This window comes from Nuphar pumila, chromosome 15 (genome assembly GCF_984573655.1).
Source record: "Nuphar pumila chromosome 15, dmNupPumi1.hap1.1, whole genome shotgun sequence".
Lineage (NCBI taxonomy): Eukaryota > Viridiplantae > Streptophyta > Magnoliopsida > Nymphaeales > Nymphaeaceae > Nuphar > Nuphar pumila.
In genome coordinates, this window is record NC_143263.1 from 12875939 (window position 1) to 13158224 (window position 282286).

The 282286-nt window shown below is 38.5% G+C and overlaps 8 protein-coding genes, 2 long non-coding RNA genes and 1 pseudogene across 14 annotated transcripts; 6 read left to right on the forward strand and 5 right to left on the reverse strand.

Moving 5' to 3' along the window:
* Positions 1-4730: 4730 nt before the first annotated feature.
* Positions 4731-39542, reverse strand: LOC149814539 (uncharacterized). The gene is made up of 2 exons (XR_016427923.1): positions 39407-39542; positions 4731-4995 (listed from the first exon to the last, which is right to left on the reverse strand). It is a non-coding gene; the product is annotated as an uncharacterized LOC149814539 (long non-coding RNA).
* A 2382-nt stretch (positions 39543-41924) lies between these two features.
* Positions 41925-57072, reverse strand: LOC149814540 (Cox19-like CHCH family protein). The gene is made up of 2 exons (XM_089990380.1): positions 56880-57072; positions 41925-42247 (listed from the first exon to the last, which is right to left on the reverse strand). Exons 1-2 carry the CDS (start codon positions 57070-57072, stop codon positions 41925-41927), a joined length of 516 nt encoding a protein of 171 aa, XP_089846506.1.
* A 3641-nt stretch (positions 57073-60713) lies between these two features.
* LOC149814541 (uncharacterized) lies at positions 60714-105764 on the reverse strand. Its single transcript, XM_089989105.1, has 2 exons — positions 103112-105764; positions 60714-61179 (listed from the first exon to the last, which is right to left on the reverse strand). Exons 1-2 carry the CDS (start codon positions 105571-105573, stop codon positions 60990-60992), a joined length of 2652 nt encoding a protein of 883 aa, XP_089845231.1. The 5' UTR covers positions 105574-105764; the 3' UTR covers positions 60714-60989.
* Positions 105765-137656: 31892 nt separating this feature from the next.
* Positions 137657-146822, forward strand: LOC149814542 (uncharacterized). 4 transcript variants are annotated; one of them, XM_089988530.1, is made up of 7 exons: positions 137665-138091; positions 138183-139449; positions 139543-140787; positions 141980-142040; positions 142146-142369; positions 145221-145362; positions 146572-146822. In XM_089988530.1, the coding sequence occupies exons 1-6, from the start codon at positions 137977-137979 to the stop codon at positions 145273-145275; spliced, it is 2967 nt and encodes a 988-aa protein (XP_089844656.1). In that variant the 5' UTR covers positions 137665-137976; the 3' UTR covers positions 145276-145362; positions 146572-146822. The 4 variants fall into 4 exon arrangements, with proteins under 4 accessions (XP_089844653.1, XP_089844656.1, XP_089844655.1 ...); XM_089988529.1 differs by adding an exon at positions 146098-146175 and having other exon boundaries at positions 138183-140787; positions 146399-146651; XM_089988527.1 differs by having other exon boundaries at positions 137657-138091; positions 138183-140787.
* Positions 146823-161678: 14856 nt separating this feature from the next.
* On the forward strand, positions 161679-178658 carry LOC149814543 (protein trichome birefringence-like 25). The gene is made up of 3 exons (XM_089988759.1): positions 161679-162023; positions 162846-163123; positions 177533-178658. The coding sequence occupies exons 1-3, from the start codon at positions 161765-161767 to the stop codon at positions 178304-178306; spliced, it is 1311 nt and encodes a 436-aa protein (XP_089844885.1). The 5' UTR covers positions 161679-161764; the 3' UTR covers positions 178307-178658.
* An 8409-nt stretch (positions 178659-187067) lies between these two features.
* 3XHMG-BOX2 (HMG (high mobility group) box protein) lies at positions 187068-189678 on the forward strand. Its single transcript, XM_089989427.1, has 10 exons — positions 187068-187559; positions 187655-187765; positions 187873-188007; positions 188097-188230; positions 188325-188430; positions 188509-188574; positions 188707-188772; positions 188852-188956; positions 189233-189415; positions 189511-189678. Exons 1-10 carry the CDS (start codon positions 187137-187139, stop codon positions 189667-189669), a joined length of 1488 nt encoding a protein of 495 aa, XP_089845553.1. The 5' UTR covers positions 187068-187136; the 3' UTR covers positions 189670-189678.
* A 2412-nt stretch (positions 189679-192090) lies between these two features.
* Positions 192091-199624, reverse strand: LOC149814545 (uncharacterized). Its single transcript, XR_016428011.1, has 2 exons — positions 199450-199624; positions 192091-192445 (listed from the first exon to the last, which is right to left on the reverse strand). It is a non-coding gene; the product is annotated as an uncharacterized LOC149814545 (long non-coding RNA).
* Positions 199625-209289: 9665 nt separating this feature from the next.
* Positions 209290-219251, reverse strand: LOC149814546 (putative GABA transporter 2). The gene is made up of 7 exons (XM_089988531.1): positions 219118-219251; positions 218135-218365; positions 215454-215551; positions 213428-213614; positions 211886-212016; positions 211109-211345; positions 209290-209789 (listed from the first exon to the last, which is right to left on the reverse strand). Exons 1-7 carry the CDS (start codon positions 219197-219199, stop codon positions 209400-209402), a joined length of 1356 nt encoding a protein of 451 aa, XP_089844657.1. The 5' UTR covers positions 219200-219251; the 3' UTR covers positions 209290-209399.
* An 11021-nt stretch (positions 219252-230272) lies between these two features.
* LOC149814547 (uncharacterized) lies at positions 230273-242123 on the forward strand. 2 transcript variants are annotated; one of them, XM_089989717.1, is made up of 2 exons: positions 230273-230677; positions 241598-242123. In XM_089989717.1, the coding sequence occupies exon 1, from the start codon at positions 230320-230322 to the stop codon at positions 230662-230664; it is 345 nt and encodes a 114-aa protein (XP_089845843.1). In that variant the 5' UTR covers positions 230273-230319; the 3' UTR covers positions 230665-230677; positions 241598-242123. The 2 variants fall into 2 exon arrangements, with proteins under 2 accessions (XP_089845843.1, XP_089845842.1); XM_089989716.1 differs by lacking the exon at positions 241598-242123 and adding an exon at positions 240160-240991.
* A 6271-nt stretch (positions 242124-248394) lies between these two features.
* Positions 248395-249148, forward strand: LOC149814548 (uncharacterized). The gene has a single exon (XM_089989131.1). It carries the CDS (start codon positions 248428-248430, stop codon positions 248917-248919), a length of 492 nt encoding a protein of 163 aa, XP_089845257.1. The 5' UTR covers positions 248395-248427; the 3' UTR covers positions 248920-249148.
* A 19181-nt stretch (positions 249149-268329) lies between these two features.
* Positions 268330-269772, forward strand: LOC149814549 (UDP-glycosyltransferase 72B1 pseudogene; annotated as a pseudogene).
* The last annotated feature ends 12514 nt before the right edge of the window (positions 269773-282286 follow it).

Sequence of the window (282286 nt, forward strand, 5' to 3'; positions counted from 1 at the left end):
CTCATAATGCTCGTACTAAAGTCCGCAATATGCGTGAATAGAATACGAAGTGGTGAATGCACAAATGCAAAAACCTATTAGAGTTAGAGTAGGCCCCTAAATGACTTATGGCCAAGTAGGAGATGTAAGGATGTGACAATAAGAAAGAAAATGATCCTTGATTAAGGAAATGATTAAATCCTCATTGATGAAGGGATCCAAGACCGTTGAGAGGGGGCCATCTCAACGAACTGGAATCCTATCTGTGTGCATGAGATGTTGGCCCACCTCTCATGCACAATACATGAAAACTGTCAAACACATAATATTAAATATAAAAATTAAATCTAATACATTTAATTTAAGTAATAATTATCATGCACGATAATCAGTTAATGAGAGAATCAAGGGGGTGTTTCACCAAGAAAGGGAAACGATTCCAGCGGTCGATAAATGGGTCTCTCGATCTCTAGAGGAGAACAATGATATGCAAATCGAGATCTAGAGAGGAAATACAAGGCGAGAGATTTCATTACCTGCAGAGGTTGTGACTAGTCCCATCCTCAGAGATTAAGAGCGTCACAATGTGCTCCTCCTTGATCCATCCTCATTCGATCATCGTTTGAGAGGGTCCCATCAGGTATAACTATAACTGCATTGATTGCTTGGGAGAATGACATTGAGAAAGTTCTTTGGAAATGAGAAAGGAGGTGAGGCACCCTCTCAGTTGTATTTGCACTCAAAACAGGAATTGTTAACTACCACCTCTTACAGGTGATTACTGTCAATTCCACGTATAGATCACCTTCCACACACACACACACACACACACACACACACATATATATATATATATATATATATATATATATATATATATATATATATATATCACAAGGGAAGCGCCTGTTCAAGTGGTGTGACTGGAGAGAGAATGATGACCTGCCGTATGGCCAACCCTCAAGCTGTTAGAACTCCTTAGCCATCCCCCTTGCCCAACAAAGAGCCTGCTTTTTTGGCTTTGTGGCAAGAGACATGCACTGGATATCAAGTTGTCAACATCCTTCACCCTCATTGCATTAAGCCACCAACACAACTAGCCATGTGTGTGGAGCCCTTGTGGGCTCTTTAATGGTCGTTCTAATGCCAATGTGCCGTGAGCCTCGATCAAAAATTTCATATGGCTTAGAAATCAGTAGAAGTGTTCGACAAATTTTGCGATCCAATTAATTGAAAAGGCTTGATGTTCTCTTCATAAATGTGGTGCATCTAGTTACTTTGTAGTAATGTATCATACTTAAGAGTTAGGAGAAGGTTTGATTAGAAATTGACAACCACCATGGTCCAGGTTTCTTTGGTGCATCTACTTCCATGAATTTCGTAATAAGATTAGAAGTCTTCATCAACAAAGAGAACAAGGTACAGAACAATACTTAAAACTAGAAAGTTGCATTCTGAAATTAAAGTGAAAAGCTTAGAAGTGACGTAAGAGGATCGTATCCAATGACATGATGGCATATGCCGATCCTAGCCGTCTAACTGCATGCATTTGAAAGGCTACAATCATATGTACAAATAGGTGAGAATGTGGACCAATCCTAACCACACAGCTGCATTTGGTTGGAAGGTTAGGATCGAGATCTGATTCAAAAGCATCGTATGTCAAAGTTGGCTAGAATTCATTCTGCCTCATGAACTCAATGGGGGTATGGACCACGTTGAGCATGCACTTTTAATAGAAATTAAGCTTATGAAAGGCCTTCATCAACATAAGTGTATCTTATCTATGGGAGATAGTCAATGAACTTGAAAGTTTAGCCACACGATCTTGGATAAAGTGAAAGTCGTTTTTAATGTGGCATCGTTATCCTTGGTAAATTGATGCACAATAAGTAAACTTCTCAAAATGCTTGGTTTTCCTTTTATGCCAAGGGGAAAATCCCTCACCACCAACTCCACGTTGAGAGGGCCTCTGTTTGGTAAAACCCTTGAGGCAACCTTGCGGTGCGTAGTGGGATGGGAGCCTAGGCGGCTAGACAGGCAGTCTAGGTTCAAATTCTATGGCTCTCACCCCTTGCGCAAGCCGAAGCATGGAGACTCCCTGGGGGCAAGGGGTACTAGGTCTCTGATCTTAGGGGCAGTTTCTTCGAGTAAATATCAAAAAAGAAAAAAGAAACCTTGCGGTAAGAAACAACCCCGTGAGTTTCAAACCATGGTCGTCCCATATCAGGTGACAAATCAGTCAGCCTTGGCCAGGAAGGCGGGGCCATTGTGAGCATGCAAGCAATATGTTACTGAGAATTGAAACTTTTTAGGAACTAAAACCACGAATAGGAAAACCTGCATCATTATCAAACTTTACGGCATATATTCCTTGATAATTTGCATGTAAATTCAGCTTTTATAAATATCTGCATAGTAGTGATATCTTCTCGAGAAAGGGTGCCGAGATTCATCAGCAAAAGATGGCATACTATGAATAGCTTGGTACATCTTGAATTTTATTTTCTTCTTGTTCTCCAAATTATTATCTCTTTGCCAATATCCCCGTTTATCACGTCTGACAAAAAAAGTCCTCTACGATCATAAGTTCAGCACTAAATTGATGAGCCATCTGCGTTACTTAGGACTGTCAACAGGTCAGGTCAGGTCAGAGTTGACCCAGACCAGACCATATAACTAATAACCAGGTTTGGGTTCAGGTTTTGTCAGGTCATGAAAATAGAATCACAAACCTGCATAATTTTAGAAAACTATTTTTATTAAAAATATATATAATACTCTGGCCCAGTAGAATAGCTGACAAAAAACCGGGTCAGGTGCGGTTTCCAGTAAAAATCATGACCCAAACCCAGTCAGAATATTGCTCAGGTTGGGTTCAGGTAACCGATACAAACTAGACTCGTTGACAGCCTGAGTTTTACTCCCTTTTAGTAGGCATTGATAGACTCAGATCTGTAGTAGCAAGTCAGAGTAGATGAAGCCCCACCGAGATGGTGGAGGACATCAATGGTGGGGAAGGGAAGGGCCACAGGGGACAGTTTTAAACATATTTGCATCCAGACATTTAAAACTTGGTTTCATTTATGCTTATGAATGCTATATCATTGTGAGCAGAGTGAACTCACTGACACAAAGCCTCCTGAATTGAGATGGAAACACCATTTTGCTGAGTTGCCAAAATGTGGTTTTACCAAAAATGTGTTGGATGGAGTTGCCAAAAATGTCCTCTTGTGAATGGTGTTGAAATACTGTGTTGGTGTTGCCAACTTCATTCCCAATGCAGTGTTTTGGCAAACACCACTGTTTACAAAACAGCAGAGAGAATTAGAGCAATGGGGGAACCACAACACACCTTTGATTCAGGGCTCCAAAGAGAGGCTAAATAGCCATTGGAAATGATCTTTTTTGTGGCTGTAGAAGTTGAAAGAAAAAAAAAGTATTTTCATTTTAATCCCTTCAAATAGGATGGGCTGTTTGGACCAATATTGTAAGAATCATCTGACCCTGAATCAATTTTCAAATAGATTTAGGGAATCCGGCGATACCGAATCGGGGCTGAATCAGACTAAATGGCCAACTTTCAACCACAAAAACACTTCACAAAAATATTAAAATAATATAAAAATATTAAAGAAACACTAAAAAACTATTTTGACCATTTTTTGATTTATTTAAAAATAAGCCAGTTCAGGTCAGTTTCATATCTATTTTCTACCGATATGATACAAATCGGTGGATTCAGGCCGATCCATAACTATACTGACAACATTGGTTTGGAGTCTGGACAACAAAATAGCAAGTAGCATTTAATAAGAGAGTGAACAACCAATAGTTGGAATCCAAAAACTAGTATTCTACCAACTCCTCTCCAGCCAAATCACACTTTTATTTAGGCCGAATCAAGAAACTGATCCACCAATAATTAAAAATTGATTACACCCATGCATACAAATCCCAAACAAGGATCCTCCTGTTGGGATAAGGATCAAGGTTCAACATGGACCACTAAATCATATTTCCTACACATTTACATCTGTGCAAGTCCAAATGTTCTCATGGGAGACTTTTGTCTGCACAAGAATGTGATAATTCCAATATTGCACGGTCAGAAAATCTTGAGAGAAACATCAGCAAAACAAGCCAGTATGCAGACAAATTCATAGCAACAAAAAATCCAAACACCTGAATTACCATAAAATACGATTTTTCTACAAAAACAATAACAGAACCTATTGTGGAATTTGTGTATCACCTGGTGAACTAAGGAAAACATTTCTATAGTAATTCACATCAAATTTCCTTTTGGTTTCTATTTCATTTCATCCAATTGTTTTGTTTTCCTGTAATCCCATAAGATCCCCTTTCCATCAAATTTCCATATATGAATGAAGTGTCAATTAATCTTGGGAGCACCAATTAATGTTAGAGCAAGAAAATCTATTTTTTCCATTTTCTGTTTTAATTTAGGGAGTTGAAGCCTAGATAACATAAACGGAGTAGCACAACCTGTAATGTATGTATTTTAGATTTCTAGTTATACCTAAAATAAGTTTAAATGCCTAGTCCATGTCCTACGAAATCAACCTGAGATTGTCTTTGATGCTTGCTATAATTTCCGGGGCTGCTTGGAGGAAAAAAAATCATCGCCAGCTAAACAGCTTGTGTAGTTGTGTGCAAGGAATATTCTAGCTGGATGCAGGCATGGGCAAATATTACACATTTCTTGTCTTCCTTGGAACGGGATATTTAGGATTTATAACATTTTTTATGCTATTTCAATTAGTATATTGAACATTCCAATTTATTCAGAAGAGCATAGTTACTTGGTGAACAGAAGTAAAAAGCATGATGTCAAGTGACACTACAATAAGACACCTTTAAACTTCGGCATATGCCAAAATTTGTTGTCCTTTCAAAAGGACAATCAACAAACAAAACTCAAGGGCTATTACCCTTTTCTGCTGGGCTCGAGGATGGCGGATTAGGACCAAACAGGGAGAACTTCTTCACATTCTGCAGAAATTTACAGAAAATTTTAGCAATATAATCAAACTCAGGTTGAAAAGCACAAGAAAGAAGATAAGGTAAAAGCTGCGTAACAGAATGCTTTTTGCAAACAAGTGTTCGTTTCATGACATTGTCAATGTGTGTGCAACCTCCATATGTTGATGACTCTCTCTCTCTCTCTCTCTCTCTCTCTCTCTCTCTCTCTCTCTCTCTCTCTCACACACACACACACACACACACACACACACACACGCACGCACATTAACACATGTATCCACCAAGAACTAGTTTGTGTACCAAATGACGTTAAGAAGATTCTCATGTAGAGGACCAGATAGAAACTTGAACTCTTTTCAAAATTTGACATGGAAAAACAGTAGATATGAATCATGAAAGCATGACATAATACATAGAAATTAGCATGACACACTTATAGCATAACTTCAAATTTGGCAGGTTTCAGTAGCCTGACACTGCACGGGCGTTATGGAAGTCCAGAACCTTTAGACTCACCATGAGAAGACTTTGTACTCTGTAAACCAAAAGTGGAAAAATGATGCAGCACTCAAAACAATTAGTGACAACAAAAGTATGATCCCATTCACCAACTTGGTAAAGAGATGGTTGGATTTTTTGGGTATTGTAAAACAAAAATGGAACCATGATAAAGCACTCAAAACTATTAGTGACAAAAAAAACATGGTCCCATTTCCCAACTTGGTGAAGAGACAGTTTTTTTCTTTTTTGGACCACTATGGTTTGGATGTCTCATTAAGGGCGAGAGGTGTTGCTGTCACCAAAAATAAATTATTCATCTTTTTTGCCCAGAAATATGATACATTTGCACGCATGTAATATTCATTGGTGTTGTCATATCTATCAGACCCAAAGTACTAAGATGGCTAATCACCACATCATCTAAGGATGAAATTCGTGCTGAGATAGTGAGGGCATGTTTGTGTTAAAATGTACTTCATATATATATATATATATATATATATATATATATATATATATATATATATATATATATATATTACATCAATACACGATAGGGGTATTTTTGTAATTTCACATAGTTGTTTTAGAAAACAACTATTTTCGAGTTTTGCTAAAATGTATTTTTCTTTTTTATAATTCTTTTCTGTAATTTTTAGAGACCAAAAGGGGCTCCAACCATAGAGTCGTTGGAGCCCCCAACGGTCACAAATGTGACCGTTGGAAGCTCCCAACGACTCCATGGGAGCCCCCTTTTGGGCTCTCCTTTTGAGGCCTTCCTTTCTCTCCTCTCCCTCTTGTATAAATAGGGGTGAACCCCTTGTATATTTTCATTCTTGAGAGCTCTCTCTCTTTTCAATAAGAGGCTTTTTATATTGTTGCCTTCTTAAAGGCTTTGCTTGTATTGTCCCTTAGTGGATTTGTGATATTGTCTCTTTTATCATTGTTGTAAGTGCTTGTAAGCACTTTTTATATTTCCGCTATATCTCATTGCAGTTTGATGGTTTATCCAGGATTGCAAGAAATGAACAAAAAAGACTGGACTGTAACAATTGTACCAAGTCTAACGTTTGTTTGGACAGTACTCGGATGCTGTGTTACAAATGTTCGTTGTTTGATGACGATGTGCGGACAACTTGGACATTCATGGATAATGGGTCGGATACATACAATCAGCACTGTGAAACTCCATTCCATCAAACAATTAGGTGCAACCTTCTTTCCTTTCTTCCAACATCAAAAGGCATTATGATTGTCCATCTCGACGCCAATATTTTGGCACAAAAACACCCAAACATTTGTTCACAAAATCTCAATTAACACACACCAATCCAAAAAACAAAAATCATTTACAAATTACTAATCTGCACTTGATCAACCACATTAATATCTCCAATCAACCATTCATCGACAGCATCATTTCCTCCACTCACTCTCCTTTTCTCGCGCAAACCACATTATCAAACTCCAATTGCAAAAAACAAAAAAACAAAAACGCAAACCACAACACAACAACAGTGAACCCTTTCGCAAATTGACTTCAATTTTCACACGCATTGCAATGTCGATGAAACCTTAATCACTTCTGACCAACAAGCACTGATCAACATAATTGAACAAAGAAGCCAAAAAGAAAAACACAAAGATCAATCAACAATTGCTCATACATAAAACTCAGACACGGCTCGATCATGACATGTTGCCTTATTATCAAATGCAGAAACCCTAGAATCTGAAATTTACAGAGAGAGTATTGGTGTGATTTCATCTTACGGAGTTGACGGGGAAGCCTGGGGAGGGAGAGTACTAAAGAGTGCAAGGATCCCCCGAATTGATGGCGGTGTCGAAGATCTTCACAGTGTCTCCCGCAGACACGACCACTAGGGTTTGTCCTCCGACCATTGACACTCCTGCACTGCCCGAAAAAATAATTCTCCTGCCCTCCTCTCCGTCCCTCTCATACATGTTGATGTAAGAAGAAAAGGGGGAGAGAAAGAGCTCGCCGCCAACCTCGCCTTCGCCCCTCCGCTGGCCTCGTCGCCGCTACACAGAGAGAGAGAGAGAGAGAGAGAGAGAGAGAGAGAATTTTTTCCCCTCATTTCTTTATTTTCGTAACAGGGGGTGGAACGAAAATGATGCCCTTTTTTGGATGCGGCGAACGACATTCCATGCATCTGCCGTGCACAATGTTTGTTAGAATACTAGTCTTTTTCGTCCCATGCGAAAAGCGAGGCAAGCCATCAAACTTGTCCTGAGGGTACGTTTGATGTGTCGTTCTCAGCGTGATTTGGACAAAAATTACGCTAAGAACAGTGATTTTCAACAAACGTTGGATGCGGCGGACGACGTTCCGCGCGTCTGCCACGTTCTTATAAGTATGTTATTTTTGTTGCACCCTCCCCCTGTTACAAAAATAACAAGAACGAAAGGAACAAAAAATTCTCGACGGGAGCGCCAAACCATCTGGCACGCCCGACTCTCTCTCTCTCTCTCTCTCTCTCTCTCTCTAAACCTCCATTCCCCCTTTCCGACCTTGTTCTCTCTCCGACAACCATTCTCTCTCAACCCCATTCTCTCTCAAACCCACTCTCTGAACCTCCAATCCCCCTTTTCGACCTCGTTCCCTCTCCGGCGACCATTCTAACTCAAACCCACTATCTCAACCCCCTTTCCGACCCCGTTCCCCTCCGACGACCATCGCCAGACCCCATTCCCCCTCACCGGCCAACCTCCCCTGCGTCTCACGCCTCTGCTCCCTCGACTCGCTGAAACCCCCTTTGCCTCAGGCTCCACCTCGCTCTCCCCTTGCGATCTACCTCTCTCTCTCGCTCCCTTTCTTCCTCGGTTTGCCGGACCACCTGCGCCGACCCCCTTGCAGCTTCCCTCTCACGTAGTCCATCCCCCTCCGGACTCCACTTCGGCTCTATTTTCCGGCATCAACATTTGGTTTTCGGCCGCACTGTACGCTCTCCCCCCCCCGACTCCGCTGAACCCGTCAGCGTCGTCTCTGCAACTCCCTTCTACTTGGGGGTGCGTCGGACCCCGTCGGAAAGCCTGGAGGGTTTTGGCGACAGGCGTGAAGGATTCTGAGTTCAATGACTGTCCAAGTTATCCACACATCGTCATCAAACAACATACATTTAGAACATAGCATCTGAGTACGATCCAAACAAACGTTGAACTTGAAACAGTTGTTACAGAATGAAGAAAACCAATGTTATGTTCCATCCTTTTTGTTCATTTTGTCCAAACCTGAACAAGCCATCAAACTATGAAGAATCCGTGCAAACAATCAAGTTTTCAAATAACTTGATACTTCAAATACTCAAGACACAAAATAAATGCACAGTGTTTATAAGCTTTACACCACGAAAGAAGTGCAATAAATGCACAATGTTTATAAGCTTAAGGAGACAAAACTCCTTACAGTAATACATACCTTTACAATGAGCTTCCAGCCCTTATTTATAAGCTTAGCAACTCATAAGAGTTGTTGGGTTGGTTCCCAACAGCTCTAATTAGAGCCGTTGGGAGTCATCCCAATGTCTCTTATTCTTAACTGTGTACAAGAGTCAGTGGCCCACTGTACACAGTGGTGGGACCGTAATTTTTGGAAGGTAAGGACCTTGCTCAAGGTCTCTATAGTCTCTGTGTGCAGAAGTTTGGAGGTGTTGAGCAATTCTTTTTAGCTCCTCTCTCTCTTTTGACCTTGTACTCGGCGCCACTTGTGACTGTGTGCTTGAGTTGTGTTTTTTTTCACTAACACTCTAAGTTGTTACAAGGCGAATCAGAGGCTTTGTCTAGCTCAATGCTAGCTTACAAGGCTTAGCAAAATTATCTCTAAAATACACTTGAGAGCTATCTCAAATCTTAGCTCAAGATTCAGGCCACAATCGGTCGGGCTGCATTCAGCCAATTCAGTCTCACTGTCACGCAAGACAGTTCACTGTTTTGCACTTCAAGGTGCAGGGAGGTTCTTCGCTCAAGTCTGGTGCATGCTGCGGATGTTGCACTAGTGCGCACTGCAGATGACAGTGTGACAGGAGGCAATGCGCATGGAAGTCACTTCGCGTGGCGGAGTGCTAAGCGCGGCAGGCTGCTATGTGCGGCAGTTGTTGTGCATGTGCAGGTAGCGTGCGCGGCAGTTGCTGTGCGCGCAGAGGCATGCACGACTGGGCAGACAGGCGTGCGATGAACGTGTGCGTGTGCAGGAGTGGGTGTGTGTTGCAGGAGTGCGCGTGCTGATGGCATGTGCGTGGCGAGGGCGTGTGCGACAGAGCTACGTATGCTCGGGGAGGTTAGCGCGACAGTAGCAGAGGCGTGCAGGAAGAGGAGCACGACAGGAGCAAGTGCTCAACAGTCGCACACAAAATAGAGGAGGTGTGGCACGTGCCGAGGCAATGGTTGTGGCGCGTGCAGGTGGAGGCATCGATCCTGGTCCTGTGGAGTCTTCATGACAGTGGCGCAATGCTGAAGGCGATCAACCTTCACTGCGTCCGGCGTGGTGTTCTTCAACCGAAAAGCCTCCATTCGCCTAAAGGAAGTTCAAAAAGGTCTCCTGTTGTGGTAGAAGATCTCTGATTGCGTGCGGCAGTCGCTCGTAGACATCCAACAGAGTCGGCACAAGCAAAATAGCAAGTTGATGTGCACAGGCCGATCAAATCAAACTAAAAGGGTGAGAAGTCAAGTGCTCACTGTGTAACCGGTTGAGAGCTCGTCTCTTAACGTCTTCACTGCAGCTTTAGGAAGCAAGTAGTCCGCAAGACCGCCGGACGTGCGATAGATTGCGATCTAGGCTTGAAGCACTCGATCACAATCGATCCAGCTGAATAAGCCTTAAGCTTGCTCAGTCTGGCCCAAGGAAAGATGCAGGGCGTTTAATTCCCAAATTTCCCTTCACAGGGAACCGAATGCCAATAAGCACCAAAGAGAAGGATTCTCTCCAAGACCAAAGTCACTTTCAATTCAAATGTCAAAAGTATACAGAATGTATTACACGCCCTTATTTATAGGCTCCTACAAACCGGAAACCAGAAACCAAATACCACAGCAGTTTTTAACTGCCTAAGTGGTCCCAACTGATCCCAGCTCCCTTTCACTGAACCTGGACAATCCTGAATTGGCGCACAAGGCACCCATGCGCTGAATCTAGTCATGCTGACCTGGCGCAGGTGCATTGAATCTGCCCACATGCAGAGTGCGCCCAAGCTCTTGTTCATTGCATCCGGTCATGCTGAGGTGGCTGACTTCCACTGAAGTAACAACTCAACTGAATTTGTACAAGTCACCGAAGTCCACGCTGGCAATTGCGGCCTTCTGCGGTTGCTGTGCTGGCGTGGCAGCGCCACTGAGACACCCGGCTAACTCCATTTAACATGAGTTCTCTGCGGGTCGCATCAGTCCACCATGCTCCGTCTATCCTTTGTCCTCAAAGCCATATTTATCTTCATCTGGATTATTATCCCCCATGTGTGATAGTGCATCGGCGACCTTGTTGCACGATCCTTTTTTATATTCAATCTCAAAGTCGTAGTTTTGTAGTTTTACAATCCATCTCTGTTGACTAACTGTAGTTATTCTTTGTTCTATCAGGTATTTAAGACTGTGATGGTCAGTTCTGACTTTGAATCTTCTACCAAGAATGTATGACCTCCATTTCTCAATTGCCAATACAATAGCTAGCATTTCCTTGTCATAGGCACTCATGGTGTTCACTTTCTTTGGTATGACTTTACTCATAAATGCAATAGGGTGTTCATTCTGCAGGAGGACTGCCCCAATTCCATAGTCACTTGCGTCAGTTTCTATTACGAACTCTTTTGAAAAATCTGGTAATGACAAAACTGGAGCACTAGACATGGCTTCTTTAAGTAATATGAATGTTTTGCTGGCTTTTTCTTTCCATTCAAACACATTCTTTTTCAACAATTGTGTCAGAGGCACGACAATAGTTCCATAACCCTTGATTAACCTTCTATAATACTCTGTTAACCCGAGAAAACCTCTCAACATTTTAATTGTCTTAGGTATAGGCCATTCCATCATATTCTTTATTTTATACGGATCTGGCATCACCCCATCCTTTGAAACAATATGCCCAAGATACATAACTTGAGGTAACCCAAACTCGCATTTTGACATCTTAACGTATAGAGTGTTCTCTTTAAGGATCCTTAATGCTTCTTTTACGTGAAGTAGATGTTCCTCCCAACTTTTGTTGTAGATGAGGATATCATTAAAAAATACCAAAATGAACTTTCTTAGGAATGGTCTGAAGATATCATTCATTGTTCTTTGGAATGTCGCATGAGCATTTGTAAGACCAAAAGGCATAACAAGGAATTCATATTGTCCGTCATGAGTTTGAAAAGCGGTTTTGTAGATGTCATTTTCGGACATTTTGATTTGATAATACCCGACCCTTAAGTCTAACTTGGAAAAATGTTTTGCTCCATGCAATTCATCAAGCAATTCTTCAATAACCGGTATGGGATGCTTATCCTTAACCGTGATATTGTTGAGTGCTCAGTAATCGATGCAAAATCTCCATGTATTATCTTTCTTTTTGACTAATAACACTGGAGAAGAAAATGAACTGGAGCTTGGCCTGATAATTCCACTCTCAAGCATTTCTTTTACCATCTCTTCCATTGCCTCTTTTTTAGTAACCACATAACGATATGGTCGAACATTCATCGGTTTGGAATTCTCATCTAACACAATATGATGATCTTGGGACCTTGGTGGTGGCAATTCCTTAGGTTCCTTAAATACCAATTGGAACTCTTCTAACACTTGAGCCAAATCACTCGAAATGTTTGTTTGGTTTTCTTTTGTTTCAATCTTTTTAACCAAACACAAAATTGCCCTCTTGGTTGACCTCAAGGTTTGAAGTACTTCTTTACTTTCACTATCTTTCGAGTTACTAGCTTTTAGGATGCCGTATTGATTGCCCTTTTTATAACTCATTTCCATATTACCGAAATCCCATGAAACCTTTCCCAACTGCTTAAGCCATGTGATTCCTAAGACCACATCCATCCCTTGTATTGGAAGTAGGTAGAGATCTACCAAGAACTTGGATTGATTGAACATAAGTGGAGCATCTTGGCACACGTGAGTGCATTGTAAACTTCCACCATCACCAATGAAAACTTGGAACATTGGATGTTCCTTAATTTGGCAACCCGCTTTCAAAGCTATTTTTTCCTCAATAAAACTGTGTTGCCCCGATGTCTATCAACACTTGAACTTTGTGCCCATTGAGCTTGCCTTCAAGCTTCATTGAATTAGGACTAGCATTCCTTGATAGTGTATGATAACCTTCATTTTTTAGTGTTTCCTCTTCGGATTCTTCACTTTCCTCCTCCTATTGGATTTGGAGAATTTTCAAGTTTTTGTATTTGTGACTTGAGTTCCACAACTCTCCGCATTGAAAACATTCACCTTTTTTCCTTTTTTCCTTGAGTTGTGATTGAGTCACATACTCGATTTTAGGCTTATCCAATCCTCCTCTTTTGGCATCCTCTCTTGAATTTGTTTTGACAAACTTGGGATTGTCTTTACCTATACACTTGTGAATCGAAGCACTTAACTTGATTTTCTCTTCGAAGAGTTTGGCGACTTTGTAAGCTTCACGTGTAGTGTGTACATTAGCCGCAAGCACTTCTATTCTCAATTCATCTTTAAGACCCCCTACATACGAACTAAAGGTTCCTTGGTCCATGGGTGAAAGCATTGAACATACTTCTTCAAATTCGCTTTGATATTCATCTAGTGTTCCCTTTTGCTTAAGTTGCTTTAAGGAGACAATATGATTCACCATGAGTGTAGGGACGAATCTTTCTACTAGTTCTTTTTGGAAAGTTGGCCAATCTAGCTTCCCAAACATGATTTCATACCAAGAATACTAACGTAAAGCATTCCCCTCTAACCGTGATATAGCTTCATCAATCTTCCGGTCATTGGGAGTTTGATGGCAAGTGAAGTAATGAATGGCTTTAAACAACCATTCTTTCGGATTTTCCCCTTTGAAAATGGGTAGCTCTACTTTGATTTTTGCTTTTTGAATGAAATTCCAAGGAGGAACCTCATTATCCCCTTCTTCATTTTTAAACAGCTCCTCACGGTTTTGCCTTGGAGTCATTTTCTCTTTCGCTCTCACCATAGCATTCACATTTTGAGTGAGTTGAAGCATGAGCAACTCAAGTTTCTCCATTTTCGAATTGGACTCCTCATCCTTATGAGAGAGCTTCTTCATGAATTCGACTTGTGTCTCAACATAGAAAGATCTTGTCAATCTTTTTTCTCCAAAATGAGATCTAGAACACTCATCCGTTCTAGGGCCTTCATTGGCATTGATACCACTTAATGGGACCATAATTTTCGGATCCATTTTCGGAAGGCAAGGACCTTGCTCAAGGTCTCTATAGTCTCTTTGCGCGGAAGTTTGGAAGTGTTGAGTTATTCTTTTTAGCTCCTCTTTTTCGACATTGTACTCGGCGCCACTTGTGAGTGTGTGCTTGAGTTGTGTTTTTTCTATTAACACTCTAAGTTGTTACAAGGCGAATCGGGGGGCTTCGTCTAGCTAAATGCTAGCTTACAAGGCTTAGCAAATTTCTCTCTAAAATACACTTGAGAGCTATCTCAAATCTTAGCTCAAAATTCAGGCCACAATCGGTCCCAACTCCCTTTCACTAAACCTGGACAATCCTGAATTGGCACACAAGGCGCCCATGCGTTGAATCTAGTCATGCTGACCTGGCATAGGTGCATTGAATCCGCCCACATGCAGAGTGCGCCCAAGCTCTTGTTCATTGCATCCAGTCATGCTGAGGTGGTTGACTTCCACTGAAGTAACAGCTCAACTGAATTTGTACAAGTCACTGAAGTCCACGTTGGCAATTGCGGCCTTCCGCGGTTGCTGCGCTGGCATGGCAACGCCACTGAGACACCCGACTAACTCCGTTTGACATGAGTTCTCTGCGGGTCGCATCAACAGTCAGCTACTGGCTGTGTACAAAAATAGTACATAAAAAAAGATAAAAGAAAAAGTTACAAAAGTAAGAAAAATTAAAACAAAGAATTACAATCATATTCAACGACACGAATATGCATAAAATGACTAAAATACCCCTATAGCTAATACAAGAAATATTATATATCCCAAAAATGCAATCTTTACAAGTCATGTGTTTGTCTTTACAAGTATTGTTCAAAAAAGAAAAAAGAGACATCTTTACAAAATTTAGATGACCAAGTCTCTCATCCCAAATTCCAATACTTTTGTCCTTTATAACATTGCAAAATGACTTTGGTGGTAGAGTCAAAAAGTCCATAAAATAAAGATCACCCCTTCCATGGCCTTGCCCAATCAGCTTCCCTGACTGGAGATCCTACACGGTGCAATCTTTAGGTGAGAAAGAGACTTGGCATCCATCATCAGTTATTTGAGAAACGGAAAAAAGATTTAGATTAATTTTTGGAACGATTCACACTTTAGGAACGAAAAAGTTTTGAGAGGTCTTAAAATCAAGTGTTCCAATACTTTCAATTTTAAAAGATAACCCATCGACCGTTGAAACATAAGAGGATATGGGTTTGGAAAAAACATTAGAAAAAGAGTTTTTATGAGATGTCATATGAAAAGAAGCACCGGAGTCTAGAATCCACATACCTGGAGGTGATGAAGAATAGGCGATGGTGGCTCCGGATGTTAAAGATGAAGAAGTCTTGAGAAGATATTGGAGAACCTCGAAGATATGATTAAGAGTTTCTTTGATATCTCCCTCTTTGGCACTTTCTTCTTCCTTCGGAGAAATTTCTCCAACCACGGCCACTTTTCCCTTAAGCTTTGGGCGAACCGGTCTAATGTGTCCCGATTCATTACAATAGTGACAAATCACTCCCTTTCTAGATCCATTATTTTTGTTAAAGTGGGGAGGTCTACATGCCTTTGCATTTGATCTGGGCCTAGTAACGGCCAAAACCTCATCACTCTTAATACTCAGGCCAAGTCGAGTTTCTTCTTGGCATACTTCGGCAAGGGCGTCCTCAATGGTTAAGGCTTTACTTCTATGGAGAAGGGATGCCCTAACTTGTTCAAATTCCGGTCGAAAACCATGGAGAAATTGAAAAAAATGCTCCTTTTCAATTTGTTCCCTTCTCAACTCAATATCTTTCGGAGCCACCCATTTAGGCTCAAGAAGAACAAGTCCATCCCCTAAGAGGGGTTAAAGAGCTAAAGTAGTCACGAACACTCATATCCGCTTGTCTAGAGGAACGGATTTTTTCTTGACAAAAAAATTGTCTAGCAAGATCCTTTTGGGTATACATACCCTTAAGAAAGAACCATGCCTCATTGGCTCTTCTAAATTTAGCAATGTTGGCACAATTTTTGAGGTCCACATTGTTCATAAACCATGCCAAAATTTTGGCATGGTTACTTTCTCAATCCTCAACTTTGGATTGATGGTCATTGATAGCTTTGATGCACTCATCGCCATCTAAAGCTTTTTCAACCTCATTTTCAATTTTAGTGAGAACAAGAGAGGGTTTGGGAGTAGTTCCCATAACAAAACCCCAAAGTTTCTTACCTCTTAGATGATTTTCCATAGCGGAGGCCCGCATAAGATAATTGGATCCATTGAGCTTAAAAGAAAGCTCAACTTTAGAATCGCGTTCCATAGGTACCAAATAGTCTTCCTTTCTTCAAAAGCTTGATAGACACACGTCCCAAGATAAAAAAAGGAGAGAAGCCCGATCACCAACCTTGCTTTGATACCATGTAATGAAGAGGGGCGGAAGCACCAATAAAGCAAAACACTCTTTAAGAGTGATCACAAGAGCCAAGAACACAAAACCTAGAAGTGTATACAAAAAACCCACAAAAGGAGAAATGACTTAAAGTCATAAGTTGGATATTATTGAAGAAAGAAAGAAGAGGGTAAAAAACCCAATACTCATACAAGGGAAGGCCTCTGTAATGAAGTATGCAGAAGAATCCAAGAATGCCAATGCATTCACTATGTCCAACACGGACAAACGAAACAAGCATAAGAGAGGAAATCCACCAAGGGATATACGAAGGGCCTTATAACAAGGCTACACACATAAAAAGAATATCCCTTTTATTGGAGAGGAGCTCTCTAAAAGCAATACTAGATACAAGGGGGTTCCCCCTATTTATAAGCAAAGGGAGACCAAAGGGGGCACCCAATAGAGTCGTTGGGAGCCCCCAATGACTCCATTGTGGGGGCCCTTTGGTATCCCAATAAACATTCTAGAAAATATAAAAACAAAAAATAAAAAACAGAAAAATAAAAGAAATAAAACAAGTACCCCTATTGGGTACTTGTGAAAAGACCATAATACCCCTATCGGGTATTATGGTGAATACATCTATATATATATATAGATGTATTATTACATATGTCTTAACACCCCCCCTCAAACTTTACGCGGAGATGACCAAAAGTTTGCCAAGAAGGAACAAGAAGCGAGGAGCAGGAAGTGCTTTGGTAAAGAAATCTGCAAGTTGATATTCCGAAGTGACATATGGCAGTGTAACTGTCCCACGAAGATATTCAGCACGTACATAGTGACAGTCCATTTCAATATGTTTAGTCCTCTCATGAAAGGTGTGGTTGCTGGCAATATAGATTGTACTTTTGTTGTCGCAACAAAGCTTCGAAGCACCGGTAATTTTGACTCCCATATCTTGAAGAAGACTTCGAAACCACACAAGCTCCATTGTAGTAGTTGTAATAGCCCTGTATTCGGCTTCAGTAGAAGACAATGAGACTTTCTGCTGTTTCTTGCATCTCCAAGCAATTAGCGAATCTCCTAAGAAAACACAAAAGCCAATAGTTGAGACTCGATCATTTGGGTTTCCTCCCCAGTCAGCATCAGTATAAGCGAGTAAATCTAAGGAAGAGAGTGATGATAGGAATAGCCCTTTAGTCAAAGTATTTTTGATGTATCGAATGATCCGAAGCACAACACTCATATGCACAGATATAGGGGCATGCTGAAATTGGCTTGCAGAGTGCACAACATGAGCAATATCAAGCCTGGTGATAGTCAGATAGGTGAGGGAGCCAATGAGTTGCCTGTAGGGCGTAGGATCATCCAGCAGAACTCTATCCTTCAATCGTAATTTAGCATTGATAACCTCGGGAGTCTCCACCTTTTTGTCATCTGAAATCCCAGATTTGGAACATATGTCTGCAGCAAGTTTCATCTGTGACAAAATATACCCTCGAGGAGAGTATGCTACTTCTATACCAAGAAAGTACCTGAGAAAACCCAAATCAGACATATCAAAATTATGTTTTAACATATTTTTAACATTAAGAATACCAATTCCATCATTGCCAGTGATGATCATATCATCAACATAAAGCAGAAGGATGATGATACTATTACCTGCATGTTTAACAAAAAGAGCAGTGTCAGTATAACATGAACGAAATCCCAATTGTAACATGATAGCACTAAATCTATCATACCAAGCCTTAGGGGCTTGTTTAAGGCCATATAAAGCTTTTAATAATCGAAGAGTTTGACCTTGGTTAACACTAATTTCCGGCGGAGAGTCCATATATACTTCTTCATTCAACTGACCATTAAGAAAGGCATTTTTAACATCTAATTGAAATATAGGTCATTTCATAGATGATGTTACAACAATTAGAGTTCTAATGCTTGTCATGCGAGCCACGGGGGCAAAAGTCTCCTCATAATCGATGCCATATTCTTGTGAATATCCCTTAGCAACTAATCTAGCTTTATAACGTTCTAGGGAACCATCACTTTTTGTTTTGACTTTGTATACCCACCGACATCCTATAGCTTTTTTATTTGGAGAAAGTTGAACTATTTCCCAAGTTTTAGCCTTATTTAAAGCATCTAGTTCAACTTTCATTGCTTCAACCCAATGAGGAATATTTTTTGCTTGATTATAATGGGAAGGTTCATAGTAAGAATGCAAGGCTATTAGACAAGCTCTATAGTTAGGTGAGAGAGTTTCATATGAGACAAACCTATTAGGTCGAATTGATTCTCTAGAAGATCGCCTAAGGGAGGTTTCTTCTAGGGGTTCATTAAGCCGCAAGAATTTTTCTAAAGCACTAATAGGTTGTGCTTCCTCACGCCGAGTGTAAACTTGGAGATTGTCACCATTAGTTGGTGATACATCATTATCATGAGAATCATTATTATGAGTATTTTCTAAAAATTCTGGATGACTCAAAGAGTCATCATTTGAATCTTCTAAAAGATCATTGATAAACATATAATCAATTTCATTTGGTTTTTCCAATATTTCAAATCCATTTTCATCTTCTAAAAAGGTCACATCTTTGGAGACAAATAACTTATTGTTTTTATAGTCAAAGCATCTATAGCCCTTTTGATTTTCACCATATCCTAAAAATACGCATTCTATTGCTTTAGGTGGCAATTTATCTCTTTTATGTAAAAGAACAAAGCATTTACACCCAAAAATACGAAGACGATTGTAATCGGATGTCATATTGAAAAGCTTTTCATAAGGAGAGATATTGTTCAGTTTTGAAGATGGCATTCTATTGATTAAATAGGTGGAGGTTAACACGGCTTCGGCCCAAAAACTTTTAAGAATATTTTTAGAAATGAGTAATGATCTAGTGGTTTCTAAAATATGTCTATGTTTTCTTTCCGCTAGACCGTTTTGTTGAGAAGTTCTTGGACAAGATTTTTGATGACAAATGTCATGTTGTTTTAAATATGATTGAAACTCATTTGATAAGTATTTATAATGAGATATTGCGGAAATATAAAGAGTGCATGCAAGCACTTACAACAATGAATAAAAGAGACAATATCACAAGTCCACAAAGGGACAATACAAGCACAAGCCTTTAAGAAGGCAACAATATAAAAAGCCTCTTATTGAGAAGAGAGAAAGCTCTCAAGAATAATAATACACAAGGGGTTCACCCCTATTTATACAAAAGGGAGAGGAGGAAAAAGGAGGGCCAAAGGGCCTCAAAAGAAGAGCCAAAAGGGGGCTCCCATGGAGTCGTTGGGAGCCCCCAACGGTCACATTTGTGACCGTTGGGGGCTCCAACGACTCTATGGTTGGAGCCCCTCTTTGGTTCTAAAAAAATACGAAAATAAAAACAAAAAAATAAATAAAGAAATTTACATTTAAACAAAATAGTTGTTTTCTAAAACAACTATGTAAAATTACAAAAATACCCCTATCGGGTATTGATGTAATAATATATATATTTATATATACATACATATATATATATATGAGGTACATTTTAACACCCCCCCTCAAACTTTACGGGGAAAAGACGGAAAGTTTGCCAAGAATAAACATGAAGCGGGGAGTCGGAAGAGCTTTAGTGAAGAAGTCCGCCAACTGATATTCTGAAGTGACATGGTAGAGCAATAGTTCATCGTAAAAATCCGTCACGAACATAGTGGCAGTCCATTTCGATATGCTTTGTACGCTCATGGAAGGTATGATTGCTCGCAATGTAGATGGCACTCTTGTTGTCGCAACATAATTTTGAGGCTTCGGTAATATCAACACCCATGTCTTTAAGCAGACTGCGAAGCCATACAAGTTCCATTGTCGTGGTTGCCAAAGCCCGATACTCAGCTTCAGTGGATGATAGTGAAACTTTCTGCTGCTTCTTGCATCGCCAGGCAATCAAAGAGTCCCCTAAAAAGACACAAAAACCAATAGTTGAGACTCGATCATTGGGATTACCTCCCCAATCGGCATCAGTATAAGCAAGAAGATTCAAGGAAGAAGAGGAGGATAGAAAAAACCCTTTATTGATGGTATTCCGAATGTAGCGGATGATTCAGAGAATAACACTCATATGCACAGTTGTAGGAGCATGCTGAAATTGGCTAACTGAGTGAACCGCATGGGTGATATCTGGTCTGATGATGGTTAAATAGGAAAGAGACCCAATGAGTTGTTTGTAAGGCGTGGGGTCTTCCAGAAGAACCCCATCCTCCAACCGTAATTTGACATTAATAACCTCGGGAGTCTCTACTTTCTTGTCATTAGAAATCCCAGACTTAGAACAGATATCTGCAGCAAGCTTCATCTGTGACAAAATATATCCTCGAGAAGAATATGCAACTTCAATTCCAAGAAAATATCTAAGAAAACCTAAATCAGACATATCAAAATTATTTTTTAACATATTTTTAACATCAATAATACTATTTTGATCATTCCCAGTGATAATCATGTCATCAACATAAACCAACAATATTACGATACTAGTACCTGCATTTTTAACAAAAAGAATAGTGTCAGTATAACAAGAATGAAATCCTAACTTTACCATGATATCACTGAAACGATCATACCAAGCCTTATGAGCTTGTTTAAGACCATATAATGCCTTTAAAAGCCGAAGTGTTTGACCTTGCTTAATATTAATTTTGGGTGGCGGATCCATGTAAACTTCTTCACTTAAACTTCCATTTAAAAAAGCATTTTTTACGTCAAGTTGATAAATAGGCCATTTTTTGGTTGATGCGACCACTATTAAGGTCCTGACACTGGTCATTCGAGCTACGGGAGCGAATGTTTCTTCATAATCAATGCCATATTCTTGAGAGTATCCCTTAGCGACTAATCTAGCTTTATATCGTTCTAAAGAGCCATCGCTTTTAGTTTTAACTTTGAAGACCCAGCGACAACCAATAGGTTTTTTGTGTGAGGGTAGATTAACTATTTCCCAAGTATTGGCCTTTTTTAAAGCATTTAGTTCAACTTGCATTGCTTCAACCCAATGTGGTATAAATTTAGCTTGATTATAGTGAGCCGGTTCAAAATAAGAGTGTAGGGTTATTAAACACACCCGATAGTTGGGGGTTAAGGAATCATAGGATACAAACCTATTTGGGGGTATTGATATTCTAGAAGAATGTCTAACTTGTGGTTCCTCAGTGGATTCAGAAATTTGAGAGTATTTTTCGAGGGCACTAATAGGATTTTCTTGATTTCTTCTTGAGTAAACATTTATATTTGAATCACTATCATTTGAGAGTGTTATGTCAAGATGGGATACCTCACGTGTATCATCTATGTTTTCAAGAAAATCTTCTTGTATGTCATCAATAAGATCATATAAGAATATATAATCAATTTCCTTTGTTTTTCTATTTTATCAAAACCGTTCTCTTCTTCTAGAAATGTTACATCTTTTGAAACATATAGTTTATCATTCTTAAAATCATATCTATACCCTTTTTTATTTTCACCATATCCTAGAAAAATACATTCAATTGCTTTTGGAGATAACTTATCCCTTTTATGTAATAGGACAAAACATTTGCAACCAAAAATACGAAGACGATTGAAATCGGGTGAAATTTAAAGAATTTTTCATAGGGAGAAGCATTTTTTAACTTAGAAGAGGGCATTCTATTGATTAGATAAGTTGAGGTTAGAACGACTTCGACCCAAAACTTCTTTGAAATATTCCTAGAAACAAGTAATGTTCTAGCGGTTTCTATAATGTGCCTATGTTTTCTTTCCGCTAGGCCATTTTATTGGGGAGTCTTAGGACATCACTTTTGATGGCAAATGTCATTTTGGGTTAAATAGTTTTGGAATTCGTGAGATAAGTATTCGCCACCGGAATCGGATCTTAAAATAGATATGTTATTTTGAAATTGATTTTGAACCTTTTTATGAAAATCATTAAAGAAAGTAAATACTTCCGATTTATGACTAAGAAAATAAATCCAAACATACCGAGTAAAGTCATCAATAAACGTAACATAATATGAATAGCCCCCTTTAGACATAACCGGAGAAGGCCCCCAAACATCCGAATGCACCAATTCAAAAGGTCTTGATGAAAGAAAAATTCTAATTTGAAATAGAATAGACTTCATTTTTCCAAAAATGCAATCTTTGCAATTAATTTCTTTTTCCTTACAAAATTTGTTTCCAAAAGGAAAGAGATACATTTTGGAATAACTTGGATGACCAAGTCTTTTATGCCAAGTTTCCATGGTTTTTTCTTGGACATAAGAACAAAAATAATTTGTAGGGAAATCGAGATGGTCCATATAATAGAGGTCTCCCTTTCTATGGCCTTGCCCAATCCGCTTCCCGGACCGGAGATCCTGCACAAAGCAACCATTAGATGAGAAAGATATTTCACATCCATGGTCGGCAATTTGAGAAACCGAAAAGAGGTTTAAATTTAGTTTGGGAACAACTCTTACTTTTGGAACACAAAAAATTTGAGAATCTTTAAAAGAGCCAATACTTGAAATTTTTAAAAATGTTCCATCGGTCGTAGAGACATAAGCGTCCTTTGAACTGGTGCAAACATCAATAAGTGCATTTTCATGAGGGGTCATATGAAAAGAAGCTCCGGAGTCAAGGATCCAAGAATACGTACCGGATGATGATGTCGAGGCAATAGCCGCACCCGATGTGGAGGAAAAAACTTTTAGTATTTGTTGGAGAGCCATAGATATTTGTCCAAGAGTTTCTTTGATGTCATTGTTCTTGCCTTCATCTTCTTTGGTGGTGGTTTCTTAAAGAGAGACCACCTTAGGCTTGAAGGTTCCAATAAGCTTTGGACAAGCGGGTTTAATTTGACCCAGCTCATTGCAATAATGACAAACAATCATTTTTCTTCCTCCATTGTAGTTTCCTTGTTTCCCAAAATGAGGAGGTTTATAGGTTCTAACATTGTTAGCCGGTTTTGAAACGGCAAGGACTTCATCAACATGTTTACTCATGCCAAGCCTTGTCTCCTCTTGAGTGATTTCGGCAATAGCATCCTCAATAGGAGGAAAAATAGATCTATGGAGAAGTGAGGATCTCACTTGCTCAACTTCGGGACGTAGCCCAAAAAGGAATTGAAACAATCACTCTTGTTCCATTTGTTTTTGCCTTAAATCAATATCTTTCATATAAACCCATTTTGGCTCCAAAAGAGCCAATTCATCCCATAGTGGGTTTAGGGCACTATAATAGTCTTGAATGCTAGAATCACCTTGCTTGGTAGTTCTAATCTTTTCTTGCAAGAAGTATGGTCTCGCATGATCCTTTTGGGTATACATACCTTTCATAACGGACCAAGCCTCATTGGCTCTACGAAATTTAGCTATATTAGCACATACCTTAAGCTCCACATTGTTCATAAACCACGCAAGGATTTTTGCATGATTGCTTTCTCAATCTTCCACTTCTTTTTGATGATTTTCAATGGCCTTAAGGCGAGCATCTCCTTCAAGAGCCTTTTCTTGACCTTCTTCGTCCTTTGTAAGCATAAGCTTAGGTTCCGGAACGGTACCCATGACAAAACCCCAAAGCTTCTTTCCTTTGAGATTATTTTTCATTGTCGATGCCCACATCATATAATTTTTTCCATTGAGCTTGAAAGATAGGTCAATCTTTGCCTCCATGATGTTGTCAAGAAGTGAGAAGATATCCACTAAATATGAGGTACACGAACCACACCTTTCCTTCAAGAATCGAGTGGCTCTGATACCATGTAATGAGATATTGCGGAAATATAAAGAGTGCATACAAGCACTTACAACAATGAATAAAAGAGACAATATCACAAGTCCACAAAGGGACAATACAAGCACAAGCCTTTAAGAAGGCAACAATATAAAAAGCCTCTTATTGAGAAGAGAGAAAGCTCTCAAGAATAATAATACACAAGGGGTTCACCCCTATTTATACAAGAGGGAGAGGAGGAAAAAGGAGGGCCAAAGGGCCTCAAAAGAAGAGCCAAAAGAGGGCTCCCATGGAGTCGTTGGGAGCCCCCAACGGTCACATTTGTGACCGTTGGGGGCTCCAACGACTCTATGGTTGAAGCCCCTCTTTGGTTCTAAAAAATACGAAAATAAAAACAAAAAAATAAATAAAGAAATTTACATTTAAACAAAATAGTTGTTTTCTAAAACAACTATGTAAAATTACAAAAATACCCCTATGAGGTATTGATGTAATATATATATTTATATATACATATATATATACGTATATATATATGAGGTACATTTTAACAGTATTCTCCACCCGAATCGGATCTAAGAATGGATATGTGACTTTGAAATTGATTTTGAACTTTTGCATGAAATTCTTTGAAGAAATTAAAAACTTCCGATTTAAGGTTAAGAAAATAAATCCATACATATCTAGTATAATCTTCAATAAAGGTAACATAATATGAATAACCACCTTTGGATAGAACCGGAGATGGTCCCCATACATCGGAATGCACCAATTCAAAAGGTTTTGTTGTCACAAAGGTTCTAACAGGAAAAGGAATAGACTTCATTTTTCCGAAAATGCAATCTTTGCAATTGATATCTTTTTCTTTACAAAACTTGTTTACAAAAGGAAAAAGATACATTTTAGAGTAACTTGGGTGTCCAAGCCTTTTATGCCAAGTTTCAATATTTTTGTCTTGGACATAAGTACAAAATAAGGTATTTGGAAGCATTAAGTTATCCATAAAATAAAGATCTCCCTTCCTATGGCCTTGCCCAATCCGCTTCCCGGACCGGAGATCCTGCACAAAGCACCCTTGGGATGAGAAAGATATTTCACATCCATGGTCGGCAATTTGGGAAACGGAAAAGAGGTTAAGATTTAATTTAGGAACTATTCTAACTTTTGGAACAAGAAAATTTTGAACATTTTTAGAATCGAGAGTTCCAATACCATTTATTTTGAGAAAAGTTCCATCGGTCGTAGAGACACAAGATATTTTTGAATTGGTGTGCACGTTGGTTAATGCATTTTCATGAGGAGTCATGTGAAAAGAGGCTCCGGAATCTAAAATCCAAGAGTACGTACCGGGAGGTGATGATGAGGCAATGGCGGCACCGGAGGTGGAAGATGTAGCCTTTAGAATTTGTTGGAGAGCCAAGGAAATTTGACCAAGAGTATCTTTGAGATCCCTGTTCTTGCCTTCATCTTCTTTGGTGGAGGATTCCTCAACGGAAGCCACCTTTGGCTTGAATGTCCCATTTAGCTTTGGGTAAACGGGTTTAATATGTCCCGGCTCATAACAATTATGACATATAATCATTTTTCTTCCACCACTCCCTTGCTTACCAAAATGAGGTGGCTTGTATGTTTTAACATGATTGTCGGGTTTAGATACGGCAAGAACTTCATCTATGCTTTTACCCATGCTATGCCTAGTCTCTTCTTGAGTAATTTCGGCAATAGCCTCTTCTAAAGTAGGAAACGTAGATCTATGGAGAAGTGAGGATCTAACTTGTTCAAATTCGAGACGAAGCCCAAATAAAAATTGAAACAATCTATCTTGTTCCATTTGTTTTTGTCTTAGTTCCACATCCTCCGTAGCCACCCATTTAGGCTCTAAAAGAGCCAATTCATCCCAGAAATGATTTAGAGCACTATAATAGTCTTGTATGCTCATGTCGCCTTGTTTTGTGGTTCTCACTTTTTCTTGCAAAAAATAAGCTCTTGCAAGATCCTTTTGGGTATACATACCCTTCATAAAAAACCAAGCTTCATTTGCCCGGCGGAATTTTGCAATATTTGCACATACCTTAAGTTCGACATTATTCATAAACCATGCTAGGATTTTTGCATGGTTGCTCTCCCAATCTTCCATTTGGTGATGATAATCTTCAATGGCCTTGAGACGAGCATCACCTTCAAGTGCTTTCTCTTGATCATCTTCCATCTTTGTGAGCTTAAGTTGGGGTTCCGGAACGGTTCCCATTACATAACCCTAAAGCTTCTTGCCTTTGAGATTATTCTCCATTGCGGATGCCCACATCATGTAATTTTTCCCATTGAGCTTGAATGATAAATCGATCTTGACTTCCATTGCTACAAAATGAAGATGTGAAAAAGAAAGGAAGTAGAGAGAGACACGATTTCACCTTAGAAGATCGTATGGCTCTGATACCATGTAATGAAGTATGCGAAAGAATCCAAGAATGCCAATGCATTCACTATGTCCAACACGGACAAACGAAACAAGCATAAGAGAGGAAATCCACCAAGGGATATACGAAGGGCCTTATAACAAGGCTACACACATAAAAAGAATATCCCTTTTATTGGAGAGGAGCTCTCTAAGAGCAATACTAGATATAAGGGGGTTCCCCCTATTTATATGCAAAGGGAGACCAAAGGAAGCACCCAATAGAGTCGTTGGGAGCCCCCAACGACTCCATTGTGGGGCCCCTTTGGTATCCCAATAAACATTCCAGAAAATAAAAAAAATAAAAAATAAAAAACAGAAAAATAAAAGAAATAAAGCAAGTACCCCTATTGGGTACTTGTGAAAAGACCATAATACCCCTATCGGGTATTATGGTGAATACATCTATATTTATATATATATAGATGTATTATTACATGTCTTAACAGCCTCCTCTATTTATAGAGGAGGAAGCCAAAAACAAGGGACCACAAGGGGGCTCCCATCTTGTCGTTGGGAGCCCCAACGATCATAAATATGACCGTTGGGGCCCCAACGACAAGAAGGGTGGGGCCCCTTGTGGTCTTACAAAAAGTAAAATAAAAAAAGAAAAAAGAAAAAGCAAAAAGTGACAAAAGGAGAGAAAGAGGAGAGGTGAGGGTTTACATGAGGATTTACCAAAATACCCATATTGGGTATTTGGAAAATAAGAAAACAAAAAAAGAATTATGTATATATATACATATATGTATATATATATATATTTATATATACATAATTTAACATGATAGACATTAGATAAATTTAACGAAGAATTAAGAAGTGGAAGATCAACATTTCCAGTGTGAGATATAGAGTGAAGAGTACCATCTCCAGTTTTAATACGAAATTTTCCATGATAAGGAATGGGTTTCGAAATCTTACCGACATCACCTGTTACATGAGCTGCAGCCCCGGAATCAATTTACCAAGTTCCTTGTTCATTCTGCTTGAAGCTTATCTCTGAGAGAGCAGATATCAAAAGATTCTTCATATTATCCTTTTCATCGTCCTTCGAGTCTTCTATTCTTCCTTTGTGGGAGGATCCTGCACCATTAAATTTGCTTTTGTTTTGTGGCTTGTGCCAGCAATTAGCTTTGATGTGCCCCCTTTTATTGCATTGAAAACATGTTGGTATATTCCTGGAGCTTTGGTTCCCTGAGAAGGAATTGAGTGACATATTGGGCGTGGGCAACAACCCACGGCCTCCTTGATTGTTCCTTCCTTGGCCGCGTCCACCTCGAAAGCCTCCACGTCCTCTTCCTGACATCATCCTTGTAACCAATACATCATGATTGCTGGAATTGATGGCCATCTCCTCTCTTCTAATGGTAATTTCGTATTGTAGTAACTTCGCGCGAAGGTCTTCAAAACTTGGCAATGAAGGAAGACATAGAAGGGAAGTGACCAACATGTGATAATTGGAGCCAAGTCCATTCAGTGCCTGTTGAACCTTTTCTTTGTCAGGAATTTCACAACCCACCATGGCCAGTTGATCGGTGAGGATCTTGACTTTGTTCATGTACTCTGTAACTGACAAGTTCTCTTTCTTTAAGAGCTGAAATTCTCTTTTTAAATGTAGGATTCTGGCCTCTGAAATCTGTGAATATGTTTGCGCCAACCTCTGCCATAACTCCATTGCCGAGCATTCGTCGGGAATGCCGATTAATACCTCTTGAAAAAGAGTAGATGTGATGTAAGCAACGACCGCTTGATCTTTTCTCCTCCATCTCCCAAATTCTGGATTGCGAATCAATTTGTTGGAAACCTCCCCTTTATCGTCTCGCTCTTCCTGCATCACAAACTCTGGAGGTGCATGAACGGTCCCGTCGATGTGTCCTAAGAGATCCAAACTTTTGATAAAGGGCAAAATTTGCTTCTTCCAGGTCAAGTAATTCGAATTGTTCAGTTTTTCAGAGATGAGTTGACCAAGGAAACTTGACAGTAAAGAAGGAGAATCCATGACGAAATAATATGAAGTAGGATGAATAAGGGAAAGCGTCAAGTACAAGAGCATCAATACAAGGCAACAACCAGTCAAGCAATAATAGAAATTTCAACGTAGCAGAAATTCCAACAATCAAAGTTTTTTTTTTTTTGAGATTAGTTAGTCGTAGATGATCGAATATTCCCAACTGTGCTGATGCTGCCTAGTATTCAGCAAAGGGCAATCAAGATAACAGTCTGATTAAAAAAAATTTAAATCTAACATGCTGCTGACGTCAATGTTGGTAACGAACAAAGAAACATATCTTAATTGATGGAGCGTGAACAAATTACAATTTGTTTCACGCGTGCTCAAACCGTGACAGAGAAAAGGACCAAAGATTGATTTACGATAAAATATATATCTATATTCGTGAGATGAATAATCATATCTCGTGTTGGAGAAAGTAACGCAGATCTGGGAAAAACAATCAGATTTCGTATTTGATGAAATAATCAGGTCAGGTCTGAAAACAGAAATCTATGTCACACAGACTCGGCTAGGGAGGTGCTGCACCCGAGTCGACACGCCCCGACACGGGTGCGGCTTCGGACTCGGCCTGGACTCGGTCAACTTTGACCGAGTCCAAAAATGTCCATTTGTCCCTAAAAAATGAATTTTTTATATTTTTTATTTAAAAAAATAAATAAAAAGAGTCTGTGCACAGTCTGTGTTGTGTTGTGTTGTGCACAGTGCAGTGTTGTGCACAGTCTGTGCTGTGCACAGTGCTGCAGTCACAAACACAGACTGTGTGTCTGTGCACTTTTTTAAAAAATAATAATATATATATATAGCCGAGTCCCCGTGTCCAAAAATTTTAAAATTGCGCCGCACCCGTGTCGCACCCGCACCCGCACCCGCACCCATGTGACATAGACAGAAATCGAATTGGGAAATCTGGAAACAAAGGAACAGGCGATGACACAGATCTGAAATCGAAAACAGATATGCGTATGGAATTAGGTATGAAAACAAAGAAGAAGATGATGACACAAATCTGAAATCGAAAACAGATCTAAAAGATGGGGTAAAAATGCAAACAGAAATCTATCTTGAAAAAAAAAATGATAAGAATGAGACTCACGATGAGAGACAATAGAAGAAGTTGGAATAAAGGGCAGAAACACGTTAACCTGGAGCTTGAAGACTGATCTCTCGAGACACGTTCTGGGATCAACTTCACGCTCTTGAACAGAGATCAGACGAAGCCCTGCTCTGATACCATGTAAGATTTTGTCTCCAGGAGTATCGTTGATGCTGAAGAAGGGAGAGACAGTGAGAGAGGAGGGGACGGCTGCAATAGAAGATTCAATCCCACTTACTGGGGATCGTACCCTATATTCAACATATATATGTATTACAAATTGGATCGGGTCTGGATATTACATAACATTACATCTATTCCAGACCCGAATACAAATACAAAGTATTACAAAGATTCATGTTTCTGGGTCCAGATCCAAACCCGTAACCCGAATAAACCAGTCTCAATAATTAAAAACGCGCCTCAAGGCGCAAAAAGCGTGCCTCGCCTCAAGGCGAGGGGCTTTATGCCTTGAGGCGCATGTACAAAGCGCAATAGCCCCGAGGCATGTGCCTCATACGCCTTAAGGCGCGCGCCTCAAGCCGAGACGTACACGCCTTGAATTTTTTAATCAAATGAGAGTCAAAGCCCTCATTTGACAAAAAATTAGGGTTTTTTATGTAATTTTAACTAAGTTGCTAGTAAAAAGGGCATTTACTAATACAAGGCAAGGGCATATACAAGAGAGAAAGAAAATAAAGAATTTATACAAGGCAAGGGCAACAACCCCAAACCTAAACAAATTGGGTTTGATCTATAAGAAACCGGGTCTCAAACATAAGCCCAAGAAACCCGCACCGGGGGGGGGGGGGGGGGGAGCCACCGGACCCCATTACTGTAAGGGCAAAAACTTTGAATCAGGCTCCGCAACTCAGCAGTTGGACCTATGCTAAAATGAGTGGGTCCAAAGCTGAATCCGACTAAGTAATATAGGTATCAGATCAAGATTCGGGTTTAACTGGATTTTTATAAGAAAAACTATACCCAAATCCGATAAAAATTACATAAACTAGACCCAGTCCATACCCGGCAAAATAATATTTTTAATTATTTTACATTGAAAATTTGAGAATCTTAACCGAAACTCCAGTCAGACCTGGTTTGGTATAAAATTTTATAAACCATACACAACCCATATAATAATCAGACCTCATGGGTCCAACCTGAATAATTAATCAGAATCCCTTCTTTGCAACCAAACCCTGACCCTATAAGATCCAATATGTGTCAGGATCGGGTCATACCCAATCCATTGACACCCTTAGTAGCAAGTTCACCACTTTGCAGTCTAATAGACACTCAAAGCAACCATGGTAATGAAGTCATTCAGATTAGTTGCTTCATTTCACAGAAAATTAATATCACCGTGTCAACTTTTTCAATGTATTCAATTTCGTAGGAGCAATAATCTCTTCTAGAATGTGATGTTAAACCCTTTTAGTGGCAAAATCAAGTCATGCAATTACATGCAGTCACAACCCTATATATATATATATTAACATTTGGTTGTTAATGCTAAAATGCATTTTCTAATTATGACATGATATTATTAATGCTAATATGCATTTCGTTGTTAATGTTATTTTTTTATTTAATAAATGCTCATGTTTTATTTTTTAGATACTTGCATAGATCAAGTTGTTGCATTAATGTTATTTTTACATGTTAATCTCATAATTTTTCAGTACTTATTTGAGATTTTTTATTTCTTGTTGGTTGTTGCTTCATCAATAAAGAATTTTTTATTTATTTATAATTTTAGATATTTTTTATAGTTTTTTTAAGTTTTAAAAAAAAAAAACTTTGAGGCTTACGCTTTACGCCTCGCCTCAGATTTTGGTGGAGCGCCTCGCTACACCTCGACGCTTTCACAACACTGGTTCTAGCTCTTGATACTCAGCACTAAAGGTTTCATATGAAACCCATCTATCAATGGGAGTAGATCTTATAAGACTTGGATGAACAATTTCATTGTCAGTATTATCAATCTATGATAATTGTTCTTCTCTATGCGAAGAATGCAGTGATTGGTCATCATCATGTGTTAAGTAGCATCTCCAACCTATCTTTTATGATAGGCTTGCCCATAGAACTTGTTCTGATTATTATTTTTCAGTCATGTTGAATATCATTATTCTCTTGCTGCTCATGATGAATGTGCAATGCTTCAGGCTCCTGCACCACATCCGGATTGTTTTGCCCAAACTCAGGCTCATGCATTACACATGGGCCAGTTGCCCCTTGTATCAAGGATGAGCTTACCCAATGGTCTAAATCATCTCCAACTATTATTTGACTACTTTCTTGATGCTCTTCTTGCTTCAAACTCCCCTGAAAATTGGAACTCCCTTCATCAAATCTAGCATGGCATGACACTATTATACACTTCTTAATGGGGTTCCAAACTTCTAACACTTGTAACCTTTGTATCCATCTGCATATCCTACAAATTTGCACCAATGTTATGAAAAGCATTGAGGCGTAGCGTATCGCTCCACCAAAAACTGAGGTGAGGCGTAAAGCGTAAGCCTTAAAAATTTTCTTTGAAAACTTAAAAAAACTTTAAAAATATCTAAAAATATAAATAAATAAAAGAAATGTCAAAAATTCATTTATCTTCACCAAACACTATATCAAAAGGGTCAGCCAACATGTTTTTGCATGTATATAAGTAATAGAATGCCAAAAAGTTAACAAACATACAAAAGAATGCAAGAATATTAACAAACACACAAAAACCCTAAAATCCATTTATGTTCACCTAACACTATATCAAAATGGTCAGCCAGCACATTTTTGCATGTATATATACAATAGAATGCCCAAAAATTAACAAACACACAAAAGAATGCAAGAATATTAACAAACACACAAAAGCCCCTAATTTAAAGCCCTAAAATCCATTTATCTTCACCAAACACTATATCAAAAGGGCCAGCCAAACACTAAGAAAAATGAAGAGGGAGAGGAAGAAGAGACGAGAGAGTAAGCAGCGAGAGAAGGAAAAAAGTACCTTATTCTTCTTTTTCTTATGTTTCTTTTCTTTCTTCTACTTCTTCCTTTTTTCTGCTGAGGACACGAGAAACGAGAGAATGAGAGACGAGAAACGAAAGAGGGAAAGAATAAGTACCTTCTTTTTCTTCTTCTTCTTTCGCGTAGACGAAAGATGAGAGAGTGAGATATGAGCAGCGAAAGATGAGAGATGAGAGAGAGGGAGGAGGGAGCAGTCAGAGAGGAGGGAGAGACGAGAGAGAGGGAGGATGGAGCAACAAGAGAGGAGGGAGAGACAAGAAACGAGAGAGAGAGGATTGAGCAGCGAGAGAGGGAAAGAAGAGAGGGGCCGACCCTAATAAGGGTCCGGCTCACCCCAAAATTTGGGTCAAATGGGGGCTTTGACCCCCATTTGACCTAAATCAAATGAGGCACACGCCTCAGGGTATGCCTTGCCCTGAGGAGTATGCCTCATAGCAGATGAGGCGTGCACCATGGCCTCCGTGCACTATTTAAGTGTGTCTCATGCCACATAGGGTCGCGCCTCGAGGTGAGACGCATTTTTAACAACACTGATTTGCACACTTGAGCATTGGGAGCAAATTTACATCATTCTGAATCATCCACGTGCACATAACATATATATCCCCATACTTTCAAATCATTGTAATCAAGATGTTCCCCATATAAAACATATTATTGGGAGTTGTTATCAAGGACTTTCATAGGAAAGTGGTTTATGATATGAACAACTGTATGAAAAGTCTCTATGCTTAATGCACTTTCTACAATGTCTATGTTTTCTTTCCTCAATTCCATTTTGTTCAAGAGCATGCGGCAAAATTTCTTGTGACAAATGCCATGATCAAGTAAATAGTCTCTAAATGCATAAGAACAGAATTCTCCCCCTTCATCACTTTGAAATTGATAATAGGAAGTCCAAATTGGTTTTGAACGTACATATGAAAATGTCTAAATACACCAAACACCTTTGATTTTTGTTTCATAAAGAATATCCAGGTATACCTACTGAAATCGTCAATAAATAGGACAATACTTGCATGATGAGAAGGAAGCAACCGGTGTAGGACCCCAGACATCTGAATAATAAACAACTTCAAAAGGAAAGGAAGCTCTTTTATTTATACAATTAAAAGGTAATTGGTAACTTTTGCAAATTTGACAACTCGAAAATAAAGACTCAAGCACCGATTCTTTATTACATAGACACTTTGACAAAAGACCTTTATTGGACAAAGACTTCAGGAAAGAAAAATTGCAATGGGCCAAATGCCAATGGCACAAGTTATATGTTGCTCGATTCGAATCAGTTTCAGAAATCAACAATTGTGACATAGGAACTTCAAGGACATCACAAACTCCTCTACTGGACTCGGACAAAACTGTTAAAATATTATGTCTCTTTTAACTGTAAACTGAAATACCCATCAGGGGTATTTCAGTCCTTTTACTCAATAGGCGTCAGCCACCCTAATGAGCTAACATTTTTACTTTTTATTTTTTTATTTACTTTTGCTTTTTACACTTTTTTTTCTTTTTGACTGTTGTGAAAGGGACAGCTCCATATAGCTGTTGGAGCTGCCCCAACAATCACAAATGTGACCGTTGGGTGCAGCTCCAACGGTCATATTGAGCTGCACCTGTGGCTTCTTTTTGCATTATAAATAGGCCTTAGTGGCCCTTGTAAACATATTCTTTTTTGTGAGTGCATATGCAATATTGTAAAGCCCCTCTTGGGAACTTATGAATTGAAGTTCATTTTGTTTCATGTTGTTGTGCATGTGTATTCGTGCCTTCGTGCACTTGTGAGTGTTCTCCTTTGTGCCTTTGTGCACTCTTTGTATTTCTTGTATTGTGGTGTTACACACAATCTCTTTTTGTAGAGATTTTCACATGGTATCAGAGCAAGGTTGTTTGGAGAAAGAAATTGGTGTGATTCTTCTCAATATCAAGTGCCTCGAAAAACGTGCCTTCAACTTTTTGGTGATTGGAGTGGAGGCTCTTCTTCATTCAATATTTTAGAAGATTACTACAACAAGAAAGATTTAAAATCTTATTGTGGTACGTATTCTTTTCTTTCTTCTTTCCTCTCTAATGAGTGAGAAAGACTCCCATTTTTCTCTTGGTTTCAAGCTAAATGGCTCAAATTATCATGTGTGGGCCGGAAATATGGAAGCTCACATCAAAGGGAAAGGGCTTTGGGGTTACATTCAAGGCTCGATTCCGGAACCCGAGCCTAAAATTACTTTGGTTAAAGAAGGAGAAATCAAAATCCTTGAGGGAGATGAAAGAACTAATGCTCTTGAGGAATATAGTAGGAAACATGAGCAATGGGAAATGAAGAATTTTAAGATCTTGTCTTGGATTTTCTCTTCCGTTGAGACAAGGATTAATGCCAACATTATAAAGTTTAAAAAGACTTCTCAAGCGTGGGAGTATCTTGAGAAGATGTATACTTTTAGGGACTTGTCCCATAAGTATTATCTTCAAAAGAGAGCGTTAACTCTTGTTCAAGGTGATATGTCTATAAGAGAGTATTTTGCGGAACTCTCTTCAATTTTGGATGAGCTTGTCATGCTTGAACCCAAGTGGAGTGGAGAAGCCATAGAGCTTCGTCATAAGCAATTAGAAGAAGACCGATTCTTCAATTTTTTGAATGGGCTAAGGCCCGAGTTTGAGCAAATAAGATCTTTTCTCCTATCCTCTTTTACCTCTCCTCTTGAAGATGTCTTAACTAAATTAAGTGGAGAGGAAACCCGTATGGGCATTAGCAAGCAAAATCCTAGTGTGCTTGCAATGTCCACAAATCAAGAAGAATGTGATGGTGTTAATGCCGTTTCTAGACCCGATAACAATTTAAGAACATATAGACCTCCTCATTTTAAGAATCAAAATCAAGGAGGAAGAAGAGATTATAGCAAAATCTCGTGTCACTTTTGCAAAGAACCGGGTCATATCAAACCGGTTTGCCCAAAATGGAAGAAACTTCTAGCAATGGCAACTACATCTCAACCATCCAAAGAGGAATCTTCAAAAGAAGCTCTATCTCTCAATCAAATTGTGGAGGCTCTTTAACCTCTTCTAAAGGGAGCTATTTCCGGTGCCGCCGTATCCACCTCTTCTCCTCCAGGTAAAACTTCTTGGCTCTTAGATTCAGGTGCATCCTTTCATATGACCCCAAACATTTCATCTCCTTCCGAGTATTCTAAAAATGTGTCACCTTCTTTTATTTCGACCGCGGATGGTACTTCTCTAGAAATTAAGGGAATTGGAAATTTTAAAACCCAAAACTTCTTTATTCCAAAAATTAGACTTATACCAAAATTAAATTTAAACTTGCTTTTCGTTTCTCAACTCACGAACCTTGGGTGTAACATTCAATTCTCATCTAATAAATGTTTAATACAGGATCACCGATCCGGGAGATTGATTGGGGAAGGCTCTAGGAAAGGAGACTTGTACTATGTGGACTTTCTTTAAATTCCTAAAAACACCTTTTGTAATGTGGCCCAACATAAAGACATAAATGTTTGGCACAAGAGACTTGGTCATCCCAACATTACCAAGTTATCCTATCTACATTTTGTTAAAGATCTTTGTAAAAATACTTTATCTTGTAATGATTGTATTCTTGAAAAAATGAGAAGTATACCTTTTGAACCAAGAACTATGTTTAGTATTAAACCTTTTGAAATTATTCACTCGGATGTTTGGGGACCGGCACTTGTCATATCCAAAGGTGGTTTTGCTTACTATGTGATTTTTGTAGATGATTTTTCACGATATTGTTGGATACATTTTCTCAAACATAAGCATGAAGTTTTTCATGTTTTAAAACATATCATATGATGATTAAAAATCAATTTAATAGTAATTTAAAGATATTTAGGACCGATTCCGGAGGTGAATATCTCTCTAATGAGTTTAAGAAATATCTTGAGGATTGTGGCATTGTCCATCAAAGATCGTGCCCTAAGACACCACAACAAAATGGTTTGGCCGAAAGAAAGCATATGCATATCATTGAAACCACTAGAACCCTTCTCATTTCCCAAAATATTCCTAAAAAATTTTGGGCCGAAGCGGCTCTTGCTTCCGTCTATCTTATCAACCGACTTCCATCCAAAAATTTAGATAAAATTTCTCCCTTTGAGATTCTATATGAAAAAGAACCTGATTATAATAGGTTGAGAGTTTTTGGTTGTAAGTGCTTTGTTCTTACCATTAAAAATGATAAACTCTCACCAAAAGCCATTCTTTGTGCTTTCCTTGGCTATTCGGAAACTCAAAAAGGATTTCGATGTTATGACTCTAAGAATGATAAATTATATGTTTCAAGGAATGTAACTTTTTTGGAAAATGATAGTGGTTTTGAAAAAAATGAATCTCATTTAGAAAATGCCGATTACTCCTTTCTTTTTGACCTTTTATCTAAGGATGATGATATCTCTAGTGATGATGAATCAACATATAATAGTGAAAATGAAATGGTTGTGATCAACAATAACTCTAACCCTTCTACCCCTCAAGAAGAAAATGTATCTAGAGAACCCATCACTTATTCGCATAAAGATAGAAGCACCTTTAGGAGTGCTATTGAACTATATAGTGAACCTAGTGAGACTATTTCCACTCATGATTCTCATCCTAGGAGAACTGAAAGAACTAGAAGGACTCCCTCTAGATTCGTATCTTTTGATTCTTTCTCTCCTAAATATCGAGTTTGTTTGATTGCCATTCACTCTTATTTTGAACCAAAAATTTTTGGAGAAGCCAAACAATGTACTGAATGGAGAGAAGCCATGGAGAGTGAACTCAAAGCTCTTAAGAAAGCTAACACTTGGGAATTTCAATCTCTTTCCAATGGCAAGAAAACTATAGGATGTCGATGGGTGTTCAAGGTCAAGACTAAGAGTGATGGTTCTCTTGAAAGGTATAAGGCTCGTCTTGTAACTAAAGGGTACAGTCAAGAATATGGGATTGACTATGAAGAGACATTTGCTCCAGTAGCTCGTATGGTTACTGTCAGATGTCTTATCACCATTGCTTCAATTCGAAAATGGAATATTTACCAAATGGATGTCAAAAATGTCTTTTTAAATGGAGATCTTAATGAAGAAGTTTACATGGATGCTCCACCTGGTATGGAAATCCCTAAAAATAAAGTTCTTCGTCTTCGTAAAGCTCTTTATGGACTGAAACAAGCACCCAAGGCTTGGCACGATAGGTTTAACAATGTAATGACTGAAAATGGTTTCACTTCATGCTATACTGACATTGCATTGTTTGTTAAGAAATCTGATGCAGGGATTGTTATATTATTGTTATATGTTGATGATATGTTAATAACATGTGATGATATCAAAGGAATCAAGAGCATTAAATCTATTTTGACTTCAAAATTTGAAATGTCAGACTTAGGATTTCTGACATATTTTTGGGGAATTGAGGTTGCCTATTCTCAGAGAGGCTATTTTTTGTCTCAAACTAAACTTGCTTATGAGATTCTTGATAGATCAGGAATCACAGATGACAAGGTCTGCGAAACTCCTGAAATAGTAGGTCCGAAGATGAAGATTGATGATGGGATTCTCTTAAAAGATCCCACACCTTACCAGCAACTGGTTGGATCCCTAACGTATCTCAGCATTACCAGGCCTGATATTTCTCATGCAGTACATGTTGCTAGTCAATTTCAACATGCACCTACTACAGTCCATATGAGCGCCATCCTTCGCATCATCAGATACATAAAGGGTACAGTAAACAAGGGAGTATTTCTATCTTCTACGTCTGAATTAAGTTTAATTGCTTATACTGACTCTGATTGGGGAGGTGACACAAATAACCGTCACTCCACCACTGGTTTCTGTATTTTTTTAGGTGAATCATTAATCTCTTGGAGATGCAAGAAGCAGCAAAAAGTATCGCTTTCATCCACCGAAGCTGAGTATAGAGCCATGGCATCTACTACAATAGAGATTGTTTGGATTCGCAACTTGTTGGAAGATATGAATATTCAAGTTCAAGGGCCCACAAAATTATGTTGTGATAATAAAAGTGCAATCTACATTGCCAAAAATCACACATTTCATGAGCGCACGAAGCATATCGAGATGGACTGTCACTATGTTCGTGAAGAATATTTAAGAAAAACCATTGACCTTCCTTATGTTACATCAGAATATCAACTGACAGACTTCTTCACTAAGGCGCTGTGTTCTCCAAGATTTAACTTTCTTCTTGGCAAACTTTCGGTCGTGACACCCTAAGTTTGAGGGGGAGTGTTAAAATATTATGTCTCTTTTAACTGTAAACTGAAATACCCATCAAGGGTATTTCAGTCCTTTTACTCAATAGGCGTCAGCCACCCTAATGAGCTAACATTTTTACTTTTTCTTTTTTTATTTACTTTTGCTTTTTACACTTTTTTTTCTTTTTGACTGTTGTGAAAGGGACAGCTCCATATAGCTGTTGGAGCTGCCCCAACCATCACAAATGTGAGACTTCCCCACTAGAAGCTTCCTTGACAATATAGAGACTTCCCCATCTTACCCCTTCAGCGTATGTTTTGTTCTTACGTGGATCCTTTACAAACACAAAAGGAGTAAAGACAACACAAGAATTAGTTTGGTCACACAATTGAGAGGCAAAGATTAAATTTCTTTTGATACCCAAAACAAGAAAAATATTGGGCAATGATAATGACCCGACTCCAGTAGTAACACGGCATTCCCTATTTGTGTGATGGGATGGGGGTCCCACCTCCAGTGATTATTCTACCATGACTATCATAAGGTTTAGAATTGAAGATCTTACCAGCATTACCTGTCACATGATTACTTGCTCCAGAATCAAAGAACCAAGCTTCTGGATTAGATTGTTGCTGATTCACCTTCAAGTTTTGGAAAGTGGCAGCCAGCACTTCATTATTCACCTGTTGTTTGTTGCCTTCTTGGTTGTGCACGTAGTTTGCACAGTATGTTGTCCAGCTTTCTTAGCATTAGAAACAGGCCCATAAGATGGGAGATCCCAACAATCTCCTGCACTATACCCTCTCTTCTTACATAACTGGCACATTACCACATTTTTCTGCTGATTGGAATTCTGTACGAATTCTGTGGCAGAGGCAGAAGTCCTCTACCACCAGCCCAGTTATTGTTTCTTCCTCTATTTCCTCGACCTCGGCCATGATGTCCTCCAAAATAGAAATTAGTGTTCAAAACCTCATGTTCTTGATGCTCATTTTTCTTCTTAGGAACATGAGTAGCTTCAAAGTGTAAGCGAATGAGGTGCAGGGCTTCCAACTTCGGCAATCAGTCTTGATATTGCATTAAACTAACAATGCAGCAAAATGCCACAAAATGGAGCAAATGTAGCAAAAATATGGTTGTCGCTCCCTCTCACACGGCACCAAGGATGTCATAATCTTAAAATGATGTGTATGTTGCTGGCATACCATTTCTATCAATCTTCCCAATAAAAAACAACCCTAAAAGTCCAATCCCAGGTTTCAAAAGCTTTGAGAAGTAGCCTGCATCTCAGGAAATCAAATTAAGTCCGAATTTTCTCAAAACAAGCAAAAATGCTTAGAAAATTCATAGCTTCTGCATCGTACGCCTAAAATCACATGGTTTTTGTCTTTGAATTCTTCTTTTATGATGCGCTAGCAGCTGCAAAGTACCCAAGGTCAAAAACTGTTTGCAGCTTGAACCAATGTGGAGCCTTGTGTGGGCTAATTGTGATTTTATGGGTCTTTTGAGTAAAAAGAGTCATGAGAATCGAATTGAATAGTGTTGGATCAGAGGTCCATTTCACATTTGGGTTATGGAACGGATCTAATATAATAAATTAGATCAAGTTACAACCCAATTCTGAACACCAAGGTTCACCTTAGGGCTATGTAGTCAAAATCGGTAACTACGCACGCGACTAGTCAACGTAGGTGTCAGATCAGCATCTAGTCTAAGGCAATTAGGTGCCCTAGACTTAAAAGGCCCCGATGGGTCCGACTAGTCCTCGCCTAGGAGCCAAGTAGTCCCAGCCTAGGCACAAACTTGTCACTTTTTTTACCATCTATATTTATATATGAGTGGTAGATGTCTGTCTAACACTCACTTAGCTAGACGCTAGTGGACGTGCGTGCGATGGACGACACGCGTACAATGGATGACATGCGTGTGATGGATGACACACATGCGATGGATGATGTGCGGGCGTTCTGCACTTTAATATAAGCAATAGTGGAGGGTGGAACCGCCACTATTGACCTTGGGGTCTTTAGTGGTGGTTTTGCCCGTGCTAAAGACTTTTGTTGTTGGAAAAAAATGACGAGTGGACAAGCGGCGCGAGTCCACCTGTGAGGCTGGAAAAGTGGTAGGCAGTAACCATTTTTCCTATACATATACTTTTTTTCTTCAGATATATAAATATATATTCTCTTCTCCTTTAGATATATGTATGTATGTGTGTGTCTGCATGTATAGATTCTATCAAGTCTTATACAACTATATATATATATATATATATTAATGTAAATTCTGTATTTTCTTAATCTTTTTTTTAGTTCCGACTAGGCCAACTGGTCCCACCTAGGCCTTTTAGACATTTATCACCTAGGCAATGACTCGCACTTTTGACTACATAGCCTTTAGGGGGGGGAAGAGATGTGGCATGAACAGTCAAGAAACATCTAAGGCTCATTGTCTCATGAAGTTTTTGTGGGAAAGTGCTTAGTTAGTACACTTTCCCAATATGGGTAAAACAAACATCCAAGCATCATGGTGGGAAAGTGTCATGCTGGCACAAGTGGACCCTATCACGAGCATACAAATATTCCCAAGAAGAGAGAACAACAAGAGAGAGAGAGAGAGAAGAAGATAGCCTTCATTAACTCAAAGAATGACATACAACATTATATTGGGTATGTTCCCTCAAAATTGGTTGACTCTTTGACTAATTACAACAAGAGTACAAAAATACCCCTATAAATAATGTATGTACATAGAGAGGGACAGCACAACAAGAAAGGTAAAAAAAATATGATTCTCAACACTCCTCAAACTTGAGATGATGCTAACGGAATCATTCCAAGTTTGAAGAGAAATATTTTAAAGTCAGAAGGTGGAAGGCTCTTCGTTAACATATCTGCAATTTGCTTTTTGGACCCCACATACATGAGAGAAATAACCCCATCTTCATAAGCACGTCTTGTAAAATGACAATCAATTTCAATATGCTTTGTTCTCTCATGAAATTCAGGATTCTTGGCAATATGAAGGACACCCATATTGTCACAATATAGAGGAGTCTTCTCATGAATAAAAACACCAAGATCTCTCAACTGTCATCTAATCCATATGAGTTCTGCTATGACTTGAGCCATGGCCCTATACTTTGCCTCAGTTGTAGAAAGAGTTACTCTTTGTTGTTTCTTGTTCTTCCATGATATCAATGAGCTCCCAAGGAATACACAGAACCCAGATGTTGATAGTTTGTCTTTAGAAGAGCCCCCAAAATCAGCATCCCAGTAGGGTCCAAGCTCACAAGAGGTGGAGGAGGAGAAGAATATTCCATACTGCATCATATCTCTGACATACCTAATTATTCTTAGAACTGCAGCAAGATGCATTGACCTTGGTGTACTCATGAATTGGCTAATTGCATGCACTGCACAAGAAATATCAGGCATGGTTATAAGTTGGGTATATCAGACTCCCAACTAATTGCTTGTATATAACAGGATTATTTAGTTCTTCTCCATCTAATGCCCTTAATTTTGCATTAGCTTCCATAAGAGAGTCTACTCTTTTAGTATCATCTGCAAGTCTTGCTTTTGACACTAATTTTGTAGCATATTTATGCTAGGATAAGTAAATTTCATGTCTTCAGTATGTCACCTCAAGGCTTAGGAAATACTTTAGAGTTCCCAGATCCTTCATCTCAAATATTCTAACCAACTTCCTTTTTGTATCTTCAATCTTTTGAATATCAATCCCCTATGACGATCATATCATCTACATATAAAAAAGTATGCATTTTCCTTGACTTGAGGATGACACAAACAAAGCTAGATCATGATGGATTTTGTAAAACCCAAAGACTTGATTGTTGAATTGAACTTCTCGAACCAGGCCCTTGGAACTTGTTTAAGACCATACAATGTTGTAAACACCCCAAATTTTTCAAAATTTTGTAAATATTCCCTTTTTGCCCCTGACCCCCATTTTCTGCATAAATTAAGTCAATTTCAATCAAAATTTCAGTTTATCTTCGGATTCACTAGAATCAGAATCCATTCTCTATAGCTGACTCAATATCGAATCCGGATCTAATATCAAAATCCAAATCTGAGCCTCGTTATCCAATTTTTAAATCAAATCTATAAAAATCCAAAGATAATTTCTGAAAGGCTCAGACAGTCCATCCGGTGTCCATTTGGATCCACTGTCCTATATTTTTTCGATTCAAGGTCCAAAGCTTGAAATTTTCCTCAAAATCTGGATCCAAACCCGTTTTCTGAAGAAATTTCAAAAGATCAAACCTGAAATCTCAGAAAGCCTCTCTTTTGTAAATATTTTCAAATTTTTATAAAATTAGTTTAAAATCCCCTGTTTTCCCTTAGATTTTAGAACTTTATTTCAAAAACACCAAAAAAATATAAAAGTTTGAGAAAATACGGAAAATTTCGGTTTAAAAGTCTTTGAAAACCGTTTGTAGTGAGAACCACCTTTTTGAAAAATCCTTTTAGAAGAACCCGCTTTTTGAAAAATTAGGAAAATTTTCAACGGTTCTCGCCTTCCCGCGATCATGAACCTCTCTCTCTCTCGCACGCTCTCCCTCTGGAAGCACCCATGTGCCTCCATCACCATCCTCATCTTACTTCATCCGCCCATCGCCAACCACCCTCCATGTGCCTTCCTCTCCCGTTCATCTCCAACGGAAGCCCCCACTTCCAGACCCTTCCTCCCCTCTCTATAAAAGGGGCGCAAGGGGAAGGGAGCGGGGGATCGATCAACACCATCGCCACTCTCGCTCCCGTCGCTCGCCTACCCATCCATTTCTTTTTTTCATCCCAATTAGCATCTGTTTTTTTTCTTCTCTGCGCCATTCTCCTTTGACGCACCCATTTTCTTTATGTTCATCCATTAGCCTCATCGTCCACATCCGTTTTCTCGCTACTCCACGATCGAGCCTCTCCTCCTCTTGACCGAGCTTCCTTCCTCCTTCAGAATACCTGCAACCATAGGTAAACGATCACTTCTCTCTCTTATTCCCGATTTCCTTGTTTTTCTTGCTTATCGCCCTGTTAAAGCACGCATGTAGCGTCGATTTTGCTAACAGCAAGATCGACTTACACCTGTGCAACATTAATGGAATATTTGTATTCCAACATCTTTACTTTATTTTCTTTTACTTATGATTCTTGCAATTGCTCTATTGAATTGGCATTCGTCTCTCTGCTACCTTTCATGTTACATGGTTATATGCATCCCTCTCATTCACGAGAGGTTTTAATTACATTTTCAATTGCATCTGCATCTCGTCATTTATGTACTATCTTTAACAACGTTCATTGATTCCTCTGCATTCTCTTTATTTCTGCATTTTTTATTTTTTATTTTATTTTTATTTTTATTATTTTTATTATTTTTTTTATTTTACTTTATGTCATCGATCATTCTGTATTAACATATGTGTTTCATCAATATACTTTGCATTCATATATTTTGATTCAATGTAAGATCATCTCATGCATCTTATTTCGTTTACCATTCACCACATTCTTGGTTCCACTATGCCCATTTCCTCATATTGCATCTCATTCGAATAATGCAGCATTTCTGGATCCTGATTCTCTGATTCCAGAAGAGATTTGGATTTCATGAATCCTAGAATCACATCTCATCCTCTGTATATCACAATACAGAGGGCGCATATATCCATATTGGCACCTGGCATTTGACGCCATTTTTCATTCTATATTATTAAATGTCCATTGTCATCACATTTGATACAGATTCACGCTTCATTTGCATCCAGCATCTTCCTGATTTTATCCGTTTTCTTCCTCTGATTATACATCATGTCTTTCTTCTGCTATTTATTGGAAATTGTTACGGATCTTTCGAGTTTGAAATACTTAAAGCCATTGATTCTAGAAAATGGTGAGAAGCCCATCGACATAACATCTGTATTCCTGTTTGACACCACTATTGCATTAGCCTATGCATTCTGATTCTCATGGTAGGTTCCAGTTTTGTTTTGTTTTATCATACTCGCATCCCCCATTATAATTATATTTTGCTCCATCATTTTTTTTGTTTTGTTGTTTCTTCATGCATAATATTGTGGCATTTCCTTTTCCGTATTTTTCCATTTTCCCATATCTCTCTGTAATTGTGGATTCATCATCATTGTGTCATTTATGTGTTTTCTTTATACCTACACCTTCAGTAAAGATAACCAGTCCAGAGAGACTTGAGAAATCTGGGGGCTAAGACAGGACATTCATCATTGTGATGGGTTCAGTTATCTGGTATGTCTTGCATTGCTATAAAGAATTAACAGATCGACAAGCTTCGAATCTGGAGGATGAGATACCGCACACTTTAACATTCTCGGCTAGTGTCATAGGCAATTGACTTGCCACTTTCACTGTGTTCAATTCCTAATTGGGGTTCATCAAAGTTTTGATAAACAGGTAATACGGGTGTTCTGGAATCTCGCTGACCGTGATGACTTCCCTAATATTCAGTTTTGGTTGATGATGTTCTTGAGACAAAACTGGAGGAGCAATTTTACAGATAAAGGGACATTTGATACAGTAAGGCTGCATCCTGATGACCCTGACAAATGAATTATGTATTGGGAATCAATCTCAAAGTTGGTTGCTCCTGGTGGATTACTGGTGATCACATCATGTAATAACACAAAAGACGATTTGGCGCAGAAGCTGAGAGCTTCTGTCCTAAGTCAGCTGCACCTGTAGCATTGGATACACAAGCCAATGAGCCTATTCTCCCACCATTTAGATATCTAGACCATGTCAAGTCGTATCTAACATTTAGTTTTGTGGTGTGGAAGGGAGCCGGGTGGCTACTGTTGCATCTGTGAGAAGGGTCAGGTCTTGACTGAAGGTCCTATCTTTTCCTTTAAAGCTGCGATTTGGAACCACTTAATGCTTCGCCATTAGTTATTCGCAGTAACAGTTTGTTTCTTTTATCAGTTCTCCTGCCCTCTAGATTCTACTCTTAACAATTGTGGTTTGCTCCATGTTGTGTTCCTGTGTAGACTGATGACAGTGCTTTAAGAGTCCTGAAATGATACAGGTGAGATTTGTTTTAATCTATCATTGTGGAGGTCTTTCAATGGTAATTTCTTTGCCATTTGACATATCCCCAGCACATCATTTAATCTCTTGCCGTACATTATTTGAGTTTCCATTGTATACCATTTGATATGTTCATAACACGTCCTTTGACATACTGCATATCACTTGAATTCTCACTGTATATTCAGTCATTGTACATCCACTGTAGGCACATTACCACAGTCATCAGGATATTTTCATTGTGCTGACACACTGTTCCATGCATTCTGGTATGATGGGCGAGAATCATCTGAAGACGTTGATTGAAATCAATTTGTTGGTGTTGTTGATGCTGTCAAATCGCATTCGTAGATGTTGCAGGAAGGAATGTTGCTGAATTCAACTATGCAGAAGTCAATTTCCTGCAAACTAGTCCACTGCACTTCCTGAACTCCCTCTGATCGAATGAAATTTACTGCATCTCCTGTGTGTTCTTGAATTGCCTATACAGACTATGATACACTTGGACTTCACTTAGCATGTCTCGCTATGATTTAATAAATACAATGCCTATGTCACACATTCCTATTCTGAACCTTGGCACCTGAACCACTATGTTCACTTTCTAACAATTCCTACCATCATTTTGTCCTTGCCACTGATAACATCCTCGTAGCCTCTGTTGTCGTTTCCTTAGCTGCCTTGGACATCCCTACCACTCTTTTCTAGATACAGGAAAGCTTTAGTTAATATCCACTTAAAATCTTTCCTCAACTCCCCCAAGAGACGAGTTCATCTCACCTTCTTTCCCTCACCCTTCCACACAAGGAACCAATCTTCACAAAGTTTATCGAGGTTCTGTATTTCCAAACGGGACAAGGCTTCTGCAAGTAGCAAAGAATGACACATTCGCTCTTGGACCTCCAGTGGCGAAACATCGACCTGCAGCAGAAAAAGTTTCAATCACTTGGTCTTGTTAATAAATAGTAATATTACAGGAATATTATGAAATTGTTTCAATTTCTTAAGGGTTGTGGATTTCCTCTAATCTGTTACAAAAGGTGAGATTCACAGTTGCACTGGGATATGCTGCATTATTACTATACAACACCACAGGCTGCCATACTTAGTTTCATCATCTTTCTACTGCTGTCAATATTTTCCAATACCCATCATATGTATCTTTACCACTTCTGCACTTAGTCACCCGGCTGAATCGCATGTTTCACAACCCCTCTACCTTCAAAAACCCTTGTCATATCTGTACACAGCAACATTGTTGAAGCCCTCTGCACCAGCCCTGCTATCTGCACCTTCTCCTGTTCACTGATACCATGTTTTAGCACTCACCATCACTTCCATCACCTACTGTAATAATCGGATAAAAAATTGGATCCGGGCCGGATCTGGACCCGGATCCGACCCGGGTAAGTTAGTCGGCTGCGTGCTTTTAAAAGCACGCAGCGACGAAGGGGGGAGGCTCTCGAAACCTCCTTCCCCCTCTCGTCTCTCGGTCTCTCTTCCCCGAGCCCTCCCTGTGCCTCTTTTCTCGTTAGGCAGGGGCCTTCGCTGTTTTTCGGCAGGCAGGGGCAAGCCCCCTCACCTCGCTTTTCCCTGACATCAGGCGGGCCTCCGTTCGTTGTTGAAAGGCAAGGTGCGACCTCCTGCTTCCCCCTTAGTGGCTTGCAGGGAAGGACCTCACTTCGTTGCTCTTCTGGCAAGCAGGGCGACGCCTCGGCATTCCTCGTGCCTTCATAAGGCATGGGCGCAACCCTGCCTTCCCGTTGTTTGCTGACAGCATGTCAGCAGGGGCTCATGGTCGTGCCCCTGCTCTTTGCGCTTATAGCAGGTGTGCATGTGCACGATGCCCCTGCCTCTGCCTACCTTACGTCAGGACGACGTCAGTGCCCCTGACTTCCTATTTTGATATTGCTTGCTAAGATCGTTACTTTTGCAGCTCGTACGACGGATTCCGCTCGCGCTCCGCGACCCGAGCCGTCAATCGCGTACATCCGCGGACGACAGCAAGCTTGCACTCTCAAAGGTAGGGGAAGATTGCACAGAAGACTTGGACGATTGAATTAAATTCAATTAACTAAAAAGAGACCATTAAATAAATATATATATATATATATTTATACGAATACGCATTTAACTCAAGGACGCGGTTTCGCGATCCATGTCCTTTACTTTGCCGTTGCGCATCGCGCACAGGTTTGCGTTGCACTTCTGCTTACCGCCTTTACTTTGCCGTTGCGCTTTGCGCCTAGGCTCTTGCCTTTGCATATGTGTTGGTATTGCCTTGCTATTGCAGATGACGTGCAGGTTCTTGCTCTTTGTGTATGCCTTAAAAGCATCCTCGTGGAGGATGCAAGGGGCATTTACCCCTCTCCCTCTTGCGATAAGAGTTCAGTCGGGAGCGAGCGGCACATCCTCGTCTAAGGATAAGGATACCTCGCAAGAATCCTAGCTCTTCGTGTGCGCAGTCCTGCAGAGTCGACTTGAGATTTTAGAGAGTTGCGCAAAAGCATCAAAGACTGCTCCAAATCGAAGCATTTGGCAGGATGTGACTGACTGGTTCTGCTCGCCTTTTTGACATATCTCGGGTGATCCCGAATTGAGGGTTCAAGCGAACTTCTTAGCGGGTGTTCTGTTGAGAAACCTGTATCCCGTCTATCGAGGCCGGTATCGAGTCATGCGAGACATGTAGATACCCCGATAGCGGATGTGATTCGAGATAATCATATGCATCATGTTGGCACAAGGTACTGCTGTTTCAAAAGATAGAGTAAAGTTGATAAACTTTACATCTTTGTGAAACACTCCTGTTGAGGCTTCTATTGAGGAGCTATACCCCCTTCATCCTAGAGTACTTGTAGTCGTGCACGACACGTCTAGTACTGCGATGATCGGATGAGACGGTCGTGCAACCTCGGATAGTGCTAAATGCACAATGTTGTAATCACATAAATGGCCTCACATTCGCCTTCACAGGCAAGATGCTCGAGTGGTTTAAATACCACAACATAGAATGGGTCGTTAGTTAAGCAACCCCTAACGTACCTATTCGTTTCTTTGTGTCTGTCAAGGGAGAGGATAGAGCGGTACAAACTCCAATGGACAAGTTGTTAACAACCACCCTACGGGCAACGATCCGGCCTCCCCAGTCATTGGAGTTAGGGGAAAGGGGCTACATTAGTTAGCTCAACACTTCTGCAAAAGTTGGATGCGTCCGTAGCACAACCTCCTTTGCTGAATCCTCTCTCGGCTAAAGCCGTCCCTTTGGAGCGAACTCAACTAGCTATTCGGGTTATTGAAAATACATAGAATAACAGACGCCCGAACTAGTTTCAGTTGGTTCTACGTTTTGCCTGCGCGTACCCGCAGGTTCGTAATTATCGAAACATAAGGTCTGTTCACATTGGTCGTTGAGTCGTGAGATTCGCTTGCACTACTGCTTCGCTTGCACTACTGCTTCTCTTGCACTACTGATTCGCTTGCACTACTGTTTCGCTTGCACTACTAATTCGCTTGCTTGCTCGATAGTTCAGTATGCTACTCGTTGAGCTGTGCACGCCTGTCAAGGCGTTACTCTAGTTGGTTAAACTGCTTACGCAGTTCTTTACGGAGTAATAAGGAGCTTCTCATACTGGTTAAATAATTATAATAATAGCATTATGCCAATTGCTACATATTACATGTGACTTGCTTTATCCCTTGGTCGAACTGTTTGGTGCTTATTGTAGCGTAGCACTTGTTGACTTGCATCTCTTATGATTGATGTGATTGCATACAGCTCGTAATCTACGAACTGGTGGCAACTAGGATTGATGTGGCCGCTTGTCTTATAAGCTGCTTACATATTGTGATACAATTGTTGTCATATGATTGCTTATGAATGGCTTGTGATGTAATGGTTTATGCCTTACGATTAATTTAATTACTTGTTGATGGACTGAGCCATTTTATGGTAATTATATGTTTTACGAGCATTGTTATGAGTGCTTGTCTTATTCAGTTGTTTTGTTTGGCTGACGGGTAGAGTTAGTTACCCTTCGCCCATAGAATCAACTGAATTGCCATATTTGGGCGTTCTCATGTGTCGTTTACACATGCTTTAAGGGCCTATTTGAGGATTGCAATATTCCTTGTGACAATAACACGATGCGTAGGATATTATGCTTCTATGTGAAGTGATATGATGCATATTGTTGATATGCATGCTTATGCCCATATTGTGGCTACCGACCCCGAGGCGGTCAATGGTTTAGAGCAGTCGATTATTGATGCATGCATCACTGAGTGGGGTGTCTGCTGTCGAGCACCTGATCTCCAAAGGATTATATGCGAGGGCGTGTATGATCAAGACCAGGTACCCGGCCAGAGTGGTAGATTCTCTGTGAGGATGTACACTGTCCACGAACGGGTAGCCGCAAAGACGGTGAACTCCTGTGAGGAAGTGTATGGTCCAAGACCAGGTATACCATCTAGGGCGGAATTCTTTGTGAGGTTATACATGTCCCAGACCAGGTGATTCGGGCGTTGATCTTGTTGTTTGTATTAGTGGCTATCGACCCTGAGAGCGGTCATTTGTGTGGATGCGTGTATCGCAATGATTTTCATTGGATATGGCATTTGTTAGGGACTGATCTCCCAAAGGTTTCGCTATGAGGTTATACATTTCCCAGATCAGGTGACCCGGCTACAGTGGGAGATCTCTGTGAGGATGTACACTGTCCACGAATGGGTAGCCGCAAAGACGGTGAACTCCTGTGAGGAAGTGTAGGGTCCAAGATCAGGTATACCCTCTAGGGCGGTAATTCCTTGTCCGGTCGTATATCTCTCGGACTGAACGGTCCGACGTGGATCTTGTGTTTTTGCTTACCATAAAAAGTTATGGTGAGTTGTGACGATCTTCTGAGATTGTTTGTGATAGCCAACTATGAATTCATAGTTTCGACTTTCTGTTTTAGCATGATTACATGCTTGACTCAGGTGTGAGAATCAGATCGTTAGCGATTTGAGCTAGTAATCATGTTTTGGACCTTCTACGGAAGGGTGAGCTTTTCTGAGAAGGTATGACGCCTTAGTGCGTCATAACCGATGACGGTTAGCCGCGTAAGACTTTGAGAGATGAGGATAGATTAAGGTCGTTCAGGACAAAGCGTTGGTTAGAAGTAGCGAATGACAAACTATGTCCTGGTGGTGATTAGATGCAGAGACCTCGTTCTAGGAACGAGGACAAGCTTGTTGCGTAGTAGTTCACAACTTACGATCAAATGGATCGTATGCTGCGTTGGTCAGTTGCACTACTTACTCGCTCGCACGCCTTATTCGCTTGTACTGCTTACGTGTTTGCACTATTCACCTGCTTGCATTGATTACCTGTTTAACTGCATATCTGCTTTAAACTGCGTAGCCTACTGAATTAAATGTACTTAATTCAGTTTCCTGTTAGTCTCTCTTGTGCACCTACTAGTTTTTCGCGAAACTAACCCATTCTAAGGGTACAGGTGATGTTTAGGTACTCTACGGGCGATGGCGATTGCAAGATGGCTTCAAGACTTCTTCCTGCTCTTAGCTCGTGTCCTGGACGCTTGGGTTTGTATCGGATTTCCTTTAGGATATCCGATTTTTTTTGCGTTTTGGTTCTTTTAGCTAACGTGCCCAGAGTTGTCAGCTTGCCTTATGATTTATCAAAGAAAAATCTTTCGCTGATTTCATAAACCAACTCTGAAGGAAAGAGATATTTCTAGTCTCTTGCCTGTTTTTCTGAAAAGGTTCGCAAGTTTGAAATTTGGGGCGTTACACCTACAACTGCTCCAATGCAGTGCCCCAGCTGCACCCTTGCAGCATCACCTTGCACCTTCACAATCGCCACTGATGCACCTTTCTTCACAGCACATTCCCATTTCCAGCACCATACCTACGCCAATACTCACTGTGCTCCACCCATAGTTTCTTCACTGTCACAACTTATGTATAGTCCCCTGCACAGTTTCACCAGCCACCTTCACTTGCATTTCTATCTTCCATTAATTGGCAATTGTGTTGTCATCCAGCTACCTTCCTTTCACGGCAGCTACTACAGTAGCAGCCATGCACACTCCGTTGCACCCTTGTTATCCATTTCCATTCTCCGTATCATCACATTTGGCATATACATAGTATCACACAACTTCCCCTTTCCATGTGATTTACTTGTGTACTCCTTCTCACACATCTATCATACCTACACACTCAGCATATGCCATATCTCCTTGACAGCCACTTGCATATCATGCATCTTCTTTCCTTCCTCACATATAAGATGTACATCATGTACATGTTCTAACAAACCTTTCTCGTATATCATGCATAGGTGCTCCCTCATTAATGCAATGCATCACATACGCATTCTAGCATGCCTCTCCTCATGAATATGTGAATTTCATATGCATTTTTTTCTCATCATTTGCCTTCTTGACCCCATGTAGTATTGTCATCTTTCTTTGTATTTGCACTAACTCTATTTTTGCAGGAATACATGAAAAATCTGGACTCCCTTTCTTAGATTAATGACTTTTCATATTTTCAATTCAATTCAAATGTAATAGTTAGACATTAATGAGAACTTTATATTTCCAGTATTAGATTAGAATGTATGGGCATGTAAATATCATAAATTGCTTGTTTCATGTCATTTTGCCTTTATTTTTCAAAAAATCACAAATGGGAAACATGAATGGCACGTGCACCATTCTAATAAAAGGTGATTAAATCCTAAGTTGATGATTTGCATCAATGGTCATAGTCAGGGTGTGAACAAAACTTATGATTTTCATCTTTTATGGAATAACATTGGGATCCACATTGGGTCTCTTTTCAAAAATCATCATATTTTCAAATGTTTTCTTCCTTTATTAGAGTTTAACTTAAAATTAACTCAAGATATATATCAATGGCCATAGTCAGGATATATTGAGAGTTAATTTCATTTTAAACTCTATAAAGTCACCAAAAATGTATTTTATTCTTCACTTGAATTTAAATATGATTACTATATAATACATTCAATGACCACAGTCAGGGATGTATTATATTTTCAATCTTATTTCAATTCATTTAAAAAATGAAATATACTTTTCAAAATTCAATTTCAAGTTCTTCAATTCATTTCATCATTTAGGATAGAATTACATCATATTTTCAAACATTCTTTTTCAAAATCCAAGCGATTTTGAGATATATCTTCAAGTATCTTCTTCATTTCTCAAATCAATCTTCAATTTCTATTTCAATTCATCTTTCTATCTCATTTCAAAATTCAAAATTCAAAATTCAATTTCAAAGTCCCATTTGACTTTGAAGATTCGAATTCACTTCTATATTCAAAATTCAATTTTCAATTCAAAACCAATTTCAAGGTTGAATTCAACTTTGAAAAATTCAAATTCATTTTCATTTACAGGATTCAATTTCAAATTCAATTCAATATCTCAGATCAAATCTCAAAAGTTCAATTTAACTTTGAAATTCCCAGATTCATCTTCTGATTCTCAAACTCAAGCTTTAAATCAAGTTTATCCCTTTATTTTCCAAAGTTCTATCTAAAAATTGAGTCTTGACTCTCAATTCAAAATCAAAGTTTTGAGATTGATTCTGAGTCTCAAAATCCGATTTTCCCCAAAGTTTAAATCCCACTTTTAAATTCAAATCTGGATTTCCAAAATCCAGATCCATCTTCAAAGTCCCATTTTGGATTCTTCAAAATCCAATTCCATCTTGGATTCTGGATTTAAAACCCAGTTCAAACTTGGATTCAGATTTCAGATCCAAGTCCGTTTAGGATTCTAGATTTCGAATCCAATTCCATTTAGGATTCCAGACTTTGAATCCAATTCCATTTAGGATTCCAGATTTCAGATTCAACTCCATCTTGGATTCCAGACTTCAGATCCAAGTCTGTTTAGGATTCTAGATTTCGGATTCAACTCTACTTTGGATTCCAAACTTCGAATCCAATTCCACCTTGGATTTAGATTTTCAAATCCAACTCTATCTTGGATTCTGGACTTCGGATCCAATTCCATTTAGGGTTCCAGACTTCGGATTCAACTCCATTTCGGATTCCAGACTTCGGATCCAATTCCATTTAGGATTCCAGATTCTGGATTCAGATCCATCTTGGATTCCAGATTTCGGATCCAGTTCTATCTAGGATTCATATTTTGGATTCAAATCCAACTAAGATTTCAGATCAAAATTCCATTCTAGATTTCAAATCTAGTTCCATTTCCAATTCTCATTTCCAAAGCCAATTTCAAATCTATTTCTCAAATCTAAACTCAAAATCAATTCCTGTTTTAGGTCTTGAATTCAAAACTTCTTATTCAAAATTGATTCTTGAAAATGGATCTAAATTCAAAGTCTATTATGACTTTAAAAATTCATTCTTATTTCAAAATTCCAATTCTAAATTCCTTTTCTCTTCATCTGAAAGCTTATCTTTCCAAAAATTCAGATCATTCCGAGACTTGGAATTTCAAGTCTCTTCTTCCAGATCTATTTCAAATTCTAAGTTAGATTCAGAGTCTAACTTTTTCAAACCAATTTCAAACTTTTTGAATCATTTCTTCACTCCATTATCAAATTTACTTCAGAATCACTTGGAAAATCCTAAATTTCCAAACTGTTTTCTCAAAAGCATACATTTCTGCATTTGCATTGCACAAGCATGATTCTTTGTGCATTTAGACTTAGAATAAATTCTTAGATAATATTTTATCAAAGCAAAAAGGCATAAATTCGATCCTTGGTTCGATTACCCCTGGTAAAGGCGTCAGGAACGGTCGAACCTCGTACCGACGAGCGAATCCCGTCTCTCCATTTTTCCGCAATTTTTCAAAACGGAGGCGAGTGATTTTTCAAAACATTTCTTTGGTCAAATGAGACCTTGCAAAAGAGTTCGTCTCTCTTCTTCCTTTCTTTTCTCTCTTTCTTTCTATCTTTTATTCCCCTTCAAAGGGGAATAGAGGCTAGAAAGGCAAAGAGAAGGAAGAGGAGAACCGAGAGGAAAAATTTTGCATGATCACAAATGCCCTTTTTAATTTTCACATCCTTCCTTCAGGATTAGAATACCCTTATGGAAACTCTATGTAGACTTCCTCTATTAAGTCCCCATTTAAGAAAGCATTCGTCATATCTAGTTGTCATAAGCTCCAAGACTTAAGAGTTGTCACTGCAAGCAAGGTTCTAATAGATGTCATATGTGTCACATGAGCAAACGTTTCTGCAAAATCTATGCCAAATTGTTGACTATATCTTTTGACAACCAATCTAGTTTTATATCTTTCAATTAAACCATCTACCTTTGTCTTAATTTTGTAGACCCATTTGCAACCCACTATATTCTTCCCAGGTGGTAGTTTTATAAGCTCCCACGTTTGCGTTATTTCCAAAGCACTTAACTCTGCCATTACTCTTCGGAAGCAGCCTCTGCATAAGAATTAGGCTCGATGTAGGAATGGATTAAGGCTAAAAATACTCAATGTTTTGAAGAAAATGACTCATGAAACAAAATGAGTGGGAGAAATTGAAATGCGAGAACTATGACGTACTTGAATGGTAGGTGGAGATGTGGCTTGAGTTGCATCAGCCGAATCAGCTGGAAGAGAATCAGAATTTTCCTCTAATGGTTCACCCTCCTCCTGCTCTATTCTTTCCAAAAAGGGTATAGTCACAACTCCTTCCTACCTCCTTTTATATGTTTGCTCAAATCTATCAAATGACATGCCAACATCATTCTAAATATTGGTAACCTCACCTTCCCTTTCCTTCTCAGGATAAGGCATCAAGAAAGATATATCTTCTTCAATTTTTGTTTCTCCCTTGTTTTGCTCAAAGGCACATATTTCATAAATTCCATTCCACATGCTTGGAAACCCAAACTTTCTTATTAACAGGATCATAACATTTATAATCCCCTCTGCAAATCCCAAGAAACAACATGTCATTGCTCGAGGAGAGAGAGCTTATCCCTATATCTCTCAGGAAACAAAATAGAGCATGTACAACCAAAAACCTTTAACATATTATAGTTGGGTGCTACACCATACAGCTTTTGAAATGGTGAAATACTTTTTAGTACCCTATATGGCATAAGATTAATATGATAAACTGCCATACAAGTAGCATCAGCTCAACTAACTTTGGGTACATGACTGGTAAACATAAGAGCTCTAGTAGTTTCAAGAATATGTTTGTTCTTTATTTCTGCAACACCATTGTGTTTAGGTGCATATGAGGATGCTTTCTTATGCATAATATCTTTTTCCTGCAAGAAAATCTCAAACATACAACTACCATATTCTCTCCCTGAATATGAGAGAAAGATCTTGATTCTAGTAGAAAACTGAGTTTCAATCATAGCACAAAATTTTCTAAAGATCCAAAAAAGTTTATTTCTATTTTCATGAAGTAAATCCAAGTGTATCTTGTACAGTCATCAATAAAAGTGACAAAATAGGATGAACCTCCTTTAGACAACAAAGGTGAAGGTTCCCAAACATCTGAATGTAAAAGATCAAAAAGCTCCTACATACTAAATGGCAGACAATGGTATACTAGAGCAATCACTTTAGCCATTATAAGAGTGCAACCCTTGTTGCCAATAAACAGACCAAGGAAGGAACACCAATATGCTAAATTGGAGCTAAAAAGAAAACGTCTATTCATATACCGATCGTGAGCTTCTCAACTCCCATTTGGCAGGTAGAAACACCACAATCCAAAATGTTTCACACCAAATTGTTTTTCCATCTGCCTAAAAGAGTCCATACCGGAGGGCCCTTTTCCAAGAACCCATCTCAATAGAATCAGCGAATTGGATTAGGCACATAAGAAACAAAGGCTCATATCCAAGCAATTCGAAAAAAAGAACCACAAGAAGAAGATGTGCATCACATTGAATTCGGAAAGACAAATAGAAACCGAAAAAGAAAAAGCAACAGAAGAGCAGAGAATACGGGGTAATGACAGCAAGAGCAATGGAAGAGAAGGACCGTGCCTTTTTGAGAACGCATTTCCGCAAGGACTCGAGAAGAGCGGCACATCTGTCCGAGTCGTACGATGCGGAGGCCACGCAGTTGAGCAACTCCAGGGCTTCCTTGGCGCAAACGGGCTCTGGCGTGACCTCCGACATTTTCCCGGAAATCACAGGTACTGAAAACCCAAAAAAAATAGTAAGAAGAAAAATCCCAGGTTCGTGTTTTTAAGTTGGCTTAGCCAAACAATACCAGAGGTTCTAGCGAGAGATGGAGACTTACTTGGAATGGGACAGAAACTTTTTGGGGTAGGTGATGAAAATGTTGGGGGAGGAAAATATGGCAGAATGGAGAAGAAGAAGGGGGTTTAGGGTTTACTGTCTTGGTACTTATATAGAGATCACAGCCATAGGTAGGTGGTGGGAAGAGAGGGTGGCGTTGGGATGGGAGTGTGGGACTTGGGGAAGGGGCAAAGGCAAACTACGGCGTTCGGTTTCCGGTGGGCGCTCGCCAAACGCGAACTGCGAATTCTCCCGCGCATGCGCTGGAGATGGTGGTGGTCACCAATAGGGGTGTCAACGGGCCTGGTTTACCCGGACCCGACCCGAACCAAACCTTATAAGGTCCGGTATGGTGATAAGTAAGAAGATCCAGGTTCGGGTTAAGGTCGGATTAATACATTCGGGTATAGCAACCTGAGTTCTGATTAAGACCCACAAATTTTCAATGTAAAAATGATAAAAAAATTAATGTTTTACGGGTATGGTTCATGTAGTTCTTATCAAGTATGGGTATGGTTTTTTCTTATAGTGCCCTATATCATACCCAAAAATCTGATCCAAGTCTAGGTAAATCTTTGGTCACGAAGAAAAAAGATAAAGCTTAATGGTGAATGCCACCCTTGTCTCTTTTTTTTTTATGAAAGATGGTAAAACCAACTCTCAGCATCAGAGACCTAATTGTGCTGGCTAAGCTTGTTGTACTTATGGTTGTTTCTATAAACAAGTGCTTACCCCCTTGACTTTTATCCCTTGCCCTCATTAATGCAAGGGGTTTAGCACTTATGGCAATAGAACCCTGACCACCGGTCTAGTGGCTAAGGCCCCTTTCACTGCACCAAACCCCTTGGGGCTAATGCGACCTTTGTCCTTAAAACAAAAAAAAATTATGATTTGCTCATCACAAGTGCGATGAGCAATCACAATTAAGAAATAGAAAGATATGATCATGGGTTATGTCTAGAAGTTGGTGTTAGGGAAGAGATGAGAGAGGTGATGAAAGTGTGAGAAAGTGCATAGGCAATGAGACAGGAGTTGTCAACTATATCCTGGTAAAAATGTAGTTGAAATAGGAGATGAGTCATCTCCACTCTCATCATCATTCTCATCTCTAAAATTTAGGCTTCCAAACAGCAACAAGACTAGGTGGGATTTGCTTACTCCCCATCTCCCCTTCCATCTCGGTTTCCCAAGGAAAGCCTAAAGGTAAAAGCATTCTCAAGTGAAAATCAATATCACAATATACAGTTTCTTATGTTTCACTAAACTTTAGAAAGTGTAGTGATTGTGATTAACAATCACAGTAAGCTCAAATATCCAAGAATGGCAGGGTGTTGCAAAGATGCCCTAAGAGGTGATAAACATTTACCAATCACATATAGCATTTAACATTCAGGCTATGTTTGGAACCATGGTTTCCACTGATTTGGTGTTGCATTGTGATTTCTATGACATACCTTGGGTGTTTGTGAGACATTGTGTTACCAAAATCATGCATTGGGGCTGGTTTTGGCAATACAAATCCATCCCCAACATGCCAATCGGACGCAACTCCAATGTTGCTGTGATGCAGCTTTCGAATGCTTCTACCAACCAGTTTTGGCTTCTCTTTATCCTCTTAAAAAACCCAACTATCGATTATTACTCTCTCTCTCTCTCTCTCTCTGTTTCGGCTAGTTACATCGCAAACTGACCATAGGTGATTAGAGAATAGGAATGGTGATAGAAACCCCTTTTCCTTTTCTTTTTCTTTTTCTTTTTCATTTTTTTTAATGGGGGCAGTGGAAGGTCTCTGGGTATCTCCATAAATCTAGTTCAGACAGAAGGAAAGTTTTTTGAAGTTGGTGTTTTCTACATTTTGTTTCTTGCTCTTCCTATTCTCCAAATTAAGGTGCCAAAGAAAGGGTTTTACTATTCACTTTTCATATTATATACTCATGTTTGATTATTTGTTTGAAAGAGTAAAATTGGAGGGTAGCATACGAACAGTTTGATTAATTACTTGAATAAGCTTGGTGATTGCTTTATTTTATTTGCTTGATTTTTTTGTGATGGCTGAGTTTGTCAATCGGCTGACCCTTGTTTAATGTTGTCTTGGTCTTAGTAGGCTTTGAGCTGGGAGATTTCATTCTTCTTCAGTGGTCAAGCATTGCAGACTAACCAACAAAGACTAATCTCAATCTTTACCTTGATTTTTTACTTCAAAGACTAGAAACCCAAATAATGCTTTTACTATTTTTTTTTTCTCCAATCATCCACCTAATTATAGGATAAAGTATGGAGAAATTGATGGAGATGTAAATCATAGGATAAAGGTTGGGTGGATGAAATGAAAAAGTGCTACTGGAGTGTTGTGCGATCGTAGAATGCCATTGCGGTTGAAGGAAAAGTTTTATAGGACGACTATTAGACCCGCTTTACTATATGGTACAGAATGTTGGGCTGCCAAGAGACATCATATTCAAATAATGTGTAGCTGAGATGCGGATGCTTAGATGGATGTGTGGAAATACAATAAAAGATAAGATTCGGAACGAAGAGATACGTAAGAAGGTAGGTGTTGCACCCATTGAAAATAAGATGCGAGAGAATCGTTTACGGTGGTTTGGACATATTCGGCGAAGGCCTAATGATGCTCCAATTAGAAGGTTGGAGAAATGGGAAAATATATTAGTTAAAAGAGGTCGGGGTAGGCCTAAGAAGACTTGGATGGAGATGATAGGAAAGGATATGAATGCTTTGAACCTCTCCGAGGACATGGCGTTGAATAGAAATGATTGGAGGAAAAGGATTCATGTGGAAGACCCAAAATGAATTTCTTTTTTGGTTCATATCGCTGACCCCAATTGTTTTGAGATGAAGGCGTAGTTGTTGTTGTTGTTGTAATCATCCACCTAATTAAGTTAAAATGGCCAAATTTGTCCAAATTCTACGTTAGTTTTAGCTCTCACAACTTTGTTAAATTGTTTAATATTTTTTACTTCAAGAATGAGCACCTGTTTGAAAGCCAACACCAATTCATGAAAATGTAAAAACCACCTGAAATTCATGATGAGGTCCCAAACATCTTGTGGAGTTAGCAATACAATGAATCCCAACTTCATGTGTTGGCAAGACATTGAAACCATGTTTCCATCCCAACACAAGGCTACCAAACATAGCCTAATTATTTGCATGAGCATAACCGGCTCAAGTATAAATGGGTCCAAATACAAAATGAATGTGAACTCAGGTCAGTTCTAATACATAATGCAATGAACCAATTCGGCCGGCAAGTCTACATACCGATTCAGGTCTTAAATTGGATATCCAAGAGTTGACCCATTCTCAATGGGTTGACATTTTGGACACATCTTCCCTAATACATCCATAAAAAATGGGCCACATTGAGTCCAATTGGTTCCTCGGTTTGAATCAGACCTAACCAAGAGTTGGCTCCTCCCTCAGGCAAGTCATATATGCTCTTCCACTTCTGACACATCCTTTTGGGGCAAGCACAAAACTTAATTCAACATTTCTCCTGCAGGCAAGGCTTCAATTTTTCATTTGTTTTTGTTCTAAATGGAGCACAAGTGGTGCTTTAAAAAACTTTATATACATTGGCAATATATCGGAACCTAAATACTTCAAAAATTTGTTTATATACACTGAAGCATGAGATGGTTAAAGGTCAAAAACACTGGCCAAAAAATAAAGGAAAAAACACAACCAAAAGCAAAGGCAACCGAAGCACAAGATAGTCATCTTTGAACGTTCCCTGTTATCAAATCTCTAGTGCAGCAGCAACAGCATTTTACTCAGGATGATGGGAGAAAGAAGGGATCTTCTCCATTCTGATATATCTCAAACAACTGCCTGGAGTAACGCATAGCCAGTTCTCGGCAGTACTCAACCCAATCAGGGTTGTACTTCTCCAATTCTTTTGCAGACTTCTTCAATGGACCGCATGGATAACCGTCAGTTAGAAACTCTGCTACTTCAGATCCCCTGATAAAAGTTCCCATAGTAAGAGGGACAACTGATGTACGCAAATGATCATAAACAAAATCCACCAGACAGTAGCCAACTAAAAAAAATCAAGGACAACTGATGGAAGCAAATGACTAAACAAAATTCAGTGGATAGAGTCGCCAGGTGAAAACATAAGATGCGTAAGCAGCATGTTCTTGATTTATGTAGACACAAACGAAACACTTTCAACAGAAACTAGCAATCCTGCTACGAAGTTGGAAATGGAAGGATCGATATTAGACAACAAAAGTGGTCACAAGGCCCAATGAGCAAAAAAAGACTTTTGGATGGACACAAACAATACTGAAGGCAGTAGACTTGATCCAAAAGCAAATTAAGATAAAAAGTGAGGGATGTTCAACAATCCTTCTCAAAAGTCCAAACATCATGACGTTGGTCTATTGTTCAATAAACTTAACCTGGTTCTGCTGAATGGATTGTTGTGCGGGTCGGGGAGATAGTGGAGAAGTACCATCAAGAAATTTTTAGTTCAGACTGAGACCTTAAACTAGTAATTTATTATAACTGTCAACCTTTAGCAACAATTAGAAACATAAGGCCAAAAAAAGCAAATGAGTTAAAATTGTTTTATAAAAGCATTTCAGTACATATCTTCACAAAACTGGAGTTTTTTTACTTTATTATAAATTTATAATTTTATAGATACAGATTTCCTTTTCCATATCATATGAAGAACATCTTAAAACATTACAAACTTCTCTTTTTTTTTTGACAGAGAAAGCCGGGGTTAGGCAGACCCCTACCAGTTATACAACCATACCATTGGGATTCAAACTTGCAACATCCCAACACAAGGTGACAAGCACTAACTGCTCCTGCCAGACAAGCGGAGCCCCCGTTGGTCATTACAAACTTCTCTTACAAAGAATAAAACCAGTACAACAAGAACAGGACCATCAATGTGTTGGGAATCCCATGAATGTGTTGAGTTTTTTCTGCTCTTCCGGTGTTTTTCTCACAGTTTCAACCCCATAAATGTGTTGGGACTGGTCGATTTATGAGGAATCCACACCTAGATCATGTGTTTTGATGAAAAAAATGATATTTGGAGTCTAAAAATTTCACAAACATTTTGAACCGTTGATTTTTCGAACGTTATAAAAACCCACCCATGTGTCAAAATCGAATACTTCAAGAGTTGATCCCTATAAAATAAGTACATATATCACATCTGTACGGTCATAATTTAAAAATAAAACAAAAAAGCCCTGAAAACTCATTTAGCATATTTCATTTAGCATATTTCGTTTATAAAGTAATGGGTACGTGCTAACTGAAATATGCTAAATGAAATGTGCTAAATGAGTTTTTTAGGGGTTTTTCATTTTATTTTACAATTCTGACCGTACATATGTGATCTATGTACTTGATTTTATAAGAATCAACTCTTGAAGTTTTTGATTCTGACACATGGGTGGGTTTTTATAACGTTTGAAAAATCAAGTCCAAAATCTTTGTAAATTTTTTAGGCTCTAAATATCATTTTTTTCATCGAAAACACATGATCTAGGTGTGGATTTGATCCAGAGCAGGACCGACCCGGATCCATACAGCATGACCCAGGCACGGCCAGGGAACCCGGCTCCAATGGGATGGACGATCAGACCCAGGTGATGGATCCGATCGCAAGTCCGGCACCACGAAGCAAGGACGTGCCCCTGCGCACCTATTCCAGGCGAGCGAAGAATGGAAACAGTGCAGCGCATGTCAACAGCCCCAGCAAGAGTTGAGAGCATCGGGTCTCGGTCTCGGGTTCCGGATCCGAGATCCAGACCCAGTGCGTAGCCTATTAAATGCCCAGCCCTAGGGTTATGTGAGGCTGAAGAAGATTGAAGATTTGTTTATTTGTTTTATTATTTCTCTCTTTCTGTTTTTTTTCTGTCAGCATTTGTTTCTACTGCAGCCATTATTTTCATTCCCTACATTTTCTTTATTCTTTATTGTAATTTGTTACCTTCAATAAGTTAAGGTGCATCGGAACTCCGATCTCCACTGCATCAAAGTGGGAGCACAACCCCTCCTCCTTGGTCGACGGCATGGCACAAGAAGCGAGGGACGATCCTACAAACGAGAAGGAGCGTGAGGGATCGGGTACCGTCAATGAAGACCCCATGATGCGAATGATCGACATGATGACGAAGATCCAAGAAAATCTGCTACGCGTAAGCAAGGACGTAGCTGTCACGTCAAAGCGCTTGGATGGTGTTGAAGGCCGGATCTTCGTTCTTGAGTCGCCAGTGGAGCCGCGCACGACGTCTACACAAAAAATGGGTACATGAGTGGGCGACGGTGCTGTCAATCTCGTTGATGCTGTAGCGATCGACCCAGCCGAACTGAATTATCAACCTGCCATGCGACAGGAGGGCGTTGAGGCGGCCTTGCACAGGGATGCGGGACGCGTCAACTTCTCGCACATGGTACCTTCCCCCCACCCGGATTCAGTAGCGACTGTGAATCAAACAACCAGTACTTTCCAGCCGAACCAAGTGGTCACGATTGGACCCCCCCACGTCAACTCGGGTGCGCTACAGACCTGGCCTCGAGCCACGGTGGTTGTGTCGCAGGCTTGGCCTGGCCTGCAGGACCCCAGCGTCACGCTGGGGCCTACTGCAGGCGTGGGCTCGTCGACCAGACCCGGGAAGGATCTCTCCTTCCCTCTTGAACATGCGCGTGGAGGCCCAGTTGCAGCACACCAACGAGCAGGTGTAGGTGGACCCCTGTGGATCAGGCCGAACCCGAGAGGGTCCAGACCAAAACCGTTGGTAGCGGGGCCCAGACCCGAGAACCGGGGACCACCCTTTGGATCCCAGGGAGCGGGTCCGGGCTTTGAACCCCATCACCCAGCTTACCCAGTTGGGTCCGGTTCGCGGGCTATCCCGAATCTGAACCAACCCAATAACTTTGACCCTAATGCGCGATCCAATACCGACCCAGTCTTACATCGGACCCGAATGGAGCTCCAGTTTGACTTTGAACCGGGTCAAAACCAGACCCATGATGTTATGGATCAAGGATTGAGTTTTAACCAGGCCTTTACCCACCACAACTCGATCCATGATCCTACCTATGGGTCTAACGAATAGTGTAGGGTTAGACCCGATCCAGATCCAATCGGGTGAGTCATCCCAGTACTACACAAACCAGACCCAATACCCGTACCAAACTCAATTTGTTAACCCGTCCCAGATCCAGAACCCTGCCCCATGAAAAGAAGTGTATTCCCCTTGTTACGGGTCACGGGTCTGAAGATCCAGACCCGTGATCATTAACTTCTCATTAATGGCACTGTATAATTTACTTTATTGTAATGAGGGTACTTTAGTACCCTAATCTTTATAATAGTATGTTAATATAAATGAGTTAATACAGCAGTCGACCCTAAGATTTGAGGGTATCAGTTTTTCTCTGCAGCTTCTCTCTCCCTTTCTCTCTCTCTCTGTTTCTCAGCTCTCACGCGTGGAAGAACTTGAATATTGAAAATCTAACATGGTATCAGAGCCAGGCTTCAGCTGAAACTGGAATCGATCTCAAAGGTACGTCTGAAAGATCTGTCTCTTCTCGATTTTCTCTTCTAAGTCAAGAATTTTTTTTTTGTTTCTCCAATCTCGTCTGAATCCTTTTTCCCTGTTTACCCATTTCCTCCTTTTTCCCTCTCGATCAGATCTGACATTATTCAGATCTAAAGATACTCAGATCTGTCTGGGTTTTTTTTTGGTCTCTTGAACTCGACCAGATCTGACGTTAATCAGATCTGATCAAACTCTCTTCTCTACCTAATCTGAGTTAACTCAGAGAGGACTGGGTAACTCAGCCCAGGTTTTTGATCCCAAACCCTTTGTTGAATATACATTTTTTCATTCTTCATTCTTCATTCTGTCAGCAATACACCTTGTTCATCGTTTTGATCACAGCGTGATCTAATCACGTAATCGGGGCCCTATTTTGATCCAGCTACACCCTTGATCAGATCTGACCAAGCCGATCTGATGTTACCCTCATTTCTACCATTTTATCTCTTTTAGCTTGAAAGCATTGCGTCAATACTGAGTGTGAATTCATATTCGCATATTTTTTTTGTGATTTTCATATCCAATATTCAATTTCTTATGCAAATCAGAAATCTGATAGATATTCAATTTCTGTTTCAAATTCAGCCATTGATCTGAATTAGTTTCTGCAAAAAAAAAAGGGTTACAGAAACTGTAGACAGATTGTGCTGAACAGACTCTTAATACTGTGAAACATGGATTCACTTCCTAGTCAGTCGGTCCTTTCTTCAAGTTTCCTCAGTCAACTCGTGTCTGAAAAATTAAACAATAGTAACTTCTTGACTTGGAAGAGGGAAATCATACATTTCATTAGGAGTCAGGATCTTTCTGGACATCTGGATGGATCTATTTCAGTTCCTCCTGAGTTCATATCACGAGAAGAAAGGGACAGCAAAGGGGAACCTACTACAGTATATGTTAGAAATCCTGAATTTGTAGCTTGGATGAAAAGAGACAAAGCGCTAGTTGCTTATATTACATCTACACTGTCACAAGAGGTACTTGTAGCCATTCCAGATGACTGCACTGCCATGCAACTTTGGAACAGACTTGTTCAGACATACTCACAGGTTTTTCAGGCCAGGATTATGTTTCTTAAAAGAGAATTTCAAATGTTAAGAAAGGATTTCATGACCATCATGGAATACTTGAACAAAATGAAGGTTATTATCACAGATCAACTAGCAGTTGTTGGAAGTACAGTAACTGATAAAGATTTGGTACAGCAAACCCTCAGTGGATTGGAGCACGACTATCATATGATTGTTACTTCCTTGTTATGTTTACCTGAGCTGCCCAACTTTCAAGATCTGCGTGCTAAATTGTTACAATATAAGATGAACCTAAAGGGATTTTCTGAAGAATCATCTATGCATACTGGGGCACAAGAAGTTCTTGATACAGGGGTTACTTATGCACGAGGACGAGAAAGCTATTATATCAAGGGAAAAGGAGTACAAGGGAGAAGTGGTCAAGGAGGTCGTGGATTATTGCCTACACCCAACACATATACCAATCCACAAAGACAAAGGCAAATTCCTACCTGCTTTTTGTGTAATAAAAAGGGGCATATCAAAGCTAGCTGCTGGTTCAATCCCCTAAATAAAGGAAAATCAACATAAACTGAAGCAAAAAGAGGCACAGACAGTACAAGGACCAACGGAGAAGTAAAGGAGTTATTGTTGTTAGCCTTAGCAGAATTGAATCTGAAACAAAATGAGCAAGGTACATTGTACGTGGACTCTGGCGCAGCGACTCACGTTACTGGTGATGCCGGTAAGCTCCTAAAACTTGTTCCTTACATTGGTAGAAGTAGTATAGTTACTGGGGATGGATCACACCACTCTGTCTCTCATATTGGAAACTCCATTATACCCTTGCCCGAATCTTCCATCAACCTTTCAAAAGTTCTTTATGCTCCTGATATCAAGAAAAACATCGTTTCAGTTTCTAAACTTGTTGATGATATCAAAGCCTCAGTTGAATTTACTCTCTCTTCTGTTCTTGACAAGGATCTCTGCACGAAGGAGACGTTCGCTAGAGAAAAACGACAAGGCAATATGTATGTCTTTCAAGAAGATCCTTCAGCACATATTCGCTCTGCAGACCCAAACTTGAAGCTCCAATCATCGTTGCCTTCTGAAAATTCTACCTGTGTTTTCAGTGTCTCTGAAATCAATAAGTCAAATCTTTGGCATGGTCGTCTAGGTCATTGCAGTAGTAGTTTCATTGAAAAGCTTGTTTCAAATAACCTCATTCCCAAGTCAAGTTTAGGAATAAATGTCAATGACAACAAATGTTCTAGTTGTCTCTTATGTAAGAGTCATGTCTTACCATTTCATTCTATCAATAAAAGAGCTTCAAGACCTTTTGAGACTATCGGTTCTGATGTTTTGGGTCCTGCCCCAGTTGCTTCCATATCTGGAACTAGATATTATCTTTTATTTGTTGACAGTTATTCTTGGATATTTTTCATGAAACACAAATCTGAGACTTTCAAGTTGTTCCGAAACTTCCATTCCTTTGTCAAAAACCAATTTTCTGAAAACATCATAAGTTTCCAATGTGACGGAGGAGGTGAATTTTCTTTCATTGACTTTACTAACTTTCTTCAAAGTAACGGGATGAGGAAAAAGGTGTCTTGCCCACACACACCTCAGCAGAATGGGATTGCTGAAAGGAAGCATCGCCATATTGTTGAGAGTGCGATGGGCATGATGCATGACAGTAGTCTTCCGATCACTTTATGGACAGAGGCCTTTCATTCTGCAGTTCATGTGATAAATCGATTGCCCATGACTATTTTGGAAAACAAGTCTCCTTACTTGTCTCTTTTTGGTGTACATCCCAACTACCATGATTTGCATGTGTTTGGTTGTTTATGCTATGTTCATGTTGATAGTTCAATGAGACATAAGTTTCAGGACAAGGCCCTGAAGTGCAGGTTTGTGGGTTATGTTGATGACTATAAAGGGTACAGGTGCTATGATCCGGTGAGCAAGCACATCAAAATATCAAGAAATGTCATCTTCGATGAATTGAATTTTGATTGTCGATGTACTAGTTCTTCAGAATCAAAACCTAAAATTGAGGCTTACTATCCTTGGTTAAATTATGGACTTCTCTCAGGAGCTAGTGATGTTTGCTCAAACTGTACTCAAAAGGATAAGAAATATGTGTCTACTGATGAAATGATTGCTCATGAAAATACAAACCCAACTTTGAATCCAGAAAGGTATAAAAGCCTTGTCTACACTCGACGAGAAAGAGAGCCGCCCACCATAGTTAATTCAGACATGGACGCATCCTCTACATCCAACATCGTTGATACTAGAAGATCCACACGTTCTCGCCATCCAATTGAAAGGTGGGTCAGTTATGAAAATTTCTCATTAGATTTTCAACTCTTTCTAACAGCCTTGAATAAAGAAGATGAACCCACAACGTTCTCTCAAGCATCAAATTCCAGAAGATGGATTGAAGCAATGAATGAGGAGATGAAAGCTCTACATGAATGTGGTACGTGGGATGTCGTATCAAGACCACCTGACAGAAACGTTGTTGGTTCGAAATGGGTGTACAAAATAAAGTATAAACCAGATGGGACTATAGAGCGATACAAGGCGAGACTTGTAGCCAAAGGTTTTACACAGGAGCAAGGACAGGATTATGATGAAACCTTTAGTCCAGTGGTGAAGATGGGGACAATCAGAGTCATACTTTCTTTAGCTATTGAACATCAATGGACTATTAGCCAACTTGATGTGAAGAATGCTTTTCTTCATGGAAATTTGAGAGAAGAAGTATACATGGAACAACCCACTGGTTACGCAGAAGGCAATCCTACAAAATATGTATGCAGACTAAAAAGGGCAATATATGGATTGAAGCAGGCATCTCGATCTTGGTTCGACAGTTTTTCTCTTGAAATACAAAAATATGGTTTTAAAAAATCTCTTCTTGACCACTCCTTATTTATATTTAAGAACCAAGACACAGTTACTCTGTTGTTGATAGATGTAGATGATATCATCATCACTGGTAATTCCAATGAGCATATTGAAGAAGTCAAACATCTCTTGAATCAGAGGTTCAAAATGAAGGACCTTGGCAAACTACGATACTTTCTTGGAGTTGAAGTCGACAGTACTTCTGAAGAGATGACTCTCACTCAACATAAGTATACCATTGATGTTCTCAATAAAGCGGCTATGAAAGACTGCAAGCCCTTGGGCACTCCTAGTGTTCTTCATCAAAGGCTTAGCTCTCAAGACGGGGATCCATTTGATAATCCCACACAGTACCGTAGCATAGTGGGTATGTTACAATACCTCACTTTTACTCGCCCTGATATAGTCTACTCGGTGAATCAAGTCTCTCAGTTTATGCATGCACCATGTGAAGGGCATATGGAAGCAGTTAAGCGGATACTTCGATACCTGAAGGGAACGGTTGGGGATGGCCTCATATATAAGAGAAAGACAAATGGGCAAAATGCACATGAGATCACTGTTTATTCTGATGCGGACTGGGCAGGAGACCCAGGTGAACGCAGATCAGTATCCGGCTATTGTGTGTTTGTTGGGATGAATTTGATTTCTTGGAGTAGTAAGAAACAAAAGGTTGTTGCCAGATCCAGTACAAAGGCTGAATACAGGTCAATGGTAGCCGCCACTGCTGAAGCTACTTGGATTAGACACTTAATGACATAAGTAGGAGAATCGATCTCTCGATCACTTCTTTTGTGTGACAATCAGAGTGCCATTAGTATGTCCTTTAATCCAATCCATCACAGTCGTGCCAAACATATTGAAATAGATCAGCATTTTGTGAGACAAAAGGTAGAAGAGAAAGAGATTGAGCCTGAATTTGTACGAACTACAGATCAAGTGGCGAATATATTTACAAAAGGATTGACAAAAGACAGATTTTGGATGTTAAAAGGCAAGTTGTTCATGGTTCAAGATCATGCACAACTTGAGGGAGGGTGAAAAGAAGTGTATTCCCCTTGTTACGGGTCACGGGTCTGGATATCCAGACCCGTGATCATTAACTTCTCATTAATGGCACTATGTAATTTACTTTATTGTAATGAGGGTACTTTAGTACCCTAATCTTTGTAATAGTATGTTAATATAAATGAGTTAATACAGCAGCCGACCCTAAGATTTGAGGGTATCGGTTTTTCTCTGCAACTTCTCTCTCCCTTTCTCTCTCTCTCTCTGTTTCTCAGCTCTCACGCGTGGAAGGACTTGAATATTGAAAATCTAACACCCCATACCCGACACACTACCTCTACCCTAACCCAACCCTTAACCCAAACCCATATTACCTCATTCCAACCAACCCAAAACCCGTGAACAGAGCAGCCCTTCCACCTTTAGTGGGACCTCCTGTTATACCGATGCCTCAATGTCGGTCGCAGATGGTTCCCACCCACGAGCGAGCCAGACCAAGGCAGATTCAACAGGGACCGGCGCGACCTGAGCGGCGACCACACGTCACTGGAGTTCGTCAACACCAACCTCCAGGTGAGCAGTACCATGACGAAGATGACGACGCCATGATGGATGATGACGCTTTCTGAAATGAGTACCCTACAGGAATGGTGGAACCTCGTCAGCAGAGAATGCCAGAGCACACCTCTACCTACAGGGTGAAGTTGGACTTTCTAGAGTTGGCAGGACAATTCGATGCCGAGCAATTCTTCGACTGGGCCTATGCCGTGCAGTTTTTCTTCAACTACCACTCTGTGGCTGAGCACCGCTGTGTCTCTCTAGCGTCCACTCGATTGAGGGGCCTTGCGCAGACATGGTGGGTTGAGCTACAAAGGTCGAGGGAACGACAGTGACAAGAGCACGTGCAGACATGGGAGGAGATGCATAGGTTGATGCAGTCGAAGTTCGTGCCTTCAGACCACGCCAAGAGAGCCTACAAGGAGTACCTGACCTTGCGTCAAGGCACCCGAACTGTGGCGGAATACACTGCTGAGTTCCATCGTCTATCCCTACGAGTGCAGATCGAGGAGACCGCCCGCCAGCAGGTCACAAGATATATTACTGGCATCTTTCCTGCTATTTCTGATGATTTCAGTTGTGTCACAGTCAAGTCATTGGATCAGGCAAGCAGTTATGCAATGAATGTGGAGGATAAATTGAAAAGGAGGCAAAAGTATAGAGTCTCCCAGAGTGACCAGTCCAGTCGACCCAAGTCGAGTTTTTCAACCAAGAGAGCAAGCTCCCCTAGGAAGGAAGACTCAAAGTCCACTCCAAGAGTAGACCCCAACAAGCCTGACCAGTCCGGACCAGCATACCATACCAGATCCAAGGCCAAGCCGAGTGAGTCTACCATCCGTTGTTTTAGGTGTCAGGAGTTAGGACACGTAGCGTTCAAGTGTCCCACCATGAACAAGAAGGCTCATTTCATCGAGGGTGTTGTTGAGTCAGCATCTGATAATGAGACTGAGGGTGAGTCGTCGGTTGAGGGAGAGAATGATAGAGAAGTCGTAGAGTTCGACGGTAACATCGAAAATTTGTTGTTCATCCGTCATGTTTTGACCGCACCCCGAGAGTCGGCCCCTATAAAATGGTTGTAGAACAACATTTTTAGAACTCGGTGCAACTGTGAGGGGCATGCGTGTGACGTTATCATTGACACTGAAGCTTGTGAGAACATGGTTTCCGAGAGTGTCGTGCCCACCCTGAATCTGAAAACGGAAAAATTGTCCCAACCATACAAGATGGCGTGGTTCAATGATGCAGCGAGAACCTCAGAGCTTTCACGTTAATGGGTATCGACGTGATGCTGGTCTTCTAATGCACGTTCACTCGTGCAGCCACAAAGAACTCAAGAACCCGTGGGTGCTGACGCTGAAGGTGTGATACGGTGAATGGATCGGCACAGGGTTGTTATCGGATGGCTATGGTTGCTCCTTCAATACACAGTTTGGACAGCCAACAATAACCCAACATCGATGTGAGCCCAAAAAGGCTCGGATCACACAACCTCGTTGAAGCAACACGCTGATGCACAGTCGTGTGGCGTATAATCACGCAGAAACACGAGAAACCAATAAAAGGGGAAACTAGAAACAAAGGGTTCGAGCATAATGTATTTTAAAGACGAATCAACTAATAATGCCCACAGATTGTGTTTTACTAACAGGGAATGAGAACAGAAAAAAAATAATTGATAGAGGAATAATAAAATATTCAGACTAAGAATATAAATCAACACAAACTGACAAGAAACAATAAAGGACGTGTGGCTGAAGGAAAGGAATAACAACGAAAACTAAAAAAAAAAAAAAAACAGAAAACCCAAGGCTGCTGCAATCAAAACTGACAAATAATTAAAGAAATGAAAAGGCGGACAGAAAAGTAAAGGTTGCTGCCAACAAAACTGACAGAGAAAAATGTAAAACAAAGAACATTAATGTAAAAGTTGTTGTAAAAAGCTGTTGTAAACTGAACTTGACAGAGGAAATAACAAGTAAAGCAAAATGTAAAGACAAGGGGGCAGGCAAATAGGAAAAGAAAAGGAGAAAGCTGCTGAAATGGAAAAGTTGTTGAACGGGAAGACAAAAACGGTTGTTGCAATTATGAATATTCTCTGCTCCTCTTCACGAAACCCTAGGCAGCTTATTTAAAGGGCTTCAGCTGGATCTGGGTCTCGGGTCCGGACCTGGACCCGAAACAACATCTGTGTGTTGTTGGGTCTGTGATGCCAGGGCTTGCCCTGCATTATTGTTTTGGGCCTGCTCTGCATCATTCAAAAAAGGAAACGAGTTTCCCATTACTCAGCATTGTCTAGTTCGGTTCTCCATGGGAGAACATTACAACGATAAGGTGTGGCGTGATGTAACCCCTATGAGTGTGTGTCATTTTTTTGGGTCATCCTTGGCAGTTTGATCGCAAGACCATCCACGATGGTCGTAGGAACATGTACTCATTTATCTTTAAGGGGCATAAAATAATCCTCCTCCCTATCAAGGAGATCGGTTTTCCCACTGTGGATAAGCCCAAGCGAGTTCCCCGGCTCGCGAGCCTATCATACCAGACTTTCTTGAGCCATTGCAAGGAGGAAGGTTATTGTTATACCCTGGTGGCCAAACCTTCTCTGAGTACGTCGTTGCCCATTCCCGCGAACATCGCGCCCCTTGTCGAGGAGTTTCTCGATATTATGCCAGACGACCTTCCCGATGGCCTACCTTCGATGAGGATGGTGCAACGTGCCATCGATTTTGTCCCAAGGTCGAGCCTACCTAACCTCCCCGCGTATCGCATGAATCCATCTGAGCATGCTGAGTTGTTGAGGCAAGTTCAAGAGTTACTGCAAAAGGGTTTTATTCGTGAAAGTGTGAGCCCTTACGCAGTGCCTGCCCTTCTCACTCCTAAGAAAGATGGGTCCATGCGCATGTGTCTCGACAGTAGAGCGATCAATCGCATCACTATCAAGTACCGTTTCACCATTCCCCGGTTGGATGACATGTTTGATATGTTGGTTGGTGCTTTTATTTTCTCCAAAATTGATTTAAAAAGTGGGTACCACCAAATCCGTATCCGAGAGGGGGATGAGTGGAAAACGACATTCAAGACACGTGATGGATTATATGAATGGTTAGTCATGCCATTTGGGTTATCAAATGCCCCGAGTACTTTCATGAACATGATGACCCAAGTGTTGCGTCCTTATATAGGACGGTTTGTCATTGTCTATTTTGATGACATTCTGGTTTATAGTTCTTCGTTGTCTGATCATTTGAATCATTTGCGTCAAGTCCTAGAGATTTTAAGGAAGGAGTTGTATGCAATGCCAAAAAGTGTGAGTTTCTGACGTCAAGTGTGGTATTTTTGGGTTTTATGGAGTTAAAGCGAATCCCGCCAAAGTCTGCGCGATTGCAAAATGGCCTACCCCAAGGACTATATGAGAGATCCGTAGTTTCCACGGGCTAGCCACTTTCTTCTGTCGTTTTGTGAGAAACTTTAGTACCCTTATGGCCCCTATCACGGAATGTCTAAAGGGTACTAGTTTCCATTAGACTTCAACCGCGGGCAAAGCTTTCACACTCATCAAAGAGAAAATGACTAGTGCCCCAGTCCTAGCCCTTCCTTATTTTAGCGCAGTTTTTGAGGTTGAGTGTTGTTAAAATGTATCTCTTATATATATATATTATTACATCAATACCCGATAGGGGTATTTTTGTATTTCCAAATAGTTGTTTTAGAAAACAACTATTTTCGATTTTTGATAAAATGTATTTTTTCTTTTTTATTTTTTACAATTCTTTTTTGTTATTTTTGAGGACCAAAAGGGGCTCCAACTATAGAGTCGTTGGAGCCCCCAACGGTCACAAATGTGACCGTTGGGAGCTCCCAACGACTCTATGGGAGCCCCCTTTTGGGCTCTCCTTTTTAGGCCTTTGGCCTCTCCTTCACTCCTCTTGTAACGCCCCAAAATTTCGACTTGTGATTTCGAAAACATTATCGAAAAACCTTTCAAAGATTTAAAGTTTTAACTTATAAAAATGACAGTGGAAGACATTTTAGAAAGGAGCACAAGTGAACAATCCTGGGTACGTTAGCTGAAAAACCGTCATTCACATGAAAAACAACTTAAAGGAATTAAGGAAATAAGGCAATAGATTACAAAATGAGCAGTTTTCCAAAATTCAATAATCTAAAAAAAAACTCAAAAAGACTCAGAGCCAAGCCGCCAGCAGAAAGAAGGTAAATCTTGATCCATATTGCACCATCCCATCGGCCGCCTGTGAAGCCCTACTCCTCACCTGCCCATGAAATGGGTCAGTTTCATAACAAACTAGTAGGTGCACGAATAGATAAGTAGAATGAAAATAAAACAGGACATTCATGAGATAAGCAGTTATGATATTAAAACAATCAATACAATTGTAATCTATTCTAACAAGTTTAATATGTGCAAAGAGCTATTGTTCGAAGCAGTTCAAGCAGTGTAAGTCTCAATCAGCTACAACTACTCAAAAAGATATTCTTTAAGTTCTGATATTAACTGGCCTGTGGGTACGCACAGACGCGAAACGTAAAAACAGTCGAGACCGATCCGGGGGCTTATTATGTCAGGTGTTTTCATTAACCAGGATGGCTGACTGAGTCCGCTCCTAAGAGGACGGTCAGTGACCAAGAGAGTAAATCCCCAAAGGCATTCGTGGCCCATGGATGCATCCAACTTCTGCAGAAGTACCTGGGAGTTACCACCTAGGATAATTTATGGTAATCCCAATTCCCCTAACTCCGATGACTGGGGAAGCCGAGTCTTTTGCCCGTGGGGTGGTTGTTAACAACCTGTCCATCGGAGTTTTTGTACCATCCATCCTCTCCCTGATGAACCGTGAAGGTCGAATGGGTACGACGGGGGTTTCTTAACCGCTGCCCCATCCTACATGCTCTGGTCTATTAGACCCACTCGAGCAACTTGCCTGTGAAGGCGAATGATCACCATTTATGTGATCTCAGCATTGTGCTAAATGTACGTATCGAGGTTGCTACAACCTCATTATCCAACCATCGTAACCCACATGGGACATACTTGTCCAAAAGTACGATTGTACCTTCCTAGAGGTACAACTACGATGAGAGGGCAACATAATGTTTTATGATTGTTTTGGTTCATACATGACATGCATTGCTCTTTGAGCAATTGGCCTGTGGAGGCCGACATTATCTCATCTATATTAATAAAGTGTTGAGTTCCCACTTCAAGGTACTCCATGACCTCTGGTCAAATTTATACCATACCTGCCTTAAGGTTCGGTTATAATAGTAATTGAAGTGGGTTTCTCTCCAGAAATGAGTCTATTCATTAAGTATGCAATTTCAAAAGGATAAGCATGCAGGACAGACAATCACAAGTCAAGGACAGACAATCACAAGTCAAGGAGTCCTACAGGTATACCAATTAAACTACTTGATTCTCTCTAGAATGAGTCTACCCATAGAGTTGACTCTAAACATGTAGTTTCAAAAGAATCAGAACGAGTAAAACACTAACTAGCAATTTATAAATTAAATACTTCTTCAGATAAGCAGGTATGTAAAATAACTATTCTATCTCAGGAGACTTATTTTATTTTATTTATCCAAAATCCTCGTGTGACTTTCCCCTACCTCAGGATGTCGTGCAACTGCATCCGTCTACGAGTGTAGATGATACGAGGCTCAGGCCGCGGAGCCAGATCGGGGTTCGATGCGAAGTCTGCAAAAGTGTGAGTATTCAGCGCTACGTTAATTATCATGCGAAGAATAGAAAGTCAGACCTGTCGATCAAAAAAGAGAGAAGCAGCAGGGGTGTGCCCCTGCTGGCCGAAATTAGAAAAGCGACAGGGGGTGAGCCCCTGCCTGCTGACAACAGCGGGGCAACAGGGGTTGAGTCCTCTGTCGAAAACACCGAGGCAGCAGGGGGTCAGCCCCTGCTGATTGCAACGAAGCGGCAGGGGCTGAGCCCCTGCCGACAACCTCGAGACGACAGGGGGCCAGCCCTTGCCGATAGCAACGAAGCGACAGGGGCTGAGCCCCAAAGTGGCAGGGGCTGAGCCCCTGCCGGCAACATCAAAGTGGCAGGGGCTGAGCCCCTGCCATCAACGTCAAAGTGGCAACCAGCAACATCAAAGTGGCAGGGGCTGAGCCCCTGCCAGCAATGTCAAAGTGGCAGGGGCTGAGCCCCTGCCAGCAACATCGAATCGGCAGGGGCTGGGTCCCTGCCGACAGACACGAGACGGCAGGGGTCTAGCCCCTGCCGATGGCGATAAGGTGTCAGGGGCCAGCCCCTGTCGACAGACGGGGGGTGACAGGGAGGGCAACCGACCTCCCGTCGGTTTCCCTATCACCCACAGGGGTGAGGGGGGTGTCGTAGGGGCCTCGGTCCGCTACCGACACTCCGGCGAATTCCCAGAGGGAAAAGGGAATGACAGGGGCCCCACAGGCCACCTGTCGGGCCCCCCGATGGGCACAGGGGAGGTGGGAGGCCGCGGCAGGGGCTGTGAGCCGCCTGTCGGACTCCCGGCGAGGTGACAGAGAGGGGGGGGGGGGTGAGGAAGAGAGGAGGGAGGAGAACGGCGTACCTGGGAGGCGGTGGCCGGCGTCGGCGACGTGCGCAGCAGAGGAGGAGGAGGAGGTCGGCACGGGGGGGGGGGGGGGGGGGCGAAATGGTTGTGTGCCTCCCTTTGCCCTTCTGCAGTGTTTTTAAAAGCCTCAGGGGGGCGATGAATGGGGAGACCCTTGGTGGGTTTCCCTAATCCGCCTGATTTCGTAGGCGGGGAGCGGCGCTCGGGAAGGGGGTTTTCTCAAAATCCCCTTCTCGAGTCGGGTTATTAAACCCTACCGATGACGGGCCCGGGACGGGTCCGGACCCGACCCGACCCGGTTCCGATACCTTAAATTTTTTTTTTATTGCGGGTTTTACATCCTACCCCTCTTAAAAGAATTTCGTCCGCAAAATATTTATTGCCTTGAAGAATCAAAATACATGTCAGGATATTTTTCCCTGATATCGTTCTCAGGTTCCCAAGTACATTCGTCAATTCCATGATGTTGCCACCGAACCTTTACAAAAGAAATGGTCTTTGATCTTAGCACTTGGTCGCGACGGTCGATGATCTCCACCGGTCTTTCTTCGAATGTCAAGTCCCCTCTAATGTCCACATCATCATAATGAATGATGTGCGATGGTTCGTGAACGTACTTCCTCAACATGGATACGTGAAAAACATTATGGATCTCAGCATACTGAGGAGGTAACGCCACGCAATAAGTTGCTTCTCCAATCTGCTCCAGGATTTCGAACGGTCCGACGTATCTAGGACTTAGCTTCCCCTTCTTCCCGAATCGAAATACGCTCTTCGTCGGAGATACCTTAACAAAAACCATTTCGCCCATATCGAAGATAAGCTCTCGTCGGCGTCTATCTGCATAGTTTTTCGGTCGACTCTGAGCGGTACGGAGTCGTTCTCGAATCATCTGCACTTGTTGAGTATAGTGTTGCAAAACTATAGGTGCCTCCAATCTTCGTTCGCCAACCTCGTCCCAGTAAATAGGTGATCGGCACGGCCTCCCATACAAAGCTTCGTATGGGGTCATCCCGATGCTCGCATAATAGGTGTTGTTATACGTGAATTCTGTCAGACTGATGTAAGAATCCCACTCTCCCTTCCAGTCCATCATACAGGCTCGAAGCATGTCTTCCAAGGTCTGAATCGTACGTTCCGACTGCCCGTCAGTCTGAGGGTGAAACGCAGTACTGAACTTCAGCTTTGTGCCCAAAGCCAGTTGAAGTTGCCCCCAAAACCTTGAAGTGAATCTGGGATCACGATCGGAGATAATCGAGACCGAAACACCGTGCAGTCTCACAATCTCTCTAACATAGAGATCAGCGAGACTATCCAACGATTGGTTGAGACGGATAGGTAGGAAGTGAGCAGACTTGGTGAGTCTATCGACGATCACCCAAATCGCGTCATGCTTCCTCCGCGTCCTCGGTAAACCGACTATGAAGTCCATGGTGACATCTTCCTACTTTCATAGAGGGATCTCTATCTGCTGCATGACCCCACCAGGTCTCTGGTGCTCGATCTTGATCTGCTGACACGTTAAACACTTTGATACATACTCAGTCATGTCTCGCTTCATACCGTTCCACCAATAACAGCGTTGTAGGTCCTTGAACATCTTCGTGCCGCCTGGGTGAATGGTGTATCTAGACTTGTGGGCTTCCGCAAGAATTTCATCTCGAAGGACCGGCCTCGCTGTTGAGAATAGGTGGTTTTAAGTGAAGTCTTTTTATATATTAGTGGCTATTTGAAATTTTGATTTTATAGTATGCTTAAATGTAACTACTCTTTTCAACCTCTCTCTATTTAACATAGAGAGAGGCCCTAATAACGAGTTAACAGGTTCTATTATTTGCAGTCGTCTCTCTCTCTCCTTTTCTCTCTCTCTCCATCTCTCTCTCTCTACCTAGGGTTCGGTGCACTTCATCTCTTCCGCAACATGGTATCAGAGCCTACGATCTCAGGAGCGTGATCTACACCAAGGAGCGTGATTTACACCAGGAGCGTGACCTACATCAGGAGCGTGATCTGCAACGATCTCGAACCAGGTGTGGATTAAAATTTTTTTAGATCTGATAACAGATCTGGGCCAGATCTGTCATCAGATCTAATGACCATCGTGGGAGTGTATCTTCAGGTCTGGCAGCCGTAACCCCCTTCTCTTGATCGAGATTTGCTGATATTTTCTGGATTTGGCAGCTGATAACAATGTTTACCTTCCATGCTGTCGTGATTGTCATAATTGTCGTGATTGCCGTGATTCTTCATGCTATCGTTAATTTCTTTATTGTCGTGATTGCAACTGCTGGCGTGACTTCAGCATCTATCGTGATTGCAGCATCTATCGTTATTGGGTTTTTTTCATGCTGTCGTGATTAGTTAATCAGTTCATGCTGTCGTGATTAGTGGAAACAGCAAGTTGGTTTTATCTGCTGTGATGAAAATTATCAGTTTTTTTTGTCGAGGGAGTCTGTGTGGAGGATAGATGCTGGTCGTCGGTTCTGGCTGATGCGTGATTGTCTCATATGTGTGTGCAGCTGTTCAATATTCATGAGTGTGGGCTGTTGTCCACTACTGTAACAGAAATTGCAGGCTTGATTCCTTGTTGTGCTGGGAAAATACTCTTCTTATGGCCTGTTGTTCCTTATTGTCGGTGTTTTTTTTGTAACAACTGCTGTGTTGTTGTGTGAGTGTAACACACGTTATTGAAATCTGTCCCTGCTGAAACAGGAGTATATTTTTAGTATGGATGAAACTTCAAAATGTGATTCCAAAATGGAACATATTGGGGAGTATAAGGCTTTTGCCAATCCCTTCTCGTATGGCTCTTCCGTAAGGTTGAATAAAACCAACTATGCCAGGTGGTCCAGAACTTTTATGATGTCGGTATCTGGACATCACCGAAAACAAATTTTGTTGGAAGGCGAACCCATTGAGAAATTGGGAAAATATGTTACTTGGGATGAAGATAATGACATAGTTATGTCATGGATCATGAATAGTGTCGAACCCCATATTGCAGATGGATTGATCTACTATAATACAGCCAAACTGATGTGGGACAATCTTCGTGATACATACTTGCAAAAAACGAATGTGAGTCATATCCTGCAAGTCGAACAGGAAATATATAATTTGCAACAGGGAGATCAGACCTTGGCCCAGTACTATGCCTCTGTCAAAGCTGCGTTTGAAAGACTTAATGCTCACAGGCCTCTTTGTTGCTCGAAGCAAAAGGATCATCAAGAACAAACCATGGTTGCTTGTTGTCTTACAGGTCTTTATTCAGATTTTTCTGTTGCAAAAGTTCAAATGTTGACTGGATCAGATGTTCCTACTCTTGTTGATGCTTACAATCGAATCGGCAGGGGCTGAGCCCCTGCCGACAGACACGAGACGGCAGGGGTCTAGCCCCTGCCGATGGCGATAAGGTGGCAGGGGCCAGCCCCTGCCGACAGCCGAGAGGCGGCAGGGACCAACCCCTGCCGACTGACGGGGGGTGACAGGGAGGGCAACCGACCTCCCGTCGGTTTCCCTATCACCCACAAGGGTGAGGGGGGTGTCGCAGGGGCCTCGGTCCCCTGTCGGCACTCCAGCGAATTCCCTGAGGGAAAGGGGAATGACAGGGGCCCCATAGGCCACCTGTCGGGCCCCCCGATGGTCACAGGGGAGGTGGGAGGCCGCGGCAGGGGCTGTGAACCGCCTGTCGGCCTCCCGGCGAGGTGACAGAGAGGGGGGGGGGGTGAGGAAGAGAAGAGGGAGGAGAACGACGTACTTGGGAGGCGGTGGTCGGCGTCGGCGGCGTGCGCAGCAGAGGAGGAGGAGGAGGTCGGCACGGGGGGCGAAAGGGTTGTGTGCCTCCCTTTGCCCTCCTGCAGTGTTTTTAAAAGCCTCAGGGGGGGGCGATGAATGGGGAAACCCTTGGTGGGTTTCCCAAATCTGCCAGATTTCGTAGGCGAGGAGCGGCGCTCGGGAAGGGGGGTTTCTCAAAATCCCCTTCTCGAGTCGGGTTATTAAACCCTACCGATGACGGGCCCGGGTCGGGTCCGGACCCGACCCGACCCGGGTCCGATACCTTAATTTTTTTTATTGCGGGTTTTACACCTCTCCCTCTTGTATAAATAGGGGTGAACCCCTTGTATAATTTTCATTCTTGAGAGCTTTCTCTCTTCTCAATAAGAGGCTTTTTATATTGTTGCCTTCTTAAAGGCTTGTGCTTGTATTGTCCCTTTGTGGACTTGTGATATTGTCTCTTTTTCATTGTTGTAAGTGCTTGTATGCACTCTTTATATTTCCGCAATATCTCATTACATGGTATCAGAGCCACTCGATTCTTGAAGGAAAGGTGTAGTTCGTGTATCTCATATTTAGTGGATATCTTCTCACTTCTTGGCAACATCATGGAGGCAAAGATTGACCTATCTTTCAAGCTCAATGGAAAAAATTATATGATGTGGGCATCGGCAATGAAAAATAATCTCAAAGGAAAGAAGCTTTGGGGTTTTGTTATGGGTACAATTCTGGAACCTAAGCTTATGCTCACAAAGGACGAAGAAGGTCAAGAAAAGGCTCTTGAAGGAGATGCTCGCCTCAAGGCCATTGAAAATCATCAAAAAGAAGTGAAAGATTGGGAAAACAATCACGCAAAAATCCTTGCGTGGTTTATGAACAATGTTGAGCTTAAGGTATATGCTAATATAGCTAAATTTCGTAGAGCCAATGAGGCTTGGTCCTTTATGAAGGGTATGTATACCCAAAAGGATCTTGCGAGAGCATACTTCTTGCAAGAAAAGATTAGAACCACCAAGCAAGGTGATTATAGCATTCAAGACTATTATAGTGCCCTAAACCCACTATGGGATGAATTGACTCTTTTGGAGCCAAAATGGGTTTCTATAGAAGATATTGATTTAAGGCAAAAACAAATGGAACAAGAGCAATTGTTTCAATTCCTTTTTGGGCTACGTCCCGAATTTGAACAAGTGAGATCCTCACTTCTCCATAGATCTATTTTTCCTCCTATTGAGGATGCTACTGCAGAAATCACTCAAGAGGAGACAAGGCTTGGCATGAGTAAACATGTTGATGAAGTCCTTGCCGTATCAAAACCGGGTAACAATGTTAGAACCTATAAACCTCCTCATTTTGGGAAACAAGGAAACTACAACGGAGGAAGAAAAATTATTGTTTGTCATTATTGCAATGAGCCGGTCACATTAAATCCGCTTGCCCAAAGCTTATTGGAACCTTCAAGCCTAAGGTGGCCTCTCTTGAAGAAACTATCACCAAAGAAGATGAAGGCAAGAATAATGACATCAAAGAAACTCTTGGGCAAATATCTATGGCTCTCCAACAAATACTAAAAGTTTCTTCCTCCACATCGGGTGCGGCTATTGCCTCGACATCATCACCCGGTACGTATTCTTGGATCCTTGACTCCGGAGCTTCTTTTCATATGACCCCCCCATGAAAATGCACTTATTAATGTTTGCACCAATTCAAAGGACTCTTGTGTCTCTACGGCTGATGGAACCTTTTTAAAAATTTCAAGTATTGGCTCTTTTAAAGATTCTCAAAATTTTTGTGTTCCAAAAGTAAGAGTTGTTCCCAAACTAAATTTAAACCTCTTTTCGGTTTCTCAAATTGCCGACCATGGATGTGAAATATCTTTCTCATCTAATGGTTGCTTTGTGCAGAATCTCCGATCCGGAAAGCGGATTGGGCAAGGCCATAGAAAGAGAGACCTCTATTATATGGACCATCTCGATCTCCCTACAAATTATTTTTGTTCTTATGTCCAAGAAAAAACCATAGAAACTTGGCATAAAAGACTTGGTCATCCAAGTTATTCCAAAATGTATCTCTTTCCTTTTGGAAACAAATTTTGTAAGGAAAAAGAAATTAATTGCAAAGATTGCATTTTTGGAAAAATGAAGTCTATTCCATTTCCAACTAGAACTTTTCTTTCATCAATACCTTTTGAATTGGTGCATTCGGATGTTTGGGGGCCTTCTCCATTTATGTCTAAAGGGGGCTATTCATATTATGTTACGTTTATTGATGACTTTACTCGGTATGTTTGGATTTATTTTCTTAGTCATAAATCGGAAGTATTTACTTTCTTTAAAGATTTTCATAAAAAGTTTCAAAATCAATTTCAAAATAATATATCTATTTTAAGATCCGATTCCAGTGGCGAATACTTATCTCACGAATTCCAAAACTATTTAACCCAAAATGGCATTTGCCATCAAAAGTCATGTCTTAGGACTCCCCAACAAAATGGCCTAGCGGAAACATTACTTGTTTCTAGGAGTATTCCAAAGAAGTTTTGGGCCGAAGCCGTTCTAACCTGAACTTATCTAATCAATAGAATGCCCTCTTCTAAGTTAAAAAATGCTTCTCCCTATGAAAAACTCTTTAAATTTTCACCTGATTTCAATCATTTTCGTATTTTTGGTTGCAAATGTTTTGTCCTATTACATAAAAGGGATAAGTTATCTCCAAAAACAATTGAATGTATTTTTCTAGGATATAGTGAAAATAAAAAAGGGTATAGATGTTATGATTTTAAGAATGATAAACTATATGTTTCAAAAGATGTAACATTTCTAGAAGAAGAGAACGGTTTTGATAAAATAGAAGAAACAAAGGAAATTGATTATATATTCTTATATGATCTTATTGATGACATACAAGCAGATTTTCTTGAAAACATAGATGATACACGTGAGGTATCCCATCTTGACATAACACCCTCAAATGATAGTGATACCAATATAAATGTTTACTCAAGAAGAAATCAAGAAAATCCTATTAGTGCCCTCGAAAAATACTCTCAAATTTCTGAATCCACTGAGGAACCACAGGTTAGACATTCTTCTAGAATATCAATACCCCCAAATAGGTTTGTATCCTATGATTCCTTAACCCCCAACTATCGGGCGTGTTTAATAACCCTACACTCTTATTTTGAACCGGCTCACTATAATCAAGCTAAATCTATACCACATTGGGTTGAAGCAATGCAAGTTGAACTAAATGCTTTAAGAAAGGCCAATACTTGAGAAATAGTTAATTTACCCTCACACAAAAAACCTATTGGTTGTCGCTGGGTCTTCAAAGTTAAAACTAAAAGTGATGGCTCTTTAAAACGATATAAAGCTAAATTAGTCGCTAAGGGATACTCCCAAGAATATGGCATTGATTATGAAGAAACATTCGCTCTCGTAGCTCGAATGACCAGTGTCAGGACCTTAATAGCTGTCGCATCAACCAAAAAATGGCCTATTTATCAACTTGACGTAAAAAATGCCTTTTTAAATGGAAGTTTACATGGATCCGTCACCGGAATTAATATTAAGCAAGGTCAAACACTTCGGCTTTTGAAGGCATTATATGGTCTTAAACAAGCTCCTAAGGCTTGGTATGATCGTTTCAGTGATATCATGGTAAAGTTAGGATTTCATTATTGTTATACTGACACTGCTCTTTTTGTTAAAAATGCAGGTACTAGTATCGTAATATTGTTGGTTTATGTTGATGACATGATTATCACTGGGAATAATCAAAATAGTATTATTGAAGTTAAAAATATGTTAAAAAATAATTTTGATATGTCTGATTCAGGTTTTCTTAGATATTTCCTTGGAATTGAAGTTGCATATTCTTCTCGAGGATATATTTTGTCACAGATGAAGCTTGTTGCAGATATCTGTTCTAAGTCGGGATTTCTGATGACAAGAAAGTAGAGACTCCCGAGGTTATTAATGTCAAATTACAGTTGGAGGATGGGGTTCTTCTGGAAGACCCCACGCCTTACAAACAACTCATTGGGTCTCTTTCCTATTTAACCATCATCAGACCAGATATCACCCATGCGGTTCACTCAGTTAGCCAATTTCAGCATGCTCCTACAACTGTGCATATGAGTGTTATTCTCTGAATCATCCGCTACATTCGGAATACCATCAATAAAGGGTTTTTTCTATCCTCCTCTTCTTCCTTGAATCTTCTTGCTTATACTGATGCCGATTGAGGAGGTAATCCCAATGATCGAGTCTCAACTACTGGTTTTTGTGTCTTTTTAGGGGACTCTTTGATTGTCTGGCGATGCAAGAAGCACCAGAAAGATTCACTATCATCCACTGAAGCTGAGTATCGGGCTATGGCAACCACGACAATGGAACTTGTATGGCTTCGTAGTCTGCTTAAAGATATGGGGGTTAATATTACCGAAGCCTCAAAATTATGTTGCGACAACAAGAGTGTCATCTACATTGCGAGCAATCATACCTTCCATGAGCGTACAAAGCATATCGAAATGGACTGCCACTATGTTCGTGACGAATTCTTACGAAGAACTATTGCTCTACCATATGTCACTTCAGAATATCAGTTGGCGGACTTCTTCACTAAAGCTCTTCCAGCTCCTCGCTTCATGTTTCTTCCTGGCAAACTTTCCGTCATTTCCCCATAAAGTTTGAGGGGGTGTGTTAAAATGTATCTCTTATATATATATATATATATATATATATATATATATATATATATATATATATATATATATATATATATATTACATCAATACCCGATAGGGGTATTTTTGTAATTTCACATAGTTGTTTTAGAAAACAATTATTTTCGATTTTTTATAAAATGTATTTTTTCTTTTTTATTTTTTACAATTCTTTTTTGTTATTTTTGAGGACCAAAAGGGGCTCCAACTATAGAGTCGTTGGAAATGTGACCGTTGGGGGCTCCCAACGACTCTATGGGAGCCCCCTTTTGGGCTCTCCTTTTTAGGCCTTTGGCCTCTCCTTCTCTCATCTCCCTCTTGTATAAATAGGGGTGAACCCCTTGTATAATTTTCATTCTTGAGAGCTTTCTCTCTTCTCAATAAGAGGCTTTTTATATTGTTGCCTTCTTAAAGGCTTGTGCTTGTATTGTCCCTTTGTGGACTTGTGATATTGCCTCTTTTTCATTGTTGTAAGTGAAAGAATGGAAACCCTATTATCGACAGTGAGAGAGGGGAAGAGAGAGAGAGAGAGAGAGAGAGAGAGAGAGAGAGAGAGAGATATTCCAGAGGAAAGAAGGCTCAGTCGATCGTGACTGCCTTCTCATTCTATTTATTAAAAGTGTAAAACACTAGGGTACGAAAATACCCCTTTACATAATATTAATTTACAATACATGAACTGGATCTGGACCCGATCCATTACACAAATGTGCATGGTTACACAGTGAAAGTAACGATGCCTTCTTTTCAGCCTCCCTCAAGTTGTGCATGGTGTTGGACCATGAACAACTTGTTCTTCAAAAACCAAAATATATCCTTTGTTAACCCTTTAGTGAGGATATCAGCAACTTGTTCTTTAGTTGACACATACATGGGCTCAATCTCTTTGTCTTCAACCTTTTTCCTAATAAAATGTTGATCTATTTCAATGTGCTTTGCTCGACTATGGTAAATGGGATTGAATGACATGTTGATGGTACTTTGATTGTCACACAGTAACACTGACCTAGCAATCGATTCTCCCATTTCAGTCAGAAGATGTCTTATCCATGTACCCTCGGCCGTGACAGTGGCCATCGATCTGTATTCAGCCTCAGTGCTCGATCTAGCAACCGCCTTTTGTTTTCTACTGCTCCAGGATACCAAGTTTGGCCCAATGAAGCTGTAGTAACCGGATACTGATCGTCGTTCATTTGGATCACCCGCCCAATCAGCATCAGCATAAGTAACAATCTCATGGCCACCGCCTGGATCTAATTCTTCCTTGCCTTTGTATATCAGCCCATCACCCACTGTACCCTTTAGGTAGCGAAGTATACGTTTGACTGCCTCCATATGTGACACACGAGGTTCATGCATAAACTGAGATACCTGATTAACCGAATATACTATGTCGGGTCTAGTAAAAGTCAGGTATTGCAACATGCCAACTAAACTGCGATACTTAGTGGGATCTCCATATATATCCCCTTCTTGTGAACTCAATTTCTGATGGATGACACTTGGAGTTGTTAACGGCTTACAATCTGTCATGCCTGCTCTGCCGAGAATGTCCAACGTATATTTGTGTTGAGTAAGGGTAAGCATATCATTTTTGTTATCAACTTCTACCCCAAGAAAATATCGCAGCTCTCCCAAATTTTTCATCTTAAATCTCTGATTTAATAACTTCTTCACCTGCTCAATGTGGCTTTTACAATTCCCTGTGATGATGATGTCATCTACATATATCAACAGAAGAGTAGTGACTCCTTGTTCATTGTGAATAAAAAATGAGTGATCCAGAAGAGACCGAGAAAAGCCATGCCGTTGTATTTCTAGAGAAAAACTGTCGAACCAGGAACGAGAAGCTTGTTTCAAACCATAGAGTGCTCTCTTTAATTTGCATACATATTTTTTGGCGTCTCGTTCTGCATATCTAGTGGGTTGTTCCATGTAGACCTCTTCTTTTAAATCCCCGTGCAGAAAAGCATTTTTTACATCCAGCTGGCTCAATGTCCATCCATGTTTAATGGCTAGACTCAACACAATACGAATGGTCCCCATCTTAACTACAGGACTAAAGGTTTCATCAAAGTCTTAGCCTTCCTTCAGAAACATTAAATAAAAAATCAGAATCAAAGACTTGACGTTGGTGAGGCTTCAAGGATGAATAGTTGGGATGAATGAAGGAAGGATCTTCTTGGAAGATGTACATGTTGCCCCATCGTTTTCCTTCAGCGAATGTCCTCCTCGTGCGAAGATCCTTGACATAAACAGAAGAGGGAGTAAATTCAACTGAAGCATTTGCACCATCAACAAGTTTTGAGACAGAAACAATGTTCTTTTGAATATTAGGAGCATGGATGACACTTGGAAGTTTAAGAGAGGACTTTGACATGTGTATAATGGCATTTCCAGTGTGTGAGATGGCATGATGTGATCCATCTCCTGTGACAATGCTATTCTTTCCAACATAAGGTGTAAGAGTCAAGAGTTTACCTACATCACCTGTAACATGAGTAGCTGCTCCGGAGTCGACATACCAAGTTCATTTGTCATTTTGTTTCATATTCAATCCTGCCAAGGCTGCCAACAACAACTCTTTTACTTCTCCATCCTTTCTAGCCTCTGCTTGTGGAGCTTTCCCTTTGTTTTGAGGATTAAACCAACAATTCGCTTTAATGTGCCCTTTCTTATTGCATAGGAAACATGTGGAAATGGGTCTTTGTCCCTGGACATTGGGTGTTGGGAGTATGCCACGACCTCCATAGCTATTTCTCCCTTGTCCTCCTTTTCCTCGAAAAGAACTTCCTCTACCTCGACCATAACTCATTCTCATAGCCAGCACATCTTGTGTTCAGGAATTCCCATGAGAGGCTTCAGAGGAACCTTTCAGATTCATCTCATATTGCAATAGTTTTGCACGAAGATCTTCAAACTTTGGAAGTTCTGGTAAACATAGTAAGGTTGTCGTCATAACATGATAATCTGGCCCCAATCCACTCAAGGTTTGTTGTACTTTATCTTTTTCACTGACAAGACACCCAACAACAGCCAACTGATCTGTGATGCCTTTCATTTTATTCAGATATTCCATAATAGACATGGAATCTTTCTTCAGCATTTGAAATTCTCGCTTAAGAAACATAATTCTTGCCTCAGAGATTTGTGAATATGTTTGAACTAACATATCCCACAGTTCCTTTGCCGAACAATCATCAGGAAGAGCAATAAGGACCTCCTGTGAAAGAGTTGAGGTGATATATGCCACTAGCGATTGATCCCTCTTCATCCAAGCAACATATTCTGGATTCTTGTGAAGAACAACAGATTGTTCTCCTTTATCGTCGGCCTTTTCTTGCGAAAGAAATTCTGGAGGCGGTGGGACCGATCCATTAAGATGACTAGAGAGGTCCTGACTTTTTATAAACGGAATAATCTGTCTTTTCCAGGTTAAGAAATTGCAGTTATTCAGTTTTTCAGATACTAGTTGACCGAGAAAACTTGAGGACAGACATGATTGCCCGTGAGTAAAATCCATTTGGTGAATATCTTTGAATCGACGCTTAGGTATGAGAAACAAAAGGCTCGGCTAACAGAACACTGCTATCTTTGAATCGACACTTGGGTATGAGAAACAAAGGACTCGGCTAATCAGAAAAAATTTCAGATTGACAATGATTGGCAGGTAGTAGGGAAACACATATTAAATGCAAGGAAAAAAAATCAGGAAAAATAAAAGTGAGGAAATCACAGTTCAAGAGAGACAGGTTAACAGTGATTAGCAGGTAGTAGGAAGAACACACAGATTAAATGTAGGAAAAGCAAAAAGAAAAACAGCAGAAATTAAACCACAGATCGAATTAACACAAAGGAAAGGGGAACGACACAGATTTTGCTGATAGAAGCACACAGATTGACGCTGTGTTTCTTTGAGATTCACGGCTGATAGGTCCAGATTCACGCTGGAATGAGATTCACACAGCTGATAGGTCCAGATTCACGCTGTGTTTCTTTGAGATTCACGGCTGATAGCAGAGAAGAGGACTGTCCAGATTCACGCTGGGATGAAAAGCACACAGCTAATGGGTCCAGATGCACGCTGGGTCTTTCTTCACACAGATTCACGCTGGTTCACAATACCACGCAAATTCACGATGGGGATTTCTTCACGCAGATTCACGGCTGATAAACCCACGCTGCTGACGCTGATTGATTTACGCAGATTCAAACTGTGATACGCTCCCAGATTCAGCTCTGATACCATGAAAGAATGGAAACCCTATTATCGACAGTGAGAGAGGGGAAGAGAGAGAGAGAGAGAGAGAGAGATTCCAGAGGAAAGAAGGCTCAGTCGATCGTGACTGCCTTCTCATTCTATTTATTAAAAGTGTAAAACACTAGGGTACGAAAATACCCCTTTACATAATATTAATTTACAATACATGAACTGGATCTGGACCCGATCCATTACACAAATGGATCGGGTCAGACATACACAGTGAAAGTAACGATGCCTTCTTTTCAGTAAGTGCTTGTATGCACTCTTTATATTTCCGCAATATCTCATTACAAGTGCAACACCTCTAAAGTGGGAATTGGTGTCGTCCTGAGTTAGAGTCGCAGGCCTATTGCATTCTTTAGTAAAAAACTGACTCAGTCGAGATGTCAATATTCTACTTATGTTGTCGAGTTTTATGTCGTTGTACAAGCCCTTCGTTATTGGAGGCACTATCTAATTTATAAGGAGTTCGTCTTGTACACGGATCATGAGGCGTTAAAGTATCTAAACAGTCAGAAGAAGTTTCTAGTACACTTTTACGATTCGCCATCAATCAGGTACTCTGAACAAGGTAGCTGACGCACTTATCAGTAGCCTCGTACTACTTCAAGGACGTGGCCCGCTTTCATGGATTGCCTCACACAATCATCTCAGATCGTGAAACTCGCTTCATGAGTCATTTTTGGAAATCATTATGGGTCTTATTGAAAACCAAACTCTAGTTCAGCAGTGCATACCACCCACAGACCGATGGCCAAACCGAAGTCGTGAACCACACCTTAGGGAACCTACTCCGGAGCCTAGTTGGGAAAAATGTCAAGACATGGGACCTCGTCTTACCGCAAGCCGAGTTCGCCTACAATAGTTCCATCAACCGGTCCACGGGCATGTCTCCCTTTCAAGTGGTTTATGGGCGTTCAACAACCCATGTAGTAGATCTAGCACCTGTGTCTAGTCTCCAAGACCCAGCCCCAGACGCATTTGATGTCGTTAAGTACATGTGTGATATTCATAGACAAGGCGGAGCCAAACTTGTTGAAAGTTACGAAGCTTACAAAGCCTTTGTGGACTAAGGTCGTTGAGATGTCCAGTTTTAGGTGGGACAATTAGTATGGGTTTACCTGCGTCCTGAGCGTTTCCCAATAGGTACTTATGGTAAGTTGAGTCCTAAGAAGCATGGCCCTTTCAAGATCCTCCGGCGATTGGGTCTGAATGCCTACCTCCTTGAACTGCCCGAAGATTGGCACATTTCGCCTATTTTCAATGTGTTTGATCTTTATGCTTACTGTGGTGACAACAAGTCGTCAGAGCCGACTTCTTCCCAACCAGGGGAGAATGATGCAGAGCAGGACCGACCCGGATTCATACAGCATGACCCAGGCACGGCCAGGGAACCCGGCTCCAATGGGATGGGCGATCAGACCCAGGTGATGGATTCGATCGCGAGTTCGGCACCACGATGCAGGGACGTGCCCCTGCGCACCTATGCCAGGCGAGCGAAGAATGAAAACAGTGCAGCGCACGTCAACAGCCCCAGCAAGAGTTGAGAGCATCGGGTCTCGGTCTCGGGTTTCAGATCCAAGATCCAGACCCAATGTGCAGCCTATTAAATGCCCAACCCTAGGGTTACGTGAGGCTGAAGAAAATTGAAGATTTGTTTATTTCTTTTATTGTTTGTCTCTTTCTGTTTTTTTCTGTCAGCATTTGTTTCCACTGCAGCCATTATTTCCATTCCCTACATTTTCTTTATTCTTCATTGTAATTCGTTACCTTCAATAAGCAAGGTAAGGTGCATCAGAACTTCGATCTCCACTACATCAGGATTCCTCATAAATCGACCATTCCCAACACATTTATGGGGTTGACACTATGAGAAAAACACCGGAAAAGCAGAAAAACTCATTTAGCATATTTTATTTAGCACGTACCCATTACTCTCTGTATAGCGAATGAGAACAATCCAACCAAAGGTCCAAAATCTACAACCAACGATGATAGGACAGCTCCCCTTCTCCAAAATTTGAGCATTTCATTGATCGGACCTCATATATTTGTTCTTTATAATTTATTTAGTAAGAAATATGCCTTATATGAAGACTTTACGACATGTAAACATGTTTTTCAAAACGTGAAAAATCGATGGCTCACAATGCATTTAAAACTTTACAATACAACGTATTATAGGCTGTTGATTTTTAGCACTTTAAAAAATTCATCTAAACATCGAAAATTCATAATCCAAAACATGTTCCTCACTAAATGAATGATAAAAATCCAAATCCAATATGTAAAGTCCGATCGATGAAAAACTCAATCGTTAGAAAAGGAACACCATCAATTATCATCGGTTGCAGATTTTGGACCTTCCTTTGGTTGGACGGTCCCCCTTCCCTACCTATATATATATACATACATATATATATATATACATATATATATATGGCAAAAAAGTGATACACACCCTTGTTTGTATGGAATTAGCCACCAAATGATAGATCTAACCGTACAGATGCATTTAGCACCATTTGTGATGCAGAGCATCTAGAGACAGAAGCGGATTTGGATCCCAATCCAAATATCCAGACCCGTTCCGGACATCGCTACCCAAGGCGATCCACACGCTTGCAGGACATTCGTGGTCCTAGTGGATCTCCCAGTTAGTTGATGCTCATCGTGATCCTTTTATTGCTTTGATTCCATTACGGAATCATATTTTTGGATTTTACTTTATCAATAGTTATTTCATGTAATTTTTTTTTATTTTTTTAAGAGCCGGATTCTACGGATCCGGATAGTTCTGGTACCCTGTAGAATCTTTTTGTGGTACTAGAGGGTGTATGGGGTCCAAGGGTAGTTTTTATTTTTTCACAAATTCGCTTCTCTCTTGTTGTTGGTGCAGGATCCAATTCACAGCCTATTTGGATCCGGATCTTGATCCGTCTTCATGGGGGGGGGTCCTAGGTGGCACCACTTTAGTGTGGTCCATCTTGAACCTCATTTGAATTCATGTTGACCAGCCCAAAGTCAAAAATGGACTGTTGGTGGAGTTATTAGCATTTGACAAAATCTAGGCTTGCAAACTCGTTTTTGGTGCAAAGCTTGGGAAGGCCAAGGTCTCTTTATTGTGGCTCTTCCCAAGCAACCTAATCCCTTAACTAGGGAGGTAGTCCAAGGGGTGAGGGGCCTTGTTCAATTTCGAAATTAGTAGTGTGGCTGGTTCTAGAGTGAGAAAAATCAAGTTTTTGGTGTGGTTGGTGCTAGAAAGAAAGCTATCTTGGTGTAAAAGAAAAACCAAACTTCAATTTTGTGTGGAAGGTGCTCTTGTGAAGAGATTTTATTCGTGGTGGCTGTTCTAAGTTTGTTCGTGGTGGTTGCTCATTCATCCCTACTGTTCGTATCTCTCTTGTGGCGTCGGTTGCTTTCCAACGACGGACATTATCGATTTCAGCCCGGATATCTCTATCGGTTCTTCGTTCTATTTCTTTAGCTATTTTTATTCGCATTTGTTGCAATTGTTCATGATTTGATGTTGCTAAATTGTATTAGACCATTAAAGAGTTGTGAAGGCATGCTAGAAGTATTTTTTTCATATTAAAACTCGACTCATTTGATCTTAAGTTATTTCGGGTTGTTGATGTTGTGAATGAACTTGGGTTCTTTCAAAAGGACCAAATCGCTGTTACGAGATAACAGAGAAGTCCCTGATAAAACATCCGTATCGGACTCAATATTGAGCGGATTTTCGTGTTCTTTAGCTTCCTGGAAAGCTAAGAAGATTTCCTACAACTTTGTAGTTGAAAGGTTTCTGCGATTCGTCCATTTGAACCCCTGAATCTGTCTGTCAAAGTCTCGGTCTGATAGTCATCCACTGTCACCAGTTTGGTTTAGAACCAACTTAATAGTGTTCGGTATTTTCTAATTATCTGGAGATTCTCTGAATGGAATTTCAAATTTTTTTTATTCTGTAGAAATCTATAATCTACACCTACAACTTTCATGTTTATGGTTTTGATTGAATCGTTTCTTAGTTGCCTCAAAAATATTGATCTTTTCTGCTATTGTCGAATCTTTGAATTTTATTTTCTGAAACAATAACTCATATCATTTCGAAATTCAAAAATTCGTAGAGGACTGTAGAAAATTCCAAAAATTGTGATCTTTAGTGTTCTGGAAAGGTCTGGATCTAACCTTCATTTCGTCAGTTGTGAGTTTGTCCAAACTCCAACGTTTGACGGGTCAAAATTCCCTTCAAACAGTCTACCCCTGAATTTTGATAATTTGTGTTGGACTTGTTTAGCAGTCCTGTTGTCGAGTCCGTGGAGCGGTCGTTCTTGCTCCGAATTTAGTATTTTTGGATTCGTTGGAAAGCTGTGCGAATCACGCACAACTTTCATTTGGATCTCTTCTGTCGAAACAGAGCGCACAGACCCCGAAAATTAGTTTTCCAGAGTTCTGTCTGGACTCTATATCATTTCAGCTTCCGCGTGCGTTTGGATCTTGGATCGTGGATCGGTGTGTACCGAATCCAGTGTAGCTTTGCATCATTTTGGTATCAGAGCGAGGGTTGTTGGATTTTTCAATCTGACACGATTTTCTGTGTTGTGGGGAGTTAAAAAAAAAATTTAGGTACCATTCACCATGGCGGGTCGAATGGGCGGTCGAGGTCAAACTAATTTTAATAGGGGAAACGATGATCGTGACCATCGATATGAGGTGCGAGATCTGCAAAGACAACTGGCTGAGGCTAATCGTCGAGTTGAAGATTTAACTCGTCAAATGGCCGAGAATGTTAAATTTAACGATCGGCGTGAGGAAAGGAGTTCGCATAGTTCTCGAGGAAATCGAGAAACCCAATCGTATGATTCTGATGATGACTTTGAGTCACATCGACGAAGTCCAGAAAGAAGAGATAATCTACAGCCACGAAGATCCCATTGGGATTCGGGCTTACGTTTTGATATCCCAGAATTTAAGGAAACTGGAACTCCCGAGGAATTCCTGGATTGGATTAGCGAAGTTCGCGAAATCGTTGAGTTTAAGGAGGTACCTGAAGATCGTCGTGTGGGATTAATATCCCTCAAATTAAAGGGTCGAGCTGCAGCTTGGTGGCGTCAGCTCAAGCAGACACGCAGACATCAGGGCCGAGCTCGGATTGAGCGTTGGGAGCATATGGAGCAGAAGCTTCGTGCTCAGTTCTTGCCGTTAAACTATCATCGTGAGCTATATCAAAAATATCAAAGTCTTAAACAAGGAACTAGATCGGTGGATCAATAAACCGAAGAATTTCATGATCTTGTGGCACGAAACGACATTCGTGCGAGTGAAGAACAATTAGTTTCAAAGTATATTGGAGGACTGAACTTCCAATTACAAGATATGTTGAACTTCGTAGAGTGTTGGACTGTGTCTGAAGCACATCAAAAGGCACGTCAATGGGAGAGGTCTACCCAGAGAAAGACCTTGGTTAGGCCTAGTCCTGTGACTAGACCCGTAGCGCGGGCTCCTACGGTCCCCAGTGCAAAAGTTGTCCCACCCTACCATCACCCCAATGCTTCAAATCCACCTAGGGTTGCGAGTCAGAATGGTCCAATAGGAAACCAGATTAGAACCACTAGTTCGAGCGCTCCCATCAAGTGCTATACTTGTGGAAAACCCGGTCATAAGTCCACTGAATGTCGTGGCAAAGCCCTATTCGTTGAAGGAATTCATGAAGAAGAGGATGTTCAATTCAATCCTGAGTTTGATCCCGTTTATGACCCAGAGATTGAATCCTTTGAAGAAGAAACAGAAGAAGAGTTTGTGGAAGAGGATATATTGCTACCTGATCGAGGTGAAGCACTCATCACGAGGCGAGTTTGTTTGGCCCCGAGGCAAGAAATGAGTGATCGATGGCTAAGAACTCACATATTTGAGTCTGCTTGCACCATTAATGGGAAAGTGTGTCGGTTCATCATAGACTCAGGTTGTTGTGAGAATGTCATTTCAGTTGAAGCCATGGCTAAGCTAGGTTTGAGTTGTAAGACTCATCCCCGTCCGTATCAGATGTCTTGGCTCCAAAAGAGTGTTGATGTCCGTGTCGACCGGCAATGCTTGGTCAAATTTTCGATTGGAAACACCTATTTCGATCAAGTATGGTGTGATGTGCTTCCCATGGATGCTAGTCATATCATACTCGGAAGACCATGGCAGTATGACCGTTCCGTTATTCATAATGGTCGATCCAACTCATACTCGTTCACATTCGAGGGGCGGAAGATCCATTTAAAGCCATCCAAGGATCTACCACCTTTGTCTTCATCTTCGTCATCTGCTTCATCTTCTCGTACTCCAGTTTCCACTCAAATTTCCCACCCCACTTCATCCAAACTTGCTCCTTCAAAAGTTAAACTTTCAAGTGCTTTTATTGCTAGACACGAGCTCCAAGAGGTTCTGAGTCAATCTAGCATGTGTTACTTCTTGTTCTCTGTTGATTCTGATTCATCGCGTGGTGAGTCAAAGTCTGACACCATAGATCCTAGAGTCACACCCCTTTTAGAGGAATTTCGTGAAGTCTTTCCCGATGAATTACCGGACGGATTACCCCCTCTGCGGGAAGTCCAACATCATATTGATCTACACCCTGGCGCAGTATTGCCACATGCTCCGCATTATCGCATGAGTCCTACGGAGTATGAAGAGCTTCGTAGACAGGTTGAAGAATTGCTGACTAAGGGTCATATTCGTGAAAGTCTTAGTCCATGTACGGTTCCTGCTCTTCTTGTTCCCAAGAAGAATGGAACGTGGCGGATGTGCATTGATAGTCGAGCTATCAATAAGATAACCATCAAGTATAGGTTTCCGATTCCGAGATTGGATGATCTGTTGGACCAATTGACTGGTTCAAAGATATTTTCTAAGTTAGATTTGCTTAGCGGATATCATCAAATATGAGTTAGGCCTGGCGATGAATGGAAAACCGCATTTAAAACTCGTGATGGTCTCTATGAATGGCTCGTAATGCCATTTGGTCTATCCAATGCTCCATCTACCTTCATGAGAATCATGAATCAAATTTTTCGACCTTACATCGGTAAATTCCTGGTCGTTTATTTTGATGACATTCTCATATATAGTCGAATCGAACCTGAACATCTAGAACACTTACGTTTAGTGTTCGATATCCTCAGAAAGGAACAATTTTATGCATCTATCGATAAGTGTGTCTTTTGGGCTACTGAAGTTTTATTCCTTGGTTACGTGGTCTCGACGTCAGGTATATCTGTTGACCCTTCGAAAGTCGAGTCGATTCGAGACTGGCCTGTGCCAAACTCCATTACTGTTGTGCGTAGCTTTCATGGGTTAGCTTCCTTCTATAGGAGGTTCATTCCGCATTTTAGCAGTATTGCTGCTCCGTTGACCGATTGTATTAAAGGTAAGACCTTTCAATGGAATCCGGAGGCTCAACAATCATTTGAGCGTTTGAAATCCTATCTTTGTTCGACATCGGTATTAGTATTACCTAATTTTAATCTTGCTTTCGAGTTGTCATGTGATGCATCTGGTGTGGGTATAGGTGTTGTGTTGAGTCAAGAAGGTAAACCTGTGGCTTATTTTAGTGAGAAACTGAATAAAGCCAAATTGAAGTATAGTACCTATGATAAGGAATTTTATGCTAGCGTCAGAGCATTAATGCACTGGAGGCATTATTTGGTGCATCGAGAATTTATTCTCTATACTGACCACGAGGCTCTCAAATACATCAATGGTCAGCATAAGTTGAATGCCCGTAGAGCCAAATGGGTAGAATATCTGCAAGAGTTCACATTCGTTCTGAAACATAAGGCAGGAAAGGATAATGTTGTCGTTGATGCCTTAAGTAGGAAAACCATTCTCCTGTCTACCATGAAATCATCCGTTTGGGGTTTTGAGGAGTTCGCGTCATTATATGAGTCAGATAGCTATTTCTCAAAAATTATTAATGAAGTGACAAGTCATCCTCATGACAATTTCTCACTGGTTGATGGGTTTTTATTTAAAGGCAATTTACTTTGTATCCCAGACTGTTCCCTGAGGCAACATTTGATTTCTGAAATACACAATGAGGGACATTTTGGTCGAGACAAGACAATGCATTTAGTGTCTTCAACATATTTTTGGCCCCATATGCGAAAGGAAGTGAATAGATTCGTGGAAAAATGTCATACATGTCATATCACGAAAGGAAATGTCACAAATGCTGGGTTGTATTTGTCGTTGCCTATTCCTGAAAAACCTTGGCAAGATATAACCATGGATTTCGTTTTAGGATTACCTAAGACCTCTCATGGTCTTGATTCTGTCTTTGTGGTCGTCGACCGATACACAAAAATGGCTCGTTTCATTCCGTGTAGAAAAACCATGGATGCATCTCATATTGCGGATTTGTTTTTCAAAGAAATCTATAAATTGCATGGCATTCCAAAAACTATCACTTCTGATAGAGATGTTAAATTTGTAGGTCATTTTTGGCGTCAATTATGGAAAAAGTTAGGAACCAATCTACAATTTAGCACTGTCCATCATCCTCAGACCGACGGTCAAACTGAAGTTGTTAATCGGTCCTTAGGAAATTTGTTGAGAGCTTTAATTAATGATAAACCTATGTCATGGACTCAAATAATTGCACAAGCTGAATTTGCTTTCAATAAATCTGTGAATCGTTCTACTGGATTTAGCCCTTTTACTGTTTTGTATGGTTTTAATCCATGTTCTCCTGTTGACTTAGCTCCTATTCCTATTGTTTGTCCTGTTTTAAATTCTGTTCAAGATCGTGTTTCTTTGTTGCAAGATATTCATGAACAGATACATTTGAATCTTCAAGACAACATCAGTAAGTATAAAGCAAGCTATGATAAGAAGCATCGACAGGTATTGTTTGAACTTGGAGATCTGGTATGGGTTACTCTTACTAAAGAACGTTTACCTTCTGAGTTGCATGGTAAGTTGGCACCTAAGCGCATTGGTCCTTGTGCAGTTACTGACATCATTAATTCTAATGCTTACAGGATTCAGTTGCCGCCTCAATTCAAAACTTCGAATGTGTTCAACGTCAAACACTTGGAGCGGTACCGTGGTAATGTTGAAGGCGAGGAGTCGACTTCGAGGACGAAGCCTTTTCAACCTGGGGGGGATGATGCAGAGCATCTAGAGACAGAAGCGGATTTGGATCTCAATCCAAATATCCAGACCCGTTCTGGACATCGCTACCCAAGGCGATCCACACGCTTGCAGGACATTCGTGGTCCTAGTGGATCTCTCAGTTAGTTGATGCTCATCGTGATCCTTTTATTGCTTTGATTCCATTACGGAATCATATTTTTGGATTTTACTTTATCAATAGTTATTTCATGTAATTTTTTTTTATTTTTTTAGGAGCCGGATTCTACGGATCCGGATAGTTCTGGTACCCTGTAGTATCTTTTTGTGGTACTAGAGGGTGTATGGGGTCCAAGGGTAGTTTTTATTTTTTCACAGATTCGCTTCTCTCTTGGTGTTGGTGCAGGATTCAATTCACAGCCTATTTGGATCCGGATCTTGATCCGTCTTCATGGGGGGGGTCCTAGGTGACACCACTTTAGTGTGGTCCATCTTGAACCTCATTTGAATTCATGTTGACCAGCCCAAAGTCAAAAATGGACTGTTGGTGGAGTTATTAGCATTTGACAAAATCTAGGTTTGCACACTCGTTTTTGGTGCAAAGCTTGGGAAGGCCAAGGTCTCTTTATTGTGGCTCTTCCCAAGCAACCTAATCCCTTAACTAGGGAGGTAGTCCAAGGGGTGAGGGGCCTTGTTCAATTTCGAAATTAGTAGTGTGGCTGGTTCTAGAGTGAGAAAAATCAAGTTTTTGGTGTGGTTGGTGCTAGAAAGAAAGCTATCTTGGTGTGAAAGAAAAACCAAACTTCAATTTTGTGTGGAAGGTGCTCTTGTGAAGAGATTTTATTCGTGGTGGTTGTTCTAAGTTTGTTCGTGGTGGTTGCTCATTCATCCCTACTGTTTGTATCTCTCTTGTGGCGTCGGTTGCTTTCCAACGACGGACATTATCGATTTCAGCCCGGATATCTCTATCGGTTCTTCGTTCTATTTCTTTAGCTATTTTTATTCGCATTTGTTGCAATTGTTCATGATTTGATGTTGCTAAATTGTATTAGACCATTAAAGAGTTGTGAAGGCATGCTAGAAGTATTTTTTTCATATTAAAACTCGACTCATTTGATCTTAAGTTATTTCGGGTTGTTGATGTTGTGAATGAACTTGGGTTCTTTCAAAAGGACCAAATCGCTGTTACGAGATAACAGAGAAGTCCCTGATAAAACATCCGTATCGGACTCAATATTGAGCGGATTTTCGTGTTCTTTAGCTTCCTGGAAAGCTAAGAAGATTTCCTACAACTTTGTAGTTGAAAGGTTTCTGCGATTCGTCCATTTGAACCCCTGAATCTGTCTGTCAAAGTCTCGGTCTGATAGTCATCCACTGTCACCAGTTTGGTTTAGAACCAACTTAATAGTGTTCGGTATTTTCTAATTATCTGGAGATTCTCTGAATGGAATTTCAAATTTTTTTTATTCTGTAGAAATCTATAATCTACACCTACAACTTTCATGTTTATGGTTTTGATTGAATCGTTTCTTAGTTGCCTCAAAAATATTGATCTTTTCTGCTACTGTCGAATCTTTGAATTTTATTTTCTGAAACAATAACTCATATCATTTCGAAATTCAAAAATTCGTAGAGGATTGTAGAAAAATCCAAAAATTATGATCTTTAGTGTTCTGGAAAGGTCTGGATCTAACCTTCATTTCGTCAGTTGTGAGTTTGTCCAAACTCCAACGTTTGACGGGTCAAAATTCCCTTCAAACAGTCTACCCCTGAATTTTGATAATCTGTGTTGGACTTGTTTAGCAGTCCCGGTGTCGAGTCCGTGGAGCGGTCGTTCTTGCTCCGAATTTAGTATTTTTGGATTCGTTGGAAAGCTGTGCGAATCACGCACAACTTTCATTTGGATCTCCTCTGTCGAAACAGAGCGCACAGACCCCGAAAATTAGTTTTCCAGAGTTCTGTCTGGACTCTATATCATTTCAGCTTCCGCGTGCGTTTGGATCTTGGATCGTGGATCGGTGTGTACCGAATCCACCGTAGCTTTGCATCAATTTGTTTACTATGTTAGAAGGTTTTACCATGCATAATACATCATGAGATCCAATATTTAAGACAATGAAATCAACGGCTCACAATTCATGAAAATAAGGGTGGTTTAGAAATGATGTAAAGCATCATATTTCAGTCAATTTTACCACATAGAAAATAGTAAATAAAACATGTTAAACATGATCTAAAGGTCAGATTTTGCATTTGAAGCTTAGACCTATGCAAATCAAGGGAGTACTAAGGTACAACCATAGAAGAACCCTATATATATAAAGCCATTTAGGTTCATAGGCCTAATGGCTGGGCGTGGGGTGGACGCCCAGCATTTGATGGGCCAAGCTAACCTGTTGCCCAGACCTATGGGGCATTAACAAGAAGAGTGAGTACTCAATCAATTGATCCATTCCAATGCAAGGGAGCTCCAAATAAATGAATGCTTTCACTGTTATAATCATGTATATGGAGAATGTACAAAAGAAAAAGTTGGCTTGGTTCACTGGCCATGGTGGGCATGGAATGGGCTGAACACTACACACTTGTTTGGGGCGTGAGCATGACATATGAGATCGACAATTCCCTGTTTGCAGGAAAGAATTAAATAAAGCTCTCATTACACTGATTTCCTAAGTCTAGGATGAGAAAAGCCCCATAACTTGCGGAGGTGGGAACTGTTGGCCACAAAATATGATGGTAAATAGAATGTTAACCCCTTAGCAGACTTGTATTTATTGAATTATTAAGGAAACTAATCTTAAAGTTCAGCATGGAAAGTTTTGAGATACTATTTGCTGCACATTCATCCTTGTACATTTACCTATATCATCAATGTCATTCTGAGGTTTTTTTTGCAAAAAAAAAAAAACTCAATAGATTTCCAAAAACAAATTTTTTCTCAAGAAAACTATGCAAAGTTAAGGGAAAAGAATTTTTTTTTTAGATTTTGATCAATATTAAGGTAAAATTATGCCATTATCATGAGAATATTGTTATTAGTTCAATATGTGTTAAAGATATTTGTATCACATTAATTTATTCCAAGTTATTATAAAACAAAAGAGAGAAATTCAGGGATTACGAGTCTTTTTATCTATTTGATGAAGATGTACACGACTTATGTATACTATGTGTTCCATCCACCTTTTCATCCTCATAGATTGTTGCACTTCTTTCATCAATACATATTTTGAATGTTATCCATTAGATAATGTTTCAAACTTCAAGAAAAATAATTATGATAAATTGCTACAACTTTCCTAACAAACTAAAGGTTTTGTTGATTTTTAGTAGTAGTAATCCCTTCTCCATGTGATGAACAGGTAAGAGCTCAAAGGGAATGGATTTTGGTTACATCTCTAGCAAAGACAAGAGTTGAAAGGAAATGAATTTTAGTTACTTCTCTACCTAAGAATATTTACAGATTAAGTAGGTTTTGTTTTGATATTGATCTAATCAGACTTGAACCACAGCCAGTGTATATTTAACCAAACTCCTAAAATATCCCAGATACAAGCATCACTTGCTTCCTCAAGCAGTTATAATAATGCCTATCAAACCAAGCCTCTTAGAGATATTCCTTACGCTCAATAAATTTAGCAAAGATATTAGACTAGCCAACTCTGCTTGGAAGTGTATGAAGAGTAAAATTGTCCATATAATCTGATCTTTAGTTAAATGATGCTAAAGTTAAACATGTTTTGCAAGCTTATGAAACATAAGATAAGAAGCAACATGAACGATTATTACATAACATTTTCATATGCACCTCGCACTCGAGATGCCATATCTGGAAGAGATAACCTCAAATACAGAAGCTTATGCAACATAAACTGTAACATTATTCTGCTATCTTAGACAGACCCCAGTAACACAATCTCGTGTTCTTCCAACTTACCAGCTTCCACAAGAGAAAAGTGCAGCAACACAGCTAATTTAACCATTTCCAACTCATGCCAGCCTAGATTTATGAAAAAGTCTCTTTAACATAGCCATTATCTAAAGAGACTTACTACATGCAAACTGAGTCTGAAAATTTGACCAACTATGCAGTATTAGCAGACCATTTTCTAAAAGTGAAAGAAGTGAGTGCATCATATGAAATCATAACTGTCTAGAAGTGAAGCAGTGATATCTGTTGTCTAGTTTTGCTTATGCTGGACCTCAGTGACATCTTTCTGAGAGGATCGAGCCCTTCAAGTTTTAGATCTCAGAGTACATTACTCAAATGGAAATGCATGAGCAAGCACCCCATAAGAAGCCCATAGCAAAGCCTCTATAGTAAAACAGAACACCAAATCATAAATTTTAAAGCATACCTCAAAGCGTCGAACTTATTAAAACCTCGGCGATTGCAATATAGTGAGGCTGCCACTGCTTTCTCATCAGATGTTTGCTGCCTATAAAGAGCACAAACAGCCTTCATGCAGAGTTCATCATCTTTCTGAAATGAAGAAAGCATATCGGCCTCAAAGTCCCATTTTTCCAAAAATTTTTTCCTCTGAATCCTCCCTAAAAGGTGGCCAAGTGAGTCAGGAGAATCAGAATCATTGTCAGCTTCATCTGAAACTGAAGAACTGGGCTCAGCTTCCGATCCATCAGACCCATCTACAATAAATCCACCCAAGTTTTCGCTTTCACTGTTCTCTGCGTCATTATCATCCCTGTCTAAATTTTCTAGAATAAATTCACCAGCAATTCTAGATGAAGTGATCTTCGCAGCTTTAGTATCATCCTCATCTTCAAGAACCAAAGTTTCATAATTTACTTGTCCTGAAGAGACTCCCAGATCTCCTATTTCTTCACATTCTCGTAACAGATGAATACGTTTTCTGGTAGGAGTCACTGATTTTCCTGCATCATTTCCATCACTTGAAACCCCTTTTGAATCTCCTATTTCTTCACATTCTCGTAACGGATGAATATGTCTTCTGGTAGGAGTCGCTGATTTTCCTGCATCATTTCCATCACTTGAAACCCCTTTTGAATCTCTTATTTCTTCACATTCTCGTAACGGGTGAATATGTCTTCTGGTAGGAGTCACTAATTTTCCTGCATCATCTACATCACTTGAAAGAATTTGATCGGATTTTGATTGAGTTATAGGAGTTTTAATCTCTTCACAGCATACAACAGAAGCATGCGTCTCCATTGGCATTGGACTAGAATGAACAGAACTCCTGGTTTTAGAAGTTTGTACATGCCGCTGGTCATTATTGAGAGCTGTACTTTCAGAATTCAGTCCATCATGATTACTGTCTGCAAGCAGATCCTTCAGTAGCCTCTTCGTTCTATGGGTAGAATTGCGATTATCTTCATCCTCATCGCTCTCACCATCACTTACCACTCTAGAAAGACGCCTTCTCTTGGGTGAAAGAATATGATCCTCCTCAATAGAGTTGACATTTTCTTTGGTTGCACTTGCAATGGCTCCAGTGTCACTATTTCTCTCATTTAAACTCATCTTTGAGGTTGTTTGCGTGAAATTTGAAACACCAACATCCTTATCAGTCTCATCCACACTCACCACTCCAGAAAGCCATTTTCTCTTGGGGGACAGAATATGATGCTCCTTGCTGAAGCTAACATCATCTTCAGTAGTGACCACTCTGATTTCACGTATTCGTTCTTTCAAGCTCGGTTCTGGTGGTGTTCCTGTCAAATTCGCAGGAGCCACTTGAGGAAGAGACTCCACAAAACTATCTGCAACACCACGAATACTCTCCATGACATCCCTTCTACCGGCACTGGTAGACCCTGGAGCAGGGGATGCATCCATTTCTTCATCACTGTCACTTATATCTATAACAAATTTCTGTGGCACTCCTGACGCAACCGACTGTATCTTCCCGCCTCTTTGACACTCATTCGGCTCTTCCGCCTCGGGGACAAGGTTTGGCACAGAAGGTTGTTGATCTACCGGTTGCTTCCGTTCAGGTTCACGAGACACTTCGTTCAGTATCTCTCTCAGACCCTCGATTTTCTCCCTTGCCTGCCTGTCTCTGTCACAGGCTATGCTGTAATCTTCTTCCAATTTCTTAGTTCTAGCCTCCAATTCAGCACATCTTCTCTTGTACTCCTCTAGCTCCTTCTCCGCAGCATTCTTTCCACTCTCAGCCTCGCCGATTTTCAGTTTCATCTGCGTGTAGCGTTCACCTGATTCCCCTTCTTTCTTCTTGAGCTCCTCCAACAATCCTCTAATCTGTTCCTCAGACTTCTTCTGCTCCCCACGAGCCACCCGGAAATCGTTCTCCAATTTGTCGCACTTCCCCTTCCAGCCCTCCAATTCCTCCTCGACCGCCCGCTTCTTGCATCCCAACTCGTCGAACATCCTCTCAAGATCTCTGTACCGCATCTCTCCCTCTTCCTCCTTCCTCTTGGCCTCCTCCATCAACAAATCGATTTCCATCCGCGCCTTTGACTCCTCCGTCCTCAGAACGTCGCACTCCTCCTCCAACCTAACGCACTGGATCTCCAACTCGCCGTTCCTCTCAGAAAGGCTCTTGAATTCACGCTCAAGCTCCGCCCGCCTCGTCGTGGCGTCCTCGTTCCTCTCCTCCAGTTGCCTAATCCGTTCGTCCTTCCCCTTCGATTCCTCCACGACCCTCTCGCGCTCCGCCTTCAACTCCTCCTCCCTCAGACTCAGAATCTCCGCCGCCTTCTCGAAATCGGCCTTCCGGAACGCCCCTTTCAGGTAAGAAACCAACTCCGAGACGCTGCAATTCTCCTCTGGGAACCCGTTCTCGGGCAAACCCTCGAGAAAAACGTTCGGGTCGCCCATTTCGTAAACCGATAATGAATCGACAGAATTCACACGGACTCTGCTTCAAGGATCACAGAAGAATGACGGAAAAAGGGAACCAATAAAACCCTAATGCAGTTACGCACCCATTACCTCCACACACATGCAGAAGCATCTGCAAATCACGTCTGCAACGGACAAAGAACACAATCTCTGAACAAGAAGAAGACTCGTGAAAGAAAGTTAAGGCTTCTTTTTTTAATGTCCGAGAAAGATCAGAACGTCGCTGTCATTGCGTTCGGTTAAGGGTGGGGGGTTCATTCCTTACATTCTCTCGCGGACGTTTCTAGAAGACTGTTCCCGGTCACAGAAGCCAAGTGGACTGTGGTCGCCAGTGAACTGGAAGTATCATAGTCCTCGATCTTGTTTTCCCACAACGAACATATCCGGATATTTGTGAAGAACAAGTTTTTCTTGCTACGAGTCACTAGAATATGAGATGAGAACTAATGTGAACCTCGATTTCCTTGGATTTTTTGTTCTTGAATAAGAGTACTGATGTGGTCTTAGAAGAACTAGTTGTTGAATAATTTTATTTTGATGCATAAACAGATTTTTTTAAGCCTTTAAAATTGTTGGAATTATAAGTTAGACTCTTCGTATTCCTCCCTTATTTTGGGAACTCGTTTTACATTAAGGTTATTTGCAGTTTTCTATGCAAACTCTTTGGGTTCCTCTCTCATTTAAATTTTCTTCTTAAAAATGTGATAGTCTTTTAGTTTTTCTATGGTAGAAATTTACTATGTAATTAAATTCTGGTTGAGCTTGAATGCTATATATATATATATATAGCAGCCATGTATCATCATTTTGACAAGTCATTGGAATATATTGAAGCCTTTTGTAACCTTCTTCTTCTCTTGCATCATTTCTGTGTGTTTTTAATTCTAGAGAACAATATTCTTTTCTAGTTTGTTGTTTTATTACCAACATAGTGGTATCAGAGCTAGGATGACTTCCAACAATATGGTGCAACCACAAGTTCCTTGCTTTGCTGAAAAAATTATAACAAGTGGAGTATTCAAATGAAGGCATTATTTGGTTCTCAAGATCTATGAGACATTGTTGAAAGTGGCTTCGATGTGATGGACAATGTGGAGGGCATCACTCCACGACAATTAACTGAGTTGAAGGAAAACCGGAAGAAGAACAATAAGGCATTGTTCTATATTTATCAAGTTGTTAATGAAGGCATTTTCGAAAGGATATCTACGGCGAAATCGGCAAATGAAGCATGTGATACTCTATATACAACATATAAAGGAGAAGACAAGGTAAAAATGGTGAAACTCCAAACTCTTAGAAGTGAATTTGATTCTTTAAAAATGAAAGAATCTGAAACTATTAAAGTATTTTTCAATCGAGTCTTCTCCATTGTTAATCAAATGCGAGTAAATGGTGAAAAAATTAAAGATCAAAGAGTTGTTGAAAAGATATTGAGAAGCTTAACTCGCAAGTTTGAATATATTGTTGTTGCTATAGAAGAATCCAAAGACTTATCCACCTTGTCCATTGATAGTTTAATGGGATCACTTCAATCCCATGAACTTCGTATAAAGCAATTTGATTCTCCTCCAATCGAGCAAGCTTTTCAGACACATCTCTCTATTCGTGGTGGTGCTCGAGGACGAAGAGGAAGAGGAAGAGGATATGGAAGTGGTAGAAATCAAGAAACGAAAGAAGGTGATTGTGATTCATCTTATTCTATGCGAGGAAGAGGTCGAGGTCGTGGTCGCTCTCTCTCACAAGTTCAATGCTTTCATTGTCAGAAGTATGGTCACACCATAAAGTTCTGTAGAAAGAGATTGGCAGAAGAAAACCAAAAGGAGGTAACTTTCGTGCATGAGAAAAATGAAATTCTTGATGATGATATTTTCTTTCTTGCTTGTGATACCAAAAAAGAAACACATGATGAAGTGTGGTATATTGATAGTGGTTGTAGTAACCACATGACTGAAAACAAAAAATTATTTGTGAACTTAAATGAAATGGTTCAAACTGAAGTTAGAACAGGTAATGATAATAGGCTTGATGTCAAAGGACGTAGTGATATTCTTGTTAAAACTAACCATGGCAGTAAGCACGTCACCGTTGTTTTCTATGTTCCAGGCCTCAAACACAATCTTTTGAGTGTTGGGCAACTTATTCTAAAAGGATACGATCTTCATTTCAAAGGAGAAATATGTGAAATCAAGGACAAGAAGAATACTCTCATATCCGAGGTGAAAATGACTCAAAACAAAATGTTTCCATTTACATTTCAAAGTGTTGTTCTTCCTTGGTTCAATACTATTATTAAAGATCCATCATGGTTATAGCATCTTCGATATGGGCATTTGAATTCCAGTTCTTTATCTCTCATGTGCAAAAAATATATGGTCAGAGGCATGCCTAACATTCATCAGCAAGACAAAAATTGTGAAAGTTGTGTTCTTGGAAAACATCACAGAGACTCTTTTCCTGGTGGCAAATCTTGGCGAGCATCAAAACCACTTGAGTTGGTTTATTCTGATCTATGCGGCCCTATGTGCACCACATATATTGGAGGTAATCGTTATTTTTTAACATTCATTGATGACTTCAGTCGGAAGACATGGGTTTATTTTCTAAAAGAAAAATCTGAGGTGTTTAAATATTTTAAGCAATTTATGACATTTATTGAAAAGCAAAGTGATCTTTCTATTAAAACCTTGTGTACTGATCGTGGGGCTGAATATATGTCCAATGAGTTCGAGGAATTCTTGAAAAAGAAGGGTATCCGTCATCAGTTGACTACTCGGTACACACCTTAACAAAACAACATTGCGGAAAGGAAGAATCACATGATCATGGAGATGGCAAGAAGTATGTTGAAATCTAAAGGTATGCCTAACATATTCTGGGTTGAATCAGTGGCATGTGCTATCTATCTTCTTAATCGTGCCCCCACTAAAAGTGTTCAAGACCTAACTCCTCAAGAAGCTTGGAGTGGGCAAAAACCATGTGTTGCTCATTTGAAAGTATTTGGCAGCATATGTTATTCTCATATTCCAGATGAACGAAGGAGCAAGCTTGAAGATAAATCTGAAAAATGTATCCTTGTTGGGTACAGTGAATGCTCAAAGGCTTATAAGCTTTACAATCCAATAACCAAGAAAATTATCATAAGTAGAGATGTAAAATTCAATGAAGAAGAATCTTGGAATTGGAATGGCGAGAATGAAAATAAAAATTTACATTTCATCAATAAGGAGGAGAGTTATGACCCTAATAGTGATGGTGGTGAAGGAGATACTTCACTCTCCTCTCCATCTGCGCATTTATCACCATCTTCTTCATCTTCAAGGAGTTCTGAATCTCCTCCTATGAAGACAAGAAGTCTTCAAGAAATTTATGAAACAGCAAGAAAAAATCTTGAGGAAGATTTGGTGAATTTTGCTTTATTTGCGGATGTCGATCCAATTACTTATGAAGAAGCATCTCAAGAAGAAAAGTGGAGAATTGCTATGAATCAAGAAATGGACTCTATTGAAAGAAATCATACTTGGGAGTTGACTGAGCTCCCAAGAGGGCACAAATCTATTGGTGTCAAGTGGGTATATAAAACAAAGTTCAACTCAAATGGAGAAGTTGAAAAATGCAAAGCTCGGCTGGTGGTAAAAGGTTACAAGCAAAGGTATGACATCGATTTTAATGAAGTTTTTGCTCCTATATCTCGCCTTGAAACAATTCACATGGTGATAGCTTTGGCTACTTAAAGAAAATGGAAGGTCTATCAAATGAACGTTAAATCGGCTTTCTTGAATGGTTTCCTTGAAGAAGAAGTGTATATTGATCAACCTCTGGGTTATGTGAAGAAGGATGAAGAAAATAAAGTGTGTCGATTAAAGAAGGCTTTATATGGGCTGAAACAAGCGCCAAGGGCTTGGTATAGTCGCATTGATGGATATTTCTTGAAAAATGGTTTCAAACAGTGTCCCTTCGAGCATACTTTCTTCATCAAAGAAGACAATCAAGGGGAGTTCTTCGTCATATGCTTATATGTTGATGATTTAATAATTACCGGCACTAGTGCAAGCATGTGTGAAAATTTCAAGAAGGATATGATGCACGAATTTGAAATGACTGACATGGGGCTTCTCTATTTTTTTCTAGGCATTGAAGTAAAGCAAGCCGAAGATGGAATATTCATATCTCAAAAAAGGCATGCTGAAAATATATTAAAGAAGTTCAGAATGGAGGGTGTTACACCTCTTAATACTCCTATGGAAGTTGGATTAAAACTTAGCAAAAATGATGGTGAGAGAAAGATCGATGCAACTCTCTATAGAAGTCTTGTTGGTAGTCTTATGTACTTGACTGCTACAAGGCCTGATCTTATGTTTGTTGTCAGCATGATTAGCAGATTCATGGAATTTCCTTTTAATACTCATTGAGACATAGGCAGAAGAATTTTGAGATATGTGCGTGGCACTATCAATTATGGAATTCATTATAAATGTGTCAAAGATTCAAAATTGATGGGTTTTTGTGATAGTGATTGGGGTGGAAATAGAGATGATAGTAAAAGCACTTCAAGTTTCGTTTTTCATATTGGCTCAGATGCAATCTCGTGGGCATCGAAGAAGCAAGCTGTTGTTGCTCTCTCCACAACCGAAGCTGAGTATATTTCATTGGCTCTTTCTAGTTGTCAAGCTCTCTAACTAAGGTGGATTCTTCATGAGCTTAAGCATCCTCAATGTAAAAGCACTCCTTTGTTTTGTGACAATAGTTCGGCCATAGCACTCACCAAAAATCCAGTTTTTCATGGCAAAAGCAAGCATATTCGAATCAAGTATCATTTCATTAGAGACTTGGTCAAAGATGAAGATGTTAATGTCAAGTTTTGCAAGACCCAAGACCAAGTGGCTGATATCTTTACAAAAGCATTGAAGAATGAAACTTTCAATAAATTGAGAGAGAAATTAGGTGTCGTTATAGTTTAGCTTAAGAGGGGTTGTTGGAATTATAAGCTAGACTCTTCGTATTCCTCCCTCATTTTTGGGAAACTCATTTTACTTTAAGGCTTGTTGGAATTATAAGCTAGACTCTTCGTATTTCTCCCTTATTTTGGGAACTCGTTTTACATTAAGGCTATTTGCAGTTTTCTATGCAAACTCTTTGGGTTCCTCTCTCATTTAATTTTTCTCCTTGAAAATGTAATAGTCTTTTAGTTTTTCTATGATAGAAATTTACTATGTAATTAAATTCTAGTTGAGCTTGAATGCTATATATATAGTAGCCATGTATCATCATTTCGACAAGTCATTGGAATGTATTGAAGCCTTTTGTAGCCTTCTCCTTCTCTTGCACCATTTCTGTATGTTTTTCATTCTAGAGAACAATCTTCTTTTCTAGTTTGTTGTTTTATTTCCAACAAAAATCAACTGCTCATAATCTTCATAAATATTCAACCTTTCAAAAATCATATTTTTTCATAAAAAAATGCATGATTCAATGGTTTATTCCTAGCAAATTCAACATACCAAGTACATCCACATGTTTGGATTTGCATATAAAGTGTTAAAATGCTTATATTTTTAAGTTCTCACATTCTATAGTGAGACTAGAATATGAAAACTGAACCACTATTTTCATTGTTTTTTTATTCTTTTCTCTTTAATCTAATCGTACAGTTTGTTCTTTTCTCTTGAATCATCTGATTTTGATGCATAAACAAGACTTTTTAAAGCTTTAAAATCAATGGGTTATAATTTTTATAAATATTCAAGCATTCAAAAATCACATTTTTTTCATTGAAAATACACTATTCATTGACTGAATCAGAGCAAAATCAATGTGCCAAGCACATCCACATGGTTGGATTTGCAAAAAGAGTACTGGAAATGCCCATATTTCTAGTTCTCATGTCCTAGTGACTAGAGTCACTAAAATATGAGAATTAATGTGTGAACGGTGATTTTCATGAATTTTTTGTTATTCTCTCTTGAATCTTAAGTATGTGATCTACATGTTTGGTTTTATAAGAATCTGCTTTTAAATCATCTGATTTTGATGCATAAATTTTGTTTTTGTAAGGCTTTAAAATCAATGACTCATGATCTTTATAAATATTCAAGCATTCAAAGATCATATTTTTCATCAAAAATACACGATCCAATGATTGATTCCTAGCAGATTTATCATGCCAAGCACATCCACATAGTTGGATTTGCAAAAAAAGTGTTGAAAATGCCTATATTTCTAGTTATTCCCATTTTGTTTCAAAGTATTACCTACAAGTGTAATTGTGCTTTTGATTAAGGAATGGCCAAATTTTTTTATGGATACAGTTAGGGAAAGTTAGAGGATGTTATCCCATGTGGTAAGCGGTGTCCTGTGTCAAGCTGAAGGCCCAGGGTCAAATTCCTCTGCCACATGGGGTGGCTGTTGTTCTGGTAGGGATCCCTCTAATCCCAGCTTGCCTTTCAAATAAAAGAAAGTTGGAGGTTGTTGCTTCCTCCTTTTTTTTGGCATTTTCTTTCTCATTTACTTGAAAGGTAATTTTTTTCCAGATTTTCTTTATTTATTTTTCCCCTTTCTCTTTTGTTTTTTCTCTCATGTCATCCCTTTTAGTGGGAGATTTCTAATCGACCTCTGAAAACTGTGGAATACTCTGCATTGGGCTTGGAAGATCAAAAGCATTCTTTATCTATGAGTTCCTGTATTTATTTTTCTTTTCTTTCATTCTTTTTGTGAAAATTTAAGTATTTAATTTTACTGTTGAAGAATGGTTTTGTATATTAGATCCTAACTTAGGGTGCCTATGACTAATCATCTTTTAGTTTCCATCAAGAATAATGAGGATGACACTAGTTTGCTGACCTATGATAACCTCTAAAAAAAGATGAAAATGAACATCGCTAAATTTCAAAGTCAACGTAGACTAAAAGCACATCAGATCTACATGAGAGGGGCACACTTTTTCACATACAGGTGTGTTTTTTCAGAAAAATTTCCTGAAACATGGTCTTGAAGCATTGCTTCTGGCTCACTCATCACATGAAAATCTCAAGGTTGCAAGCATTTCCCGTTAGATGCATCCTAAATATATCATATTAGATAGTCCTATCATGTAGATCATGAGTCATGAAAATCTTAGATCTAAGGAGCCACCTTTCTATCATCAACCCTTGTCCATTTCCTACCTCTTGCATGTCAATGGCAGAAAATTCATAAAGATGAATATCTTGTCTTGAAATTTTGGATAAGCTCTCAAGCAGTAGATGCAATTCTCTACTTTTCTTGTACTTCTCATACTTGTCATTTTGCAAAAACTGAGTACTTCAAAAACATGTTTAATGTTAAAAAAAAGCAGTATTACAAATCCTACCTCACCTCTAGTTAACAGGTGATGTTAGCTCCACAAAACCTCTGATTTACAGGTGAAGAGCATAGGAGACCCTTTCATGAAGCCATGCATGAGCCTATGCTATGGAATGCACACTATCCCAAAAGTTTCAAAAGTCATTTACAAAAGTCTTATGATGATTGTCAAGAATTTTCATAAAAGGTCCTTTGTCTTTTCAAAATCAGTGTCTACTTTGTCAACAATAAAGATGTACATACGTAGATACTCCAATTTTGACTCATTTGGATTATGGATAAATTAGATCCTAAGGTGTTTTGAGTTCAAAATAAGGTTGGATCGAATAACAACATGATTTTGTCCCACAAGTCAAATATTTTAGAGTCTCTTAGCTTTTAAATAAAATAAATCTGAGTCGAATTATATGCTTAAATAAGGATTTATGGCCAAAATAGTCAGGCTTATGCAAGAGACCTTGAGCCCCACTTAGACCCTATTTTTGACTAGTCAAATTACGCTTTTGGGTCTTGATATTAAAATAAAATTTAAAAATACATTTGTTATCTTTAAAATAAAAAAAATCATGTCATAATGGGTTATATTTTGGGAGTTATGATAAAAACAAGAAAAGCTATCCAAAACCTACCATTTTAGACCTGTTTCTCCTAAATTAATGGTTTTGGCCCAAACCAACTTACCTAAAACATGAATTTTTGAGTTTAGGCCTTCCAAAACCTTAGAATAATCCTAGTAATCCTACCAAAAACTTTTCTATTCTTCCCTGTGTAAACCCCTTATGATAAACCATGCAACCCCGACCAATTAGAACTTGACATAGAATCCCATAAGCCAATAAGATCTCAGTAGTTGGATCCAGATAGTTAAACCCAAAATCCCATGAATTGGATCCATGATGCAAGATCTGAGGTCTAAAATCCATCCTAAAGGTTATAAATAGGGCATTCCCCTTCTCATTCCACCACCTAGAACAAGAGTGGTGTTGCACTAACATCCCACTGTAGCTTAGGTGTCTACACTCTGTCCGAGTCCACTTAGCCCACTTGACCTAGTTCTAGATCTACAACCATAGCCCATTGGGTCCACCCTACTGGACCCAAGCCCATAGAGCCTCAGCCTTGTAGAAGCTCTACTGGATTTACCCAGCACTCGCCAAAGTCGTTTAGGAGGGCTACCTAAGCCCGTGGTGAACGCCCTTGTCCTTTATTTCACTTATTTTTGTCATTTATTTTATTTATTGTCTCAAGTTTGGTTTGTCTTATATGTTTTACTTTTTCTCTGTTTTCTCTTTTTTTCTAGGCTTCAGTGGTGTCTAACACCATCGAGGTTTCATTATTTATCTCCAGGAGTTTGAAAAGCGGTAGAAACTTAAGAACTTAATTAAAAATTCAAGATTTTGGAGATAGAGAGATTTATAAAAATTACAACCATGTCATGTAAGTATTACAATCTAGTTTTGATTTAAAATATACAAATGCCCAAACAAATTTTAATTATATTATAAAAAAACATAACATCAACGTCATTTAGTAAAATGTAATAACGAGTCAAAATTTTGGCACCCATTACTCCTGATTCTGCTTTTATAATATTTATGATAAGATTAGAATACACACACCATAATAACTTATATTTTGTCTTTTTATTGTTGCTATAATTAAGAACATTTTTTTATATATTGTTTAAATTTGCAAAAGAAAAAGGTATACCTAATTAATCCAAGAATTAATCATGTTCAATTTCTTTCCAAAAAGCGAGAAAGAAAAAAATAATTATAATTATAGTTAGCATGGTTAAGCAGTATAAAGATAAGCAATATTATGCCATTTGAAAGAGATGATTCAACTTTAGGTCAAAGATATAACGAAGACCTGAGATTTGATAATGAAAGGCATGACTTTAAGTGCAATGAAAAGTTCTAGTAAAAAAGATATTTTAGATGCTACGTGGATAGGATCATGCACATTTTAGAGTGTGGATTTGTTCAAAAACTACAAAAAAAATAACAAATTAAAATTAGAAAAATATTTGGCATTAATGACGGCACAAAACTATTGAGCTAAGAATCATAAGTGCTAGATGTATCAACTCGATCCAATCATATAGATGTGTTCGACATTGTTTGTTTGCTAAGAATAATGCCTTGGTTCATGTTTAATTTTTTGATGTAAAAAACATTTTTTTTTAAGTTGCAAAGTTTTGGTATATTATGGGTGTTGATATTTGAATTCCTTCAAAAACTTGCTTACTTATTATAATCACATGATTCAAAACAAATTTTCTATTAAACAAATCGTGTACAATCTCTATAACATGGTATACAAAACATTGATTTTTTTTTAAGAAAATAATGTTTTCTACTCAATAATTTCATATCTTCTATAGACACCAATTTTTGTTATGATGCCCAAGATTTAATGTTTTCCCAAGTGTGCAGGTACCAAGAATTAGACATCCCCGCCATAGACGACAAAACTACTTTAGCCATCCATCACTGGACGACATAACAAGTTTGGTTGTCCAGTGATGACGACACAACTAGATCATCATCAAAACTACTCTTCACGGACAAATACTCGCACTAGAGAACTCTTCCAGATAAGTGCTGTAAACGTTATAAGTAGGGGCTCACCCCTATGCCTTGAAGGATCTGAAAAATCTAAAATTTGCATACCTACGTGTTGGCTCTGCGAGATCAAGCATATTCAATCCTACCAGTATGTTGTCCAAGCCATTGAAGAACACACTTACATCTATGGACAAAAAGGAATGAGCTTAAACGACAAACAAACCTACGAGTTTGAAAAATGTAATTTTCTCATATCCCTAATCTATGTATTTCAATCTTATTTATTCATCGAATTAGGTGCTCTTACACGATTTTATCTTTATTTTACATATTATGAATCCATGATGATGATTCGAGCAACGGAGTTAAGGAAACTTGTTTCGTCTTTACCTTCCCACAAAGTAAAGGAAGTTCAAAACTTATAATGACGTCCCCTACATTTTAAAGAAGAATCCAAGTAAGTCTCATCCTCCCATGTACAAATTTAATTATCAACATTTTTTGGAGATCACGATGGAACATCATAATTTTTTTAAGCTTTTATAGCTAGAATTGCATTTCGAGAAAACCTCAAACAAAATGTTTTTTGGTTTTCTATCTCTGTCTATGTTGAACGACAATCTCTATTTTGCCGTCTGCAGACTGTGTCGTCCATTTGACAGTGCCATCCTCTAGTTGTTGTTCACAGAATCACATTTCTATAAAATTTTCTGTTTTGTCATCTGCTTACAACGCCGTTTGCGAATCCTAGTTTGCATACTCACGTTTGCAAAAATTCACTTTTGGTCATTCTCTACGGATTGGCCATCCAGTGACAGCGTCGTTCGGTAGTCACTGTTTGCAAACTCACGCATCTGCAAAATACTTGTTTGGCCATTCACACGTTTGGCCGTCTACAACGGATTGGCCGTCCAGTGATAGCATCGTCCATTGGTCATTGTTTGCACTCACGCATCTATAAAATACCTATTTAGTTGTCCACCATATTTGGTCGTCGGCCGACCTTTAGCCACCCAGCTTCTGCCCTTCAGCAACACTTGTCAGCAGGTTCTGCCAGGCAGCGTCGTCCACTGACATTGCCATCCGGTAAACCTTTGGCCATCATCCGCAGACCCTCGTCTGCAGCCTTCTTTTGCCTTCTTTGTTCATTAAATTTGCCTTGGCTTATGAATAGGTTGTTTTGCATTAGTTGCATGCATCTAATTTAGGGCTAAATAAATACATATTCTAAAAACCCTTGTTAGAGAAAGTACATGTTCACATAAAAAATTAGAAAAATATAACCTCTAGCAAGTTAGAGCTTTATTTTGAAATATTGGTTTATTTTATTATGTGCTCCTCATTTTATCTTAGGAAAGAGTCACTCTCTTTTTATGAATTTCAAAACAAATCTTTTGTCCTATCATTTGGATCTTCAGATCACCCACTAATATCTTTCAGTTGTTAGCTGAGGTATATCAGTGATCGTACTATTGGAGCCAGATTCTCTATACTAGTACTCTTAAGTTGTTAGCTGGGGTATATCGGTGTGGACCCAGAAGGGAGCCCTCAAACCCTAGAACATAAAGACCTTGTGGATAAAAACTTTTCTAGGGTACCTAAGTGTTTTTGAAATCTCTCATTACTTGTTTAGGCTTGTGTGAACAATTTTTTGGGGTATAATGCATATTTGATCCAAAGCCCGCCAACTCAAGATTCAATCCATCCTAGAAGAACCACCTCTGAAAAATCCTACCTACAGGTTGTTACCCCATATGATGCAAAACATTATATTTGATGAGGATTTGGACGAAATGACCCACACAAACATTCCTGATGAATCTATGGATGACCAAAAAAGGAGAAAGGCCCTAATGCTTCCCAAGTTCAGTTAATGTCAGTAAGCTCATCGGTCTCGTAAAGTCCATCATGCGGGTTACGAGACTAATAGTTCTGGCACAAATGAGTACTAAAGACGAGTCCAAAAGACCTCACATTTAAAAGTTGGGTCTGAAGAACAACACCCTCATCGGTTTCATAAAGTCCCTTACGTAGGTTACATGATGAGTCTACCAGGAGACAAACTCCCAGAACCCTGCATTTCAAAGCATCCAAGGAAGACGATGTGAAGGAATATGAAGAAGATGAGAGAGATACAAAAACAGTTGGGATGATAGCAAGCACAAGCCAAGAGGAGAGTTCAAAAGCTCATGAGTCAGAATAAGAACAAACACGATCAGATAGAGAGGCCAGAATTAGGAACAAATAAACTCTAGAGCCACAAGAGGAGTACAGTCAGTGGAGTGACTCTCAAGTGTCCAACCTGGAGATGAGAGTCCACAAGTGCAGGCTGACCCATCCAGTGTAAACCATGTCGTTCAAATTGGACATAAAAATCAAATCCCTAGAAGCCATGGTCCAAAACTTAACGTCCAAAGTGAGATATATGGACACGGATAGGAGAAAATATTCAATGGATGACTTTTTTCTTAAGGAATGTGACGATGACACAAAACCAAATCCCTACAGTTCAGCGAAAAAAGGGACCCAAGGACTCATTTGTCCTTATTCATGAGAAGTGTGGCAAAATATCAAAATAATGATAAGAGGTTGATCAATTGGTTCTCTCGAAACCTAAATTGAGAGGCCTACACGTATGCCAAATTCATAAATAAGGTCATTGCCTTCGTAGGTATAAAGAGAGAAGTGTACGATGGGTTCTTGAAGAACAATAAAGAGAATAACATATACAGGAAATCAAATTCGTCTAATGGCCAGGTCAACGCTCTAAGGACGTTAGGACATAACTCCAGCAAGAAGGGACAGAAGGCAGATAACCAAAAAGCCTCTGAGAAGTAGAATGAGAACAGATACGGGGCAATCCTAAGTGGATCAGGGATAGAACATTCACCAAGTTTAAGCAATCTCAGTCACATGTCATAGATTTGTTGCTACAGGATGTGGTACTTAGGCTATTCGAAGTGTCTAACCCTTCTCAGATGAATAAGAATGATTCAACTAAGTATTGCCGATATTACAGAGCTATGGGACATGACATCGAGGACTGCTTCATCCTCAAGCATATCATCCATGACCATATAGAAAGTGGGGAACTGCTTTTAAACAAGCAATAACCAGGGACCAGCAACAACGATCATACCATATTGGTTTGGGTATGTGAAGCAAGTGAGAACTGGTTCTCAATGAACAATATCGAGCAAAGGTCCTCTGCCAGCACAATGGTCTACATTCAACGTACCATCATCTGCAGTAATTGTTCCTGTTTGATGCCTCTGACATCCCAAGTCAGCTATCAAGGAGGGCAAAGGGTCTAAAGACGAGGAATTCCATGGGAATCAGAAAGTCAGTCAGATAAATGGGATTCGTTTAGATGCACCTGACAACAATCACACCAAAGTTCCTCTCCCAATGTCCCTTACAAAAAAAGACAATTTTCTCGTACTATCTCTATTCTCCAGAAGATCTAAGGTCATGAGAGAACCACTTCCAGCTGCACCCAAAAGAAAAATCCAGGGTCTCGGTCATAAAGGGTCTAAAAAGCAGAAAAGGGGCAAAAAACAAAAACTTTCATGAGTCCCGAAAATACCATTTTAAGAAAAAGTCATGGTAGAAAACATGAGACAAACTCTTCTCCTATAAGGACTCATTTTGAGGTAGAAAAAGCTCCAAGCTAGTCTGAATTCCATTGTCTCTCCTTCAGAAAATGGTCAGCAGGCTCATAATAAGGCTAGAACATGTCAGGGAAGAACCATTATGGTCTGGAGGAGGAAGGATCTTCAACATTAATCACCATCCCACAACCCAAGTAAGTCTCTAAAACTTGAACTTTATAAATAGTTTTTGAAAAATCTAAAAAATTAAAAAAACCAAAAATTTCAAAAAAATTGAAAACTTTCAAAATCCAAAAATAAAATATTTCAAAAATCTAAAAAATGAGAAAGGCCAAGAAAATTCAAAAATATTTTCTTCTCTCGGTGTCCAAGCTATCATCTTCATTGCAAGAACATGCCATTCCTATTAACGAGACTAAGGAAGCTTTTGTCAGACAATTTCTCAATGATGCCTTTTTGACAAAATCATTTGGAGGCAAGTTAAAGGAGTCTGAACTTATCTAGAACTCAGAGATAGGGTATTTGTAAAGTCATTCAAAGTTTAAACCTCTTAGACAAGAAGGAACCGCTAGCAACCAAGCATCCAAACATCACATCTCAAACCCAGTTTGACCTCATTCATCAAGACCCAAATAGTCTTGAAAGTTTGATTTACCTCTAGACACTAACCCGATCTCGTTCGGAGGAACCCATAATGGTCTCTATGCCTCAGTTGTCCCGGACACTGGCTCGACCTCATTTGGCAAAACCATAAACGGTCTTGACACCCCAATCATCATTGAACTAATCTGACCTCATTCGATAAGACCCACAACAATCTTGGCAGTACAGTTCACCTTGACTATCATACTCATAGGAAGATGATACAACTCCATCATGATGCAAGGCATGTCATTACAATGGTCATTAAAGGTTAGAAACCTTCCACCAAAATGGATCATGCTCTCATCAAATTGGTCATTCCCTCAAGTAGGTCCTTGTACCCGAGAGTCTATCACATTAGACATTTAATTCTTAGTAGAAGATAAGGAATGACACAATACAACCAAGAGACTTTAATCCAATAATTTCAGCCTATGAGCATACAAGGATGAATTATGGGTGCATGTGATTATTATGAATGCAGGAATATAGATCCAATAGAAACCCATCTAGGCAATCGACTCTCCAAGAAAAGAGTAGGGTGTTAAATATCTTCAATGTTGATCAACTTTATAATTTGGTTTCCTTAAAAGGCCTTTCCTTTTACCTCAATACAAAAATATTGAAAAAGCATGCAAAAAAAAAGAGCAGTGCATTTAAGCTAATACTTACCCCTAGGACCATGATGTGGTGGTAGGCTCCAGTCATAAAATGACCTTCAGGATAAGGGCTGAAAATAAAAAGTGTGTGCTAGGAGAAAGCCAATAATTATCTTTGAAACTTATGACGAAGAGGCAGGCTCCCATCAAGTATTCTTAGAGATAGAGATAGGATAGATAGAGTCATCCCTCCTAGATTGGGTAGTAATTAAACCCATGATTGTTAGGTATCAGTTCAAGGAACAACAAGAGTAAGGAATAATCCCTTTGCAGGATAAAAGTCAAGGCTAAAAAAGGATCTACTTATAGGCAAAATCCATGCTTGAACGTATTCTCTCCCAAACTCTAGCCTTTCAGAGTTCAAGCCTTAGTGAGAAACTTTGGACCTAGTAAGAATGTCTTAAGACATAATCCCGCATTTTTATAACCAGTCACTTAAAGACCAAAGTAGAATTAAAAGAGAACATTTCCAATAAAGTCGGGTGTCATTATCTTAGACCAACTTAAGAGAAAGAAAGTCTAAAGTGTAAAAATCTCAAGTGCAGAAATCAACTTGTTAGGACAGTTCTAATTTTTGAAGAGCAAAAATTTGTGACTCTATATAATCAATCATTTATAGCTGCATTAGGCTACCCACTCTATAAAAAATACATGAATTTCATTGCATATCATTGCATGCATTATAGCCATAAGGATCCCAAGTCTTAGAAATACACATAAATCTCTTCATAAAGAGCAGGGAATCTTAAGTTTAGATTGACCATTTTACTAGAGCAACTCTACCCTATCCATGAACCCATACGAGAGGACTCCTAGCTTTCGCCCCCATAAATTCTTAAAAGAAAATCACTTGAAAAAGCATCAAAAATTAAAATGAGCGATGAAAGAGAATAATATCACTGCCTAACACCCAATATTTATTTCTCCAAACAAAATGTTTCTCAAACCAGCATAGCCTCATTCGACGAGGCCACGTACGCTCTCAAAAACCTTATTCACTTTCTAGCATTGCCACCAACCTTGTTCGACAAGACCACCAACTATCTTGATAATTTAGTTGTCCTCGGACTAATCCAACCTCGCTCGATGAGACTTATAATGGTCTCAATAGTCAAATCCCTCCTTTCGGATGTTGGCACTAATCTCGTTCGGTAAGACCAATCACGGTTTCGACAATCTAGTCCTCCTTGGGACACTAGCCCAACCTCGTTCGGCATGACTGAATTCAATCCTGATGACCTAGTATTTCGAGCCTTGAGTGTCTACTCCTTTGTCATAAATTGATTCACATAAATTAATGACAAAAAAGGGCATCTGTAGAAAGCAATTTTTTTTATGATGCCCAAGATTTAATGTTTTTCCAAGTGTGCAGGTACCAAGAATTGGATATCCCCACCATGGACGACAAAACTAGTTTTGCGATGGATGGCAAAACAAGTTTAGTCATTCAATGCTGACGACAAAATAGTTTGGCTATCCGCTAGGGAGACATTACAACTAAATCATCGTCCATTGTACCAAACCTGCAAATAAACTCCAAAGGTTATCTCTATCTAGTTCAATCATTCTGATACATTTTCTAGGATGAAAGGACTCTTCTCGGATGAATCCTTGTACAAGAGAACTCTTCCATATAAGTACTCTAAACGTTATAAATAGGAGCTCATCCCTATGCATTGGAGGGTTTGGAAAATCTGAATTTTGCATACCTATGTGTTGGCTCTATGAGATCAAGCCTATTCAATCCTGCTAGTACGTTGTCCAAGCCATTGAAAAACACACTTACATCTAAAAACATAAATGAATGAGCTTAAATGACGAATGAACCTATGAGTTCATAAAAGGTATTTTTTTAGATTCCTAATCTATATATTTGAATCTTATTTATTCGTCGGATTAGATGCTTATACACAATTTTATCTTTATTTTACATATTATGAATCCATGACAATGATTTGAGCTACAAAGTTAAAGAAACTTGTTTCGTCTTTACCTTTCTGCAAGGCAAAGGACAATCAGATCTTGTAACAACATCCCCTATATTTTAAAGAAGAATCCATCTGAGTCTCATCCTCACACCTATAAATTTAATCATCAACAAGATTCAAGATAAGTCAATGTGCAAAGTTTCCTCCTCCCTTCTCTTCTAATTAGGTAAGTTGCCAAAAGTTGATTTAGAAAACTAATTGGCTAGGATTACCAAATTAATTACCTAAAGCAATTAAGAGTCTACTTAGGAATTTTGAGGGAGGTTTTTTGTTTTAAAGATCTTCCTCTCCCTCCCACACATTTTTGGAGAGACTCGCATAGGAAGAAACCATATGGAATAAGGAAACTACTAAACCTCCTATTCCCTATGGCCTATACTCAAACACCTTATAAAAGGAGCACTCTCACATGCCCCCCTATCTCTCACTTTTCTTTCTTCTTTTCTCCCATTTGTTTTTCTTTTTCTTTGTCTCTTTCTTACTCCTCCCTCATGCCCCTCCTAGATAAAGGCCTCTCTAGGCGGTTTTGGTGTGGTTGTTCCTCCATTGGTGGTACAACTAGTGGAAGTAGGTGGTCATCAATGAGGAAGTATGCTCTATATCCAACAATTTTTGGATTTTGAGGTAGGGGCATACTAACCTTGTATGTATGTATATAGTAGGTACATGTACATGTACATGTTATGAGATGGTTCTCATATGCATATCAACATAGATATGATATTGTGTTATGTATAAAGATTTTAAAAACATAAAATAGTTTTTTTTAGGAAATTAGTTTTTGAGAAGATGTATGCTCATTGGTAAAAAGATGGTTTCAAATATTAATCCATGATATGTATGATGCTTCTATATTTTCAACATGCTTAGATGTATACATGCATGTATATGATGTGGTTATATTGAATGAAATTCATTGTATGCATGTTCTTGGTGTTTCTTTATAAAAATCATAAAGTTCTTGACGTATCTTTTGAAAACTGCATGATGTTTATAAAATTTATTCTGACCAGCTTTAAAAAAAAAAACTAGTTCTTTAAAAAGGTGCACCGATAAATCTTGAAAATTTAAATAGATGTTCCAAACATATTGAAATAATCTAAAATATATATTTGGATTGACTTGAGTCATTAGTTGGGAGATACGACCTCTGCAAATCGATAAATTTTTTTGTCTCAATAGAAAATATGTGTAGGCTACACGTTTTTATTAAATTTATTGCTCCCAAAATATTCAACAATATTGACTGAGATTTTTATGTGTGTTATTGTATTAGTCGGTATACGTGCACTAATTCATTACGGTTTAAAAGTTAAAAATCATGGAAGTTTGGTTAAAAACCTAAATTTTTAGAATAGAGTATGTCAAAAAACAGAAATATACTGTATTGTGTGATTTTTATTTCTATGATGTGAAAGAGTTTAATTCTAATTTTTTTGAGCTTATGCCAAACACAATAAGCTAACTGCAATAAAAAGCCTAAATTTTATTTCATTCTATGTAATGCATGGCTGATGGTTTTTGGAAAAGACCTAGCTGAATAGAACTGTTCTCTGAATAAAAAATAGATTGCACTTGCAAATTTTTTATTGCATAATTTGAATGAGTTTGAGTTTAGGTTTTCGCATATAGACAGATAACACGTATGTGCATCTATAATAAAAGTCCTAAATTTAAATTCATTTTATACAGGTTGTGACAAAATTTCTATTGAGTGAGAAATTATGTTCATACAATTCTGTTGATAAAAATTTAAAGTTGAGAAAGATTGACTTACCCAAATTGCACAAAATCCTTTTTTGAAATTATGGAAACGTCATATGCAAGTCTTGATTGTTCTTTGTGCGAAAGAAAGGTAAAGTCAAGAGAATTTTTTCATTTTTCGTAGCTCAAATTGGACAATCGTAGATTCAGGTATGCAAATAAAATAAAAACATGTATAAGTGCCAATTAAATGATTAAATAAAAAAAGTACATGAATTAATGATCTAAAAAATACCTTTTTCAGTCTTGAGGGTCCATTAGCTTTTATGCTTCTTTTCATCTATCAGCAGTTGCACGTAGGTATAATGGTCTTCAATGGCATTGAGATAGAGTGTCGGTAGGGCTTGAGTAGGCATGTTCTGCAAAGCCAACACTTAGGTATCTAATTTTTGAATGCCTGGGTTCTAGGCTCTAGCCCCTATTTATAGGGCTCAGAACGAGATAAAAGTCATAAGATTTCTTTGGATCTGAATATAATCTCAGTGGATTTGGACTTATCTTCATATGGAGATAAGATTTATCCAAGATAGTCTTCTCTGATGAAGGCGCATCCAAGAGGAGAACTCCTGCCCTGAGAAACACGCAGTGCAATCAGGAAGAGATAATGATAAGTCAAATGACTTATCCATACATTCGGTGCAATGGATGGTGAAGAGGTTGTGTTGTCCCATAGTGGATGACACTCCATTCTGTCATCCCTAATACCAGATGGCAGTCCATTGTGTCATCCTGTAGCATACGATAGTTCGATAAGCCGTCTCTTAAATGGATGGCAAAATCTTTCTCGTCGTTCAAGCTTTGAGGGGTATTTGATTCCTATTGGGTACCTGCAAATACTTGTTTTGAAAGGTATCAGTGATCAAACATCATAAAATTTTGGTATCTACAGATGCCCCTCTTTGTCATTAATCGAATGTGATTCGATTTATGACAAAAAAGTAGACACTCAAGGCTTGAAACACTAGGTTGTCAAGACTAAGTTTACTCATGCCGAATGAGGTCATGCCAATGTTTTTGAAAGAAAACTGGGTTGTCAAGAACATGATTGGTCTCACCGGACAAGGTCGGTGCCAACGTCTAAAGGAATGAGTTGGACTATTGAGACCGTTATGGGTCTCACCAAACAAGGTCAGATCAGTCTGTAGACAACTAGATTGCCAAGATTGTTTTGTGGTCTTACCGAGCAAGGTCAGTGCTAGTGCCAGGACAATTGGATATGTTAAGACCATTTGGTGGTCTCACCGAGCGAGGTCGGTGCCAATATAAAAAATGAGGAAAAAATGAGATGGGGAGATCGTTATGGGTCTCTTCGAATAAGGTCAGGGCAATTCAATAACCACTTTATTTATAATAGAGAGAAAATGTTGTGCTTCAAGCAGAGATAACATAAGAGGAATATGACTCCCTTTTATGCCTTTTAGGCCCATTTTGATTTTGTATGCCTTTGTGAATGATTCTCTTTTTGAGAATTTGTGAGGACAAGTGTCAAGAGTCCTACACCACTTGTGGGTTCATAAATAGGGTAGAGTTACCCCAGTAAGCCCTTAGGGTTGAGATACTCTTCATAAGATAATCAATTTAGATATAAGACTTCTTGCCCTTAGTGAGAGGAATCATGTATACTTCGGTTAAGTGGTACTGAAGAAATGACATATCTTCCTGTATACTCTTGAGACTCAAGATCCATCTGGCTAGACTTTTTTTTTGCATGCAATAAACTTTTATGATATACAATGAGGCTCATGCATTTATAGTAGAGTGGGTAGCCTAAGGCAATTATGAATGATTAATTATTTATGGTCAAAGATTTTTTTTCTTAAAAAATTAGAACATCCCTAACAAGTTGATTCCTACACTTGAGACATTTACTTCTCTCAGGTTAGTATAAGATAGCGACACTCGTCTTCACTAATTTTTTCCCTCTAATTATGCTTTGGTTTCAAGTGACTAGTTATATAAACATGAGATTAGGTCTCAAGGCATTTCTGTTGAGTCTAATGGACCTAACTAAGACTTAAACTCCGAAGGACTAGAGATTGATAAAAATGCATTCAAATGCACCTCTTGTCTCTAGGTAAGTTTCTTGAGTCTATGTCTTTAGCCAAGAGGAACTTTATTCTTCGCTTTTGCCATCATTTGACCTTAGGTCTGGCAACTATGGGTCTCATAGCTTTTCGCTACAGGAAGTATTCTCCTAGCTATCTAACCTCTGCCTCCAAAGGTCATATGACCAGAGTCTGCCACCTTGCCATATGTCTAGAGGTAAGTATTGACTTTCTCTTAGCTCTTGCTTTTCTATTCTAACATCTACCTCTAAGGCAGCCTCACGACTGAAGCCTGCCACCTCGACATGGACTCAGAATAAGTGTTAGCCTAATTGCATTGTTATTTTTTGTTTTTTACTCTTTTTTTTCTCTTTTTTCATGTGCTTTCAATATTTTTCTCCTTCGAAATGAAATTAAAGGCTCCTTAGGAGGCTAACCTATAAAGTAAATTAGCATCAAGGGTATTCAACACTCAACCCTTCTTTTGGAGAGTTCATTACCTAGGTAGGTTTCCACTGGATATATACTTATGCATTAATAATAATTTTGTGCCTTTATAATTCTACTTATATGTTTATGGACTAGAATTATTAGATTAAAGTACATTGGCCTCACCATGTCATTTTCTTATCTTTCTTCTAAAAATTAGATGTCATGTGTGATAGACTCTTGGGTGTAGGGATATACTTGGAAAAATAACCATTTTGAAGAGAGTTGGATCTGTTTTGGGACAAGATCTTTTACCTTTAATGATCTTTCAATAATATGCTTTGCTTCATGATGAAGTTATATCATCTACCTATGATTGTTTGAGTCAAGGTGAACTGAACTGTCAAGATCGTTCTGAGTCTTGCAAAACAAAGTTAGACCAATTCAAGGACAACTAGGGTGTGAAGACCATTTTATGGTCTCATCAAACGAGGTCAGTGTAGTATCTGGGACAACTGGGATGTGGAGACCATTATGGGGTCTCACCAAACAAGGCTAGTCTAGTGTCAATAGGTAAATTGAGTTTTCAAGACCATTTGGGTCTCATCGAACGAGGTTGAGCTAGTTTGAGAGCGACTGTTTGTATGCTTGACTGTTAGAGGTTCATTTTTGCCTAATAGATTTAGACTTTTGATAGCTTTACAATGCCTTATCCCTGAGTTTTGCATAGATTCATACTCTTTTGACACACCCCCATATGCTTTTGACAAAAAAGGTATAATTGAAAATGATCAGAGAAAACAATGAAATGGGTGTAACCAAAGCTTCCTTAGTCTTGTCAACAGGAATACAATGAAGATGTCTTGGACCATAAAAAGAAAAATCTTTTTGAATTTTCTTAACTTTTTATTTTATTTTTCTTGAATTTTTAAAATATTTTATTTTTTAGATTTTCAAAGCTTTGTCTTTTTCTAGGATTTTGTTTTTTGTTTTTCAAATGACTATTTTACAAAATTCATGTTTTGAAGGCTTACCTAGGGTTTTAGGATGGTGACACTTGCAACATGTCCTTTTTTCTTTATACCATTGTGACTCTGCTCTGACCCATGGTTGCCTTTTTCTGAGCACTCTAGTCTTTTTCAGAATGAGAGGTGGAAAGACTCAAATTATTGTTTAACGTTTAAGAGCCTAAGCTGAGTTAATGTAGAAAGAGTACCAATCTCGTGTTCTTAGATACAACTCGACTCTCCACTGAGTTGATGATGGTTGGCCCATTTTTTAAATGATACTTTAGGATCCGTGTGAACTTTTTCCTTTTGCATTTTTTTTGTTCAGGACCTTTGTAACCTAGACTATGGGTTCCCATTCTGGGTACGGATGAGAGTGACTCTGTGATGCCCTTGTGGTTTCTACCCAATCTTTTGAAAGGTTGATACCCAATGCATAAGGCGATTCTCCCATCATTTTCATATTTTCACAAATGTTAGTACATGGGATGACTCTTGAGGTGAGAGTCATCAATCTTTTCTTTGGGCTGTGATTCTTTCATACTTAGGGGTGTATCAACATCATCATCACATCCCTCAAGTAAGAAGTCCTCTAAGAAGTACTATTTCTAATCTAGACCCGTGTATTTTATTCTGTCACTGAGGTTTTAGACCATGTTGTATAGAGACTTGATTTTTCAGTTTGATTTTGAGGATGTGGTTTGGACCCTCGAGTCATTAAAATATATAATATAATAAACCCCCAAGTGGGCTCTTCATCTCGATGCCAGACCCTATGGGTACTCATAAGGATACATACAAGAGAAAACCAAAAGATCATAAAACTTGTGCACACTTATTCTATGAAACTTGCATGAAAATATGCTTTAATAATTCATATGCATAATCATGAACTTGTTCTTGTTATGTAGCATGTTGCATAAAAGTAGTGGCTATGCATGTTCAGCTGAATGTCTTGTGATGATTATATTGTAGTATGAATATTTTAAATGATGTTTGATTCTATGTATGCATTGTTATTAGGTTCCTATTGGGACTTTATGAGTCTGACTCCTATATTATCAATATTCAGGTAATAAGTAAGAAGCTGAAGCAATGACTAGAGGTGATGCCACTAACCAATTCTTAGATCCGAGATTTGTTTTGGAAATAATTTATGAATTGTTAAGACTTATTATTTAATTATATTTTCAAACAATTAAATTAAATTTATGAATGATATTATTTTAGTATTATTTGGGATATCAGATTCTTAAGTTGAAATTGAATCATGAGTTGAACCTGGACCCAAGTCTAATATAGAAATTGGATTCAATCCCATGTTGAATTATCATACCTGTAACCCACTCAAGATTGTAACTAAAACAAAAAATAAATGTTTTTCATTGTATTTCTATTTTCTTGATAAAGAGTTTCTTGTTTTTGGTATCTCTTTCGCAAATTCAGTTCTAGTGAACTATTAAACGTTGGCGCTTGCTCATAAGTTGAGCCCTTAAAACTTAGTCTGGTTGAAGCAATGCCACTGCTAAGGTCTTACATAAAAAAAATCACATATTTTCAGGTTAAAATTTTGGAGTGTTACATTAACACACGTTCCTAAGTGTCCAGAAAGCCCTTGGTTCAGTCCACATCAAATCAGAATTGAAACCCTTTCACGATTAGCCTTCCAAGCTATTTTTTGCTTATTCGATTTTGAATTTGACTAAATGTAAACCAAATTGAGCCCACCTAAGCCCCAAACCTAACCTTGTTTCACCTAGAACACAACACAGCCCGAGTTTCACTGCGCTCTTCATCGTCATTGGAAAGGCTACCTAAGCCCGATGTGAGATTTGGTTAATTTTTTATATTCATTTAATTTATTTCATTAATTTAATATGTGTAAAACCCCTTAACCTTCACATATTGTTCATGTTTCTTGCTTGTTTTTAACCTTGGTGGTATTTCACACCTTCAAATTCACTTTCTTTTAGGACCCACATATAAGGTATGAGCACCCCCACAAGCTCAAGCCCGTGTTAGAGATTTCGAGCTCGTAATGTGGTTGATCCTTACTCTGGAGAGAAGGAAGGATGCACAATTTGAAGAGCGAATCCCACAACTCTATTTTTAATATCAAATTCGGACCTAATTTTCAATCCCAAAACATTTTTTTTGAATAAACCCTATTTTGGTTTTCTAAAATTTGGGGATCCACAACATTATCTAGGAGGCTGCATCAGGTGCAATCACATTGTACAAATTCAATGTGCCGCTACACCTGATGACCCTTGATCTGTACAACAGATGGAGAGTGATCAAGTGCAGCGGCACATTGCGTTTATAAGGGTGATCAAGTGCATCAGCACATTGAATTTGTAGGACTTCCCATACACAAAATAAACTCATTTTTTCTTTCCCTTGTGGGCTGTGTTTGGGAACTAGTAGTAGGGATTGGAGTTTACACATTTGATAAAAACTTGGTCAAACTAATATGGTGGCCTCTGTTTGAAAAAATGATGTCTAAGGAGGCACTTTGTGCAAAAGAAGGTGAGACCATTTGTCATTTATATTTGCACAAAAAACTAGATTTTGGTAACTATAGCCTGGTAGCTGTCAAATTCTTAAATTTGCAATTGCCAAATTTCTAAATGCAGAACTCTCTTCCACTGCAAGTTTGTGAGTTCAGCCTTAATGAGTTCAAGAGATGAACTATTTGAACATGTGCATAACCGTCCTTGGTGCTCTATAGCATGGCTGGCTCTAGAGATACACACGAGCTGAGTTTGAAGTCAGCTTAAACTGCCTCGGCTCGGCTCATTAAAAAAAACTGTTCAAGCTTGGCTGGAGCTGAACATTGAGGACAATGGGAATGTTCAAACTACCCACCTCCTCTACAAAGGGTTAACGTCTTACCTGTCTAAGCAAAACCTTGTGTCAAGATAATTTATTTATATACCAATATGGGGCGCCTTCATAACTACATGAGCCAAGCTTAATCGGTCTAATCGAGCTCAACCGAGTTTGATTGTTTGATCAAGCTTGGCTCATTTATGTGTACCATGCTTGAGCCCTTGTTTAAAATCCACTCATTTATCTACTCAAATGACTGTGAGTGTGAGTTTGAGCCGAGCTTAAACAAGTTGAGTCCAAGCTAGCTTTGCTCATTGTGCACCCCTGACTGGCTTTAAGTAGTGTCCACAACACAGTGGCGAATCTTGTTCTAAAGGAAATCTATTGATTTTTCAAAATGCTTGTTTTCCTCATAAAATCTTGAAAATGTATCGGTATATAAAAAAGTATAGAACATATAAAGTGTATATATGTTTTTTCATGTATATGGGTAGGGGTGGGCAACCGGCCTAGCCAGCTAACGGATGGGGCCAGTCTGGCCAAAGACTGGCCTGTCAATTGATGGGCCAGGGCTAGGCCTGGTTCGGTCGACCCATGGCCTGCCCATTAAGCTTGTGAGCCTATTCGAGCTAGGAATACAGACAAGTGTATCCTCGAACGACGCTCAAACGTGTGGAGTGTACAAAAAAAAATAGTGGCGGTCTTGACCACCACTAAAGACCTTTTTTCACTCAGGTTTTTAGTGTCGATCAAGATTGCACTAAAGTGCTTTTTCAACCCAAAAAAAAATTGCGCTGCTGATTGCGCACGCCATCAGTAGTGCAAATTCATCTGATTTGTGCTGGACAAAATGGGTGTTTGATGATACACCCTACTCTCTCTCTGGAAGGGCGTAATGGTGGATGCCATCATCGGATGAGCGCACGTGCGATTAGCGGTGCATGCTGAAAAGGGTGACTGGTAAAGACTGCGGCTAATGACCTTTTAAATGGAAGCACGATCGCGCGTTCTCTCGTTCAACAAGAGAAGGGCATCCACCTTTACACCCTTCCATATATATATATATATATGCTAACTGAAAATATGTGACCTAGGCATTTTCAATACTTTTTTTTTTGCAAATCCAACCTTGCATATGCATCCGCATGGTCCATTTGTTAGGAATTGATTGTTGAATTATGTATTTTTGATAAAAAAAATATGATTTTGGATGCTTAAATATTTAAGAAAATTTTGAACAGTTGGTTTTCAAGCCTTAAAAGATCCTTCTTATGCATCGTAATCGGATGATCCAAGTATTTGTTTTTATAAAACCAAGCATCTAGATCATGTCTATACGGTGAAATTTAAGAAAAAAATATAAAAAGACCTATGAAAATCTCAGTTTATACTTCAATTCACATATTTTGATTTTACATATTTTAATGAATATATATATATATATATATTCACTAGAATATGAGAACTAGAAATATGGACATTTTCAACATTTTTTCTGCAAATCCAACCATGTGGATGTGCTTGGCATGATGAATTTGCTAAGAATCAACCATTGGATTGTGTATTTTTTATGAAAAAATGTGATTTTTGAATGCTAGAATATTTATGAAGATTATGAGCCATTGATTTTAAAGTCTTAAAAAATCTTGTTTATGCATCAAAATTAGATGAATCAAGAGTGGGTTTTTATAAAAATAAGTATGTAGATCACATCTGTAGGGTTACATTCAAGAGAAAAAAACAAAAAAATCATGAAAATCACATTTTACGCATTAGTTCTCATATTCTAGTGACTATATATATATATATAGGGTTTGGTGTTAAATGAAATATGTTATATGGGTTTTGGAGCTTTTTTATTTTATTTTTAAATTTTGCCTGTACAGATGTGATATATGTCTTGATTTTATTGAGTTCAACTCTTGAAGCATTTGATTCTCACACATGTGGGTTTTTATAAAGTTAAAAAAAAAACAACGGTCCAAAATCTTGTGAATTTTTTTATGCTCCAAATATCATGGTTTTTATGAAAAACACATGATCTAGATGTGGTTTTCTTGATAAAAGGACCATGCCCAACACATTTATGGGGTCAGAACAGCGAAGGAAACATTGAAAGAGCAAAAAAAAAAACTCATTTAGCATATTTCAACAGATGTATATATATATATATATATAGTGGGTTATTTCAGGTTGTCGAGATGGAGCCTAATTTATAAGCCCAGTCATGGCGGGTCAGGCCGACCCATTGCGCACCTCTATTAATATGGGTGCTTCTATCGTGGTATTGTACCACCATTAGGGATGTCAACGGGTCGGGTGCAACCTAACACCCGACATGAATCAGTGCTTGTTATGTGGGTTTGATAGGCAAATCTGGATCTGATTAATAATGGAAGCCAGATTTGGTATTAATTTTTGCATTCATACCCTACTAAAACCGAGTTCGACTAAGTGTAAATAATGGATTTTAAGCTAGTCAGGTCCCGTTTGGTTTTACTTTTTTCATCCAAATCCGAATCCAATTAGGTCAAACCGGATTAAATCGGATTTGATAATGCCAAGATCTGACCCAAATCTAACGGGCTTACATCCCTAACTGTTATAACTATACTACACACTTGATTTACATAAATCTAAGCTCTTATAGCAAAATTTAACCCTTGGATGATATTAAACATGTCCTATTTCCTATTGTTATGTATTAAAGTTGACTCAAATACTATGTTTTTAGCATTTTTAAACCACTCTTATTTTCATGAATTGCACCGTTGATCTTTCACCATTTGATGGCGAGATCCTTACAAACAACATCATGTACCACCATAATTTATCATGTTATAGAATCACCATATATTTTTTACATAAGGTTTGAAAATCTGTCGTCTACCATTTTTATAAATATTCAAACTGAACAATTTATGTTTTGTCATAAAAAAAAACATAATTCAAGTGTCATTTTCTAGCAAATGGACCATGTCAAATGCATCAGCATCATCAGATTTGCAACAAACACAATGAAAACTCTCATTAGCTTGCCGTAAGCTCCTAACTTTGGTAAGCACCTATTCCACACTCATATATATATATATATATATATATATATATAACAGAAAATATAAAATATAAAAATTTATATTACATGTGTTGTTAATGACAATCTATTTTTGCCATCATGATCGAGAGAGGCCATGCCAAAGGAGCTACTTAGATGCAGTTGATCATGAAAATAGACAGCAACAAAAGCTTAAAAAGATAAAGTGCATTATGATTGCACAAATATTTGTGCATTAAGCACCTGTCAGTTGTAGGGCCCAGGCCTGATGGAGGTAGGGGTTGCAATTGGGTCGGGTTGGTGGGTCAGCATACCTCAACCCAAAACCGACCTGTTTATTAAACGGGTCGGCTGTGGCAAACATGAACCCGACCCGTTTATTAAACGGGTAACCCGACACGACCCGCCAACCCACTTAATAAACTGGTTGGGTCGGGTAAACGGGTTGGCAGGTTGGCGGGCGGGTTGGTGGGTTGACCCTCCCGTCTAACCCGTTTATTAAACAGGTCAAGCGGGTTGGCATACCCCTAATATGAACCGACCCGTTTAATAAACGGGTTAGGCCCAACCCGAACCCGCCTAAGAGGCGGGTTGGCAGGTCGTGTCGGGTTTTGCCAGGGCAATCAGGTGCTTAATGTACGAAATTTGTGCTATGTGATTGCACCCGATCCGGTCTTAAAAAAAAAAGATGGCCTGAATGGCATCAACTATGCAAAAATGGACGGCTAGAAATCACCCTAAACAGCTGGGCCATTCATTAGCGTCTAAGTTGCCGTTCATTTTCATGATGGAACGAAGGCTTCTTGGACCTGATCAGCTTTCATTGCGATCCTCGTCATCATGACAAATGCATGTACATAAATTCGTCACATGTAACCACGCATGTACGATCCTTCCTTTTCTGATTCTCTCACTCTCTTTCATTAGGTTACATTATTTATTTATTTACTATTTTTTAAAGGCAAACTGGGGTTAGACAGACCCTACCAGATATCTCTTAAGCCCAATGTGGGGAGGGATTCGAACCTGGGGCTTCAGCCTGGCACAGTACCCCGCTTACCTTTTTTTTCCCAACTGACATTCCCAGAGGTAAAAGCAAAAGAACAGAAGGACCCCCCAACCTAGACTGAGTCCTGACCAACCAGGCACGCGCACCCACCCATTCCGAGGAGAACAGCCCCTACTTCATCTTAATTCTACAAAACTGCCATTCCTTCTTCAAGTCACTTCATGGACTTGAACTTAGAAGGACGTACTAGCTATTGACTTGACCTGTGACAGAACCAAACAAGACATCAATGCCGAACAAGGAAGTAACACACAGAACCATTACACGCGTCGAGACTTTATTAGCTGATGGGTTTGACTTGAAAGATCAACAGTAAACAAATAAAACAAAGTCACGGGACAGGAGGGACCAAAAGGTCCAAAACAATAACGATTCCGTGAAAGGCAAGAAGTAGGACTGTAGGAGGACATAATCGTCCAAAGGAGATGAGCAGAGAGTACAGGAGTCTACAGTGGGGTGGGGACCACCAGGTCCGATCGGACAGTCAGAAGACATAGGAGACGGTGTCCCTTTGTGGGACTTTATGTCAGACCTGGTCAGACTCACACAGACAAGACCAATCTTTACCGGGAAACGAAAAAAAAAAAGAAAAAAAATTGCCGATCTTTCCAAAAAAGTCTGAGATTACATTGATTTTTGCTTTTGCTTTTTAAACTTTCGGCAATTTACGTGACTGCCCCCAACTTGGTGCAGGGGCGTTTGAATCGCGGACGCCCACGCACATCCATGAACAGGACAGGAAGCAATGTCCTGTCTGTTTATTTTGTCCCAGGGTGTCTGTCATCCACTGTTCCGTGGAGGGGCACATAGCAGTGGCAGATGCCAAATAAGCGTATTCTGAACACACCAATATTGCTTTTGTGCGTTTGCATGGCCGTCTCGACATGCGTGGAGCCCACGTTTGGTGTGTCTTCCGGACAGGATAACAATGGTTCTTAATTCTGTGTTTGTTTCCACTCAAATAATAGATCATATTTTTTGCCTATTTGAAAATAAATAAACTGCAAAAAATAAATTATAAATAAACCTTAAACTGCTAAAAAATAGATTATAACTAGAAAAAAAATTTAAGCTACAAGAAAAACAAACCACAAAATAAAAAAAACTATAAATATACCATGAAATTAAATATAAAAAGCACTAATTCAAACCCTCATCAAACAAAATAAAAAAGCCCAAATCAAAGAAAAGAAAAGCCCCAATCAAATTAAATATAAAAAGTCTTAATTAATTTTTTTTATTCAAAGCCATAATAAAAAAGTAATTTTTTATTTAATTTAAAATATAAAATTAAAAAAAAAACCATAATTCAAAACCTTAAATTATAAAATATTATTATTTTTTTATTTACACAAAGAGACTGCCCCCAAATTCTATGAGCTTACCCCTTGCCCCCTAAGAAGTCATAACACTTAAACTTTGTAGAAGGCAATGAGATTTCAACCTAGAACACCTGCCTAATGGAAGCTCCATACCACTAAGCCAAACGCGCTTTTGAGCCAAAAGCGTTAATTCGAAACCCTAAATCAAAAAGCCCTAATCAAGAGAGAGAGAGAGAGAGAGAGAGAGAGAGAGAGAGAGAGAGAGAGAGAGAGAGGTGCAGTTGTTGGGGGGTGTCGTTGGCCGTCCATCTCAACACAAGAGATAGAGAGAATGCCCCCTTTGGACCAACTTTTTTTTAAACGCATTGGAGCACCTTCTCCTCATTGCAGGGGTGGAGCAATGTTTCGTCGTTCCTGTGATGCGACGGATGAGCGTTTCACACATCCGCCACATCCAGTGTTTGGCGTGATGGGGCGATACGCGCGATCAAACCCACCCTTATGCTTTCTTTATAAAGAGAGTCATCGTCCTTTGCTCTTAACTTTTATCATGAAATCAACTTTGGTTTGATGATTTGGGTTCCTTTGGTGACAAAACGTGCCTTTAGATGGACCCATGTTTTGGAGTGAATCTTGCAAACCAATCTGGCTTTTGAGTGTTGCACTACCTTACTTTAGCATAATCCGCAAAACTAACTTTTTGGAAGAGAAAGACGTGCTTACAGGGGCTCAACACACCTGGTTAAGTGAGTCAGCTTAAGGAATTGAAGTTGAAGAACATCAAGAGTTCATCTGAACAAAGAATTTTCTTTCTTAAATTTAAAAAAAAAGAAAGAAAAAAAAATACAAAATTACACAACTTTTGAGATGTTATAAACGTGCTTAACTTTTGAGAAATGTTTTGTTAACTAGGCATGTATTCGTCATATCTCAAAACTTAGGCGTGTATTTATAAATAAGCCAAAAGTCAGGCATGTTTTTGCAATTTTTTCAAAGAAAAAAAAGACCTGAATTGATATGTTCATAATTTGATACCAAGAAGTGAACTTGGTGTGAGCTTTCACATGGATTGACAACTGCATGTCATATATGTCATTGTACCGTAAAAAGTACGGGGGGCCATATTCTTTGGGAATGAAGGAAACCAAACAAAGGATCCCTAGAAGATAAAAAGGAAATGCTGAAATCGATCACCAGTGATTGGTCTCTAGTAGCTTGATAGACGAATGAATTCTTTTTATGCACGCACTTTGCTGTTTTTGCTTTTGATGAAATAAATAGGAAGCATCCAATGTCTCCCTTTAATTTTTCTTTGGAGAGAGTAATAAAACGGTCTCCCTCGTACTTCCAAACTTCCAACCTTCCCTTTAATATCACAAAAGACTAATATTAGTGTTAAGAAGAAGATGGTATGAACTGTGAAGTATGAACCGATTAAGAGAGAGCGAGAGAGAGAGAGAGAGAGAGAGAGAGAGAGAGAGAGAGAGATGTAGGTTGATTTGATTTGATTTGGGTTGAATTCAGTAGGTTGATTTGATTTGAATTGGGTTGAATTCTATATGTTGATTTGATTAAACATGGTATGAAATGAATTATTAATTAACCAAAGGGGGGAGAGAGAGAGAGAAAAGTCGTCCACGGTGACGACTTCTGTGCCTTTCTCGTCTCCCCCCCCCCCCACCACCATCTCTGTCTCTCTCTTTTTCGCAACTCATAGGAAATCCCCACCTCACTCCATCTTTGCTTTCTACGCTCCCTAGAAATTCCTCCGAAGCTGCTGCTCCTCTTTTTCTCCTCCTCCTCGTCTTTTGGTTGTTGTTTATTATCCTCCCCCCGCTCATCACCAAATCATCATTCTTCTTCCTAGATTTTGAGGACCATGGTTTTCTAAGCTCGCCCTCTCCGCGTTGTCTTTTTCTCTCGCTCTTTCTCGAAGTGCTGAAACCCATGTTTTCTAATGGGCAGAGTCGTGACCACGTACTGAGAGCCTTCTTCTCGTTTCTCGTTTCGCGTTTCTCTCTCTGAGAGTGAGATAGTTTCATAATATGGTGGAGGGAGTGAAAATTCGATTAGTTCGTTGCCCCAAGTGCAAGAACCTCCTCCCGGAGCTCGCCGACTACCCTGTGTATCAGTGCGGTGGATGCGGCGCTACCCTCCAGTGTGAGTTCTTCTTCCTTTCTCCTCTGTTCCGGTTTTTCTGCTTTTGTTTCTTTGTGGTTGGTGATTGATTTGGGATTTGGTTTGAGCGCAGCGAAGAAGCACGCGGCCAGTTTGGAGCAGAAATTCAAGGAGGAGGACAGCGGCTCGGATGCAAGGGAGAAAGAGGGGATATCAACGGAGCTACCTATTTCAGTCAACGAGAGTTCACCCTCTCACGTCTCCGAGGAGAAGCAAAGCGTGGTAGATGCGATTTCGAACGAGGAAGTTGTGGGTGATGTGGTTAATGAAGCCGGAGGAAAGACTGAAGAGGATGATGGTAAGCACAGCTTGAATGGAGCTCATGGATCTTCTTCTTCCTCCTCCTCCTCATCTTCTTCTTCTTCTTCTCCGGAATTAGTGACTCTGGTGGCCGATAACGCGCAACGAGACGACAAGGGTAATTTAGAAACAGATACTCCGGCAATGGTCGGAGAGAGTAACGGCCCGGTATCGGTCGTGTTTGAGAGGAATGAAATTGGGTCTAATGGGGTCGGAAGTGGGGCGGGGAACGCCCGCAGGAGTAGAACAGGGGATTCGATGGACGCCCCTGTGAAGAATTTGGCGGGAATCGACCGGAAATCGAGTATGGATGGAGGGGTTCGGTTGGAAACCGCTAGCACACAGACCAAAGGGAAGGGTCTGACATGGGGTTCTGTTGATCGAATTGGGGTGTCGCCGCTTCGGAGGGACGACGACGAGCTTGGTTTGAGGAAGCGTTCTTTGCTTGATGATGACGTCAAGTATAGGATGTATCCCGACGAAGGCCCGTCGAATTACCACCGAGGGAACTCTCATGGCTACGAGAACCACCGTTTCTTCGATCAATCCCTTGTAGGGGCTGATAGAGTAGAGCACCTGGAGCAGGACAGGAGGGAACTTCTTAGGAAGCTTGATGAATTGAGGGAACAGATCACCAGATCTTGCGATATCTCCGAAATGCCACTATCGAACGATGGGATCCCTTCGAATGCGAGGAGGGCTCGCCAATGTTCGCAGCAGGATTCATACGGTCCCGTGACGAACTTGAGGGAGCATTCCCGCCAAGAAGATGCGATTCGGAGACCGTATTACCATAGCCACGATCTGCGTGACTTTGATGCCCACCAAGCTCCTTCTCATTCGATGGTGAGCAGGCAGCATATGGCTGTTCCTCTTTTCAATCACCACAGACATGGCCATGATGAGCTGCTAGGCTATAAGGATCTGTATGAGGATCACTTGCTGAGAATGCCTACCCACCAACCTGCCCAATTTCCACATATGTCGATGGCTGGGCGAGGCTTGATCAGCAGAAATGAAAATACTTACTTTCCCGGAAGGTATGCAGAGAACGTTCCTGATTCTGTTATTCCTTATGCAAATGAATTCTTCTACAGACGTTCTGTTTGCTCGTGTTGGAATTGTTATTACAGACAATTTAAAGTTCCACCACAAGTTCAATCTGGACTTCTCTGCAATCAGAGGATTTCAAAACCTGTGGGGGGTCCTATGTATTACCATGATGATGGTGATTTTCCACTGATTGGAGGCATACATGATTATATGGGTTTGGGTGCACCTCCCCCCTTGAATTCTTACCAGTCCAACGACATTGTTCGAAGGCCTGGATATACTGATTCAGAACAGATTGCTCGGAAGGAAAACCGGCACTCACAAAGAGATCAACACGAAGTGGGGTACACAAACGCATGCTTCCCTGTTGGAGGTGGTGCTCCATTTATATCGTGTTGTCATTGCTTGCAGGTGCTTAAGCTACCTAAGAAATTTTGCCCGACGGCTGAAGGTTCTTGTAAACTACGGTGTGGGGCATGTTCGAAGACCATCCTGGTTTCATTTGATGGCAAGAGGCTTGTTTCCTCTGCGGATGCGTCTTCAGAGGCTGGTAGTACTCCTGGTGAATTGAGGGAAGAAGTATTTCCTTGTATAATATCTTCGTCTGGTGGCCGGTGTAACCCTGTAGATCGAGATCGTGCCCATGGGCAGATTTCTTTATTTCGTGGAGCTTATGAAAATGGAAAGTCTGCATTCCCTTCTTATTTGTCAAACCGTAACGTGACTCAGAAGGGAGTCATCTTGAGTCATCCCATCGATCAGATGGAAGAGAGGCCCAACTTGAGTGAACCTGAGAAAGGGCAATCGGAATTTTCATCCTCCAGTGCCTCGCAGGATGGGGAAGGGCCTGATAATCTTGCTCCAAATAGAAAGCTGTTCAACCAGCTATCATTTAAGTCTGGCATTGATTCACCAGCAGTAGCTTCTCCATCCCATGAGTACTCTGGGCATTCTTCCATTGATGAAATGATTTCTAAGCTTGAAGGGAGCAGGTCCAAAAAGAAATCCGTAAATAATTTTAAACAGAGTTCTGTCAAGGAAGCATCAGCAGCGACTGAGATAGAGCTCTCATTGCCCAGGGATCCTAGCCTCGAGATCTCGCACTATCTTGTAGAGGGAAGAAAAGAACCTACTGAGAGAAGTGTGAAGGGGACTGAGTCATTCTTTGCAAACCTTATAAAGAAGAGCTTTAGGGATTTCTCAAGAGTTACTCATTCATCTGATAACGAGAAGGCATATGTTTCAGTTAATGGCAAACCTTTACCTGAGAAGTTGGTCAGGAAGGCTGAGAAGCAAGCTGGTCCTATCCATCCTGGAGATTACTGGTAAGCATACTCATTCTTCACATGGTGTTTCCTGTTCAAATTTCTAAGTTCCTTCCTTTCCTTGACATTTTCCATGAAAATCCTTTCTGCACACACACACACACATGCATACACTCACACACACATACGTGCGACCACATAATTCCATTAGTCCATGTTCTTTTCTATCTATGTAGGTAACAAGTATTTTTTATACACTTTTTGGTATTCCACCCCTCCTTTAATTTTGGTCCAAGGACGAAAACTAACTTTTTGTCCTACAATTAACATTGACCACCCATTCCCTCTGGGACATAGGAAGAACCCGAACAACCCCTTTCTAACAATGTTGGAACAAAGAGCAGCTCTTTTCATCCTTGAACATTATTGAATGGAAGGGATACCCTTGAAATAGAGCTTTAGCAAAGTTGACAATGAATCAGTCTGGGACCATCCTTTAGTAGGACCTTGCATTTATGTATCTATGACTTTTAATTGTATGTTCAAATTTCAAAACTATTAGAGGTCAGTACTACTGACTTCAACTATGGCCATGGTTCTCTTTTTATCCTGCGTGCCCTTTTCTTTTTGGATGTTTTTTTTTCTCTTGCTTTTGCTTGGTTGACTTATTCATCAATGTATTTGCGCCTTCACTTTCCATTCAAACACGCATGTTGAGACATGGTTGTTCTGAGTCTATGAATTTTGAGCTTCAGGACATAGCAATCTTGCATAAAATGTGAAAAATCTATGTTATCTGCAAAATAAATGATGGACTGGAATTGTGTAATAGGCATAGTTGGAGGCCTGCTTGTAATCTGCTGTAGATATGCTTAGGAGTTAGGATGCTTGCTTGCAATCAGGACTTTGAGGTTTTCAGGCTTCATGATTCTTGGTTGTGAACTATTTTGTTTGCCCTATGTACAACCTTGTGTTCATTATCGGGCTTTCTGATTGGGAAGTAAAGATGTTCCTTTTCCATGCTGGAAGCCCTTTTTGCTGATCCCAACTTGGCAGTTCAGACCTGCTCCTTGCTCTACTGCAAAATTTTCAGTTTTTCATTCTATAAACCTGTCTTTATGTGCTTTTCATATCAATGAAAGAATCTTTTCCATCATCTTTTCACTATTAATTTCTAGATCTGACTTATCCTTCTTTGTTCCATTTGCTTATCTAATTTATGGTGAAACTATTTTTTTCTTCTATCATCAAGGTATGACCGGCAAGCTGGATTCTGGGGTGTTATGGGACAGCCTTGCCTTGGCATAATTCCTGTGAGCTTATGTTTCGGCTCAAACAGTTTTAGCTTGTAACTTGTCTCCTTTTATTTATTGGTAGTCATTTTTCTATGAGAATCTTGATGGAGTCATTATCTACAGCCATTCATAGAAGAGTTCGATTATCCCATGATGAGAGATTGCTCTGGTGGAGATACTGGTGTTTTTATCAATGGAAGAGAGCTTCACCAGAAAGATTTGGATCTACTTGCTAGCAGGGGACTACCTATTACAAGGGACAAGTCATATATTATTGAGATCTCCGGCAAAGCGTTTGATGAGGTCACTGGTGAAGAGGTGGACTGCCTTGGCAAGCTTGCACCAACGTATGTGGTTCCTTAAATCATTTCCAAATTTCTTTCTTTGTTCAAGAAGATGGAAGATAGAGTAATTTATTAGTTAGAAACATGATTCAGATTTAAATCAAATAGTCTCAGGCAAGATACAGTTTGCTTCCTAGCTCAGAAATTTAGGTGTCATCATATGATGAAATAGAAGATTTTCTGGTAGCAGTTGCAGCTTAACTATAAAAAAATGGTAGCATGGTATGCTGAATTTCTCTTTTTGTGTATGCTGAATTTCTGAATCTCTTTTTGTGTATGCTGAATTTCTGAACAGTTTATTGGTTTGAGTCAAGCAAATCCACGTGAAGAATACAGTCGGCTTTGGAGTGTGAGTTTTGCAGTTAAATTTAAGTCAAACAACTATATTGACACCTTCCAGATTGATTTTGTAGAATCATCTTACATGGACTACAAGTTCTTCATGTTGTTTGATGGTAGTTATACAAACCAAACACCTGAAAACTGCCAAGTGTCCATGAACCATAAGACCAGTGAGAGCTTCTTGTGATATGTTGATGGTTGACCCTAAGTTGAACCTGAGAGTTAAGTTTCCATCAGGGTTATGTTCGGACTTCAGAGTTAACATAAACGGTGAAGAAAATTTAGAGGAAAACTTTAATAATTCCTAGAATATACATCATTTTGGATTTTCACCTTTCTCTACATCAATGCTAGATGTTTTCACAGGTAAAATAAAATAGTTATTACTATAGAAAAGTGATACCTTCACCCAGTTGCGAGTTTGAAAAATAAGTCCTGATAGATGTTTGCTTCCACCTGTAAATTTACCCAAGTTTTCTCTCCAAATCTCCTTCCCCATATATTTCCACTCCAAATTCTAGAAAATCTTCAATGGGACTTTGAAGCATTAATAAACAGAAACCAATGCATAGGAGAAGAAGAATCCTGATTGTCTGCATCAGGGTATTTGAGTTCTTTTGAAACTGATTTTGCCTATGGTTACAGTTTTAAGTTTGCCACAACCATCTTATTACTGGTAATCTTATTAGCTTTTTAATATTCCCATTTATTCATTTGTTGGTTGTCTAATTACTGACATTCCTCTTGTCATCTCATACAGTTCATATTTTTGTGTGGAGTCTGAAGTTGAGTGCTCTTGTTGGTTTCTTGGTATTCTTTTCTATTCATGTGCAGACGACACAAGTAGCAGTGTCTGTTTTACTGATGATGTGCACATGTAAACTTTATTACTTGTGTCCTGGATTTGAGGAGGGCCAGCATTTGGAGGCTTCTGCAATTTATCTTAATTTGTTCTCACTTAGCCATAGTTGCTAGCTATGAAATCAATGGCAGTGATGAGTTCTGTATGAAAACCCTCGTATCCACCGAAAGTAAATGATCACCATTTAGAGTACAGAACTTGAATACCCTTGTCAAGAATTTCTTGAGATATTTGTGGTTTTTTAGAATTTTGACAACATATCAGGAAAATCACAGCTTAAAAAAAGTCCAAACCACAAAAATACAAGGAAAGCAAGATTTTAGTAATGTATTCACAATAGTACTGAAAAAGGTAGAAAAATGGATTGAAAGGAATGTGCGAAAATTGCATATAAAAAAATGTAACATAAAGATATCGCATATTTCATAATAGTATCAATGATTTCCTAAAATAGCATATTTTGAAGATACTGGGATATTGCCTTTTAAATTATTGTTTAATACATATTCCTACGATATTATTGAAAAAGGTAGAAAATTATCTTAGTGTCTAAAAGAAGGATTAAAAAATGGTGCTTAAATGGCATATGAGAAAAAAACATATATATTTCATGGTAGTATCAATAATTTCTCATAATAGCATATTTGAAGTTGTGTAAAAGTTTGTTTTATGACTCCACCTTAATGATGAAAGGTGTGTGGTTAGTTTGTATTTCATGGGGAATATTTTGTTGTTTGAGGGAGTCTTATGCTGTTTGACTGTGGGAGGCAAGACTTTATAGCCCTTTTGGGTTCTTGGTAGCTCATCTTTTCATGTTACAATAGTTTTTTCAAAAATTTTACAACTTTTTGGGTTATTGTTCGGTGATGGGGCCAGAGATGAGCTTTAATCTTTTTGAAGAGATTAATCTAATATTTATATGATTCAAACAGTTATGGATTGATTTAACTTTATTAGAGGGAGTGCATGAGTTTGTTCCTCATTCTTCTCTATAATTTATTTCTACTTCTATTACTCTTAACCATGAAGTGACATTAATGTTCCCACATTCTAGATTGCCAAACTCTGTGGCTTAATTTAGGGTACCTACTTCGTGGCTTAATTGAGGGTACCTACTTCATCAGTGTATCTCCTTAATGACTTTGTTCAGATTCAGTAAAATATAGTAGCTGGGCTGATGCAAGTCACACTATATCAATCCAAGGGGCTTTAGTTCAATATATATTGCACTTATCCTGCCTATTAAATAGACAAAGAAAGAGAAAGGAAAAAATTCATGATTCAGATTTAAATCAAATAGTCTCAAGCAAGATACAGTTTGCTTCCTAGTTCAGAAATTTAGGTGTCATCATATGATGAAATAGAAGATTTTCTGGTAGCAGTTGCAGCTTAACTATATAAAAAAATGGTAGCATGGTTTCAATGAATGCTTAAAACTTGGACTCTTTGAATATTGCAACACATAGAATGGGCAGTAATGTCATTGCACCAAGATCCTGTCTTGTTCTTCAACCTTGTTCGATGCTATGTCTGTCTATTATTTTCTGTAGTCTGTAATATTTACTAAGAGGAGTTTCTTTATGCTCCTGATCTGATGCTTTCAGAATTCTTTTTGTATCTGGGACCATGATTTCCATTATTTTCGTGCAGTGTTGAGAAAGTAAAACATGGGTTTGGTATGCGAGTCCCAAAGACAATGACATAGGCAATATCTGGTTGTCATGTAAATAAGTTTCAAAAGATGCAAATTCAGAGATAAACCAAGGGTTCTGATCGTTCAGATTGATTCTAGGTAATTTGCTGGAACTCCTTGTTGACTTCTTTGTTGACGATTGTTTAAGCCAACAATGTTTGCATCTGTATATTCCTGTTTCCAGGTTCTGAGATTTAATCTTTTTGAAAGGCAATTGCAATGGTTATTTATATGATCATTATATGCTGTTTCTGCATAGTTTTTCCTTGCCGCTAATGTGTTTCTTTTATTACATCCAGATCTTTCTGGTTTTCCTATAGTAAAGGGATGAACAAATTGTTCATCCTATAAAGCCATCTTTTGGTAGGTTTAGATATGCCTGTGGAAAGTGCAACTACACCAATTGCATGTAAATTATGGTTTACAATTTCAAAATTCAACTATTAATGAGCACAAGTTTTCAAAGTGCATAGACGTCTAGGTTTGTGGAAGAGTAAAATCTGACCAAGTAAATCACAAATATCTGCAAAACAAATACGAATAATGCCCATATTATTCACTATAATTTTTTCTTATGATAATGTTTATGAACATGATTGAAGATACCACAAGTAGAAATTAATAACTGCTAAATTTTAAGTATGCAGCTGCTCTCTGTTTAGCATGTCCATTGACTCTTGATTTGCTATTTTTGCATGGAGGTGTTAATTATATGGGTTCTATAGGATAACATCAGTGGTGGTTCTTGTATTTTGGTAATGTCTTTTTACCTGCCTTTCTGTGGTTGTTGACATCCTTATGATTTTCCTTTTCTTCGGGCATTTTGCAACTTAGATACCCACCTGAGAAAGTAGTCATTCCTGACAAATCCAGTCTTAGATGCCCCTTGCCAACCTGCGACCACTTTCTCAGGTTTGCAGCCATCAACTCTCTCACACTTTCCACAACTCTCTCAACCTGCACTTTCTCAAGTTTGCAAGCACTTGAGAAAGTGGATTGGATTAAGCTTTCTTTTCTAAAAAACCCTGAGAAAGTAGTGTTTTCTCAGGTGCTTGCAAACCTGCCCGAAATCAATCTCTGTTTTGAGCACCATGTTTGATTCTTAATGTTGCTTGGTCCTGCATGATTTCTACAGTCTGTTAAGAACTTGCGCTAGTTGATGATATACCGCAAAATGATGCATACGAAGTTTCACTGCTCTTTGGATGATATTGATCTGTGTTGTGCTCAAATTATTGGTTTCGTTGTTTTTCTTAAAAACAATGCTTGACCTTGTCTTTCATTCTCTCCTGGTACTGTCTCTGACAGGAGGTGTTCGTCAGCTATCTCATCAGATCTGTATAGTTTCAAAATGCTACCTCAAAAATTTGACAAATTTCGTTGGTTTGGCATGTAACGTTTTCCTCTTGTTTTGGTTTTTCTGTTTTTTTGGGGTGGAGTGGTTTGTTAGTACAAGTGATATCCATTATGCACGCTGGTTGGAATGAGCTAACAACAGAGCATGTTCATATGTAAAATGCATTTGTAATTATATATGTTATCCTGAGAATGTGTCGATATCCTTTTCCCACTGTTGTTGTAATTGCTATATATAAACATCAAAGCGGATCATGTGCAATCACTTAGCCAGAACAAAAATTTGATTCCACGTCTCTTTGGAAGACGCTTGTTGCTGGGGCCCACAAAGTATGGCAATTACCGGCTTACGTTTGCGGGGCCCACAAACCGAATCACACAAGGGTTGCATGGCCAGATGGAGCATCACATTTTTTTGTGCAATGTGATTGCACTTGATCCACCCTCTGTTAACATTGAGTGTGTATCAGGTCAGCGACCTCTGATGGAATGCCATGTCTGGACTATGTTTTCAACTGTTCATTTTGCAAACTCTAGATGCCGTTCATCTAGGGCATCAATGGTTCTAAAAAAAATTGTGGGACCCCATCTAAGAGATGATGAGTCCAACCATGGTGCTTAGGATGCCATTCATCGCATGGAGAGGTCTGTGGAGGTGCAATCACATTGCCGCTGTATAGGGTTGCAAACGGTTTGGGTTTTGGATAAAAAAATACACCGGAGTTAGTTCTGTTCGGATGCCGGACAGCCAAAATTTGCAAAAACACCATCCCATATTCGAATCTTTTGCAACCCTACAGCCACACCTGACTGTCCTCCATCTCTGAGATACAGCGTGTCAGCTGTGGATCCCAACCTAAGATGGAGGGCAGATAAGGTGCAGCGGCACTCTAAAGTGTGCAATGTGCTTGCAACTGATCTGCCATCTATCATGGATGAACAGCATAATCAGGGTGACATCTGATGGGTTACTGTCAGAGGTCGCTCTAAGCTGATCGTCACTCGTTTGCATTTGGCAGTTGTGGCCAGCCGGGTGGTTGTGAAGGTGCAGACTGTGGCCTCAGAGTGTGTCCTTAGCTTTCAGAGGTGGGCCACTTAAGGTAGGGTGGTCACGGGGCTTCACCCGAGGTTTTCCATTGCTTACCACTAATTTCGCAAATGGCTTACTTTTTCGCATATATTGAACACGCTCCATGAAGTTATTTGTGAATCTTCAGATATCGCAAATATCGTACTTAAATATTTATGAAACTATAGCAAATATGCGATATTTCTTATTTTTTATAATTTTTTTGAATCATATATAAACCCGTTGTAGATTTTTGCATATAGCAACCTAAATATCAGTGAATGTAAGCAAATAAACATTCAAATGAATTGAAAACATACAAACATATAAACAATAATGTTATATACAAATCATTCAGTTTGAACATTCAAATCATTTAAACATTCAACAGTGGTTTCAAATTTATATTCAAATCATTTAACATTCAACAGTGGTTTCAGTTTTACATTCAAATCATTTAAACATTCAAAATTGCTTTCAATTTAAACATTCAAGAGTGGTTTCTATTTTATATTTAAATCATTTAACATTCAACAGTCAATTTTACATTCAAATCATTTAAACATTTAATCAATGACATTATATACAAATCAATGACACACAAACGACTTTATATAAAAATTTATTCATAGAAACATTCAAATAACATTATATACAAATTAATGAGTAATCAATGAGTTACAATGTTTATCTTCGAATATATACAAAAAACAAAAAACAAAAAACAATCAAATAAATTTCTGCGGTTGAAGATGTTGTGATTGCCGTGATCGTAGCTCTTTGATAACCTTATTTGCATTATTCAGAAGGCTAGCTTGAGTACGTATCATATCCTCTTGAGTACGTACCATATTCTTCACCATGTGGATTTCTTCAAGTGCAAGAGCCAACTCTCCCTTTGATCCACTTATGGTTTTCTGTGCTTCTCTCCAACTTTCTTTTCTCCCCAAAAGTTTCTCTTTGTCACTGAAGAACACACAATTTGTTGGATGACTATAAAATCGTCATTGATGACACATTTCATGGATGACAAGTCGATGTCTTTGTTGCCCTCACACCAGTTTTGAAGTTTGAAGAGGAATACCGTGGGGTAATCCTTTGTGGCATGCAATAGAAATTTGCTAACTGTGCAACAATAATTGATTCATTGAACAAACTCTGACTACTGAATGACTCGGTTGGCCATTTGACACTCAACATCATTCATGTTGTGCATCTAAATGTCCTTCCTGGCAATGTTCTTCACCTCTACAACCACATTGGCATTCTCCTCCTCCTCCAATGCGCCTTCATAGGGGCATCAATGTACCTACATTTCTTTTATAGTTAAGCTTACAAACATATATTTATTAAAAAAACATACAAAATATCAACAACAATAGTTACATTTTCCCTAGTCAGTCTGCGAAGCAATACAACGCAGTCGACACGTGACATGTGAGGACCTATGAATCTTTGCTCATGGTCTTCTTCGTTGCATGACCGACTCCACATTGCAGTACATAGAAATTCATGTGCAATATCTCACATTTGGGGCTTTTAAATGAATATGTGCTCCCATATGCAAACCTGCATAATAATGATTAACAAAGATTAATACACAGTATGTATCAAAACATAATATGCAAGTATAGAAATGATTATATATCAAAAGTTTAGGCATAATGAAGGAATAAATACTTTCAACAACACCAACATCCCAACGAGTTTTTTTTATTTTATTTCGCACTTCGTACTACTCAAATGTGTATACAAGTGTGCAAGTGCGATTGTTCCTCATGCGTATTGATCGACGTAATCTAGGTCTTTCAATAGTTTGATGTATGATGCATTTATCGACTTTCCACCAGTATCGATGAATATACATAAGCCAAAGAAGTATATCAAGAATGCTCTCACCATCTTGTCAACTCAACTACCGCTCTTCTCTCCAATACACGAAAATTTCTTCTTCATTCTTCTCGCCTTACTTAGATCATAATTGCTCCTAAGCCATGAAAATTTGAACTTATCGACTTCGAATACATCATCATCTGCTTGCAAATAAATATCATACAAGTGCTTAAAATTTCTCCACCGATGTCTACTAAGTGACTCTCCATGGCACTTCAATCCAGTTATTCGTGCCACGTCCTTCAATATGATGGTCATCTTAAGATATTCGAATTAAAATGTATTGGTTGTCGGATTCCAAAACTACACAACGACCTTTAACAGAGCATGACTAATGTTCCATAGTGTAATATTCAAGAATTTATGAAAATGCATTGATCTAGTAACTCCACTTCCTCCGCTAGTGTTATAAACCATTGGTATGCTTGGTTCCAGGAGAAATAGTATATACAGAATATTGGCTCTTCTAAGTCAATTGGCTAAGAATCCTGTAATTCAAATTAATTTTACTAAAATTAGTTAATTTCAATAAAATTCATGTATATTATATATATGTATATGTATATATAATCAATGAAATCAGTCAATTATAATGAATTTCTACATGTTGCACATATACACGATAAACTAATCAATTACATTCATGTATAGTAGAAATATATATATATATCAATTTAATCAATGAAAGCAATCAATTTTAATGAATTTCTACCTGGTCACGAGCACCAAATCTTCTTCCCGCCACCCTCTCACCACTACCATTATAGGTGGTCATATCTCCAACTTCATTTATCTGGGATTGAGGTTAGTAACAACCTCATAACTAGCCATTGGATCACCTCCATCACCTTAGATGCTTTCAGGATGGAAGACAAAATTGTGCCTACAAATTGCTCAACTTTTTTTTGTACATTCTGCCTTAGATACCTACCACTTTGAAATTTGTAGTTGTACACTATATGATAATTCATGTTGTGCATCCAGCTCACTGCTTGACCACAGCTATATGTGATTATTTATGGTGTATTTTTTGTGAAAAATGTCAAATACCCATATTTTTGTCAATGAATGTGGCTTCCTCTCTACCTACTTATGCATACTAAGTTGTGCTTCCAAATTACCAGGATGACCCAGTTCATAGTTCTTCATTGGCTTTTGTTGTTGTGCTTAAGAAATTTCAGATGATGTGTGTGTGGTCTCCATTTTCGTATTGGCCATATTGTATTAATAAAAAAATTCGAATTTTCCTACAATAACAATACAAAAAATATTGAACAAGCATTGCAAAAAATAAACAACATATTTGTGTTTCAAAAAGCATTTAAAAAAAAAGAGAACACTCTGCTTACCGAAAATAATAAAAAACTTTTTATTTCAAGCAGAAAAACAAAACAAAAGTCAAACGCTATTTTATTCGACTGTTAAACAAAATAGAACATTGTTTGATTCAACTATTAAAAAAAAGGGAACATTGTGCTTACCTGAAAAACATGTCGTCAATGGTTCAACGATGATGAAATGCCTTTGATGAGTAGTTGTCAAAAATAGTTTCCAGAAACATTTGATAGAAATAGTTCTCAGAAGGGAAGCATGTTGGGGACCACTAGTTGGGGACAAAAGACAAAAAATAACCTAGATTATATGAAAATAATTAGGTTAGAGACCACAATGAGTTTATATATGATTAAAATTTTTGCAAAAAAGCAAGAAATATCATATATTTGTCATAATTTTGTAAATATTTTACGATATTTGTGATATCCGGAGATTCACAAATAACTTCATGGGAGAGCATTCAATATATGCGAAAAAGTAAGCTATTTGCAAAATTAGTGGTAGGTGTTTCACACATAAATTTATGCGATTTTGGGAAGTATATGCCAAACAATAGGATATTTGTAAGACACAAATATATTTATGCAAAATATTAATGTATATGCGTAAGAGTTGGATATTTGCAATTTTGGTGGTTTTAGTTTTACTGAAATTTTGCAAATAAATTTATGGGAGTTCATGAGGTCTAAATTCACATAAAAAACTTGTGATTCTGGATTTAAGCAAGGTGTTGGAGATAGCCAATGTGCAGTACAATTTTATCCAAAAAAGACTTAAATTTGTAGTTGCGAAGGGTAAAAGTATCCTAACGATGTCAGATATTTATGATTTTGGACATGGAAGAATATCAGAAATTATAAGGTTTTTAGGAAATTTGGTCAAATTACCTGTATAGTATGGTCATTTTTCATAATTTTTAAAGGTTGATAGTTGCAAGATATTTGAAGGTTCCCTCATTATCTTCATTCTCTCTCACTAGAAATTTGGTTGTAAAGGCTAAAAATGTTTTATTTTTGAAAATATGTACGAATAGGGTTTGTGTTTTCACCCGTCATGTAAACTAGCTTTCGTGTTGAAAATTTTCTTGTTTGTTTTTTAAAGATACAAAACATATTCAGAAAATCATTGTTACGGTACAACAAAAATGATGCATTTTCTAAAAAAAACTACAATTTTTAAAAATATGTCCGTGTCCAAAATAACAAGTTGTCGACTATAAAAGAACCTTTTCACTCTTCGCACATGCGGATTTTCTTTGATATGCAAACTTTCCTCTCAAATATCCAAATATGTGAATTTCCTCTTTTATTTGCAAATTTTCTCACACATTTGTGAATGTCCTCATACATTCTTTCACATTTAACACGTTAAAAGTGCGATGAACATTTAAAGATACTTCAAAAGTGCCACTAAAGTCTTTAGCGCCACTTCAAAAGCATTATGGATATTTAGTGACACTTCAAAAGTGCCACTTGAAAAGCAACACTAATGCTTTTAGTGATACTTCAAAAGTATGATGGGGCTTTAGCGACACTTAAAAAGCACGACTTTGGTGTCACATCAAAAGCGAGTATTTGCATGAAATTTACAAAATACAGCATGACATTCACATATTTTGAGAGAAAAATCACATATTTGGGAGGACATTTGTATGTTCTCATATTTGAGAGAAAATTCGCAAATGTATGGGACAAAATTCATATATTTGAAAGAAATATCTCAAATAAAAGAGAAAATTCACATATTTGAATATTTGAAAGGGAAGTTCGCATATCTTGAAGAAATTCACGTGTGAAGGTTGAAAATGTCTTTTTACAAAAAAAATTATGGTTTTAGATACGAGCAGATTTTCAAAAATTGTAAGTTTTTTCGAGAAATACGTCACTTTTGTTGTACAATACAGTCATTTTCTGAAACATATATGTCCATCTTCATCAATTTTAAAATGAAATAGCATAGAAAAGAGGGGATAGCCCACAAATTTGAACTTTGTATCATATGCTTGTTTTTAGAATTTTTTTTTTCGTTTATTGCATGGGGAGACTGACACTGGGTTGGGAGACCTGTTATGCTGTAAAGTGCTACTGGGCAGTGGTTGCTATGTTTGGGTATCCGTGGGGTTGGTAGGAGCTGTCAGTGCACGTCCCTTTGTGGTGGGACGTTGCAGGTTCAAACCGCAGTTGTACGTTGAATAGTAACTGGTGGGGGTCTGCCCTTGCCTTTAAAAAAAATGGTTGATATGCTCAATGTCTTTTAGCTTGAGCACCTTAAATCAACTCATCTAGCCAGGTGTGTGTGGAGCCCTTATAGGCTAGTAGAGCTTAGGGACTTTGGATTGCACTACTTGTAAAGGACCTAAATTCTAAAATTCATGTAAAGATTTTTTAAAACGTAAAGTTTCATATTTCAATTAGGATGCATCGATTGTCAATGCCTACTCGTTTGAAAGAGTTGCTAATAAAGTTATAAACTTACAAAAAAAAAAAGCTATATTGCTGTTCCAGACCGGCATGTTTTCACCTTTTTGTTTCTGCTTTCAGTGTTTATGATTACCCGAAGCTATGTCGCGGGAGCCTTCGCTTCTAAGCCCGTGGCAATTACACTATTATGATCGAATCATGTCATCATACTCATGCTTCTATAAACTCAATCATAGCACAATAAGAAGGGATACAATGAGCTACCAGAGAGAGAGAGGTGTGCAAATGGAAACAGGAAAAAAATGATCTTTCTAAATTAGGGCACACATGGAAGTCAACAATATATTTATTATCTTAAAATTTGTAATTGAAAATATTTTTCATTGAAAAAACTAAATTTTCATGTTATTTTTAAAGGACATTGGGGGATTACCCCTGAATTATATTAAAGAATCAGAAAAATTTTACAAAAGATGGACCAAAGTGGGTAGTCAATCCAGTGTCTTGTCCTTCCAAATAGATTATCACATGTACGAAGCAAAAATAAGACATAGCCCATGGCCAGCAGGGGCTCCTTGTGCATAGGCAAGAGAGGAAGCACAACGTCCTTCTGAAGCTGCAGTCATCTTAGGGTTAATGAAACGAGGACAAACAATTTAGTAATGATATGAAAGAGACGACGCACCTACTTTTATATTATGAAGTCATTATCTATATATATATATATATACACTAAAATCTGTCTCATTGAACGGTGAAGGGTCCAACATGGTGGAAGCACGGGCTGTGCGCACCGTGCATAAAAAAGAGAGATTTAGTGGCAGTTCTGGACAGCGCTAAAGACCTGGTTTTCTGCCCAGGTCTTTAGCGGCAGTCAATACCAATGTTATCAGTATCCGCAGCCATTGATTTTGGATCACCGAAAAAACCTGTATATAGGTCAGATTCCGGCGATTCAAAAGTTGGTTCCCATTAAACAAAACATATAGATCACATCTATGCTGTTAGACGTGAAAAAAAAACTTAAAACAACGATTTTTGAATGGGCCTAAGGAGACCCAACTAAAAAGGGAGCCTAATGAACACAAATATATATATATATATATATATATATATATATATATATATATATATATATATATATATATATGCTTTGGCATAAAAGGCTTCTTGCCCAATGTTGTCAAAATAGTATTCTGGCTAAAGATTTAGGTGAATCGGCCGATACTAATTCTCAATTTTTTTAAAGAGGTGAAGCCGAAGGAGCCATCCGGTAATTGCTAGTGGCTGTCTAGTGATAAGGTGAAGATGGTCGAGTTAAGTCTGCTTACGTCTCCCATCTATTAGCAGGCTCCAGCCCATTAGGCAAGTATTGGTTTGAGTTTGACCTAAACATGTAGGTACACGTGCTAGGGCAAGCCTAAACTTAACCCACTAGACTAAAGCAGGTCATTAGGCAAGTATTGGTTTGAGTTTGACCTAAACATGTAGGTACACGTGCTAGCGCAAGCCTAGACTTAACCCACTAGACTAAAGTAGGTCATTAGGCAAGTATTGGTTTGAGTTTGACCTAAACATGTACGTACACGTGCTAGTGCAAGCCTAGACTTAGCCCACTAGACTAAAGTAGGTTAGCTGGATGATGCATGGCAGCTTCGGTGATGGTCACCGGTGAATATGATAGGGAGGGTGTGGGCCTTGGGGGTCCTCTGGGGCCCTCCTCTTCGCTGGAACGTCACGTCGCCTACAGCTGGTGCTTGTTACTCTGAAAGCCATGGGCGGGTCCCACGTCACCTGCTCTTTCTTTCCACATATATTTTTTGGAACCTTTTTTTTGAATTTATAACTAGAAGAAATCTTAGTTGGCACCTGGTCGCGCTGGCTCAGCCCGGTCATTGTACGGACAGCGTAAAATTTCAAGGGTAGGATCCCTGCTCTTGAGGTTTATATATATGCTATGTGTTGGCTTGCGCAGAGGAGCAACACACATGAGAATCAAACCTTCACTGCCAGTCTAAGTAGCCAAGGCCCCACCCCACTAAATCAACCCCCCTTGGGCCTTTTTCTTTTTAACCTGATTGACATAGTATTTAGAGGGTGAGAGAGGTTAAGGTGCAATGTGATTGCACACTTTAAATATGCTGCTTCACCTGATCACCACTCATATTTTCATTTTTTGTTTTTGGATATGGTGATCTGGTGAAGCATCATACTAAAGTGTGCAATCACATTGCACCCAGATCTCAATTCTTGGACAGTGATGGTCGGTCGCCTCTCCACCCCCATCAACATTTTCATGTAAGAAAATTGGCATATAGCAATGCAGATGACTCGCAATATTAGCCTAATTATAGTCACTAATTTTGTTACCCAGGTTTTCTCGACAAAAAAAGATCTCTTGTTTTTAAGAAAAATCTTGCGAAATTATCAGTATGTTTAAATTCTAAAAGTATATAAGAAAATATAGGAGATCTGTCTCCTACTACAGTGCTTAGGAACCCTAAACTCCGATACTTGAGTCAGAGGTGAAGCTACACATGCCTAATAGTGCACTACATTTACTTCAAGAAGAGGAATAAGGTCCTAGACTTGAGGTCTCAGGAAAAAAGATGCCTTAACGAAGGATCCCAGACTTTGGTGCAAGTGTCTCGGTGTCCTCCGAGTTAAAAGACATAAGTAAATATACAAATGAATACCCTTGAACAAACTAAAGATGTACACAGTTTTCAGAGGAGTGGTACCCCTTTGGTAACAAGATCGTAACAAAATTGTGTATGAACATAGCATGTAATGAAAAAGCAACTAAATAAATAAATGAATAAAATATTCATGCATGTAGTTAGATTTGGCATAGATTTGTGTATTCGGTGCATGACACACCTGAGGGTTGAACCCTAAGTTGGGCGAATCGACTCCTCTTGGCTTATATTGGGGTTATGTTCAGCATTAAAAGTCGACTCCTCAGAATTCATAGTCAACTTCTCTCTTGTGTATATTATGTTATTCTTTCAAAGTCGACTTAGAGTCGACCCCTGTGTTAAGTGAGTCGACTTTTCTTCATTTGGATTTGATGTTTTGTTCTAAGAGTCGACACCTGAGTTGGGTGGGTCAACTTTTCTTGGTTTATATTGAGTGTTATGTTCTAATGTTTAGAGTTGACTCCTAGGTTGGGAGAGTTGACTTCTCTTCTAATTTTGGGTATTAGTATCAACTCCTCTTTTGTAATATATTTGATGTGATTTGGAGGACAACTCCTATTTGTAAAGGACTGACTATTTTTGTGTTAGGATTTGAGGTTTTCAGCCATGATGGGCTTTTCGATCATAGATGTCTGTTATGCTAGTTTGTGATCTGTGTTGAGTGTTGGATCATATTGAGACTGTGGTTTGTTTCACCCCACTACTTAAATTATTTTCCAGGTTATGTCTTGGTAGAACAAATCAACGAGGAGCATTAAGCTCAGTGGACTTTTAGTCATGGACTTGAGACTACGTCTTACTATTGTGTTGGTTTTGGTTTTTGGTACTATGTCAAAATAGAATGTATTATGCAACTGTTATACTTTCAATGAATGAATGAATGTGTTTTATATGCCAAAATCTGGTGTATTTCAATATTGGTTTGCAAAGAGGTGCAAATGATGTTTTACCAAACTTTGTCTAGAATGTAACCCGCTTGAGGTTTTGAATGCCATTGTCGATTTTAAATGATAAAGAAAAGTTTTAATTTTCAAGCATTTTTAAAAGGGTTAAAAACCTAGGGTGTTATAAAGCGTCCTTTGGAAGATAAATTGTTTATTTGTTTTAGTCTAAAAAACATGTTTCTGTTCTGATTTTAGAACTAAAAAACAGGAAGACTAGATGAATTTTTGGTTTTGACTCAAAACAATAAAGTTTTAGACATGTGTCTCAACTTTTCAATGAATATAAAACATAGATTTTTTATGTCAAATCTTAGAGATATACTGGAGAACAAAGACTGTTATATAGAAAACTAGTTATTTTCCCGTTCACTTATATTTTTGAAGGTCTTAGATTTGGAATTAGAAATTGCATTGAAGCTGAAAATGAAAGAGCCAAATGTCTATTTTCTAATGAGCCCTAGTTGGAAGATGATCTACAAATAGGGAGATATGACTTTGTCAATCAAACAATGTCAGATATGAAAAAATACAAAAAACTTAATTTTGGATCTAAGATGGATCCAATATCCAAAAATCAAAGCAAAAACAAAACCTCTAGCCTCACAACATTGATTTGTAAAAAATGATGATTTTAGAGTCTAAATGAATGGTCTCATTGTGATTTCCATTTTATGAATCCCCAAAATTTTTGAAAGCAAAAAGAAGGTTTTTATGAAAAAAAATTTAGAAAATGGGTTTGAAAATCAAATTCAAAATTAAGAGTTTGTGGGGTCTATTATTCAAGGTTATGTGTCTTTCTTCATTCATTGACCTCAAAATCTTTGTTGAGTGTACTAACTTCATACACAAATCCTAGAAAAAGCAAGCTTGATGGTGTGAGTCATAGACTCGAGAAAAAGATGAAACAAGCAAAATATACCAATGTTAGAGCAATACTTATAAAAATATAATAAATAAACAAAATAAATATTAAGATGAACCAAATATCATATCAATTTTAGATGGCCCTTTCTATGTTGTTGACAAGTATAGTGGAAAACTAATAGCACTTTGGCTAGGCACAAGCTTAAAAAGGGGGGGGGGGGGTCAGATAAAGGATCCGGGTCCTAGGCTAGGTAGGTTTAACTGGGCTAGGTTGGCTAGGCTAAGTTGTGCAAAGATTTTGGCAGAGTAAGGTTATGACTAAGAACTTAAAAACTAGATGGCACTCTAAATACTGAAATAGGGAGAGTGTCTCTCTATTTATAGTTTTTTTGGTGGATCCAGATACGTTTGTTATGTATCCAAGATTCATCATTCTGGACCAGGTGTAGATTGTGATGGATGACTCTTAATGAGCAGTTATTGAACAAAGGATTGAGATTCATCAAGACATATTGCCTAAGATATAAGGGTGGATTTTTGTAAAGAGGTTTTGAACTCAGAATATTGTGTTTCGAGTGGATGGAGGGTAGTTTAGGTTCACGTCGGCAAAGCATTTTCTAAAATTGATAGGAACTACTAACGATAAATGTTGTTGATGACAAACATGATTTGTCATTAGCGGTAGGTGTTGATAACGATTCATAGAGTGACCTACTTGAGACAACAAATAAATGTGTCGTTAGAAGATGATGACATCACTTCTGAGCAAGAGATTAACTATTGACGATAATTCTTGAAAGTGCCGACGACAATCATTGTGTCGTTAGTATTTGAAAACTTGTTTTGCTTATAACTTTCTATCTGAATGCCATTTTGAAGTAGTTTTTGATGCGTTGGAAAGATACCACTCTATACTTTAATTTATCTTTTAATTTTAAAATTATACTTAGTAATTTTGGTGGTAAAAATGCACTTAAAGTGATTTATACATGAAAAACAAGATTTTACTAAATAAGTCATCTTGTTTTGGTTATAACTTTTAACTTTGATGTTGTATTGACCTGATTTTTTAGCTTGTTAGAAATGCGAGATTTTTTAGTTTAATTGATCTTTTGGACAAAAATCTTAAAGATGCCACTTTGGAAGAAAAAAATAAAATTAAAGTTAGCATAGCTTTGAAATGAGCCAAAAACACTAGATTTTGGTACATGACTTCTGACATGAAATGACTCGATCAAAATTGGGGTGTCTACATAGACAACCTAACCTAATCAAGAAGCTATTCAAAGTGATCTGTGTTGAGTTGCTCGATCTCACCGAATACAGGGTGTGAGCAGATCTTCGCGAGTAGGCGAAAGCTTGGTTGTACCTTGAGAGCGAAATTGCATGAATACCCATTGCATTAAGGTCTTGATCTTAAGTGAGATAACTATCACTTGAAAGATAATGTGTGTAACACGTGCCTTCGAGCACACCTAGTTCAAGCTCAGTTGCCTTACCCACTTAGTCAACTAATTTTCCAACAACCTTTTCTACAAAATCTTTCTTAAATTTTAGATAATGGTTAAATCCTAGTAAACATGCCACCTAGTCTTGGTGGTCGGCTTATCACATGAAAGGAAAACACATGAAAAATATGTGGTAAATGCATGATAAATGCATGAGAAACATGTTTCGCACACTATGGGAAACACATCTTTCTTAAATTTGTGACATTTTTCAAACTGTGACTAGTTCATTTAGCTTGTGAAGTGGCATGTCTTGGGCTTGACACGCCTAATCCCGTAGAGACCAAGAGGGACTAATGATATGCTAAAACAAGTCTGGCTGATTTTTTTTTTTTTTACTCGGAGAAACCGCCTTAGACCAAAGACCTAGTCACATTGGTTTTGCCTGTTGTACTTATGGTCGCTGTTTTGGCAGCATAAAACCCCGAGAGCTTACCCCTCGCCCCAGGGAGTCGATAAACTTCAGCTTGAGCAAGGGGTGATGCTCATGGGATTTGAACCTAGACAGTTGAGTCTCTAGGTGAGACACTAGAAAAGTGCAGAAAAGAAAGAGAAAAAATGCTACTTTAATGAATATAAATGATCAGTAGTGTCTAAAGTAGGAGTGGCAATTTCTGACACGACCCGCCAACCCGCCTCTTAGGCGGGTTCGGGTTGGGCTTAAGCCAACCCGTTTAATAAACGGGTCGACCAGTGTAACCCGTTTATTAAACAGGTCGGGTTCGGGTTGGGGGTATGCCAACCCGCCAACCCGGCTGACCCGTTTAATAAACGGGTTAGGCAGGTGGGTCGACCCGCCAACCCGTCTGCCCGACCCATCAACCCGCCAACCCGACCCGCCAACCTGCCTACCTGCCAACCCGATCCGTCAACCCGCCAACCTGACCCGCGAACCTGAAAACCCGTTTACCCGACCCAACCCATTTATTAAATGGGTTGGCGGGTCGTGTCGGGTTACCCGTTTATTAAACGGGTCGGGTTCGTGTTTGCCACAGCCGACCCGTTTAATAAACGGGTCGGGTTCGGGTTGAGGTATGCTGACCCGCCAACCCGACCCGATTGCCACCCCTAGTCTAAAGCAGTTGCCACCGCCACATGATTTTGATTGGAAGCCAGAAAGCCATATCCATGCGAATATATAATGCAAGGTAGGACCTTCTTGCATTATAGCGTTATGGTAAAAGCAAAAAAATGATTCGTTTCAATCTTCATTGATATCAAAACAGGTAATCCAACCAAATATTGCATCTAGATGATGCATGTGACTTGGTAAGGAAGAGAGAGAAACTAGGTGAGTTTAAGTGAGCACTCGACGTTGGGTCCTACACTTTGTCCTTGTTTCTCTCAATCTTCTTCGTGGGTCTCCCAATCTTGTAGGGGCCCCTCAAACGACTGCCCCCTCATCTTCTTATTGTCGCTATAACCAAATAGTCACTGCAGAACAAGCGGCCTGCTCGGCTCATATCTTCAACCTTTAATGCATAATTGCATCACCAACGCCATCCCAACTATTGCACCCATTTCTGGTTCTCCTCTGTCAAATCGAGGTGCGAGGTTAGCGATCATTCAGTCTTAGTAAAAATATTGAAGTTTTGTCTATGTAGATAAAAAACAAAGTTTTGTAAAATTAGAAGTAATTACTGCTAACTTATCTGGGGTTAGTTCAAAGGTGTTATGATTTTACCTTCAAAATCTTAGAATATACTGTTACCCTTATACATCCCAGATCGGGTTTGCAAGGCCTATAATATAAATAGTTGAGTTTTGATTTGGTAGCCTCTCTCCTCAAATTTACATTTTGTTGATTTTTTATTTATCTTTAGAATGTACCGAAATAAAGATCATCATCATTTCTATGCCACAATTTCAACTCATTAAAAAAAAACTTATAAATAAGAAAAAAAAAGCGATCAATAAATTTTTATAAGTCACATTTCAGTTTTCACTAGCAATTTAATGCCAAAACTAGATGTGGGTTTTTAACCACAGCACAGTTTAGTTGCACTTTTGAGAATTTTGAAAACATAAATGCATTTTGAATTATGCAGAAAAGTTCAGTACTAATAGAAAATTACCAATTTAAATTTCTGTCTTCATTTCATAGTTGCCGACAAGTGCATCGCTTAACCGACCACCCATCTCTCGCAAGCTGTCGAGATGGACGGTTACGAGAAGCGATGCTACATCAATTCGGTTTTCCTTTTAAGAATTCACAAATCACAATCTTATGGGATACTTGTGACAGCAGATCCGCAATATACTTTTTTACTTTGTCAGTATCTTTTCTGTCTGAGTTTTTTATTATATAATTATTGTTGGGGCTGTTTGGTTGTTGATGAGGCGAAGGTGGGGGCTTGCAGGAGCACACTAGCTGAGGCTGAGAGAGAGAGAGAGGAGGATCTGGGAGGAGAGAATGGTAAAGGAGATGGGTTCTGAATGGAGTCCATGTAGGAACGGCAAGTACAATCACGTTCTCATCAAGCTCGCCGTCTCCATTTTGCTGTTTGGTCTCGCATTCCGCCTATTCTGTTCGAATTCCAGCGGTTTCTCACGGGTTTCGGAGGTCAGAGAGTCCGATCTCTCCTTCTCCGACGCTTCTTCCGGCGAAAGATCGGATACACATTTGCCAGATTCGGGAGTTTTGGCCACCCACTTGAATAAAAATCAGGGAGGTGCGTACCCTGCTGCCTTTAATCCACGTACTTGCGAAAAGGATCTGTGTGTACACAAACGTTCCGATCTTCTGCTTCCTAAACTTTTTTCCCCTTTCTAGTTAATGATGTAGAATTTGTGATTAACTCATGGTTGCCTAAAAATCAGTAAATTTTTTTGGGTGTTCAAAAATTAGTCTCTGCTGGTTATTTTAATGGTCCCTTTGTTTTTCATTAGTATTGCTGAATATCTCAACAATAAAGGAGTCGATATATTTTTTTCTTTCCATTTTGGTTTTGAGGAAATAATTTGATATGAGCATTATAGCCTTCTGATGCTTAAAGGAAATCGCTAATTTTCATGTTGGGAATTCCATTTTCATGTCATTTTTGGTTGCTGCAATCGTTTTTGGTAAATGGTACTCAAAGGACTTCATTTTATTTAATTGATCAACTATAGTATATAAAATTCTTTTTTTGGATCTTTAATGGCCAAATACCACTGTGTTTTTTTCTCCTAGTCACTGTGATTCGACTGTGGTTATTTAGGATGTGTTTTCTCGATAATTTTCTTCTTTCTTTCTGTATTTTCACCAATTAAGTTGTGTGACTGTGTCCTACACATTTTCTTTTTCGCTGCTGCTGTGCAACTCATGGATGGTTAGAACTTTTCTTTTTTAGGGATAGGCAATCTGGGTTAGGCAGACCCCTACCATCCATGTAATATTTCCTGATTTTTCATTTCTGAGACATCCTTCCAACAATTCCACTTTTTAAGATTCTTTTTTTGGGAGTATTTCTGTGTCTACTGATGTTGAATGTAAAGTTCATCTGTGCATGCAGCAAAATGCGACCTTTTTGTTGGAGATTGGATCTACTATCCATCTGGGCCGAGATATACCAATGCGACTTGTCTGAGGGTTGAAGATCATCAAAATTGTATGAAGAATGGACGGCCAGATTCAAATTATCTTTACTGGAGGTGGAAGCCTCACGATTGTGATGTGCCCGTCTTTGATGGGGAAAAATTCCTAGAGATGATGAGGAACAAAACTTGGGCATTTATTGGGGACTCCATTTCTAGGAACCATGTTCAATCCTTGCTTTGCCTTCTGGCTCAGGTATACTAACTGGCTATAGAAACTTAATTGACTTTGCTGTTCCTGGTTTTGTCTTGGAAAATATGCTTGGGATTTGATGCCTTTTGCAAGTATATGATCTCAAAATTTTTGCTAGGATTTGGATCTCCTAATTGATCTTGCTCCTTGCTATTGTCAAGTAGAGAATCAAAACTTTCTTATCTTCTTGACTTCATCTGTGTTACTTCATCTGAAGATTTAGATCATGGATACTGTTATCTCATCACAAATGTGCTATTTTACATAATGATAGATGGTTTCTATCTAAGTTTATTCCTTCAAATTACAAATTACTGGGCTTTTAGTCTTTGTGGGGAAAGTTGTATCATCAGCTTAAGCTACTGGCTGAGCCTGTTGTCTTTACAATTTTAATTACATGTGTACTATGGTATACTTCTTGAGTTGCAATGAATGACAATATCAGCCCTATGTCACACAGACACTTCACTTAGCATGTGTATCCTGTATCGACACGATACGATACTTGGACCTGACACGACACTTCATGGGTCAAACCAATTTTCCAGTCAACATTGTGTCATTAACTTTTATTTTCTTTTATGATCTTATTCAGTGTTATCAGTATCGTATTGTATTGCGATACAATACGATACACAATATCGTATTATTGGTGGGGGAATCGATACAACATGAGGGTCATATGGTATTCGATACGATTATCATACTGATATGATATGGCTCGTACGATACATGGGTGTATCATACCGTATTGTACGATACACCCTGTATAGTACTAGTTGACCCCCCTCCCCCCTTTTTTATACTTTTTCGATGCCGAAAAAGCGGCCACTTATGGAGGCCATTTTTAGCTCCTGAGGGTCATTTTGACCTCTTTTTTGCATGTTCTTTCTCCCCAAACCCCTTTTCTAAGCCTACCTGCCCTATTTTGAGATCAAATCCATCCTTAAAATTAGGGATTTTGTTAGATCCGAGCCCTAAAGTGTGGTTTGCCTCAAATCTCACCCATTTCCATCATACCCAACATTTTTTGGCTTCTAACCCTCAAAACTGACCCTAAAGCCTGTCTTTTACCCTAAAACCCCTCATTTCCATCATACATACTTGTTTTTTGGCTTTTATGTTATGTAGTTGTAGTGAACTTTTGAGTTTTTCACTTTTTTAGTCATGTAATCAACCATGTAGTTGTAGTGAACTTTTATGTCTATGATCTATCAAGTATCACTATCATCAATCTTTATCTAATGAATTATTGAACTCTATTTCATGTGAGTGATGTCAATAGTCTGCTATGTTTATTTTTATATAATTACTTATTTTTAATTCTTGTACTCATTCTTATTTATTTATTTTTTCTTGTGTTCTAAGTTTTACATTTTTGTTTTTAGATTTTTAGATTTTTTGATGATTTTTAGATTTTTTTTGCATAATTTAAATGTTTTTTTCTCGTATCTTACGATACGGTACAATACACCCGTATCTCATGCTCATGTGGTCCTGTATCTCATGGGTACGAGTTTCGATACACTAATCACAACATTGATCTTATTTACTTATTTTATATTCACTTGAATTCTTTTTCTTTTAAAATTTTCATCAATTACATTACATTTCAATTTCAATTTAGTTTCATTATTTGATGTTCTTACTTATAGTGATTTAAAACTATTGTTTTATACAAACATACACAAGGTTGCAAGTATCGTATCGTTACCCTTATCAGTCGGGCCCAAAGTAACACCGTATCGTTGATAGATTATGGTTCCTGCAAAGAGAAATAAGACAAGAAGGTTTTGGGGCTGTAATCACGCGATTCCCAAAATTGGAAAAATCATGCCTCTTGGTCTCTTTTATAATTGAAACTACAACAACAAACAACAACAACTACGCCTTCATCCCAAAACAATTGGGGTCAGCGATATGAACCAAAAAAGAAATTCATTTTGGGTCTTCCACATGAATCCTTTTCCTCCAATCATTTCTATCCAACGCCATGTCCTCGGTGAGGTTCAAAGCATTCATATCCTTTCCTATCATCTCCATCCAAGTCTTCCTAGGCCTACCCCGACCTCTTTTAACTAATATATTTTCCCATTTCTCCAACCTTCTAACTGGAGCATCATTAGGCCTTCGCCGAATATGTCCAAACCACCGTAAACGATTCTCTCGCATCTTATTTTCAATGGGTGCAACACCTACCTTCTTACGTATCTCTTCGTTCCGAATCTTATCTTTTATTGTATTTCCACACATCCATCTAAGCATCCGCATCTCAGCTACACTCATTTTTTGAATATGATGTCTCTTGGCAGCCCAACATTCCGTACCATATAGTAAAGCGGGTCTAATAGTCGTCCTATAAAACTTTCCCTTCAACCGCAATGGCATTCTACGATCGCACAGCACTCCAGTAGCACTTTTCCATTTCATCCACCCAACCTTTATCCTATGATTTACATCTCCATCAATTTCTCCATACTTTTGAATGATGGATCCCAAATATTTGAAATAATCATTCACCGGTATATCTTGCTCACCAAGCTTCACTACACTCCCATCACTACTTCGTTGCTTACTAAACCGACATTTCATATATTCAGTCTTACTCTTACTCAACTTAAAACCTCTAGCTTCCAATGTCTGTCTCCATAATTCTAACTTAGCATTAACCCCAGCTCTAGACTCATCAATCAAAACAATATCATCAGCAAACAACATACACCACGGTACATTTTCTTGAATTGATCTCGTAAGCTCATCCATCACTATCGCAAATAGGAAAGGGCTTAAAGCAGATCCTTGATGTAACCCAACCGTTATCGGAAAATTGGTTGTCACCCCTCCACAAGTGCGGACATTGGTTACTACTCCTTCATACATATCTTTAATTATACTAATGTACTTGAGAGAAACACCTTTCTTCATCATTGTCCACCAGAGAACGTCCCTAGGTACTCTATCGTATGCCTTCTCTAAATCAATAAAAACCATATGCAAATCTTTGTTCCTCTCTCTATATCTTTCAATAAGTTGTCTAAGAAGATGTATAGCTTCCATAGTTGATCTTCCAGGCATAAAACCAAATTGATTCTCCGATATCATGACAACCTTCCTCAACCTAGACTCAATCACCCTCTCCCAAAGTTTCATAGTATGACTCATGAGTTTTATACCACGATAGTTTGTGCAATCTTGTATATCACCCTTATTCTTATATAAAGGCACCAAAGTACTCTTCCTCCACTCATTAGGCATCTTATTTGTTCGCCAAATCAAGTTAAAAAGATTTGTCAACCATTCTAAACCTTTCTCTCCCAAGCATTTCCAAGCCTCGATAGGTATACCATCTGGGCCAACTGCCCTTCTTGATTTCATTTTCTTCAAAGCCTCTGCAATTTCTTTCTTTTGAATCTTGCACATGAAGTCACGATTTATCTCATGAAAAGGAATGGAGAAGTCTCCAAGATCTTGAGCATGACTATCATTAAATAGCTTATCAAAATAATCTTTCCATCTCTCCTTAATCTCCTCATCTTTGACTAAAACCCTTTGCGTTTCATCTTTGATACATCTAACCATACCCAAATCCTTCGATTTCCTATCTCTCATCTTTGCAAGCCTATAAATATCCTTCTCGCCTTCTTTGGTATCCAACTCGTCATAAACCTCCTTATATACCTTAGCCCTCGCGTTTCAAACAACTTTTTTAGCTTCCTTCTTTGCTATCATATACTTCTCCAAATTCTCATTATCACGACTCTTACTTAGATTTCTATAACACTCTCTTTTAACCTTAATAGCTAATTTGACATCCTCGTTCCACCATGATGTATCCTTACCTAGTGGTGCACCGCCTTTAGACTCACCCAATACCTCCTTAGCTACTTTTCTCATACCACCCGCTATCTTATTCCACATTGATTCTGAATCCTCCTCGAGACACCAATCAACTTCCTTAACTACCTGCTCTACAAACATTCCTTGTTTAGCTCCTTTCAGTGCCCACCACTTAATTCTAGGATCTATCCTATGTCTATCCCTTTTGCGGCATTGTCTAATTCTAAGATCTAAAATTAAGACTCTATGTTGTGTAGCTACACTTTCTCCTGGTATAACCTTACAATCGATGCAACAACCCCTATCTCTCTTTCTAAGTAGGAAAAAATCTATCTGACTCGTATTAACCCCACTTTTAAATGTTACTAGGTGAGACTCCCTCTTCCTAAACCAAGTGTTTGCTAAGATCATATCATAGGACAAACAAAAATCTAAAATCCTTTCTCCACTTTCATTTCTTTCTCCTATACCATAGCCTCCATGGATATTCTCAAATCCATCCCTACTAATGCCTACATGTCCATTAAGGTCACCGCCGATGAAAAGCTTTTCTCCATAAGATGTCTCTTGTACTACTCCATCTAAATCTTCCCAAAATTGATGCTTAATGGAATCATCTAAACCTACTTGAGGTGCATAAACACTAATAATATTAATAATATCCGTACCTAATACTAATTTAATAAGTAAAATTCTATCACCCTTCCTACGGACCTCAACTACATTATCTATAAACTGACGACTCATAACAATCCCTACTCCATTCCTATTCCTATTTATTCCTGTATACCAAATCTTATATCCCCAAGGTTCTATCACTTTAGCTTTCTCACCGACCCATTTGGTCTCTTGAAGACATAAAATATCAATCTTTCTCCTACACATAACATCTACTAACTCTACCAACTTACCAGTTAAAGACCCTATGTTCCAAGTGGCTAACCTAATTTTATAGTCTTGGACTAACTTCTTTACCCCCACCCGTCCAACAAAGTGAGGGAACCCTTGCCTATTTGACACCACACCCGGGCGCCGGTGTGACGCGTCGCTTCTGGGCGACGACCTAGCAACCCTTGCACATTTATCACTGCCTCCGGGCCTAGAGAGTACAGCGCGTCGCTCAGTAGGGAACGCCCCAACGAAATTCTCATATTGGTTCATTTTCATAGGATATGACAGTTTTTATGCTGGCTGTCACAGGCCTACCGCAACCCTCCTCCTTTATCCGGGCTTGGGACCGGCAGTGTATAACTACACAGGCGGAGTTCTTTTATAATTGAAACTGCTAAAATAAAATACATCCCAAAAATACCCTTGATTACATATGATACAAAATGATTTAATGAGGGGTATTTAAGACAATATACAAAATAGCAATGATGGGTGAGTCATGTTAATAGCCTCCCTCAAGTTGAACTTGCCTCTCAAATATCAAAATTGTCGCTTCGTGAGGCCCTTGGTAAACCAATCAGCTATCTGTTCTTCAGCTTGCACATATCTGGCCTCTATCTCGTTATCTTCAATTTTTTGTTTTCAATATGCTTCATTTTTTCATGATGAATAGGATATAACGAGATATTGATAGCCCCTTGATTGTCACATAGTAGTAGGGATTTAGGTACAGTTTCCTCCAAATCATATAACAGATGTCTGATCCAACTCAATTCAACATTAAAAGAAGCCATGGAATGATACTCTGTTTCTGTACTGGATCTCGCTATAGCTTTCTGCTTCGGACTACTCCAAGAGACAAGATTCTTCCCAATAAAAACACAGTACCCCGACATGGATCGCCTTTCATCGGGATCGCTACCCCAGTTGGCATCTGAATATGTTATAACCAATATTAATTCTTAGTTGTAGCTTTTTTTCTATAAATCAAATCATCTCCTGCAGTCCCCTTTAAATATCTTAGAATTCTCTTCAAAGCCTCCATGTGTATCCCTTTAGCCTCCTGCATTCCCGACAACCTAGTGTTCCAAACTTTGAGTGTCTACTTCTTTGTCATAAAACAAATCACATCGATTAATGACAGAGATGTCCATCTGTAGACACATAATTTTTTCAAGATACCCAAAATACTTACATTTTTGGAAGAATAAGCTGCAGGTTGTAGTTTACAAAAAGGATAGCATGAGAAAACCCAAAGGATCCATTGGACGACTAAAGCAGTTTAGCCGTCTGACCCTGGACGACTATCTTAGTTTAGTCGTTTGAGTCGTCTGACCCTGGACGAGTATCTCAGTTTAGCCGTCCAACACCTGCCTTGTTTCCAGACGGCTACTTTAGTTCAGTTGTCCAGCCAATCCAACATTTGGTTTATCCTGTCCAGAGGACGACCAAACATGTTTAGTCATCCATCTCTAGACGAACATACCAGTTTAATCATCCAATCAGTGTGAGAAATGAGGTACGTTTGCCTCATCTCGAACCACTTTTGCACGATTTCGAGAGAATATTCGCCCTAGATAAACTTTCTCTCGGGCAGGATTCCTCCCAATTAACCTCATCTCTTAACACCTATAAATAGGGGTCCACCCCAATGATCAAAGGGAGGAAGGAAGATGTCCTAACGCTGGTACTGAGAAGAACGAACACAAGACCACCGAAACCTATTTCTTCGATCTTCCTCACTTGTGCGTAGGTTTTGCCAGAACAACTTAAGAAAACCCTAATTTTCCTGCGGAAGTGCTGCTAAATGGACAAAAAGAACTCTAAAGCTTAAGATAGACCTTGAGTCTGAAAAAGGTGTGTTTACTTTCCCTTTCCTTTATTTTATTTGCTCATTTTATTCATTGAGTTAATTTTATTAGTTTAGAGCATATACGTACACATTTCTTTTATTCAAAAAACGTGCTTTGGCTTTGCCTTCCCTTTGGCGAAGGACGGTTGAAGTTCCAATGATGTCCTCACATCTTTTTAAAGGAGTTTTTAGCGATTTAAAAGGTAAGTCTCAATTTTTTTGTCAAGAATGTTGTATATCGTGATTCATTCCGAAAAATAAACCATCATCCAACCAGGGCTGATAAACCTAACATTAGTGTTGTCCTGGGAAACATGGTTGTTGTACATGTGATAAGAAAATTTATGTTCATCAAATATAACATTTCTGGAGATTTAGATCTTTCCTAACTTAGGATAGAAACGTCTATAACCCTTGTAATCATCGGCATACCCAACAAAACGGCATATACGAGCCTTATCCTGAAACTTATTTCTTAGTTGGTTGTAGAGTTACCAGAAGTGCTTAGCCTAGTGGGGAAGCGCGCTTCCCTGAAGCTCGAAACGTTGCGCTTCCGAAACGCGTTGGGAAGCGCCAAGTTTTTGTTGGGAAGCGCGCTTCCCATTTATAGGAAATGTGCTTCCCCTCGCTTCCCCGCACTTCTCCCTTTTTTTCATTTTTTTGTATTTTTATTTTTATTTCTCTTTTTTTGCTTCCTCCTCGCTTCTTAGGTCGCTTCCGGTTCGCTTCCTATGTCGCTTCTCGCTCCCGCTTCTTCGACTGACAGCCATGATTGGCCGTCCACGTGACCATAGCATACACAACCAAATGCCCTTAGCTCATTGTAGTTTGAATGTTTTTCAAATAATATGAAATATGGAGAGCTATTTTGCAAAATCTTATTGGGCAATCAGTTTATAATGTGGACAGCTGTGTGAAAAGCTTTGGTTCACAACTTTATGAAAATCTTACTTGCATGACCATAGACAATGCACTCTCCACAATATGGCGATGCTTTTTTTCGGCAATACCATTTTGTTAGGGTATATGCGGGCATGAAACCCTTTGATTAATACCATTATTCTGTAAGAAATCAATAAATTCCTTCGATGAATATTCACCACGACCATCACATTGAAAATTTAGAATGTTTAGAGAAAATTGGGTACGAAATACGAATATAGAGACATAACCTTTGAAACATGTGAAACACTTCAGATTTATGTTTTAGGAAAAATATCTATGTATAACGTAAATAATTATCAATGAATGAAACATAATATTTAATTTCAGAGAGAGAAACAAGTGGGGATGGCCTCCAAACATCAGAATGGACGATTTCAAAGGGTCTCAAAGCTCTTTTATTATACGAATTAAATGGAAGTACATGACTTGCAAACTTGACAATTGGGACACAAAACAATGACCTAACCTACTATGCCAAATATTTGGCCGACAAGACTCTGAAATACTGAAGATAGATGCATGGGACTCAGGCTTCAGGTGATTATCCAACTTGGCTTGGGCATTCACACATAAGACGGGGTAAACTCAATGTAAGAATTGGTGTCATCAACAAGTTTGAAAACAAAGATTATATTCTTTTTAATATTAAGAGAACACAATATATTAGACAAGCGAATAGGATGAGATTTAGACAGAGATATAATAACATTTCTAGAATATGTGATGGAGTGATGTTTACCATATCCAGTAATAATATTACTTCTACTAGAATAACGAATTAATCTAAAGAATTTACCTGCATCACCTATGACATGACTGACAGCCCTAGAATCAACGTACCAAACACCTTGATCATTCTGTTTGAAGCTTAACCCAAAAAGTGCAGCCAAAAGAAGTTCTTTGTCAGGACCGCTTTGTCCCTTGTTCTGTCTTTGATCACCATACTGAACTTTGCCTTGAGCTTCAGGATTATACCTTGGGTCATCCTTGAATCAACACTTTGCCTTTACATGACCATTTCTTTTGTAGATATTGCATGTAGGAATATTGTTAGAATTGCCTCTACCTGCAAATGTGGGCCTATTTGGAGTGGGAAGGATTCCTTTTCCTCCTTGATAAAATCCCCTGCCTCTACTACGTCCTCCTCCATGTCCACGATTCTGAAACGTTCCTCTAACTAATACCTCATGAGGTTCTACTTCACTTTTTTTCTGTGTCAGACATTCCCTTCAGTGACATCTCATAACTAAGGAGCTTAGCCTTCAAATCGTCAAAATTTTAAACTGCTCCAGTGTACTGCAAGATGGTGGACAACACGTTAAACTCTGGGGCCAAACCAACTAAGGCTTGCTGAATTTTATTTTTCTCAAAGACCTCACATCCAACCAATGCCAACTGATTTGTGATAGACTTAATTTTATTGAAATACTCCAATATAGACATAGTCGCCTCCTTCTTCAACATCGAAAACTCTCTTTTCAGGTAGATGATCTTAGCTTCTGAAATTTGAGAATAAGTCTGCATCAAGGTACTCCACAATAGCATGGCACTACAGTCATCTTGAACTCTCACTAATGCTTCTTGAGACAAGGTGGAAGTAATGTAGGCTACTAGAGCTTGATCATTCTTCATCTAATTGACATAATCTGGATTGCGAACATTCCTTGTTGTTATGACAGCCCCTTTGTCATCTTTAACATCCTGTACAAAAAACTCAGGTGAAGCAGAAACTGATCCGTCTAGGTGACTAGCAAGATCTTGGCTCCTAATGAAAGGAACGATTTGTCTCTTCCAGGTAAGAAAGTTGGTGTTGTTTAATTTGTCAAAGATTAATTGGCTGAGGAAATTGATAGTGATGGGTCCTTGGGATAAGTTTGAATCCATGAGTGATAAATGCTGTTGCACAATAAACAATAAAGTAGCAAAACAGAACAGGTGGAAAACACAGAAAGAATTATGGGTAAAATAAGGGAAACGTAGGCTCAAGGGTGGTGATCACGCAACAAATAATGGTAACTGCTGACTGCTAACTTTAACAACGAGGTGGAGATCCACCTGTTTTTTTAAGGAGATTAAAAAGAACCCAACAAAAAAAGATTGATCAGCAGAGAATGATTTCAACAAGCCTTGGGTTGTTGAGATACCATAACGTGATATCAAAAGAAAATTAGGGCAGACTCAATCAAAGAGAGAAATATTAATCAACGTGATTCAAGATAGAAAACGATATTTAGACAGACTCAATCAAGCAAAGATTGGTCAACAGCATGACTCAAAGATATTAGGTAAGAAACCAAAAAAGGTATTTATGTTATCGCCCCTCCTTTTTTTTTGAGATTAATGAAAAAAGCAGGGATAATTGAGATAATATAGCTCTGATACCATGATAGATTAGGGTTCCTGAGAGACCTGCAAAGAGAAAGAAGACAAGAAGGTTTTGGGGCTGTAATCACATGATTCCCAGAATTGGGAAAATCGTGCCTCTTGGTCTCTTTTATAATTGATACTGCTAAAATGAAATACATCCCAAAAATACCCCTGATTACATATGATACAAAAGGATTTAATGAGGGGTATTTAAGACAATATACAAAATAAAAATATACATCACAATAATAGGTCGATCCAAACCCAAACCCGAGTCACGTTAATAATCGTATTGTATCATATTGTAATTTGTAATAAAAAATTCTAAAAAATCAAGAAAAAACAAAAAAAAAATTGTAACACATGAAACAATGATGAATTGCACAAAATACAACCATAAAATCACATGTATGTCTCTATGAGTATGAGCTACATAAGACATCATCAAACATCAACTAATATAGAATCATAGATAATATTGCATGTGTATCTCACAAGAACAATGCCACAAGACTCATACTTTCATATTATATAAACAAAAACAAAATAATCAAGTTTATGAAATACGATTAAAAAAAGATATGTATCATATCGTACCATGTCGTATGATACAATACGATACATGGAGTGTATTGTACGATACACCCGATATAGGTACGATACACACCCGTATCTTATATCGTATCGTTTCCCCCCCAAAGTAACGATACGTATCGTACGATACAATACAATATTTACAATACTGCACATACATACATCTATGTGTGTGTACAACCATGCCCCCATGTCATAATTATTGAATAGTGCCAATCGAATCCGCATCATGTCCTGCTCCTGCATCCGTATCCATATGACATTGTATCAGTCTCTCTTTATCCTCCTTCCCATTGCCAAATTCTTTTAGCTTTCTTTGATCCTTGTGTATGACATCTTTTTCACTTTATCAATCCCAGAGTTATCGGAAGCTTCTTAGATAGGTGGGAAGCTCGATATTTCTTGCTTTCGAAACTTGATTCTCCCACACTTCTCTTATGCTTTCCACACGCTTCATCTATTCTTTTTATATGTTCTCTCACTCTATTTTTCATATTTTTTGTGTTTCCTCTCACGTTTCTCACTCACTTCCATTTGCTTTCTCTAAATTGACACTCATCATTTTTAGATTTTTGTTAAAAACTAAATTTTGACACTTTTTTTTAGTTTTTATTTTGATTCTCATTCAATTCTTATATTGTTTTTTTTTATTCATTGCTTTCTGCTTCCTATACATTTTAAAATGCATCGCTTCTCTCTTCTGCTTCTCGTATTGCTTCCTGCTTCCACTTCCTAGTCTGGCAACCTTGATCAATCCTTAGCTTCATAGTATATAATGATGAAGCTCCTTACCGTTATTAGAAGTTGAGATATCTGGCCCTTCTAAGGTTGTCAACCCATTGCCTTTCTTGTGTTTGTGAACTGCTCTTAGTTAGCAAAACTCTGGTTTAAGCATGTTATTTTTAATAAAACTTTAGAAAATAGAAAAAAAACATTTCTTTCAAAATGCTGGTGAAAAAACTCGTTCTTTTGAGAGTAGGGGTGGGCATCGGGCTGGCCCGGCCCGCTAATGGACCAGTCCGTTGACCTAGCCGGCCTGGTCAACGGTCCGGCACATTTACTATCGGGCTGGGTTTTGGCCTGGTTCTTAACGAGCTCGGGTTTGAAGAGAGGCCCATGGTCCAGCCCATTGGCCCAATGGGCCAATGTAAAGTGGGCCGTGTCCGGGCTGGGCCAGGCGGGCCCAAATAAGATGATTCCTACACAAAACAATCCTAGCCAATTGTGTGTGCAAGTAATGTGATTTGGTGCGATTAATTATTTTTCTCCTAAAATTAGTGCAATTAATTAGGTAATTAAAAGTAATTAACAAGTTCCCAATCCCATGTACCCAAGTTACTGTCATTTCTAGTTTCCATAAAAAATTAATTTTATTTATTTTTTATTTTTTTAGTTTTTATAACTCAGGCCCATCAGACCGGCCCGCAGGCCTACCTGGGCCCGGCCTGCTAATGGACCAGGCCAGGTTTCAACTCGGTTCGTAATGGGCCCAGGCCTAGAATACTGGTCCAAACCCGGCCCATGGTGGGCCGGGCCGGCTTGGCCCATCAGACCACCCGGCCCGTCACCCACCCCTATTTGAGAGTATCAATAAAATCTATATTTTAAAAAATTCAGGAAAACTCCATCAAATCTCGGGTTTGAATCACATTGGATCTTGGATTCTGATGATCTAATCCCATGGTTCCTATACATATACTGTAGCTTGTCTATATATATATAGTATTTGCTACATGTCATTTGTACATGCAACCTAGTGGAAAACACTGTTTTTCTCACTTTTTTTTCAAATCTTTTTGTGAATCTGACCTTATATATGATCTACATAGTTTCTTTGGTAGAAAACAGTTTCTGGATCATGTTTTTGCAAAATGTAAGCTGGTTTTCCAAGGGCTACAAAAAACAATGGCCCACAATATACCAAAATTCATAACTCGAAAAACCACAATTTTATATCGAAAAAGATTAGCCAAAGTATGATCCCTAGCAAACAGACCATGCTGAACGCATCTATGAGTTCAGATTGAGTGGATGCAACTTGCACCTATGATTTCCCAACTAGATTGTATATACAGTAGACAACAGCAAATGCATATATATATATATATATATATATATATCATGGGTGTATGCTTACTTTTTCTGATCTTGTTTTTATAAAATCAAAACCGAATTAAGCACACACACATGCACATTATTTGTCAATTTTTAACCTCATTTATGTGCAGTTTTTTATCTATTTTTTTTAATACAAAATACATCTTCATAACAACAAAAAATTTTCTGTTTCACATATTGCTATGGAATTTCGTAAATGTCTGAACAATTCCATGACAAGATACTTGGTATGGTCTGTGCATCACTTTCCTACTCGGTTTGGTTAATTCATTTTCTTGGCCTATCCTTGTTAGAAGTTCCAAGCAAAATCCTCCTGGTATTGTAAGAATTAATTATTCCTTGTTACTGTTTACATTAAAAAATGTCCAAATACAGTATTATACAAGGCACTCCACATATTGTAATCAGTTTGTACGTGTATGTTCTTCTGACAAGCTGACTGTACAGGTTCTTCATTATATAGAAACCCAATTGGAACCACAAAGGCAATCACAACCCTGCAGATCTTGTGGAAGTAATAATAGGACATGATACTGTAAAAAGTCGTCATGCTATAGGCACACATTAACACAATATAGCAACTAAAATGAAAAGAAAATAATGTGTTGTGGCCCACATCCCATCTCTTTTCTATCTATTGGTCTCATTTTTTCTGTCAATAGCTCTCACTTTTTTTGGTTATTCTACTTATCATTGTTCTTTTTGGTTGTCCTTTTCTGCTTGGCCTCCCTGTTTTGTTTCCTAGTTTGTGGTCTGAATGAACATAATATGATAGAAGCTTGTGTAATTTTTGCAAACACTACTGCCAGTCAACACTTTTAGCATAATTTCATGCACAGTCAAAGGCCGTATCACAAATATTTCCCTTTACATGCTGAACTTTTCTCTCACACTCCCACAATGGCTAAAATAAAGAAGAGTGGTGAAGTGGATTTGTTTGATAAATGTGGAAAACAGTATACTGATAAACAAATAATCAGTAAATTGCTTCTGTCTTAAAAAAATCAGTAGCCATATCTATATACATACTCAAGCTATCTGTGGGAACAAAAGAGGTTGAGTATAAACCTTCATTTAGTTAATTTTGGCATGGCATCTTGGAAAGAAATTATTATCAGTGTATTGTGAACATTTTCTTAAATCTTGGTTTTTATAGTTTGGTATAATTAGACACATATCTTGGTATTGAAAAATGGTACGCAGTAATCTTCCTTTTAACGAGTAAGCTGGCATCTCTGTTTTAGGCAGATACCTCATATTGTTGGAATTCAAACCTGTTCATGAGATCTAGGAAAGGTCCCAACAATGCTTATGTGGGTGTTTCGTTCCTAAACATGAAAATGGTGATTCCTAAACCAAAACTGACCATGAAAATATGATTCAGAAACCAAATTTGACCTTGAATCCTACCTAGCATTTTGTAATCATGCACTAATCCTAAGGGTGAAATCCAAATATTAATATCAAGAATTACTCCAGACATACAAACTGATTCTTAATTTGGAAGGTGCTTCAGTCTATCACTATAATGGTATTTCTGGTAGCTTAACAAAGACTCAAGCTTTGGCTTATGGTTTGATTTTGGACATATAAACTTTAATATAAACATGTAATGATTATTTTCCCATAAAAAAGAATTAACTTCTTTTCTGATACCATAGTAGTGTCTTTCTACTGTCCATGGCACTGGTGAACTTGGAACTCTACTTTGAGCAACAAATTTATGTTAGCTCCATTTGCAGTTCATAGGGCTACTAGTATCTGTACAATATACCTTGTGGATTGCTCTGATTCTTATTGTGGGTTAGGTGGACGAAGTTGTTGACATTTACCATGATGAAGAATACAAGTCCCGAAGCTGGTGGTTTCCTTCGTACAACTTCACTCTTTCAGTGATATGGTCACCATTTCTTGCAAAAGCAAATATCTATGAGGACATAAATGGTGTTTCGAGCTCTGAAATAGAGTTGAATCTAGATGTTCTTGACAAGAAATGGACTGACCAATTGGAGAAGCTTGATTTCATTGTTATTGCGGGTGGTAAGTGGTTCCTCAAGACCAGTATTTTCTATGAGGAAGGCAAGATAGTTGGTTGCCATTATTGCCCAGGAAGGAACCTGACAGAACTTGGTTTTGAGTACTCCTATAGAAAAGTACTTCGGTTGACACTCAATTATATCACATCTTCCAATCGCAATGTAGTTGCTTTCTTTAGGACCTCAACACCATCTCACTTTGAAAATGGAGAGTGGTTTAATGGGGGAACATGCAACAGGACTGTGCCATTCAAAGAAAATGAGATCAGTATCAGCGATGTTGACAAGATTCTGCGGGATATTGAGCTGGAACAATTTCAGAAAGCGCTTGAAGATCAGACCTCAAATACAGCAAGATTAGAACTTTTTGACACCACCAAGCTCTCATTATTGCGGCCTGATGGCCATCCTGGGCCATACAGACAGTTCTATCCTTTCGCAAAGGATAAAAATGCCAAGATTCAGAACGACTGTTTGCATTGGTGCTTGCCTGGACCTATAGACACCTGGAATGACCTGATGCTGAAGATGGTACAAGATAATTGAACTTCCTAAATCATTGTCAGTTTGAGGTGAACATGGTTGTCTCTCGCAAATGAAATTGAGATGCCAGTTTGAGGAAGATATGAAGTGGAGCTGCAAGTGGAACAAAGATTCATCCCTTGAATCTTCAATTAGTTGATTCGAGCCTTTGTTTAACCATCACTGATTCAGGTCACCATTGAATTGATGATTTCTGCAGCGCCGTGTACAAGTGAGATCGGAGATCATTATTATCTCTGTCAATGTTGTATACTTGGGGATCCATTACTTCGGGTGATGTTGGTTCTGTTTCTATGTGATTCGTAGCCCAGCACTTGAATTGTTCATGTTGTGTGAAATTATTCTTCACCTCGTATTATTTGGGTTTGGTGCTGCCATTATTTGTGCTCAGTCTCATTCTCGGGGTTTTCCCACAAGGAAAACCTCATCAGATTTTCAAATAACATGTTTTTAGTATAATATGAAAAGAAATATAAAATTTAAAAGGAACAGAAAACATAACTAAAATACGTAGAAAAAACAAAAAATCAGGTTAAAATCATGGTAAAATGGTGACATACTGCAAAATATGTGATATTTTGGAACTATTGGTATTTTGTCATGCTTTTCATGTTTCGTGAATATAAAGGCATGATAAATAAAAAAGCAAAATAATTTACATATAGGTCTAATTTGTCATCCATTCATGAAGATTTAAAGTGTACACAAAACATGAGCCGCTATTTTTGAAGTAATGACAGTACCACACCTGCAGGTAGTCTCAGATCGCCCAAATGGTTATGGGTAACTTTTCCAGTGGTAATAGTAGTTTTTTTTTTTTTGATTTTTTTAAATAAGGAAACATTTGATAATATTAGGGTTGGTGCATAACGCTGCATTCATAAATGAGATGGTTCAAAATTTCATTTTTATGTTTGGTAATGATGTCCATTCATCCTGAGCTTTCATTTTTTCTTTTTGAAAGGCAAGCTGGGGTTAGGCAAACCCCTACCAGTTATACAACTATACCATTGGATTTTAAACCTGCAACGTCCCAACACAAGGTGACGTGCACTAGCTTCTCCTACCAGACAAGCTGAGCCCCAGTTGGTAGGATAATTTGATGATATCGTGAGTGTTGTTCAAGGCAATAGTGCTTCTACCCTTGGATAACCAATCTTCTAATGGTATACGGTGCATATAATCATGGTTTTAGTTTGAATAAAATCGTCCCCTGGATTGCTATAGAATGTACTCACATTTCATTATCCGAAAATAAGTTTACCATAATTCCTATTATATATGCCTGTCGGTTCGTATTTCAATTTTCAGGAATTAGTGATGGAACGGTTCCACCTTCCTCAAATGGTCTGCGAGACTTTGTCAATCCAAGAGCTGTCATCATCAGTTTTCAACTTCAAATTTTCGGGACAACCGAGCGGAGTAATTTTGGCAATCCAAGAGTTGTCAGTGACCAATCCATGGACGTATTGACATGATATATTGACCACATTCCTAGCTTACTTCTACTCACATGAGACTGAATGGTTTAAGTTTGGAGTGTAAAATAAATGCATCATTTTGTAGCCGTTCCCAAGCTTAGCTGTCACATAATAATTAATTATTACTGTACTGTAGCCAGTGGTGGCAAATAAATCAAGTACAGGGGCCAGGACCTTCAACAAATATTGTGACTATTGAAATTCTGCATTGTGGATTAGGGATGGCAGTGGACAGGGGCGGGGGCAGGGGACAAGGTCTCCACCCCCACCCCGTTTCAAAATCCGAACGGGGATGGATTTTAACCTCCACCCCCGCCTCCATCCCCGTTTCATGTCCTCCATTCCCGGTCCAAACGGGGGCAAGGCGTGGCCGACTCTCATTTCCTCTCGGTCTATAGTCATCCCTCGAAGGATTGGGGGCGGAGCGGGGAGGGGCAAGGCGGGGATTGGGATGGGGACAGGGCGGGGAAAAGTGTAAGTCCATCCCCACCTCCATCCCTGCATGGGGATAAATTTTAACCTTCATTCCCACCTCCATCCATGTTTCATGCCCTTCATCCCCGGTCCAAACGGGGTTAGGCGGGGCGGGGCCTCGTTTTCCCCCGGTCCACTGTCATCCTTGTTGTGGATAGTTCCTATTTTTGAAGAAGCAACCGTCATTGTGTTTAATTTTCTCCAATAGTAGGATCTCAAATCAGAAAATGAACATACTACCCATAAAATTTGTCCCATTTAAGCAAATACCTATTAATTTGCCAAAAATTTTTGTCTATTCAAAAATGGCAATTTCTGACTTTTTGTGGTCCATTTTACCCTTTATAGGTGTTTTATGCAAGCCTTTGACATTTGCACTAGGATGCTGTGAATCTCCTACCTAAAGTGGATTTAATTACACTTTTATGAGGAATACCAGCAGATGTCGGGAGGTTAGTGTATCTCTACTGCACAACTTGTTTCAGCACACTTGAGGAGGTCTATACTATAGTCTTGGATGTTGGCATTTAATAGGAGGTTAGAGAGTCATATGATCATTTTGAATTCACTCACTCCTTCATAGGAGGTCAACAACTATTAAACACATAATTAAGGAGATGCATATCTATTAGTCGCAGATAAGTAGATTCATTGAATCATTATAAATTCATTCAATAGTTTATAGGAGGTCAACAACTATTAAATATATATGTAGTTGAGGAGATGCACATATATTACTCTCGAAGATCTACATGTATCAGTCTTAGATATGATGTTATATACACACTAACCCATAGATTAAGACACTCCTTGTTCGAACTTTCGCAGTTGTTTAGGGTTTTGTTGCAAAGTGGGTTTGTGGTCTCAATCCCTAGTCTAATTACTGACATTGAGTTCAACAATCTCAGTCATTTCTCTTACCGACGAGGCCACTAATGTTTCTTTGCGGCATTCATCCCTCTTCCAGCACTCTGGCAGCACATCGTTGGTGAGTTTTTGGTCGATAAGCACATCATCCACATTTTTCTAAGGGATTTTGTTTGAATAGAATGTGAATCATCGTTTCTTGCATTGCTTCTTCCTTAATAATGTCCTTCGACCCAGGTGCCCTAACCGTAGTTAGTTCAAAAATCTTGAAGAAGAGGCTTAGATGTCCATCAAAAAGATGTTGATAAAAAAAAAGAGTTCAACAAAAACTCTAGTTACTCCATCTAATGCATCTAGAAGCCATGTTATTATTTTTTTTATTTTCACATTTAATGTTTTTCATGAGTGAACATGCAAACAAATGAGCATTGCAAACACATTTTTCATTTACAGGTCATGCCTCCTATTCTGCCAAAAATTGCTAAATGATTGGCTGATCAATCATATGTGGATGTTGGCATGAAATTAGCTGAGTGGGATTGAAAGGCCAACTATGCCATGACCACAAGCATGCGTGTGTGTCTAATCTACTGCACAAAAAATATAGTTACTCTAAACAAATGCCAAGAGTTCTCAAATCATACATGAAGAAATTGACTCTCGTAAGAGAAGGTTCCAAGAAGGGGAGAGATAATAGCTTAGTTAAAGCTTCCAAGACACATTTAAACATTGATGCCTCAACAAATGTGAACTTTGAGGCTCGTCTCCAAATGACAAGTAAAGATACATCTTGTGCTTATGAGTTGTTGGGTAATGTGGAGTGGCCACATAAGAGGAGGAAAGTAGCCAAACAAAAACAATAGGGATCACTGGTGAAGTCTATAGTGCTTCTAAGCTTGAGGAAACATCGGTTGGTGCTTCTGCTCAATAAGAGGAAACTTCAATGCATACAAGTGCACAAAAGATTTGAAGGACAAAAAAAATTTCTCTACTTCAAGTAAGCATATTCGGGGAGAGTAACCAGAAACATTGATACATCGGTTCTACTGGATTGGTGTCCATGATTGACAATGTTGGCAGCCAATATTTTGTTTTGTTTATGTGGTCCTTAAACTTTTATTGATCTTCTATGAGTAGGTGCTAACCAATGTTAGCAACTCATTGAATTAACATGTTTCGATATGAGAGCACTTTCTCATCATGAGACCATATGAGTTGCTTGAGGGAGGGAATTGTACAACCTAAAAAGCTTTTCTCTCATATCCATTTCATAAAGAACTCAGTGGTTGTTATCCCAGTTGAATGGGATCAATATTTGAAAAAAATTGAAATGCACGTAATGTTTATTCGCATATATATATCCTAGTTGAATCGAATCAACATGTAAAATAAAATAAAATTCATCATATATATATGTGTGTATGTGTAATTCTTTCATTTATGTTTATTCACATGCCTCATATATCTCTTCCATGTAATTCATGAATTTTCAAACTGTCTATATATATTTGAAACAAAACTTGCTTTTTTTGTTATATGATATTGTTTATATATATGAATTTTTTCATATTGGTTTGAATATATGCATGAACTTTCATACTATCTCCTCTTTATGCGTGATTTTTTCTATAGCGGGTTGAATATGTGCATAATGGAGTTATAAAAGGTTGAATGAAGATAATTGTGTGTTTACATGTGTGTATATGTTATGTTTCTTGCATGATTTCGTATGTAAACATTGAAGTCATGGAGAGTTGGAGTTATGAAGTATTGAATGAAGACAATTGTGTGTTTGGTTCATCTAAGAGTTATTGCTGCTCTTTGAAATATCTTTTTTATCCAAACATAATTAAAGATGAGATTTTTCTGTCCATGTACTTTGGTGTTCTCCCATGTCGATTTAATCAAATATTCAGCTTTCAGTAGCCATTTCATTTGATCAGTCAAACCTGGGTACCATTTTTGTCTGTTAACAGCTTGTTTTATATTTTTTGGTACCCTAAAGTTTGACTCAATATAACAGTAACTGGGAGCTTGGCTGACATCCAATTGGTCACTTAACTTAATGGATATCAAACTGTGATACATTACATTCTTGGTGTTTTAGGAAACATATTCAAAAGTGGACCTTGTGGGCACCAAGGGTCAAACCAAAACTCAATTTGAGTTCCCCCACCAACTTTCCGACCTTCTCAATGATGGCATTGGCTTCAATCTTCACTCCCATCCATACGATCCTCGCTTAAATCGATCTGACACCCAAATACACTCCAAGTAGAGAGGTACTTGTGATGAGAGTTGAACCCAAGGGTTGTTCACTTGGTTTGCCACCTTCCAAGCTAGTTTCGATAGGCACACGAAATTCATCTCCCCAACTTTTTGAATGCCAAGGCCTCCCTCCGAATGAGGTTTGCAGACATTATCTCAACACATGAGCTGAGAATGAAGTTGCAAATAATTTTCTCTATAGTATTCCTCCAAAACATAGGAAATGACTGAAGGACCAATTGGATTAACACGCAGCCATAGACAATTGTTTTATATTCCAAGACTCTATTTTAATGCAAAACTTGTTTAAGAGCGGTTCACACATCACCCTCTTTAATCTTCCTTTAAACATTGGCAACCCTAAATATGTGAAAGGTAACTTTTTTTGTTGCCACTTGCTCCTTCTTGCTATATGTTCGGCTCTACTGTGAGGTATGTTACAAGTGACCATGATAGTTTTTTCCTTACTGATTTGTAGGCCTAACACCCCCTCAAACAATTTCATACTGTCAAGAAAATGGTTAATCGATTGTTTGTGATTTAAGTGCCTCGTGAGCCTTTCCATAATGAGTAAAAGCAGGTAGGGAGACATAGGATCTCTCTGGCAGATCCTCCTATTGCTGACTGGTTTCCCCATTGATTATCATTGCATATGACGGAGTTGTGACACACTTTATAATCTTATCCGTCCAATTTCTATCAAAACCAAAGTATAGAACAGTGTCTTCAAGGAAGTCTCAATCCACTCCATCAGACACTTTAGCCTGGCTGTTTTGAAAATAATGGCCTTTTTCTTGCTTGAAAACATAGGGTTTACCATTTCATGGGCCATGAGGACACTTTATTGTATGTTCCACCCCTTAAAAAATGCATGTTGATTATAGTTAATGATGTTGTTTAGAATCCCTCCCATTCTATTGACCATGGTTTTGGTTATGATTTTGTATAAAAAATTGCACAATCCAATGAGCCAGAATTGTAAGAGTTCTTAACTTCCTCATATGTTACATCCTTAGACAATCGTTCATTTTCTTCACTCTTAACCCGGGGTGCCTTCTCTCCCATACAAGCATTCTTAGTAGTTTTTTTGGAACAAGCTTGCAAAATACCTGTCTGCCTCTTATTTGAGCCCTTCGTGATCCTGAACTGAAGAGCCATCTTCCAAAACGAGAGGAGATCTAATTTCTCTTTATATTTCTATTATAAAGACACTACAAAAAATCAGACCTTTACTGAAAGTCTGCCTAGTGCCAGCAGTGGCGGAGCCAGAAGTTTTTCGTTGGGTGGGCAGACTTCGGGTCTCAGGGACAATGCCAGAAGTTCCCAGCGATGACTCCATCGTAGGTGGGCTTGCTGAAGGTGGGTCTGTCCGGGTCCTCGGCAGAAGGGAGGGCTGCCCTCTTCGAAGATGGGTGGTCGTCGATCTCCATGGCGAGGGGCTGACCACCGTCGTCGGCAGCCGATCTCTTCCGCTTGTTGCTGTTCTGGTCTCCCAGCCCTTCATCTAGACGCCGAAAATTGATGGTGCAGGCCATCGGTTTCAGAGAGAGAGAAATGGTCGTCTTCTCCTGTTCTATTTCGACCTTGGCAGCAGAGGGAGAGAGACATATAGAGAGAGCGAAAGAGAGAGTCTAAGGCTACATACAGTCCAGACCCGTGTGAATTTAGGTCCGAATCAATCCAATTTATGGGCTAATCAAAGACTCTTTTAAGCTACTGTATGTAAAAATATAAGGTAAAGTAACAGAATTATTGGATAATGTGCAAAAAACTATTACTGATATTATACCTGACACTTGTTCGAATTTTTTTTTTCGGTTTCTAATTTTGGGGTGGGCGACCGCCCACCCATGCCCACCCCTGGCTCCGCCACTGAGTGCCAGTAAGATTTTTACTGAGGCTAACGTAGCACTAGTAAAAGTGTCATCGGCAATACATTTACTGATGCTAAAATAGTGTAAAAAAAGTCTTTTTTGGGGTTAAAAACCACTGAAAATGCTTTTTGGCACAAATAGTGCTAAAAATACCTTTTTTGGTGTTAAATTAGTGCTAAAAAAAATGTTTTTTTTTATATTTTTTTAAAATTTTTTTTCTCATATATAACCTGATCATACATTTATTCAATAATGAACCTACTAATAAAATACATTCATTCATTCATTTATTGAAAATTAAATTTTTTTATATGTGCATTCATTCATTCATTTAAAGATGAACTAATTCATACATTTATTCATTTGGAAAGAACTACCTCATTCATTCTAAAATGAATCAACTCTTACATACATTGATATTTTTAATTCAATATGAATCAACTCTTACAATCATTCATTCATCACCAAACGCTTCATATCTCTAACATTCACATAAAATCATGTAAAAAACATATATACACATACATAAATACACAAATATCTTAATTCAACCCTCCATAACTATAACATTTACATATAAAATCCTGCAAAAAAACACAACATATACATATACATAAATATAAACACAACTATCTTTATTCAACACTTTATAACAACAACCTTCCATAACTCCAACATTCATATATGAAACGTTATAAGAAACACAACTTATACACCTACTCGATTAGGATAGTGCGACTCTAACCTAATCAGAACCACCATCATATTCAACAACCCCACACCTATTTGGCATGTTTTCGAGTGCAAAACAATGAAAGTTTTGAGAAAATCGTTGGTGGGTAAATACAAAGCATTCAAGAGTTTATTTTGGCATGTCCAATATCTCAAGCTTGTCGCTATAGAACTCGTGTTGTTTGGACCCATTAGGAGTAGAGGTGTCAAATTCAGGTGGAATGAACCCAATTTTTGGGTATGGTATCAGGTCCTGACCTGGGTTTAATCGGATCCACCATAAGAGAAACCATACCTGGACCCAATAAAAACTACATGAACCAGACCTGGACCATACCCAACAAAATAATATTTTTTAAAAGTTTTACATTTAAAATTTGTGGGTCTTAATCGAAATCGAGTTGGGCTTGGGTCTGGTATAAAATTTCACAAATCATACCCAGCTCCATGTATTAATCGGACTAGGGTCTTAATCAGATCTTCATATTTATCACCATACCGAGACCCTATAGGGTTTGGCACGTGTGAGGTCCAGGTAAACCCCATCGGTTGACACCCCTAATTGGGAGTAGCTTGACCAAAATAGTTTCAAAATATGGTATACTAGTTGCCGTTGTAAACGGCCAAAATATTGTGATATTATATCACGATATCATCTTTTAGGCAAACATGGTATATATACATTTATATCAAGGTAATATAATTAAAACAATGGAAGCTTATTTTTTGCATATACATTTAATATTGTGTTTTTTTTATGTTTTTATATAATTTCAAGATATTAAATTTTATTGACAAAATTTCCTGTAAAAGCACAATGAAAACAACAAATTTAAAATATCACGATATTTTCATGGCCAATAAATTGCCAGTAATGATTCAGAGCCCTGCTTCAATGGAGGATCGTCATAAAAAACTCGACCGTCCAACGGGGCCCTATGACCGATCCCAACCGTTATATCGGAACTCAAGTCTCTCCTCATTCTCCTTAGTACCAATTTGAATTTTGAAAATTCTATCCGTTACGACCCCTCCTTTATAAAAGAAAACCTTACAACCTCCACTAAACTATAGCCCCCCAAGAAACGGATTCTGTGGCTCAGCAGAGCAAGAAAACCACCTATCCATCTGCCAGCCATGGCTTCCACTGCTGTGGATCTGCTATCAACAAACCTCCCCAGGAAGTCAAGAAGGCCATTGAAAGCAAGGAAGAACCCAGAAAACGAGAGCAACATCATTGCTGGCAACGCCCCTGAAGCTTCCCCTCTTGGGCTGTCTTCCGTTCTGGTTGCAGAGAAGGAGAACCCCAAGCTTGCGTGCAGGAAGAACAAATCAAGTTCGAAGAACGACGAAGAATCACTCTCGGAGGAGTTGCAGAAGATGCGCGAGAAACTCGAGCAGTTGACGCTGGAGAAGGCGCAGACGGTGGAGCTCCTGAAGCAGAAAGACGGCATTCTGAAGCAGAAGGAAGAGGAGCTCGAGATCAGAGGGAAGGATCAGGAGAGGCTGCAGATGGAGCTCAAGAAAGTGCAGAAGATGAAGGAGTTCAAACCCAATGTGGTCAGTATGCAGAACAAGAATCTCTCCCTAATCTTTCTTGCTTTGTGACAGTTCTGTTCCTCTGTTTCTTGTTTCTTACTTTCTGGGTGGAATAGTCTCTCCCTGCAATCACATTGGGAGAGAAGAAAAAGAAGAAAGAGAAGAAAGAGAAGGAGAAAAAGCCATGCTCTGCGTATATCTTGTGGTGCAAGGAACAATGGAATCAGGTGATTTTGATCTTCTCCTAGACTTTTTCTCCTTTTTTGTTGTTCTCTCATGTTGATGAAGACCATGTTGTCTAAACTAATCAGCTTTTGTGTAAGTGACATTGCAGGTGAAGAGCGAGAATCCAGAAGCTGAATTTAAGGAAATCAGCAACATTCTTGGATTGAAATGGAAGAACTTGAGTGCAGAGAAGAAGCAGCCCTACGAGGACAGATGCCAAGCTAATAAAGAAGCATACCAACAGGCAAGTAGTAGTTTATGGGCAATGTCTGCAAAGTCATGAAAAGGTTGCTCTTTTTTTTTCTTCTTTTAACTTTTGATAGTAAGATGCAGATTGTTGGGAAGGAGAAGCGTGAGAATGAAGCAATGAAGCTTCTCATGGAACAGCAGAAGCAGAAGACAGCTCTGGACTTATTAGAGCAGTATCTGCAGTTCAAACAAGATGCAGATAAAGAGACCAAGAAGAAGTAGGTTGATGTCTTACAGGAGACATTGCTTGCACAATTTTTATACCCTGGGTTTCTGATCAATGTTACCTCCTTTCGTTTTTGCAATATGCAGGAAAGAGAAGGATCCCTTGAAACCAAAGAGGCCATTATCAGCTTTCTTTTTGTACTCAAATGAAAGGAGGGCCGCTATAATTCCAGAGAACAATAATGTTTTGGAGGTATTACCAGAACTAACTAATTCATGGTCTTCTTAGCTCGTGTTCATACATTCCTTTGACTTGTTTTTTTTCATGCAGATTGCCAAGCTTGCAGGAGAGGAGTGGAAGAACATGACAGAGGAGAAGAGGGGACCATATGAAGAAGTAAATTGAAACCGTTGGCATTTTTCACCAGCGCAGAAAACTTCATCAATTATAGTCCTAGTGACAATGGTTCCTTCTATTTACATATTTTTTTTCAATCTTATTAGTTTCATCTTGATTGCCCTAATTCAGGCTGCTAAGAAAGGAATGGAACGGTATTTGCAAGAAATGGAGCTCTACAAGCAGCAAAAAGCCGAAGTAATAATTTCAATCAACCAATCTGCAGATGTGCCGTTTTTCACAAATGGTTATATGATTCTTTTTATTTTGGAACTAGGAAGCGGAGAACATACGTCGTGAAGAGGAAGAAAATACGAAGGTTCAGAAACAGGAGGCCCTGCAATTGCTAAAGAAGAAGGAAAAAACAGAAAAGATAATCAAGGTCAGTGTCCACACTAAGCCCTGCATGTCATTCTACTCCCCTATTGGATTGCTTAAGACATTGAGCAGATGGTGCATCTCTGGATCATCATCTAAGGTGGGATGACTGTTATATGCACCATGGTGGTGGCTAGTCATCAGCAAAGAAAAAGTCAGCATGCCTTTCCCCACTTTTGGGATAGCCTGGGGTGTGATCTGATTCTATAGCTCAGCATTATAGACCCGTAGACAGTTGACGCAGCCTTGGATTAATTTTCCACTTGATTGAAATCAGCAGAAAGTAAAAGAAACCCATAAGAAAAAGAAGCAGAAGAAAGGAAAAAACACAGATGCCAACAAACCCAAGAAGCCAGCAACTTCCTTCCTGCTTTTCAGCAAAGAAACCAGAAACGCTTTGTTGCAGGAGAATCCAGGCATCAGCAACACTACATTGACTGCTCTTATTTCAGTCCGTTGGAAGGTATTTTCACCGCCTTGCGCATAGAAAACATAATTTTCCTCCGTTATTTTACAAACATTGCTAAATCCAATTGCATTTTCATCGTTCACCATCAGGAGCTAAATGAGGCAGAGAAAAAGATATGGAACGATAAAGCAAGGGAAGAAATGGAAATATACAAGAAAGCAATGGAAGAATATAAGAAATCAACTGAAGCTGAAAGCAACAAGCAGCTGCCCACAGACAAGCTTGAATCTTCCCGTCAAGAAAGTTGAACTTGTTCAATAAGCTCTATTGAACATGACTGTTTTTTGGTTTGTTCTTCAAGCAAACTTCTGTCCATAGATCCTTTTTCAATGCAAGCTTATAGTTTTCCCATTGCATATCCAAACAACAAAGAGCGTATTCTGTAGAGTGAGATCTTTAATTGATAACCGTCCCTCCAAACAACAAAGGGGGAAAGAGGTGCCTCGCATTCCATGGTGATCATGGAAACTGACATAAAGATTGATAATCAAATTCTCTAGTGAGATCTTTAATTGACGACAGAAAGTAAAACCTCAGTGAGCTTACTTTTGGTCTTTCTACGGTGACTAGCGATTTATGAATACCATCATGAAGTGAGTAGCGATTTATGAACTACTATCACCGTGTAGCGATTTGTGAGCTTGTGACTATTTATGAAAGACCCGAAGCGATTTGCATGTACTGTGTAACTATATTTATACAGTGTACCAGAGGAATCAAAACACCATTTGCCACAAGAAGGAATTAACGTGGTTCGGTCACAGACCTTCACCCACGGCAAACACTCCCGCTCTTTTTTATTTTTATTGAATCGTCCAGGGATAGAATATTTATAATACACAACGTGATTAAATTGGAAAGATCATAGCGGTACGATATATAATTTTCATAACCGTCTTGATACACAGAGATATTTCCTATAACCGTTTGGATGAGAGGAGATAAGATCCCATAAATCAAGGAGAGAGGAGAGGTGAGAAGGGTTTATCGTAAACAGTGTGACAGTTCACAAATGTGTGTTTTGAATTAACTGAACATGAGGTATCTAGATTCCAGCTTAACTTTACTCGAGCTGGCTCGTTTCCATAAAAATGTACATTGTTTCAAAACGGGAAGTAGAATTCAAACACAACCTATTGATCAAGCTCAAGCTTTGTTTTTTATGGAGAGAAATGTACATTTATTTTAAAGCTGGAAGCATGATTTGAACTCTAGACCTGTCATTTGCAGCTAATTTCTTGTACGAGCTGGTTCACGTTCAAACCAGCTCTGTATTTTACAAGTTTAAACAGCTCTTCTAGAATTAGTGATTGGTGCATGTTGTACAAAGTTTATTACATATGGTTTTTCACCATTTGCCATTAGGATTTCTGAAATTTGAGGCAGCCAAAAACCTACCTTGAAATTGACACCAACGAAGATAGCTCTCCACGGCCCCAACCACAAACTTTGCTCTTTTACTTAGCAGTAGAAAACTTGAATATCGCTGTTCTAGGTCCGTGTTTTTATTTTGATCTAATTGAAAACAACAAAATGCATGTAACAATGGGCAGAGTCTGTTTACAGGTAAATTCATGTTCTTGGTGATAAATGTATCTATAAATGTGTGACGTTTTAAGAATGTGCTCAATCCACTGCTTTGACAGACACAATTGCTATGCGTACTCTTAACTCTATGGCGGTTTTCCTTCACATGCGGGTAGCCTGTAATGTAAACATGATTGTACAGCTTTTGGTGAAGCTAGAAAATTGATCCCATTAAGTCCTAGGGAGGTCTCTTCTTAACTCAGCTCAGATCCCGGCGTAGGTGCTCCCTTCTGCAAGGTGAAGGAGGCTTCCCGATGGTCAAGGGCTTACCCTGGGTGCAGTTTTATGCAACCTAAGGCCAGCGAGGCCAGGTCTCCGATCCTGGGTGCAGTTTCACTAACTTTTAGTTTGAACAGATTCAATTTCTTTCATTGAAAAAAACAACAGGTCCTTTGGTTTTGTTTCAGCTGCGAATCTCATTGATTACATCCTTCGCCCAAAATCCATGTTTGTCACCTCGAATATCAATCAAGTCCGAGTACTTCGCAATGCAGGCATCTAAGAAAAGTTGCCAAATGATTCATTGTCTTTTATTATGGCAGGGAAGGAGTGCAGTTTTCTTGTTGATGAATTGAATAACAGACTCCAAACATAGGCTGTTGATTTGCAAAACAGCGAAAAAATAACCAAGAGAAAGTGATGTTTAACAAGACATAAATTGTAGTTAACAAGAAAAAAATAACCAAGTACAAATAGAGTTTTGTCATACAATCAACAATACATAAATTGTAGTTACCAAACGTGATGTTTCTCTAATAGTATATTTGAACAGCTAAGTTTTTGGCTAGTAAATAAGCTATGTACATCTAATAGCTATGTACCTAAATGCTATTTTGTCAGCAATTCTAATAGGTAATGAAATTTAAGTAAAAACCTTAACCAATTGGTGGCTCTGCACACAAGCGTGCATGTCCGTGGTCATGTTTTGCCATTTTCATATCAGATATACAGAGAAGACTCGAGGAACCTTCTAGAATCAGGTTCTCCCCGCATTTTCATCACATAACTTGCAGTGAACTAATCCTCCTCATTTAACAGTGCTAATCAAATTGCATTAAATTGAACGGCACAAGTTAAAATGAGGCAGATAAAAGGACGTGCAATAAAAGAACAGCAGAAAAAACATGGCAATATGGAAGCCGGCAATGGAAGAATGTTTGAAACCAGCTGCTGCTGAAAGCAACAGCCAACAGAAAAACTTGAACCCGAACAGCAACCAAACATGTTCAATCAGTGCTGCTCAACACACCCAATTATAAACGGCTGCATCCAGTGTTTTCACTTATTTTTCAAGCAATTCTGTCCACAACCCCTTTACATGCAAAACATGTCTGTTGACAATTCACAGAGTTGTTCTCGAGGCTGTATCCAATCCGGTTGTCTTCGCCATCTTCACTTGGCTGGTGCTACCTGCTTAGGTTCCTTTAGGTATCGTTCCTGCAAACAATAAATAGAAGATACCTCACATTAGTTATATACCAAGTCTACGTTTCAATTCAACAGCAAAACATACAATATATGGATGATGATGGAATCTGACATATAGAAAAATGTCAAATCATTGAAAAATTAAACCCAATCAAGTTGATGGCAACAGTTTCACATCTACTTTGATCTGTCACAATGATCAAAATTAGCAGGACTTTTCAAACCACTCAAGGCACTTCAAATCGCACTACCACAAAATGATAAAATCTGGAATGTTAGGAGAATGAAGTCTAATGATGTCTTGGCTCCACAGCAAAGAAAAGGAAAGTTCTGTACTGTCAACATCATCAAGCCTTATCTCAACTAATATGAAGTTCCACCTTATAGGTCAAATTTTTCCATTCCTGCATGTTAGGAGCTACAACCTTGATCACCTTACAATCTTTCACATCACCTCGCGCTACCTCCCTCAAAGTTAACGATGACTTTTTTCCTTCAATAACTCCTTCCACTTGCATCATATCAACATTTTTCATCAGAGTGCGATAATAGTCCTTTGAACATGTCCAAACTATAGTTACCAGGAAGTGAACTGGATACAGGAAGCTGGAAACGAGTGTTCAAAAGTAGTGTGAAGTGGGAAGCGGGATTCATTTTGGAAGCGATTGTGGAAGTGTGTGAGCAGTGAAAAAGGAAACGTGAAGGAAGCAAGAGAGATTTGAGTGGGAAGCAAAAAAAAATATTAACATGAAAAACACAAAAACAAGGAGGAAACATGGGGGAAGCGAGAGGGAAACAAAAGTGATGCGAGAGGGAAGTGTGCTTCCCATAAATGGGAAAAGAGTTTCCCCCACGCTTGGGGAAAGCATGGTGCTTCCCGCTTCGGAAGTACGCCTTGCCCCTTATAGGGGCGCTTCAGGTAACTATGGTCCAAACCACCTTAAATGACATTCTCTAATTTTTCTTTTAGTAGCATTGCTAAACACTTTCTGATATATTCAATTTTAATTTAATTTTTTTCATAATGCCATGCATCCATCTTAACATATGCAGCAAAATGCAGACCTAGTTACTTTTTGTAGGCCAACATATTAGCATAATATAAGAGAGACAGACGTATAAGGAACAGTTCTACATCAAAGGAAAAATAAAATTATACTTTTAAACTAAAGTTCATAGACACGTTAACACAACCACCAAACTTATAGGATAGGCATGCATGTTAGAGAATCTTTTGATGAAATCACCCAAATAGACACTTCCAATGGGTAAACATAACAGTTTAGATCATGCCACTTCATGGTTACACTAATGAGGCAACCAAATACCACATTTTCAATTAATAGAACAGACAACGGGCAGTTATCAAGAAGCATAGTCACAAATCTGGTTCTCAAGAAAATGTAAACGGGGAAAAATCTGATGATATTTTGAAAAGGAGGTTTTTTCTTGGGAGTATCGGGAAACAGCAATTATATAAATATATAAGTATATAAAAATATAAATATAAAAATAATAAAAAAGACAAAAAATGTTTCAGTGTTAATATCTGGTTAAAAATGTGATATATTGAAAAGAGGCAATAATTTGAGGATATCACGTTTTTCTCAATATAGCATCGCCCTTTGAATTTTTTTTATCCCAATATGTTAAAAAAGATGATATTTGTAATTGTGACTATGATCAGAAGGGAACACTAACACTATGAAACTTGCACTGCGTACTTGTGTCTTCATGTGCATGTGGTCATGCATACGTCCATGTGCATGGTTAACGTGGCAGATAGGGGTATATCCACAAGGACCATCAACAGGTAGGTATATCCAAAAGGACCACATCTTTGCATCCACCAGGTGAAGTTCTCATTCTTAAAAAAGAAAACATGCACATGAATGTGCATGTGAGGCAAAGTAGTAGATGCGATAGGATGTTAATCTTTTTGAGGTAATGGCCACCACATTAGCAAACAGTGTCAGGATTGTCCTATGTACACAAAGTTTATTGATCATAATCTTAACACTAACCAATTTAGGTTATATTGGTAACATCCTCTTATTTTATGTACCATTGAGAAACATCATACAAGAACTATCAGTAAGCCTCAACATATTCAGTACACAGCTGCTGGTCTTGCAAGTTTCAAGATGAAATATTTTAGGTCATCAATGACCTTTAGAAAACTTACATTATGTTCTTCCAACCTTTGCCTAGAATGTAAATCAAAGGCCATGTTCATGCAAGCAAGAGGGCCTCAGACTGTGAATGAGCAGATAAAATAGACATACAAATAATGACATCCATGTGGATATATAGGGCGAGTTTGTCCTAGTCAAAAGCAAATAATACAAGATATATAGAAATTTCACAAGATCAGCTATGCCTTTGGCTGATAATTTTGACTTTTACTGAGACATATGCAGGTGCCTCCCACTTTATTCTAACTCTATTTTCCTCTGATCTTCATGGGGTTCGTTTAGGTTTGCATCCTAATTTGCTGGTCATTAAAAGAGGTTTTTTCCATTTTCTCTTTTTATGAAAATCAATCAAGTGGGCTTGGGATACACTAGGTGAAATTGGAAGACAAAATTGTTCCAATTGCAAATAAACTGTCAAATTAGTTACATGATTGAAAATAGGAGGATATATTTTAGAACATTGATTTTTGAGAACTTTTGCTTGACTTCATGTCTGCATCAAATTTCAGCGCGTGGGTTTGCCAATGATGAAGTTTTAAGAAAATTCAGTTCCAAAACATGCCAAAATATCTATCTTTATACAGCTTGAGTATCGCCAAAACATCTTCATGTAAACACATCAACAAGGATAAACTCCATTGATTTCTGTCCTTAAGGTAGTGACCTAGAGGAAAGTCTATTTTGAAAGAAATAAGTAGGATTTAGAGAAATGAAGTCCCAGGTTGTTAAAATTCTGGTCAAAACAGTGCATATAAACATGTAACTGGTAGGCAAACAACTTTAGTTATATATACTAGCTCACATCATTCACGAGGCAACAGTTGAGAGCTCTAAAGCCTCCAAGAGATTCTAAGGACAAGGTCATAGGGATGATCTGTATATACTCAAATCAGGTAAAAATTCATGGTCCACTCAGCTTTGAACTTTGGCAAAAAGTGAATTGTAAGAGATTCTAAGGACAAGGTCCTCAACATGAGCAATCACTCATCCCAATAAATAGCAGTGCTGACGTAAGTGTTTCTGCTCCATAGAGAAGATATCAGCGCTGTTGGGAGGTAGCAATGTGGATCGAGGATCTTGGTTCAACTTTGGTCAACCTCTTCCAACAATGGTTGTACTTGTTTGGAAGAAAGGCACTAAGAGGTATTTGACGAATCGAGAAGGTAGTTGCTGTGTTTCATTTGTAGCTGCACCAAAAAGCAGAATTGGCAAATACCACATCACTCTAGAAGGTAGCATTCACTAATTCTAGATTTTGAGCACTTTCACTTTTCTTATTCCTTAAACTCTCTCCCCAATGCCAAGCTCTGAACAGAGCTTCAGAGTTACCGGAAGCTTCTTAGATAGATGGGAAGCCCGCTTCCCAGAAACTCGTTTTGGAAGCATGATACTCCTTGTTTCCGAAACTTGATGGGAATCTCGATTCTCCCATGCTTCATATATTCTTCTTATATGTTTTCTCATTCTATTTTTCATGTTTTTATGTGTTTTCTCTCACGCTTCTCACTCACTTCTATGTGCTTTCTCTAAATTTGCAATCATCATTTTTAGATTTTGTTAAAAAATTAACTCTTACACTAAAAATTCATGAGATTTAAGAATAGTAACTTTTATTTTAATTTTTATTTTCGTTCCATTTCAATTCTCATATTGCTTTTTTTTAATTTCTCGCTTCCTGCTTCCTATACATTTTAAAATGCATCGCTTCTCGCTTTTGCTTCCTGTATCGTTTCCCGCTTCCGCTTCCTGGTCTGGCAACCTTGCTTTAAATTCCCAATAGTAGGAACCATCTTTCTTAAAATCGCTATGATGTATACTTATTTGATTTATGTAAAATACAAAATAATTTCCAAAATTGTAAACATGCCACTTCACTTATTTGAAACAAAATTTTCCAAACCATCATATCAGCCATAACTACAGAAAACCAATGATGGTCCAAATATAACAATCTACAAGATGCAGATGTTGCCCAAATTAAAAGGAAATTCTAGAAGGATAAGTTTGTGATGGTTTAAATATCCACCAAATCAAGGATGTCAAGCAAACAAAAACAAAGTCCTTAACCAATTAATGGTCAAATATCAGTGAATTTTGTAGAGAAACAAAGGGCTTGAAGAACAACAAGAAGAGCATAGTCTTAGGCATGATGCCACGATGCAAGTGTATCATTGTTGGACTCAAAGTGCAGGCCTATCTTCATGAAATCGACTTATAACCTATGCAATTAGAAGCATGTGACCAAGATGACCAGACAACAATGATGCCAAGCAAGTGCCTAAGAGGTGCTCCAAGAGAGAATGTCTGTATATTTTTTCACTTATGATACTATGAAAATTTAAAAGCATGATATAGAATTACTTTTCCTTGCTTAAATTTCAAGTGCAAATATATATATATATATATATATATATATATATATTATTTAACTAATGCATTTATTTTTTGTTTCTAGGCATTGCCTAGGTGATGAAGGGATGACGCCTAGATGTTGCCTAATGCTTCGACTACATAGCTTGCCAATCATATACATTTTTTTCACTTTATGAATATTCACTCATGTTACCTTTTACTGCCTTCCTTCAAGTCTCCATTGGTCTTCCTTTCCTAATTTTCTTTCATTTCTATATCACAGTCCCCCCTTTCTCACTCATGCACACACACACACACACACAAGCATACACACGTACATGAGTAAATATTGGTGGCTATTAATAGTATTATCTAGCAGAAAGTCATAGCTGCAAGTTCATCTACTCAATCTGACTGACCCTAGAGATGTGTTTATTTTGTTTGTTTATTAGGAAATACACTTTGAATCAAGCTCTTCAAGATTTCTTTTTCCTCATCATGCAATCTTAGTGCATTGTCGCTATTGATTTTTGAAGTTCCAAAACTGCCTACTCACACAAGAATCATAAGATTGAAAATAACTAAATAAGTCTTTAACAAAATATACTATGTAGGCCATGTCTATGGGGTTTGATATACAAAACATTCAAATAAAATGCAAAAATTTGGTGGGTTATGCTAGATAGCATGGTACTATTGATGGTAGGACATGCATGCGCACACGCACACGCGCGCGCACACACACATCTCCAGGGCCTGATTGTCAAAATAATGCCTGCAACAGTCACTTTTTTTCATAAGAGTATGGAAACCTCCAGAGTACTACAGGATACCAACTGTATTACCCTGAGTTTGTGTTATTGATTCATGGGAAAAAAGTAATGCACGAATCCACATAAAATAGTAATCAACTTCCTAAACAAACGCCAAGAAAAGGTGGGAGATGCTAAAAAGTGTGGAGCCTAACAAAGACCGCTAGAACTCCAGAGTAATACCAGTAGTTCTGTTGAATCATTTGACTAACAAGGACTAGCCAAGCTATTTAATATCCACCATAAGCATCCAACCAGTGATGAATGCTATACTTTCATCTGATAACTCATACCACAAGTCCAGATTTAGGCTATGTTTGGAAACACGGATTACACCAAGTTGGTGTTGCATTGTGGTTTCTAGGAGATGCCTTGGGTGTTTGGGAGGCATTGTGTTACCAAAACCATAGATTGGAGCTGGTGTTGGCAACACAACCCCATTCCCAACACGCCATTTTGACTCCCTTCTAGAGAGGTAGTCGTTGGCAATGCAACAATCGGACACAACTCTAATGCTGCTCCGATACAGATCTCGATTGGGCCTGTTGAGGTGCAACCTTAACGTTTTCTTCTTCCTCTCTTACTGTTCTACTTCTTCTTCCTCTCTTCTTCTCTTCCTGTTCTTCTACTTCCTCTTCTTCTTCCTCTCCTTTACTTCTTCCTCATTTCCTCTTCTTCTACTTTTTCCTCTCTGCATCTGCTTCTTCTTCCTCTCTTCCTCTTCTACTTCTTCCTATCTGCATCTGCTTCTTCATCTTCTTGTTCCACTCATCCTCGTCTTCATCTTCTTCTTCTTCTTCTTCTTCTTCTTCCTCATCCTTCTCCTCCTCATTTTATTCTTCTTCTTTTTCTTCCTCCCCCTCCTCCTCTTCCTCGTTAACAGATGTAGGCCAAATTACTCCAGATTTTACTTTGGTTTTGACTCTCACAAGCCACAACTATGCTAAAGTTTTTAGTATTTTTTGTGTCCAAAAAACTATGCACTTGTTTGAAAGCCAACATCAATTCATGGATTTTTCAAAACCACTTGAGATCCCCAATAAACTCCCAAACATCTTGTGGAGTTGGAAATACCATGAATCCCAACTCCTTGTTTTGGAAACACGTGGAAATCTTGTTTCCATCCGAACACAAGGCTCCCAAACATAGCCTTAATCAACTGGAAAGATATGATCCAGCTCTTGTTACATTACAAACCTTAGTAAGCTACATACAAAACCAAAATCCATGATCGAAATCAGGAAGCAGGTACGCAGACGAAAACCTCTAATCAAAAAATTCGTAAGGATCAGTAAATACGGAAAATAAACAACATGGTACAAGGACTATGGTTACCGTATCCAGGCCCTAATTAAACTTGGCGTGTGCCCATATTACACATACAGACCAAGAAATAACTTAAATTAACAGCCCATAAATCAAAGAATTAGCAAATGGGACACCCCAATTCGATTCAGAAATCATAAATTCCAAGGGAGGAAAACAAATCACACCGGATCAGTCAAAGGGGCTATCCCTTGAATCAAACACATTATCAATTGGGGTGCAGAAAGTTAAGATTCGAAATAAAGGATTTCCATCGAAGAAAAAAGAAGAAGAGAGCAATCAAAGGAAAAACAAATGGGAAGAGTGGAGAGGGGTGGGTGGGACTCACGTAGTCGCGGGCGAAGAAAGACCTAGCGGTGGTAGCCACCGCGATGGCCCCGAAGATCAAGGTGGGCCCCGTCAGCAGACACCATTTCCTCATTATCATCTTCGCTTCAACCTTTCTTATCGCCTCTCGCTCCTCTGCTTTGCTCCACCTGCACGGTCGCCAAACCCTGTAACCGTTCTCATCGGAACGCCTATGCGTGCCTTTATATAGGCTTAGTGGTCTTCATGTTGGGGTGAGGGAAACAAGTCAGTCCCCGAACGCTAAATGGGCCAAAGAGGGCCGAGGCTCCGGCTAGACTCAGGATTGGCAAGGTTATGGTGGTCCGTTTTGAAAACTTGCAGCTGGGGTGCACACAAGCCGAGCTTATGACATGATTACTATTAGGTCAGAGGTATGGAGGGCCACATGGAAACCTAAAGAAACCCCAAAATACAAAGGTGGATGGATAAAGGGAAGCTGGGGTTAGGCAGACCCTCACCAGTTATTATTCAACGTACCACTGGGTTTTGAACCTGCAACATCCCACGTGAACTGACAGCCCCTACCGACCACACAGAGCCCCCATTAGTGATTGACCAACATGTTTTCCTTCCAAATAAATTGAGGATAGAAGAAAAGAATTCATGCACACAGCTTTTGTGTTGGTTGATGCCATCGCCATTCATAGGAGGGACATGATATCAAGGATGCAAATGGGTGGGATCCACGATGGAGGTTTTGCAACTTTTGGCTGTTTTTGGTGAAAGTTAAAGATGGAGATGTAAACGGTTTGGATTCGAGTCAGATGTAGCCAATGCCAAACCCGACTAATCGAATATTGGTTAATTTGACTCGGTTTCGCACTCATTCAAATGGGAAATTGCTAATACCGAATCTGAAAACATACATGTATTGGGATTCAGATATCTGTCAAAGATGTTAATGAAATTTTAGACGAAATCTGAAATGGATTATTAATCGGATTCAAATTTCTTAACCAAATCTGACTAATCGGATTCAGAATCAAGTAGAACATGGAGGACATATGGATCTGTTGGCATCCCTAGTCAAAGAGAGTTTTAGAGAGAAAGGGGAGAGGTAAAGGCCTAAAGGGAATTCTCAAAAGGCACACAGATGTTGAGAGAGGGAGAGGGAGAGATAAAAAAAGATTTTTTTGCAAAACAAAACACATGATTCATGGATAATTAAAACCCAAACCACCTCTTTGACCCAAAAAGCCCATAACCATATTAATTAATGATATGCTATTCATGTTACTTATCATCAACCTTTCCTATACGTCTGTACTAAACCAAGGAGACACTAGAACATGAGAAGTAGAAATATGTGTATTTCCAACACTTTTTTGCAAATCCAATCATGTGGATGTGCTTGGCACCGTGAATTTGTTAAGAATCAACCATTGGATCATGTATTTTCCATGAAAAATGTATTTTTTTGAAAGGTTGAATATTTATGAAGATTATGAGCCATTGATTTTAAAGCCTTAAAAAAAAAATGGTTTATGCATCAAAATCGGATGATTCAAGAGCGGGTTCTTATAAAACCAAGCATGTAGATTACATCCTTACGGTTAGATTCAAGAGAAAGGATAAAAAAAAATCTATGAAAATCATGATTCACACATTAGTTCTCATATTTCCAGTTCACATGTTCTAGTGACTCCTAAATCAAGTATAACTAAGACCATGACTGTAGCACCAAGTAAAAGAAAAGGTATTGATGTACCATTTTTCATCATCTTTAGCAACTTATTTTTGGTAAAAGATCGTATATTAAATTTTTTTTTTTTAAATTTCATTGCACATAACATAACCTTTGGGTTTTTAATGACTTGGGGCACATTGATGAAAATTTCCGCCTAGCCTTCCTGCTTAGGGGTGACTGATTTGCCACCTGACATGGGATGACCATGATTCAAACTTGGATCTCCTAAGAATTCAGATTTGGAGTTGGATCAACCCTGATTCGATCTTTCTAAGTCTAACAATGGCTGAATATAGATTGAACTTGGACCATGTAGCACCCAATACCCACAGTCAGCTTTCATAGGTCTAATTGGTCCACGACCACCTAAGTCCAACCAGGGCTGGACTTTCGAACCCAATGTTGTCGGTATCGGAATCAGAACCACATCGGTTTTTCACAAAATGCCTGAATCTGGCCATATCGTATCGGACATGTCTCGACTGAAATCGGCTTATTTTAAAAACTAAATTTTTTTATTAATTTTTTTATAAAAATAAGAAAAAACTTTACAAATTTAAAAAAATCACAAAAAATAAAATAACTCAAAAAATACAATAACAGGCAATTTATGTCCTTTTTATTTCAAGAATGTGTTTTTTCTCAAAAAAAATTACAAAAATATGAGAGAGAGAGAGAGAGAAGAGGCTTCCTCTTGCTCTGGCATATGTTCACTGGTGGTACCTCACCGAACCCCGACAAGAGCTGGCAAGAGAGAGAGAGAGAGAGAGAGAGAGAGAGAGAGAGAGAGAGAGAGAGTCTAAAGTGGCTCCACCAATAGAGGTCTCCCAAATGGATTAATGCCATTGGTGGTGGCCACTATGGCTGCCTCCAAGGGTTAGCCATACCATTTCTCATTTGAAAACCACTGCTCTTCATGCAAGTTTCTTTTTTCATATAATTGCTTGTTTGCAAAATTAATAAAAGTTAATGTCAAATCAACTATGCCAAAAATGTCTTTCAACAAAACTATGAAAATGATCGTACTAGCCTTGTAAAATGATAAGATTTTGAAAATGCATCACAATTTGCTGTAATACTCTCTATGTCCAAAATATTCGATTCTTGACTTTTTTAAAACATTTTTACCCTTCGCACAAACGAACCTGCTGATGTTGGCGTGATAGATATGTACGTAGTCCAAAGGTCACAATATCTCAATAAGAAGATTAGCATGAACATTTCACAAACTTTATAAAATTTGCAGAATTTATTTGTGAAGCTAGCTAACTTGAATCCCAATATAGGAGATTTGCATCTGAAATGCATGGATCATTTGAGATTCACAAGCCCAATGTGAACCTTTTAGAATTTAAAAGTTCGAGTTTGACAGCTTCACTCTGTACATTTGTAGTAGTTCTGACATTCATGTAGACGTCAGTGAACTTCTTTTAACTAAAACTTGCTTAAAGTTAGGATGTACGTTCATAAATGTATATTCCACCTTCGTAAATGTGTGTCACAAATGTTCCTAACTTTGCATATTTTCTGATTTCAGCTCGATAGGTTCGCGTTACACATTTGCAGACATTATGACATTCACGTAGATACCATGTGAACCTCTTTTAACTAAAAACTCGCATAAAGTGTAATATGTAGTCCAATTGAGAATTTACCCATAGGGGACTTGTGATTGATACACTCACAAGTTGAGATTGAGAACTAAGATATTCCCATGCGTATGGGAATTACATTGCCATTACCACGGTATGGGTTATCGTACTATACGGAGATGACTGATGCAAAAATGATGATTTTTTATAAGATAACCAAAACCTTAATCGGTGAAAAAATTATACCCATTGATGGCATCGCGCCGTTTAGTAACGGTACACTTAGAGGCCATCTAGAACAGGGCCACTAAGGGCCCACACGAAAGAACCATTTAGGGTCACCTCTCCTTTTCCCATCTGAATGCATCAAACTCAAGGCATAGGGTGCCGATATGTCCAAACACCAATTGTGGCCCCAAGGGCCACTCTAGGCACACATATACTCTGCTACTCTGACTAATTGGGGTTGTCAGACAGCAAACCCGCACCCACCAAAATAGTAAGCTCAAGGTTCGAGGCAATGCTCGAACGTGGGCTTCTTTCGCTTTACTATGCATATACGTGCAGATCTCTCTTCTTCTTTTTTATTAAACACATAATGTGTTGTCGAGGTGGTTGGAACCTTGGGTCACACCAGACCACTGAGTTCAGCCTAGTGTGCCACACGGTGCAGGGAGCACACCTGAAAGCTCTGTGAGGCCAACCAGGGTGCCCCATCACCCAGTTCCTCCAAATGACTCAAGCAACCCAATGGGTTGCGATTTGGTCCTTTGGATCAAACCCCCAAAAGATTTACAACCCTGGTCTGAGCCTTAGGGTCAGACCAGAGGGCTGTCATGAGAGGCAATCAACGATAGGGCACCCAAATGATAGGGTGCTCGGGTGCGGCTAACACCCGACAGCTTCCTGCCGCAAAGGGGCCCATGGTCAGGGCTAAAGCGTATGGGTCTGGTCCTCCGGACCAGACCATGCAAACCTGACGAACCCTTGGTTCAGACCAGGTGGGCTGGCATAGGGCAGAGGCCCGGAACGGGGCACCCGGGTGCAGATAGCACCCGATGCCCATCGTAGCGCTAAGGCTATGCGTGAAGGGGTTAGGTGTGGGTCTAGTCCTCTAGACCAGACCACCAGGCCTAACAAGGAGTCTGGTCTGAACCCATGGTTCAAACCAGGCGTCCAGGTCAAAGGGCCGAGGACCTCCAAAAAAAAGAAGAGGGACTGGGCTACCCGGGCACCTTCGATACCCGGTGACTCGCTATGCGCACCAAAAGAAACTAAGGGCCTCTGGACGGAACTCTGGCCACAAAGTGGCCTTGGTCTGAACCCAGGGTTCAGACCAGACCTAACCCTTGGGACAGGGTCTGAACCCAACACCCCAAGGGGACAGAACTACCCGAGTGCATGTTGGCACCTGACACCCTAACACGCGCCAAGAGAGTGGCCCATAGGCTAGGTGCACCTGGGCGAGCCCTACTCAAACCAGGGTGCACCTGGTCAGGTCTGTCCCAACAGGGGATGGACCAACCGAAATACCCTACGACACTTGAAAGGAAGAAAAACAAGAAAAAAAATATAAACAGGGAATAAGATGAAAACAGATAGGGGGATTTAGTGACAAAAAAAAATAAGAGAAGAATCAAATGGGTGGCCATGGTTGGACTGGACTGCACCCATGCCCAGTCCGGTGCGCCAACCACGGAAGGGACTCACCAGCTGCCCCAACCAGCCTCATGACAACTTGAGGGGCTGAGGGCCAGACCCTTACCACTGAAAAGCAGTGAATTTGTTTAATCGTGCTTAGTGCGAAAATACAACGAAAGAGGGAAAAAGAAAGACAAAATGAGAAATACGTTTCTACATGCATGCAAACCCACAATAATATGCATGCAATGGCTGGGCGAAAGAAAGAAAAACAAAACCACCGGGGTGAATACATAGACATACCTTGTCGTTGAGAGCAAATCATAGGAAAAATATGTAAAAGCAAAACAAATAAAGAAACATTTCATGCGTTCTAATCCACCAAGAGTCTTGCTAGAAATGCACAACCCTCTTGGCTTCATGGTCCATGCTTTAAGAAGTTCCGAAGAGAAATGGAGATAGAAGGTTGTAGCTCTTCACCTTGGATGCTCGGATGGTGAAAGTGGCCTAGAATCAATGGGGTGCTAAGGAGTTCAAATGCACCATTCACTTGAAAACACTCACACCTCATACACGACCTCAAGAGGAGAATGGGAAGGAGAGGGATGGAAATGAGAGAGAATGAGAGTGAAATGTCCAACTCGCCAATTGCTCTCTCTCTCTCCTTCACTTCAAAGTTTTTATATCAAGGGCCCAAATAAACCAAGGGCTGGGATTAATCTGCAGAAGATGAATGTCTGGGATCAATCACGCCCCCCATAGCCGTCCAACATCCCCCACTCGCCCCTTAGGATTTGAAATAGCTCAAGCAACTTACATGGGTGCCATGGGCCACAGCCCCATGCATCCCTTGGAATGGCGCACCCTTCATCATAAAGGCTTCCTGAAAATCCCCTGACAATAACTCCTTGGAAAGGGTTTCCAAGGATTTTCGAAAATCACATGGGGCGCAGCCCCATGCAAGCTCTTGGAAGGAACCCCATTCTCATAATGATTCCCCATGCATCATTATGAGACCTACTCTATGGGTTGGGCCAATCGTGGCCCTCCCTTTGGATCTCATTCCAACATTTTACAGAAATTCCATAGCTTTATTTGGTCTTCGTGGCTACCATCGTCCCCAGAAGACCAAAAATGGTCAACCAAGGGCTTGGTCGACCCTTTGACCAACCATCTTAAAAATCATTTTACAAAAATTTGCCAAATTCAATAATTATGACCAAAATATATCATGACATATATTTTTATCTCAAATTTTCAATACAATACCTTTCTAAAGATCTTCTTAAGAAAATTTTCCATCTCTTACGGAAAATTGCTCTCGTTTGACTCTCGTTCTATTGCTACGCGATCTCTAGTAATTCACATGCAATGACGAGTTTTTTTTGTCGTTTGAGTTTCGAATTTTGGGAAAAACTAAATATATACATTATGAATTCACCCTTAAAATTTCAGAAGTTAATTCATTACGGATTTTTGTCAATCGCTATTTATATTTTACTTACGTGATTTCAAACTTCGTATCCCCATACAGGTACAAAAATGAGAAATTCTCTAAATCGCACAAGGAATTTCCATACATTAAAACACTTCAAAAAATATTACCTTAAAAATATTGTGGACCTTACAATCAAATCTTGCAAACGGCGTCCCCATATTTAATAAAAGGATTTTGCGTCATTCGGGTAAGTCAGGTCTTTCCCAAACTTTCAAATTTTTATCAACAGAACTGGAGGATGCCCTTTTAAAAAGTCATTAATGTATGAACAAAAAGATTAAAAAATATACTTAAATTGATATTTTTTATTAGTATTAATGGCTCATAGAGCCCCTGGGTTTTTCTTTATCAAATAATCAAAATTTGCAGAAAGTATTTTGAATGACTCTTCATATATACCATATAGCACTTTCTTCGTGTGTTCTCATCCACATGAAGCTGATTTGTAACTAATCTCGATACCTTCCTCATAATTAATGTCATTGATGATTTCTTTTGGAGTTATATTTGAGTTATGCAGGCATTTGTGAATAATAATTGCAATCCATGCAGAAGGTACTTTTCTTAGTAGAAGGTTGCTCAATAAACCACCATATATATGCTCTCTTTAACATATTTTCACTTGAAATAACCTTGTTATGCACACCTTTGTACAATGGATCTTTCAAAGGCAATCAACCATAGTCTGTAGGTTTTTTTCGTGCATACAATAGTCACTATATCACTGCAATTCTTCAAGAATTGTATTTTATAGTTATGCTTGTGCACATGATATTTCAAAAATTTATGTCAATGCTTTAGATTATTAAACCTTTGGCCGACATCAATGTCTTCATCATTTGACTATGTTGTTAGCCACTGAAAAGATTCTTGATCATTAAGTTTTTCTTTACGCAACTTGTCAATTATTTTAGATGCCTTCACTTCAATGATTTTCAATTGCTCTTTATTATATAAGAATTTACTGAATTAGAACATATTTAACTACATCTCATTAGTAAAAAATATTAATTCTATTGACCAATAAATGCTCATATAACTTACATAGCATACTAAGGGTTCAACTTTTCAATTGTCATTTTTGCATAATCTACATCTGCTATTAATTATCTTATGTCATCTGTGCCTTGACCCTCATTTATCATTTGAGAGTTACCCTCGTTTGACATCGTATAGTGATCACATCATTTGATTCTCTGTTGTCTACATGATCATTGCTACCACTAATTGGTTGTTTGGATGCACAAACTAAATCACAATGCATCATATTTAACTCTTCATTTAAATCACAAGGTAGCCCTCCACGTGCGTGCTATGATCATCCATATTACCAACTATTTGAGAGAGTTGGATGTTAACCTCATGATTGCCGTCAACAAGTGTTGCTTGATATAAATGTGCATTTTTCACACGTTTCTCATCATCTTTTGAAGCATTGCTTATTTGTAGGTATTTTGTTCATCAATTTCTTTTTGAAAGTTAGTTTCAATTGCTTCTTGTTTAACTTTGTCATATAATACAATACGAACAATTAAGTAAATATCTCTACTATATAATATAAAGTCTACATCATCATCATCCAGAACAAGTATAATTATTTTTTGGTTTTTATGTCAACAAAATAACTATACCGAAAGCTTAGATACTCTTCGTCATATCAGGTTTTATGAGACATAAAAGTCATAAATTCTCTAAAGCTATTATTTTTGGACACCATTATAGATTTCCAACGAGGGTCATCAATGAGACGATAGTCTACTTTAACCCTTTCTGAGGCCATCATTAACTGTCAACACCAACTACACAATATATCATGCATAAAATAAAAATAGCATGCAACAAAAGAACATTCATATAGCCTTCATACATTCAATTAACATAATCGCTTACACTAACCACGATTGTTGTCTTACATTGAAAATAGTCAGTTCAATCCTAGCCCCATTACTCCAATTGTATTCTTGTGCATAGTCAACCTTAACCCATTACCCCAAAATAGAACAACCATAAACGTGCAATCTGATGCCAAATATTAAATAAAACAAAACAAACAAACATAAATCATTCATGATAATAACAAAAATGAAATACTACAAGGTCAACAAATATATATCAATAAAAAACATGTTAGAACCGCTAATGACTTTATATATGAATCATAAAACATGCAAAGGTAAGAACATTCATAAAATGACATTCATACGTTAAAACAGATTAACAATGTATTAACTTGAGGTTAATATACAACATTTGCAAAATCCATGTCATACATTTGCAGACATCCTAACTTTATACAATTTTAGTTAAATGAGGTTCACATGTTATCTACGTGAAGGTTATGACGTTTGCAAATGTGTGACATGAACCTGTCGAGCTCAAATAAAAAATATGTGAAGGTAAAGACATTCACAACACATATTTGCGAAAGTACATCCAAACTTTATGTGAGTTTCTAGTTAAAAGAGGTTTGCATGGTCTCTATGTGAAGGTCATGACGTCCGCAAATGTGTGACATGAACCTACCGATCTCGAATCAGAAAACATGCAAACTTAATTCGCAACACACATTTATGAAGGTGGGACATACATTTGCGGATGTACGTCCTGACTTTAAGCGAGTTTTTATTTAAAGGAGGTTCGCATGATGTCTGCGCAAAGGTATGGAGCAAACCTGTCGAGGTGAAACTTTTAAATTTTAGAAGGTTCACATCGAGCTTGTGAATCTCAGAAGATCTGTCATTTCAGATGTGAATCTCATGTGTTGGGATTCAAGTTAGCCATGTTCGTAAATAATTTATGCGAATTTCATTAGGTTCACAAAATGTTCATGCAAATCTCTTTTTCATTGAGTTGTTGCAACCTTCGGATGACATACATATCTATTGCATAAACATCAACCGGTTTGCTTGTGCAAAGGGTAAAAATGTTTTTAAAAAGTCAAGAATCGAACATGAGGAAGATTTTGATAAATTGAAAAGATTCTAAAATTATGTCATTTTACAATGACAATACAATCATTTTTTGACTAAACTATTGCTCTGGGGAAGTGTTACAGGCAAACACAAAAACAAGGCCAGGGGGTTTTGGTTCCACTCATCCCCTATGTCATCCCCCATCTTCCTACTCTTAAATCTTATGATACAAGTTCAAATTTGACCTTATAGTTGGATTCAACATGGTTTTTTAATAAGAATCAACCATATCTTTTTTTATAAAAATATGATTTTTTAAATCACAAAATTTTGTGATTTGTCAGCCATTGATGTTTGAATAACCAAACACACAGAAGTCAGATTTCAGCGATTTAAATGTCGTTCTTCCTGTAACCATAGCGGTGGTTTTTCCTTGTTATTAAACAAAAAAAGAAACATATCAAGGTGGTTTCTCCTTATTAAAAAAAAAGGTACACGAGAAAAGGAAAGCTTAGAGGGTGTGCATCTTCCTTCATGTGCCTGCTCCAAACTTTGTACATGGCATTAAAATCTACAGTAGCAGAAAACATACAATAATGATCAATCAACTACATCGTTGCTGAATAGCTTGAACTTATTAGCATCCAGAATCAGCTGTCTGATGGAAGAAAAGGCACCCATGATTCCAACGCCAGAAAATACAAACATGATGGAGATGTTGATCCAGAACCTGAGGGATGTGCGAGGGGGCTTGATGCTTATGTTGTAGAGGAGCATGGGGAGGATGAAGTCCAGAGGAATGAAGCCTATGGCTCCCACAACCGCGTTTATGTCACCGAAGAATGGAAGCATTGCTGCTATGAATGCACATGCTGTCATGTACGCAGTTCGTAGCACCAGCCTTGGAACAAGGTTCCTTCTTGATAACACCCCCTGGTTTGCATCCGCTGATTTCTTCTCAATGATTTCATATGCAACTTGAGAGTATACCTGCAAATGGTTGGACTTAGCATTCTCTTGTAAGACCAACGATCTGAATGAGCCGAACTTGAAGTGTTCAAGCTTACCTCATCTCGGATTCATGGCGAGTCGTCAACCGAGTTCGGGCTGGCTTTTTTATAGAAAAATACTTTGTTTTAGAGATGAAAGAAATAGGATTACAAACAAAATGCTTGTAAAATGTGTCTAAAATATATTTCTTACCAGGTTATACACGTTGAGCCGAGTACATGTTCAGCTTGCTGATCCTATTTTATGAGTTTGAACGAGCTCTTTACAAGCCGAACCTATCAATATTTTTGAGTTTTAGAGAAATCTACATATAGCTGCCTAAGATATGGCAGAAATTAGGAATAAATGCCTGTCTTGAAACTTGCTCAAATAGGTGCCTCGGCTTACTTAGCGTCCGTACATAACTTAAAAAAAAAGATAGTCTTTGCCCTTTTTTTCCCTCTCTTGGAAGGTCTTTTCATGCTCAATATGGGTGGTGCATTGGACCTTTTTTTTTCAGGGTTTGGGTGTGGAGTGGAAGGAGAGCTTAGACCTTTTTTTTTTTTTAATAGCAAAATTAATTTGGAATTTTGTTAGTATAGGTAGTTAAATGTAAAAACACCATACCTTAGTGAGGTTGCAAATGGGTTGGGTCAAGGAGAGGAATTTGCAAAATTTGGTTCTCCTGGATCCAAACCTATAAAATCCCCAATGTATTTTGGGATCTGAAACCCAACCTTTTGCATCCCTATACCTTAGGTGTCTATATGTAAATATCTATTCATTTAACAAAAAAATGTTTTTTTTTTAAAGACGACTTGACTGCAAATCTAACCTTGCAGTTAGCGTGTGCCGTACTTGTAAACAGCCGTTTTATACAACATTAGGGGTGTCAATAGGTCGGACCCCTGCTAAAATGGGTGCATCCAAACCCGGATCCAACTAAGTGATGTGGGTATCAATCCAGATTCTGGTCTGATCAGTTTTTTCATAAGAAAACCCTACTGGATCCAATAAGAATGACACAAACCAGACCCGGTCCATACCCTGTGAAATAATATTTTTTTACATTGAAATTTTGCTGATCTTAAACAGAACTCGGGTCAGACCTAGGTTTGGTGTAAAATTTCATAAACCATACCCAACCCATTATATAATCGGACCTCATGGGTCCGAACCAGATAGTTAATCAGACCCCTTTATTTGTAACCAAACCCTGACCATATATGGATCGGGATTGGGTCATACCCGATCTGTTGACACCCCTATGCAACATACTCAACACAATTGGGCTTGTAGATGGTTCGTGTGAAGCTTACCACCCCAATGGCGAACAGCTGCAACATCACAAAGATCACACCAAGGCCAAGCAACCAAGTGGGAGCAAGTGATGGTCCACTGTCAGGCATGAGACTCTTGAAGATGTTTGAACTTGCTTTGTTGCCAAACGCCCAATAACCACTGATGGCGGTAGAGTAGAATGTCAGCACTATGACAGTGTAGCACATAATGAGCCCTTTCAGCATCTTCCCAGTTGCAGGAGGGGCCAAAGTTGCCTGCAAGGTAGATTCAATGCTAATAATCACAATATTGTGACTGACCCTCTTGTTGGAAGGGAGAGGTTTGGTGATGATGATAAGAACCAAACAAGGCAATTGTAGCGTTCTTGATTGCATGAGTTCATGGCAATTTGTTTTCATTAACCCACACATCTTTTGTTGATGCTGGAGGAGAAACAAGAAGTTGGGCAGTTTGATGCATAATATTTTGAGTAATTTTCAAATGACCAGAAAACTTGTTTCCTACTTGATTTATCTACCAATTCTTTTTCCAAATATCCCCAAACTTTCAGGTGGGTTAAAGCAAGAAACCCTGTAGGGAAGCTACCAGTTAACTTACGTAGGCACGTGAAGATGCATTTCGAAGGTCTTCATGAGCTTTATACAACCATAATGAATAGAGTAAATGTAAATTTTGGGTTCAGTTAGCTTGATCTGTACTGTCAAAAATTAACATGGCTGTTTTTTTTTAAAACCATTACCGAGCCCACCAGTTGAACGGTGGGCATTCACTAATTTTCAAGGAACGCTAATCACCTGGATCTCGGGCAGAATCCCATTACCAAATACAGAAGCAAGGATGGAGATGGATGTGAAGGCACTAAATGCCCGAGCGGACTTGGATGACTCCATCGAATAATCTTTCTGTGGGGCGTTCTTGGAGTATCCTGCAACGAATTAACCAGAAACCAAATTATTAGAAAGCGACAACAAATGATTTTTCTCAACGAATGACATGAAAACCAAATTGATTGATCTAGATCCCTTGTCTGGCAGAAGCAGTTAGTGCACGTCATTGTGTTGGAACGTTGCAAGTTCGAAACCCAAATGGTATGGTTGTATAACTAGTAGGGGTCTGGCTAACCCCCAACTATATCTGTCTAAAAAAGATTAGATACACAGCTAACATTCTCAAATATGAAACAGATCCACAGCACCTTGAATGTAAATTGCAGGGCGAAAAGGATCAGGTTAGGGATACCCCTGACCGTGCCACCGCCAGGGGTTATTCAGATGCCCTGCATGCTGGTTATGAATGGCATCCAATGCTATGGTTGGTTTGCCTGTTTTCTGACTTTTGAGATCCATACATGGTTTCGGATGGACGGCATCTAAAGCATTCTGAATTAATGGACCGATTAGAATGAAGGCAAAATGTGCAGAGGTTGGATGCCATTGAGAAGATGAAGGGCATCCAACTCAACCCAGACATTATTAACATAAGGGGGTACACCTAACCTGATTCTCTGTCCAAAATTAATTTTTGCAAACAAAAATGGGAAAAGACGTTGGTTATATATATATATATATATATATATATATATATATATATATATATATATAACTCATTTGTAGGTACAAACACCTCTTTCTTTTTCATTTTTTATTGTTTTTTATAAAATTAATCTTGCAAAGTGATCTACGTTTTTTTTTTCAAAGCAGATCTAGTCTTTTGGCCCAACCAGGGGGGAGCCAAAGGGTTTGACCCGCATCCGACCCATACCAAACCCTATATGGTCAGGGTTTGGTGATAAAAAAGGTGGTGTGATTATAAATTGGGTCCAACAAAAGAGTCCAATTAGTATATGAAGCCAGGTATAGTTTGTAAAATTTCATACCAGACCCAGGTCTGACCCATGTTCCGATTAAGACCTATGATTTTTTTAATATAAAAAAGATAAAAAATATTATTTTACAGAAAATGCACTAGGTCTGGTTTATGTAATCCTTATAGGACCAATGTTGTTCTTTCTTATAGTAGACCCGCTAGGGCTTGGGTCTAGACCTGGTACCAGCACCTCAAAGACAGACCCAGGTTTAGAGTCACTGAGTCCGAACCAAACCGTTCTGTGTCCGCCAAAAAAACAATAAAAAATATTACGTGTCAATCATAATGAGACACGTGTTAAAATCATTAAAAAGTTATAAAAAATTAATTTTTAAGTATTTTTTTTACATTTATTAAAAAATAACCGATTCAGAGGCGAAGCTTATCGATTTTCAGCCGAAACGATACGTATAACATTGATCTATATAATGAATGATCCCATAGTGAACTTAAATTTATCGTCCATATACCTGAATGAATGCATGCTACGACAAGCACGAAAGAGTAGCCCAAGCTGAGGATGAGGGAGGCTAGGCTTATGTATCTTAGGGAGTGGAAAGATGGCATCTGAGAGAGAAGTATCATCACCACCGTAACCATTGCTATGAACTGGTATAATCGCAAGGGCCCATCGGGATAAAAGCTCGTGTAAATAATCTTTCACCACAGCAACAAATTTACAACCACCAATATGTCAGAATAATAGTTATAAATGCAGGTAAAACTCAAAAGCAAAATTGCAGACAAGTGTCCTGAATGCATCTACCAAGGTCATGTACATAATCTTTGTATTTTTTGTTTAAAATACAAAGACAGAAAATAACTATGGGTTCCAGTGTTGTGAGAGGCGTACGCCTCAGAGGCAAGGCACACGCTCAAGGTACTGAGGCGTTGCTGTGAGGCGCTTAAAGTAAATATAAAAAAAGTACCACGGATACTTGAGAAGTAAGATCACATACGAAGCCCTCCAAGAGAAGTAAGATCACTAGTGCGAGCCGTTGAGTGTGATGCCACATATTTTTACGATATTTTAGATAATACCACTGATAGTTGAGAGTCTTATGTTGTGAGAGGCGTACGCCTCAGGCGAAGCGCAGGCTCAACGCCTCGCTTCACCTCATCGCATTTAACAACCTTGATGGGTTCGTTTGGTTCGATCTCATGAGATTTAGAAAGTGAATCTCATTTGCACTTCACCCCAAAAGCAACCAAACTTAAAAAGTGAGTTGTACACAACACCCCAAAACCAAGCTTTTGCAAATGAGACCCGATGAGATTCGAGTTCTCATGAGATTTAGAAAGTGAATCTCATTTGCACACACCCCACAAGCAACATAACGCAAACACAAAACACAGAAAATCGCTGCTGTGGCGATTTTCTGTGTTTTGTGTGGTCCGAGTACTTTGTAAAGTACTCGGGCCCGGCCACTGGATCGGCTCCAATGCAGCATAGTGACCATGCCACATAATGTACGAAGGGTCCAAGGGCATGGGGACAATTACGACCTTCAAAAGGTTGATCCATAAGTATCAAGATACCTCATTAACAACAATTAAGGAGAATAATGACATATATCAGTTTTTTTATATGAAAAAGAATTAATGATGACGGAAATTGTTTTTTTTGTGAAAATTTGTTTTTGAGTTTTGGCCCATGTGTTGCTGATAAAAACTGGGTTGCCACAAATGTTTTGGCCAGGACACTAGCTAAGTTGGCTAGAGCAGGGTGATCGAGTCTTGGAAAGATCACCCCCTGACTGGCATCCTATATTGTTAAACTCCCACCTCATGTAATTTTGATTTATACTTACCAAACGTCACCTTGTGTTGGGACATTGCAAGTTCGAATCCCAATAGTATATGGTTGTATAACTGGTAGGGGTCTACCTAACCCCAGCTTTCTCTGTCAAAGAAAAAAAACTGGTTTATACTTAATGAAATAAGCTGGTAGGGGACTGCCTAACCTCTTGCCTATCCCCAAAAAGAAAGTTAGTGCGTGTCAGATTGTGTTGGGATGTTGCAAGTTCAAAGCCCAATGGTACCTTGTATAACTGGTGGGGGTATGCTTAACCCCAGCTTGCCTATCAAAAAAAAAAAAAACTGTTTAAGCAGTCGCCATTGTTTGCTATTTCCACTTAGATGCCTCTTTTTATTCTTGTATTACAAAATACAGTTCTTGATAGATGCTTTTGATGGGTTCATGTGAAAGGTCACAAGATAAAGATGCATCTTATCCTACGAATAAAAAATACTTACTTTCTTACTTTGTAATTAGTTAATGCTCCGTCTTACTTTTTCAATGACAAATATATTCTTCGCTACATAAAAAAAGGAAAAATATATTCCCATCCATTTTTTTATTTGATAAAATTGCCCTACCACTTAATTAGTAGATTCCATTCTCTTTCCCTTTTGGGAATAATTAACGAATAATGAAATAGATAATTGCTTCAAAGATAGAGGTAAAAGAGTGAAGATGAGGAAAGAAAAGTTCACCTCAAGGCACTCTCCAGCTAGCAATATGCACCCAACCCCAACTCCACTATTAATGGCGGTTTGCACACAGATGACAAAGTAAAACATCAAGCCAGAACCTGAGAATAACGATTATGGAATAAAAAAAAAAAAAACACTTAAGAGGGAGATCAAATCAATAAAAAAGATCAAGAACTAAACCTGCATTCACTATAATAATAAAAAATTATTCGGCACATAGCCAAACATGTTGGTTTCGGTCAAATTTTTGTGTGTTGTCTTAGAATATCTACGATTGCCGACGGTAACAGCTGTATATACCAACAGGGCTCTGCAAGGTTGGTAGGAGCTGTCAATGCGCATGCATCTCCTTGTGGTTAGAGGTTGCAGGTTCAAACCCCAGTGGTATGTTGAATAATAACTGGTGGGGTTCTGCCTAACCCCAGCTTGCCTTTAAAAAAAACAGCTGTATATACTTAAAGATCATTATGCTTTGAAGGGAGAGGGGGTTGACATTGCATTAAAAAAAGTCAAGCTGTGTGTATCATTTGTTAAACATATGTCTTGTTCATGTCTTCTTTTATGAATAATCAAAGATATAATCAATGCATATATAGTAGTGGCTAGTCATCAAACAAACTTTTGGAAGGTGATTCCATGGCCCTGTGACAGATAATAAAAAGAATGGCCCTTAAGAGTCCATATGGTAATTTGGCATGGATCATTACGTGTTTTTTCTGTGGACTTGCCTATTTAAGGTCACATCATGTCAATATATTTATTTCAATGTTGTAAAAAAGTAGATAAATGTGGTTTCAAAGGAAATATGAGATACAATCCGCCTAAACAGTTTTATCAAAGGTTAAAAATAAAATCTGCCTAAATGTCTTCTCTATCTTTTCTCCATCATTCAAGTGCATGTGAATCTCACAGGGGTTTAAGGTCAATCAACGCATTTGATTTATTCTCAGATGAAGAAAAGGTTTTTCACAGGAGTGGGCATGGATTTTTAAAAAATCTTGGGGGTCAGCCCTTTCATGATGACGTTTTTCAAAGTGGGGAGGCATGATTTTCAATGAAAAACAAAAGAGATCCAGTCCTTGTAGTCTACATTCAGGTGAACATGTGGACCAATTCTAGCGGTTGATTGGACGGCTAGGATTGAGTGTAGGATGAACCCATCCTATGTCAAAAGATTGAATTCTTACTCTATGAAAAGTGACAGGTGGTGAGAAAAAATTGAAACCCACTTGCACCAGCATGGTACTTTTTTACCATGATGATTTGATGTTTGTTTCAGTAGGGATGATGGAAGATGAAGGAAAAGGGATGCCAACTCAATAATTTCTCATGAAAATGACATAACACAAACATGCCTTTAAGAGGCGTTTGAATCACAGTGCAATCGGTCAAGGTAGACAAAGTCGTCCCTATGTACAGTGTGTACTGCGTTTGAAATGCAGGGATAAGGTGGTCCCCAGGGGGTGCCACTGGTGGATTGTTTCTGAAGGGATGCGACCCTTGTGTTCTGAATAGAACACCACCCAGATGTCCGGGAGGCGTTTATCCAGCATGTCAAACACGCCCCTAATGATATTATTTGCGGAGACCATGATCGGTGACCAAGTTCACGATCTCCAAATCTTCACATGTATTTGGTTTTCCATAGCAAACCTGACCACCTTCATGAAGTCCGTTTCATAGAAATGCTCATGGAGCTCCAACTTTGGTCTCCATTACCAACAGAGACTCCGCTTGTGTGGCAGCAGCAATTAGTGCACGGCACCTTGTGTTGGGACGTTGCAAGTTCGAATCCCTATGGTATAGTTGTATAATTGATAGGGTCTGCCTAACCTCAGCTTTCTCTGTAAAAAAAAAAAAATGGACTCTATTGTGTGATGCCCAAACGCATGCATAAATGGCTTTTACAGGAAATCGATTTTCTGCCAAAATTGGCAACATTAGTCCGAATAGGGCTGATTTTACTGGAAATCGTTTCACTTGAATAGTTAAAAAAATATTTATATAAAGTAAAAATTAAAAACCATTGAAATGTTTCTATGGAAAAACTTCTATAGAAAAAAGATGCCTAACACCAGCCTGTCTATAGAAAAAAGATGCACAAATAAAAAGGGTTAGTCGGAAACAACTTAACAGAATAAAAAAAAAAGCATTTAGTAGTAGACCAAGAAGAGCAAAGAAGAATGTTTAACTAATCAGAGTAATGTGTAGATTAAAAACCATTCACCTTGCAGTCTATTTTAGACCCTTTTAAAAATGCACTTACATGTGTTTTTTTTGCTTAATTCAAAATTATTGATGTATTTATCATTACTTATTCACTAAGAATCATGTTTTGGATCAAATTGATTTAATAAATTTTTTTTTTAAACTAAGGTTGATTCCAACTCAATTTTGCAGAGCCATGATCTAGCATTCTCAAACCATGAAGCTCACAAGAGCTCTGCCTTTATCACTAGGTAGGGATGGCAGTGGACCGGGTGGGGGTGGGAGACAAGGTCTCCATCCCTGCCCCATCTCAAAATCCGGACCTCCATTCCTGCTTTCATCTCCGATTTATGTCCTCCATCCCCAGTTCAAACGATACCATGCGTATGGGCCGGGCCGATATACTGATAACATTGGAAAAAACACGAAGAAAAAAAGGAAGAAGAGAAGAAACACTGAGAGTGCCATCTTGCCTAGAATGTCGGCAGCGAGCTCCCGGAATCTGATGTGCCGGCGGCCCTCATTCTCGCAGTGGTCCAGCACCTTGGACATGAGGTAGTAGGAGTAGAAGGTAACCATTCCCGTCACCGTCAACGAAACGATGCCAAGAGCCCATCCCATCCCCCGGAAGGCATACGGCAACGTCAAGATCGTCGGGCCTACGATTGCCGTCGTTAGGTGAAATCCGGCGTGCCACCATTTTCCTTTTTTTTTCCACAAACAATCCAAATAGCATTAATTCAAGAACACCAAGAATAAGAATGATCCTTTTTTTTTTTTAATAGAAAACGATCATTCCCCAACTTCAATTGGATGCTAAGAAGAATGATTAGAGAGTCATCAATTCATCCAAAACAACAAGAAAACTTTGGTGCTGTGGCATCCATCAGTAAAAGATCCGAAAAGAGAAAAAATCCTCCATTTGAAGCCATGCCTCCAAGCCATAGAAACACTTATATGTTCCTCCAAGCCATTCACAGCCAAAAATTCCTTTCAAAATAAATGGAGACACTCGAAAATCGCTAATATCTACAAAGATATTAACGTCGAGAAATATAAACACTTTTTTGCATATTTTTTATGTTATTTTATATATACCGACATTTTCCTAAGATTTTTTTTTTCTCAAAATACCATGAGATCTTTCCTTGCTAATACTTTTTTTAAGAACATATCTGGCTATGTCCGAATCACCCACCGGGAAAAGAAAAATAAAATGAAATTCTTTAGCCAAAGTTGCAAAATAACACATCATATGAGTTCGTGATATGATTTCATCGGTTGATGCTCCTCTAACCAGAACGAGAGCAAAAGAAACTGAACAAATCGGAACAAGGAAGACCAAAGTGACAAGTTACTGCAATTTGGTAGAGTGCAAATATTCTAATTGATGAAACGCTGATTCGAAAAAAAAAAGAAAAAGAAAAAGAAAAGAAAGCAAAGATTTCCGGTGCACCTTTGGATTCGAGAACGAACACGGCTCCGGCGTCTCCTTCTCGACGGCCTGGAGAAAACCGACGAGTGTCCAGGGTTCCCATGATGGTGGTGAGAGATGGTTTTGAATTGATGGCACAAGTTTATGGATTAGGATTGCACCATCACATATTCTTTTAATTGGACCTACTTAGATCACCCAATGGGAGTGGTTTAATGGGGGTTAAGCATCTGAACCTGATGACATTGTTTGAAGGCATAACAACAGAAAGAGAACAATGGAAAGGTCAGATGAAAGATGGGGCAGCCAATGCGGAGACGATGAGCATTTCAGAGTAAGAAATTAGGGCCTCAAAACGGACGGAAAGAGACTCAACAATGATCTTTGGAACGATATTGCATATACAAATGAAACATGGAGATTGGGAGTCTCCGTATGCGACTCAAGCTTTCCGCTTTTACAAAATATATATATAACAAAAAATATAAGCCCTCAAAAAGTGGAATGGCTTTAAATGCGAGATCGGTCCACGAGGAGAGGGAAGCATGCTGAACATGAGCAATTTTGCTCACTCTGACATCATGGCCGCCCGATTTGCATTTTAAAACGTTTAAAAGTCAACAAAACCTCGTGGCATTCATCCAAAATGCAAACAGAAACGCTAGCTCCGATGAGAGGGTGGTGGGTTGTGGCTGAAACACAAATTGTGTGTTCATGTGTACGTAGAGGAATATAGATCCGTGATAATTCATATGTCAATGTTGACCACGATGATTTTATAATAAAATAATATAAAAAAAATAGGTAGATATGCTTTTGAAGGAAGTGTTCTCTAATAAAATACTTATGCGTTGGATGACAATGTCCTCCCGCTCTTCGTAAATAGATTTACATGTTTCGCCTTTGTTTTTAGTTTGTGTTACAATACATGAGCACCTTCTCATTTTTGCCTGATTCATAGTTTTTTCCTTCACAAAAAGGGGGGTTCGGGGGTTCCCCCGACGCAGGTTTCACTATGCGGGCGAGGGTCAGGGGAGCGCGCCCCTATAATAAATTTTTTTTGGGCTTATGTAGTGATGGGAGTGTAGTGAAGCTTGGTGAGCAAGAAATACCGGTGGATGATTGTTTCAAATATTTGAGATCTATCATTCAAAAGTATGGATAAATTGATGGAAATATAAATCATACGATAAAGGTTGGGTGAATGAAATGGAAAAGTGCAACTGGAGTGTCACTACGAGAAAATACGTTGTTAGCGACGGACTTTAGCGACAGAATACTTATGTCGCTAGTTAGCGACGGATTGACGAGCAAAAAAAATCCGTCGCTATAATGAATGATAGCGACGGAATATATTCCGTCGTAACATCCGTCACTAATTAGCGATGGATTTTGCGACATATTGTTTTGTCGTAACGCCCGCAACATTTGGCGACGATGTTTGCGACAAAAGATTTTTTGTCGCTAATTAGCGACGGAATTGGCGACGGACTATATTTCGTCGTTAGTTTCGTAAATTTGATTTATGTTGGCTTAGCGACGAAATTAATCTGTCGCTAATTTTCGAATAACCCTAATCCCAGACAACTTTTTTTTTTCTTCTTTCGCTGCTCTCGCTCCCACCGTTCGCCCGTTCCGGCCGTTCACCGGTCCCACCATCCGTAGGCCCTGCCGTTCGCCGCCGCCCGGAGACAGATAAACGAGGTGGTCGCCCCCCCCCCCGCATTTTTCGGCAAGGGGTTGACCCCCTGTTGTTCCGGCAGGGGGTCGACCCAGGCAGGGGCTTAACCCCTTGCCGGAACAACAACCTCTGCCTGTTCGTGTAGGGGGTCCACCCCCTGCCTGTTCCGGTAGGGGGTCCACCCCCTGCCTGTTCCGGCAGGGGGTCGACTCACTGCCGGAAAGACTGGAGGTCGACCCCCTGCCGGAACAGGCAGGGGGTCGACCCCCTGCCAGAACAGGGGGTCAGTTAACCCCCTATGTTCCGTAAGGGGGTTAACCCCCTATGTTCCGTAAGGGGCTTAACCCCCTATGTTCCGTAAGGGGGTCGACCCCCTGCCGGAACAAGCTCTTTTTTTTTGTGGTGACTTCATTTTAAAACAACATTTTTTTATGCAGATTTTTCAATGGAACCAGCTTGTGCTCAGCCACCTGTGGTAAGTAAGTGACAAAAACAATGCAAATCGGGTAAATACCCGTGGTGAGTAAGTGATGCAAGTGTATCACATGTTATTCAATTTATTAGATGTAACACTTTATTATTCACACACACACACTTAGTTGTTGATATTTAGGGTTGCTTTGTTGTATTTTGGAGATCATGCTGAGCATGATTTTAATGTATGAATATAGAAGTGTTCTTATTTTTGGAGTACGGAGTCCATGCTAGGCATGATAGTAGTTAGTGAAATATTGAAGTGTGTTTGCTGCAGGTACATGTTTGTCGTTTGTTTGATATGAATGATTATGATGTATTGCAATGTTTGATGTAATTGTATTCATGCTTGCATGTAGTTACTTTCAATTTGATTATGACTTCCATGTGAAATTGTGTAATGAAAGCATGCTTCAAATTATTGTATCGTGTCATTAATAGTTTGCATATAAAAATATTAAGTTATCAATGCATGCATCAAAATTCTTGTTATTATATGACATCATATATTTCATGATAAATTTGATATTTTCTTTATCGTAGCATTCTGATTGTTTTCTTTTAATTCGTTAGGTTATTATTCGTAACATCATAAGAAAATGACTGCAAACCGTGAATGGATGTACCGTAGGATAGTGGACAATGAGTTATCGCATGAATATATGAATGATGTTAAAAGATTTATTGAATTTGCAACGGCAAGTGTCAGTACAGTGGATCCCACAGGTCAGATTAGGTGTCCCTGCAAGATTTATAAGAATAATCGATTTGTAGAACCTCATAGCGTTAGACATCACCTATACAGAAAGGGTTTTATGAGTGATTATCAGAACTAGACGTTTAATGGAGAAGAATTTAGAAACGATGTTGATGCACGAGTGAATGTGGTGCACGATAATCCATATACGGATTTGATATTTGATGCCGCAGGAACAGAACTAGGTTCTGCTATGAGTTCTAGTGATGTAAGAACTGCCGTAGATGAAGAATCACCAAACGATGCAGCTAGTAGATTTTATGATTTACTTAGAGATGCTGATGAGCCACTTTGGAACAGTTGCAAGAGTCACACTATCTTATCTGCAGTTCTTCAACTAATGAATTTGAAGTCCGAGTATAATTTGAGTCAATCATGTTTTAACCGTTTGTGCATGATTATGAAGAGTATGTTGCCCAAAGATGAGAAATTATCATAAAATTTCTATCGTGCGAAAGTTATGGTCAACGCTCTAAGTATGGGTTACAAAAAGATTGATGCTTATCCAAATCACTGCATGTTGTATTTCAAGGAGCAGAAAAATAACATATCATGTCCGTCATGTGGCCATCCTCGGTTCAAGCCAAAGACAAGAGGCAATGGTAGCACGAGATCAAAAGAAGTTTCATACAAGTCACTCTGCTACTTTCCTATCACTCCTAGATTGCAGCGATTGTATATGTCTTCAAGGACACCTAAACACATGAGATGACATGCAAATAAAGTTCGACACGATGAAAACAAGATCACGCATCCTGTTGACGCTGAAGCTTGGAAGCACTTTGATTGTACTCATCAGAACTTCGCAATGGAAGTGCGAAATGTTAGACTCAGTCTATGTACAAATGAATTTAATCCATTTGGGGGTAGATCAACTCCATACTCATGTTGGCCAGTATTTGTAACTCCATACAACCTTCCACCAAGTTTGTGTATGAAACATCCAAATCTTTTCTTGTCTCTGTTGATCCCTGGTCTGACCTCACCTGACCAAAATCTTGATATATATTTAAGGTCATTGATTGATGAACTAAAAGTATTGTGGGATGACGGTGTTACCACGTATGATGCCTACAAAAAACAAAATTTCAACATGAAAGTCATTGTTCTATGGACAATCAGTGACTTCCCTGCATATGGTATGTTATCTGGTTGGAGCACACATGGGAGGTTGGCATGTCCGTACTGCATGGAGGATTCCAAAGCTTTTAGATTAAGGCATGGAAGAAAGCCTTGCTGGTTTGAGTGCCATTGTCGATTTCTACCCAACGACCATCCGTTTCGACGACAAAAGAATGCGTTTAAAGTAGACACAACTGAAATAGAAGGTTCATCCACAAGATTGTCTGGCATAAAGATTCTAAGAAGATTGCGATACTTTCCAGATGTATTAACAGATGCCCACAGTCCTACACCCTTCCGTGGATTTGGGAAGGATCATAATTGGATAAAGAAATCTATTTTTTGGGAACTACCGTATTGGCCGACCCTATTGATACGACATAATTTGAATGTGATGCATGTGGAGAAAATGTGTTTGATAATGTGTTCAATACAATAATGAATGCTAAAGGGAAAATGAAGGATAATCCGAAGGCCCGTATGGATTTAAAATTAATATGTAAAAAACCAGAATTGGAACTCAAAGAGTATAATGGCAAAATACTGAAACCAAAGACAAAGTACGTGCTCGGACCTGATCAAATAAAACATGTATGTCAATGGTTGAGATAATTGAGATTTTCGGATGGATATGTCTCTAACATTGCTCGGGCTGTGAAGATTGACGATGGACAGTTATATGGGTTGAAGAGCCACGATTGTCATATCTTTATGCAACGATTGATACCCCTAGCATTCCATGATATGTTAGACAAACCTATATGGGGGTTATTGTCTGAGTTGAGCGGATTTTTCAGAACATTGTCCACATCGGAGGTCGTAGTATCAGATGTAAAGAATCTCGAGGTCTCTGTCATCACCAATGTTTGTCTGCTAGAAAAGATATTTCTGCCAGCATTTTTTGATGTTATGGAACATTTGATCATACATTTGCCATATGAACTAAGGGTTGGTGACCCTGTGCAATATCGATGGATGTACTCATTTGAAAGGTATATGCTTTTTTATATTTGTCTCTTTAATGACAGATATTTAAAATTTGAAATGTATATTTTTGCCAGATGCATGTTCGACCTCAAAAAAAAGGTTCGTAATAAAGCAAGAGTAGAAAGCTCTATTTGTGAGGCGTACACTTTAGAAGAGATTTTAAATTTCTCATCTATGTACTTTGAACCTCATACGCCAACACGTTGCACATGCCCGCCCCGTAACGATGATGGAGAACAAGTAACTGTAGCTGACACGCTGTCAATATTTCAACCACTTGGGCATGCATTTGGTAGTTGTCGATCAAGGCTCTTGACAGATCGAGAGCAAGACACAACACACATCTATATGCTTTTAATTGCTCAACGATCGACCCATACATCGAGTGAGTATATTTAGACGCAACACAATTATAAATCCTTTTATGTTCTATATGTAGATACATGACTCGATAATATAAGTATTTGTGCTTTGCAGACGATTTGATCTGGAGTTGCAAAGAGAAGTTTCACATCTCACTGATGCAGAAGTACAAAAAGAACGTGAAACTAAGTTTGTTGAGTGGTTGAAACAGTTGACAAAGAAGCTAACATAAATTTTGTACTTGTAAACAACACTAAGTTACTTAATTGGTCGTGATCACAATCATTGTTTTTGTCTGTGCGTAGGTCCGCCATGGTGATGTTAAAGATCAAGGAATATGTGATTTAGAAAATGGTCCGACCAAAGTTGTGCAATGCTATAACGGGTACATCGTAAATGGCTATCGATTTCATACAAAAGATTATGGTATAAACAAATCAATGATGAATAGTGGCGTGTGTGTCAAGGGTAGCAGCTACGGTGAAAATGAACATGATTACTATGGTGTTATAGAGAAAATAATGAAGTTGACTTACTTAGGCATAAATAACATGGTAACTTTATTCAAGTGTCATTGGTTTGATCCAACTGCAACAAGACTCGACAAAGCTTCAGGCATTATGGAGGTGAATCATAAATCCATGTTTGAAACATATGAACCATTCATATTAGCCTCGCAAGCTCAACAAGTTTATTATACTTTATATCTGAGTATAAAAAAGTCAGATAGAAATGAATAGTGGGCAGCTTGCAAGGTGAAGCCCAAACTATACCCTGAGTATGATCAGTTACAAGAAGATAAGTTAGTTGAAGACAGCGATTACTATCAATCAGATGATATATATGACTTCGCTTATGGTCACGATGTTGCGCATGATATGCATGTCATATCTCCATTGGCCGATGAAACATTCATAGATGAATGTGATCCAAATGATGTACCAAGTGGATGGGTAAACAACGAAAAAGAAGAAGAAGAAGAAGAAGAAGAAGAAGAAGAAGAAGAAGAAGAAGAAGAAGAAGAAGAAGAAAGTCAAACAAGTGACGAGAAAGAATTCTCAAGCTAGTGAGCAAAATCTTGTAATATAAACCTCTATTTAAATGCATTGCAATACTTGATGTGAATGATTCGAATTATTTGAATGTATTGTAATATTTGATGTGAATGAATGAGTTGTATTGTAATACTTGATATAAATGATTAAAAATTTTATTTGAATGTATTGTAATACTTGATACGAATTATTCGAATGCATTATAATACTTGATGTGAATGATTTGAATTATTTAAATATATTGTAATACTTGATGCGAATGAATGAGTTGTATTGCAATACTTGATGTAAATGATTTGAATTATTTGAATATATTGTAATACTTGATATGAATGATTCGAATGCATTGCAATACTTGATGTGAATGATTTGAATTATTTGAATGTATTGTAATACTTGATACAAATGATTTGAATTATTGCAATACTTGATGTGAATGATTTGAATTATTTGAATGCATTGTAATACTTGATGCGAATGATTTGAATGCATTGCAATGCTTGATGTGAATGACTTGAATGCATTGCAGTACCTGATATGAATGATTTGAATGTATTGTAATACTTGTTGTGAATCATTTGAATGTATTGCAATACTTGATGCGAATGATTTGAATTATTGTAATACTTGATGCGAATGACTTGAATGTATTGTAATACTTGCTGTGAATTATTTGAATGTATTGTATGACATATGTTATTTTTTAGAATATGGTTCGAGGAGGTTATAGTGGTCGCTCATCCAGTAGTAGTCAGGCCCAACCTTCATCTTCACGGGCTCCTGTGATAGGTATATCATTTAACTAATTGGATGCTTGATTAGTTCAAATGCGCATTCTGAAAATTTTTAACGTATTTTTTTACAGATGATGTTTCGCCTATACACGACTCACCTACACTAGTTGATCACACAAGTTAGGAGCCAACACAGGAAGCAAGGTCTTCTCAATCTGACACAAAAAGACTCATTCGAATAGTGTATATCGATAATCGACCATAAGTATTTTATTTTCAATTATTGCATATCTTATAAATATTTTGTATTGATATTTACTGTGTACCAATTCATGTGCAGCACGAGGTTTGAGCCACAAGAAGTAGTACGGGAGATTAGAAATTTACTTCTTCAACATCTACCAGGACCGGTTGCTCAATGGAAAGAGTATCCAAAGGAGGTGTTAGACAGATTGTGGTCCTCATTCATGGTATACAGTTGTTTCTCATAGTTAATGTGTTTCATATTTAATTTTTTTAAGTCATGTCTACTAACTTTCTGAAAATATTTATAGGTTTCGAATCGCTTCACAACTACGATGAAAGAAAATGATGCAATGAATGTATGACAGAAGGTGACTACCAATCGATTTGCAGACATGCTGCACAATATGAAAACTGCAGCAAAAAAAATATCTGGCGTAATAGATGATCCACTACAGTGGAAGGACCATGACCCTATTACTATCAGGAGAGATTATTAGGATGAAATGTGCGATAAGTGGGCGGGAGATGCATTTCGAAATCACTCTGCGAAAGTTGTACAAAATCGGGCGAAAATGCCCGAAGCCCATCTACACACAAGTGGATCTAAGACATTTGAGAGCCACCTAAAGAAAATGGTAACTCATCAATATATAATATTAATTTTACAAGTATTGTTGCAAACTTGTGAACTAAATCTTTTGTCCTTTAACTTCGCAGGAAGCAGAAAAATGAGGCATTGTACCATATAAGGCTGTGTTTCTTAAAACACATAAACGGAAGACCACGGAAGTCTTCGTATCAGAGAAGGCGAGAACGACAACAATATGTATTTATTCTATTAATAATCATTGCAATATGCAAGTTATCATAATGTTATCATTAATTATTAATGCATACTTTAAACATTATTTTGTAGGAGGCATATGAGCAACAAATGGTAGAGCGATATGGCGATGACGCTACTCAGCATCCATCATTTGATCCTGCAGCATGGGTGACTGCAGCAGGTGAACCCAAAAAATGTCGTGTGTTCGGGTTTGGGAGTAATATGAACACTTCACCAGTTATTGTTTCTTCCAGTTACGACTCACAGACTTCTTTCGCCGACATAAGCTCTAGGCCGCAGCCTATTCTTTCCGGTGATGATGTACGCCAGATCATTAAGGACACACTGAATGACTACTTCCATGACACCGTCGCCCCCTTTCTCCGAGATGAGTTCAACAGTTTTGTGCTGAACATGGGATCTTCGATTGCAGGTCCCTCTCAGGTATAATCACATATTCAGTTTTTTGTCTGCCTTAGAACACATATGAGCATAATCGAATCACATATATAATTTTTTGCCTGCCTTAGAGCACATATGAGCATGATAGAATCACATATAGAGTTTTTTGACTGCCTTAGAACACATATGAGCATGCTATAATCACATATTCAGTTTTTTGACTGCCTTAGAACACATATGAGCATGTTATAATCACATATTCAGTTTTTTGACTACCTTAAAACACATATGAGCATGCCAAAATCATATATAGAGTTTTTTTATTGCCTTAGAACATATATCATTCATGATAGAATCGCATATAAAGTTTTTTGCTTTGCCTGCCTTAGAGCACATATGAGTATGATAGAATCACATATAGAGTTTTTATGTGTGCCTTAGAACACATATGAGCATGTTATAATCACATATTCAATTTTTTGACTGCCTTAGCACACATATGAGCATGATCGAATCACATATATAGTTTTTTGCCTGCCTTAGAGCACATATGAGCATGGTAGAATCACATATAGAGTTTTTCTAGCTGCCTTAGAACTCATCTGAGCATGATATAATCGCATATAAAATTTTTTTAATGCCTTAAAACACATATAATTCATGATAGAATCACATATAAAGTTTTTTGCCTGCCTTAGAGCACATATGAGCATGATAGAATCACATATAAAGTTTTTTTATTGCCTTAGAACACATATGAGCACATGATAGAATCACATATAGTATGTAATTTATTTTATTATATTTTGTTTATCAATACTGACTGTTCTTTTCTTGTGTAGGCTACTAGCGATAATCAGCATAGCGGAGCTGAAGAGACAGATAAAGGCAATGAACAAGAAGACGCACAAAATCTTGGCGATGATTAGAGAACTGTGTTGAAGAAGTTCTATTTTTTTTTGTTTCCAAATTGTAATTGTTGAATTGTAAATAATTTAACTTGTTAATTTTAAGGTGGAACGAGTAATTGTTGTAGATTCCTTTTATATGAAATTTTATGTGCAGTTTGTTTTTTATTTACAGGAAATATAAATTATACAGGAAATATAAATTGTACCGTTCTCGGTATTTAATTTTCAAATAAATTTTTTTATTTTTTTCGTGTTTGTGACGGATTAGCGACGGATGTTTCCGTCGCTATGCATATAATCTAGCGGCGGCTTAGCGACGGATGTAAATCTGTCGTCAACCGAGGTCGCCGTTTAGTACCGGCGGATTGACGACAGAATACGTCGCTCGTTATTTCATCGCAATTAGCGACGGACCGGACGACGAATTTATTTCGTCTCCAGTTAGCATCGAAAAATTCGCGACGTAAGCATACCGTCGCCTCGTCGTCGTTTCGCGACGTAAGCATATATCATTCATGATAAGTAGCCGTTTAAAATGTAAATATCACATTTAAATTACGGTATTTTATGTTTTTTCATATAACTCATGATATTTTAAAAATCTTGCGAGAAATTATCGTTTTAAACTTTCAAGCAATTTCTTGTGATATTATTATAAGATTTTCATAAATCTCATAATATATATAATAATAATAATAATAATAATAATAATAATAATAATAATAATAACATTCAACGGATTTTTCGAACACTGTTTCAGTCGTATTTTTTTTTCGCAAATAGGTGATTTAGCAGACTAAAGACATGAGCGAAATTGTGTTCATGATTTCATCTAAAATGGAACGCTCAAGACTATTGTTGGACGAAAAGGTCGTTGGATAAGAGGCTCGGGAGGATCCCTAAACTGACAACTTGTTAAAAGTATCTAGTTAAAGGTATTTGGGCAGGGAGAGAGAGAGAGAGAGAGAGAGAGAGAGTCTTATAGCCAACTTAGAATCTATGCCATGCTAGTTAGGGTCCATGTCAAAGGGGACACTACTCTAACGTGCTCAGACACGCTAACACGACTTGGATAATATATTTCTATGTTTTTTATAAATTTAATAAAAATATATTTTTATTTATTGAAATATTTAAAAATAATTTTATTAATTAAGAAAAAGTGTTTGTTTGATTCAACTTTCTTCTCTCCCTTAGTTTATTACTTGAGGCTTGTTTCTTTTCAGCAATGGCTGTCAGTGTCACAAATTAATAAAAAATTAATTTTAACATTAAAATCTAAAAAATCATTTTTTATTAATTGAAAATTAAAAGAATTTGTATTTTCCAAAAAAAAAAAATTCGAACTTGCGGTTCAAACCTGCGTCACGCATCCTCGTATCCTTCGTATCCTTGTGTCGTTGGGACATAGGATATGAATTGATCCTCGCTGTCTAGATGCAACAGTTGGATGGCTTGGATCGACGCAGGATCCTTTCTGTCATACATCGAAGGATAGGGTCTTTTTTGGGTAGTTTACAGGGCTGACGCTTGACACGCGCGCTCGGCTGCCGGCAGGCGACCTCCACGAAGTACATAGTTTCCTGTTCCACCGATCACCCTTGTATCGATCAAAAGACTTTGTGTGAATTTGTCGTCGTTTCGATCCTCTTCTGTGGGTTAGCCATGAGTGAGCAACAGCCGAACCCTCCTCCCCCTCCCCCTGAGAAGCTTGCCGACATTGCCAGGGCTTCTTCGTCCGGGGAGGCCCTTCCCGGAAAGACCCGCTACGCCAACCCTCCGGACGCTGTGAATCCCGACGCAGCGACCCTGAGGGATCAGTGGAGGTTCGCCATTCGGCAGTACAGCAAGTGGTACTCGCACGCCTGGGGCACCGCCATCCTTGCCGGCATTTCCTTCTTCGCCCTGGGATGGATCATCAAGGGGTCTAATCCTTTGCCCTCCAGGCGAGACGAAGAAGAACATGCCCACCAGCACCTGGAGCTTCCTCCCTCTTCTGACCGCCCGTGATTTCTTCTTTCAGGTCGGTTGATTTCGTTCCTATCTTGACATTTTTCTTAGAGAGCTTTGGAGATTTTTTTTTTGGGTCTTCTGTTTCATCACTAAGACCATCTTCCTTATCCTATGGATGCCTCCAAAGAAGATCGAGGAACACAATGATATGGTATAGTTACATCGCAAAAAGAAAAAAAAAGAATCAGAATGATGGAATTCCTGAAGACAATCGGAAAACGTATCCATATTCAGAAATCATACTGATATTTATTAGAAATTCGTATCGGAATATTTTGAAGCTATATCAATATGCGTTTCAAGTGAAAACGTACACTCACGTGCTAGTACCAATACTTCGTGCTTGTACTAGCATCTGTACCTGTTTCTAGCAACTATTGTATTTCTCCTTCACCTCGATGTTTTTTGTTGAGACTTTCTTCTAACCTAAACTTTTAGAATGTAGATGAGCTGGATTTGGTTACTATCAAATTCAACTTGATGGGGTCTGTAACAAATGGAGGTGGGATTTGGATTTGCATTTTGTCTTAGATTGAATATTTTATCCATTTAAACGCATCTCAATTTGAACATAATCTATTGGAATTTAGATCTTGTCTTAAACTATCATCGAGTAATGATATTGAAATCCAATCCTTTTGAATTTAGATCTCAGAAGCATTTAGATGTATTTGTAAATAAGTAAATTTTTATTTATATTTAATTATTATTTTTTGGTTTTGTTTATGAAGCTCCCAAGAGGTATCAAGAGCGCTATCACATTCAAGTACTCCTACTTCTATCAGGGGTGCAGGAGTTCTGACAGAAATGGCTTGTTATTAGCTAGCTTCACATTACTTCATCGAATGAGATCCTCTTACATACTGCAATTGAATTTTGCTAACAACTAAAATGAAATTGTTGAAATATATCTCTTATTTTTGTGAATCATCTTTTGAGCAATTGAATCAACGAACTAAATGCTAAAATAAATTCCACCCAGACTTTATTAATGTTCCTGATTATTCTGTCTCTTTGTTATATAAATCAAATCCTGAATGAATCCATTTTTCTGGTAGCCAACTTGATCATAATATCACAACTGATAGATAAAAGTAGAACATAAATAAACAAATTGGATAAAATACACCAATCTTTTTATATTCTCTCTCTCTCTCTCTATATATATATATATATGATTAATTCCTATAATTTTGGATTTCTAGTTGGTTCTTTTTCTTTACTGAATCTGTGATTTTTGTAAAATCCTATTACTTTATGGGTTCTTACATTTTAGTACAATAGAGATAGGAATCTGTCAAAGACAGAAGCAAAGGTAACTAGGAATTTTGCATTTTATAATTTGCCATTGACTAAGGAGGTATTGGGTGAGTCTCTAAAGGCGGTGCACCACTAGGTAAGGATACATCATGGTGGAACGAGGATGTCAAATTAGCTATTAAGGTTAAAAGAGAGTGTTATAGAAATCTAAGTAAGAGTCGTGATAATGAGAATTTGGAGAAGTATATGATAGCAAAGAAGGAAGCTAAAAAAGTAGTTCGAAACGCGAGAGCTAAGGTATATAAGGAAGTTTATGACAAGTTGGATACCAAAGAAGGCGAGAAGGATATTTATAGGCTTGCAAAGATGAGAGATAGGAAATCGAGGGATTTGGGAATGGTTAGATGTATCAAAGATGAAACACAAAGGGTTTTAGTCAAAGATGAGGAGATTAAGGAGAGATGGAAAGATTATTTTGATAAGCTATTTAATGATAGTCATGCTCAAGATCTTGGAGACTTCTCCATTCCTTTTCATGAGATAAATCGTGACTTCATGCGCAAGATTCAAAAGAAAGAAATTGCTGAGGCTTTGAAGAAAATGAAATCAAGAAGGGCAGTTGGCCCAGATGGTATACCTATCGAGGCTTGGAAATGCTTGGGAGAGAAAGGTTTAGAATGGTTGACAAATCTTTTTAACTTGATTTGGCGAACAAATAAGATGCCTAATGAGTGGAAGAAGAGTACTTTGGTGCCTTTATATAAGAATAAGGGTGATATACAAGATTGCACAAATTATCGTGGTATAAAACTCATGAGTCATACTATGAAACTTTGGGAGAGGGTGATTGAGTCTAGGTTGAGGAAGGTTGTCATGATATCGGAGAATCAATTTGGTTTTATGCCTGGAAGATCAACTATGGAAGCTATACATCTTCTTAGACAACTTATTGAAAGATATAGAGAGAGGAACAAAGATTTGCATATGGTTTTTATTGATTTAGAGAAGGCATACGATAGAGTACCTAGGGACGTTCTCTGGTGGACAATGATGAAGAAAGGTGTTTCCCTAAAGTACATTAGTATAATTAAAGATATGTATGAAGGAGTAGTAACCAATGTCCGCACTTGTGGAGGGGTGACAACCAATTTTCCGATAACGGTTGGGTTACATCAAGGATCTGCTTTAAGCCCTTTCCTATTTGCGATAGTGATGGATGAGCTTACGAGATCAATTCAAGAAAATGTACCGTGGTGTATGTTGTTTGCTGATGATATTGTTTTGATTGATGAGTCTAGAGTTGGGGTTAATGCTAAGTTAGAATTATGGAGACAGACATTGAAAGCTAGAGGTTTTAAGTTGAGTAAGAGTAAGACTGAATATATGGAATGTCGGTTTAGTAAGCAACGAAGTAGTGATGGGAGTGTAGTGAAGCTTGGTGAGCAAGAAATACCGGTGAATGATTATTTCAAATATTTGGGATCCATCATTCAAAAGTATGGAGAAATTGATGGAGATGTAAATCATAGGATAAAGGTTGGGTGAATGAAATGGAAAAGTGCAACTGGAGTGTTGTGCGATCGTAGAATGCCATTGCGGTTGAAGGGAAAGTTTTATAGGACGACTATTAGACCCGCTTTACTATATGGTACGGAATGTTGGGCTGCCAATAGACATCATATTCAAAAAATGAGTGTAGTTGAGATGCGGATGCTTAGATGGATGTGTGGTAATACAATAAAAGATAAGATTCGGAACGAGGAGATACGTAAGAAGGTAGGTGTTGCACCCATTGAAAATGGGATGCGAGAGAATCGTTTACGGTGGTTTGGACATATTCGGTGAAGGCCTAATGATGCTCCAGTTAGAAGGTTGGAGAAATGGGAAAATATATTAGTTAAAAGAGGTCGGGGTAGGCCTAGGAAGACTTGGATGGAGATGATAGGAAAGGATATGAATGCTTTGAACCTCACCGAGGACATGGCATTGGATAGAAATGATTGGAGGAAAAGGATTCTTGTGGAAGACCCAAAATGAATTTCTTTTTTGGTTCATATCGCTGACCCCAATTGTTTTGGGATGAAGGCGTAGTTGTTGTTGTTGTTGTTGATAATTTGCCATTGATGTGAAATCCTTACTTCACAGGTTTGTCCAACACACACACACATTTGTTCTATTCTTGATTTCCGAATATGGTATGCTGAACCGGGATATGGACTCTTGGTGATATTTGTTACCAACTTGTTCTTGCAATCACTATTAAGGTACATATGATTGGAATATAGGTATTGGAAATCCCATCATTTCTACTTCCTCTTGCAAAAACATATCATATTACTGGATTGGTGCAAAATTAGATTTAATTTCATTCTTATCTGATCAGTCATTTCTATCTAAACTTGTACTTTGAAATGGTGATTTGAACAGTCAATGAATAGTTTTTGTCTTCATTCAGTTGGTCTGATTTTAAACAAAAGAATTGTAAAATAATTAATATTATTAAGAAAGAATAGGATAATAGCTAATCCAACATCGTCTCCTTGAATCTTGAAAAGGAAGTATGGAAGTTCAAGATCTACTGGACTGAACTATTCAAATTAGTGTTACAGAATTCATGAGTTGTACAATACTTTGCGATGTAGAACTTAGGATTAAAAGTGACGTGATGCACCCCTGAAATTAGCTACAGACTTGTATCTTATGTACCAAATGATATACCCATAGTTACCCCAGTTTTGCTCAACAAGGGTTTTGAGAATTGATTTTGAGATAATCCTTCTTAAACAAAGTATCTGGGTAATAAAACCCAGGTATTTAAGCTTCAAAAGGGTCTTCTCACCTGTAACCAAACAAACTATTAAGAAACATTTTTAGGTATTTAAACTTCAAAAGGGTATTCTCACCTGTAATGAAACAAGTTATTAAGAAACATTTTTAACTTGTGTACCTAAAAGATGAACTGAAGTTAGTGATCTTAGTCATCCAGTGCATAAAATGTCATATTAAATATCAAGGTGCAGCATTAAAAGTGATGTGAGACACCCCTGAAATTAGCTACAGACTTGTATCTTATGTACCAAATGATATACCCATAGTTACCTCAGTTTTGCCCAACAAGGGTTTTGATAATTGATTTTGAGATAATCCTTCTTAAACAAAGTATCTGAGGTAAAAAAACCCAGGTATTTAAGCTTCAAAAGGGTCTTCTCACCTGTAACGAAACAAACTATTAAGAAACATTTCTAGGTATTTAAACCTCAAAAGGGTGTTCTCACCTGTAATGAAACAAGTTATTAAGAAACATTTTTAGCTTGTGCACCTAAAAGATGAACTAAAGTTAGGGATCTTAGTCATCCAGTGCATAAAATGTCATATTAAATATCAAGGTGCAGAATAATGACTTCTGAAAGATAATCTGTTAAGCTGTTTTCTTCAAATGACACACTCACTAGCTTGCCTTTTGACTTGTGAAAACTTGAGAATTATCTTCGGAATATAATAACACTTTTTTAGACCTAGATCTTCTCTTCAAAATGCAAAAACAAAAAATCTCTTAAAAAGAAGACCTAGATCTAGCAAATGAACTGATGATTTGCATGGGAAACCTCACACTTAACCTAACTAACCCTAGAGATCAAATAAGAAATATAATCTAGCCAACCCAACTAGAATTGATCGATAGGAAAGGGTCACAGGATTTGATTGACCAATCAGAATCCATTCCTGATGAACTAACTATTCATGGGCCATTTTTTAGTAAACCTGGCCAATCAAGGTAATGCACTTGTCTCATCTTGAACATTTGGATCCTTGACAAAAATGGCATTTTCAAAGAACTTATAAATAAGGGTCACCTGTCCTATTTGTGATTATCTAACTCAAGGTTGCCAGATTGGGAAGTGAAAATGGAAGCAAAGCATATCAAAGTTTTAAAGAAACGAGGAGTAAGAGGAGAACCAAAACTGAGTGGGAAGTGAAATAGAAATCAAATGAGAAGTAAATGGGGAGTCAAATGAGAAATGAAAAGCAAAGAGAACATATATTTTATTTATTTAACTAATAAAAACATATAATCAAATACTATTATTGAAAAATCATAAATATCATAAATTTTTAAAAGGTAAAACTTAAAACTTAAAACTAAGCATTATATACAACTATATAACTTGCAATTTTTTAATCCATGCATCTAATATTTTAAATAATGACATTTGGGATATGATAAATTCTCACACAAGCTGCAATGTAGTATAAAAATTCACGTTCCTTATTATCATGCATAATAGGAACTGATAATGCTAATAAGGTAAGAATGAATGCAGTTAGAGAACCACATCTGCTTAAGACTTGTCATTTCAGAACCTGATCTCTGCGAAATAACAAATGCAACAAACTAAAATGTTAATTAGAAGTAATATTGAAATGTTCAATCAAATGCAAAACAATTGAAACATGAGCCATATAATTAAGCACTTGAGAGCTACAAATTGAAAAATGAAGCCAGATGCTTAAAATTGACAGTTCAAAATTCAAACTATAAATCATACAAAATTTCAAACTACAAGTTTTGGTCACCATCAAATTTGTTCATATATATATATATATATATATATTTGTCATTGTAATAGTTAAATACCCATTAAGGGTATTTTAGTCTTTTTACGACCTTGTAATAAGTTGTACCCACTAGGGGTACAACAATCCTTTATATTACTTTTAGGGGTACTTTAGGTTTTTATTGTTTTTGTTAGTTATTCTTTTTATCAAGGGCATTATAGTCCTTATAATACTCTTGAAATAAAGCTGTTGGGAAGTGCCCCCAACAACTATATTTCAAGCTGTTGTGAAGTGCTCCCAACAGCTATATTTCTAGCTGTTGGGAGCACTTCCCAATGTCTCTTCGTTGCTTCCTTTTGTGTATAAATATGGGGTGTAACCCTTCTTGTATGTAATGCTTGTTCAAGCATATTTGTTATACAAATTCTATATTTTTTGTGGTGTTCTTGGCCCCTAAGTGGCCCATGTGTATGTGCTTGTGTGATTTGTGTTCTTTGAGATTGTGTTCTTGTAAGCCCATAAGAGGCACTTTCTTATATTTCTTGTTTCGTCACAAACTTAAAAGTTTGCAACATATAACACGATTGTTACGTTTTAAAATCAATAGTTTGTAATTTTTCTCTTCCTTTTTCTATCAACACTAGACTTGGAAATCTCTCAACAAAGATAGTCTTGTAAAAGGTTTCACGAGATGTATGATGCATACATCCCCTAGATCCCCTAAAGAAATGATGAAACCTTCCTTGAGCAATAGATGGTTGTTTTGATGCTTTTTTCCTAGATGTACTTGTTGGCTTGCAACTACATTTCTTCATATGTTTAACGAAGGCAATGTTGTTCTCGTTTGTGTGTTCTTTGATTTGGAGATGGGTTGGGAATTATCATCCAAATAAGTGCATGTTCTAAAGTATTTTCTTCCAAGATAGGAAGTGTGGGATTGATGTCTCATTTCTGATTTGATCCTTCTTTTCAGTGATTTTTGTGCATTTTTATCATAATTGTGCGAGGCAAGAATGTGAACATATCGTAGCCTAGTAACCAAATTTTTATAAGATATTGACCATAGTCATCAATATTGCTGATATTTTGAAAAAAATGTGATATTATTGACAAAATATGATGATATTTTCAAAATATTGCTAGAATAAAAATATCGTTATAATATCACAATATTTTTGTGATGTTTTTAAAAAAAATCCTACTTGTATATATTTTATGCCTATGTTTTTATTTTATTGTTTCTTTTGTATTTTAAAAACTTTTTAAACTTTATATTTTTGTAAGAAAAATAATATAAAACCTATTATTTTTTATGTTTCTTATTATTATTTATATTTTTTCAAAATTTTAAACTTTCAAGATTTTCCTGAGAAAAACCACTTTTTGAAAAAACTCAATGAGAAATGGCTGAGAACGATAATGGTGACTATGATATTGACTAAGGAAATTTAAAAATACCTATCAATTAGATAAAGATTCAAGTGGATATACACCGATGTTCATCATTGTTTATGTTTACTTCTAACTATAAACAAATTGTATGCTCTTTCTGCAAGTATGTTTTGAGAGGCTGAGAAAGAATTTTGATATCAAAATCTCTTAACCCAATATATCACTAGATTCACTACCATAGAAACACTTCCAATTAATGATCAACTTAGTAGGATTTAGTGCATCAGCTCTTGCTGTGAGCTTGCTAAATCTTCTCGATCTTGATGCAGGTAATAAAGTTGAAGCCTGAAATTTTGTACCCACTTCCATAGTCAAAGCTTATTTCCTTTGGTGCAAGAAGTGCACCTGAATATATATATATATATATATATATATATATATATATATATATATATATATGAGAGAGAGAGAGAGAGAGAGAGAGAGAGAGAGTAGTGGGTAGCTGCCCAACTCCTATCTGGCGAACATCCAGTGGACGTGCTCGATGGACAGCACGTGAGTGTTAAAACCAAATAAGGGTCTTTAGCAGTGGAAAAAACCACCACTAAGGACCAAGGCTGTCATTAGAGGTGGTTCTGCCTACTTCTACAAACCAATTTTATATTTTTAACTACAGCTGGGGGACATGCAGTGCATGCATGTGTTCGGTGTTCGCCCACCAGGGCATAGGCAGCTACTCTCGGGTTTGTGTATGTGATCTCATAGATGCATTCATCATGGTCTATTTGCTAGTGAATGCAGCTTGGATCGTGTTTTTCCAACGCAGAAACACAATTTGTCAAGCCATAAAAATTTTGAACATTGTGGGCCTTTGATTCTTCCGGCCACTGGAAAACCAACTTGTACATAATCACATGATCTGAAGTCAGTTTCCTATTAAACAAACCATGCAGATCAGTCTTTACGGTGTGACCATCCAAAAAGAAAATAAAAAAAGATGTTGAAAATGTAAGGAAACGACTTTGAATATATTAGGTTCAATAATGAACCAATACACATGCACATGAAGTGCGAATATACCCACTAAAGGGGAAAACACAAGTACATAATGTGCTAACACATAAACCCACAAAGGGGCAAAAATGCCTATAAGGCATAAGTTGATATTATTGAAAAGAGGAAGGGTGTAACACCCATTACATGGAGCAAAGGCTCCTCAAAAGGAGTGAATAAATTACAAGGGGGAGACCCTTATTTATAACACAAGAGAGGAGCCACATAGGGGGCTCCCAAAGGAGTCGTTGGGAGCCCCCAACGACTCTTTGGGGAGCCTCCCTAGGTGGCACAAACCACAAAAATGAAAAAAATAAAATAAAAATAAAAATAAAATTACAAACACATTCCAAATGGAATATGCGTAAAAAGGGGAAATGACTATACTACCCCTATGCCTAATAATAGAGAAATATATATTATATATATAATTAGGAAGATACATATGCATATATACCATATATGTATATGTATTATCCTTTATATATATATAATATATATAAGATTACAAAGATTGAATGCTACATTTTAACAGAAAAATGGCATTTTCAACTCGATATGACATAATGGCGACCTAACCAAATATTAACCCATTCACACATGCAAACTCCCCCTCCCCCCTAGTGCATTGAGATGACTAGGCACCTAGCAACCACCCTTGATCCACAACTCAACAACTTGCAACTCCAGTGACCATGGGTAAACATTGGGTGTCTCTTAAGTTTTTTTAATCTCCATGAACTAATGTGACATTCTGCGTTGCCCTCAATATTTGTCCTTGTGTTATCAATGGCACGTATTGATCACCAATGTCAATTTCTCTAAAGGTGACATCCAATTTTGTTACTAGCTTCATTTTTGTACAATAAGTTTCAAAGCAAGAGTCATATAGATAATATTTTGTCCATTGGAGACTCTACCATTTAGTGATAGGGGTAGGCAACATGTTGGGTGGCCCATAAGGCCTAATTGACCCAGCCCACCTTGAGCTAGGTTTGGATCAGGATTTCTCTGAGTGCCTGCTCAAATTTATATAAATTGTATTTGAGGTGAAGGTTACAATGTTACTGTGTTTTTTTTCTACTGTATGGTTGGTTATAAATCATACTTTCTGATGTGGGACCTTTCTTTATCAGTATACGTCAGTGCCAAAGGGGAACTTTACGTGATTTATTTCCTGTTGACTTTTTTGTATTTTGAATTACACTTTGGTTTTGGTTTGCATTGCAGTTGAATGTAACAAAGCATCACATCAAGCATGTTGCGGTTCAGCGATATGCTTGTCATGGTCATGTTGAACCTTTTCTTTTGATATCTAGAAGCTGATTGAGTGAGAATGAATTTTATCTTTTCTTTTCATCCTGGAGGCTGTTAGATGCATGCAACTTGTACATTTGTCTAAAAGAACTTCTGTAAATAGTTGTCTTAAATGATGCAGTTTGTAATCACTTTTGCACAAGCATCAAAATCAAATTCAGCAGCCATCTCATCGATTCTGATGCACAAACCGCTGCATTACAGTTTGAGTCTGATACCTTATTCAATTTGTCTGAAAAATCACTGATTAATCTCACATGAGGGCGTGGAGCCATCCTTTTATGTCTTTTGAAGGGAATGGCAATTTGTGACATCTTGATGGAAATACAAAGTCCATCTGCTTCTATTTTCTATTGGTAGCAGTACCATTAACCTCGTCATGTTTTTCTCTCAAGGAACTGATCTTGTCATGATACTTAATCAACCTCACTTTAGGAGTCCCTTGGGGATGGTAGTAGGAGTAAATGGACCAGATGTTCACTAGAGCAGTTTCAATGACCTCACAGATCTGTGTGTTTCTCTAGCTTGTAATATGGTGTCAAAATTGCATAAGACTAGTGCATCTTGGCTGGTTTTCCTTTTTAGGGTCAGCATCCGTTAATCACATATTGATCCTTGATGAGCCTTTGCTGATCATGCTGCTATCTAGCTCACCAATTTCGTGTCTGACCTGTTAATCCCCTTGCAAGTGGTTGATTGGAGGGTTTCAATAATCATGTCCTAGAATTGTCAGCAATAATTTGTTGAACTGTCCTGAACTTAGCTTTACTATGTGGGGCATATTCTGTTGATCTGATGGCTGGTCGCTGCATCCGGAATGCTTCTTGCTACCATACCTTCTCCAGCAATGTATAGGCAATGCATGTCGTTTAGCACCCTCAACAATGGAAAGATTGAAATAGAAAGTGACAACCCATGAATATACTTTCTACATTTGAAGGCATGGGTTTGTCAGTTCTAATGTCTTTTTCCAGTAGAACACTGGGCACAGATATTTACATGCTAATGACAGTACATATCCAGTATTTCCTGTAACGTGTGAGTATAACTCAAGTCAGCAAATGAATGCAAAGGATGAGTGCCTTGTGGATGCAGCATCTCACAGTGTAAGACCCTATTAGGAATTTTTCAGTATGCCATATCCAGAAAGCTTAATGTTGCAGGACCCTCTCTGATATTGAGAAAATATGCAAGTGCAGGTGCTGGGAGTTTCTGGCTTATATTGAGACCTTTGTTCACTGCCATCTTATGCTCTATGTTTTCAAAGCTGTTCATTGTGGGTGACATTTATAGATGCCAGGCTTCTTGTCCTCTCACTCCCTTTTTTTTTTTGTCTTTTCATCTCACCTAGGGGGCATTTGCGTACCAGGAGGTGAATATAGAGGAGAACATGTATGAAAGCATTTGGAGACATTAATGAATGTGTGTGAAAGGGCCCTTTAATGTCAACGATATCAACTATTAAGCGGTGGACTGGGTGGATCGACAACCGTGAAAGTGGCTATTGCAAAGAAAATCACTAAAAGTTTAGGAGCTTTTCGTACGAGAAGAGGGTGGCAGTCTAAGCGGAAAATTCATAATTTATAGGGTAAAATTGCAAAAAGTCTCCTATTTATCAGCTATTCTCAAATGAATCTTTTGATCATAACATTTAAGCATTTATGTTTTCATCTTTGTTACAGAGGCACACTTAGTAAACCAAAATCATAAAATGCTTTGAATATTTATTTCCTTAACATGAGTTATTTAATTGACAAACAAAAGACAAAGGACATGAAAAGTAATCTTATACCTTGGTAAGGTAACCTAAAACAGATGTTGGATCTAACAAGGGAGAAACTTCTTTTTATGGAGCTGATAAGTTGGACAGTATTTTTCATTTTACTTTTTTGTTTCTCTTTTCTGATTTGGATAAGTAAAGATGGTTCAGGTTTTCATAATTCCATTCATGTTCAATTTTGTAATCAGAAATGGAAAAAATAAAAACAAACTCAGTTCCATTATCCCAGCCATATTTTATATGTGAAAATGGTTCAAAGGTGACCCCAGAAGCATTTCCCTTTTTTAACCTCCTCTTGGGTACAAGATAGCATGTTGGGTATGCATCGTTATAACAAAATGTGAGGAAATACAAAAAATATGGCTTCCAAAAGTTTAATTGTATTTAACATGTGCTTTTGTATAAGATGATAATGTTAAACAAGAAGCAATTAGAAATGATTTTATAAAAGCACCTGATGAACGAAATATCCATAAAATAAGCGTTGATGAAAATTGCGTGGAGAATGTGCATTTATCTCATACACTATTTGTTTAACTTTATCCTAAGATGAACATTTAATTTTCTCCAATAGTTAGTAAAATTGATGTTCATAATATACGCATCGAGGGCATGCAATTGTCCCAAGCAATTATGGATATGGATGTCATGCATGCAATACACAACTTTCACCACCAATTAATGTTGTACATGATTAGAAGATATTTTTAGAAGACGTAGAATTACATCAACAAATCAGTGCTATTGATGTTTACTACAATAATGCAGATAACATCTAACCTTTCAAGGCATATGATATAATTAGGTACAAGTTATTTGAAATTTATAATTTATGTTCGATATACGTGTGATGATGAATGTGTTATTTTTATGGTTAATCATAAAATATAAAAATAATGCATACATGAAAGCAAATGAAAAGATAAATATGATTTCCTCTGATTTAGCTTATGCATCTGAATAACAAATTAGTGGCAGTAGCGATCATGTATTTAGCAGAGAATTAGATGATGATAATGACTATATCATGTGAGATGATGATTACTATGAAACAATATGAGATGATAAAGACATTGATGACATGAGACAAATAATAACGGATGCAAATGATGCACAATTGAAAAGTTGAACCCTTTGTTTATGTATAAGCTATATGAATATTGTGTGGATGATAGTAAGAGAAAGATAATAAGAGCAAGTTTTGAATGATGTTTGCACCATAAACTCATGATATTCACGGAGGTCATTAACCTCACCAATCAGCCATATTTGCATATCACAGTATGTAAAACAGACGACATTCACAAATAAACTCATGACGTTCAATAAAGATTGCAATCCAAGACTATTTGCAATAATTGAGATATGCTACCTAGGACACACAGACAACCCCGACTTCCCTAACTTCGAGTGACTGAAGACCAAAATGGACATCATCTTTCTCATAAACGTTTAATAAGATATCTAGGTGAATCTATATGTACTGATGTCACTCAAGAATGTGCCATCTACCCTTTCCAAGGTAAACCATCAGTGTGAATGAGTTACACAAAATTTTTTCTTGATTAAATGATTTATCATTTCATGTACTTCGATCCATGAAGGAAACAAGACTTAATAGCCCAAGTATCTTCTAAAGGAAACAATCATGTCATACTATTGTTATATGTACCCAAACCCATTATACACTACTTTGGCACCTCCAACCCATATGAGCAATTTGCTGATGAAGGCAAGTATAACAAGTTAGGGTTTAAATATATGCATCTAATATAACGCTTCGTAGCACACTTCATGGGTTCTTATCATACCCGAGCTCATACACAAGCTACCAAATATATAACATGGTTCACATACATCGAAAGTTCTTTGATCCATACGCTCAACACAAACAATGATAGTGTAAGCGTGTATCTCATATATAAAACATCATACAATGTCATGCTTTACATTCATTTCATGCATCATCTCATTGGTTGCTTAGTTCATGCATTTATGTCATTTATCATCTCATTTCATAATTAATTCATCCATTTATGTCATGCATCATCTTATTGCATAATTAATTCATGCATTTATGTTATGCGTCATCTTATTGCATAATTAATTAATGCATTTATATCATACATCATCTCATTTCATACTTTGCTCATACATTTATGTCATATGTTATCTCATTTCATTCTTAGCTCATGCATTTATGCCATACAACATCTCGTTGCATACTTAGATATTTCTTAAAACTGCAACTATATATGTATTTTTGAAACTACATAATATATATATATATATGCTTAAACAAAACTGGTTGGTTCAGATCTGCACACAGACTGAGCATACACACACCATTGCTCATACCAAGGTCTGAGCTCACCATGGTTCAGACTGTGGTATGAACCTAACTAGTTCAAACTAGGTTTGAAGTGGCCCAACTGATAGACCGTGGTTTGAAGGTGCCAAGGTTTTAGACTTTGATCTAAACCTACTGGGTTTAGACTGAGGTATGAACCCATATATATACTTTTTTCTTTTATTTTTTTTGAAAGTTCAAACCCTTATAGATCGGATTCTAGAACACTTGTGCAGTTCCATATTTAAAACCCACACATGGTTCATCCTCGAATCCGAGCATATATGTGCATTGTATATACATATATACACACTAATCTCTTATTTTTTTTGAAACCTTGAGACAATCTGTTTTTTTTTGTAACACCACATATATTTATACATTGAAAAGCTCATGGATGGAGCAGATTTAGGGTATGAGGCATATAAATTTTTTAAAGTTAATACATACATTTATATGAAGACTATCAATTCTAAATGCACCTATATGAAATCTAACCATTGAACATGTATCGAAAAATAGATTTTCAACCATCAAAAATACCTTTGAATGAAATCCAACCATTAAACATATATTAAAAATAGATCCTAACTATTGAACATGTATTAAAGATTCTAACCATTTACCATGTATTAAAATAGATTTTATCCGTTAAACATGTATTAAAATAAATCCAAACCATTGAACATGTATTAAAATCGATTTTAACCATTGAATATGTATAAAAATAGATTCTAACCATGAAATATGTAATAAAATCGATTTTAACCATTGAATAGGTATAAAAATAGATTCTAACATTGGAATATGTGTTAAAATCGATTCTAACCATTGAACACATATAAAAATTGTTTCTAACCATGAAACATGTATTAAAATCGATTTTAACCATTGAACATGTATAAAAATAGATTCTAACTATGAAAAATGTATTAAAATTGATTCAAACCATTGAACATGTATAAAAGTAGATTCTAACTGTGGAACATGTATGAAAATTGATTCTAACTATTGAACATCCATTATAACTATAAACTAACCATAAAAATATTTCTAAATAAAATCTAACCATTGAAAGTTTATTAAAAATATATATTAACCATAAAAATATTTTTTTAAAAAATTAAACCATTGAAAATGCATACAAATTTACACAACAACTAGTGAAAACATTTAACATATCAATAATCATATATACATGTATTACAAAAATACATGTACATATGATAGACAAATGTCATAACATGCTAGTGATTTTTATTTTCCTTAGGAGACAAATTCAGACAAACACAATGAACTTCTTGAAGAGACACCACAAGGCACTAGGGTTCTCTTCTTCAAAAGTGTATAGGATGAAGTTCCAAGAGGTAGTCCATCCTATACCAATGAAGGTAGAGAAAAGACAAAGAGGAGAAGGATTTTTGAAAATTCTTGAGGGAGTTTTTATCTCATTTACCTTTTTGAGGTTCTTTATAAAACAAGTTTAGGGTTAGAGATGAGTGGTTGAAAGTGATTGATGAAAATGGAGGGCTCAAATGAAGTCAAGCCTTCATCGCAAAATTTGTTTTTTTAAAAGATGTCCTCCTTTCTCAAAAACCAAAAATTATCTTTTTCAAGTTTTACCAAAATAAAAACATTGAAAAAAGCCTTAGAAAATGATTTGCATTTTGTGTTTAGCCTTGGGGAAGGAGAGAGATGTCCTTCTAGAACCACCTTGAGATCTTAACGAGAGAAGGACCCTTGGGTTCCACCCCTCTCATACGTTTCCCAAGAGGCATTCTCATAGAAAATCACACCAACCCCCTTTGAACTAGTTGGTCCAATCCCAACTAAAAACAAACTAGATAATTTAATATTTTATTTTTATTGATTTATTTATTCATGTTTTTATTTATTATATATTTTTTAGAAACTCCTACACAACTTCACATTGGATCTCCAATTGGATCCGACCCAAAATCAATTGAATCTGATCCAACTCCAATTAGTCTAATTAACTTTATTTATTATATTCTTAGCATTAATTTTCCACTAACCATGGTTTAATTAGCTTGCATATTTAATTATAATTTAACAAGATAATTAACCATTAACTTAATTTATTCAATAATAAATTAATAACTATATTAAATTACTAATTAATTAAAATGTTTAATTTAATTATTAATTATCAAGGATACCTAAGTTAAACCCAAAACTTAGAAATTTAACACAAATCATTCACACAAGTCGATTACAAGAGAAATAAATTTTTTTCTCCCTGAACACAACAATCCTTTTTTAAAATTTCAAAAAATTTGTAGGGTCATCCCATCCCAACTACTAGTTTCCAAACAAAGCCTTAATTTGAGATGACTGTCTGCAAAGTAACAAAGAGCAAATGAGAGTTTTGATGGCTTAAGAGCAATATGGTTTTAGCAGCGTGGTGACGCAGAAGCAACAATGGTTAATAAGCAATTGGAATTTGTTTACAATACATGTCAACGTGAAGGTGCTGACCTCTTGGTCCCAGGGTCGACTCTCACTGGGTGTTCGGGTGCCTTTAACTGATGGGCTCCTTAAGGGTTTGGGTGTCGGTAACTTTATCAACCACCTAGGGTTTACCTCTCATAGGAGTGATCCCATTAAGTGACCCGATTCCCAATGAGGGTTCTTCCCCGTAAAAATGAAAAAAATGTCAACGTCAATTTTGAAAACTAGATTCAACAACGCCGCGAGTAGGTGGGTGTGGAAAGGGAAGAAAGTTCAGCAATTCAAGTGATGCCCGTGGGGAAGACGTGTGTAATTAAACCCTAGACCTACTTTCCCTTAAAATATTAATGCTACGTCACCAGATGGCCTTCTTCCTTTTCATGTCCAACAAATTTCAGAAGTTAACTAATATCAAATGGATTTTTCAGACTTTTTTTATGATATCGGATTTCCAGACTTGGCAAAAGATTTTTTCTCATCCAAATTGAATGTGAATCGGAATCTAATTGGATCAGATCCAATTAAGTCAGACTCGGTAATCGCCTAAACCTGACTCAAGATCCAACGCATTTATACCGCTAGCTCAGCTGTTCCTCAACGTGAGTGGCTTCGTGCCTTATCAGTGATTTATAGAACTTAATTATGAATTGGCCTATTCGTATCTTATCGGCTCAAGATCGATCTGACAAGAGCCAATTGGGCCAACAGCCGTTTTTTAATATTTTAAAGATGTTTTAATATTATTTAAATTGTTTTAATAAATTTTAAAATGTTTTTTAATACTAAAAGTTAAAATTGGCCCATTCAGCTTGATTTTGTTTGTATCCCAACCGACCCATTCTCTGATGTCTGATACTGATAACATTGGTTAGGGGTAATTCCTTATGGTATTACTGCAAGGATCCCTAATGTGATGAAGGGCATCTAAACAAAACGGGTCAGACTTTGGTTCAGATTCAGGTGGGTCTTAATCAGGATCTGACTTTGAGGTGCTGGTACTGAGTCCAATTATGAGCCAAATTAGACTCGTTATAAGAAAAACCATGCTCAAGTTTTATAAGAATTACATGAACCAGACCTGTTCATACTTGATAAAATAACATTTTTTTTTATCTTTTCCACATTGAAAAATTAAAGATCTTAATCCAAACTTGGGTTTGACTGATATAAAATTTCTTAGACTATACCTTCGGAATCATAATCGAACCTCCTTTATCACCAAAACGTGATCTTATCGGGGTTGGGTGTAGATTGTGACCACGTCTTGCTTTATGTAAAGGATGAGCGGCATCTAAGAGACATAGGGTTACCCTTACCCGTTGACCTGATTGATTATCTTTCTTTTCACATGCAAACTTGGATGTAGATCGTGGAAGATCACCATCCTGACTTTCAATTTTCCAACCTCGATCACTTTGCGTGTTGAAAGTGAATAAGAAATGGAAAAAACGAGAGAGAGAGAGAGAGAGAGAGAGAGAGAGAGAGAGAGAGAGAGAGAGAGCACGGATTTCATGCTGATATAAGCAAGGAAGATAGAAGAAGGTGAGGAGAAGTGGAGCAGTAGGAAAAGGAGATTGGAATGGGAAAAGTTTCGTTCTTAGAAGAAGCCACCCTTGTGAAAGACAAGGAGGAGGAGAAGGAGGAGACTAGGAGGTCCGGGAGCAAGCTGGTGTGGGATTGCGATAGTTGTCTCTACGATTCCTTCGAGCTCAGATCCTTCAAACGTCAGCTGGACTCCGCCATCACCTCCGCCTCTCGCTCCAATTCGATGCCTCACTTCGCGTCGTCATCGAAGCCACCAACAGCACCAGCGCCGCCGAGCAAGAAGCAGCAGCGGCAACGGCAGCCCAAGGCCTTCCGGCCATTCAGCAGGCTGCTCCAATTGATCTTCAGGCCCAGACCCACCGACACAAGAGACAAGAGGACGCTTCTCGTGATGCAGCAGGACGCGCATCCCCGGATTTCTCCAAAGGGAGCTCCGATTCCTCCCCCGGAGACTGACTCCAGAGTGAGGAAGACGGTCTCCGAGAGATTCTGCCACAACACGGCTCTTGGTGTTTCTTACGCCTGAATAATAATCTCGTGGTCCAGATTGCCTTTTCTGCTTCGGTTTCGTGACCACCCTTTCTTTTTCTCGTAAAATTTTCTTCTTCTTTTTCCTTTTTTTTTGTAATATATCTTCACTGGGGAAAGATTAGTCGAGTACCCTTACCTGTAAATCGATCGATGGGAAGACGATAATTCCGGTGACTACGTTAGCTTTTGGAGAAATAATAACAATAATTTCTTCTCCTTTTGGACATCCGGCGTCTGAGTTGGCTTGAATAAAATTTTGCTATCTTTCGACGGGTTGGAGCGAGATAACTTGATGATTAGGTTGCACTATCTTAACCTACAGGTCTTGGATTCGAATCCCACGGTGTCTCCCCAGCTTAGCTAAAAAATAAACTTCGGGCCTTTCGGTTTTCAAGATTGCCATTTAGCATTTGGGGTATGGTTCGCAAATTCTCGGTCACCGGTCCAAGTTAGAGAAAAAAGGTACAATTATAAATTTACCTTTGACACAAACTCGCAGTTGACTCGTTCAACTCGTTTAACCGAATAAAATTTCCAAAATTTTAGGTGTGTTTTTCTTGGTGTGCAGTTGTTATATATATAGTACGATACCAATGAGTATAAATCATTCTTTTCTTCAAAAGTTTCTAATTTTTTTTAGGTCAAATGTTACGGAAGTGAACTACATAGTTTTTTAATAGAAAACTTGTTTCGAATCATTTGATTAGGGCAAGTAATTAGGATTTTAAAATGGTCCAAAAATCAACAGGCTGCAATGTGCCAAAATTTCATAACTAGAAAGATCACATTTTTACATCAGAAAAGGATCCAAGGCTTGATCATTAGCAAACACATCTACGTGGTTACATTGAGTCTATACAACTTGCACCTATGATTTCTATCTCACTAGTTCCGTACCTTCATTAGTAGCCAATATTTACCCTATATATATAGTTTGTGTATAAGTTTGTCAATTGTATAGAAATGCCATGAGAAAATCCAAAAAAATTAGTATTTAGTGTTAATTAATATACAGTTTGTGATTCAGTCTTTTTTTTTGGAAAATAAATTATGATTCAGTTTTTACACATTTTGCAAGTGTCTATACCTGTTGTCAATTTGGCGTAACACATGAAACTTATAAGTTGGTACTAGCGTGATTTAGTCAAATTTGGGTTATGGTAGTATTTTAATGTCCACCCATACTTGCTCTGCCTCTTGGATAATATTCTCTTCACTATCTTACTCTCAAATTGAAACAAAAAATTAAGGAAGATGACTCGAGGATTTAACATGGTTCAGCTGTGACTCTGCATCCACGACAAGCGGAATTCTCACTCACTTATTCATCTTCAAGTGGGGAGAACACGTATTTATACAAGAGTGGCAGCACTTGGGTAGGTGACTGCAAAGGAAATGATCAAAAGAGGTAACTCTAGTGTGGGCTGTGGTAAGCTACAACAGAGACATTCAGGTATTCTTTTTTAAATCTTAGTAGACCATGGTATGCATGTTTTGGCATGCCCTTCTCTAGAATGGAGGCTGATTGTGTGCCATATGGTGGCACATAGGTGGATGATTGTTTGCCATAGGGTGGCACATTAATGTCTGCTTTAACATTTCTCCCCTTCAAGTTGTGCACCAATATCAACGGCACCCTACTTGTCGAGAATATTTGGCAATTTTGTTTTTTCAATAACCTTGGTAAATATATCTACAAGTTGATATTCACTTCTCACAAATGGAGTAATAATGACTTTAGCTTGAACATTTTCTCCGATAAAGTGGCAGTAGACCTCAATATGCTTGGTACTCTATTGAAAGACATGATTTGCAAAAATGTGAATGGCAGCTTGATTGCCACAGTGCATCTTCATGGACGCACTGACATGTAGTGTCTAACCAAATAAGTTCACTACTAGAGGTCATAGTGCGATATTATGCTTCTGCACTAGAGAGCCACAATATTTTGCTTTTTCAAGTTACTAAGTACAGTACCCTCTGGTAGATCTTCTATTTGATTTGTCGCCAACCCAGTCAGCATCTATGTATCCTTCAATTTTGTATGTCTATTTCACTTCGTTAATATTCCCTTTCATGGTGATGATTTTGAGCACCTCATGATTCGGTCAACTGTGTGCATGAATTGGATTACCAGGCTAACTACATAAGTGACGTTAGGCTGTGTCACTATCAGATAAATCAGTTTTCCTATGAGCCTTTGAAACATTCTTACATTTTCAATATGTTCACCATTATCTTTCTCAATTTTATAATTTGGATCAAGGGGAGTGTCAACAGGCTTGCATCCAAGCTTTCCAATTTCTTTTAAAAGATCTAGAGTGTACTTTTGTTGGGATATGAAGATGCAAAACTTCGATCCCCAAGGATATATTTTAGGTGAACTCAGTCATTGATTTCAAACTCATGCTGAAGACGTGTTTGACCTTGACTATGCCTGAAATGTCATCACCAATGATATCATCAACATAGATTAATATCAATACTGTCCCAATGGAATATTTTCTTATAAACAATGAGGAGTTAGCGATGCCTTTTATGATTCCAAATGCCAGTAGGGTTTCACTTAGGTTGGCAAACCATGCTCAAGGAGATTGGTTGAGACTATAGATAGCCTTATTTAGTCTGTATATCAATTTTTTATTTTTTTCATCTAGATGACCAGGTGAAAGTTTCACCTTGAAGGAAAGCATTTTTTTACATCTAATTGAAAATACAAACACTTTTTGTTAAAATAGTATTCATTTTAGCAATTGGAGCAAATGTTTCATGATAATACTCCTCATATGTTTGGGTAAACCCTTTTTCAACTAATCTAGCTTTGTATCTTTAAATAGTTTTATCACTTCAGTGCTTGATTTTGTAGGTCTATCGACATCCAACATGTCTTTTTCCTAGTGGTAAATGAACAATTTTCCAAGTTTTGTTCTTTTCAAGTGCAAGTAGTTCCTCATCCATTGCCTTTTTCTATTAAGAACATGAAATGACTTCATTGAAGCTAGAAGGTTCTTGAGTGGAGTAGACTTTGGTTAGAAAGGCAATAAATGACTTGGAAAGGTATTTGGTGAAAAACTTTTGCTCAATAGGATGAAGAACATGGGAGTTGGAGAAGAAGGTAAAAATCACTCAACCTTAGAGGTGGATGAGTTTCTCGAGTGGACCGGCCCAATTGAACAATATGTTGATCCAAGGACTCCTGATGGATTATTGTTTCGAGATGCTTGCTTGGGCTTCTCCCTTCTTGTTCTGCTTCACTACTTGTAGGGCTGAAGACATCAAATTCCTTTTCGGTAGTCTCATGTGGCTGACCAGTGCTATCATCAACTGATAAGTTGGGTAACGCTAATGACCTACTTTCACCAAAAAACTTACCCTGAACTATATCTTCATATGGATAATGACTTGAAAAGTAAGGTTCATGTTTAAATAATTGTACATCAAGTGAGATATACACCTTTGTCTTGATGGATTAAGGCATTTGTAGCCCTTTTTTTGTAAAGGAATAACCAAGGAATACACATTTGACTACCCAACTGTTGAGCATGTTTTGACATACTTCTGACAGATGAACAGAATATTTACACCCAAAAACACACAGATGGACCAAAGAGATAGGTCTTCCTTTAAACATCACTAAAGGGCTGCGATGATTCACAAGATAGCAAGCAATTAAGATGACAATTGACCAATAAGCTTTGTGAATGTTCATTTGAAACATAATTGACCAAGTGACCTCAAGTAAATGCCTATTTTTTCTTTCTAATGCACAATTTTGTTGTGGCGTTCCAATACAAGTAGTTTAGTGCACAATGCCATGATCAAAGAGATCCGCTGAAAATGATTTGTTAACAAATTTTGATGCATTATCTGAGCAATTTTTTTTTAATTTTGGCATCATATTAATTAACTATTCTATGAAAGTCCTTGAACATAGAAAAAACCTTATCTTTTGATTTTAAGTAGCGCGAGTATGATCATCAATAAATAAAACAATATTTAAAGCCAAAAAAAGATTCTACATGGGGTCTGAATGAATCAGATGAAAGCTCTCCCCATGACTTTTTATACGACCTTTAGAATTTTGACAAGAATCATAAGAGGAATGAGATGATTGAGTTCTTATGTACCTTTAAATGGTAGTCCAGTTCTTATATATTGCATAATCTATGACATTTTAGATTGATTCCATATGATTACTTTTGCCAAATATTCTAGAACTAATTGCATAACATAGATCTTGGTGAATAGTCATTCATGACAGAGGAATCACATGCAAATGCAGGTGTGCAACTACTAGAAAAATGTATTCAACCTCAAATTTGCAGTTCCTGGACTTTTATGGATGGGTTAAATGCCATACCTATTAACAAGGTGCTAAACTCTAGACTATTCATCTCTCTCAAAAATCAAGAGTAACTGAACAAGTTCAGAGTTTCTTTTCACTTTTCCACTAAGCCTATAATTCGAGCATGACTGAGTCCCTCAAATCTTAGCAACAGGCCAAAATCTTTGAATAAGTTGAATAGGATACAACTGATGGATAGACATATCAGCCTTATTATACACCTGAAAATAGTGTACCAAAGAAACCAATGTACATTGATCAAAATATATCATTTTTTGCATCTGTCATATGAGATCACAAACCCAAAACAACTAAAACAAAAATTTGAAAAAACTAATACCCATCCTAATAGAAGAGAGAGGCCTATACAAAACTACTAATCCCTCTTCGTATATATACAAAACCAGCCCCCCCCCCCCCCCCCACACACACACACACAAAAGGAAAAGGTAGGGTACACTTGAACACCAAGGTGAAACATAAACACCAACATAGACCTAGAGGATCAAATACAAAGGGAACACACCAAGCAAAAAAAACCAATGGAAACTGAAATATAGATCAATATTCATATCCCTCTGCACTCTGCAGACTCAACTTCATCTTTTTCATAATCCTTCTCCACTGTAGCTAGATCTGCATGAGCTTTAGGGAATTTACCTGAGCAAATACCCTCACCAACTTGTGGTTGATTCAAGAGAACACCTTAACAACACTAGTCGAGTTGGAGATCACACAAACAAACCTCTGCACCTTGGCAAGATTACCACCAGAAACAACTATCTACATAAGTCAAAATATGCATTTTCAGTTGGAATACCCATCCTGCAACTCCACTAGGGAATTAACAATTCACACCCCATCTAAAACTTACATCTACTGGTATTATTAAGATGCATAACAAAACTACAAAAAAAGTGAACTACAAGATGAAGAGGCATTGGGATCAGTAAAAGTTCAACTAATAATGCAAAGAACTCAATGCTATTTTTTTAGGGTTAAATATACCTTTATGAAGACCCAATCATAAACTGAAAATGAGTCAATGAAGCTGCATTTTGGATCCATTGACACCTATAAATTAGAGAAGTCAAACAAGGCAGGTTAGCATTTAAGGAGATTAAGTAATAATGACCTCATAATTATAAATATGTTTACAGATTCAAGTTGTTTAGCCCTTCATGAATTGATTTGAACATGGTGAACAATATCAAAATAAGAAAAAGATGGTACTTCTATGATTAGATAAAGAATATGGGCATTCTTAAAACACCCTTGCCTCATACGCATGGTAAAAAGAATAAAAGAAAGGCCAATTGATCCTTATCAAATTAATCTTCAAGAAAACCTGAACCAAAATTTTCTTCAAATTTGTTTATATGAAATAGGAAACCATCCCCTTTTCTCTTTTAATCTCCAAAACTGTCTCCACAAAAGACCCAAAATTTTTTCCCCAACTAAATCCTAAGGTGAAAACACAACTTTTTCTCAAAACTCTCTCAAATTAGGCTTTCAAGTTAAAGGAGAGGTTATTGTATCTTTAGATTGAATGATCAGAACCTATGTATCAATCTTGTAACTTCCATGTTGTTTTGTTTTTCCATACATTTTTAGTAGAATCAAGCATCTCTACAATGTTGATCACATATGATCTCCATGTCCATGTTTCATGGAGAGTCTCACCCGTTGAAGAGAGAGGTAGGGCCCACTCTCTCCTTAACGGGTGAAACCGCCCAGTTGAGAGCCTAACCGAATGAAACACACTTTATTTTGGATAAGCTCAATCTTGAAATAGTAAACCTATTTTGCAGCTGGGTTATCAGCTACCCAGGGAGGAGAAAACTCTCAAATATTTTTACTCTCTTATATATATGAGAGATGACTTACTCACTGATCACCAAATTTGTGTGAGAGTAAAACCCCTCCTGAAGAAGGCTGCAATCAATTTCATCATTCCCTCCACTCACTTTGATCACTTAGTGGTATCAGAGCCAAGGTTGTTGCATACAGAGGCTCCTCCACAGATCACAACTCCATCGCTCGGGGCCATCAAAACTCATCCTCAGTTTAGGGGAACACAACAAATCATAGAGGTTAGTCATTTATTTTATATAAAACTCAACATAAGAGGTTGCCAAATTCCAGCAACCCTTGCTTCTGATTGATAGTAACAAGCAACACAGACCCAGTCCTGTGTCTGCTGGTGATAGTGAAAAAAAAGTTTTTTTACTATATAGAAAGTTGTATGTTGAAAACAACATCTATAAAGGGGAGGAGAATAAATTTTTTTTAAAGGATCGCCAGTAATTGGTGACCCCTTATATTTTAAGGGACTGTTGGTAATTTTTCTAATCAAACTTTTGAGGGTCACCAGTAACAGGCAATCCGTCTTCACTTGCATAACTAGTGCATAAACAGAAGGCTACCTGTATCAGGCAACCTTGAAAAAAAGATAATAAAAAAAAGGGTTTATTTTTTTTAAGGCAACAGATTATTAACATTTTTTTTGGTGACCCATCTAGCAATGCGATCAAACCAGATGGTTTAAAAGGATTTTTTTTAAAGTGATCAAACTAGATGGTTCATTGCAGAAAGAGGAGCATAATTTTTTAAATAAAAAAAAGAGAGGATTTTTTTTTCTTTTTCGCCCGGTGACCTCCATCTGAGGAGAAAAAGAGGAACTCATTCCATCGACAAGGGGATTGTAAAAAAGAACCAATAAAAAAAACACAAACAAAAAAGGAGGAAGGATTACCTTTTCGTTTTGTCTTTCTTTTCATTAGAAAACTGCAGATCGAACATACTCTGTAGTTTTTTTTTCGATGCTGACCTCTGTTTTCTTCTTCAGACACTGACCTATGTAGTTTTTTCTTTTTTCCAAGGACAACCCCAGCAGGGCAATCAAACCTCGGATATGAGAAAACAAAAAATAATACACAAAGGGGAAGATCGTTGGCAGAAAACAAACAAAAAATTAAAAAAAGGGGTTGATCACCATTTTTTTTCTTTCTTCATGTATTTTCCTTTTTTTTCAACGACCAAACCGGATCCAACATGTTTTTGTTTTCCCAAAAAACTACCGACACAGATTGGCATTTTTGCCGACTGAAAACAAAAAAACTCAGATAGAAGCCTCTAATCAGCAGAACTTCACTTATTTTCATCGAACGATCGACCCTACTTCCATCTTTTTTTTCAACGAACACAAGACAAAAGCTTCATCAAAAGCTTTTCGATAGAGCATAGACTGACTCTGCTACTTTTTCGGAGAACGCTAGAAGACATATCAACATTTTTTTGCCGATTGAGAAAAGAAACAAAAAAAACAAACAAACAGAAGCTTCGTGCAGAAGCTTCCAATTTTTTCGAGAAACATAGTTTTTATACTGATTTATAGGTAAACGTGCAACTTTACCCTTGGTCTATTCTAGAAACATCAGTCATATCCCCAAATAGGATAAATTACTTGTTACCTTTGATCTTTTTAGGTATTTCTGGTCAAGTCCCACTCGGTTCAATAACTTATTTGCCCCTGCTTTTAATTTAATTACCAATTCTATCCCTCTATTATAAAATTATTGCAGTATTATTAATCTTTGTTGTATTTTACTTCTGTATCCTTAAATTATGGCAGAAGTCCTTAATTTTTTAGTAATTCTAGAATAGGACTTGCACTCAAAAAATAATTTTCAAAACAGGGTTAGTTTTTTGATTTTTGCAAAAAAAACCCTATTTTCTTTTAAAACTTCAGTTTACCTGCAAATAATATTTTTTATTGCAATTCTATGTTATAAACTTTTCTAAAATTACAAAAAGGGGTTTAGAAAGTGCAAATTACCTTATTCTCTCTAAAGATCAAATTGATTGACATATTTGTTTTTGGCACTTACTTTGGTAGTTTTTAATAAATTTTCAAATTGTGAAAGTTATATTTCATGTACTTATGGCTAATGTTCTTTAGTTTATCTACTTGTTGGATGTTGAATCTATTTTTATCATATCTTTCCATCTTAAAATAATAAAACACAGAAAAATAACAAGGTGTGTGCCAGTGAACTAACCAAAACTGACAACCTTAACAATACCAACTTTCACATTTGGAAGTGGAGGATCCCACTTGTTCTAACTTTAGAGGGCATTGAGAATGCCCACACTACTGAAATGAGCGACCCTAGTACTATAACTATCAACAAGGTCAAAGCCTCTTATACAAAATATAAAAAGGACAATATGTTGGCCAGAACCATCATATTGACATATATGGATGGTGATCTTATTAGGGTATTTGAATATTACTCAAAAGCTAAGTTCATGTTTGAAACCATTTCCAAGAAATATGACACTACTTCTGAAACACACATATAATTATTGTTAGAATAATATAATTCATGTCGTATGCAAGAAAATGATAATATTGTTGACCATGTCAACAAAATGCTTGTTATGGCTAAAGACGTGACAATTGTTGAGAATGTGATTTCTGATCGGATGAAGATATCCACTATTTTGCATAGTCTACCATCCTCTTGAAAGGTGGTACAAACAACTCTCCAACTAAAAATTGAGCAGCAATATATGCAACAAGATAGAAAAAGTGAATTACACTTCGCTAAAGATGCTCCCTCTCGTAGTTATAGCCCTTCTAGACGCCCAGAATTTAAGAAAAAATAATTTAAAGGCAATGGAAAATTTGATAAGAAGAGACATTAAACATTCTGCAAGCGGCAGGCAACCACTTCATATATGAAGTGCTTTAAGTGTAGAAAATCTGAACACTTAAAAAGAGATTGCAGGAGCCAGTCAAACAACAACACTAGCAAGAACAACAGAAATAACCAGCAAAAGGAGTGGCAAGATATAATTTGTGTGATATCATAATGCTCTTATGTAGACAAAGCTCTTTCTGGTTGGTGGGTGGACTCTTGGGCAACACGTCATATATAAATGACCAAGAAGGGAATGATGGACATAGTCGAGTACTGGCCTGGTGAACATCGGATGTACATGGGCAACAACACCTACTATGATGTTATGGGTATCAGAACCTATATGATTGAAACTTTCAGAAATAATGTATTGTTGTCCAATCTCCTGTTTATACCATCCATGAGGCAGAATTTAGTATCTGTCCCGACCCTAGTTGTCAAAGGTTTTGAGTTTAGATTTCATCCAGGAAAAGTTACAATGGAGAAACATGGACGAGTTCTATTTGATGATATTTTTGATAAAAATCATGGGTTATTTAAAATCAATGATTCTAACATAAATAAAGCTCCATCACTTTTTGCTTATATTGATACAGTCTTCAATGTGAATGTAAATGTTTGGTATCAAAGACTTGGATACATTAACTTAAAAAAGATGAAGAAACTTGTTGACTTAAAATTAATACCTGATTTTAATGAATCTTCATTGCATAGATGTGAACCTTGTATCTATGAAAAAATGACAAGGAAACCATTTTCACAAAATGTTATTAGAGCATCAAAATTATTAAAAATCATACACACTGACATTTGTGGTTCTTTTATAACTCAAACTCATAAAAGAATATAATATTTTATATAATTTATTAATGACTTTTCTAGATACAATTTATATATATCTTATAACTTATAAATATGAAACATTAGATAAATTTAAGGAATATCGTCAAGAAGTTGAAAACCAACTTGGTAGAAATATTAAAGTTTTACGATCTGATCAGAGAAGAGAATATACCTCAAATAAAATATCTGAATATTGCAAAGCCAATAGGATTAGACCATAAACCACGACCCCTGGTATACCTCAATAAAATGGTATGGTTGAAAGATTTAATAGGACTCTTCTTGATATGGTTAGATGTATGCTATCTAACGCTTCATTACCTAAAGTATTTTGGGGGAGAAGCTATACATATAACAACATATGTTCTAAATAGAGTTCTATATAAAGCTATTGCCTTTACACCTTATAGATCATGGAGAGAAAGAAAACCCAATTTAAGTCACCTTCGTAGACGGGGTTCTGTAGCTCATATAAAGGTGATAGAGCAATCAAGAGATAAACTCAATACCAGATCTATAAGGTGTATATTTATTGGATATCCTAAAGGATCTTAAGGCTATAAATTTTACCACCCAAATAAGGGTTTAATCGAAACTCGAGATATTATCTTCCTGAAAAAAATTATTTAAAAAATAAATGGAGACGATTCTTTTGATTTGCATTATGATTCTGATGACATGCAAGAACCTATAAGTAATGGCAAATCTTTAGAAATCTCTCTATCTACTTCATCTCATCAGTCTGAGGTTGGACATAAAAGGTCTAGAGCTCCTCTGTCTTACTTAGATGACTATTATGTCTACCTATCGGAGGAACTCTCTTATGCTTTACATATGGATGACATAATAGATAACTTGTCATATGGTGAGACAATAAACTCACATGAGTCAACAGACTGAATAAAAGCCATGGACGAGAAAATTGAGTTCATTAAGAAAAACCAGGTTTGGAAATTGACTAAGTTACCTAAGAAAATGAAAGCCATTAGATGTAAATGGATATTAAAAAAAAATTCAAGTCTGATGGTAGCATTGATAAATTTAAAACAAGATTAGTTGCTAAGGGTTTTTCTCAGAAAGAAGAATTGGATTATGTTGACACATATTTACTTGTTGTAAAATTTGCCTTGATAAGGATAATTCTTGCAATTGTAGCTTACTATGACCTAGATCTATATCAAATGGATGTTAAAACCGTTTTTTTTAATGGTGAGCTGATTGAAAAAATATTTATGGAGCAATATGAAGGCTATATAATAAAAGGCAAAGAAGATAAATCATATAGGTTAAAAAAATCTCTATATGGACTCAAACAATCACCACATCAGTGGTACTTAAAGTTTCATAAAGCTATCATATCATTAGGGTTTGTGGCAAATAAATTTAACCACTGTGTTTATGTTTGAAAAAGTAAGAGTAAATTTGCTATTCTCTCATTATATGTGGATGACATTCTTCCGACTAAAAATGATAATGATATGATTGTCAAAACTAAGTCATTGTTAAATTCTTAGTTCGAAATAAAAAATATGCGAGAAGCATCCTATGTTCTTGGAATTAAAATCACTTGAGATAGAAACTTCAGACTTTTAAGCTTGAGTCAAGAAAGGTATTTAAATCATATACTCAAGAAATTTAAAATGAGTGATTGTAAGCCTGTTAGAACACTTGTGCTAAAATGTGTTAAGTTAAGTAAGAATGATAGTTCAGGTGATGGACATGAAAGGCTAAATGTCCTTTATGCATAAGTTGTTGGAAGCTTGATGTATGCTATGCTATGCACAAAGCCTGATGTCGGCTTTGTTGTTGGCCTCGTTAGTCGCTATCAGAGTAATCCTGGTTGGCCATACTAGCAAGCAATAAAAAAATATTTTTATATTTAAAAAAGACTATAAACTTGAAACTATGTTTTCAAGCTGATTATTTAGAATTTGTTGGATATTCTGATGTTGACTTTGCTGGCAACAAAGATGATAGTAAATCCACCTCTAGGTATATTTTTCTCCTAGGAGGAGGAGTACTTTCCTGGTCTTGTAAGAAATAAGCTGCATAGCTTAGTATACTCAAGAAGCCGAATATATTGCATATAATGCAACTGCTATATTTGTCATTTGGATAAGCTTATTCATTAATGATTTGAAGCAGAAAATAACCAATGGGCCAGTTCAGATCTATTGTGATAATCAGGCTGCCATCTCTCTTATGAAGAGTGGAGCAGATAATTCAAAAAGTAAACATATAATGGTAAAGTACCATTATATTCATGATATGATTGAAAAGAATGAAATCAAAGTCAACTATTTACCTACTATGATATGATTGTTGATCCTTTATCAAATGACATACATAGGAAATGTTCTCAAAACATGTATCCTATATGGGATTAAGATATGTCTAATAAAGACATATGTCTGGATGAGAAACTAAGAATATAACTCATTTCAAGAATGTTGATGCAAGAAAAATACTCCAATAGTGAGAGGTTAAATCCTGCATCATGATTAGTTTCACATGGCTAAGTGGGAGATGTTTGATCACATATGATCTCCGTGGCCATGTTTCACGAAGAGTTTCACCCATTGAAGAGAGAGGTAGGGCCCACTCTCTTCTTAACGAGTGAAACCGCCCAGTTGATGCCTTATCTCGAATGAAGCACACTTAATTCTAGATAAGCTCAATCATGAAACGGTAAACCTATTTTGCAGTTGGGTTATCGGCTACCCGAGGGGAGAAAACTCCCAACTATTTTTACTCTCTTATATATATGAGAGAGGGCTTACTCACTGATCACTGAATTTGTGTGAGAGCAAAACCCCTCCTGAAGAAGGCCATAATAAATTTCTTCAATCTCTCCGCTCACTTCGATCACTCATACAACACCCCCCCTTCTTCAATATTTGGGTTTTCATAATCTTTTCATTAAAAATATGAAAAAGCTCATTTTGTTTCTTTTTAATCATGGTTTTTACTGTAATCATTTGCAACGGTAGTGTTAGCAACCTAAGCTCAACTGGTAATGGACACAAGGCAATTCCATAGTAAGTTATAATAAAGTAAATAGGCACAAAAACAAGAATACACTTTGATCATTCAATCTAAAGAAGAAAAGAGCGACCCAAGGAGGGCATTGGTGCTCGATGACCCAGAGAAGGGCAATCAAAGGAGGGATAACAGTGCACTACTTGCAGATGGCATAGGACGGTGGAGAGAAGGGAGTGTTACCGTAATGGACCTTGGCTCGCATCGGGTTGATCCACGTTCAAAATCCAACATGAATGCCTACTCAAAGTTCCATATGACGAGTCCCAGTTAAACAAGGACTCCCAATAAATTGAGGAGTCTCATTGTGACTCCTGATCAAAAGGCACCACCCCCTAGTGGGATGCCCAGCAAGACACCTCTCTATTATGGGGATCAACCGAGTATGAATTCCAAGAAGATCAGCAGTTGTAAAGTCCTTCCTAGTCTTGATTGTAGTCATGAGAGGTCCAATTACATAAGGAACCTCCCTCATTTATGTGCCTATTTAAATAAAGAGCACCTCCTTTCTCTTTGTGCCAAGTAGAGAGAGAGAGAGAGTTTTCCTGTGAATGTAGGTCATGTTAGATGGAACCACGTAATATTGTGTATGCCTATTTGTGAATCCTTTTCATGGTATTGAGCTGGGTCAGGCTGAGTTTTTCATGGCATCGAGCTGGACCGGGTTGGGTCAGAAGGTTGGTTTGAGCTAAGGTTAGGTCTAAAATGAAGGCCCAAGCTTGGCCCATTGTGAGCTGGGTTAGGCCAGCCACTGGTGTCCACCTCTAATTGTGACAACTTGTGAATGTCACCAAGTTGACTGGATGTGAGTTCAACACCCATGGGGAGAATCCCTTGTCACAAGGTCAAAGTTAGGTGTACTTCCTGGTGGGTAGGAGAGATCTTAAGTGTTTTACCTTGATTGGAGGTTTGTTTGTGTGCGGTTGGTGAAGGAGAGTTTTGCCTTGTATTAGGAAAAAAGAGAGACAAAACTCAGAACAATAGAAGTAACAATGGTCATACTGATTAGGGTAAAACCCGAGTCAGTTATACTCGGAACAATAGGCTTGGCCCGACTGATTAGGGCCCAACAGGCCCGAACCCAACCCGAGTCAGTTATACTCAGAACAATAGGCTTGGTCTGACTGATTAGGGCCCAACAGGCCCGCGCCCAACCCGAGTCAGTTATACTGGGGCTTGAGTTGGGTTTGGTCTGGACCCTTAGGCCCAACCCAATTAATGGGCCCGACTATGTGTAAATTACATAAGGGGTCAACTCGACTTGATTTGGGCTTGGTCTGGACCCTTAGGCCCAACCCAATTAATGGGCCCGACTATGTGTAAATTACATAAGGGGTCAACTCGACTTGATTTGGGCTTGGGCTGCAAAATGCACCCGGAGCCCGACCCCATATGGGCTGAGTACTTGACAGCCCATCGGGCACTCGGCTGAATGGTAGGGATGCAAATGGTTCAGATTTGGATCGAACATGGCCAATACCATATTCGACTAATTGGATTCAAATTTGGATTCAGATGGTGAAAAGCTCATACTTGATCTAATGTTTTACATGTAAATGGATTCATGTATCAGTCAAATTCATATAGTTGTTGGATTCGGTAGTAAAAAATCAAAACCATACCCACATTAGATTTTGATCAGTTAGATTTTGTCTTACCAAATGCAACTACAAAATCAAATTCTATCAGATAACAGATAAAATCGGATTCATTGACATCCCTACCCGATAAACACCCCTAAATAGTTGGTAGGGGGGAGGCAAAGTGATGCAACAGTAGAGCGAGACAATCTGGGTCGAATGAATCTATTTACATCCTATTTTAATTTAGGTTTTTTTATTTAAATTTGGATCTTTGTTAGGTAATAGATCCATTTCTGATCCAATTTAAAATTAATTAAGGTTTCTTGTATTTTTATAAACACTCATTATAGAGATTTTTTTATGGAGGTTGATTGATTGAAACTTGATATTTTTTTTAATTTTTTTAATTTTATGTATTAGTTAATTGCCTATTTCTTACTTTGGTAGCGTAGCTTCGTAGGAGTAGCTTGTAGAGGCAATTTTCTCATAATTTAGGCAACAAGTTTACTTTAAGTTAACATCAAAGCGAGTCCTGATCTTGTTCACGATGTTGCATAGTTCAAAGGGCACGAGAAGGTATTAAGAATCAACAGGCCCTGGTGATTCGCGAAAGGAACCTGATTCAAGAGAACAAATCTCTAGTGTTGGCGTCGATAGCTCGCATCCGATGCAACCCAACAGCAGAATGGACACTTCCAATGAACCTCCTCCAGCAGTGCACCACTAGAAGAGGAGCCAACAACCCCTACCAACGTCTGATGGCTCCTCTGGCTGCCTTCTTAAGACGGTGGTGGCTAGTGTTGTCTCAAACACCACTACCGACTTTCCTCCTCTCTCGTCTTCGTCCTCGCACACTTGGGTCAGCCTGGTGCTTGCCGCCGGCCAGACTTCATTTGGCCACCCTCCGCTGGTCGTTTTCCGTCAGCTGGAGCCCACCTGGCCAATGGGAGATCCTCCCGACCACCCTTTATCATCATCATCACCAAACTTTGCTTCCCCAATAGCCAACAGCGACCCACCTTCCGGTGGCCATTTGGCCAGCCGGTGGTTGCCAACCACCTCAAGCTGGCGAAATCCTTGGGCTGTGGCCAACGACTCCGCCTGTGGCACCCCAAAGTTGGTGGGTGAAGAGGAGCTCAACCCAAACCCTTACTCTTCCCTTCCACCCTCAATCTATATATTATCGTGAGTGGATGGAGTGGAAGATGAACCGGTTCATCCCGTTTAGTCTCACTTCAACACATTTGGACACCACTTACCCATAGGGATGCACGGGAGCCGAGTTCGAGCTGAGCCTGGGCTGTTTGAACTAAGCTTATTTTAAAATGCCCCTACTGAATCTCGGTTCAAGCTCGAAGCCGAGTTTTAATGGCATTGGTCAGAGTCTCGGTTTAGAGCTCGAGCTGAGCCAAAGTTGAACAGCATTCTAAAAAAATAAATGAAAAAGGTGTGATTCAATCCCTAACCTCCCAAATCGTTGCACAAATGACTCACCAACCACTGCGCCAAACCATGTTTTTTTGTTTACATGCATTGAACAGAAAAAAAAAAATACAAATACTAAAACCCTTAGGATTAGCGTGCAGCCAAAAAGGATAGATACAACGAAACGGTGGGATTAGATCTCTGACCCCAGAAACATTGAACAAATGACCCACAACTACGCCAAACCATGTTTTTTGTTTACTGTGAAAAAAATACAAACACTAAAACCCTTAGATTAGCGTCCAACGAAAAAGAATGTGAAGCGTGAAACTCGATCTCAGCCCCTTTTGCAAAAGGTGCTAACGCCCTACTTAATAAGCTGATAGTAACTCTTATGTTTTAAATTGGAAACATATTATATATAGAGAGAGTAACATGTATCTTCAAACATTTAAAAGTGTTTGAAGATTGTTTGGACAAAGCATCACCGTTGATAGTGCGTGATGAAATGGCGACGCTGTAGTCTATTTTTTCACGCTATAGACTTTTAGCAGCGGTCTTGACCACGCTAAAAGTTTGGGCAGAAAAATGATGAAAATCGCCGCTAAATCATTTTTTTTTGAAAAAGAAGACGTTACATCGCACATCCAAATGAGTTTGAAGAAAAACCCATCCAAAGATACAGCTTTTCCTATATATATATATATATATATATATATATATATATATATATATATATATATATATATATATATAACCAAACTTTTTGAGCTTAATCGAGTTCAACGGCTTGATCAAGCTCGGCTCATTTATGCACACAGAGCTCATTTATGTTGACGGATAATCGAGTTCAATGGCTTGATCAAGCTCGGCTCATTTATGCACACGGAGCTCATTTATGTTCACGGACAAGCTCGAACAGAGCTTAAGCGAGTCAAGCCCAAGTCGAGCTCGAACTCACTCAACTTGTTGTGCATCCTTACTTACCCATACGGTCATACCATGATATTATACCAGTTCTAAGGATTTAAATTGATTTTTACCTCTTCCTCAACATTTTTAGGGTCTTATTTTATTTTGGACTCAAGTGTCACCCAAAATCTCTTCAAACCAAGCCTCTTAACTCCCCCTTGTCCAACCCAAACCCAAAATTTTAGCCTCAAGCCCCAAACCCAAACTTTAAACTCTATTCCCTCACACCTACATGGTTTGGACCAGGCCCAAAATAATGTCTTTAAAACCATCTAACCAAACCATGGACCCATATATGGATCCGTTTGAACCCATCAATACATTATGGGACCAACATGGTCATTATGCTTGGATCTTTTGCATATCGGATCCCTTCATTTTCAAAATCTCCGAACCCACTCATATCGAATCTCCATGTGCAAGAAGTGACATCAATGCAATGGTTTGTGTTGGTCGACAAAAAACTAGAAGACACATAAGCTGATTCAAGCTTGAGGGCGAGTCTTATCCAACCCAAAGAGAATGATGCAGGAGTGGAGCGAGACAATTTGGATCCAAAGGATCTATTTAGATCCTATTTTAGTTTAGGTTCCTTATTTGGGTTTATTTAAAATTTGGATTCTTGTTATGTAATGAATTCATCATAGATCAATTTAGAATTGAGGTTTCTTCTATTTCTTATGAATACTCAATATAAAGACTTTTTAGGAAGGCTGATTGATCGAGACTTGATATTCTTTTTTATAGGGTCTTTCTTAATACACGCGGTGCACGATCATGCATCGCACGTGTGTCCTATCTGCTATTACTCTCTTCCATATGAAACACCTTCATTGTATACCATTTAAAAGAGAATATATATTTATGTGCAAAATTTCAGTAAAATCTTAATGTTTTATTTAAACTATTCATTCCGCTTGAGCATTTCAACTTGTTTCTTTGTTAATGGGTTGAAATCTTCTTTCCTATAGTCAGAATAAGACCCCACCAGTTATCCAACCATACCATTGGGTTTTGAACTTGCAATGTCCCAACACAAGCCCTCTGCTCAAGTCAATGCGTAGCATAGCCCCCTGGAACAGGGGTCCTAGCCTCAGTTTTACGCTGCCAGCACGATGACAGTAGGTATGGCAGGCTGAGCCAGTATGCGTTCTCTTTAGCATCCATTGCAGATAATAGAATAATAGAAATGAGGGATGCCAATATGCGTTCTCTTTATCATCCATTGCAGATAATGAGAACCACAAAAAAAGGAAACCACATGGCATTCATCCAAAATGCAAACAGACGGCCACAATGTCGGCATGAGCAAAAACGCTCATGTTCAGCATGACCTGATCAGATTCCTATAGACTAGGGCTGGTAAATGAGCCGAACTAGCTGAGCTGGGGCTGTTTGGGCACAGCTTATAATTAAGGGTATACCCTTACTCGGACTCGGCTCATGAGCTCAGCCGATCTTGTTACAAGCTAAGCTTTACGAGCCGATCTCGAGCTGGTTCATTTTCTAAAAAAAGATATTTTTAAATAACTTTTAAAGCTTGATACTGTATAAAAAATATATATCATATGTTATATATATAATTTATAAATACATAATATGTAAAATGAGCCTGTACTAACCCAACTTATAAGCACAACTTGCCATGTTACCTAAACGAGCTGGCCCGTAGCTCGGCTCACAGCCTGAAAAGATCAGGTGCAACATGATTGCACAAATATTTGTGCATTAAGCACCTGATCACCCTCCATTTTGGGTGCAGACCTGTCAGTTATGGGACCCAAGGCTTGATGGAGGGCGGTCAGGTGCTTAATGCACAAATTTTGTGCCAAGTGATTGCACCTGATCTGGACTCCACAGAGCTCAGTTTTAGAGCCAAGCCTAACTGCGAGCTGCTCCTATCGTTTCCTAACCCTAATATAGACTGCTATGATTAGTCCACATTCAAATGAGAAAGTGTCATTGATTGATCCTAACTGTTGTTTGGAATTGGATGGTTGCATCACATGGAATATATGCGACGCGTAAGGGGTTGTGAAAGAACAGATCCCATCATCTGTCATAAAATGGTATTACCCTACATTCAATCCTAACCGTTTCACCAACTATTAGAATTGGCCCAGTTTCTTACTTGAATGTGGAATAATGCTATTCAACTGGATGCATCAGTTGGATGGCTATCTATTGAAAAAAAGAAAAGGATGGCGGTAAATCGTCAGAAGGTGATGATCAAGATTCCTGCTGCTTGTGAAAGCATAGACACGCAGTGTGGAGCTTGTTAGAGAAAATTTTCTTCCAAATGCTAGGCTAGGGGCTGTCTATAAAACTTCCCCCTCATCATCTGAAAAATTATCGGACAGCAAGCAATCCATCAAAGCAGAGATCAAGAGAAAGAAGCGACTACAAGGAAGAAGGCCGTGCAGACATCCCTTGTATTTTTCACTTCTCTCTCTGATCACTTTCTCCTGTTCTGCTCCTGACCTGACTTGGGTATGGAGAATCGCACGGAAGAGGAACCCCATGTGGTGCTCCTCCCGAGCACCGGAATGGGTCATCTCCTCCCGATGATGGAGTTCGCCATGCGCCTCCTCTCCCACCGCTCCTTCTCCATCACCTTCGTCACCGTCTCCGGCCAATTCCCAACTTCCGCCCTCGCCAAGCTCTCCGAGCACCCCAACATCACCTCCCTCACCCTCCCTCCCGTCTCCACCTCCGACTGCGCACCCGATACAAAGATAGAGACCATCATCTCCGTCGTCATTAAGCGCTCCATAGAACCCTTGCGTAAGCTCCTTGCAAAGATCCGACCCATCTCGGTGTTCGTGTTCGACCTATTCTGCACCGACGCCCTGGACGTCGCTGCGGAGCTTCAGCTGCCGGCGTACATCTTCTTCCCCTCGACCGCCACCCTCCTCTGCTTCATGCTCTACCTGCCCATCATCCACGAGGAGATCCCAGGCGAGTACAGGGACCTCAAGGAGCCGGTCAAACCTCCCGGTTGTCCACCTTTCCGAGGGACCGAGCTGGTCCGCCCGTTGGAGGACCGGCAGGACGAGTCATACAGATGGGTCCTTCATCACTCACGACGGCACAGGGAGGTGGCCGGGATCATGATCAACAGCTTCGACGAGCTCGAGCCCATGGCGATCGAATCGCTGCTGCAGGGTCGGGACTACAGAGGTAGTATCCCGCCGGTCTACCCCATCGGTCCGCTGGTCAGAACAGACGACGAAAGTGGTGGCGACGGGAGCCGGGAGGAGTGCTTAAAGTGGCTGGACGCGCAGCTACGAGGCTCAGTGCTGTTCGTCTCCTTTGGTAGCGGAGGGACCTTGACGCAGAAGCAGATGGTGGAGCTCGCGTGGGGTTTGGAGATGAGCGGGCAGAGGTTCCTCTGGGTGGTGAGGAAGCCGCACACCTCCGCTTCGGACGCCTTCTTAGGGTCGGGCCGAAGTCTAGAGAACGAGGATCCGTCGAGTTTTCTTCCGGAGGGGTTCGTGGAGAGGACGGCCGAGGTCGGGATGGTGGTGCCGGACTGGGCGTCGCAGGTGAAGGTGCTGAGCCACGAGGCGGTGGGCGGATTCCTGTCGCACTGCGGGTGGAACTCGACGCTTGAGAGCGTGGTGCATGGGGTGCCCATGATCGGGTGGCCGCTGTATGCGGAGCAGAAGATGAACGCCCGGATGCTGGCGGAGGAGATAGGGATAGCGGTGGCGGTGGACTACGAGAGGGGAGTGGTGCCGAGGGAGGAGGTGGAGAGGGTGGCGAGGCAGCTGATGGAGGGAGAGGACGGGAAGCAACTGAGGAAGAGAGTGCGCGAGCTCAGCGGTGCAGCCGCAGAGGCACATGCGGAGAAGGGCTCTTCTTATCGACGCTTCGCTCAACTTGCAGAGGAATGGGCCAACCGCAAATTGGTCGATTCCTGCCATGGCACATAATCTAAGTTAGTGTGGCCGAGTGGAGAAGGAAGAAGAGAGAAAGAGACCAAATTGGCAATAAGGCAAAAAAATTGCGGGTTGGCGATTTGTGGGATTACTGCGTCGCCTTTATAACATATAGGATATGATAAACCAACGGGGGCTCTGCTTGTCTGGTAGGAGCAGCTAGTGCACGTCAACTTGTGTGGGGGACGTTGCAAGTTCAAATCCCAATGGTATCGTTGTTCAACTGGTAGGTGTCTGTCTGCCTAACCTCAGATTGCCTTTAAAAATAAAATAAAAAAATAGGATATGATAAATTTTGGCACAACAATAAATAAATATATAAATATATATATATATATATATATATATATATATATATATATATATATATATATATATATATATATATATATATATATATATATATAGCATGTACAGCATGCTTTCACACTGATGGCAGCATTACACGAAATTTCAGTAGGAGCAATGATACTGTAACTGTGAATAAGCAATTGTTGGCACACTATAATGAAAGTATTGTCAGTAAGAGCATGCAATAGATTATGCATAGCAGCGACATTCAGAAACTAATTTGCAAACAATGATATCAGTGAAGGAAGCAATGGAGGTATTTTGCATATATCTAATAAAGATTGTGACTAATCCTATAGCTAAAAAACAATGACAATGTACCTGAGGGTTTTGAATGACTTTCGCACTCTGATAAGAGATGTATGAGCAGCTCCTCTAATGCAATAATGAAAGACATCAAGGTGCCAGCTTCCATCTCTACTTGTTTCAAACACTAAACTGAGGAATTTGTATTCAGTTCATTTCCACCAACTTCATACTGCACATGTACTAAATGTCTACAATGGAAAGCATGGATGCTTGATACTGAAGGCTCTTTGGTCAGTGAGCTGCTACATATACAGCAGATACGACTCTGTGGAGCATATGCATGTGATGCTCCCTTCTTAAGTAAGCTCATGATATAATATGTATCATCCTCACACTACAAGAAAAACATGGATTAGCGATGGACCATATCCATTGCTAATCTGTCGCTAAATAGTTTAGCGACGGATTAACGATGGATAGCGTCCGTCACATAATCTTGGTCGCTAATTAGCGATGGAAGTTATCCGTCATTAATTTGCGACAGTTTAGCGATGAACATGATCTATTGAGAGTACGTCACTATTTTAAATTAGCGACAAATAATATTCATCGCTAAATTTTTAAAAAAAATAAAAAAAATTGCTCCTTGTCGGGCGGTATTCCGGCAGCAATAGGCCGGACTTGTATCGCACCACTTCATTTCTCCAAACATTCAAGCATAGTGAATTACCTGAAAAAGTGATCTCTCGAGTATCACCAAGTTGAAGGATGATATAAGAGTTTTAGATCTCTAGAGATAAAAAAGGTCTGGATCATCATCAAGTTGAAGGCTGATGTGATGAACTTTCCCTACAAAGTGTTTGCTTTATGCTACGAGAAAAAGTTTTTTAACCAAGAAAGACATAATATGATTGTAAGAGGGGAATTCTCAATTGTTACCAAGTTGAAGGATGACATGAGAGTCTAATCTCCGGGGAGAAGTAAGGCTCCGATCATCTCCAAGTTAAAGAAGGATGTGACGTGCCCTTCTAGGGAAGATTCAAAATATCTCCAAGTTGAAGGTTGATAGGCCAAACTTTCTGCCAAACACCAAAAAGCGCTCAAACCTCAATTTTATGTGCCAAAAGAATGCAAAGAGATATGATGGGTAAACCCCGGATATCAAACTGCCAGATTTCAAGAACCATCTTTACTTATATCAAATTCCTTTGTTAATATCTTTTCATTCACTTGCTTTTATGAAACTAAGAACAATTCCTCTCTTTTCATATCAAGAAAATAGATAACTTTCTTAAAGAAACCCGATAGCAATAATTTGAATTTGATTCCTGATTTTATGAGGTTAACCTAATTGGAGGTAATACTCTAGGTAGAAGAGGAAATATCTTTCTCATATACATGCATAGTTCTAACATTTTTGAATCAATTATAATTTTTGTCTTATTGGCAATATTTCCTGGCTATCCTGACATGAAGCGAGAACTTGATGCCTTTTTTATGTATCCTTGCATCTTTTTTTTATCCCACTTTAGGATAAAAAAATATGAGTTTTCAAAGTCCTTCCCTTCTTTTGGTTTGAGCTCCCGAGCTCTCAAACTTTTGCACATTTTCCTATCTTCCCCACTGTCCCGCATAGACAGTTTCTGCTCAGATTAAAGGTTGAACCTGAATCTTCGCAAAAGGTTATTTAAAAAGCTTATTTTGTCTCAATCATGAGACCCCCCTTTACAAACTTCCCTTTTCAAAGGTTTAGGGACCCCATTTTTTCTCACCTTTTACATCCTTTTCGGATTTCGTGTAAAATTCAGAAGTCCATCACGGTTTCCTCACCCCCTTTTCAATCAAAGCTTTTTATCTTCATTGATTCCGTTCTTTTTACACCCATTCATGTAAGGGATAAACCTGAGTCTTTAATCGTAAGACCACCCCTTTGTTTTAATTTTTTCTTTCAAAGCTTTTAGGGAGTTTGTTGCACCTTTTTCTAGGATTCCTCACCCCTTTTTATCCAGCCCTTTATTTTTTAAGATTCCATTCTTTCATCCCATTTAGGTTAAAGGTTAAACGTGAAACCCCGCAAAAGATCATTTTTAAAAGCCCTTTCTATGTCTCAGTCATGAGGCCCCCTTTATCAATCTCCCTTTTTAAAGCTTTTAGGGACCCAATTTTCCTTACCTTTTGCAATCTTTTTCAGATTTTAGGGCTAAACCCAAAAGTGTCATCACGGTTTCCTCGCCCGTTCTTATCAAAGTTCTTTATTTTCGAGAATTTCATTCTTTTCAAAGTCATTCACGATAAGGGATTAAACCTGAACCTCATTTTATGAGGGCTTTTCAAAAATCAATTCTTTCATACTCAGTTCAGATTTTCTAACTGAGGCATTTTGTTTTCAAATTTGGTGTGTTTTTCTTTGCCACTAAGCCTGACTTTCAATCGACTTAGTAGCAAAGAGGGGCATCTATAAACACCTCAAATTTTCTAGGTTCATTCCAGACACCCCCTTTCACAGATGCCAACCCTTGTAGTACAGTGTAGGAGTCTAACCCGAGATCCATTCCAGTTTAGGTATTAAAATTATCATTTTGCCCCTAGGTAACCCTAGACCCTTGTCGGTTAGGTCCAACCTAGCTCATTTTAAGTTTAGAGGAATTAGAATCTCAATCATTTCTAGCTCCCCTGAGCTCATGATGAGCAAACTCTGTTCATTTCAGCTAAAATTGGTTCATTTCATGTAAAATGAGCTCATTTCTAGCTCAAATCCAACCCAATTATCTCAAAATTAGTCATTTTCAGCAGATCATATTCTCCTGAGTTTAACTTGAGCTCATCAGAAGTTCAATTGGTCCAGTTCCAGTTCAAATTTGTTTCCTACATTCTTTAAATTTATTTTAGCTCAATTCAGCTAGAATTGAGCTAACCTCAGTCAACTCGGCTAGGATTTAGCTCCGAATTTAGTTTACCTTACTACAATTGAGTGTCATTTTAGCTCAAACCCAGTACATTCCCATTGCTCACTTCACTCTGCAGTGAATTTCTTCACATTCCAATGATAATCATGTATGTTTTCGATCACTCGGTCTAGGAATCTAGTTGAGCCAGTGTCTTTTTAGTTCATCTGAATTTAGAAACCCTAGAACCCAATTCAATTCAGTTCAACCTTATTCAAACCAGTCTTCCAAGTGTCACTCTTCACCTTACATGGCAAAATCATTTCTAATCTTGGTCATTTCTATTCAGAGTGGCCATTCAATCAATTTCTAGTCTAAACTCGGATCAATTCTTTTTCTGAAATTATATCTATATCTGAGATCCAATTCATGTTCCAATTTGGACATTAGATCCAATGTTGGATCTGATATCCAATATCTATTTTCTATCCTGAACCTGAATCTGTTATCCAATTCACTCTGCTAGCTATATCCAGAGTCAAATTTATTTCCTGAACCTGAATTATCTCATCAGATATCCAGGATCCAACCATTTGTCATTTCAGATCCGTTCTTCAATTCCCATTTAATATCAATGATCCATTTCCATGTTATTCCTAATCCAAGATTCATTCTCCAATCTTATATCTGATCCAGGATCCGTGCATCATTTTCAAACATGGATCAAGACTCATGGTCTGAGATCCAAATTTATTTGTCATTTTAAAACTTTAGATCTAGATTCGAATTCAAACCTTCTTCCAATTTCAACCCTGGGTTCAAAACTGATTTTTACATTTTAATCTAACCCTAGTGATTTATATTTGATATTTTGAAATGTCTTTTTCAGAAAAACATCCTTTTCAATGTGTCAAATCTAGATCCAGATCAGATTTTTTATTTGGATTTTTATCAAGCTCGAATTTTAAAATGGATCTTAGATCCAATTCACTCCAAAAGGGACCCACCTAGATGGAATCACTTCTTGATCATTTCCTTCATTTGGTTTTCACATTTTGGCTATTTCAAAAAAAATCGTTGGTTTAGGACTTTGTTTTTCACTTCTTATCTTTTATTTTTATTCTTTTGTTTCTTTGTTTTAATTGTTTTAAAACCAATGTGGAGCCCACCTAGGTGGCACCACATTTGAATTTCTTTCATTAGAGTTTTAGTTAGGTTAGAGAAAGAAAAATCAAAATAAAAATTTCAAGTAGGACTCCTCTAGGAAAATCGTCCCTCCCTAATTTTCCTAATTATGTGTTAATTAGGTTAATTAGTTAAATCTCTAGAATCCCTTATCTTTTTCTAAAAATTATTATAAATAGGGTACAAGGGGGGGACATGCAGCCCATCTGATATCCATCAACTCTGTCCCTTTCTTGATTTCCCTTCTTCTTTCCTCCCTTCTTCCTCTTCCCTAGCTGTCACCCCTTTTTATCTAGACTTTCTTTTTTCCTTTTCGTTTTCTTTTTTGGCTGCAGCGAAGAAGCTCCAGGCATATCTTTTCCCTCTTTTATTTTCTTCCTTTTACAATTATTTGATTGATATTTTTTTATTTTTTCTTTACAACCATCATGGAGTTGGAACTCAGTTTTTCATAAAACTGAATCCCTCTTCAATCAGCTATATCAAACCGATCCTATACATTCATTTATTTTATTTCTTTTCTATATTTTATGTATATTAGATTTAGATATATATTATTTTCATCCATATAAAATCAAAGATATTGCATCTATATTTTTTTTTGTTTTATGCATATTTAGATTAAGTTCTTTCATCTTCTTTAACAGTCCTGCATAAATCTTGATTCTAGCCTCACATTAGCATCATTATTTTATGTAGTTATTTTTGTTGTTTTAATCTGAATTTTTTATGACGGTTATATCTATATGTCACCGTGAATCTGGTAAAATTTTATGATTTTTGAGCATTTGCTGGCCCATTTTTAAAATCAAGAACCAAAACCTATTTTCTGCACTGTCAAAACGCTTTGCAGAATCATGATAAACTTGCTAGAGTCATATCTCCCTAACTGAAGATTGTTTTTCAGATCCATAAAAAGTGGATTATTTGTTTGCGTATCTAGTTTTTGTTATATGAGTTTGGTAATTTTTGATGATCTTTTACTATTTTGTTTTAACCCAAAATTATAACCTACTTTCTTGAATCGCCATACATTATTCACATCCAGGATCATCTTGCTATAGTTATATCTCCCTAACCGAAGATGATCTCTCTGATCCGTATAATATGATCTATTCGTCTACATGTCTAGTTTTTTTTATGTGATTTTGGTGACTTTTTTTGTTTGTTTGTTATTTTATTTTAGCCAAGAACCAAAATCTATTCTTCTTGAATCATCAGACATTGTCCAGAATCAAATGCATCTTGCCGGAATCATATCTCCCTAACCAGAGATAATTTTTTTGATCCATAAAATGAATCTCTCATTCATCATTTCTATTTTCTGATCAATCATTTCAAAATTAAGGGTTTTGCTCATCCTAATATTGCGACCATCTATTTACTCCTTGCGGATGAATGCCATATCGAGAACAAATTTTTCTTTTACAACGTCAACTGATCACCTTTTCAAATGTTACATGAATAACATTTGCTGATGCACAAAACCCTTATTTTTAAAATGACCCGATCTGCTTCCATATTAAAAAACATGAATAACATTTGCTATCCTTTTTTTTTTTAAAAGCAAGTTGAGGTTAGGCAGACCCTACCAGATTCATTCATTGAAATTTCAGTAAAATCATTATACATCATTCTTTCCAAAAAACCTGTCTGGGGGGTGATCCTTCCATGATTTCTGGATTCCCCGCATGGCTAGTTTTGTTAATATTTTAGCTATACATTTGGAGCTATATTTGGGTTTGTGAATATCAACCCTTTCAAAACTATGCAGTAAGTCCCTCACTTCCTGAGAGATAGTATGTCTTATATCTCTACTTTTTAGGATTTTTTTTAACAATGACCACTAGATCAATTCTACTAAACACAATATACACTTTAGAACCAACACTAACTAGCGATAGGATGTACAACCAGCCACTCCACTCCTTTGGTTCTATATTCATCTTGATTGAGAAACAACCTGCTTTGAAGCAATGCCCGATATGGCTACTGATGGTGAAACCAAAATGCCATCCTTCCCAATATATACCGTAAATGCTTATCTGAATCCAGCCCACTTTGAGAGGACACCAATACAATAAACTCCTGCATCAAGCGGCAACAACTTTTTCTGAGTTTTTGAGGATGTGAAAGACATGTTCCCTTACTGACAACAACCCTTCTTTCTGGAGTTGTCGCACTGCATGCCAATCTGATCCAAAAATCTGAGAGTTAGTTTTTATATTATCCATATTACTATTTGGAAGGTCCTCTCCCAGCTCCACCACACCCTCCTTTCTTGAAATTTGGTTTTGAACCTTGTTTGTATATCCAAAGTCAAATCACCTGTAGGCTGCCATTTGACACCAAATAAGTTGGTTGTCCTTTCTCATAACCCATGCTAAAACTAGGCATAACAGGAAGAGGTGAGCGAAGTTCTCACTTGCTGATGCACAAAGTTTGCAACTTCTAGAGAATTGATGACCTAACTTATGAAGTCTTTCCTAGGTGTGAAGATGATTGCTCAATGCCCATCTCAGCATAATGACTGCTCTGAGGAATGCTTTCTTCAGCCAAACAACATCATAAAATTTTCACTTTTGATTACAAGATTTGATTGTGTCCCATACAGAGTGATAAGAGAAGGCCTCTTTTGGGAGACACTTCAATCGATCAGGGAGGTCTGACACCCATTTTTGAGAATTGATGATAGCTTTAACTAAACTAGAGGCTCTAATAAGGGATTCCACAAAATACAGTTTGAGGTCTAGGATATTGGAGTCACCCACGTAATGTGGGCGTTACCCAAATTAAAGGACTCTCATGAAGGTGTCCCTATCGGATAAACTTCACGATTTTGAAAGGAAACAATTATCGTAACCGTTCCCTAATAAAGATTTATATTATATAAATGGGTGTCAATGAGAAACCCGCATCAAGAGAAAAACACAGAAAAGGGTTAAGGAAGAAATTACCTTTTCTAAAATTTTCACTAGTGAGGGAAGAAGGATCCTGCTCACTGACTGCTAAAGGGAGCCTGCACTCATTGGAGGGTTGTAGTTTGGCTGAGGAGAAAAGCTCATTCTGTTCTAGTCACCAACGCCAACCACCAACCATCATTCAATTCTTTGATGGCTGCCTCAGGTACGCTCTCCATGTATGCTTTGTTTGGTGTGCATGCCCAACATTGGGTTATGGGCCCATGCCTCTGCTACGCCTATGCCCTTTCAACCAGAGTTTTTCTCGAACCATCTGGATGGCTACCCCCTTTCTTTCTTTTTCTCGACCTCATCACAATGTTGGGTCTGCACACAAAATAAAGCATACATGGAGAGCGTACCTGAGGCGACCATCGAAGAACTGAATATGGCTGGTGGTTGGCACTGGGGGCTGGAACAGGATGAGCTTGTCTCCTCAGCCAGACTGCAGTTCTCCAATGAGCGTAGGCTCCCTTTAGCAGTTGGTGAGCAGGATCCCTCTTCCCTCACTAGTGAAAAATTCAGAAAAGGTAATTTCTTCCTTAACCCTTTTCTGTGTTTTTCTCTTGATGTGGGTTTCTCATTGACACCCGATTATATAATGTAAATCTTTATTAGGGAACAATTAAGATAAATGTTCCCTAATAAATATTTACATTATATAAATGGGTGTCAATGAGAAACCTACATCAAGAGAAAAACACAAAAAAGGGTTAAGGAATAAATTACCTTTTCTGAATTTTTCACTAGTGAGGGAAGAAGGATCCTGCTCACCAACTGCTAAAGGGAGCCTGCGCTCATTAGAGGGATGCGGTCTGGATGAGGAGAGATGCTCATTCTGTTTCAGCCACCAGTGCCAACCACCAGCCATCATCCGGTTCTTCAATGGCCGCCTCAGGTACGCTCTCCATGTATGCTTTATTTTGTGCGCAGGCCCAACATGGGAGGCATCCAACTGATCTCAAACCTTGATTGTTTGCAAGTTGTGATATAGAATCTGCTTGGTGTTGACAGGAAGGAGGTTAATTAATAAGTGGCCCATGAGGGCACCAAGGGTGAAACCAGAATTTCAACTGTGAGCTTCCCCCAACTTCCCACCTAATATGGTTTAAAATAGTTGTTGCCCCTATTTCACATCCTTCGATCTGAACGACCCGATGTATCTATTTTTTGTTCCCCATATGGACTCCATTTTTTGGTACTTACTACGAACTAGTTGGGTCCAAAGGAAGTCAACTTGATTAGCCACCTTTCAAGCCAACATTTGTTGTCCTATATTACAGAACATCGATTTGGTAGATTTGTTCAACTTTTTCTTTTTTCTTTTCTTGGTTTTTTTCTTTTATGGTGTTCTATTACCTCATCATGCTATAAGTTGATGGTCTGTGTGACCCAGGGGACCCTACATTAGCAGTGTATCAGCACGTTGACACGAGGATGCGTGACAAGTATTTGACTCACACATTTGATTGTTTTTTGAAAAATAGGATACTAGGACACAAATTTTAATTTTTTAAATCTATAAAAAACTCTTTTTCATATTTTATAATAAAAATGAATTTAGGTCTATTCACTCTGTCACCTTTGATACTTGAACCGTAGTAGGCTTGCGTAGCAATAGTGAAAGAATGCACAAAAATCATGAGAAAGAGAAAAAGGTTTTTGATATTGATAAGTTTGATATAACTTTTTGTTTTATATAGTTTAGTGGATGTTATTCTTTACACACATTTGGTGGATGCTATCCTATTTGATCAGTATAACATCCCCATCATATTCAGCAGTTCGCATTTGGTGAAAACCATCTACAACCTTATCATGTCCATCAACTGGATAAGTTCTAACACTCCCCTTAAGGTGGGGCGTGTGGGTTTAACAACCCAACTTACTCTTAAGTTGATGAAATGGATCACACGCTAGTAGTTTGGTGAAGATATCCATACATTATGAAACAAAGGAGACAAACTGGGTACATAAGTCACCACACTGGATCTTGTCATGAATGACATGACAATCAATCTCAATGTGTTTAGTTCGCTCATAAAACACGTGATTGGCAACAATATGTAGGGAAAATTGAATATCACAATATAACATCATGGGTTGTGAATAATGAATGCCAAGATCAGTAGGTAGTGATTTGAGTCAGGTTAATTCATAGCACGGCAAGGCCATAACCCGGTACTCTACTTCAACCAAGAACCGAGCGACTGTAGTCTGCTTCTTCATTTTTCAAAAGATAGGACTTTCACAAAGGAGGATGAAATAGCCAGATGTTGAGCACCGAGTCATCGGGCATGAGGCCCAATCTAAATCACAATAACCAGTCAAATGAATCTTCAAAGAGGAAGAAAGAAGTATACATTGGCCATGCATCCTTTTAAGGTATTTTAACACACGAAGAGCTTCTTGCGTATGGGGAACTCTGGGTTGATGCATGAATTGACTGATAATATGCACTGAATAAACAATGTCGAGCCTGGTGATGGTGAGATAAATAAGTCACCCAACAAGCTGTCGATATGATGTGGTATAGGAATCCATTGGTGTGTCTAGAGGTTTTGTTTTAAGATAACCACTATCAGTGAGGATATCCAAAAGATATTTTTGTTGAGAAAGGAAAATATCTTGTTTAGTTTGTGTCATCTCAAGTCCCAGAAAGTATTTTACCTTCCCAAGATCCTTAATGAAGAATAAATTATTCAAGGTAGCTTTGAGGTTCTCAATATACGCAACATCATCCTTGGTGATGATGATATCATCAACATAAACAAGGATAAACATGTGGCCAACTGGGGCATTTCTGAAGAACAATAAGTAGTCCACTTCTGATTATGTAAAACCAAGATGTTTAAGCAATGATGAAAACTTCACAAACCAATTGTGTAAAGATTGCTTGAGTCTATAAATAGACTTGTTCAAGCAACAAACTTTTGGCTAACCCTGACTCAAAAAACCCAAAGGAAGACTCATATATACTTTCTCTTCTAAGTCACCATGTAGAAATGCATTGTTGACATCAAATTGGCATATTGCCCATTAGAAGATGGCGGCAAGAGCAAGGAAGCATCGTATAGTGACAAGTTTAGCAACTGGTGCAAAAGACTCATTGTAATTGAGCCCTTCAATCTGAGTGTAATCTTTGTCGACTAAGCGGGCCTTATATCGCTTGATGGATCCATCTGAACAATAATTGACTTTATAAATTCATTTGCAACTAATGAGCTTTTTATCAACAGACAATGAAACAAGCGTCCAAGTGTTATTAGCTTCTAATGCCCAAATTTCAACTGTCATTGCCTCTTTCCACTTAGGATCTTGAACCGCTTAAAGGAAAGATCTAGGTTCAATGGTTTGGGTGATGGCTGCTAAGAAGGCTTTGTGAGAATCCAAAAAATTATTATAAGACAAGAAATGAGTGAGAGGATACCTAGTTCCTTTGGACGTGTTCGTCCCGAACGAAGGAGCTTATACGACAATGTAACATCTATAATCTTTAATATACCTAGGTTGAGATCTTGGCCTGGTCGAACACCTTGGGTTCAGATCTGAATCAGTATATAGCTCTTGGATTGGGTCATGATATGAGTCTTAAGCAGGAGCTTGGTCAGGTAGTGCGACTTGATCGGGATCTGAAGTTGGTTTGTTGTGAGGTTTTATGGTGTTAGTTAATGAAATTTAGTTACTATTGGGTTCTTGAGATACATCGTAAATCAATATAGGTAAAACCACACCATCATCATCTTCTGGTGCATCAATTATTTTTTGGAAGAAAAAAATATTTTCATGAAAAATCATATCTCTACTGATGAAAATGGTTTGATTACAAAGATCAATTACTTGATAAGTATTTTGGCCATGAGGATATCTAATAAACACCCATTGTGTCTCATGAGTGTCAAACTTATTCGAATGATAAAATGTTGTGAGCATAACATAAACATCTGAATATACGTAAATGGTTATAAGTAGGATTTTTGCCAAAAAAGAACCTCATAAGAACTTTTACCAAGTAGTGCTTTGGTAGGAACACAATTAAGTAAATATGCAACCATGAGAATGCATTATCTCCAAAATTTTATGGGAAGATTATTTTAAAACCGTAGGGCATGTGCCATGTTCACGATATCATGATGCTTGCGTTCTATCACTCTATTTTGTTGGGGTGTGTAGATGAAACTATGTTGATGTACTATCCCTTGATTACGAAGGAAAGACTGTATAATGTTAGAAATAAATTTAGTTTCATTATGACTTTGAAGATATTGTATTTGAATACTAAATTGGGTTTTAATCATAGAAAACAACCTTTTATGAGCTACAAGGTTTCAAATTTATATCTCATTAGGTAAACCCAAGTACTTCTAGAAAAATCATCAACAATAGTTAAAAAATAATGAGTACCTAAAGTAGGAGTTTGGTATCCTTCCCACAAATCACAATGTACCAATTGAAAATGAGCACTACTTGAAATAGAAGTTATGGAAAATGGCAAAAGAGACTGTTTGGCAAAGTGAAAAATATCACAATTCTCATCAAATGAACAAACATCTATTTTATTGGAATTAACAAGAGTTTGCAAACATTTATTAGAAATGTGACAAAGTCTGGAATGCCAAATGTAGGCAGGTGTTAGGGAAGCCAAGGCTATCTCACTGGTATTCTAAAAAATATAAAGACCATTCCACCTCCTACCCGCTCCAATCGTCAGTTTCGAGACACGGTCCTACAACCAACAACGATCATTGTCAAATATACCTATGCAATCTAGATCTTGAGTTAGTTTGCTTATGGAGGTTAGGTTAAACTTAAATTCAAGAATATGTATAATATTTAAAAGATTAATTTTGAAAGATAATGTAACATTTCCAATATGAG

Excerpts from the sequence above, each read along its gene's own strand:
- LOC149814541 (XM_089989105.1), bottom strand. The coding sequence starts at position 105,573 with ATGGGCGACCCGAACGTTTTTCTCGAGGGTTTGCCCGAGAACGGGTTC. Across the intron at positions 61,180-103,111 it reads AATAAGTTCGACGCTTTGAG|GGGATCTGAAGTAGCAGAGT; the intron begins GTATGCTTTAAA and ends AACTTTTATCAG.
- LOC149814542 (XM_089988527.1), top strand. The coding sequence starts at position 137,977 with ATGGTGGAGGGAGTGAAAATTCGATTAGTTCGTTGCCCCAAGTGCAAG. Across the intron at positions 142,041-142,145 it reads CTTGCCTTGGCATAATTCCT|CCATTCATAGAAGAGTTCGA; the intron begins GTGAGCTTATGT and ends CATTATCTACAG. Across the intron at positions 142,370-145,220 it reads CTTGGCAAGCTTGCACCAAC|TGTTGAGAAAGTAAAACATG; the intron begins GTATGTGGTTCC and ends ATTTTCGTGCAG.
- LOC149814540 (XM_089990380.1), bottom strand. The coding sequence starts at position 57,072 with ATGTCGGAGGTCACGCCAGAGCCCGTTTGCGCCAAGGAAGCCCTGGAG. Across the intron at positions 42,248-56,879 it reads CCCGTATTCTCTGCTCTTCT|TGCATGCAATTAGCCAATTC; the intron begins GTTGCTTTTTCT and ends TTTCTTGTGCAG.
- 3XHMG-BOX2 (XM_089989427.1), top strand. The coding sequence starts at position 187,137 with ATGGCTTCCACTGCTGTGGATCTGCTATCAACAAACCTCCCCAGGAAG. Across the intron at positions 187,766-187,872 it reads GCAAGGAACAATGGAATCAG|GTGAAGAGCGAGAATCCAGA; the intron begins GTGATTTTGATC and ends GTGACATTGCAG. Across the intron at positions 188,008-188,096 it reads ATAAAGAAGCATACCAACAG|ATTGTTGGGAAGGAGAAGCG; the intron begins GCAAGTAGTAGT and ends AGTAAGATGCAG.
- LOC149814543 (XM_089988759.1), top strand. The coding sequence starts at position 161,765 with ATGGTAAAGGAGATGGGTTCTGAATGGAGTCCATGTAGGAACGGCAAG. Across the intron at positions 162,024-162,845 it reads CTTGAATAAAAATCAGGGAG|CAAAATGCGACCTTTTTGTT; the intron begins GTGCGTACCCTG and ends CTGTGCATGCAG. Across the intron at positions 163,124-177,532 it reads TGCTTTGCCTTCTGGCTCAG|GTGGACGAAGTTGTTGACAT; the intron begins GTATACTAACTG and ends ATTGTGGGTTAG.
- LOC149814547 (XM_089989717.1), top strand. The coding sequence starts at position 230,320 with ATGAGTGAGCAACAGCCGAACCCTCCTCCCCCTCCCCCTGAGAAGCTT.
- LOC149814546 (XM_089988531.1), bottom strand. The coding sequence starts at position 219,199 with ATGGGAACCCTGGACACTCGTCGGTTTTCTCCAGGCCGTCGAGAAGGA. Across the intron at positions 213,615-215,453 it reads TAGCTGGAGAGTGCCTTGAG|ATTATTTACACGAGCTTTTA; the intron begins GTGAACTTTTCT and ends CTGTGGTGAAAG. Across the intron at positions 212,017-213,427 it reads CGTAGCATGCATTCATTCAG|GATACTCCAAGAACGCCCCA; the intron begins GTATATGGACGA and ends AATTCGTTGCAG.
- LOC149814548 (XM_089989131.1), top strand. The coding sequence starts at position 248,428 with ATGGGAAAAGTTTCGTTCTTAGAAGAAGCCACCCTTGTGAAAGACAAG.